The 213185-nt window shown below is 42.9% G+C and overlaps 2 protein-coding genes across 3 annotated transcripts; one reads left to right on the plus strand and one right to left on the minus strand.

Moving 5' to 3' along the window:
* Positions 1–36667: 36667 nt before the first annotated feature.
* SIM2 (SIM bHLH transcription factor 2) lies at positions 36668–93108 on the plus strand. The gene is made up of 12 exons (XM_051773047.1): positions 36668–36924; positions 37084–38399; positions 46576–46658; positions 49495–49584; positions 55469–55577; positions 67198–67283; positions 69451–69650; positions 73034–73140; positions 80123–80270; positions 81384–81552; positions 82902–83313; positions 90395–93108. Exons 2-12 carry the CDS (start codon positions 38225–38227, stop codon positions 91120–91122), a joined length of 2307 nt encoding a protein of 768 aa, XP_051629007.1. The 5' UTR covers positions 36668–36924; positions 37084–38224; the 3' UTR covers positions 91123–93108.
* A 1249-nt stretch (positions 93109–94357) lies between these two features.
* HLCS (holocarboxylase synthetase) lies at positions 94358–205960 on the minus strand. 2 transcript variants are annotated; one of them, XM_051773045.1, is made up of 11 exons: positions 205769–205960; positions 202034–202186; positions 195633–195795; positions 192849–193747; positions 189693–189875; positions 167382–167653; positions 108643–108710; positions 107421–107581; positions 103277–103391; positions 99655–99868; positions 94358–98944 (listed from the first exon to the last, which is right to left on the minus strand). In XM_051773045.1, the coding sequence occupies exons 1-11, from the start codon at positions 205958–205960 to the stop codon at positions 98776–98778; spliced, it is 2589 nt and encodes an 862-aa protein (XP_051629005.1). In that variant the 3' UTR covers positions 94358–98775. The 2 variants fall into 2 exon arrangements, with proteins under 2 accessions (XP_051629005.1, XP_051629006.1); XM_051773046.1 differs by lacking the exon at positions 205769–205960 and adding an exon at positions 205486–205637.
* Positions 205961–213185: the final 7225 nt, after the last annotated feature.

The raw sequence follows: 213185 nt of genomic DNA on the forward strand, positions 1-213185 counted from the left end.
TCCCAGGATGTACTAAAATCCACACGGATTTTGTTGTTTTTCCCCCCAAAGTCTCTTTAAATTAGAAGGTATAAATGTTATTTAAAAACAGCTTCAAGCTTCAAAATAGCTTTAAATGCTATTTTCTTTTATAAAAAACATCTCTCTATCTTCTTCTATCGCAATGACAGTATTTTGCCTTTATTTTTTGCAGAGTTCACCTGCTTTTTATTTCCACTGAACAGCCCTAGTGGAGCACTTGGCAGCTATTGAGCACGAAGATATCCTGCTACTTTTGTGTTTCCATCCATCACCTTCCTCCTCTCCCTCTCCCATCCAAATGTTTTGTCTCCATCACCTGCCCAACACTTTGGGGCCACGGGTCCTTTGTCACAGCCCATCTGTCAGCCCGTGTTTGCACAGGAACACCCAGCCCTGGGCGAGGCCTCTCACATGGAATAAATTGTGATCCACACAGGAGAAATCTGCTTTTACAGAGAATTAATCCTCACACATCCTCCCGTGGGGTGGGCACAGCTCTGGCCTTGCAGGAAGAAGGATCATCTGAGTTCAGAGGTGCTGGTCCTAAAACCAGGGTGCCGGGTGGAATCACTGCCCTGGGACAGAATCCATCATGTTTGGTGTTGGCATTTGCAACTTCACCCCCCCAAAATTTCCCTCCAGTGTCTGTGCTGGGATTAGTGTTATGTAAAGTCTTCACTAATGGCACAGATGAAGGGACTGAGTGCACCCTCAGCACATTTGCAGGTGACACCAAGCTGGGGGTGCAGTGACACTCCTGAAGGTCGGGGCCATCCAGAGGGACCTGGGCAAGCTCCAGGAGTGGCCCTTGGGAGTCCCATGAGGTTTAACAAGGCCAAGTGCTGGTGCTGCACTTGGGTTGGGACATCCCTGGGATCAGTCCAGGCTGGGGATGAGCAGATGGAGCAGCCCTGGGAGAAGGCCCTGGGGGTGCTGGTGGGGGAGAGGCTGGACATGGCCCAGCCCAGACCCCCCCGTGCCCTGGGCTGATCCCCCAGCGTGGGCAGCAGGGCAGGGGGGGATTGTGCCCCTCTGCCCCTCAGGGGAGACCCCCCTGCAGAGCTGCTCCAGCCCTGGGGAACAGCCCAGCAAGGACATGGAGCTGCTGGAGAGAGGCCAGAGCAGGAACCAAGAGGATCCCAGGGCTGGAGCAGCTCTGCTGGGAGGAAAGGCTGGGAGAGCTGGGATTGTTCAGCCTGGACAGGAGAAGCTTTGGGGTGACCTGACTGTGGCCTTGCAGGGCCTGAAGGAGCTCCAAGAAAGTTGGAGAGAGACTATTTCCAAGGGCTGGAGTGACAGGACAAGGGGAATGGCTTCAAACTGAAAGCCATTAGGGTTAGATGGGATATTGGGAAGAAATTCTTCCCTGTGGGGGTGGTGAGACCCTGGCCCAGGTTGCCCAGAGAAGCTGTGGCTGCCCCCGGATCCCTGGAAGTGTCCAAGGCCAGGTTGGACAGGGCTTGGAGCAACCTGGGATAATGGAAGGTGTCCCTGCCCATGGCAGGGTTTGGAATAAGAAGATCTTTGAGTCCCTTCCATCCCAAAACGTTCTGTGATTCTAAGACTGAAGATCATGCACAAAAATCTTGCACATCATCTGTAGAAGAAAAATTATGGTTTCAGATTTTAATTAAGAAATTATTTCCAGTGAATATTTGTCCAGCAAACTCAAGTTTCATCCAGTCATTTGCATGGGTATCCAAAGAAATTTCATAAAAATAAAATGAAAATATGCTGGTTTAATTCAGCCATGTGCTTTAGCACATACTTAAACTCATCCATTAACACATTTGAGTGTGAAATAAATCCCCTGTGGTGTTTAAAGCTTGGAGTATTTTTGTGATTTCAAATCCTAGTCCTCTGCAGTAAGAGGGAAAAAATATTCCATATATTAGATAACAGCACTTTAATTTTCTTTAAAAAAATTAAAGAGTATTGATGACTATAATATAGAGAATTTTTTTGGGGGTGGGCAGGCACCAACAAGGAACTTGCTTTATTGTTATTAAGCAGGACTTAAGTTCCCCCTCCTGCAGGAACAGTCAAGCATTTTGGATATCCTATTGATGCCAATGTATTTTCCCCTCCTATTTTACCTTCAGCTCTGATGATAAATAAAAGGGAGCACGTTTTTGCATGGTAATTGAAAATGAAACAGTCTCTGCCTTTACAGCAAACTGGAGACAACCTTGGACCCTTGGTTGCATCTCTTTGAAGAAATGCTCTTTCAGCTCAGCTTTCGTACAAATAAACCGTGAAAGTTCGATGAGAGACGTAAAGACAACACTTTAAAATTTCAGTGCTTGCTGAGAAGGGTGGAGAATTGTTTTTTCTTAGACAAAAGCCACATTGAACAAAATCAGAGTGTGGCATAACTCAGTTTCTCTTTTGGCCTCTACCTAAGTCCTGAAAGAGCTCAGGCATTAACCGGATAAGCCACTAAATATGACTCAGCTCATTCACAAGAAATCTTTATTTATTTAAAGAAAAGTCTCTAACAATAGCCCTACCTGCTTCAGCAGGCCAGCCTGGCTGTTAGGTAATGCTGGGCTGTAGAAAGTATTATTTTTAATGCAGGATTTCCCCTCTTGCTGATGTTTGAACAGATGGTTTTGTGGCAACACCTCTACACCTCTTTATGTTATTATTATTTTGTTTTAATACTAAACTTGTTTGAGCCACAGGAGGCAAGCTAATAAAAGCAACAGAGTACTAGGCCTCAAAGTATCATCTCAGTGTGACACTCAAAAGGATCTAATCAAATTCTGAGGGAACGATCATCAGCCATCCCAGTATTCTCTCTGCCTGTGCCAGCATTGGAAATGCCAGGAGCAGATGTAAAACTGGGATACTGCCCTGAGAAAAATTATACAGCTGTGTACACAGGTGGAGCTGGACTGCCTTGAATTTGAGGGGAGGAGATGGAGAGGGAAGGAAAGTGCAGGTAGAGAGGAAGCTGTTGGAGTGAGTTGGTGACAAGTGGGCTGTTCAAATGTACAGGGGGAGGAGGTGAAGAGGGTTGTTTTCCACGTAAATAAGCACAAGTGGTTGTCACAGTCCCAAAACACCAAACCTGAAGAATCCCACAACCTTTTCTATAGGGACAGCAGCAGCCAGTGTCCCCTTAGGAGGGACACTGTCCATTTTGGGGGGTCCTTTGGTCCTCCCATAGCGATTACTTTGAGTAACAGCATTGCAATTGTGGAGCTTCATGTTTTGGATTCAGCCACATCCAGCTCTGCTCCTCCTCCTCCTCGCCTGTGTTGGACTCACTGCTTTAGCTCTGCTCCTCAGGGATGCTGCTCCAAGGCTGGGTTCTGCAACATTCCCCCATCCCTGGCTCCTGCAGCTCCGAGTCACCCGGCTCAGGTCCAGGTATCACCCCTGCATGATTTGAGGAATTTACTCACTGTGCAGTCACCATGGAGAACTGGATCATCAGGACAGGGCTTTCAGGCACTGCCATATATTTTGGAGGAGCTTAGGTTTGCCTTCTTGCCCGTTGAGTCACCCTCTGCAGCTTTTGGAAGGTCCCCAAGCCGTTGGAAGCCCTGTCGCTCCGAGTGAAGGTGGGAAGGAGGTTGGGAAAGTAGCCCTGATCTATGAATGACCCATTCTTTGGTAGCAAAGGTTATTCATGTTCTTTATATAAGAAAAAGAGGTGGGTTAACTGGCCCAGATTCAACATGGATATAAAGTGAAATAAATCTGGTAGGTTGGGGGGAAGATATTGAAGCAGGAGCAGACACAGCATTTAAAATCCTGCTCCAGTTGTAGCCAAATTCCCATTGGTTTTTGCAGCTCCAAGTTTGTATTGTCTGCAGCCACTATCTGGATTTAAATCACCACGAATTTTGAGAAAAATACATGCTTAAATCCCCCAAACACTTGTTTAACATCAAATTTAACTCTTTTAGGGTTTTTCATAATCTGACCAGAGCTCTACTAAATCTGAAAAACTGTATTTCTCCTTACGATGATTAACAAAGAAGATAAAGCCAATTTAACTTCAAGGCTGTGTCTTCAGGCCTAGAAATTGTGCAAACAGTGGTGGCTATAACACAGAAAACAGAAATGAATTCCCAATAGCACCTCTCCTTACAACATCATTGTGGGCTTTGTTGACTTTAGACTGGCTTTTTTTTTTTTTTTTCCAGTGGATGCCGTGGAATTTGAGATGACTTGAAACACTCAAACGAACACATTTAAATGTGTGTGTTTATGGGCGAGGGAGGGGGATTCACACTTTAAATCCTAAGTGCTGGAATTAGCTCCAACAAAGCCCGAGTGTGTTGACTTTCAAATGTATTCAGCTGATGGAGCAGAAATTTGTGGGCTGGCTTCAAGGGCTATCTGCTAATTCCACCCCCTCTGGAGAACAACTTTGCCAGTTATCTTGGAATAACAAAGTGCAATATGTTTAAACATGGAATTTTGGCTACAGGGTGGTGGGGCCTTGGAGTTCCACTGCTGGCCTTCAGGTTCCTTTTCTCAGTGTAATTTTGCGAGTCTTGGACTGCTCTTGCTTTGCAGATGCAGAGCTCTCCATCCACCCTCAGTCCTAAATCCTGCCACAGAAAATGAAGATATTAAGCAGGGTGTCCCCATGTGGTGTCAGGTCAGTGTAAGCAAAAAACTGCAAAGCCATTTCCCTCCTCCCCTTTTGCAGAACATGATTAGCTGGGATGGAATTCCATGATCCTGTGATTCTATGAAATGGGGATGGACGGCTGGGGATGTCACCCGGAGATAAAGTCTGAAAGTTCATCTGTTGGAACCAGAACTAAACTGAATATTACAGGGGGCAGCTCACGTGTTGTTGAAGGTCTCTTTAGACCATTTGTGTCAGTCAGAGGAGTTGTTTAAATTGCTGCAGATTGAATCTGAAAAAAACTCGGCAAGGTAGGTTTGTGTGGTGTAAGAGAATAAATCTCTTTAACCACCTGGCCAAGCCTCTGCATCACCTGTTACAATTATTTTTGCAGAATTGTGTCAGCCCTGGCTCTCCTCTTTCCTATGGATGGTGGAAACACTGGTATTGCAGCTGGATCCTGTGGAAGGGGAAGGATTGAGCTTGTGGGAAGAATCCAGTTGATCCTTGTAAGTCAGCAGGAGAACTGAGCTGCCTTGAGGGGCTCAGACAAGGGCTTCTCAGGAGGCTTCTCCATCACACACTGACATTTTGGTCACCAGAATATGAAAGAAAGACAATTCTGCAAAGATCAATACTCCTTGCATCACTCCTGGCAGAATTCCTGCAGCCCCTGGCACTTGCTGGGGAAAAATAAAATCACAGCTGCACTTCCCCCTTCCTTCATGAGGATCAAACATACAGCCTGTGCCTAGGTTTTGTTTTATGCATACAGTGTGTGATCCATTTATTTGTTTATCCATCTGTATGATGGAGGCAACTGTACTTTAATTTAACCCACTGTCTACCACACCACAAAACCACTGAAACAGGATGATTCACAGCAGTTTGAAACACGGTGCACACACACACACACACACACCCCCCCCAGAGTTCAGGATGGATCACAGGGGTTCGGTGCAGAATTCTCTTTCTGCGACAGAAAAAAAAAAAAAAAGGAACATATAATGCAAACATTGTGTGCCTGACATATTTTTATAACAGAGTACTAAGAAAATACTTGCTACCTGAAATATTTCTGTAAGTCAGTGGAGCGAGCAATCCAACATGTGGGTTACATTACACTCAGAGCTGATCTTAGTTCTGTAACACACACTAAACAGCAGTATGTAGGAGGCTCAGGTTTAATAAAACTAAAACTTTCGGTGCTGCATACAGCCAATAAAGATTTAAGCATGCTGGGCATGATCAGCATACTAATTGCTGCATTAATAAATCCTGAAGCCTGGTTTGTTTTGAAAGGCAAATAAAAATATTGTAGAAACCTGGAAGAGCATTTACTTAGGAAAGTTAGCATGTGTGTGTGTATGAGATGTGTGTGAATGTAGAATATCAGGGATAACACTGATCAGATGGTTTTTTCTCCCTCTGCTCTGTACAACCAGGACTTCACATCTCATGTTAAGTTGCTCTGCCCCTGTGGCTGCTGACAGAACATCACCAAACCCATTCATGTTTAATATAACAATAATTATATATAATATATTGTCATTACTATGCAGTTTAATAATAATGCAGTTATATATAATGCATAACTGTAAGTTATCTATTATATATAATATAATATTTGAAATAATAATGCAGTTTATCTTTCATTTTCACTACTGCATTGAACTAGTCATGGTGTACCAACAAAGGGATCCCAAAGAACAGGGCTGGACAGAGATATGTCTTCCATTCCAGCACTTCAGACCACAATCACAAGCGGGAGGGAACAGGAAGGCCATAAAAAATTATCTCAGGGTTCTGTTTCATGAAGTGCAGCATTTCCTGGGAGGGCAGGGAAACCCTGAGGTCTCTTCTTGTGTGAAGACACAACCACAAGTGGGTCTGAACTGCTGTGAAGTGCTGTGGGCCAGCACCCAAAGCCTTGTCCAGCTGTCAGCAAGAAGTTCTCTCCTCTCATTTCTGCTCCCCAGGATCCCCCCAAGCTCTTCCCCAGAGAGAAAAACGCTGCCCACCTCATGCAGAAATGTCTGCATGACAGCAAGGGGTTTTCAGCTTAGAGGGAGGACAAGCTTGCAAAGGTGAAAAGAAAGAGTAAAAAATTAGCCCTGAGAGTTTACAGGAGTGGAAAGCACTCGGTGCATTTCCAGAGCTGGGGATGGAAGAAAGATGGCTTTACAGGCCAAAAAAAAATGGCAAATAACTGTTTTATTTTCAGACGGGAGCTCCCTTGCCTGGGCCGTTCTCTTTACTTCTCAAATAAAAATTGTTTATTAAAAAGTTTGGGATTTCTTTTTTTTTTTTTTAACGAACGCCAAGATTAATGAGCCGTGCTCAGGCAGCAATGATTCCTGCCAGCTTGTGCATTAGTCAGCTATTAACATACTTCTTGGGTAATTTGAAGGCATTTTTTTTCATAGTGCATTGGAAATCACAAAAGACTCGTTGAGCTCAACGAGGGATCCTTGCTCCCAGTTGGTTTTGCCTGGTGGCTGTGGCTGTCCTGATGCATCTTGGCATTTTTCTCAGTGGCATCAGTGCATTTGGTGGGTAAAATCAGCAACTGTTTTGGGGTGAAAGAGGGTTTCTTTTGAAGACACCTCATTTTTGGCACAACAGTAGTCCTAAGCCTCTCTCTTTCTCTTTTTCCTGCTACTATTACACAGATTTTAAGAACAGGGGATCTGGAGGCGGAGAAGACGAAACAAAAATAAAGATTTAAAAACAAAGATTGCATCTTTTTCCCCATAAACTTTTGTTTGACACAGATAAGAAATGGGTGTTGGAGCTCTGAGTGCTGGATCTTGAGCAGAGTGTTTCCAACACGGAGTGTTTCCAAGCACAGTGCACGATACTCCCGCTGGGAGAAAGGGATGAGCAAAACGTGGTTTGTTGTTGCAGTGTCAAAAGGAAGAGCCAGGCTGGAGAAGCTGTGGTTTCTACTGAAAATCAGGGCTGAAATATGAATAACTAAAAAAAATACATGTTGAGGCAGCCGTTTTGGCAGTGGGACCTCAGACTTCCACCAAGAAGTTTCAGTGGAGGAGGAAACAAGGAAGTGGGATTATATTAAAGGACCTGGACCTGGATTTCAGATACCAGACACAGTTTTCAAGTCTGCAGCAGATTCTGTAGAAGATATGGATTGAACTAATCCTCCTCTGCCTTAATTTTTCTATTGGAAAGAGGGGACATCAGGAACACTTTGGTTTTTTGCCTTGTTTTTTTCTGGTATCTTTCGTCTACTTTGGTGGCTCCCCTTGGAAGAGAATAAACATCTTCTTCTGACCATTTCTACTGTGGCCAGCAGGGCTTGGCCCCAGCTAGGTCTGGTGGCTGCTAATCTCATGGAATCACGGAATATCCTGAGTTGGAAGAGACCCACAAGGATCACACAAGTCCAGCTCCTGGCCCCAGACTAGACAATCTTTGATTTTGGATTGCACACGAATCAAGCTCTATGTTTGCAGTGTCTTGGGTCCTGAGTCAATGGCAGAAGTTCTCAGGGTGCTGTTTCCTGACACTTTACATACCTAAGTCCCTTTTTCCCCTGGATTGCCTCCTTTTGGAACAGCTGCTCTAACAGGCAGAGGTTTATTGGCCTCCAGCTCAGAACTCAGGTTTCCAATCTTAAATTCCAGGAGAAATCTGCAACCCCTCAAGGTACCTTTCCCTCCTTTCTTGAGGATCTAATAAATCTAATAAAATGCTCCTGAGGACATCACAACAAAGGCTAAATGGGATTAATGAAGAAACAGCAGACCTGTTTCAATCCAGCCTTCTAAGGATAGAGGTATCCTCCCAAAAACCCTGCCTGGGGACCAGATTTTGCTGTACTGTGGAGAAATGCCCTTTTCTCTGCTGGGAATCTCAAAGACCTAGAGCAAGAACTACTATTCCCATAAGGAATGTGGGAATATTTGGCCTATCACTGCACTGCCTGCACAGCAGCTGCTGGAGATCCTTTAATGCATCAACTCTCCACGTCCCAGTGCAGAAATGCCCTCACTGTTACAAGCCTTTCCTTTTTGATGCTTTCACAGAGCATATTTAAATAGATCTGACTCTTTCCAAAGTCTGGATGCCAGATCTGGAGGAAAGTGTTCCACACGTGTTTCCCAAACATGCTCCCATTGTCTTAGAAAATATCACATAATCAGAGGATCACTGAGGTTTGAAAAGCCCTCCAAGACCATCAAGTCCACCCTGTGTCCCATCCCCACCTTGTCCCCCAGCCCAGAGCACTGAATGCCACGGCCAGGCCTTCCTTGGACACCTCCAGGGATGGGGACTCCAAACCTCCCTGGGCAAGCCCCTTCCAATGCTTTACAACCCTTTCCATGGAGGAATTCCTCTTGATGACCCACATAAACCTCCCCTGGCAAGCAGAATTCACTCCTCCTCCCGTTGCAACCGTGTGTCATCGTAATAAAAGAAGCTTAGGAGTTATTTTTTACTTCTTCAAATAGGAATTGTTCAGTTTATGGTGCTTCTCACCCTGCTGCTGCACCCTGACCCTCGTTGCCATTACATTTGAGCTCAGTTTGGCAAATTTTGGGCAAGTAAAAGCTAAGATTCAGGCAAGCACGAGTTAAATTGTTGCCTGAGGTAGAAACTGGAACAAAACAAGGTCATAGCTGAGCTCCTGGTTTTCGAGTTTTGGTTTCATTCGAACTTCAGACTCAAAACTGAAGATTGCAAGATGGTTTGGGAGCCACGCCTGCATTTGCAACACAAACCCTGGGTCAGGCTCAGCCCAAGTGATGAGTGAATCTTAATAAATTAATTCTCTTTATTCAGACCTCAAGCCACTAGAGGTGAACTGGAAATCTCGTTGCCCAGAGTGATTTACTGGAAATACCATGAAAACAGTCTCTTTTACTGTACCTGTTTTATCACTCGTGACCTTTCTCAAACCCAGAAATCCAAAATTCCTGGGCTGAAATGACAGAGAACATTTTTAAAGCTTGCTAATCTCAAGTTTTATTGTTTGGCATAAGTTTCTAGGTTCGTTTTTATTTCATTAAAGCTAGATAAAAGAAAAAAAAAAAAAAGAGGGGAGCATGGAAATTGCTCCAGACCAGAAGTCCCATCATGGGGGAAGATTCCAAAATATAAACCCACCCTGTACTATGACTCTGGCAGAAGTTGAAACACACTTACCAGGGGATTTAACTACTTGCCAGCTTCATTAGACATTACATGTGTAATTAGAAAATATAATAAATGCTGATCAGTTAAAAAACTGCACTGATTTAAAATAAAATGATGTCCAGTCCTCTCAGTTTGCACTCTACAACAACAAAATATTGCCAGTAACTTCCTTTAAATAAATTCTTTTAAAATATCAATGTTCATATGATATACCAAATGTAATACAGAATATAAACATTTTGCTTTTATGTTTTTGCTGTTCTGTAAATGAGGCACCTAAAAGTAGCTATTCACCATAAATCTGTACTTATTGACTGGTGATAACCAGCTTCTGTTGGGATGTTTGATGCTGCAGCTCCTCCCATATTTATCTGGGTGCCCTGTCCCCCACAAGAATACATTCCTAAGGTATGAAAAGTAGAAATTTTAAAACAATACATATATTGTGGAGTGACTGTAGAAAAACTAAGGAAACATGCCCTTATTATAACCCAACAGTAAAGAGTAAATTAGAAGCCACGAGGACTTTTGAAACAAAATGTGGATTTAAAATGTCCCAAACCAGTGCATTTCCACATCTGCAGGGGCTGATTTTCTGCTGTTTGTGCTTAGGTGACAAGGTAGCACAGTTGCTCTGCAGCGATGCCAACCTGGGCTGCACAAGGGAAGAAATTCTAAATAATCACCAGGGAGAAAAAGAGCATTAGTAATCCCTCAGGTTGGATCCAAGATATTGAATCTGTGCCCCCTGCAGCCCTCCCTGTCTAAACAGGGAGTCTCTGTATCCGATGTGCTCTTTTCTCGGGGAGGAAGATGAATTACGTGGCTCAGCCCCGTTGGCAAGAAAACATACAGCCCCCACATGTCAGCAGAAGTATCCTCATCACCACTCATGTAAAATCTAATCCCTGCCTGTCATGACAGTCTCCAAAACAAGGAGTATTCTCTGAACCACGGCCAATTTTTCTGTCATTCGGTGCGTCAGGAGCAGCAGTCACTGTTCTCTGTGTGTGTGTATTATGCCTTAACATATAAACACACACTTTTAACGCAGTTATTTTAAAATTGAGAGGGGGTGGAAATGGGTGGAAATGCCCAAGTGATTTCTTTTTTTGAGGGCTGATACCCGAAACCCCGAGTTTCATTCATAACAATACGGAAAGAGCTCGACGCGCCTCTCTTCGGGGAATTCCTCGCCGATGAACGTTTTCCCCGGTCCTGTTTCATAAAGTGTGAGTGAAATACAGTACACAATAGATTGATAGGGGCTGTTTTAAAGAAGCCTTTGTCAAAAAAAAAAAAAAAAAAAAAAAATTCCTGCCTGCCTGACCTGTTCCTTCGGTAGTAAGTCCTACCAGAAATGCAATCTGGCTGCACGGTGAGCGGGACAAATGTGGCTTGGCATAAGCAGCTGCAGGTCTGCAGACGTGTGCCATGACGGGAGGTGAGTGCTGGCTGAGTTGCTGCTCTACTGAAAAGGCACCTGTTGAAATAAAATACAGTTAAAGAGCAAGAGAGGCTGTGCTGCAGTGGCAAACCTTGGCAGCGACGGGGAGGTAAGACCACATACTGCGTGGAGGAAAACGGGAGCAGTTGGGTCCCCACCAGGGTTGGGGGAGCAAAGAGTCCAAGGCAAGACATTGATTCTCTTCAGGATGAAAGGATAAAGCCCCCTAGGCTGCTCCAGAGGAGGTGCAGGTTGGACAGGAGGAGGAATTTCCTGCTGGAAAGGGTGGTCAGGCCTTGGCAGGGGCTGCCCAGGGAGGTTTGGAGTCCTCACCCCTGGAGGTGTCCAAGGAAGGACTGGCTGTGGCACTCAGTGCTCTGGGCTGGGGGATGAGATGGGGATTGGGCACAGGTTGATGATCTTGAAGGTCTTTTCCAGCCTCAGTGATTCTGTGACAGAACCTGGATTTTCCAAATGCTACTGGACAAACGTGTGGACTGGTGTGCACTACAAGGCAGTGTTTTGTCGCCTTGATCGAGTTTCAAATTCTTTGAGCAGGCAAGTAAGACTTTTGGTGAGGTATTTGGAAACCTGATGGAAACCTCCATGTGGTCGTTTTGGCATCTCCTCTTCCACTGATGGCTGGAAAATTTGCAGAGCCCGTGAAAAACCTGTGCACGTTGGTGCACTTACAGAGTAGAAGGATCAATGATTTTATTCTTTGCCCAACAGGTAGAGGGCAGATTTCTGAGGGTGATTCAGCACTGCTTAAAAAGAAGATTGTCCCATCAGTGATTTGCACTGAACGTGACTTTCATGGCTCTCTCATCATTGAGGACTCTTGTTTTGCACCAGAACCACCTTCTCTTCCTCCCCCATTGGCTGTGCATTAACACATAAACTCACCAAAAGCTTCAGGAAAACAGATTATCTGGTATTAAGCAGGTACCACTTAGCAAGAGGCTAAAGCAGAAGGAAAAAGATGTGAACACCAAGCTGTGATACAAGTTTTTACTTCTTAGTGTTAATATTCCTCTTGAAGGAAAACTGAGGCTGGAAAACCACACATAACCCTTGGATCTTGCTCAGCAGAGGCAAAAAATATTGACTAAAGTGTGATTTGTGGGCAATATTTTTTGTGTAGAGTGTCAGAGATCTAAGACTGCCATGCCATTGCATTTCTCTTTGTTATTGTCTTAATTGCTATGATTATTATCTTAATGCTGCTACTGATAATAATAATAACAATATTACCTTAGTTTCTAAAATCAGAGAACCACCCAGAAAAGTAAATCTTGACAATAGTTTGTTGTCCCACAATTTTACAATTTCTTTATAGAAAAACATTTTAAGAGCTGATGATCAGAGACACCATCTGTAACTCAAAGCAACTTGCTGTTTATATCCACATATTTAGGTCCATATTTACAATACACATTTACCACGTATTTAAAATATTTTGTTCCATAAATCAAACACTACTTCACTTAGATAAATAAAGCATCACTAGAGTCACAGTGAGACTACAAATACAGCAATTGTTGGTGTCAACCAAGCTGATCCCACAAATGCTGTGTCAGAAGTTCTACCTTGCCTGGTCCAAACCCATTTCAAGCCAGCAACACCCACACCAGAGGGGAAAATTTTCTGACTGCTGTTGCATTGTTCTTCAAGGAAAAGAAGAAGGAAATAGGCCCAAACCTATATTGTAACTGCTTCAGCAGACAACAAGTCAGATCTCGCAAATAGGAAACAATTACTTGTGTGGGTAATTATTGGTTTAGTTTGAATGTCTGTTAGCTAATATTTACTTTTCAACCAGGAGATTTGGCTGCTTGCAAGAGGACAAGAGAAATTTGCTGTGGGCTCCTACATTTATAAATAACCTGCATTTTTATAACTCTTAATGTGGTCGTGAAGCTGAATTTATTTTGTACATTAATATTGGGTTTGTATCTCAGCATATCTTACAGTGAGGTTTTTTTCCCAAATGGAAAATACAGCATTTTTTGCATTTAGGTCAGGTTGGAAGGGGCTTGGAGCAACCTGAGATAGTGGGAGGAGTCCCTGCCACTGGAAGGGAATTGGAAATGGATGATCTTTAAGGTCCCTTCCAACCCAAACCGTTCTATGATTCCAAGATTCCAACCCTTGTGAGTCTGGCTGGACAATCTCCAGGCAGCACCAAACCTTCTGCAGGAATCTCCTTGGGTGAGGCCACTGAAATGTCACAGCTTGAGAGGAGTTTTGAGGAGATTTATCAGTGGGGTTTGAAGCTCTGCATCAGAGGAAAAAGATCCAGCCTCACAGAATGCTTGGGAATGACAAAGAAATACATTTATCCTTGAAAACAAAAAATCACTCTGCAATCAGGGAGGTCCACAGGTGGGTGAGACAATGGGTTTGGGTCAAGTTTTTGCAAGACCAGGCAACTTTTAAGATTAACAGGGGAGTTTTTAAGCACAAAGAGATGACACAGTGTGTGATTCATACAGGTAAGGACAGAAGAGGCAAACAAGCTGCTGTAAAGACTAGAAATATATAACATTATTATGAACTGCCAGAAGTCTGGTGGCGTTTATTAGTCAGTGAGAAGGAACAGTTCCAAAGCAGGGTGATAATGCACACATAACCAAGAGTCAGACTTTTTCCAATAGTAAAAAAACCCATATAATCACTATTTGTGTTTTATATACATTCAGCTCTTGGTTTTTATCATTACTATTTCTTAAAACACCACAGGACAAACAGGGCATTTAATCCATCCTAGAAAACCCCTGTATCTAATCTCAGCCTGGCTGTTGCCATGAGGGCTGTGCAAACAGTAAAAAAAAAAGAAAACAGTAATTTTAGGATAAGCAAAACAGGAAATTGGAGGTTGCTGATGATGAAACCGATATCCAGCCGGTAATCCGAGCAACGGAGTCACTAAACCCTTCCTGCACTATAAATTTGATTTCCTGGGACGTTATTTAATGTTTTTGTTAGATTCCTCGGATAGTACACAGCAGGTATTTTTAGCTGAGAGTCATCACCATCGTTTTGTCCAGTTGCCTCAACACAAGTGGCTTGTTAAAAGCGTAATATGGGAGCAGAAAATTCGTGTGATGGTGTCAGCATTGTCCCTACGACGGGGGGCCTGTTGTGCTGGTGGCATCCAAGTGCCAAAAGGGGGAGGGGGTTTGAGCAGTGCATGATCTTTACAAAGGCTGCTTAGTAACCAGCGTTGCATTGCTGCACTGGAAGCTTCGTGTTTGTTCAGGCTGTTCCATTAAAAAGCAGCAAAGAGCCCTTCGGGAGGGTGGAGAGGAGGGAGACTCGGAGAGCAGTGGCCAGAGTAGGAGAAGTGTAATTACAGCCCACTGAAGCCTCAAAATGGAGACAGCAGAAGGTTGAGGTGTTTTGTAAGCTGCTGTTAATCCTTGAGGCTGTGGCAAAGCCTCTGGGTGCAGATCATTTATTTATTGTTTATTATGTGCTAAAATTCAGTGGTTTCTCAGAGACAGATCATCTCATCAGTCAAGGCAGCTATGAAGTCCTGGTGGCTTTAATGAACTTATTCACAGTATCTTGCCCAAATCACAGAATCCCAGAATCACTGGGGCTGGAAAACACCTCCCAGCCCATGGAATCCAAGCTGTGCCTGATCCCCACCTTGTCCCCCAGCCCAGAGCACTGAGTGCCACGGCCAGGCCTTCCTGGGACACCTCCAGGGCTGGGCACTCCAAACCTCCCTGGGCAGCCCCTGCCAAGGCCTGACCACCCTTTCCAGCAGGAAATTCCTCCTGATGTCCAGTCTTCACAAACACTACTGGGTCTCTCTGTAGACATTGGTTTAGTGATCACATGTTGTTTGGTTCCCTTACAAATGATGTCTTTAATCCCTTCAGACTAAGGAGAGAACTATATTCTGGAAGTCTTGTTCTCCTGCATCTCTGAGAGGCAGAGTCAGGACCCAGATGGTGGGCTGGGATTTTCCAAACTCACTGCAGTGAGGAGGGAATGCAGGCTGGGAATGACACCTGGTACAGGGGATGCTTACTAGGGGAATGTCACTGGGGGCAAATTAGAGAGCAGCAGGAGGAAGGAGCAAGATGAAAGTTAATTACAACATGAGAGCATTAACAGCACATTGTAGAAGTTTGTATACCAAAGGAAGTGAGTGATGTCTTCAGTGGCATCAGCAAAGAACATTAATTTCATAACAGAATTTACGTGTATATTATATAATTGTATAATTAATATGAATTAGTCAACCTCAAAGGATTGGATGTGAGTGTCCCCTGGATGTGGGGGTTATTCTTTCATTCCAATAGCAGACAAACCAGTTAGGGGACAGGGCAGTGGAAAAGAAAAAGTCACAGAATCATAGAATGGTTTGGGTTGGAAGGCACAGCACAAGTTGCTCATGAGCTGTGGCTCCCTCATCCCTGGAAGTGTCCAAGGCCAGGTTGGACAGAGCTTGGAGCAACCTGGGCTGGTGGAAGGTGTCCCTGCCCATGGCAGGGGGTGGCACTGGATGGGCTTTAAGGCCCCTCCCTACCCAAACCATTCTATGATTCTGTGATTTCAGTGGTCAGAGGCTTTACAGGACCAATATCCCAGAAAAATGGATCGAGGCAGTGGGAAGGTTCATTAAAGAAATGTTATTATAAACCAAAGGAATGGAAAAATGGCATAGAGGAGACCCACAAGGCTAAACTGTGAGTTGTTTTCATGGGTCTGAAACACAAGGAGAGAGTGTACAGAAGTTAGAAACTAAATCAGGTACTCCCAGATGAGCACAAAAGCACAGCATGACTATGCAGTGAGGAAGTCAGAGATTCCAAGGCATGAAATGAAGGTAGTTTACATGGGACAGCAAGAATATTGGATGCAGAAAAACATGGACAGGGAAGAATCACTTGGATCCCTGTCCTGAGGCAGATGTCCAGTCTGAAAGAGCACATGGAGTATTGGTTTGCTACACCAACCTTAAGACATTAAATTATAGCCAAAACTCTGTAAAACAACCCAGATCCTCTTGCCAAAACCTCTCAGTGCCGCAGGAAGAGGGCAGAAGAGGATCAAACATGCTGCCTCTGCCCCAGGGCCCTGCCAGAGCACAAAATGCCTCAGAACTCCCAGAACATCATCCAAAAATGCCTCATGTTGAGAGCAGAGGAGAGATGGTCCTGGGTGGCCTCATCTCTTCCCACCCAAAACTGGCAGTGAGGGTGGGAGCAGGGAGTGGGAGGCAGCAAAGGTGATGCTTGAGTAGCAAACAGAAGGTCCTGGAACATAATGGGAAAGCTTTTGACAGAAGACTTTGGGGAAGACCATTGGTGTCCCAGAAGACTGGAAAAGGAAAAAGGAAAGGTGTCTGGGGCACTGCCCCTGGGCAGTAGTTGTCAGTGGTCACTAATGGCATGGGATGCTCTGGTGAGAAGGGTTTTGCAGCAGTCTGTCCTGGATCTGCTACTGGTCAATATTTTCATTACTGACTTGAATAAGCAACCAGCTGATCACATTTGCAGATGACTCCAGTTTGGGAAGACACGTAAATAGAATTAAATTTAATTCTACAGTATGGCTACAGAACTGAGAAACAGCGTTTTGTAGTCATAGAAGCACAGAATGGTTTGGGTTGGAAGGGAACTTAAAGATCGTCCAGTTCCACCCCCTGCCATGGGCAGGGACACCTTCCACCAGCCCAGGTTGCTCCAAGCCCCATCCAACCTGGCCTTGGACACTTCCAGGGATCCAGGGGCAGCCACAGCTTCTCTGGGCAACCTGGGCCAGGGCCTCACCACCCTCCCAGCCAGGAATTTCTTCTCAGTATCCCATCTAACCCTAATGGCTTTCAGTTTGAAGTCATTCTCCCTTGTCCTGTCACCCTTGGAAATAGTCTCTCTCCATCTTTCCTGGAGCCCCTTCAGGCCCTGCAAGGCCACAATCAGGTCACCCCAAAGCTTCTCCTCTCCAGGCTGAACAATCCCAGCTCTCCCAGCCTTTCCTCCCAGCAGAGCTGCTCCAGCCCTGGCATCCTCTTGGTTCCTGCTCTGGCCTCTCTCCAGCAGCTCCATGTCCTTGCTGGGCTGTTCCCCAGGGCTGGAGCAGCTCTGCAGGGGGGTCTCACCTGAGGGGGCAGAGGGGCACAATCCCTCCCTGCCCTGCTGCCCACGCTGTGTGTGATGCAGCCCAGGACACAGCTAGATTTATTTATATACTATAAAATCAGTATTTACATATGTACAATTTTTCTTACATTTTATTTTCAGTCAGAATGAGGACAAATTGCTGTGTAGGGAATTCCATAGACACAGGACAGGGAACAATCTGAGAGATGGTAGCTCTGTAAGAAGAGACCTCCTTGTCATAGCAGGTCATTAGATGAGCCACAGTCCACCCTGCCAAGGTTGAACGACATCCAGGGGTTGGGCAGGAGCAGAGCCTGGAGGTGTCAACTGGTGTCAATTGGAGGGAATTCAGAAAAAAATAAAGAATGTCAACAACCAGACGTACAAAAAGCAGGGTGTGTGAAGAAAATTTTGAATGAATGGGAGAATAAAGCCTGGAAATAAAATCTAGGGTGGGAAATAGAAATAAACAGAATAATCTGTTAAATATTTCAGGGGTTTAACTCATTTATGCCAGGCCTGTTAACACTAATAGGAATTGGGGGTTTATTTCCAATTAATTTTGGTTTTTAAACTTGTAGCAGCTTCATTTGATCTAACTGATTGAGGGAGCTTTAAAAAAAATTGAGAGGAAGACTTTGGTCCATCTCCTTTGAAAGTTCCTTGAAAGAGAATGAGTTGTTTTTGAAAAACATGCCTTTCACAAGAACCTGTAAAGCTGTGAGGGGACATGAGATCTTATTCCTGTCTGTCCTTCTACAGTGAAGTCACTGGAATTCATTTGCACCAAAACTGAGCCCAACCCGGGTATCAAACAACACCTGAGCTGGGCCTTTGGGTGCACAGAGGGGTGGAAATGCTCTTGTGTGTCCTGCCTTGGGGCTCAGGCTGACACTTGGCTCTCCTGTTCACCGTCTGGGACCTGCTGAGTGGGAGTGAAAAATGCTTTAAGGAGCAGCCTGCCTTGCATTCGTCTCCTTCTGGAGGTTTAGGCTCTTAACCCAGCCCGTTGTTCCTTTCCAGAGGTCACTCCCCTCCTTTATCACCCGGGCTCAAGAAAAGAGCAAGAGGTTTCGGTGGCCACAATGACCTTTTGTCCCCCAGTTCAGCAGCTGAAGCACTTCTCAGGACACAGGTTGTCCGAGGCTCTCACGAGACGGTGCCCTGGTGACAGAGCTGCTGGTGGGGCTGGGCACTGCTCTGTTTGCTGGGTCACACACACACAAAGAGCCCTCGAGGGTCATTGTGTGCAGAAGGACAGTGATGTTCTAATCAGGTGCTCCTCGAGCAGGAAGGCAGGGACAGGGACTGAGGCCGGCCCTTAGGCTTTGCTCATCCATTATACATGATGTCTGCAGTGGAGAAGATTATTCAGTGGCTCCCAGGAAGGGCCTGGACCTGCACAGCTCTGGGGGGGTTTGCAGCCACTCTGGGCCGTTTGCAGATGAAGGGATTTAAGGGCCTGAAAAACTTCATGCGCCTAAAAATTGATGTGAAGGAGAACCTGATGTTATCCAGTCTCCACATGAGTTTGTTCCTCGCCTTTGGATGACGTGGGTGATCCTGTTCAGTGCAAGAACTTCTATAGAAAAAAGGAGCAAGCAATCTCCACAGTCTCCAAAACACATCCTCTGCTTCACCAAGCGAATCTCCAGCATTGTCCATGGATAGACTGCAAGACAATCCTTCCAATCAAGACAGTAATTACAAGAAATACATCTGTTTATGAACTTATTAAAAACTGTTCTTATTTATGAGCAACGAGTGCCCGACCAAACTTTCAAAAAATAAAGAAAAAAATAAGATTGTGTGAACGGGGTTTGGGTGCCATCCACTCCTTTGCCACCTGCCCAACGTACTGAAGTGGCATTCAGGACCCTCCTAAGGGTTTTGTTTTCAGGGCTGAGTCCCACAAATGCTGGTTTATGTCGTGAGGCACCAAGGCTGTCAGAGAGGTAAATAAATGTCATGTCTGTTAGTGAGTGCCAACAGCAACTCCATTGCAACAAAGCCCCAGTTGTTGAATTATTTATGAATACCAAAGTTATTCATTTTGCTCCTGGAATCCTGGCATCTCTTCTGTTTTGTTTATGCACATGCACACCCGTCATATATGTCATACACAGGGAAAGCACCAAGAGGAGAAAGCTGGGATATTTCCCTCTGCAGTGTGATGGAGTTCAACTCACTCAACAGCTGCAGGACCTGCTGCTTGTGAAGCCCTTGTGCTCCTCATTTCCCAGCAGGATGCCTGGGAGAAGTCACCAAGAGATGATTGATGGGAGCATTTTCACGTGGCAGCATTTTAAACCCTTAAATGTGGGCAATTGCAAAAGAGAGAACTTTGTGTAAATTACTCACATTTTTTCTTCCCTTTTAAACATTTGTATCCCTTTTCTTTGTTTCCTTTCACAGGAAATCTTCATTATAAAGCACCAGAGTGCTCCACAGTGGATGAGGCAGTTCTGAGCCTTCATTTAAATTTGTGTTTTAGGAACTGTCATTATTCTGGTCATGGAACTCCAGAGCTTCAATTCCATATTCTGGGCATCCTCTGCAGGTGCAGAAAGAGCATCTTGGATTTTTTTCTGCAGTCAGTTCTTGATCATGAGTGAATATTTCCTACATTATGACTGTAAGCTCAGGTATTAGAACACCACGAGCCATCTTCAAGGAGCTTGCCATCCACGACACAAAATATCTGAGGGCATTTTGCTGCCATTTCTGTGCTTTCAGCCCTTTTTCCTTTGTGTTTGATGAGAGTTTCATGTCCTGTTTGGAGCAACACCTCCCAGTGGAGTCAATGAATGCCTTCATTGTGAGCCAGGCAGGCCCATGGAGGAGCTGTTCCATGATTCATGTTTCCATATGTTCATACTTACAGGGAAGACTTGCTAATGGGATTTTATGTGACCTACCCAGCTTTCCCCAGCTCCTGATGGAGAGCCCCTCCAGCCCTTTTGCTGTGCAGGGCTTTGGACTCTCTTGGAATGCCTCCCTTGGAAAAGTCACGCCTGACTTTGTGCTCAAAGACTCCCTTTTGTTTATTAAAATGCTGCTCTCCAGTCAATATTCTGTAAGCATGGAAAACCCAGCCAGGATTTTCCTGTAACCTATTGGCATTATGTTCAATAGCATGATCCTCACAACAGATTTATTGCAACATTTAACACCATGTCAGCATCTCTCCTTTAGGTCAAATCCTGATTTTAGTGCAATTAAAGGGCAAAATTCACCCTTGGGCAAGAATATTTCACCCTTTTTGGCCCCTTGTTCCTCTTTCTTGAGGCTCAGCACAGTTTGCACAGACACTTTTCCATCCAATCCACCTGGTTTTCTGCCTGTGTTTGCTTTTCCATCCAAGCATGTCCACCTGCTCCCAAAAATTGTGGGGTTTCTGTACGTTGGGGAAGGAAGACACCCCTTCAGTTGTGTGACAACCAAACACACAGCCCCACAACTAATATTTGGTTCTGTTTGGTTAAGATAAATGGCATCTTGAAAAGTTCCATCCTGTACAGTAATCATTATAATCATGTGGGCAGCCCCTTCCTCAGTTTCTTTAGTCATGACTTTTGCCCTTTTTTCTTGATTGATAGGTGACAGCTTTGCATTGTGGACCTTGAAATATATATTTACAGTAGTCTAAGAAATTTGTCCTTAATCAAAGGAGGCTTGACTTGCCAGCACATCTTTAGAATATTATTGAGTAACTCATTAAAATGTTAATAGCTTCTGTCAGGATTTATTGATCCTGATGTCAGCTTTTCTCAGAATAAGAAATAAAGCTGATTTTTATCTTATCTCCAGGCCATGCTGAGTGATCAGTACTTAAATAGAATAATGAGAAGTGCTTGAGCAGAATAATCAGCATCTATCTAGTACATGTACCAGTGCTGAATACAGACAGAGCCCTCTGGATATATGAGTGGATTTTATGTGTGAAATACTGTGTAATATAAGGAAAATGAAGATGACACTTTATCTGGGTGATTTTGACAAATAATTTCTTCTGCTGAAGCAAATAGAGGGGATACAACCACATCAAATATTTTCTCTTGGGAGAAAACAGATTTTTTTTAAAGCAGCTTAGTAAAATAAAAGCATGAGCGACCCTGTTGTTTGATACACCTTCGGTTATGCAAGTTAAATAATGACAAAACTCTGTTCAGCTGAATTTCCAGAAGGCAAACATTTGATACAGAATGTTTTCTGCCATTGTCAACATTGTTTGGGTTATTTGTGGAACTGAACAAAAGACTGACAGACCCCCTGAAGGAGAGGGAGGGAAAGGTATTTGTTTTCCAAAGGCAGCTGCTAATCTCAGAATCTTTCCCACCAGGAGCAATGTTGTCCAACAAGAGTAAAACAGCAAATCCCATGCTGACCCCAGCAGAGGCAGGATTGTCAAGTGTCAAGATGAATGAAAGAAATAAGAGAGAAGAATCTGTCTTTTATATCTTGCTTTAAAATCATGAAGTCGACCTCAGCCAGGACACTCCTTTGGAGAACATCAGCGAGGATTTCACAGCGTGATCAGGAGTTTTTTGGTGGGTACAATGCTGGGAGACTTTGCTAATTCAAAAGGGCACAGCATACAAAAATCTGTGCCTTAAAGATTTATTGAAATATCTGCCTACAAGGCAATTCCCCCCGAGCCTGGCACGTAAAAATCACTGTTTCCTTTGTAAATAACACTGTCACCTTGTACCTGGCTAAAGGATTTGGGCATTGAAATGGGATAAAACCTTACCTGGCTGCATTTACACTGCACTGTGGTCAGGCTGTGGAAAGGCTCCAAAATGCAAAGGTCTGCAATAAAAAAGGCTCAGCCTTCTTATGCAAGAGATGCTTTTAAATCCTGTGCTCTTGCAGCTTAGAATTAGGGGAAAAAGGGTGGGTTGTTTAGTAGTTTATGTATAAAACAAGGGCAGCAGCCAGAAGGGTGATGAATGCTGTAAAACTTTAAATAATAATAATAATTTTAGGGAGTCCTGTTTCCTAAATCAGAATGCCTTGTCTGGATATTGAGTCGAGTCTGCAGCCAGGGAGAATTTATAGGAGTTATAGTTATGAGTGATATTCTTATGGACTTGGTCAACTCACCTTTTCAGCAGATTAGTCAACATAATAGTACTATGAAATCTGGCAAAGCAGCCAGATGTCATCACATGCTTAGTGGATTTTAATCTGGCACTTACAGTATTCGAGAATAAAATGTGAAAAACCCTAAATGATGCCTACTTTATGTGACTTGCAGTTCTGATTTTCATTAACACTTCCCTTGTGACAGTTGCCAATAAATCCTGGAATTACTTGCATTCCTTAGGAAAGGATGGAGGCAACAGCTGTGAGGATGTAGACAAGAAAAATTATTTAGTGTATGATAAATAGCATGAAAGCAGATTGAATCCTTAATTTAGCATGTTAATTGTTTGTGTATGAAGTCCAGACTTAATGATATTTGTCCAGAGTGACACTTGCAGATTAAGATCTTTAATATACCTATGGGTAATCACACATTTATGTGTAATCCTGTTGGATATGCAATATAAAGTTGCTCATATTTGTAAGTGACTTTAGGATCAAGGTCAGGGTTTATAGAGTGATTTGAGATTCCTCAGGATAAAAATGCCATCTAAATGTAAAGATACTGTTTGTTAGGCATTAGTGCTTTACAGACAGTTTAATTTAATGGGCCTGATTTTCATTCACCTTTACAGTCAGATGAGGGATCTATTTTGGAAAAGTCACCACTGTGGGGAAAGAAAAACAATAGCCAGGAAATTGCTAATGTTAATGTGATGTAAAGTCAAGCAACCATTTCGAATCTCGTTTAAACTTTGATTCAGGAAGGGACCGAAACCTGTGCTTAATTTTAATCATGTCAGCAGTCCCAGCAGCCAGGGAGACCACTTAAAATTAGGAGTGTTCTGCCTGCACAGAGACCTCAGTCAACAGACTACAAAATACATTAGCATTTCTGGTCCCAACTGCCTGTGCCCAGCCCTTAATGGATGGATGGTCTTCTCCCAAAACACGGTGACAGAATAGATATTTAATGGAGCAGGAAACCTCCTCTGCTGAAGAGAAGTGAGGAGAGAAAGGGTTTTATCCCTGGGAGAGGAGTGGGACAAAAGCTCAAGCAAAATCCCTCGTGTAGGTGCTCTGAGGAGTCAGGATGTGCCCTGGGTGGCACATGCTGGGTACCCACACTCCAGCTTTAACTGTCTGAGCTAAACATCTAAAAAAAAAGAGGCCACAAATGTTTTCCAGAGAGGTTTATCTGTCTCCTGCTACCCCCAGGGAGATGTCCTGTGTGGTATCACTCATCTGTGTCAGCAATAAATAATTTTATCAAAGAATCCCCCACCACTGTGCAAAGCCAAAGTCCCCTCCAGAGCTGCCTCCCTCTCAATGGTGCTATTCAAATTATCTGTATTATTCTTCCTTTTAAGAGTTAATCTTCCAAGAGAGCTCCTTTGAGTGTCTGCTTAAAACAATGTCCCCTTGTGCCTTGAATTTAAAAATAAAGTGCACACTCTGGCTTTTTGAAGCACATATTTATAAATAAGACACGGTCACAGTCCATATTTTGCACTTTCATTTTTAAGCGCTGCGTGATCTAGAATTTGATGGGGTTTGGGTTTTTTCCCAAACACAGGGATCAGAAAGAGCCATTTATGCTGTTTCTAAAGTAATGATGTGCAACTCGGGTGTTCTGCATGACCATTCCTGGGTGTGTTTCAATATATGCACGTGTAGAGATATTTTTATGCTTTGTGAATGTGTGTTTATCCTTCAATCTTTAAAAGCTTGCTCACAACAGGAAATATTTGCACCATTCTTCAGGCATCTTTTGAGGAAATCATTAAAATAAATTTTCCTCTGGCACTCAGGGACTTCTAGAACCGTTAGTGTGTTTTGGGATCTTTTTTAAACTTTTTTAGAATTCCTAAAATTGGCAAAATGTATTTAATTATCCCATGTATATTTAATTACCCTATGTATATACATTCTCCTTCAAGGCCAAAAGGTATTGCATGTGCAAATAAGAATAAATACATATTATAAGTAAATAATATTTATAAAAAGAATAAGAAACACACCTTGGAGCTTTTGGATCCACGTGCTATGGATCTACACATCCAAGTTCACTTTAAAGTAGCTGGAAAATTATCATATTCCTTAGGAAAAGTTGTCTTATTCCCAGATTGAACATGGATATGATCCTTCAGTATGACAGACAAGGAGCCTCCCTGGGATGACACTTTCTCACAGCCCATTTCCAGCAGAGAACTGGGGAAACTAAAAGGCTCTGGGAATTCAGTTGTTATTCCAAGTCTTGGATCTGCTGCATGTTTGTGATCCCAGCCTGATGGATTCTTTTTTTCATAAGGGTTTTCAAAATCAGAGGTGACATCTCCTGCAGCTGTAGGAAACATATTTAATTCTAATTTACCAGAGTACAGAATAGTTAAATAAAATATACAAAGCTCATATACAGAGTTTATGTACAAATATATAGACATGAATGTAGGACTATTTCAAGCCAGGTTATTTTCCATTGTTCCCAGGCTTTCATATAAAAAGTTCACTGTCTTTTCACTGTCTTAATTCAGAGTTTTCATCACTGTCTTTTCAGTGTCTTAACCCACATTTTAAAACAGCTTTTGGAACATCTGGTTAGAAGCAGTGACAGTGTTTCTTCAGGATATTATTGATGTAGGAGGTTGCTCCAGTGTCCTCACCACCACTGCAGAAATTTCCACCCTTACCAACTGCCAAGGTCGGGAATGTCCACGAAAACAGAATTAAAGAAGCTCCTCAGTTGAAATTTTAAAACCAACCTCTATTTTCATTTAGTAATGTACTTATCTTGATCCTCCTGAGGATCTATATATGAATCTTACCCACAAAAGGCTTGAGCAACCACACAAGCAATAAAAGTGCTGCTGATAAATATTCAGCTGACCATGGCATGGCCCATGTGGCTTGGCAATCATTCACTCCTCAAACTCAACTTCACAGCCAACAAATAATTCTGAAAGAGAATTTAAAAATAGTTTACCAGTGAAGACCACGAGTGCTGGAATTTCACGGAACGTAATTAGAGAAGTGAAAATATTCCATGACAAAAATATTCCATGACAAAAATATTGCAAGGAATCTTTTTTTTATTATTCCATCTCCTTTAGCTTTAATTTACCTCAGAAGTTTCCACTTTCCCTCTAATCCAAAAGGCTGGGTTTTAAAGTGATTTCCCAACAACAATACCATGTTTAAAGGGGCAGGGGAAAGAGACCTACTTGGAGAGAACAAAATCCTTGACAAAAGCAGGCATTTCTCTTTGGAGGGGGACATTTCCCAGTGTCTGTGGGGTGAGCATTTATCCTGTAAAGATTCCTGGAAAAGCCTGTGGAACACAACTGGATCCATCCTGGGAAAGATGTCGATGACCTGGACAGAGGGCAGAGCATCAAGTGCTTTGTGTCCTTGAAAACACTTGAGATGATGTACCCATGACCTTGAGTATCTCAGACCAAACCACTGAGACAGATCATTCCCAACAGGATGCCCCATCCCTGGAAACACTCAGGTGGGGCTGGATGGGGCTCTGAGCCACCTGGTCTGGTTGAAGATGTCCTTGCTCATTACAGTGACCTTCAAAGGTCATTTCCAACCCAAACTATTCCACGATTCCATGATGTGTCACTAATAACACCACCCAGTGATCCATCCAAGCCACTTGTTCACGCACAGGTCATTTAATAACCTGTTCCTCCATCTCTTCCCGTCGTACGGACGAGGTGGAACTCAAAGCCAGCCACGCTTCTTGCAGCATCCAAGCAGAGAAAACCCAATGCTGGGGGGGTAAAATAAAAAAGCTGATGGGTTTATTTTCCCCTCTGTGCCATAAAAAGTGGGAACTGACCCTTTTAATGCATGACATGTTGCATTCCTTCATAACGCCGCCGTAATTGAACCCACGTGAAGCTGCGGCGCTCGGGGGTGACCCCGGAGTGTGCCACACACCTGGAAGCAGTGAAGCCCAATTAATATGTCATTGCTACTAATAACAGCTACCAGTGAGAACCTCCAGCCAGTTGCTGCACCGGAGGAAACAGCAATCCTTGTCTTCGGGCAGATAAAATACAGTAAACACCAAGGAGCCGTCGTTTACGCGCGGTGCTGCTTTGCATCGGCGCTTCAAATCTTGCTCTCCCAGCAACTTGATTTTTCGACCAATTCCTCCTTTTAATTTCCCCCTGCCCTGCATTTGTGGGCAAAAAAAAATTTGCAACTACTAAAATAAAAATCAGCTGAGAGCCATTAGTAGGCTGAACCAAACAGTACCGAGACAAAGGGTCCGTGCAATAAAAAGAGGGCATAAATCACGCGCTCGCACAGGAATAAAAGAAACGACAGCAAAGTGGCCTTAAGGATTTGATTTAATCTGTCAAAACCCTGGAAATTTAGAGCTGAGAGTTGAGATTCCTTCAGTTACTTGCTTCATTGTTAAATTCAAGTTATCATAAGTCCTACATGAAGTATGTGCATAAGTAGATGGGCCTACACAACAGTCTGAATATTCTCTACAAATAAATGTTCATACACAAACAGTCTGGATATTCTCTTGATTTAATTTATAAACATAGAGGACCTCAAAACTGAGTGTAAATCTGTGGTGGCCCAGTAAAGAGGTTGAAGTTCTCCTCTTCATTATTTCAGCATCAGGTCTGATTTCACTAAACATCAGGCTCTTGAGACAATCCATGTGTCCTAAGTGCTGAACCTGGGAAATTATTAAACCATTTAACCAAAAACTCAAAGGGAATCAAAGACTGATGAGGATCTGAACAACCTGGTTGAGTGGAAAGTGTCTCTGTCGTGGCAGGGGAGTCAGAGTTGGATGATCTTTGAGTTCCCTTCCAACCCAAACCATTCCACAAGTCTGTGATTGCTCCAGCACAGCCTGAACCCACAACATCTCTGTCCTCCCTGGGATTACGGGGTGGGATATGGACTTACAAACATGACATCATCTGAAAAAGCCTCCTGTGACTGAAATCCATGTCGATCCTGAAGACCACGATGGTGATCCAGGAGGAGTTTGGCCTCTTCCCAGAAACCCCGTTTGCGGTATCAGACCTGTGCGTTTTCGCTGGTGTTGAGACAAACCCCAGAGGAGCTGTATCTTCTGGCTGAGTGATCCCTGGAGACAAAGCTTCTTATTGAAAATGGGTTTGAGTTCTTGCAGAGCTTCACTCCTCCTCCAGCAGCTATCACCACCACATCTATTTTACTCCCCCAGTCGTGCTGCTCCCTCATCTCGGATTTGACTAAGATTTATCCGTCAGATTTATCTCCCCCTAAATTCGTTTCAGCTCTCTGGCTGATTCTCCCAGGCACTCATGATAAATAATATTCTCTGTGTTCTTCGTGCCCCTGTTTCCCCTCACTTTGCTTTTATGTGTCTCAGTTTGAAGTCCATTCTTTTTACCTGACTGAAATCCCACGAGTTTATGGATTGAGAGCACGAACTTCCTCGGCAATGGGTCTGTGATAGGCAGTAAAACACCAACTAGGCAACAGAGACAATAATTAATTAATATTAATTGCACAAATTCAGCTCGGTTTAAGATCCCCTCTGATTTTTTTTTGGACTATCTGGTCCATTCTGCACATCCAGAGGGTCAGAGGCATCGGTGTAATCAATCCCACTGAGGGTATTTGCACTGCCCTACACTTGCAATCTGTTCAGGGTAAACACTTGTCTGCCAATCCCCACTGCAGGAAGCTTTCCCAAGATATGCTAATAGTGCTGGAAAAACCCCAGAGCAGAGAAATCTTGGGGGGGGGGGGGGGGTGGAAATAAATGCAGAGAAGGCTCTGAGTTCAAAAGGAAGGAAAGAGGAGAAAAGCACATTTGGAATTTGTCTTTTACCAGGAGATGAAGAAATAAAAGCTTTTCTGAAACCACTCAAGTGACAAAAGGAGGGTTTGGAGACAACAATACGTACCAGTTTTTGTTAAGGCTGTTTTCTCCTCTCAGAAAATAACTGCATGGCTGGAAATGCAAGAAAATTCTATACAGGTTTGAGGGGAAGAAGAGGTGGAGGGTGGGTGTCTTTATTTTTTCCATTGCTGCCTGGTAGCCACCTTTTGGGAGACTTAAAGCCAAGAATTTTGTTTGGCTGAGGGTGGTTGTATGTTCTCTATATGAGAACAAATGGTTTCAGGAATGTTCAGAAACTCCTTATAAGTATAATTACATATATTTCTCCATAGCAACGTAGAAGTTTTCTTTTTCTTTCTTTCTTTCTCTTTCTTTCTTTCTTTCTTTCTTTCTTTCCTTCCTTTTCTTTCTTTCTTTCTTTCTTTCTTTCTTTCTTTCTTTCTTTCTTTCTTTCTTTCTTTCTTTCTTTCTTTCTTTCTTTCTTTCTTTCTTTCTTTCTTTCTTTCTTTCTTTCCTTCCTTCCTTCCTTCCTTCCTTCCTTCCTTCCTTCCTTCCTTCCTTCCTTCCTTCCTTCTTTTGGGTTGGGTTTTTGGAGGGTTGGTTTGTTTGTTTATTTGTTTGGGGGGTTCTGTTGAGTTTTTTGGTTTTTTGGTGTTTGGGTTTTTTTTAAGATAGGAAAATATCAAAAAATTATTTTTGAGTCATAAAGCAAGGTTTTGCAGTTCCTCATAAATAATCCAAATAACAACATCATTTCCAAACTCATAAACTGCTCTGGGATTGGGGTTTTCCAAGGAGAATGCATAAAAAAGCTGGGCAGTAAAATAGGCAAGCAGTTCCCTGACTGGAATTTTCTTCTAAACTTTCCATTTTGCTTTTGTTGAAGTTTGGGTTTTAGGGGTTTTTTTTCCCTTTCTTTGGTTAGATTTGGGATTTTAAGAGAAAAAGCAAAAGAAAACCCTGTTTAAGCCCAAAATCTAGAGGTAAAACATCATTTTTCCTCATCTTCCTGCCATTCCACAGAGTGGCCCTGAATTGATGAAATAAGGGGAAAGTTCAATTGCCTTTGAGGAAGTTCAACCTTTAATCTCCATTTTTTCAACAAGAAAAGGATTCAAACTGGGGCTGAGACTTGCAGTCCCTGCTGTTCAAACTGGGTTGCTCTACCTAGAGACCCACCTGCAGCCCCCAGAGGAGCCCCCTGGAGCAGGGGGATGTCCAAAGGAGGCTGTGACCCTCTGGGAAGCCCATCCTGGAGCAGGGGCCTGGCAGGAGCTGTGGATCCGTGGAGAGAGGAGCCCAGGCTGGAGCAGGTTTGGTGGCAGGACTTGTGACTCTGCAGGGGACCCACAGGGAGCAGTTCCTGAAGGACTGACCCCATGGAAGAGTCCTAAGCTGGAGCAGTTCCTGAAGGACTGACCCCATGGAAGGGATCCACATTAGAGCAGTTCCTGAAGGACTGACCCCATGGAAGGGACCCAAGCTGCAGCAGCTCCTGAAGAAGTGCAGCCCATGGGAAGAGCTCAGGTTGGAAAAGTTCCTGGAGGATTGTCTCCCGTGGGAGGGACACCACACTGGAGCATGGGAAGAGGGTGAGGAGTCCTCCCTCTGAGGAGGAAGGAGCAGCAGAAGCAATGTGGGATGGACTGACCACAGCCCCCATTCCCGTCCCCCTGCACCACTGGAAGGAAGGAGGAAGAGAAAATTGAGAGCAAAGTTGAGCCCAGGAAGAAGGGAGGGCCTGAAATGTGATTGAGTAGGTATTTGGGGAGCTGAAATGGTGAAAATTGGGCTTTAGATATATCCATAATTATCTGTAAATAAGTGGAAGTGCTCAGCATTCCCATTTTAGACTTCAGCATCTGCACTCTTCCCAAACCTCTTTCTGGATCTGGCCTTGAGCTCCAAAACTGGGAGCACATTCAAGTGGCATCCAGTGGCTGAACCATTTAATTCTTTATTATTGGAGGGTTCTTGGGGATCAAATTTCCCCAAGGATCAGTGTCCAAGGGTCAAATAGACCATTTTAGAGGGCAGTATTTTCTGGGTGTCTTTCCTAAGACTGAGCTTAGGTCATCCTTGTTCAGTTAAGATCAGGCACATCCCAAGTTCCCACAATAAAGGATGGAAACCCAGATATTATGAACCCTGAGGAGAGCAAGAAGGCGTGCAAAGTTACAGGCAAAGCTGGAAACAATAATGAAGGTGAGGAACACCCCTTGCTTTCTGCCTTGGGTGAGGTCAGCTCGTGTGGGCTCCTTACACATTTCCATGGCCTTGACTTTGCAAAGGTGAAGGTTGGGAGACTTGTAACCCATTTCAAACAAGGCACTATGCACGGAGTGAGGTTTTTCTCTGAGCTGCCTTTGGAACCAGGTTGGACGGGGCTTGGAGCAACCTGGGATAGTGGAAAATGTCCCTGCCCATGGAAGGGGGGTGGAACTGGATGATCTTTAAGGTCCCTTCCAACCCAAACAATTCTGTGATTCTACAAACCAAAAGGGATCACATCCATTGAATCCACACCAACAGGTCCCCAAGAGCTGAGCTGGTGAGTCCTCGCTTTTCTCATGCCCATGCCAGGCCTTCCCAACCAGCCTGATGACACCAGCAAGGAGACAGACCCTCCCTTCCCACTTTGTGTTTTTCCATGCCTTGCTGCAGCTCCACGATTGTGGGTATTCCAAGCCCTGGCCCTGCCCAGGACACCCCAACACCCCCCCCGTCCCTCAGAGCATTGTCCAAACCCTCCTGGAGCTCTGGCAGCCTTGGGGCCGTGCCCACTGCCCTGGGGAGCCTGGGCAGTGCCCACCACCCTCTGGGGGAAGAACCTTGTCCTGAGATCCACCCTGAGCCTGCCCTGTCCCAGCTCCAGCCCTTCCCTGGCTCCTGTCCCTGCTCACACCGAGCAGAAATCGGAGCTGTCCCTCCGCTGCCCCTCCTGTTCCAGCCCCATGTGAACACATCATTCTTCACTTAAATTTCTCTGCCTGTACACGGTAAAATGCCTATTTATAAATCAAAGGCACAGTGGATAATGAGGGCACATACATTTGCTTATGAATGTGCTTAGAACATAGTAAAACATCACATAATTATGTATAAATAGCGTTTTCCATTCATCATTTCTAAATCATGACTAAAGTATTTATAAACTTCACTACCAAAGTTCTTCTGACAGTCATTATATAATATATTGAATGCCAAGAAGCATAAAATACCACCAAAAAAAAAAAGGAGAGAGATGGTTTTGAATCAGAATTCCTCTATTCCTCACAGATCCATTATTCATCTCCACTCGATTAGTCACACTATTCATACAAGCCAAGGACCACTGAGAAAACAAGTCACTGAACATAACTTTAAAAAAAGTAAATAAAAATACTTACACTGACTTTCATAACGTTCAAAGGATTTCAGACAGATAGAGTAAAAATGATCCACTGTGTGCTTTTCCTATTAGGTTTTTCCAATTTCTACAGCCTGGAAGCTTCCTCTCTCTGACTGATACACTCCCTCTCCTATTCCCAAGGACAGCTTTTGCCTTTTAAACTACTGTAGCTAAAAGAAATATGGTTTGCAGCTTGTATTAGCAGAAGCAAATGTTTGGACATGAAAGTTTGGGTATCATAATTAATATCAATTATCTGATTTTTATGAAAATACTTTCAGAAAATTCATCAAATTCCATGTCCAGTTGGGAGGGTGGGGTGGGGGGAAACCCGAAGTTGACCTTAACAAAACAACTTTATTCTCCTTAGAAAACTGAAATTGAAAACCTGACCCGAACATGAGCACTCAGAGTATTTAACTTAGACATATTTTTTGCAAATATCATCCATTTGGATCAGTCCATCAACTCTGACAGCTCCTGCAGTGTTGCACGCCTATATTATCACTTTACATTTTGTACATGGCTCACACCATGCACCCTATTCTACACCGTGTACAGAAAAACAACAAACGAACCAATTTACAAGTTCTAAGGGGGGTAAAAAAAATCACCCGAACAACCTTTATTTCACTTTTAAACAGCCGTAATTTTTCCTGGATAGTTAACTCAGGGCGCTTTTGACAAACTCCCTGAGTAACAAGCAAGAGCACTGAGATTTCCTCCCCTCCACTCTGATTAGAAATGGGATCCATGCCCCAGCTGGATATTTCCAGTTCATGCCCAGTAGAAATAATTTTCTGTCCTATTGCCAAGCGCGGTCCCATGTGGGCAGCAAAGGTTTGGACAATGGCAGCGATACAGCTCCCAGTAAAGAGCTGAAAACGATCCCCTGCAACCGGAGGCCTCGATTCTGCATAGTTCAATAATTCGAGCACCAAGATTTAACTTCCTTTTTTCCCCTTTCAAGTGTTCAGTGCGAATTAATCGCGTTGCCAGTGCTCGCGGTTTCCTACCTTGCTTGTTTTGTAGGGACATGTCCGAGTGGCACCCTAGAAGGTTGATCCCGTGGTCCTAACACACTTCACCAGTAATCCTCGTGCACACCAGTAACCCCACCGAATATCAACACGATATGGTGGTGCCAGGGAAAGTTAAACAAATCCCGAGGAATCTGTTTTATTAGCATTTATAGGATTTGTGTGTGCGAGCGGGTGTGCGTGTACATCCACACTTGGGAACAGCAGTTACAGGGGAAAACAAAATACAGGGGATTCCTCCGGGGACGATAAGCACCGCTGGGCTCTTGAGCTCGTAGCAGCGCTGCTGATGTTGCAGGCTGCGAATGTTAAAATATCTGATGATGTTTTTCTTTCCTGTGGAGCTCGGTGGTATTTCTCACAGTTAATTCTTCAGCTAAGCACATCAGACTAAAGTTAAGACCGGCCCCGCAGCCCCGGTTCCCCGAGCCTCGACCCATCCACCACCGCGGGTGTTTTATGGTACGAGATCAGCAGAGCGAGAAAAGCAGGAAAACTCCGGGAACGCCAAAGCCGCGGCCCTGCAAAGGTGTTTGTGCCAAGAGTTGGAAGTGGGGCACTCCGGGACAACTTCCACGGACACGAGTGGACGGCAACCCCCGTCCCGCCGCCTGCCCCTGCCTGGGCCCTTCCTCCCCACCGAAACGAGTCCTGCAAAGCTCGGCGGGAGCGCCCCTGGAATTCCTCCCGGTTCCCGGCGGGGCAGGAGAAGGGAGGGGAGCGCTGGCGGGGCTGTCCACCCCGCTGTCCACCCCGCTGTCCACCCCACTGTCCACCCCGCTGTCCACCCCACTGTCCACCCCGCTGCCCACGGGACGCGAGTCCCGCGTGTTCCCCCCGTCCCGCAAGGTGCTGTTGGCAGCATTGCCAAAAAAAACCCGAGGCGTTGTACCCCCTCTCTTTGAGCCTTTCCTTAGGGAATTCCCCTCCGCGCACCGGCGCAGAATAAGCCCCTCGGGCTTGTGCCCAGCGTGGGGTGCCGGGCGGTGCTCGAGAAGTTTGTTTTGGGGGTGCTGGGGAGTTATTCTCACGCCTCGTTTTCCTCTCTATTTCCCTCCCTGGGAAGGGAAAGGAAGGAGAAATATTCCCCCGCAACGCAGCTCACCTGGGACAGAAACGCTTTTCCTTTATCTCCCACCCGGTGAAGTTTTCCCCTCCGACCCAGGGGGAAATGCTGTTAAATGACAGCGGGGTTTGCTCGCGCCCGATTTATCGTTCAGCAATAACGCACCAGCGAAAACACGGTCCGAATATTAAAATAATTTATTGTTTCATTTATTCTCCTTATTTATTTTCGTCCCTGGCGTGGAGTTTTTTATTCAAAAGGTCGGGGGGAAGCCCTTGCCGGAAGGTCCCTGCAGCCACCTCCGACTCACCGAGTTCCACACCGCGAATCCACCTCCATAGGTTCGGGCCACCCTGGTAGCAACGTGATTTTTCTTTTTTTCTGCCGGGATTATGTTGAAAACATTCCCAAACCTGCCCTTTCTCCAAACCACCGTAATTTGTTAGAAACGGAACATGCTCCCCTCGCGCTTTCCTTTGCCACACAGTCGCTCGTTCCTATATTTTGTTTACAGGACGCAGAAACGTCCCATATAGTTTCCTTCTCGGGGTCAGCGATCGCAGAGCTCGTTGTACCGGACCCCTTAGGACCTGCCTTGATATACAGCTAATTTTCCATACACGCACACACATATATATAATATATACATAATATATTTTCCCCGTATATATTTTTTTACCTCTGTTAACGCGTCCAGTTTCCGCGGTGGGCGGAGGTTGCATTGAATTTTGAGAATTTCCCCGTAAGGCTGAAGTTTCTTTTCGACGGGTGTTTTGTTTTTGGTTTTGGGGGTTTTTTTTCCCCCCTAGATTAATTTAGGTTTGTTTTGCTGGGCGAAAAGTCTCAGCCGGAACACGCTTCCGTAAAAAGAAAAATACAGCGGCGGGTTTAATCGCCGGCTACATCTGCCGTCGCCAAACCTGCTCCAAGAGTGCCCAGGAGAGAGGTTACCCCCGAGAGAGGGCTAGGGGGCTGTTCCTATTTTGCGGGTGAAAAGGGCAGCGCAGGAGGGTAGAACGGGTCACATCGCCCCGGTGCAAGGGTTTCGCTCAGGTTTCCTTGACCTGGAACCAGCTCGAGCCTAAATCCCAGCCAGGACGGCGGGGCAGGGAGCCCGTTCCCGATGCCCGCGGTCCTCCCTACAAAAGCCGCGTCAGCCGAGGGACGAAACCGGGTACCTGAGCCAGGAGGGGACGGGTTTGGGACGGGGCAAGAGGTCGGACGGGCAGGGCCCGTCGGGGAGCCGCTCACCCTCTCCTTGCCCCACATTTCAAGCCGGGAAGGCAGAAGGTGACGGAATCTCCCTGCTCGCCATCCCCCGGGGAGCGGTGGCCCAGACGGGGAGAGCCGGGGCAGGGGTGCCGGCGGCGGGGAGGTTAAAGAGCGTGGCCTTTCCCTCGGCACCGCCGGGCCGGGCCCTTTCTGGTGTAATAGGATAATTACGGAGGGGCGGGCGAGCTTAAGCAAACACACTCGCCCGCCGGCCAGGCCTCTCCCGGGGATTAATATTAAGGACGGGTGCATTGTGCTTTGCAAACGGGCGATCCCATCCCCCTGGGCACCCTCCCTGTGTCCGAGGTTGTGGAGCCGCGTCTCGCCCGACGCTCTGCTGGTCCCTCCTTCTCTCCTTTCCTCCCTGCTTTAATCCCCGGTCTCATCCCTGCTCCCCCCGCACGGTGGATGCTGGAGCCACGCGTGTCCCAGGGTATTGCGAGGGGCGCGGGTAGGGTCTGTTCCCCCTGGGATGAGTGTGTGTGCCCCGTGGAGTGGGACAGGGACACGCAAGCGCTGGTGTGTGTCCCCCTCAGCAGCGCCGAGATGCCCCCGGGGCGCGAAGGGCTCCCATCAGGTCGGGGCCGTGTCAAAGCCCGGCTCAGTCCTGCCCAGGCTGGGGTTAATTCCGCCACTCAGGACATGACTCTGGCGGCGAGGGGACACCGGGCATCGCCCTGTGACAACTCCTGCCAAGGTGGCCCCGAGCCCTGCGGTTATAGCCCCGGGAGCTCCGCGGGGCCATCTGGACGGAGGGGGCTCGGGGGTCCCGGCAAAGCCTGGGCTCTCCGGGATTTGCTTCACCGTCCCCCCGAGAGCTGTTTCGGCAGCTCCGGGGTTAAGCCCCGGTCACCGGCGGCCCTCCGGGCAGCGCGGAGTCACGTCGGGGGCTGAGGAGCAGAGGCTGCGCCCACCGCCTCCCTCGGAGCTCGACCCCCCTTCCACCGCATGTCCGAGGGGCCACGTGTAAATATATAAATAAAAAATACGTGTGTGTAAATATATATGTGTATGTGCAAATATATATGCGTGTGTTTAAGTATATATGCGTGTGTATGCGCGTCTGTGCATGTTCTCCTGTGCATATATTTATATATATTTATATATATCCATACTTACGCACGCGTATAATGTGTATGCAAAATGTGCATATATAGTATAAATGAGCGCGGGATATACGTGTTTGTGAACAGAGGAGCCACGCATACCTGTGGGTGAGCAGGTACGTTTTAACCAGAGCCAAAAGAACGGGGGAAAGGGCTTGGGGTGACTTCATGGCGCTGCCGTGGGTCTGGGAAGGGGGTCCCACACACACCCGGGGAGGGTTCGAGGGGCCCCCTCGGCGCCGCGGGGTCACGGTCAGTGCACCAAGCGAGGGCAGGGTACGGGGCAAGGGGGTCCTGGGGCCCCGCCGGCCGCTCACGGAGCTCGGGGGGAGCGGGCTCGGGTTGCCACAGCAAAGGGCCTCCGCCCCCGGCTCCCCCCGGCCCGGCCCCCCGGCCCATCGCAAGTGCTAATTGCGGCTCTTTTCTGGCTCCTCTGCATTTGGGTCCCTCGGAGGGCGCTGCGCGGGAGGACACGTCACGGATGCATTATCCCCTCCCCTCTTGAGGCTCTCCGGGCTTTCCGCAGCCTTTGCTAAAGAATTAACCGAGAGGTCCACTTCAGAGCTGCTTCTGCCCCTGGAAAATAAATAAATAAATAAAAAAGGCAAAGAAAGAAAAGAGGAGAAAAAAAAAAAAAAGCGGAGATATCGGTGCTTTCAGGCGAGGAGCGTGGCAGCTATGATTTCCGAGAGGAGGGGAATTTTACCTTCGATCCTTGCCGTATGGTGAGGATCGCTGCTCCTTGCGGGAGGTGAATGTAACAAACCCTCCCCTTGCTTTTGAAAGGCATGTCTATGCCAAAGAGCCACCGCTTTGCTCTTTAAATAAGTGACGAATAAAAAAAAAAAAGGGGGAAAAAAAAAGAAAAAAGAAACTATTCCTGATTTTGCAAATTCTTTTTCTTTAAAAGGAGGAAAAAAAAAAAAGGCAACAATAAATAAAAGCAACAAAATCAATCCCGCGCCTTTGCCAGCGCTCGGACTTGTTTGGAAAGAGACAACGCTGAAGTGGCACTGGTCCCGAGGAAAACGGATCCTTTAATTTGACTCCGCATGAGAACCACATTTGGAGCTGGGCGCAGCGGCCGGAGCGGCAGGAGCAGCCCCGCAGCCCCCCGTGCCCGCAGCCCCGCCGCCCGCCCGGCCCCGCCGCCCGCGGGGCTCGGAGCCCCCCGAGCCCCGGCGCTGGAGGAGCCCCTCGGGCCCGGGGGAAGCGCCCTTCGGCCGCAGGACCAGCCCGCCGAGAGGGAAGCGTCCGAGGGAAATGCGAGCTCGTGATTTCGGAACGCTCCAGCCATCAGCTCCCTCCGCACCGCCTTTGACTTTCGCTTAGCGAGGGGCTCGTCGTCTCCTCGGCATCGCGGGCTCCGGGACCAGATAATTTTGCACTTCGTTCAACGAGCAGTGCGGTCCTTCCGTTTTCTTTCTTTCTTTTTTTTTTTTTTTTTTTTTTTTTAAGAGACAAAATGTCCAAAAAAAGTTCAGCCTGCTTAGCTCAATGATTTCTTGCATGGACGCTCTACTTTTAATATATATATATATTTCTTTTAATTATTATTTTTGGACGGGGAAGGATTGAGTAGAAGAAATCCTTCAGTGAACGGAACCCAGTGATTTGCTCCCCGTTGAGGAGAAGATCCGATTCCCAGCTGCAGGCAGAGGACGGAGATTCGCGTGGGTCTTTCTGTCTGGATTTCGAAGCTCTCGCTGTTGCAGGGCCAGAGCAGAACTGCCTTCTCCGAGCGGCTTTCCTATCCCGGTTGTGGCTCAGAGATCGCCTCCCCCCTCCACGCACCATTTCTGTTGGTGTTGTTTTTGTTTGGTTGGTTTGGCTTTTTTTTTTTTTTCCCCCTCCCCTTTTTGTCTTTTTATTCCCCCTCTCCCTTTATTATTATTACTATTACTATAATTATTTGATTTTATTTGATTTGGGTGAGCTCTCTCCCTTCCTCAAACGAAAACACTAACTCTGACGCCGAAATCCATGCCCCCTGCAACTCGGAGGAATCGGGTCTAATATGCCAGTGACATCCTCGCCTTGCAGTAGTCGCGATGAAGGAAAAATCCAAGAACGCGGCAAAGACTAGACGGGAAAAAGAAAATGGAGAATTCTACGAACTGGCCAAACTCCTGCCCTTGCCCTCGGCCATCACCTCCCAGCTGGACAAGGCGTCCATCATCCGCCTCACCACCAGCTACCTGAAAATGCGAGCCGTCTTCCCCGAAGGTAAAACCCCGCCGGGGCTCTCACGGGAGGGACGGGGGACAGCGAGGACCGAAAAAGAGCGGGGAGGGGGTGGTGGGGTGGGCACACACCCCGAGACGAGCCCGCGTCGCCTCAGAGTCCTGGGAGGAGGGGGAGATGCCTGCGGGGGTCCCAGAACCGGGTGGCAAGCGAGGGGTGATTGAGGGAAAAGCCGCCCTGGGTGGAAAGGAGCCCGCCTGCCTCGGGAGAGGAGGCAGAGCTGCGCTGCCCAAAAACCGGCTGTGGCGGGGGCCAGACCCGCCCGGATAATCCCCCTCCCTTCTCCCCCTCCTCTTTTGCTGCCGGTTCAGCTCCGTTTGCTCGGGGGGACCGTCCCGAGGGGAGCGGGCTCGGCTCGGCTCGGCTCGGCCCCATCGGCGCCTGTAGCCCCGGGAGGAGCCCGAGCGACCCCCGGGGATGGCCCCTCGGCTCGGCGTCCAGGCACGGCCTCGGGGAAAAAAAAAACTAGTGTGGTTGTTATTATTATTTTGTTTTGGTTGGAGTTTTCTGGAGGTAGGGAAGCAGGCTGGGAAATAAGGCGCGGCGGCTTCTCAGCGAGGCCCTCCGCCTTCTCTTGGGGCCGAGGAGAGAAGGGGAAGGAGGGTCCGAGCCCAGCCTGGCCCCGAGCGGGGCCGGGACCCCGCTGCTCCCCGGCCGTGAGCCCGGTGGTTCTTCTCGGAGACAGCCAGCAGCGAGACCTGGCACGGCTCTCTCCTTCCCCGGGGGTTTGGCGAAAACCAGCCTCGCACCGTCCCCCCGAGCGCCTTTGGGGCCGCCTTTGGGGCGAGGGGAGGCAGCGGGCCGGCACCCGTGGGGAGCCGTCGGCCGCCCGTCCTGTCCGTGCCTCCGCCGAACTGATGGGAGACGTGAAATGAAAGGCCGGTTAAGTGGCTGCGGGTGGCTAAATAAAGCCCGGCTCCCCGCCTTTGTCATTTGTTTGTGCCTCTCCGGACTAGGAGGAGGGTGAAGGAATTAGCGAATTCCGGAGTGGAAGGTCTGCTCTCCGTCGCGGTTTGGAAGGAGCTTTATTAAAAGGTTGAGGGGGGGAAAAAGAAAAAGGGAGGGGGAAGGGAGCGGGGGGAGGAATAAAACCCCCCTCCCAACCCGAGCAAAGCTTACCGTTATGGCCATCTAATTCAGAAATTTCGGGAGCAAGGACTAGCCGTGCTAGGGAAAGCCAGGGCTCCTTCAGCGTGCGCTCCCGAGGCACGCCGAGCTAGCGGAGCAAAGGGAAGCGAGGCGCTGCTCCGCTGCATTTTCCAGCCATTATCCCCCATCGGGAAATTTCCCGATGAGAAACAGAGCGTCGTAATTTCGGGGGGTCGCTCGCCGGCCCTGCCCCGGGGAACGTGCCCCCGAAAGCCTTTGATTTAAGAGGGAAGAAAAGTGGCACGTTTCGAGACGCTGCTGGATGTGTCCCGGCTTTTCCAGCCCTACTGATCCTCAAGAGCAACGAGACGACCCCGAGAGCAGGTTTATACCCACGGCTCGGGTGTGTTTTATGTGTCTGTCTTCCTTAAACAGGCCGGGCGTGCGCTTCCGCACACTCTGCTTATTAAGGGCAACGTTTAAATGCATACAGCGAATTCCTGATCTTTCATCGTCTTAACTACGGGTGGAAATACATTTAAAACCAAAGCTTTGCATCCAGGGATGACAGGCCGGGGGAATAAGCGCCTCCGGTCCCCGAGCCGAGCGTTTAGTGCCTGGGAGGGTGGAGGGGAGAAGGGGGAGACGGGGAAAGGAGGCTGCGGGCAGTGCCCGCACCCCAAGGGCTGGAATAGGGCGCTTTTTGGGGTGGCTGCTCGATGGCAGAGTCCCGCGTCACCCCAACTTCCCTCTCCCTCGGGATTTGCCTGTGCAAGGAGGGGAGAGGGGTCACCATTCGTCCGTCCATCCGTCGTCCCTCCCCTCCTCATACGCGGCTACTGGTTTCCAGTTGGCTTTACTGGGAGGTGGAACGGGGAGTTCGACAGCCCGGAAAGACTTCTAGGTACAACGTCTTGAATCCTGGGGCACTGAGACCTGGGGAAAGAGCCCCTTTGAGAGCGCTGGACCCCATAGGTGGGGGGCACCGAGGTTCTGGGGCTTGAAATAAAGGTGGGCACGTAACAAGCTCCCCCTGGGCCTCTGCTCCCGGGGTAGTGGAGTCGCAGTGCCCGCGATCCCACAGGAGTTGCCCCCAAGAGTGGGGGCACCCCGACCCTCACCATGACATCACCCTTGTAAGGCTTAAGGGGGTGTCAGGGTGGGGGGGACAGGCTTGAGAGGCCACCAGCTTGTGTGTTAGGCCCGGATTAGCTGAGGTCAGAGCCATCAGAAACGTTGTCCAGCTACAAACCCGGTTTCCAGCTCTGTCTAGACTGGAGGGAAAGAGAGAGAGAGAGAGAGAGAGGGCTGTGCTTTTAAAAACCTCGATGGCTTCCCCCCTTATTTCCAGAGCGAGCTGAAACATAATTTAGGAAAAGTCTGAGCCCCTCAGCGAGGTGATAGATCCCAGCGCTTCGACAGGGCTTGTAAAATGGTTCAGGCAGGTCTCCTGCTCACCCCGACCAGGCTTTTCCAGAAGATGCACTCTCAGATCCTCCCGCAGAGGCGCCCGGTCGGACTCCAAGGAGCGAGAGAGAAAGGGGATTTCTACCCCAGCTCCTTTCACCCCTCAGAGTGCGAGACTGGCAAGGCACAATTTCGTGCTCTGATATCACACTTTGTGCCCTGCGGTGTCTCTCCGACCTTGAGATTGAGGAGTTAAAGTCAGGAGACACAACCTACAGCCTCCCCCGCGCTCCCGCTCTGCGACACCGTCTTCTCTCGGGTTTTGGTTTTTTTCTATTTTTTTTTTTTTTTTTTTGCTAAGACATTTGTTGCTGTAGAACAAAAATACACCACGGAATTTCTTCTGTCTTGACTGTCAGCATTTTTATCTTTTTTTTTTTTCCCCCTGAAAATGAGTTAATGAAAGAAAGAGGCGAGAATAACTCGCGTTTAAAATCTGCGATTCTCTGCCCTCCGGTTATGGTAGACTGGTTAAATAGTCACCCTCTCCCTCCCCCACTCTCGACGCAGTATCCAAAACTGATTATAAAATCGGACATTATGGTTGTTTAAACCGGACGAGAGAGAGCTAATTAATATGTGACCCAAAAGATAATTTGCGCTATACAAAATAATCTGAATAAAGTGACTGAGCGGTAGATCTTAGACTTTTCGTATTCCGAGACGCAGACAATAAAAATTATTAGGAACATAGAGAGTTTTCTGTTCTCGTTTAACTCATGAATGTATATTTTAAGAAAATCGAGGCGAATCGCAGCTGTTTCGTCTGATTTTCATACCCACTATGAAGAGGTTCGTTAATGAATTAAATAAATAAATAAAGCCCGAGGAGTGAGCAAACCCTTTTCGAAAGCGAGCGTCTATTGCACTAAAGGCTAATAGTGACATTTGAGGTCTTACTAAAACAAAAGTGCTTTTTTAGGGTTTCCCCGGAGCTGCGCGGCCGTCCCCGGGCGGCAGGAACCGGCGGCCCTGCGGGGACGGGCGGCGGGGTCGGTCCGACCTCTCCTTCCCGGCGAGGAGGGAAGGAGGGAGGACAGGAGGGAGGGAAGGAGGGAGGGCGGGGGTCACTGCCATGGGACCTGCGGGTCCGCCCGGGACGTCGCTGTCTGTAGTACCCCCGCTCTGGGGCCTGTTATCACGATCTGACGTTTTTGGCTCGGCGGGAAGAGCCGGGTTTGGGATCGTCCGGGCGTCCTGGAGAGCAGTTTTGTTGTGTTTGGGTTTGTTTTGTTTTGTTTTTCTTCTTTCTTTTTTTTTTTAATTTTTTTTTTTTACCTTGGACTTGACCTTTTTTTTTTGTTCCTTAAAAAAAAAAAAAAAAAAGAAATTAAAGTCCTGATCTTGACGTCCGCCGTTCCCACCGTCCCAACCCTCGGGCGCCTTCCCAGCCGGTGACACTGATGCCCGCAGAGCGCCCGGCACATCCCTGCCGAGCTTAGACTAAACTAGCCCTTCTCCTTCCCAAAGCCACCCCGACCTGGGAACTTCCCCTCTGCGAGCAGAGGTTATTCCCGCCGGAATTCCAGCCGATTCCTGTCGGCTCCAGAGCCGTCTCGGCCCCTCGGGTCCAGCGGTGCGACCCTCAGTGCCGTCGGGGCTGAGATACCTCGCGCCCCGCTACTTAAAGCAAAGTGTCATCTGTGTCCCCCACACCACGGGATGACACGAGAGCCCAATCCAACCTTGGACCTCGACTAAAAGAGGGAGACAAAGCTCGATATAAACTAAGGGCCGCCCCCGCCGCGATTCTTCTTTCCCGGCCCAGAGAGGCACAACCGCGCTGGGGAAAAAATAAACCCCAAAACCTAGGAGAGGCGGCGAACCCCCGGAGCTTGTAGTTGACCCAAGGCTCCCTGTGAAGGATGGCGATTGAATAAGGCGGGGGGAGCCGGGGAACAGCCCAGCAGACACAAAGGAAATACTCCAAGTTACAGGGCAACCCGATACTTAACATAATACATCGAGAAGTAATTCTTTTAACAGAATCCCGAGCAGGAAAGCTACCGGGCTTTCAAATGTGTGCGCGTACGAATTTATGTATGCGGAGAGCAAAGGTGGGAGTTGTTCCCAAGTATTTCTAGCTCTTATTACAGTTAAACTCACGCTGCCTCCTTCCCTGGAAACTGGGAAATGGTACAAAGTGAATGTTGAGGTTATTTTGAAAAAGAGCCAGAGGTGGCAAAAGACGGAGGGGGTAGAGGGGGGATCGTGCCCGGGTTTGCCAAAGGGAGGGAGGCGAGTTCGTGTGAGAACCCTCGTCTTTCAACGGCAAAAGCAGCACGAACTTTGGGGTGTTGGGGCAAACCCCCCTCTCTGTGTCCGGGACGGAGTTGTCGGAGCCGAACCTGCCGCCTGGAGGGGGCTGACGGGCACAACCGCTTTTAGGGCCGGTTATTTCCCCTGTCAGGCATCCCACTGTGCCCGTCCTGCCCTCCCGGCACGGCCCTGGTCCCGGCGGGGACAGACACCAGTAAAAGCAGGGTACAGAGGGAGAGAGGCTCCTCTCATCCATGTTTGCCGCCGGCGGGATGCCAGGAAAGAGAAGGCTGAGACTGGAACTGGCGAGTCACCCTCCCCCGGCCGTGCCAGCCCCGCTGGCTCTGCCGCTGAGCCCAGTTTAGGCTTTCCCGGCTTTTCTCTGCCGGCAGTGCCCGGAATCGCCTCAAGCCACTGGATTTAGGCGATCCCTTACCCTTCTAGCACCGTAAAGGGGTTGCACCCTGGGGCCAAGCCACCCCCGCGCGTGTTCCCAGCACTCGCAGGAAGGATGCTCCGGCCGCTCGCTTGCAGGAAAATCGCTTTCTGGGCCGGGGCAGCGCTTAATTCGTGCTGCGATGGGGCATTTTTAAACATTTCCTCCGAAACGAATGCGCGGTGCGGGTCGCAAAGCCGTGTCGGACCCCCGGCAGCCCGCCCCGACGGGGGTCGCCTCCCGGCCGGGGCCAGCCCAGCAAAGTCCCCCCGAGATGGAGCGATGTGGGAAAGGCTCGCTGTGTATCGGCAGCAATTTTGGCCTCGCTCCAGGCCAGTGAGCGAAAATGTGCGTTATTTACTGGCTGGGCAGGAGTCTGTTGCATCCATATGTTTACAGGACGCAACGCGGCGCGTTTGCAAATCTCTCGGAAGACGAGTTAATGGGTGTCAGCCCTTTATTTGAACGTCAGGTTTTATTCGTTTCGTTTCCACCTTTAAAGAGATCTGCTGGGTGGATTAAATGATAAAATCGTCGGCTCTAAAATAAGCTCAGACGAATGCCAGGCTGATCCACCAAACGTGTTTACGTTTGATGCGAGTTCGCAATCGCAACTCCAATTTAAAATTCCGAAGTGACTCTTTTTTTTTTTTTTTTGGTTTTTAGTCCGGGCTAGGAAAGAACCTCAAAACTAGCGCAGGTTTGGGGGGATGCTGTGAAATGGTACCTGTCCTGCCGTGACGGACAGGACGCAGGGAATTGCCACGCACGTGTGAGGCAGAAACACGGCTCGTTCTCGGTGAGCTTCGTGAGTGGCCAAAGGAATAAATCTGCTTCGTCCATGGGAAAGGGAGAGCTCGTCTCCGGACAGTTTTTGTTTCATCAGGTGTGACCCCCTTTTTCAGTATTGCAACCCCGTGCTTTGTGATTGGTAATTAGTAAATCGAAATAAGGGCACCTGGACAGGCTCTGCCGTTTGTATTTGTTACAGTCTCGGGAAAGAAACCGCAGGATGACTCTGCGATCCCCAAACTTTCCTCCCCAGAGGAAGCAGCTTTTCAGCACAAAGAACGTTTTGACGCGTCTCTGGAAATTCGGGAGCCTTCTCCTGAAGGAGAATTGGGAAGAGCCGTAGAAAAGCGCCAGTTTTCGTTTGGCTCTTCCAAGCAAATTTCCCAGTGCAGAGGGAAGGTGTCCTTCCCCTGCCCACAGGGAAGCGCAGCCACACACTGAGAACTCCGGGGGTTTGGAGAGATCCGCCGACACGGGATGGGGATGCAGACGCCACTTTTTGGGAATGACCCTGGGTGTTGCTACTGCCTTGAGACGGCGGAGCGGAGGTGTCAGGGCCGGCCAAGGTCCCCTGGGGTTCCCTACGTGGCTTCAGAGGCTCCTTTGTGCTTGCCCGGAGGGAGCGGGACACGGGGCCAGGCTCGGCTGACACAGGGAAGGGCGGCAAAACTCGGGGGGAAGCACAGCTTTGCGGTGCATCCTCCCCATGTTCCTCCAGCGGGAGATCCTGTCCATCCCAAGGGACGCCCCGAGAGCGGAGAGAAAGCCTCCCATCATTTCTAGACCAGGTCTAAGTGGCCAAAGCACACGCGGGTCCGTGAGGGCTTCAGGAGGCGCGTTCGGAATCACGCAGGGATTTCTGCCCGGGTGCCAAATTCTGCTGGGATCCCGCCGCAGCCGCCTTTGCCCCCGCCAGTGGCTGAGGGGAGGTTTCTTTGGAAGCCCCTGGGCGGCGAGAGGGCACGGGAGGAAAGCACGGCGCTCCGTTTCGGGGCGACACATGGGTTTGAAGCGGCCCTGAAGGCTGAGGGGCGCAGGGCCGAGGGGCGCAGGGCTGAGGGTCGCAGGGCTGCGCATCCATCGCACGCGTGTGCGATGCTCCAGACGGGACCCCCCGGGCGATTGTGGAATTCACGGTCCCGCCGGGCTGGCATCACCGAATTCCTCTCTCTCACCCTCTTCCGCAGCGCCCTGAGGGCTCCGTGGCCTCGCAGCAGCCGTGCTGTTCTTTTTCCCCAAAAAAAGGAGGCACTAAAAGGACGTGGTCGCGTCCCTCCCTTCCCCTCCATCTGTGTGCCTTTTTGCGGGCAGTGGCACGTCTGCCATCAGGTGCCAACGTGAGTGCCCAGCTCTTCGGCTGGCCCTCTGTGAACCTCCTAAACTAGTTAATTCATTTCGCTGGATGGTGGTCTCAGCTCCAGCGGGGAGCTGGTGTAAGCCTTCTTTGCACGGAGGAAATGAAAAACAAACAAAAACCCGGCCAACCAACAAAAAAACCCAGCCCCGTCCCAGCCCCTCTCCTCGCCCCAAGCGCTCCCAAACCAGCTCCATCAATGACTTTTCGCTGTCACCGAGGCTGTGCCGGGCTCCGGGCTCCCCCTAATCGGGTCGGGCTGTGGGGTCAGAGGGGCCGGGACTGGACGGGGCCGTGGGGGCGAAGTTGTGCCAGTGGGTCGGTCCCGTCCGTGCGCAGGTGAAGGGCCCGTCGGGGTAGTTTCTCTCCGACCCCTTTGATCTCCTCAGCCCCTTCCCCAGCCGGGACTCGCCTTGGCCAGCGTGGGGGTCGCCGGTCATAACGCCGCGGGGAGGAGGGACGGGCACGGTGCTGCTGGAAGGACGATGGGAAGCGGTGGGGACCGTCACCTCCCTGGGGACCGAGGGCTCTCCGGGGAGGGAGAAAGGGTGTCCAAAGGGGTGCCCTTGCCCGGAAAAAGAGCAATTCCCTTCCCACGTGTGCGTGGAGAAGGGATTCAGCCCTACCAACCTTCTTAATCCCCCCCGTCGCTGCCTGGACGGCGGGGGAATGGGGGGAACGGGCAGACTGGGGGCAGCGCAGTCCCGCCGGGGCTGAGGGACGGGTTCCTCGCTCTAACCAGCTCCTTGCTTCCCTTGCAGGTCTGGGCGACGCCTGGGGACAGCCGAGCAGGATAGGGCCCTTGGATAACGTGGCCATGGAGCTCGGATCCCACTTGCTTCAGGTAGTGGACGCCTCCCTCCTCCCGTACGCGCCGCGCACCGGGAACCTGGTGTGGTGGTGGGATCTGCCTCCCACCCCTCCTCCTCCTCCTCCGCTTGTTCCTCACCCCCGCACCGCCACAAGAGCCTGAGTGAAGCCTTCATCTTATTCCCGAGCTTTACTGGGCTGGGGGGAGAGGAAAACCGAGACACCGACCACTTACGTTATTATTATTATTATTATTATTATTATTATTATTATTATTATTATTATTATTATTATTATTATTATTATTATTACTACTACTACTTTTGATGTTAGCAGAACCCACTCCTCCGTGAACGTAAAGTGTCTCCCAGCCCCAAAAGTGTTAATCAGGCACCTCAAATCTGCTGGGAATGTCTCCAGGCAGGTCCCGGCCAGCGCCGACGGGGTTTGTCTGGAGGGGCGCCGGACACCGGGAATTTCGGGAGGGGAAACCTGGAAGGGAGCGCCGGGCTCCAGAGGGAGGGAAACACCTGGATCGGATCTCCCGTGGACGTTAGCACCTGAAAATACCGTTGTTCACAATCCCGTTGATCTGCTCTGGAATTCCTCTGAACTCCAGGAGAGTTTAGGAAGTCGTAGCTGGGGCGAGCATTCCAGCAGGAGGGGGAAGGAAAAAAAAATTGCGTTTAGCTCCATATTTTTTATTTTTTTTTAATTTTTTTTTTTTTTTAATATATGTGAACTTAATGCAGCGCTGGTGTTTGGTTTTTTTTCTGCCCCGATTTTAAAGAGCCGGCAAACCGTAATCATTTAACGGCCGGGTTTATTGTGGGAGGTTAATTCCTGGTCACAGAGCTGGAGCTGTTTTTAACCGTTCGCTCGGCTGGGGGATAAAAAAAAAAACCTCGACAGAAAAACTCTGTTCGGGCTCCCTGGGTCTGCCCAGCCCATTGTGTCCTTGTCCCCAGCTGTGGCAGGGTGGGAGAGCCGGGAATGCTACGCCGGGTCCCCCGACCTTGGGAATGATGCTCGCAGTTATTTATTTGCCACCCCAGCCCCTGCAAAACATCCCTCCCGCGGGGAAGAGGGAGAGTGTTTTGGGGAGGCTGATTGGAAGGGTGAGGTGCTGGCCACGTACAGGGAATGGGGATGGATAGAGCTCAGAATGATCTCCTGGGGAGGCGTTTCTAGCCTTGGAAATTTTGTTCTAAGTAGGTGATGCCCTCCCAGGTGTTCCAGCTTCACCAGTACACCTAGGAAACATATATCTAGTTATGTATATTATTATATATGCATAGTATAACATAGAGATAAAAATACATACCATGTCATACAAACCATTGTTACACTTGCTCCTCCTCCCTGCTGGCTATTCCACGTTTTGTCTGGCATTAATTGAACTTATAATTAATTATGTACTGTTCACCTGTGACACCCATTTTACAGTTCAGTTATTGCTGGGTGACGTATTCTTCACATTTTAATAAACCCACGTTTACTGTAAACCTTTTTATTTTATTTCCCACCCTTTTCATTTCATTCTTAGAATGAAACTTTCCACGTGAAGTCTCAGCTTCAGTGTGCTTTTCTGCACAGGAAATTTTGGGACCTGCTGCACCACATGGTGCAGTGACAGCAGCACTGACACTGGTTTAGTTGTGACACTGGGTAGAGCCATTGCAAGATGACAGTGTTTAAAAACAAAGTTATGGCTAAGGGTGCAGTAATTTGTTTCCCATTATGATGCTTCACCAAAATTTAATTTATGTTCAAAAAAAAAAAGGGGGGGGAAAAAATAAAGGCAAAGAGTAATCTGGTTTCAATTACATGCTGTAGAATCGTTAGTAGGCCAGGGAATAATTTGGGATATTTTCTTATTGGGGTGGCACTATAAGAGCAAGAAGCATACAGGGTTTTATTGCTTCTCTTCTGGTTCAGTAACTTCAAATGAATTAAAATAGGTGGGTCTTTTATCTGCAAGCTGTAAAAATGATTTTTCTCTTCCAAATGTATTTTCCTGTGACGTTCATACGTATGTGCTGATCAAAGCTTTCTACACCAGTGGAGACTGTTTGACTGAGAATATCAGATACTTTTGAAAAAATGTCTCAAATTGGGCATTAAAAAAATCAAGGTCTCCCCAAACTGAGAGTTAATGTGTCCAAATCATGGTCATTTTGGTTGAGCTGCACCACTTGCCATCACTTTTCTTTTTCTTAAATTAAACTTCACTTTTTGCTCACACAAGCAATATTTACCTTCCAGCCAATATCCCATCAATAAGAATTTGTAGGATTGGGTTGGATTCATTGAATATTCCATTGGTCAACGTGCCCAGACTGCAAGGATGTAACTTCATCAGCACAAATACCTCTCTTCAAATGTGATAAAGTTTTGAAAGCTGATTTACTCTGCTTCCTTTTTGGAAGTTCACGTAGTCAGGGAGCAGACAGCTCTTGTTCAGAAACACACTTTGGAAAATACAGTCAGGCTCAAAGCTTTGCTTGCAGCACCACGAAATATGTTGCAAACAGCAGCGGGCTGTGTCTGCCAATTATGCCATAAAAAATGGCTCACGTAGTGTTGGACTTCCCCCTAAGCACCACATAGCTCAGGATTTGTGCTAAGCACTAAAATAGCCTGAATCAACAGGAGAATGTTCACTGGAAGTGCAGCAGTAAAGCTGTGCCTGTGGGGGAATGAGTTGGGTCTCACAACCAATGTTTGAAGGAGTAGCATCAGAGAAAGGTTTCCATTCCTTTAATTTTGCTGCTCTTGATGGAAATCTTCCCTCATTTTCTTTTATTGTCGCTGTAAATGCTTTAACCAGGGTGCTTGTCTCTTACCCTCCATCTTTCCCTTTATTTCAGACTTTGGATGGCTTTGTTTTCGTGGTAGCATCAGATGGCAAAATAATGTACATCTCTGAAACAGCATCTGTGCATCTTGGCTTGTCTCAGGTATGAGTGATGTGTTAAATCAGCTGTTAAATAAAAATTTTGAACCTAGCACTGGTATCCTGCCATTATATAATATCATTTTTTTTAGGGGTATTTCAAGGTTTGGCTTTTTTCCTCTGAAAGTGCCCTCAGTAAAATATCCAAGTTCCCTTTGCTCACAGCCACACCACGACTGTCTTTATATCTTTTCTTGTTCATTGTATTTTACTCCTCATTACCTTTTAAGGAGGGCAATAAATAATATGATATTGCAAATTGCAGATCTATACAGGGCTTGAAACCCAACCCTCCTGCCTGCCGTGGTAACTCAATCACTCTGAAATAAAGCTCAGAACTCGAGTCTGTAAGTTTTAGATTGTGTAAGATATTGAGGCTCGCTATGAAATGGAGAGGAAATCTGATGTGGAACACGAGTTTTATGGTAAATGTGCTTTAGGAAAAAGAAAAAAAAAATAAAAATAAAAAAAAAAAGGAAAGAAAAGGGGGGCAGATTTATGAGTGCTCACATGGAATTCAGGGTAGTTTTGCCTGAGTTTTTCCAGCTCAGTGGTCTTTTCAGTAAAGCGTTTTATATGGTCGTGATAGAACTCATAAAACTCGGTTTACTACTGTTCTGCACAAGGAGCATAAGGGTTTTTTATTGTTTTTTTTTCTTAGATGGACATTTCTAATTTTTTCTTTTTTTTTTTTTTTTGGCCTTCTTGGGATAGGCACAAGGGCAACCAGCCCGAATTTATTGCAGAGGGCAAGTTTCCATACCTTTGTCTGTAAATGTATTGCAGAAATTCCTTGGTAGCACCTGACCCAAAGCTTGCTGAAAGCCAGCAGAAAAATTCCCAGTTGATTTCACCGGGCCCTGGATGAGACTTGCAAGAAACAGAAGTGTTTCATCACAAATTCAGTGTGTCAAACACTTATCAGAGCTAAGCAGAGTGAAATAAAGGCTAAATAGAAGAGGGAAGAAGAATGAGGAGACGAAGGTGAGGGAGAGCAGGATGTTCTGAGAATACCTGGGGAATATGCCCTGTGGTTATTTCAATAAACAGGGAGGGGGCTTGACTGGTGGGGATTACATGTGTGCTTAACCTTGGTAGTAACTAATATTTTTAATTGAAAAAATGTGGAGCTCTTTGAATGTTGTGTTTACAGCCGTGATATTTGAATTAGTAGCCGGGGGAGAAAACAGAACTCTGAAGAGCGAGAAAAAGCAAATATATAAACTCATAAACACCATTTCCAAGCCCCCGTTTCTCTAACATCTTTAGAAAAAGTAGTTTTGAAAATAAATACTCAGTGTAGGTAATTTTTTTTTCATGCCAGCTTTAAAAATGTGAGGAGGAAACTTCCTCAGTTCTTTTTTTCGGAGGGATATCAAGTCATCAGATCTCCCAGGTCTCAGTATTATCCCATCATCTGGTGAAATTAAAGACCTATGGGATCAGTGGGACACTAAAGAGACTTTGCCACACTCAAGGAGAGGGGACTGAGAGCATCACACAGGCTTTAGTCCTATTTATCCCTCCTGGCCATCTGCACTGACTGGATTCCACGTGCATGGAAATATCTGTAACCCCTCAGTTTTCCAAGAGGAAGACTGGGGGATTTGGTCACGTTGCTGTTGGAAGTTCAAGTTTCATGAGCAAAATCCCAAACCTTTCCCTTCAGTAGATGCTTATAAACAAACGAGCTGTATCCTTGGAAGTTTGGTATTTATAAATAAATGAGCTGCCTCCTGGAAAGGACCGAGAGATGTGAATTTAAGGGCATATTTTAGACTCTCAAAACACATAATTTCACAGGGCACAGGGTTTTATTTATATAAATAAGACCCCCCCCAGCTAAATAAGGCAGTGATTCCCCCTCCCTCCTCTTTCCTCATACTGATTTATCATCCAATCAGTTCTTGCTGTTGTGTCAATATTCTATTTTTGAGGGGATAATTTTGCTCTAAGTAACGTTAACATTAATATTAACTCACTAGGATATTAATACATTAACACTGGGATATTCCTGCAAGCTTCCCAGGGCTCTAAATGAGTTCTTGTTCCTGCTCCTCTGGAAATCACTGGGAATTTTGCCACTGACATCAACAAGAATGAGATTGGTCAGGGAGAAGTAAATTCTGCGAGTTATAATCCCACACTGTATTTTCAACAAGTGCTCTCACAGAGCCCCAGCCAATACAAGCTGAGAGCAGAGTGATGGTGATTGTAGAAAATCTTTTAGAGTGGGCACAGAAAGGCCTTTTTATTGAATAATTTGACAATTAACTAGTCCACACGTCTAATTTCCAGTTAAATTGCAATTTGTTTAAAATATATGTATATTTAAACCAAACAAAAAAGGCCATTTCAAAATATTTTTGCAGGATATTTTTGGAGGCCTGTGACAGCTGCCTTTATCTTCTGGTTGATCTTGAATTTTTTTTTCCTCCAGCAGAGAGAAATTAGAGTTTCTGAAAAATTAGAGCTTCACTGGCTGGTGTGGTGAAACTGGTTATACCTTTCAAAACAACACCGAGGATTGTTTTACAGCAGGACCTTGCTCAGTTCCCTGCCTGCAGATGATCAGAAACAGGATTTCTGAAGAATCTACATCTTCATTTTGGGGGGCCTGCCACTTAGCTTGTGGCTTTGGATTTTGATTTGCCCTCAAGTGTAACAGTAAATATTGTAAATACTGATGATTAGGACCCCCCTCCTCCATCTAATTCCAGCTGGCCTCAGACCAGTGATGAACTGACTTTGTGCTGGTTGAGGCAGCCAATTCCTTGCCTCTTTTTTTCCGTGGATAACAAATAGGTTTCAAATTCCCCAAATATTTTTTCCCCTTGGAGTCCAAAGACACAAAATGGAGAGAAAAATCCTCTTAGGAAACACTGGTGAACGATGTATTTTTATTTTATTTTGAAGGTCTGTAGTTTATTCCACCCATTTTTCTGGACCCACGAGGGAGCCAAGCTTATCTTTGCCTTTTGATAAATCTTGAAATATTTAACCACAAACATCTGAACTTTTCCAGGGGGTTTGTTTTACCTCCCTCAAATCAGTATCTGAAAGGCAAAACATGTAATTATTTGCTCTAGAATCCACCCACTTAGTCCTCTGTGTTTATTATGGATCATTCCTGGGCAGGAAAAAAAAATATACAGCTGAGTTACACATAAAAACCCTCTTAGTAGGAAATGGCGATATTTGGTAGTAAGCAGGTATTTACAGACATTAAAAAGCTGCATCAAGGTTTAATAAGCCCAAGGCATGGGATTTTAGAAGGTTTATGAATTGAACCATATAATTTGTGTATTTCTTTCTTTTTTTTTTTTTTTGGGGGGGGTAAAGTTTTCAGCGTTTCATTGCAGGCTTTAAAACGGCCTGAAATGGGCTCTTGCAGAGCGGGAGCTTGTGGTGGGTTTCCAAATTATGGATCCATATTTGGGTTATTTGACTCTCACATGGTCCCACCCCCCCCCCATCTCCTCGCTGGTGGCTTTTTTGTTTCCACTCCCAATTTTTTACAGTCAGTTTTGGTTTTCGGGCGTCGTCGAACGTTTCACCTCCCGCTGGTTTCCCCCCCTCTGGGGGTTCCAAACACGCCCCTCGAGCCAAAAATGTTCCTCTCTGTGTGTGTGTAACAAGGAAAAACCGGTCATTTACTCGGATAAAACATTCTGGGTTTGAATTTTAAATATCAAATTATACTGGGATATAAATTACGCTTTCGGATAAAAGCGGGACCTTTGAATCCTGTGTGTGTTTCCTTTTCAAATTAGGTGATGATTTTGGGGAAAAGCAAGAGGTGCCCATGAGTTACAGTTTTTAAGAGCTGGTGTGGTCCTGATTATAGCTGGTAACAGCAGAGATGCAACAGGATCTTTTTGCTTTGCTGCAGTTATGTGTCTGGTCAGGTTGATTGGTGGGTTTTTTGGGGTAAGAAAGTCTTTATATTGAAGGCAGAGATTGTTTAGGCAGAGCCACCCACGAGTTTTTACTTTTTGGAAGGTAAATTCTCTTTGATAGAAGTGTTTTAATTTCAAGGGTAAAACATTCAGAAGAAAAATCACTATTAGCCAAAGATAAAATGATAAGAGCAGGGTCATAAGTGATGCTCCTTTTGGTTTAAACACTGACCTCAGCTGTGCATTTTTTAATGGTAATTTTTTTCATGTTTTGACCATTGAAGTGTCTATCCCCATAAGAATAATTAGAATTTTTTGACAAATCCATAGGTTAAAAAATGGACTTTTACAGTATGTTTTTCCCCCTTGTAATTATAAAGAAAGAGAAGCATTGCCAGGCATGATTCACAGTGAGATGTGTGTGTTCTCCTTCCTCCCCTGCCACTAAAACTTGAATATGGGTTGTCACTGTAACAAGTCCCCACCTGTTTCTGTCCTGAAAAGGAGCAGCCAGTGCTTTTTAAGGAGAACTTTTAGAGAAAATTATAAAAATGGAGCAACATAGATAACATCCTTTTCCTCTTTTTCTTTTCCCCTTCCCCACTCCCTCCTTCCTCTTTCTTTCTTTCCTTCTTTCCTTCTTTCTTTTTCTTTCTTTCTTTCTCTCCTTCTTTCTTTCTTTCTTTTTCTTTCTCTCTCTCTCTTCCTCTTCTTTCTTTCTTTTTCTTTCTCCTTTTCTTTCTTTCCTTCTCTTTCTTTTCTCTTTCTTTCTTTCTTTTCTCTTTCTTTCTTTCTTTTCTCTTTCTTTTCTCTTTCTTTTTCTCTTTCCTTTCTCTTTCCCTTCCACTTTTTTCCCCCCCCTTACTCAGTGAAGTTTTAGTCTGGTTCCAACATCAAATCAGTGTTGGTGTTTTTGTTTTTGCAGGGAGGGGCTGTTGGAAAGGAGCGGTGGGGAATAAAAAAAAGTTGGTTTGCATAGCCCTGGGAAGAGACATTCCATGAATAATGCAGAAAATGGAAGGATGAGAAACATTTTCAGAAAAAGATTGCTTTGTGGGGCAGACAACCTCATTTATTCCAAAGAAAAGGCAACTCACACATCTCAGCAAAGCAGCAGGATTGGCTCAGAATAATGGGTTAAATTACTTCACCTCTCAGCTGTCTCTGATCTTGGGGGCCCAAGGCACATCAGGCCACTCAGAACAATTGGGCAGCCTGACACTAATTTAAAACACAGGCTCAAAGTATTGGTTGGCTCCTTAAATCAATTACTGCCTCTATCTGGAGGCTTCTGTGGGTGGGTTTTAGACGTGGCAAACAGGAGCCGGCGGAGTTTGATCGTGTGTGCCACAGCTCTTAGGTGGGAAAGGCACAAATCCATCCCTGCCCCAGCAAAGTTCGAGGGAGAAGAGGGAATATTTCAGGCAGATCTGGTCTTTACCCCCCCCCCCCATGTTTGCTCAGAGCAGCGAAAATCCGGGGAAGTCTGCCTTTTGAATTCCCCGGCCGCGGATGGAGCGCGGCGGATGGGCTTTGAAAAGGCACAAAGGGATCGTGTGAGTGGGGTGGTTTTGGCTCAGAGAGCTCAGCTGCCAGCTGAGCGCAGGTGAGAGTTTCTGGGAACCTGGAGAAATGTTATTTTTTAAATATCTGCCCCCTTGAGGGACATCAAGGCCGTCCCCGGAGGTTTTTACCCCGTTTCGTGGCCATCAAACATTTCTACAGCTGCTCCAGTTCATCATTTCATTCCCAGCTCTCTCCAACAGCAGCTCTTCTGTCTCTGATGCACCACCAGAAATTCCCATAACAATTTTTAACTGGTGCTGAAGAAGAGGTGAATTGAGTTTATTGGGTGTAATTTGGAAGATGGGTTTGATACATCAACCTCCTGCTCTAAAACTGGTGTGTGGTCACCCAGCTGCAGGGCTTGGGTTGCTTAAGGACAAAAAAAAAATGAACCAGCTGCTTGTGTTACGTGTCCCTCCACAGGTGGAGCTCACTGGAAACAGCATTTACGAGTACATCCACCCCTCTGATCACGATGAGATGACAGCTGTCCTTACTGCTCACCAGCCTCTCCACCCTCACCTCTTGCAAGGTACCTGTGATCAAACCACAAGTGAAAAAGTGAAAAAAAAAAAAAAATAGAAGTGAAAATTTCTGACCCAAAGCATTCTATGATTCCTTAAGTTCGTATTTATCCTGTTTGAAGATGTCCACAAAGGGAGGAGGAGGAGGAGGAACACAAACCTGAAACCACGAGGCAGGATTTTGGGTTGCTGCACTAAAAGGAATCAGCTACCCCAGATTAAATAATGCCTCTCATGCCTCTCATGCCCGTGCAGTTTTAAACAGCTTTTTAGGTTTTGCCCAGTGGCCATTTCGTCTCTGTTGTCTTGTCATCACTGCTGAGGTTGCAGAAATGTTGTTGGCCTAACTGGGCACAGCTGAAGCTACATGGTCTTAGTGGAAAAAAAAAAAAACCACCAAAACATCAGGCAATCGGTAAATAGGAGGATATTTTTAATATTTTTGAAACAGCTGTTGAATTTGAAGCTTGGACAAAAAGCCAGACCTAATGCTCCCCACTGTAGGAAGAGTGGAATTGGGTTTGTAAACAATTTGAATTTAGAAACTCATTTTAAAAAGAGTTTTCTCCAGGAAAATTAAGTTCCCTTGCCTTGCTGTCACCCTGGCTGTGCTCATAAATATGGACACAACCCTTTTTGTGCTGTTACTTCAGTGCAATAACTACTATATATAACTGCTATAAAACTATGACAATAAGTCATTCTCATCTTTGCACCACCTTCTTCAGTAGCTTTTGTTTCACTGGGGCAATTCTCTGAATTTTAAAATATCAGCCATAATCTGCCTCCATCCAACGTGCTTTCACATATATTTCATAATTGCTGAATCACTTAGACCTCCCACCCTGCTAATTTATCCCAGTCTAAAAACAAGAGGCATTTTGGGTTTACACCACAATTCTATTTAGGATCAGTCATTTTTTTCCACAGTTCTGGTGCCTCTGCATTTTCTGTGCTTGGTTCTGACTCCTGTGATTCCATCAGGGCAGAGCCACGTTCCCTCTGGATCCAGGGAAGTCTGGTGTGCCTGGAAGCACATTTACTGCTCTGAGTGGTGCTAATGGAAGAATTATCTCAGCCTCCTCCTCTTTTCTTCCTCCCCAGGCAGGTTGTCTTGGAAAACAAACTCCCTTGGGGGGGCTTGGAAAACAAACTTCTTTTTCTGGGCCTCTTCTAGCTTGACTATTTCATAGTTACTTGACTATTTCATAGTTTGCTCAGGATATTTTTTAAGTTTGACATTTTTTAAGACAAGATTTTTTTTCCCTTTTTTCCTACCTTACTGATAAGCAGAGGAGATGCCCCCTGATATAAATGGTTTAGGGGTGATTTTGGTGGTGTTGGGTTGATGGTGGAACTGGATGATCTTGAAGGTCTCTTCCAGCCTTGCTGATCCTGTGAAATCCATGATTTTCATGCAGTTTTTCTGGTATCCAAAATTGCTAGTAGGATATTCTTATCCATACTGTCTTGCCAATGCCAATAACCTCTTGTTTTTCTTAAAATACACACATATATTGATTTATTATTGGAGATTTTTACAGATTTAAAGTCACAAGAGTCTGATTGGAATGAAGCAAATAATCCCACAGCTCTTCCTGTTCTTCCCAAATATATCCCTCATTCTCCATACCTTTCTTTTCCTCCCCCTGAAAAGATGCTGTTTAGTTATCAAAATCAGGCTCTGGTTTCTCATTAGTGCAAAGTTAAAGGAAAATTCCCTTGGAATTGTGACCCATTTTGGGTATATTTACTATAAAATTTTGTGTAGCAGAGGAGAGTGATAAAAACCTGCAAACAACAGGATCTTATTTGGATTCTTAGACCTGGAGAAGATAAATAAGGGAGTTCAGCTGTGTCCTGGTTTGTACAGAGATTATTTTATGGAAATATGGAATATTTTATGGAAATCTCTCCCCCATAAAATGCATGGAGTGGGTGTATTAAAAAAACCAGAATCTACAGTTAAATCTTCCTAAAATTGACAGAGTGAACAAATATTTATATTTTTTTGCCTCCCCTGTGCCAGTAATTCCCTTTTCCGCAGTGTTTTATACATATGTATCTTGAGAGATAAACTTAAATCTTAATTATATCTTTAAACTACAAAATGCTACTATAATTTTTAAACTACACAAATCAAAGCAGGTTTCCTATTTTAATCCAGTGAAGACCTGAAACCTATTTAATAATTAGGTTTCAGGAATAGGGCAGGAATGAAGCAACTTCCATCTGTATCTGAGGAGATATTTTCAATATTTAGGTAAAAGATGGAGTTCCACAAATAACTTAGGACAGAGGGCAGTTGAGTGGAAGTGGCTTTATTTTCCAAAAAAAAAAAAAAGGAGGAAAACAGATTTTTTTAAAGAGAATTTTTTGTCATTTCAGTTTCTTTTTATATCTTTTAATCTTCTAAAACACGGCTGAATCATCAAGTCAAATAAAAACATTCCTTTTATAACTTTATTACGTTATAGATTGCTCCAATCTGGGGCATTACTTAGGTGTAAAATCAATATTCCACTGCAGACATGGATTTTTATATCAGAAATTTACAGCTTGGCTCACATAAAGGGCCCAGATATTTGGATACATGTTTAGTTCAGGTGTTATTTCAGCAGCTGTAGCTGGATAAGATCTGTTCTGAGAGGAATAAAATCACAAATGTCAACAGACATATCTACACTTTGTGGTATTCTGTTACTGGTATTAAATAACACCGAGTACAGATTATTTTTGACCTCCAGTTTTATGGTCTTTGTAAATTTGGATTTGACCTCTATTTATTTCGCAGGGAAATTCAAATTACTGCATAAAATCAAAGGTAGTAGGAAGTTCTTTATATAATCCTGTCACGTTGTTTTTCTTCAGATAACTCACCTCGGTGTGAGAAAAAATTCTATATTAGTTTAAAAGGCATAAACCTTCTTAAATTATTACATTTTAAGTTCGCCCTGGACTTCCTCATGTGTCAGGTAGAACAAGGCACACCCCAAATATGGCAGGTACATAGTTTTGTTTTTCTAAAAGACAGTGGAAACACTTGAATAATCACATACTTCCAGAAGCTGGGACTTCATAGCTAGATTAAAGGCAATAAGTTCTGGGAATGTGGATGCTGGTGAACTGTGAGGGTGGGGAGGGCCTGGAGTAGGTTTTCCAGAGAAGCTGTGGCTGCCCCTGGATCCCTGGAAGTGTCCAAGGCCAGGTTGGATGGGCCTTGGAGCAACCTGGGCTGGTGGAAGGTGTCCCTGCCCATGGCAGGGGGTTGGAATGGGATGATCTTTAAGGTCCTTTCCAATCCAAATCTTTCTATCATTCTATGATCTGTTTGGTTTATCAGCGAGAAGATTGGGATTGATTGATTACTGTGTGTACATTTTTCCGAGGAAAGAAAATACTGGGAACCAAAGGGCTGGTTTAGAAGTAAAAAAACGTATCAAGGAGCAACTTCTGTGCCCTGAAACCACAAAAACTCGAGTTAGGATAATGCATTCATTCATAGCTGGGAGTCTGATTAACCACAAGAAGAAAACACTGAGGGAAGCAGTGATTTCTTCCAGTTTTGATGCCTTCAGCCCAAGGCTGCGGGTCAGAGAAGACAGAATTCAGGCAAAAAGAAGCTCAGCACAGGGGCAACAGGCTGAATTTTAATGGCCTGGACTGCCCAGGTCACAACTGAGAGCTCATGCTCCTTTCTTTAAGTCTACAAGCCCTGACTCAGTGAAAGCCATAAGCCCCCTGATCTGGGGGGGCTTTGGAGAATTTCAGCTCTGACTTAACAAAGTCTTTGAGCTGCCTTTTTACTTACGTGGCCAGGGGTGAAAATGTAAAGCAATATGAACTTTGCTACGAGAGAAGCCAACAGCTGGACTCTCTTTCTGAGGGTGGCTGGGGTGGGGAAAAAAGAATAATCTCCCTCACATACATATTTAAAGTAGAATATGGCCCAGTGAATCACCTCACCTGCGAGTCTTCAGGCCGACTTTGCACCAGTTGTAATGAAATAAATCCATTATATTTGACTGGGGTGAGTTAGCAGAAAGAAAAAGAAAGAAATAAAAGAGGAAAAAATATTTTGATATCGATTCCAAATTATGTGTCCTGGCTGTGCTCAGATCTCAGATGACTTCCCTGGCCCTTCACACCTTAGCAGATATTGCTGACTGTGTTTCTGGTCTGCAGCACTGTAGTGTGCTTTGGCTTAGTTTTGTACCTGTGAAGGCTTGCACCTCAGTTTTGCACTCCCTGTGCCACCTGTATTTGTTGTAAAGGCTGGTATCAGCATTCCTGGGCCTCTCTCTCAGGAAATGACAGGGCAATAGTAGTTTTTGAGTCCTGGATACCTGCAAAGTTTTGTTTCAGACTGACTGTAGAGACTTGGTGCGTGTTGCAGACCTCCCCTCCTTAGTGTAGGAGGACTGTTAGGTGTTGGTTGTGGTGCCAGGCCAAATTCTGCCTAGTCATCGAATCCCAGAATATCCTGAGCTGGGAGGGACCCACCAGGATCATCCAGTCCAAGCCCTGGCCCTGCCCAGGACACCCCAACAATCCCCCTCCATCCCTCAGAGTGTTGTCCAAACGCTCCTGGAGCTCTGGCAGCACAATCTTTGGAGGGAACAATGTGCCAACACAAACTGGGCTGCAATCAGGACCTTATGCCCTCAAATGATGTTACTTTTAAAATATTTTTGTTGCTGAACTGTCTCTACTCGCTGTTCCTGCAGGAAGCTTTCTCTCGGTTCACAGCACAGAGTGGAGGGCCTGTAGCAGGGCAGTAACACTAAACCATCCATCTCTTGAGATTGCAGCTGACACAAGCAAGAAAACAAGCAAAATAAAAGATATTTGAGGGTTCACCAAGACAAGGAATTAAACAATGCTGAGAGGGATTCGAGGAATTAATCAATGCTGAGAAGGTTTCAGCATTTTGTGCTGCTCTTCAGTGTGTGTTTCCAGCCAGGCACTGTGTGTCTCTAGTTGGTTTCAATTGCTTTTTCTGAGATTTTAAACCTCTAAAACATCTACAGCTCCCCAAATTTTGCTGACTCCCACCAAGGCATGGTGCACTAAAAGCTGTTTATTAATATTCCCCAGAGCAGGGAAAGGGAAAAAGAAACGTGGTAGTTGCTGCAGACATTCCAGTTGTCTGCTAACAACTGGATAATTCCTATATGATTAGTTATAAGCCTAATGTGAGTTCCACAAGGAATGTGGAATACATTAGGTCAGGCTTTCTCCACTCCAGCTGATGCTTTAAGGGCACCATTTCACTCAGCCCAGAAGCAAATCCCACACTTTTCCTCTCAGGGAAGAACTTCCCTCCACACATAAAGTTTGACATCAAAAGAAGGGGATAGAAAATTTGGCATCTCTTTTACACTGAGTTGTAAAGAATTTTTTTTTTTTTCTAGCAGCACGTATGCAAAAGACAAACATTGGCAGGGATTTTAGTTTTCATTAATTTAAATATATTTTACAGGAGAACCATTGCTGAGTGATAATGATTTAACATGATCCTGTTGCCACTGTTTGTTAGGGTTACTTTAAACTTGAGGAACATAGAAAGTAGAATTTTTGAGGGACAAAAGTGGAAAAGAGGGTGGCTGACAAGCCTCTGAAATATCATTTTAATATAAAAATAGTAAAATATACCAAAAAGAGCAGAGTCTCACTGTAAATCCTGTTGTTTCCCTTTCTGCCTAGTGCTCTGCTGAAATTTTCTCCAAGGAAAGTTTGGAAGTATCACTTACAGGAAAAAGGGAAAATTTGGGTAAATGCAAGTAAACAGCTCAGTTTGGATGGCAGGAATGGTAACAGAGACAATTTACCCCCTGCCAGGCTTCTGAATATAATCAGGACACAGAACAAACTGTCTAAAAGGGGAGGAGATCTGGGTAATTTGTTCAAGTTTGGAACTCTAGGACAGGGCAACAGCAGAACTGATCCCTTTCCTACCACAGCTGGAGCATTACCAGGGAAAACCAAGGGAAAACCAGGGAAAACCAACCCACTTCTGTTGGCCAAGCCCAGATTCCCAGTTTGAGGACTGTCTTAAAATTGTGTGTGCTGCTATGGAAGCATCTTTTCTCTGGGTGTCTACAGTGTTTTCACTTCTTTTTTGGTTTAGAAGTTGGTGTCACCCTCATCCAGGATTAAGGGATACAGGTTGTGGCATTGTGTCTCCTGTTCAGCTCGGAGAAGAGAAGGCTCCAGGGAGATCTTAGAGCCTCTTCCAGTGCCTAGAGGGGCTCCAGGAAAGCTGGAGAGGAACTTTGGACAAGGGAAAGGACAAGGGGGAATGGCTTTAAGCTGAAGGAGGGCAGGGTTAGATGGGATATTGGGAAGAAATCCTTCCCTGTGAGGGTGGGGAGGCCCTGGCCCAGGTTGCCCAGAGAAGCTGTGGCTGCCCCTGGATCCCTGGAAGTGTCCAAGGCCAGGTTGGATGGGGCTTGGAGCAACCTGGTCTGGTGGAAGGTGTCCTTGCCCATGGCACTGGATGATCTTTGAGGTCCCTTCCAACCCAAACCATTCTGTGATTCTGTGTCTCACACAAATCTAGAGCCTTGTTGTGCTCACAAGAGTCAAGCCAAGATCCTCACATCCTCTTTTGTCAGCACTGCGCTGTGTGGGACCCAGATGCCTTGCAGACCACACAAGAATAAGAGTAGAACACGTGTGACTTTAGAGAACAGAGGAGGTAAGATGGAAATAACCACTAAATAACAACCAAAAGGGAAAAAAAATATGCAGACTGCTTGGGGGATGGGCAGAAAAGTGTCATCCACACATGAACTTGTGGTATCTGTGTTTCCACCTGTAGAACAGTCCAGCAGGGACATGTATGGAGCTTATCCCACCTGTGCCTTGTCTCCAGAGGATGCAGGTGTGTGTCTCCACACAAGGGAAGGCAGAATCAGGTGACCTGCTCTAAAAGTGCCCCTTGAGAACAGTTTTGGCCTCCTGCACTGGAGCTGAAATCTGACCCATCAGTTGTGTTTGGAGCTCCCAATTTTAATGCTGCTTCACAGTTTTCTTGGAGTGACAGATGAGATGCACATTCCTAAAGCAGCTCTTGGTGCAGCACTGTGCACTTTGCATCCCCGTTTATATTCATTTATAAAGTGATTCTGCAACAAAACAATGTCATGTTTTGCTCATGTCAAAACTTGAGAGCTTTGGAAACAGGGTGTAAAATAGCAGCTTTTACCTTAGGGAAAATAAAGGCACGAGAGGTGAAACTGTGGGAAAAAGTCACAAGGAACTGTTTTCTCAGTCCACTGTGCAACCACAGAATTGTGTGACTGCTTTCTTTCAAAACAGATGAAAGATGGAGTTGAAAGCAAAGACGAATTTCATAGTTGCTCCTCTAGGGATGGACAATTCTGGCTTCCATAAAGCTAACCATAATTTCACAGAAAGGCTTGGAGAATCCTGCTTGGCAGTCGTGCAGTAGGAGTGAACAAATGCACGGATTCTTCATCCAAAATAGCGAAGGCTCATTTCCTTTACCACGACATTTATTCTGCTTATGACAGCGTGAAAATACAAATCTGTAGAATATAAACAGGCTGTTTTATTCCTGCCCAGTGCTTGAAGTCAAACTGTGTTGCATGATGGATGAGCTAAGGAAAAAAAAAAGCGATTATTGGAGAGGACACACTTTGTAGAAATGAGACTTTGTGCCCTGAGAGAGAAATGTATCTTCTGTTTGTCCACGGCCAGCAGGGTTTTTCTATGTTCTCATTCATGGATTGCTGTGTTTCAGCTCTGTGGGGATGTAGGGAAAAGTTTGGGCTGAGATTTGAATGAAGCCATTTATTTTCTGCCTCATTTATGGTTTTTATTGGATCTACTAAACTCCATCGTAACAGAGCTTGAGGGAGGTAGCTCTGTGAGCTGGCCAGGAAATGTAGGAATAATCAGTAGAATAGAAATACTCCTAATAACCTGATGTGGGAAACGTGGAGTTTGGTAAAAAAATCAACAGTGGTGGAGTTGAAATGGACATTTTGGACATGGATATGGATTCTGACTCCACAGAATCATGGAATCATAGAACAGTTGGGTTGGAATGGACCTTAAGGATGTCTGCAACCTGTTGGTCTCACCTTTTCTCTGTGCTGAACAGAAATAGTTTATACGTTGATTTTTGAACATTTTCTTAACACTTAAAGATGTGTCAACATCCATTACATGAATACATTTACATAGATTATATATACAAATAATTAAATGCAGTGGTTAAACTTCAGTTATTAGGTGCTATGAATATTCTCTACTAATTAAGAAGGCCATTTTCCTTCAGTATTATTTATATTCTGACTCAGTCATGACATTTTATTAATCATAACACTTTCCTAGTCATTATTCTCTCTCTTAGGTTTCATATCTATGTGCTTAATCCACAGATCCTTTGATCTTTAATTACTTAAGAACTGGCAGCACTTCACTGGTATCTTTTGTTTCAAACCTTCTTGATAGCCCAAGGATCCTCTCTGTGCTCACACCTTTGCTTGAAAAAACACCAGTGATATCAATAATTACATTACTAGGCCAAGATGCTTTATGCTGTTGTTTTTTCCCAGTTTTTCAAAACTTCATTCCGATTGATAAACTCACAACTTTTCAGAATAATTGATTGCATTCACCTCTTATTTAAGTCTGAAGTGCTTATTTTATATTTGCTAGTTTTGTGCCTTCCCTAATTTGAGACTTTTGCTCCATCCCATGACATCTCTGTTCTGTTTTTAGAGCAGGTGCTCACTATTTGTGCCACAGGCTTTCTTTCCCCTGCTTTATCTTGAGTTTCCACGTCTCCCATTCCTCACAATTTTGTGATTAACCTCTGCAGCAGGACAGCTGCCTCAGTAATCACTCTGCTCAGAACTCATCTGATTTCTCCTATTTGAATATTCAGTCTCTCCCTCTCTGCTGGCTAAACCTTTAAGTACCTCATTTTCTTTCCACATCCTCTTCATCAGAGCAGATGATCTTAATTACATCAGGTACAGCCTGGATGTGATATCTGAAGTTCTGCATTATACTGATGGTTGTGTTATCATCCAGCAGGATACCAGGGCTTTTATTTCTCAGCTTTACAACTGCAAATTTAATTCAGTTCTTTTTTACTTTGCTGCCCACTCCTTTTACTTTTGAGAGTACTGAAGGAGTCACACTGGTGAAGGTACCAGTTAATATGAAGACTAATTTTATATGACCACTAATTCACACCCTTCACAGTCTTGCACATCCAATTTTTTATGTGAGGGGTTTGGTCTTGTTGCTCCTTCATATTTTGCAACCTTTCCATCAAGCCTGGAGATGGTTTTATTCCCAGTAGGCACACACAGGTACACAGAGCCCACCAGGGACAGATCACCACGGACAGCAGAGCTGTGACAGCCACCACAAACACACTGACAGCTCTCAGATCACCAGGGACAACATCCATGTCCTGCTCCTGCTTGTAGCCAGCTGGGGATCAGCCTCTTCTTCCAGGAAATGGCCTCAAGCTATGCCAGGGGAGGGTCAGGCTGGACATCAGGAGGAATTTCCTCATGGAAAGGGTGGTCAGGCCTTGGCAGGGGCTGCCCAGGGAGGTTTGGAGTGCCCAGCCCTGGAGGTGTCCCAGGAAGGCCTGGCCGTGGCACTCAGTGCTCTGGGCTGGGGGACAAGGTGGGCATGGGGCACAGGGGGGATCCATGGGCTGGGAGGGCTTTTCCAACCCAAATGATTCTGGGATTCTGCTTTCCCTTGCCAGTGAGTCAGTCTCAAAGTTTGGCCGTAGATTTTATGCCCTCACACAAACACACTCACAAAGATCTCACTGTGGTGGCTTTTGTGTTCTCCAGCTCCAACCCTGCAAACCAGATGTCACATTCCATGGAGCACCTGCACATTATTCACTGGGCACCTTGACACAGAATCACACAATGGGGAGGGTTGGAAGGGCCCACAGTGGCTCATCTGGTCCCACCTCCCTGCTCCAACAGGGTCATCCCAGAGCACAAGCACAGGATTGTGTCCAGATGGTTCTGGAATATCCCCAGTGAGGAGACTCCACACCCTCTCTGGTCTCTGTTCAGTGCTGGGTCACTGCCCAGCAAAGAAGTTCTTCCTCATGTCCAGGTGGAACTTCCTGGGCATCAGTTCCTGCCCGTTCCTCTTGTGCCATTGCTGGGCCCCCCCGAGCAGAGCCTGGTCCATCCTCTGCCCCCTCCCTGCAGCCCCTACAGACCTGGGGGAGGGCCCCTCTCAGTGTCTGCTCTGGAGGCTGAACAGCAACAGCTCCCTCAGCCTTTGCTGCTCCCAGAGATGCTCCATCCCTTCAGCATCTCTGCAGCCTCTGCTGGACCCACTCCAGGAGCTCCATATCCCTCCTGTCCTGGTGTGAGGTCATCCCTATCGAAGCCATGAACTTCACTGCTGTTCCCAATGTCCAGACCCATTCTTTCCTCATGAGATCAGGTTTCAGCAGCAACAATCTGTACCCTGTGCCTTCCTCCCATCAAACAGTCTAAGTTTATATTTAAAACTCCACATCAGGTGTGTCAGTTCATTCAAGTGCCTGTTTTTCCCCATAAGGATCTAATTTGAATTAGGGAGATAAATGGAAAATTCAAATACTCAGGAAGTGTTTCTTTTTCCTCCCTTCTAAATCCATTTTCTGTGGTTGTATCTTCAGACCTTTAAACTCAGAACTTATTATAGAGAGGGAGTTGGTTTCCAGGTAGTGGTGTGAGGCTCAAACCAGTGCAAGTGTGTGGCCAAGAGGGGTTCACTGGGTGATGGATGCACAAAAATCAGGAATACAACTGAGCAGTTAAATCACAGCAAGACTCCAACTGATGACAGTGGAAACTTTATGGGGAGTTAGGAGGAAACACACACTGCAACAAAGCTGGGAACTCTTCTGCTTCCCTGATTTTCCTGCTCACAGATGTACCAGATGAGTTCTTTCTTGTCTTTATATAGTTGTGTTCTGCCAAACTGCATTTTCAGTAAAAAAAAAAAAAGAGTCAGAACTATTTATGGTGTCTGAACTATTAAGGGGAATAATTAATATTAAAGATAATATTAACATATTCCTAGCAGAAAATATATGTGTACCTGAGCTATAAAAAATACTAAAATATTTCTGGAGGTTATCCATTAAGCTATTAGTTTAAAAATAACTTACCAAAATGGTTTTGGAAGTCAGTGAAACAGGTAATAACGCTGCATATGGAGGCCAGAAGGTCTGGGCATGACCAGCTACGTACACTCAATTTATTCCAAACTCACTGAATTGTCTTGCTTCCCTTTTATTATTTTGGAGAGTATCTTCATTTACACTCCTCCTTCCCTTTACCAACAGGGACTGGTATTAGGTGTTCAAAAACAAGGTGATTGCCTTGTGAAGGGTGGCAAAACCAGAATTTTGGAGGCATTATCATGTTGACTTGTCCAACTTTCACAGGGAATTCTAACACAAAGGTGAAAATAAATCCTGAGGGCAGAGATGGAGTGGGGAAGCAGAAGGGCTGAGGCTGAGACATAAACACCTCAGTGAACTCATCGAGGGGAATGTTATGGGCAGTTTGGAAATCCCCAGTAATAAATAAGCAGTGTGGTTTATCCTTTCAGAATATGAAATTGAGAGATCATTTTTCCTGAGGATGAAGTGTGTCCTAGCCAAGAGGAATGCAGGATTGACGTGCAGTGGGTACAAGGTAATGTATATAAACTTTTTGTTCCACCCCTCAGTTGTTCAACAGTCGACAAGTTTATTTATTTAGTTGTGTTTGTTTGGTTTTTTTACATATACGTAGCTGAGAGCGAAATCTGTGATGACAAGAATCAGTAAAGATCCAAAAAATCCCACTCCTGATTGCAGATCCCCTTAGTAATGCAAGTCTAAACCCTCTCACAGCGAGCTGGAGTTTGCTCTGTGGCACATTCCCACGTCTTGATCCCTGCTCTTCCAGGCTGGGGAATGAGCTGGAGCCCAGCCACGGAGCTGCAAGGAGAGCACACAGCTAGGTCTTATTCCCCTGTGGAACTGGAGGCAGGTGAGGCAGGAACCCAGACACAGGAATTTGGAGCCTTTCCACATCCCTCAGCCTCTGGCTGAGCCGCCACCCAGTTGCACAAGTCACCTCGTTGGCCTCCACATGAATGTTATTCCAAACAACCAGGGCCATCACCCCAGGACTGAATTGTACTAAACCACTAAGTCTGTTTGGAAATGTCGCTGTTGGTATTATTTTTTCTCTTTATGACATGAAATCAGAGGCCACAGCGAATGCTGAGGTTTTAGGAGAGCAGCTGCCCCTCAGGTAGTTTTTATTGTCAGCTTTGCAGGTAGTTTTTATCCTGAGCTTTGCAGTGTGTGTTTGCTGCTCTTGGAGCCACACAGAATAATTCTATCTCCATCAGGGAAGGTAATTCACATGCAGCCTGGTGAGCATTCTTTTTGTTTGAGTTATTCCAAACCAAAAAGGAAAGCTTGCAAGAGAAGCAGAGCTCCTTAAAGGAATGTGTTCAAAGTGCAGCCATATGTCTGTTTATTTACCTACCTGGTTGGACTGATAATTCTTCATTACATGAACCCTGTTTGCTCAGCTGCTTCCCAGCAAAAATGATCCTGTCCCAGAGCTGAATGTGAAATCAGGTAAAAGAGTAGAGCTTGTAATGGCGGTATCTCTGTATTTTATTTCCCATTTACCTCTTCTAGTCAGAGACATCACCTTCTTTTGCTCTCTATGACAAGTTTGCACAGTAAAACATTAAAGGATTCATTTATCTAGAGAGCTGTTGGCCTAAATTTATTCCCTTTGACTGTACTCAGAGTCAGGACTTAATTTTTTAGAAAATCACCTTATAAGGTGAAGCACAGGAAAAACTCATGGACTAAGTGATCTGGGAATTCAGATCTGTTGAGAGATCTTAAAGAAGCTGTTCTTATTATTGTGCTAAATATATTAATCACTTGTGCTAAATATATTAATCACTTAGTGATTGGAAAGGAGGAAGGAAGGTTATACAGGAGGAGCCTATTTACAGTTTTAATGGGTTGTTCAGGAATAGTAAATACAGTAAATTAATTTCTTTCCATTAGACACAGTTAAAAGTCAAACAAACAGATAAATTAAGCTTAAGGATGTGTGTGTGTATTCCTGATGCTTGCAGTAGAAAATTGCCAGGAGCACCGATGATTTCCAAACACCAGCACTACATTAACTCCATCTTATGTTCTGGAAGAGTCCCCAGGTTACATTTTCCCCTCCTCTTTAGCTGACATCGTGAATTTTTACAGCCTAACACTGACATTATCACCTCTGTGATTAGGAATTGTACACAGGGATTCCGAAATCTGATCTCAGGGCTTGGGCGTGTGTCAGGAGAATATCATCTGAACTTGACCAGAGAACTTAAAACTCATTTCTTGTGCATTTACCTATACAACAGCCAAGCCTTATAAATAGGATGCATTAATATGCACTGGATTTTTAAAGTGTTTGGTTTTTACCAGAATAACTCCTTGGAATGTAAATGTTTTTATGTGTGTGTGAGAGATGGTGGTTTCAAAAAAGCAGCTTCCAGATTTTTTATCAATGAACATGAGTGCTGTCTGTATCTACAAGAAAGTATTAACTAGAAATCAGTTAGATAGTCCCCCAAGAGCATGTGCTTTAACACTGGATTAATCATGTGGGCAGTAAACACAGATTTTGTGTTTACTGTGTTTGGATCTCCACTTATGAATCCACTGCAACACCAAAGCTTTAACAGACTAAGCAGAATTTAATGTTTTAAGGGTGTGTGGCTTTATGAAATCATTGAAGATGAGTTGTTGGCTGCCTTGCCATCAGAAATTATGTTTTCTTCCCCTTCCAGGTGATCCACTGCAGTGGCTACTTGAAGATCCGCCAGTACATGCTCGATATGTCTCTGTACGACTCCTGCTACCAAATCGTTGGGCTGGTGGCTGTAGGTCAGTCTTTACCTCCCAGTGCAATCACCGAGATCAAGCTTCACAGCAACATGTTTATGTTCAGAGCAAGCTTGGACTTAAAGCTGATATTCCTGGATTCCAGGTAAGCAGCTCTTCCGTTTCGAGCATCAAAACATTTTCAAGGTCGAGCGTTAACGCGAGCCACGGCGGTTTCCAAACACGTCAAAACATCCATGAAAAAATAAAGCAGGCCAAAATAGATCTGGAACTCGAAGGCCATGTGAGTCTTCAAAGCCTTTCAGGCAGCTGGATAGACCATGCTTTGTCTCGAATGCCAAGAAATAGGAGCCTGGACAATTTAACCTGGAGTTACCTATGGTTGCAGAGAGTCTGAAGCCTTCTCGCAGTGAGTTTTCATCACATGAGCAGTGACACATTTTTACCTTAAATGACACAGATTTTAACGTACAAAGCTGGCAGAGGGAATGAGGGTGTACCAGAAAAAAACACCCCACGACTGGAACACTGAAGTCAAATGCCTTCCTGGTGTCACCCAGAAAGCTTTTGACAGAGTAGTAAGAAAAGAGAGTCTCGTGCACTTTGCTGTGCCTTAACCATGAGACCAGTGCTCTTGATGGGGTTGTGGGCATGACAATTAATTCCATTTTCTACTGCATGGAAACACGGCCTTCACAAACAAAATTTGGGGAAAACAGCTATTGCTGAGGAAAGACAACCGGGCCTTCACTCAGCTGGTAGGAGAAGAGCCCAGAACCAACTAAAATGATTGATTTCTCTGGTTTTGAAGCAGAGTAATTTGTAACACACAATGGTACTTTGTGCAGTGCAGTTCAAGATACCTGAGGGGAAAAGCCCAATACACACAATATTGACAAGATGATTATCCTTCAAAAATCCCTGCCTGTGGAGCGTGTGCCCCATATTTCCCTGGCAGGCTGGATTTGCAAGAAGGAGAAATTATATTTGTGTGCAGCAGTGACAAAGAATCTGTATCCAAGACAGTGGGGAAGTCTGGCATGGCAGGCCAACCATGCAGGAACATGTTCCTTCTCTGTGCTGAGTCCATGGGACAGTGGGCCATCAGCTGCTAAAACACAAAGAACTTCTTGTTTCTGGGATAATTCCTATTTTTTTGGCGCATGTTAGTTAATGTAACAGCTACAGAGAAGCACGAGGGGGTTTAGCAACATGTCTTTGCATGTGGGAAAAAAAGAAAAAAGGAAATGATGTGCCTGAGAGGAACTGCCTGGAGACATAAGTGTCTTCAAAGGAGCCAGAACAACCAGAGGTGTTGACAGGAGCGAGGAGAGACCCCGAGCTGTGTTTGCCAAAGAGCAGATGGGTGTCATCCACACACGGGGCAATCGGGGGTATTAAGCACTGCCAAAACCTCCTGCTCTCCCAGCTGAGCAAACCAAGCTCTGTTTGCTCAGAGCAGGGACATGTTGGGAGTAAGACTAAACTGTTTTCAGGCTTGGTCCTGGTGGTATCCACGCGAGGGAAAGTGTTGCTGGATCTTCAGAGGTAACAGTCACAGCAGAGAGTGTGAAAGTGGGAAGGAGCAGCTCAATAACCTTTTCTAGGCACTGATATAACATGAAACCCAAAAGTCCATTCATTGAGGGCACTGGAGAAGGATCATGGAGTCCAGCTCTTAACCCTGCACAGGACCATCCCCAAGAGTCACACCATGTGCCTGAGAGGATCATTGCTGTGTGGTTAATAAGGCTTTAAAGAATTCTAGAGGCCAAAACTGATCCTTGGGGCAAACCCTCCTCCCTGTCATGTGCAAAGAACAACCTGGAGAGCCCAGGCTCCCTACAGTGCCCTGTTGAGGGGTGGATTTTGTGTTGAGGAAATAAAACAGATGAGTTTGTATCCAGACCCGAACTTTTTAAAACTTCAAAGTGAGACAGGGCCCTCTGGAAAAATGAACACCTGGCTTAGGTTGGTGGTGTCATGTTTGGGTTTGGATGAGTTGCTTCTGAGCTCACCAAGCCACCCTCGTTTCAACTGCACTGGAGTCAGAAGGAGCACTGGGACCTGAGCAGGATCTTTCACCAGCATGGTGCTGGTAGGGTTAAGTGAGAATTTGGGACCAGAACACACTGCAGAGGAGAAACACAGGCAAAAATTCCCATATCCTCCTGCAGAAAGACACCACACGTGCTGACTGCTCGTTGGCAGTCCCTGGCTGAGGCAAAGGCATGTAGAACTTTACCAGAGGAAGGCATAGCTAGGGAGGTATGGATGTATTTCTACCCTATTTATAATAAATCAGTACTCAAAAGCATTTTTATGTTGTTGTTTTTCTGATTTCCCTCAGAAGAATCCAAACACCCAACACTTTCCCAAGCAGAATGTCAAGTTCCCAGTCTCTGTGGGGTCCCCAGGGCTGGTTAGAGACAGAGTAAGAGTAGAGAAGGTGCATAATAGTTACAAAAGAAACAAAAAAACTAATAAAAATTTGCATTATCTGCATCCCCCATTGACAAATGTTGCTTGAGAGCCTGTATTCATTTCTGTGGATATTACTGTGTTAGTCTCTGGTGCAGAGCATCCTCATCAGTGCTTGAGTTCAGACCAGGGACATCCTTTTGAAGCCAAAGAACACTGCAGTTCATACCACAAAGAGGCCTTAGGCTTTTAAACTGGATTCCTTCAGTCCAAACTGGAGGACAACCTCCAAGGGCAAGCCTAGGGCACTCCAGCTGTTACAAAGCTTTCAGTCCACAGGCCTAGACCAGAGCTAGTCCTAAGTAAAAGTCCTGAAATTAAACAAGCAGATGCATCTGCTGGTGCAGCAGATCCTCAGAATAACAATTTTACTCTCTGAAACATGAAGTTTGACTCTTCAGGCCTGACCCAATGTCTGACCTGTGCATCTGGTTCTTTAACATCTACAGAGACTTTGCTGTTTCAAATTCCTCCAGTTTTTCTACTTCTCATCACGTGGGGGTGTTTTTCTGAAGTCAAGCTTCAGCCTTCCTTTCTTTTGCCTTGTGGTCTTCACACCTCCTTGTGTTTCCACGTTCCCAGCTGGAATAAGCTCCTGCTTCCTCCTGCTGTTGGGCACCAGTCTGAATTAATTCACAGAACCATGATCACAGCTCCTGTGGACTAACACACGTGTTACACTTGTATGTTTGCAAAGGCAAATGGAAATGTCTCAGCAGCCCACCGGAGTGGTTTTATTGTTTCATGTACAGCTCCTTGACCAGAACTTTATGCAAAAGGTCTTGCACAGTAATGGCAAAAAGCTCGAGGTGGAAATAAGTAAAAGAGCTCTTTTTCCTGCTTGTGTGTACCAGGGAAAAGCTGCACCTTGCTTTGGCAGGGTTGAGAGGGTTTATTTTCTTATAAAGGTGAGGATTCCGTTTCCAAAACTAACATTTTTGTCCCGCAGCTTTAAGGCACCTGATTTGTTGGCACAGTCGAATGTTAGGTAAATGAAATGGAATATTCCCGGAGTTTTTTGTTTATTATGGATTGTTCCTTTTCCAGGGTCACTGAATTAACTGGATATGAACCCCAAGACCTGATAGAAAAAACCCTCTACCACCATGTCCACGGCTGTGACGTGTTCCACCTCCGATATGCTCATCACCTGTGTAAGTACAGGGAGTGGGGGCTGGAAGCACAGCAAGGACTTAGACCTGTTGGTTCAAGCCCAGAGCAGGCCCCAAGAGGATCCCAGGGCTGGAGCAACTCTGCTGGGAGGAAAGGCTGGGAGAGCTGGGATTGTTCAGCCTGGAGAAGAGAAGCTTTGGGGTGACCTGATTGTGGCCTTGCAGGGCCTGAAGGGGCTCCAGGAAAGATGGAGAGAGACTATTTCCAAGGGCTGGAGGGACAGGACAAGGGGGAATGGCTTCAGAGAGTAGGGTTAGATGGGATATTGGGAAGAAATTGTTGGCTGTGAGGGTGGGGAGACCCTGGCACAGGTTGTCCAGAGAAGCTGTGGCTGCCCCTGGATCCCTGGAAGTTTCCAAGGCCAGGTTGGATGGGGCTTGGAGCAACTTGGGCTGGTAGAAGGTGTCCCTGCCAGTGGCAGAGGGTGGAATGAGATGATCTCTAAGGTTCCTTCCAGCCCAAACCATTCTGTGATTCCACATTTCTAGGAAATACATGGAGTAGAGTGAGAAGTTCTGCAGACAAGAAGCACTATGATGGAAAGCAGAAAAAACTTTCCAAATCTTGATTGGAGACAGATTTTCAAAAGTACTTGACTATCACTTAAGGAAACCATTAATTCTGCAAATAAGCTCAATACTCAATCTGCCCTGCTTCTGAGAAAAAAATACTTATCTGGCCAGTTTTATCTTTGTATTTAGGAGGTCTGGGCTCTTTTGAAAATTTGGACTTGGTTCTGCATGGCTGGAGGAAAAAAAACCCCAAAAGAGCAAGTGAGGGAGTGAGAGGGCAGAATCTGAACTTTACTAGCTTCTGTTGTTAAAATAAAAACTCTACAACAGCTCCCCATTCCTCTGAAATATGTTAGTAATAATCATCCCGTGTTTGAAGTGAATGCAAACCCAAAAAAGTCCTTAGAGGAACATTCATTATTAGCATGTGGATGAGGTTTGGGGAATGGATTGTCAGAAAAAAAAAATAATTGCATTTAATAATTTTCCCATCTTCCAACAGAGACAGCACTCATATCTTCAAACATCTGGATCTGGGAATTAGTTCATTCAGTAGCACATTAATTTGAAAAGCAAATTGAGGGAATAGCTGAACTCTGGATTTGGCTCAGTCTGCTGCAACCCATACGATGCAAAGATGACATCCAAAAACCAATGGCAGTGAATTTTTTTCCAGATTGCTCCTGTAGGCTGGAAGCAGCCAGAGTCAAACCCTCCTTTTAGGCTTCCTGAAGGAGAAACTAGTCAATTCTTCACATTAATATCTGTTATTCATGAGGATCTGGAATATGAAGGATGTTGTAAGGGTGCTTGGCAAGTCAGCACTGAAATTCCAAGTGCTGAGTTCTGTTGGTGGCAGGGAAAGTTCCAGCTGATCTTTACAGCAAGGTCATATTTACCAAAACACTATTGAATACTCTGGGCCATTGAAAGTTAAAAACTAGAATGACCAGGGTACATGGAAAAGTCCTGTCAGGGCATCATCCTCTTTGCAGAGTTACCATCTGTATCTGGAGGTGACTGTTGACCTGCACAAAACATCCCTCCTTATTTTCACAAGACAGTTTGAAATACTTTTATCAACCAGCGTGGAGAGGACACCACAGTAGCCAAAATCACCTCTGAAAAAACAGTTTTCCCCCTTAGAGCAGAGTGATGGATAATTCTGTGTGCGTGGTAGATTTGTACTTTGGCTGCCAGTTTGATCTGTGTATGCCTGGAGTTTGAAATGAAGAGACAAATCATTACTGAATTACCCACCACATCCTCCACAAGGAAAAAAAAAACAAACCCAGACCTCAGCCAAACAGAATAACCAAGAGCAGTTCTGTAGATTAAAGACAAGTTATTGTAAAGTTTAAAACCAGAAGAAAAATGTGAGACATGCGCAGGAGTTTATGAAAAGTTTCGAAGCAAATGAATCCCAAGAAGCAAAAAACAATGGCAAATTCTTGGGCAACAGTGCAGGATCATTGTTAGAATACCAAGTAATGGGAATTATTAAAACAGATGTAAAGTGTACAAGCTCCCCCTGGGGAGTATGGTTAGAGCTCCCCCACAATCCATCAGTAAATGTCTTAGGAACATGAACAGCAGAAGGTTGGCAGGTTTGAGGTACCATTCTCTAAAGCAATCTGATGATGAAGTGTCATCTGATGAAGAAAGCCAGAGAGAAACATCTTACACCTAATAAGGGTATTAAGAGAAGAAAAAGTAACCCTAAACTGGGGTGATCATTTGCTTTTTCAGAGAGGGAAAAAAAAAATTATCCCAAGCTGCAGACCTAAAGCAACTGAACTCCAAGTCAGGCAGCACAGAGAATAAAACAAAGGGAACAGTGAGGAGAACAAGTTAGAAGGGATGTAACAAGAACATCAAGCTGAGAGGGAAGTGGAGATGTGGATGTTTGCCTAAGGTGTGCTGGCAGCAAACAGGGTTTCCTGTTTTAAACTCTTGATTGGCTTCCAGCTACATGAAAACACTCGTGGCCTTTGAACTGGTGTTATTTATTTCTGCAGCCCCATTAATACCCACAGTGTTCCCTGCAACCAGGGAAGTGTGGCCACACAAATAACGAGGATCTTGCTTTCTAAAACACGGGATGGAGAGGCTGTTCCAGCCCAGACAAAATATCTTTGTGCCCTCAGAGAAATCCCTTCCCTTGTACCTGTGAGGGGGATTCTGTGCATCCCCCGTGTTGTGACATCATTGCTCTTCCCACGTAAACTTTAAGAGGATTCACATCTCTGTCCCTTGGCAGGGCATCTGCCCCGGCTGGTGTCGTCACCAAACAATTCTCCTGCCTCCTGGAAGTCAAACTGTGCATTTATAGAACTTATGTTGCAGCAGAGCACAGTTTCACTGTCGCTGCTCCCTCAGCAACCAAACCTCCTGGCAGAGCAGCACTGGGTTTTAAGAGGTCCAAAGGACTGCAGAGTCTGCTGGGCACCATCCCCTGCCCACGCTGCCCAGGGGAAGACCAAACAGGACCTGCTCCCAGTGTGGAACCAAGCAACCCATTTCTCTTGGTGGCATCCTGAAGGGCAGGCTGGGAACTCCCAGCCACACGCCCGGGGGCCCGATGGAACCTTTTAAAATAGTCGTCTCTGACAGGCCAGAAGGACCAGCCCAGCCAGCCCAGTGCCTTTTTCAGCTCCTCTGCTAAACCAGGAGGGAGCCACAACAGTGGAACACCCAGTTCCAAATGGCACATCCCAGAGCCAAGGCTGAAGCCACGGAATCCTCCCCATTGGGTTGCAGCAGAGGCCACCAAGAAGTCTGAGCCTGCACAGACTGTCTTGGTAGTGGATTGACCTCGCTCCCATTTCTGAGGTTTCCCATTCAGCATCAAACAGGGCAATTTAACACAGAGCCAGATGGAAGATGACCTCATTTACTGTCTCAGAACCACAGCTACTGTCCCCCAGCCAAGGTCAGACTTTCCCCAGATTGCTAAAAATGCAGGAGGCATGGAGTCCTCCCCCATCCCAGGAGAAACATTGGTTTATCCATATAATTACAAAGGAAAGCTGAACACTGTAGTCCTCAGTGGTTTTCACATCTTTTAAAATACTGTCTTAACTGCAGAGCTAAAACAGGGATTTAGAAAAAAGTATCAGTGAGAGAGAAAGGAAGCCAAAACTAGTCCCAAAGCACAGGAAAGAACTTTGTTATAACTAGTGATCCGTGACAGCATTAATTTCTCTTTCAGCAGACTGAGTAGCAAGGCATTTTGAACTCAAGGAAAACGTGCCCATTAAACTAGCACAAAGACTTAGTTCTGAAAAGCCTCGACCACACGCCAAAAACTATCTGTTAGATGATCTGGGATAATGTGTAAGCATCATTTCCTGGAATGGGACCATCTGGATTATGGAATGAATCACAAAATCACAGAATCACAGAATGGCTTGGGTTGGAAGGGACCTTAGAGATCATCCAGTTCTAACCCTCCTGCCATGGGCAGGGACAACTTCTACTGTCTCAGGTTGCTCCAACCTGGCCTTGGACACTTCCAGGGGTGGGACAACTATAGAACATCATTCACAATTAATAGAAAAACAAGAAATAGTGAACCCATGGCATACAGCTGATTATTAAGATATATTTTTTAGAACAGACTCGGCACTGTTAGACTGAATTTTTAAGCAGCAGCTACAGGACCTTTACCTTGGAGTGATAAATTACACTTAAAGATTACATGTCTTTATATTTTGTGGGTGTGTTTTCATGCTTACACACACAGTCCTCATGATTGTCTTAAATGTCTCACATCTGCACACTTCTACCCCACAGAGCATTCCAGGTAGAAATGCAGGAGTGAGGAAGGACACTGTCAAGGATGGGGCAAAAAGCTGAGAGAGACTTCAAGCCATAAATAACAGTGACCTGATACCAGTGAGGGTGGGGTTTTGAATATCCTGCAAGATCATAGAATCATAGAGTATCCTGAGTTGGGAGGGACCCCCAAGGATCACCCAGTCCAAGCCCTGGCCCTGCCCAGGACACCCCAACACTCCCCCCTGTCCCTCAGAGCATTGTCCAAACCCTCCTGGAGCTCTGGCAGCCTTGGGGCCGTGCCCACTGCCCTGGGGAGCCTGGGCAGTGCCCACCACCCTCTGGGGGAAGAACCTTGTCCTGAGATCCACCCTGAGCCTGCCCTGTCCCAGCTCCAGCCCTTCCCTGGGTCCTGTCCCTGCTCACAGAGGTCGGAGCTGCCCCTTGGGAGGAAGTTGTAGATGTTGTTGTTCATCTTGTTGCTTCCTGAACAAATGGTACCTTATCCTGAAATGACACTTCCAGAAAGACCTGTCTACAGGCATTTTCTAAGAGCCTGATTTTCTAAGGGAGATTATCTGGATTTGGAAGGAAGTTTATGTATGTTGTGACTTGTGAAGAGGCATGGGAGAGTCAGAAGTCCAAAGAGATGGTTTATGTACTCCAGACTTTGGGAGACCTCACTGAGGCCTTCCAGTACCTTAAGGGGGCTTATAAAAAGGAGAGAGAGGGACTTTTTGTCTGGACAGATAATGACAGAATAAGGGGCAATGGTTTTAAACTGAGAGAGGGTAGGGTTGGATTAAATATTGAGAAGAAATCCTTCCCTGTGAGGGTGGAGAGGCCCTGGCACAGGTTGCCCAGAGAAGCTGTGGTTGCCCCTGGATCCCTGGAAGTGTCCAAGGCCAGGTTGGATGGGATTCCATCACTGTCCATGGCAGGGGGTAGGAACTGGATGATCTTTGAGGTCCCTTCCAACCCAAACCATCTATGATTCTATAATTGACTTAGAGGGCATTTTAGCAAGAACAACAACCCCTTGCACTTCTATTTCTGTCAGTCTTACATCAGAATATTCACATTATTCACATTAATGTGGGCCCTGTTTGGTATTAAAATTACAACCCCCTACTCCCTTATGTAACAACTGAACCAAAAAAGCCAACCCCAGCAATGGCTGATAGCAGCACAATTAATTACCAAACAGCAATCACCCCCCCAAATATTATCTCTTTAACTCTTATTAACTCTTTAGTTCCCAGTTTAATATTAAATGCTCTCCTTGACAGAAAAATCCTCGATGAATACAAATTGTAAGGCCAAGTATTTTCCTTTCTATCAGGGATTTGCTCTCCTAGAGTTGTCTGAAAGAGAAAGCTGCTTCTCAGCTTCCTTATAATTTAGCTGTTCCTGCACCAAACATGTGCAAGGAGAGCACAAAATGACACTGAGCTTTGCTATTGTGTTCAGTCTAGTCCAAGCCCTGCATTTGCAAGCAGTAATTCCATTTCTTAATCATTTATTATATAAAGGAATTGCTGCTATTGGTCACTTTTTTTGAACAGAATTTGTGCAGTGAGCTCAGCCCGTGGTTTCCTAATTTACAATAAATAAGTGATTGTATGGTAGAGTAAGAAGTGGGAGTTTCCTGAAGGAATGATGCAGAGCCACACGAGAAAAGAATCACCTTAGAAGGCTGGGCATCATCTTCTAGTGATTCATTAGATAAATGCCTGGCACTGAACCAGAAATATTTGTGGCTGGATCAAATGTTTAGGGATGTTGCACAGCTCCTGTTATAGCACAGCCTCATGTCAAAACATCCTTGTCCACAGAGGATCCAAAATAGTTTAGAGAGGATTACATGTGTAGTGAAAGATATCAGATAACTGATTCACCTCTGTCTTTGTCTTTATTTGGATGCTTCACAACCAGTTAACATTTTAATTTTAGCCTTTTAAATCACCCTTCAAGATGTAGAGCTCACAGAGGAAAAAAAAACACCAATCATAGCATAAAATACATCGTAAAATACACAACAATCTATCAAGCTATGAATGACAGAAGGGCTTCCAAATACACTGGGAAAAAAATCACAGAATCCCAGGATCAAGGCTGGAAGAGACCTTCAGGATCATCCAGTCCCATCCAGTCTCACCCAGCACCACCACAATCATCCCCAATCCATGTCTCCTAGGGCCACATCCAGACACCTCTGGAACACTCCCAGACACAGGGACTCCACCACCTCCCTGGGACACTTATTCCAAGCCCTGACCATTCTTGAAGGGGAAGTTTTTTTCCCTAATATCTCATTTGAACCTTAACTTAAGCCCATTTCCTCTCCTCCTTCCAAACTTGCCGTGTCCCCTTAGAAATACTTTTGCTGCCTTGAACTTTTCTTTTGCCAGAAAAGAAGCAGGAAAAACCTTAGGAGTTTTCAACATACTGTATGAAAATAATAACGTGACATTATGAATCTACATAAAGGAGCTGCACAGATCCGTTTGCAGGGGGTTTGGTGGGAGGAGAAGGAGTTTTCAGGGAAGCAAAGGAGGAAAAAAAAAAGCCCTTGCCTTGCGAATAAGTCTTTCCAGGAAGCGCTCGCGACTCCAAGAAACGGGAATTATTTTGTTTTAATTTTTTTTTGTGTGTGTTATTATTGTATTCACAGTGCTGGTGAAAGGCCAAGTCACAACCAAGTACTACAGGCTGCTGTCCAAGCACGGAGGCTGGGTGTGGGTGCAGAGCTATGCCACCATTGTGCACAACAGCCGTTCGTCACGGCCTCACTGCATAGTGAGTGTCAATTATGTCCTTACGTAAGTCAAAATACTTTGTACCATTCCATGTCGTCAGTAATCGATTCATTACTGGTTAAATACTTGTGGTTTTCTTTGTATCTTTCTGTGCTTGCCTGTTACAGCCCCTTTCTCTGTTCACATCCCCCCTTTTTAGGTGCAATAAGCTAAAAGGATGTTCCTCACTGCTGTATAAATCCTCACTGTGTGCAGGGAGGGGTAATGGAGCTGGGGATGGGTCTAGAAATCATGTCTTATGAGGGAGCTGGGGGGGTTTATCTGGAGAAGAGGAGGCTCAGGGGGGACCTCATTGCTCTCCCCAACTCCCTGACAGGAGGGGGTAGGGAGGGGGTAGGGAGGGGGGGTCGGGCTCTGCTGCCATGTCCCGAGGGAAAGGAGGAGAGGGAATGGCCTCAAACTGCACCAGGGCAGGTTCAGGTTGGAGATTAGAATTATTTTTTTTCTCTGAAAGAATAGTCAGGCCTTGGAATAAGTGTCCCAGGGAGGTGGTGGAGTCCCTGTGTCTGGGAGTGTTCCAGAGGTGTCTGGATGTGGCCCTTGGGGCCATGGATTAGGGGTGATTGTGGTGGTGCTGGGTGAGGGTGGCACTGGATGATCTTGAAAGTCTTTTCCAGCCTTGATGATGCTGTGATTCTGTGATCAGAAGGTAAAAAACATTGCACCTCACGTGGTGCAGTTACAAGCACACGATGCTGACGGGAGAGGAACATTTCTTGTTTTCCCTTCCTTGGGGCTGATTGTGAGAGCCAGGGCAGAGACCAATTCCTGACTGAGCAGGAGAAAAATTAATTGATCTGTGTCTTTCTATCTGCTGATTCCAAACCTCAGGGTGCCCACGGGGGGCTGAGAGAAGTTGGCACAGCTTGGGTTCAGAAACAAAGATGTTAACGTGGTTCTCAGTGTTCTGATTTTGTCAGAATGTTTGTGATAGACTGGCGTGGGGATGAGGTCAGACCATAAGATTCCCTGCCTGTTGACATTCCCAGCCTCAGGAAAAATCTTGGAAGAATGAAAATTAAAACACTGTGAAATCTAATATGTGTTTTCACAGGAGCTCTTTTGGGTTTGTGTGGTCTGTTAGAGGATGTAATTCATTGGACTGTTCTTTTGCAGAGATATTGAGTATAAGGAACTTCAGCTGTCACTGGACCAGGTTACCATTTCCAAGTCACAGTTTTCATGCAGAAACTCAGTACCTACCTCGCAGGAAACAAGGAAAATAGTCAAACCCAAAAGTAATAAAATGAAGGCAAAACTCAGAACAACACCTTACCCACAACAGGTAACTTTTTCTGGCAACATTTGTTTACCAATTTTTGTCATAGAGTGCTTGGGGCAGGATAAAGATCATCCAGGACTGAATTTACTATAACACTGACATGTTCTGCCTCAGGAAATCCCTCATAAACCAGATTACAATTAGATCCTTTTGTTCCTGGGGTGGACAGCATGGGTAGTACAAACCACTCTGGCAAATGATGCAAAAGCTTTTAGATGTGACATATCTGAAGCACTGAAAGAAACCAATGTCTTTTCTTGGCAAAAAGAGGAAAAAACCCTCCCAAGAATAGCTGTGTTGTGAAAATTTGTGCTGGTGTAGAATGAGTCTCGTTCCCTGCTGCCACGTGGGGTCTTTGATGTCACATAGATATTGCTTCATTCCCAACAGTGAGATCCCAAAAAGCATTAGGAGGCTGGAGAGAATGACGAGGGAGAGAGTGGGAAGAGAAAAATATTGTGAAAGAAGCTGATGCAAAGGACAGATTTGGTCTTTCTACCATTCTAAAGCTTGATATGCTAAACCTTTTTCATGGTCTAGTACTGACAGTACTTTAGAACAAATTTCTGCCCTCTGGTACTTACAACTGCCTACTCTCAGTTTGGCTGTGTCCAGTTCTGGAACCTCATGGAAGGGAGACCTGGAGGGGCTGGAGCGTGTGCAGGGAAGGGAACAGAGCTGGGGAAGGGGCTGGAGCAGCAGGAGGGACTGAGGGAGCTGGGGGGGCTCAGCCTGGAGAAAAGGAGGCTCAGGGGGGACCTTCTGGCTCTGCAACCCCCTGACAGGAGGGGGGAGCCGGGGGGGGTCGGGCTCTGCTGCCAGGGAACAAGGGACAGGAGGAGAGGGAACGGCCTCCAGCTGTGCCAGGGGAGGCTCAGGTTGGACAGGAGGAGGAATTTCTCCTTGTAAAGGGTGGTCAGGCCTTGGCAGGGGCTGCCCAGGGTGGTTTGGAGTGCCCAGCCCTGGAGGTGTCCCAGGAAGGCCTGGCCGTGGCACTCAGTGCTCTGGGCTGGGGGACAAGGTGGGGATGGGGCACAGGGGGGACTGGATGACCTTGGAGCTCTTTTCCAACCTCAATGATTCTGGGATTCTGTGAAACCAAAACTATCAAGTAAACACTTAACATCAGGAGGACAAAGCAGTTTTTTTGTCCCCACGTTAAGTGAAAGCAAAGTCATCATGGAGACAAGGAACTTTACCCTCCCTGGTGAGTCAGTCCCTGTAGCCCCTGAGATCGCAGGCGAAGGAGGCCCAGCCCGGGCTGCCTGTATGATACATTCTACAGTTCCACATAAAAATTTAACTCTCTTTCCCCCCCTCCCTCTTTATTTTTTTTTTTCTCTTTCCCCCAGCAATACAGCTCGTTCCAAACAGACAAACTGGAATGCAGCCAGGTGGGAAGCTGGCGATCCAGCCCCGCCGTGAACGCCGCCGCCGCCATTCAGGAACAAAACTTCCATTCAGAAAACAGCGAACTTTTATACGCCCCACCGTACAGCCTGCCCTTCTCCTACCATTATGGACACTTCCCTGTGGATTCCCACGTCTTCAGTGGCAAAAAACAAATGCTGCCTGCAAAGTTCGGGCAGGCTCAAGGAGCACCTTGTGAAGTGGCGCGGCTCTTCCTGAGCACGCTGCAGACCAACGGGGAGTGCCAGTGGCACTACACCAACCCCTTGGTACCCAACAGCCAGTCACCGTCCAAAAACCTTCCTGAGCAGCCAGTGAACATCATCAGGCATAACCTTGCACAGAGTTATGAAGGTGGGTGTCGCTTCGAGGACAGATAAAAGGCTGTGGGGGTGTCCGGGAATGATCTGTGTCTGGAAAGCAGGGGTTTAGGAAACACAGAAAATCAGAGGCAGTGAAAGGTAACAACCACTGTGTTTACAGCATTCACATGTTGGTCCTTCTTCCCATTACCATCAGCACTTGATTGGGAATATTATCAGTATTCACCAATTCAGCTGGTGGAATGGATTCACCAGGATCACTTTTAGAACAGCACAGAGATATCACCTCCTTCAATACTGGCACAGTTCACCCTCATGTTTTGCACTCTCAGAGTTCTTTAGGGGAATTGCTCAGGTAAGTCACTGCTGAAGTCAGATTGAACCAAAATGTACCTCAGCTCACATGCAGGAATTAAAATAAACATGATCTGTTTCCATAAAAATTGAAGGTTGTCCTTTCTGAGCACAAAGCCAGTAGGGATGTCTTCACCTTACAGTTACTACAGGGCAATAATTCTGCTTTATTTGATAATAATTCTGAACTTGAAAATGTCTTTAGTGCTCCTCCCCACTGTCCATCTCCCTGTACAGATGGCCAGCTCAAATGTTTTGAAGGAAGCACTGAAGACATTGACTCCTTTGAGGTGGCAACCTGTAAAAATAACCTTGAAAAGTTATGAAGTAACCAAATGTGAAGCAGCTCAAAATACACTCTAATCACAGAAGGGACCTCTGGAGATCATCTAGTCCAACCCATTAATTTTTTTCCCTGTATTCAACAATAATAGGGTTTATTGCAGTGGTTTTGGCAGAGCTTGATCTCTCATTATAAACACTCCTGGGCTCACAGCTGGGCCAACTGGAAAATGAAAGCTGAGTCAAGCTGTGATGTTTTCTCCTCCAACATTAGGCAAGGAACAATGTTAATTATCTAAAGAAATAAAAATAGTAGGACAAACCAGACTCTGGCAAATTAGACTGTTTCAGGATGGTGTCAAGAGTATCTTCAGCTCAAGTAACAGCATTAAATACTCCCCTCATTCACCTTCCTCTCACACAACTCTAAATATAATTGCTTTGATGAAATAATTGCTTTCATGAATGAGCCTCAAAGCCAAGTTCTGCTGAGATTTCAGGTTGCTGCTCATTTTAGCAAAAATAGCCTTAGTTGGCCTAGATTCCCCCCCTCCCCACAGACTTTACTTTCAGTAACTGTGAGTTGTACAAAAACCTGTTACAGAGAGATGCAAAGTAAAATTACATATAAAACCCCACCACAAACTAGTTTGGACAGTCACATTAATTACTTTTTTGTGAGTTAAGATGTATCTGAAACTGTCAGAGAACATCAGCAAGTGCAGAATTCAGATCAGCTGTGTAACAGACTGCACAGGGCTGGAAACCTGCTGAATTTAGAAGAATTCCTTTAAGCAGCACTCTGGTTTATCCCTTCCCAATCCAGAGCCAACCCTTAGATCTCACCTGCACCCTATTTTGATCAGTTTAAAATCACTGATGAGGATGGACTGGCGGACATCTGTTATGAAGTTGGGTGGAAACACTCCTTTCTTCCTGCATGGCGAGGTTGGAATGAAAGAAGAAGTAGTAAAAATTTAATATAAAAAAAAAATTAGAAAAGGTAGGCTCAAGACAGTTTTTTGAGCACCAGAAACAAGAATTTATTCACTCAGGGACACGACATTAGATAGCCAAGATCTTGAAGTGAATATCAGCAGATGTTTAAGGGCTGAGCTTCCTCATCAGACAGCATCAGACATTGAATGTGTCCCCCACAGAGGAGCAAATAACTTCTCCCCAGGGCTTTGTCCTTCACAGGACTGTTTGACCTCACCCAGCTGATGGACCTCACCTCACTGACCGTGGCATTTCACTTCACTCTTCTGTGTTTAGGTTGAAAATGAGCAAGGCTGAAGCTCTTCTTACAGCCAAGAGCAGGTTAAATGCTTTTCCTGAGCTCATGCTCCTCTAATTTGCTGGTTTCCTTTGGTTGCTGTTGTGGGAAAAGGAGGAATTTTAGACCAAAAATAAGAAATGGCTTTGTCTTTAGAAAAAAGAAAAAAGAAAAGAAAAAGAAAAGTTACATTTTTTGAGGATAAGGATAAAGATTGAAGTGAATCCTGTAGTAAGGATAGAATAGAGCTACTCTAAGTGTAGAGAAATCAGCCCAGCTCTTCTTCTCTGCTCCCAGACCAACACTGAGAATGGATGTGGAAAGAAGAGCCTGTTCAGAGAACAGCCTCTAAAACTTGCCACAACATTTGTCAGCAAAGCCGAGTGAGCAGAGCAGCAGATGAGCAACTGGTGTGGGCAGGTAGCTCGTAGTAAATATATTCCATCAGAAGGATTCCACAGGAACTGTTAAAAAAAAAAAAAAAACAACCAAAAAAAACCAAAAAAAACCTGCAAGCAACTCCTGGTATTTGTCAGCCTCATCACACTTGCCTCATGATGAGGAAACACATTTTTCTCATGATAAGGAAACACATTTTCCTCGTGATGAGGAAAATGGACCTGCAATACCAGTGGTTCTTATTTCTGGTTCTATTCCTACTTAAGGTTTTCTTGCTTAAGTTGGAATGTGTGGGTTCTTTTTTGAGCACAGATGTATTTTAGCAGATATTTATCAGGCATTTGATGAAAACTGACTTGGGACAATTAATTCCTTTCAGAAGCACTGACAGTTGTGCTGTTTGGGAGGGGAAAAAAGAAGAATACGGTCAAACATGGGCCTGGTCTGAGATCATGGCTTGACACATAGTGTTGTAAGAAGCAAAAGAAAAACAGAGGCTCCACTGCAGACAGGATTTATATCTAATTGTTCCAGCCTTGTTTCCTCCTGAAGCTGAGTCAGTGCTGCTGCACTTCTGAGGCTGGTGGCAGAAGCAAAATCCGAACCTTTGGGAGCCACTTTTTTTGCTGTAAAAGGGGGCGTCTGATCTCCCTTACCCTGTCAACTGCTGCTTTTTCCAGTGGCTCCCTGAAAAACTGACAGCCAGGGAGCTTCAAAGCAAGGGAGGATCTGCTCAGCATCATTGTCTCCCATCCATCCAAAGGCAATGCCAAATATGACATCTGGCAACCGGGTTGGATGCGAGGGCTATTCCACATCACATCCACGGGAGCGCCTGCCAAGAGCGCCGTGGGCCAAAGACATTTTTCTCCATGGAAAATAGCTTCTTTGGGAGAGATCAGAGATTGGAAGACGATCATGCCAAGCCATCAAAGCTCTGAAAAGGCACGTAGCAGATACAAGTGCCTGCAAATCAGATGTTTCTGCCTCAGAATCTGGTTTTGAAGCTTCTTCCACTTTTCTTTTTTTTTTTTTTTTTCTCCCCCAGCTGGCCTAGTCATCAGAAAAGAAGCTCATTTCAGTGAAGGCAACCATATTCTTAGTGAGGGAAGTTTCCTTTGTACACTCAAATGGATAAATTGCTACTGTGATGCCACAGGACCCACTTCTCCTTCAGTTTGTGCTGTTGGCCAGCCTGTGCTCTCTGTGGGAGGCTCAGTGCTATTAATCATGTCCAAAGTCAGGGAATTAGGAAGAACACTGAGAAAACCCATGAAAAAGCTCCAGGTTTATCTTCCTCCTGAAAGAAATAAGTGACATTTTTGCAAAGTGTACTCCACTAGAGACAAAGAGGTCTGGAAGATCATGTTGTCTTATCTTTGGTTTTGGAGGGAGAGTAATAGAGAACATCAACCCATGTCTCAGATAAATTACAAGTAGGATTTAGACCAGGACACAGCACAGATATTGAGTTAATCTAAAAAGTGTCTTTCTCATGGGCATGGAGAGTATTAAGACCTGTTGTATCTTCGCTTTGTTTGACACAGAGGGATAAAAAAGAGGGAGAGGGACTTTTTATATGGGCAGATAATGACAGAACAAGGGGAAATGGTTTTAAACTGAGAGAGGGTAGGGTTGGATTAGATATTGAGAAGAAATCCTTCCCTGTGAGGGTGGGGAGGCCCTGGCACAGGTTGCCCAGAGAAGCTGTGGCTGCCTCTGGATCCCAGGAAGTGTCCAAGGCCAGGCTGGATGGGACTTGGAGCAACCTGGGCTGGTGGAAGGTGTCCCTGCCCATGGCAGGGGGTGGCACTGGTTGATCTTTAAGGTCCCCTCCAACCCAAACCTTTCCATGATTGTATGATATAGAACCTTAGGTGTGCAGTGTGTCCACCTCACCTGACACAACTGAGTTGCTCTGGCACAAGAGTGGCCTGAAAAGCATCCTGAAGTCATGCACTGACTTCAGTGACCATAAAGTGTTTACACCCATAGAATCACAGAACCACCAAGGTTGGAAGAAACCTTCAGGACCATCCAGTGCCACCCTCACCCAGCACCACCACAATCACCCCTAATCCATGGCCCCAAGGGCCACATCCAGGCATATCTGTAACACTCCCAGAGAAGTGCAGGATGTGAGGGATCCCTGTGCACCTGCCAGGGCAGGTTCTCTGACAACTGCCCACGTGGAAGTGACCCTGGGGTGCTGCCCTTCCACAGCAACACAAATCAGCTGCTCAGCTTTATGTGAACCTCTGTACGAAAAGCTCCCCAGGAGGAGTCCCAGGATGTCCCAGGGCATCCTCAGGTTTTTGCCTGCAAAGGAAAACAAAAGCAGATTTAAGTCCAGTAACTCTTCTGAATGTGAGCAGACAAAAAGCCCTGTGGTCTTGCACTGCAGACACGACTTAAAATCATGTAACAGAATCACAGAATATCCTGAGCTGGAAGGACCCCCAAGGATCATCCAGTCCAAGCCCTGGCCCTGCCCAGGACACCCCAACACTCCCCCCTGTCCCTCAGAGCATTGTCCAAACCCTCCTGGAGCTCTGGCAGCCTTGGGGCCGTGCCCACTGCCCTGGGGAGCCTGGGCAGGGCCCACCACCCTCGGGGGGAAGAACCTTGTCCTGAGATCCACCCTGAGCCTGCCCTGTCCCAGCTCCAGCCCTTCCCTGGGTCCTGTCCCTGCTCACACCAAGCAGGGATTGGGGCCTGACTCACTCCTCTCTCTGCTCTGACTCCACAAACGTGCTGACAACTTCAGTGGAAGCCTGCAAACAATTAACCAGACTTTTACCTTCTTCCTCGAGAAAAGAGATGAAAACCACATTTGGGAGACAGGATAGAACAGAATGGATTGTATCCTGCACATCTCCCAAGTATGCAAATTACTCATTGGAGCCAAAAAGGCAGCCACGAGCCCAGCAGAACCTGAGATTACAGAAAGGAAGATAACAAGACAGGGGCCAACTGGTTGCTGTGTTGCTCCAGCTTCTTCCAAGTTCTCTTGGGCTGTAAAAATGGAAAAGGACAACATTTTGTTCAGAGATTAGAGGAGAGTCATAAAGTGAGAATACTCCACAGTGCAGTAGGGAGACAAACCCATCGCTCCCGGGGAAGTCAAAACCAGAATATCAGATTTGTTACACCAGATTAATTACATGTCAGTAGTTCTCAGCATCTACACTTATTCGTAGTAAAAATACCAAATGTGGAGTTAAAATCAGTGTCACTACACAGGTAAAATTTCCAAGTTATACTCAAGCACGTGGCCGAATCCTGGTTTGATTTGTGATCTAAAAAGGCCATTTTTCAACAGCTGCTGAGTATTTCAGTTTAGTTCAGTATGTACTTCTTGGTAAAAAATATATCCATGGAAACGAAAAAGAATAACTTGAAAGGTTATTGTTTCTAAGAGGGTGGTGTGTTGATCAAGAAGAAATTGGAACCAGATTTCTGTTTAAATTCTGGTGTTAATTATGTGGTGCAACTCCCTCTGAAATTAATGGAGTTCTGCATATTAAAAAAAAAGGGGGACAATTGAGCTGTTTCTGCTTCCTCTGTTATACATGAAGGCTTTGCCAGTCTACTACAGCACAGGGAATATTTAATTATTAGAGACTACAGTTACATCACCAACCACTACAGGGGAACTCCAAAACCTTTAGGATGTTGAATAAAATTCTTAGAAAAACAGCAAATCCCTTTTACAAAAGGCACTTAAGTGTCCAGGGCTTTCAGTGAAGGTAACACAAAATTGAGTTTAGGTTTAACTTGAGAAATTTACTCAGGGCCTTGTTTTTCCTTTAACATAAAACTTCCAAATATGCCTTGGAGGAGCAGTTTAAATGACAGTGTTGTAACCTTCATTTATAATGTTATATAATAATATATATATAAATAACAATATATATAAATATATAATATATATTATATATAATTATATATAATATTGTATATATAATTATATATACATTATATATATGATTATATATAATTATATATTTTATATATAATATTAATATATATATTGTTACATGATAGTATCTCAAAAGCAGAATTACAGCATTACTCAAGGGGCATTTAGCTTGCTTTCCTATAGATGTTTTTAATACTTGATATTAGTTTTTCAAAGAGAAAGAGCAAAGTCTTTAATGTGACACAACCCAGATATCACATATACCACAAAGAGGTATCACAAATTAGACACTGACACGTCACCTTCTCATATCTACCTAGGTATTACATATACCACAATATATCATGAATTAGATGTTCTCCTCACAAGGATGTGTCCAATACACTCCCACAGTGACAGGAAGAATAAATTCTGTTTTACTCCAACCATGGGATCATTGATATGTAATAATATCGCCCAGCCTTTGGTAAATCCTTTGATAAATCCCTGTAAGGAGCTTCCTTAAGGTCAACATTTTTTGACAGGTCACATTTCCAAGTATTTCTCTGGTTTAATTTCCCAGATTTAACTACATTAATACTGTCAATGATGCAATTATTCAGTCAAGTAAATAAATGGGCATTTCACATATAAAAGCTTTTCAAGATGGTTCAACTCTTCTGAAGAGGTTGGGTGGATTTGTTTTTTTTTAACTTTCCAGTTCTGTCTTAAAGAGATTTATCCAAAGCCACTGAGGCGAATGGGAATGTCTCTAATGTCTTCACTGGGACCTGGATCTGGCCCAAACCAAATGGGTGTTAAAGTTCAGGCATAAAGTGTTGAGTCTGACTCTTACAGGGGTTGTGGTCAGTAACTAATGTGTTTTCTCTTTCCTGCAAGTCCCCATATCCAACAGGAGATACAGCCAGGATGCTCTCCCCGACAGCTTCACGAGCTGCACCGCGCCCATGGCAGGCAGCAGGTACAAAGAAGAGATTTATGATTCCACCATCATGAAACACAACAAAATAGAACCCAGGATCCAGCCACCTCCCCACCTCATTAAAGAGGAGAACAAGCTGGCCTTCAACAGAGACCTCCAAGAAAAAATGAGCATTAACGAAAGTCCTTTTTCAAACTCCATTGCCAGCTCCCTGCTGCCAAAATCGGAATGTTTCCAGTCCAAAGCTATAGGACAGCTAAGCCACCTCCTGCCAATGCCCTCGGTGTACGAGCAGACAAGAAGGATTTGTGTGAAAGAACCCAAGTACGGGCACATTGGTCACCACCCTGCAAACCTGGAGGAACTGGACGGCGAGGAGAGAATGACTGTAAAGCTCGACCACGACTCCGAGAGCGAGCGCGTGATGGATGTGAGACCCTCGGGACAAGTCCCGTTCGTGCTCCTCAACTACCACCACGTTCTGGCCAAGCACGGCGCGTTCCAAACCTCGTCCTGCACGGCCACGGGCCACGCGGGGGAAAGCTATGGATACAATTCCGAGGAGGTAAATACGTTTCTTTACAAAAACCAAAGCCCCTCCTTGGCTTCCTCTCCAGAAACCCACAAGGAATCTGCACTACCCCACTATATCGGAACTTCTGTAATAATTGCCAACGGGAGGTGACGGTAACAGAGGAGTATTTACCTTTAATTAAGAAGCCAAACTGTAATGATTCACCAAAAAAAAAAAAAAAGCATGAGAAAACACGGTTACATTTACTGAGAGCAGCTGAGGGTCGGGGAGGGACAGGCTCGTGTGACAGTGGTCAGGAAAAACCCCCTCCATCCAGCTTCCCGTGCTTTGTTGTCCCAGACTGAGCTCTGGTGCCAGTGGGAAGACACCTTACAGATCTTATTTTTGTTATTTTATAGTGTGCAACAAAAAGAAATGATAGGTGTTATATGCAGAGATTTATATGAAGAACATTTTTTTTTTTTCCTTAACCCCCTCCTTCTCAAAATACATTCAAGATTTTTTTTTTTTTTTTATCATTAACTATACACTCTAGTTTAGGGGTTTTTTTGGACAAATTGTGTGAAAACTTTACATCAGCTTTCCACCCCACACCCTGACAAATGAGCTTTGTTGAGAGATTGGTGATTTTTAGTGGCCACAATACAGCTGTACTAACCAAACAGAATTCATGTTTGGGGAAAAAAAAAAAGCTTATTTATTAATTACCCAAAATGTTTTAAACTAAATAAATCAAACCTAAATTTGATTTATTTAATGTAGATTTCAGTGTTCTGAGATTGTTACCAGCACCATTCATCTTGACAAGGGACAATACAACAAATTAATACGTATTACAGGGTTACAGGTCTTGTCATGGCAAATTGGGACAAATTACGTAGCAGGAACTAACAACTATTCCCCATAAAGTGTTGTAATAAGAAAAAGAAACTTCTCAATCATGTGTTTCATTGGGAATTCTGGGAGAACTGTGCAGATTTTAACCCCAGCTACTCAAAAATGCATCTGAATAACAGCACCAGAAATGTTTTCTTTATAGTCAAGAGAATAAAGAACGTTTATGCTTTATTTCAAACTTGCCAAAATTGTGAACTTTGAAAGGTTCAGCTTTCAACACACTGAACTTCCTCAAGGATAAATCTTGTTGTCAGCACAAAGGTAGGACTGGGGTCTGACTGACTCGTGCACTTCACAAATCCCAAATTGCACAAACGCTCCCATTTTGTCCAGCCAGTTAGGAAGAGATTTTCACCCCCTTTATTTTTACTTCTTTGTGAAGTTTACAAACGAGGAGACATGTGGGTCTGTGTGTGTTTAATTGACAACAGTCAGTCCACTGTGGTTTTGAACCACTTCCCAAACTTCCTCAATTCTTTTCTTGACAAAACAACGAACGACTCCCTAAACAAGAGCCATAAAAAGCAACAACAAATGTTGCTGTAGATCCGAGTCAGCTCTGCTTTTTAGCCCAATTCAAGGCTAATTCAGACTTTTCAAAGTCTCTCTCTTATCCCTCTAAAAGACCTTCACTGAAGGAAACAACCTGGTCTAGTGGAAGGTGGCCCTGCCCATGGCAGGGGGTTGGAACTGGGTGATCTTTAAGGTCCCTTCCAGCCCAAACCATTCTGTGATTCTATTGCTGCACATAAAGGATGGAGAACATGTAATTTTTTAAAGTGTTTATTCCCTTATGGTTTTATCTGACAAGGTGCAATCCATGAGCAAGAGTTTTTTCCATATTGCACCAGCCATGTAAATACTTTCTCAAAGGATCTCAGAATGGTTTGGGTTGGAAGGGACCTTAAAGATCATCCAATTCCAAGCCCCTGCCACAGACAGTGAACCTTCCACCAGATCACAACAATAAAGTCACTTCCTTCTAGGTATGAATATTTATTGCTACGAGTGAACAAAAAATACTTTCAAATCATAGGTTTGAAAACAATTTTTAGTATTTGCATTGCTTAAAAATTAAAAGGTTAACAGAGAAGGCTTTATTATAAAGTGATGTTCGCTTGGGAGCTCTCACTTGTCTGATGTTTTCAGTTGCATGAAAATTATATTTCGTGCTAAATATAACAAAAAATACCTAATCAGTGATTTCCAGAACAGTGACTTAAAAAAAAACACAACCAAAAGCAGAACCAAACCAGCATAAATCAGTGTAACTGTGCTCCTTGGTTTGCTTAATGCTGGAGAAGTTGCAACTCTCCAGAAAAGCTGTAAAAATGTAAATTATTATCACTCTGACTTTATAAATCAAAGGGATGAGACACAAGCTGGTTTTACAGTGGTTGTGGTTAAGAGCCTTCCCAGCCAGTGGTGCTGACAAATGACCCCAACTCCTTAAAAGACGCAATTATGCAGATGTTAATTTTGTTAAATTAAACCCATGCCCTGGAAAGGAGGAACTGGCATTGTTTGCATCATTAAAAAGAAACCTGATGCACAACTCCCACACTGCACTTGGTACCTCATTAATGGCATTGCTGCACCCAAAATCTGCTGCATTTTTTTGCTGTTCTTCCGAGTCCTTCTCGCTATAAAAACACGGTTTTGGGAACGTACAAATTAGGCTTTGGTTAAAAGATATTTCTCAGCAAAACACCACAAAATATTTCTCCAGCCTCTACCCTGTTATTCACACTTCCAGGCTTTATTCAGGGAGCCTGAGCAGAGGAGGTGTTCCATCATTCTCCCCCAGATGTTTTATGGGACGCGACACTCGGGCACCGGAACTTTCCCCTATTAGGCAAAAATGAACCAATTACACATTCACAGATGATAATACAGGGGAAGGTTTTTAGGAAAGACCTGTGATTACAAAAGCAAACGTGTGGAATACTTTTTCCTGCCATTCCAAACCCAGAAAACAGCGTTTTTGTGTTCACAGCTGGGACGGGAGTCAATTATATCGGGAGAAAAATACGACTTTTAATCAGTTAAACTACAGATGTTCTCAGCACACTCGAGGTGCAGAACAGGGCACAGCCACCACAGTGGCAGTGGTTTTAATAATGGGAAAAAATTATGACACTGAAGTGGAGTGTGAATTGGAATATATTATGAAAAACAACCTCATTTCTCCCTTTGAGCCACTGCAGACGCCTTTGTCGTGAGGCTTCACAGGATTTTAACCCTTGGGGGGGGTTCAGATCTGGCAAGAAAATGATATGGAGAGTGAGACAGGAAATATTCCATCAAAATCAAAGAATCACAGAACGGTTTGGGTTGGAAGGGACTTTAAAGATTATCCACTTCCAACCCCCATGGACAGGGAACCTTCCACCAGACCAGTGTAAAGTCAGAAAAGTCAATCCCACGTGAAGTTTTTACCCTCTTAATTGAAAGAGTGCAATGTAAATAAGGTGATAAGGGAACAGACTCATCTCCAGGTCTCTGCAGGCCCGTGATTTGAAAAAGGGCATAAAAGTAATTTAAGGGAATTAAGCACAGTGGCTGTAAAATTGGAGAATATATCACTGAAAGTGCAAACGAAGGGGAAATCTGCCAGAATTTCTCTAAAAAAATCTCAAAACAGGACACAAATGGTTTTCTCAACACTTCAGTCACGCTTCAAAAACAACACAGAGAAAATGTTATTATTCTGTTTCTTTTCCTGAACTTTAGATTTTGCTTTTTTTTTTTTTTTTTTTTTTTTTTTTATATGATGCAGGTAAAAAGCTATTTGGCAAGTGTAGGTGAAGAAGCACGCAAACCAAACAACCTATTAATGCTCAGAATTATATATGTATTCCCTAAAAAAATGTAAAGCATTTTTGCTTATTTATTATGTAAAACAAAACCGTTAAAATGTTAATAAAAATCCTGTAGCCAAAGGAAAATCGAGCTGGAGTCCTCTTTTTCTTTTTAGCCACAAAACACAGGGTTTCACAAACAATGGTGCATATTTGAAAATTTATTCCCATCGTGGTTTATATTTGACAATTAAAGTACTATAAAATACAAGGATTTTTTTTTAATTCAAATTTATTGTATTTTAGCCACGTTGTGTTTCAAAGGAAGACACTTGGGGGACTGCAAATAACACAGAATCACTAATGAGCTACTCAAGCACGACATCAGTTTGCAATTCTTCCCTGCAGTTCTCTTTTCTCCATCATTTTTTGACCTCTGGTCCTTCCTCAGCCCAGATTTAATTTCTTTGGTGTCTGATCAGGGCAGTGCATCACTGCTGCCACTTACACATGCAAATGCTTTTATTAAACCAGTCGCCCCCAGGAATCAACTCTTTGCAGCACAATGACAGACACTTTTTTATACATATAAAACTCCTGTATATTCCAAAGGAGTTGCACAGAGTAATTTTTTAAACTGCTGATGCAGCTGAATCAGGAAAAAGCAAAGAAATAAATTTTTGCACAATGAAGCAGCAGCATAAAGGATTAAACGCTTTAATATTATTTCCAGGTAATAGCCCCTTGATTTGTTGGATATATTTAAAAAATAAAAAAGCTCTGAAGTCTTATAAACCTTTTACTAGAAGGTGGATGTGCTGCTTGAGCTCTTAAACGTTAAGCACATTATTACTTTTTCAAATCTTTGGAAGCAGCTTTGTTGCTGACTGGGCACAACCTGCTCGCCTCCCTCTGAACACACACACGTGCCAACACGCCCAGCAGAAGTTTTCCTATCAATAAACAACCTCCACAAATGTTTTCACAATGAGAAACGTTATAACAGAGTCCAGGAGGGGAAGAAAAAAAAAAAATGAAGTCGCAGAAATATGGACGTCGTAATAAATGGGGTTTTTTTGAAAGCACTTCATCAAGAAAATAGTTTAAGATATGACATCAGCCCCACAATGGAAGAGGTGTTTTACTAATCCAGACAGTTGAACGAAATGAAACATTTTCAGTGCATTACTCCTGGGTCTGGAGTTGTCTGATACTCTCCATACCGATGTCCAGAGACACTCTGCACCACATTTGTCTGAGAACAAGAATAACAACCATTTTCCTACAAAAATGTTGTGGCTTTCTGGGCGTGCCAAGTTTGGCACAGGAGGAGTCAGACTCCTGGCTGGGCTTCCCATCTACCTGACAGAGGCTCCTGGGCTTCTCCACAGGAGCAGCTGCTCCTCACAAGGACCTTACTCCAGGAATTCTCCCTGTCTTTGGTTCTTCTGAAGGGGAAGCAACCAAACCCTTCATCCAAAGTCCAGGCAGTTTCCTCAAGAACCACAGCTAAGTTTTAGACACCAGAAGAGGCCACTAAAAAGGCCAAGTGATATTCCCAGAGCACTCAACCTGTGCTCTGGCACACCCAGACTCAAAGATCTTGCTTGTGGAAAGGAAGTTCAATGCTAAGTGTCTTCCTAATGCAAAATTTTTTGGAATAACCTTAAAAATCAAAGTGAGAATAGAACCAGCTCACCATTAAGGCAGCCAGAAAGGAATCCAAAAAGGAACAACAGCAACCAGGAAATGCTGCAGCATTTTGCTCTTAAAAAATCCCTCAGCCACTGAAGGTTTGCAAGTCCATTCTTACCTCCACACAGGAACATGTTTTATCCTTTTCCCCTGTCATTCTTTGTCCCTTGTGAAGGGAGAACGAGTTTTAAGGAAGCCATGCAAGCATGACCTGGTTGTTAAATCTCTACAGGCACTTCTCAGTCTCCCTGGAATACGAGTAAAACCCAAGGTGCTTCCCACAGGCACATCCCACAGTGCCAAAGCCAAAGCAGAGACAGTGTTTTAGCTACAAATATCGGATTAAGGTAAAGTTTTGTAAACCTGTGTGGTTGGAAAACCAGAACCAGAGCTCTGCTTTCCCCAGTTGACATTGCTCACAAGCTACTTGAAGGAAAAAGCAGACAATGAGTGAAGATGCACAGGATGTGAGTGTGCATGTGCACACACACACACTTTTTATGTATGTGCATATATGTATATATAAGTTTCTTCTTTTTTATTTAAACTGTATTAAGTCAGACTCGAATTTCACATGATTACAACATGCATCAATATTTAATTCTGAAATAAAGGTAGCTGCCAGAAAATTCTCAGCCCAAAGCAGTTTTGAAAGCCTCTGGTGGGAAAAAGCAAAATCTGGTGTTGGTGTGTATCATTTTAATTATGCCAATTAACAGCTGTCTACACTCCACTGGACAGTTCCATCTAATACTGGTGTGCAGCCTCACATGATCTGGATCATGGGGGAAAGCAAACCAGCAGGGACACGAGACAAATCTACTGTGATGTGGAGCATAAAATCCTAAATGTAACAGGGACAACTTAATTTCTTGCACTTGCTGCAATATGTGGTGAGGATTGGTCAAAACTACCATTACAGACCAGTTTCCTGATTTTAAGACTTCTTGGCTTTGTAACTGAAACAATCTCCTAACATGTTCAGGTTGTTTATGAGGTGAACTTTAACCCCAAACCCCCGTTTCTGGAGTGTAGGCCGTAATTTCCTTTGTGGAAACCAATTTGGCTGATCCACCTCCAGCAGGGACGAGGGAATGGAACAAGCAGTGCTGCCTACTTGAGGAAATGAGACTTGAGGAAACATCACACCTAGGACAAACTTATTTTGCACAGAGTTGTCTGAAGAGCTGTGGTGGCCAAGTCTTGGTGTGAAGGCCCGGGAGAAAAACCCGCCGAGCCGCCGCCGTCGCACGGAAACTCCCACAGGGATGCTCCAGGATGCTTCCCAGTCATGAGCAAGGTGTTGCAACCCATCTGGAACTGGGCAGGCAGCCCCCAAAACGAGCTACTTTCAGGTCAGCTCCTGCTTTTAATGGTTAGCAGCAAACCCAGACGCTCTGCTTTGGGAAAGGGGGTGACCACGGAAGCTGTGGAAGAGAATTCCGACACGGGTGGATGGTGTGTTTTCTCTTTCTCACTGGAGTAGTTCCTTACAGCAGAGAATCTCTCATTTCTTCACTTAATTTCACTGAGATCACAATATAACTACTATCAAATTTTAAGCTAATCAGAGGTTCCCTCTCCTGACTGGGATTCCACAACAACCTTGGGGAGACACTACTCCAGTGGGCTTTTCTTACAGGGGCTAAATCCTCTTGGAAAACTATGATTCAAAGGACACATGAGATGATTTACTTGGATCCAATTGCCTAAGAAGAGCAGAGTGCCAGGAATTTGTATAACCAACCACAGTTCTTAAGTGCTGATGGAATACTCTCCAAAAAACTCAAGGCAGCCACTAGAGTTGTAGACCTGAGACCAAAGCACAGGTTGGTAAATTGTTGCACAGGCCCACATGGAGAAGAACCAAATCAGCAAGGATCTCCACTTAGACCTGAAGTTAAGCACAGTGGTAATCCCAGTAAGTCAGAAATGTATGACGTTCCAGGTGTTTTTAGTGCAGACAACACATAAACCAGAATGCAGTTTAAAAAAAACAGAATAAAAAAAAAAAGTAAATATTGTCCTGCACTTTGCTAAAGTACAATAAAAACAGAGAGAGACAAAAAGGAACTGTTCAGCCACTTCAGTTTCTCCAATACAGTGTGTAAGTGAAGAGAAAGTTCTGTTGATTGCAAGGGGTTTCTTTGCAACCAGACTCCTCACAAAGAATAGACACTTACAAAGAACGGCAACGTCGGTGTGTTTTAAAGTTAATACAAAAGAATAAAGGCCTTCAGCTATGAGATCACCACCTCTTTTTGAACTGTTGAAGTTATCCACTTCAAAAACCAAAGACAGCAGAAAATCAGAAGGGAAAAAAAAATCAAGCTGCCAACTCCCCTTCCCACCTCTGAGCGAGTTTAGCTGACGGTGCCAAACCCTAAAGAGTCTCCCCTGGTGCTGTGAGTTAATGCTTTGGTACTATGAGGTTTCTCAGCATGTCAAAGGAGTTGCCATCTGGGTGCACAGAATCGATCCCTTTGCCTTCTTGGTGGACTTGCAGGTATCCATAGTCGTCTATCCCGACGATCCAGGCGGTCGGCCCGTCCTCGCTGTGCAGACGGACCTGCTTCCCGCTGGGAACAGGGAGAACCAGGCTGTCAGTGAGGAATGGTGGGCACTGCACAACTCAAAACACCTCAGAGGACTAATCACAGAATGAATCACAGAATGGATTGGGATCTTAGAGATCATCCCGTTCCAAACCCCTGCCACGGGCAGGGACACCTTCCACCACACCAGGTTGCTCAGAGCTCCATCCAGCCTGGCCTTGGACACTTCCAGGGATCCAGGGGCAGCCACAGCTTCTCTGGGCAACCTGTGCCAGGGCCTCACCACCCTCACAGGGAAGGCTTCACCCTCCAGCAGATTATTTTTATTTCCCACTTCACTGGTTCTTTACAGAAAGTGATTTTCAGCAGCATTTTCTATCTGTTTTAATTTCCCTTTGTGGAATGAACAGAGTTGGAGTTAATCCAAACAGTTTATTTTTTTTATAGAAGCACAGCAGCTTCATCAATCTCAAAACAAATAATTTTCAACTCCTTTGTTTGGAGATGATACAAGTAAAATACCTGGGAGCATTCTTGAACTCATGCTAGTCTGTTGATTTTTGGGGTGCTACTTTTATTCTCCCTTAAAAATGTACATCCTGATTGGGAGTATATTTTAATTAATTTACTTGTATTAAAGGAAATTTAGTAGAAAAAGTAGAAAAAGGCAAAATATCCAGCAGTTCTTCTACCAACTTGCTTAAAAGAAAGTCTGAGAAGAACATTATTCTTACCTGTGTACCCAGTACTTGTAGTAACGGGGAAGAATTCCATTGGGCCCCTTCTCCTGAAAAATATCTATGAGCCTCTCCAGCACAGTGACAGTCCTTGCAATGAGACAGTCTGCAGTTAAAGGCTTCAGCTTTGTCCCCTCTTCCTTATTAAATTTCGTGATGAGATCATTGATGCATATGGTGGGGTTGCTGTTATTCACATTAAATCCAAAGCCTGAAGAAGACAAACGAGAAGGATCAAAGGGATGAACACTTTGTTGCCACCAGAGTCACTACTTTATTCAGCTACTCAATAATATTATCCCTAGGGATGTTTCCAGTAGCTGGGGTTTTTTTCAGTCTCTTACACCTTTTAAGTCTTCTTACTCTTGTAGTTACGATTCTCAGTTCAGATTTTACTTGTTCCTTGCCCTCAAAATGCTCTTTAGAATTACAGAAGCGAATCCAGCACAGTCTTTCAACACCACACCATCCTATCAATGAGGGGTGGGAAGATGGTAACTGGCACCTTGGTTACAGCAACATCAAAGTGAGAAATTCTTTCATGTCATCAACCAACTCACAGTGAACCCCCGATCATACTCTGAGATGGAGTTTCATCTTTCAGTCTAAAACGTAATTCAGAGACCTCTGTGTTTACTACAGTTGGCTGATTGCATTTTCTGGAAACCAAACCTTTTTCACTCAGCTGATAAGCCTTGTTTGGCTTGCTCTGGGAAGCCCAGAAGATTTAACTTTAACTTTGTAAGACTCCAGTTTGCTTAATCTATCCCACCACAGCATATCCTTTAGAAGCCTCAAGTGTCTCGCTGAGATTTCTCCAGCTGGAATAATGTTGGCAGAAAGCCTTTCTTGTTTAAATATGGCTCTTGGGGCCTTTTCTGCTGCCTGCTGGAACAGGTTTCGAGGGATGTAGAGAAATATATTGTATTACCTGTTTATTTTTTTCTCCTAATAATTTGGTTTTTTTTCTCTCCTCAGACATTTGGGATAAAACCCATTGTCTGTCAATCAGTTTTAGACACGATGCTCCTCCATCTGCAAGAAGGTGCAGATGGCCTTGTTTTGTAAATTTGCTATAAATGAGACCATTCATACATGGAAGTAATTTGTGTTAACTGTGAGGAGAAGGATCTCTTCAGTGAAAAGGAGTTTTTGTTTTTTAACTAGTTCAGAGAATGCACACAAACAGGGCCCAGTGATACCAGTACCAACACACTGATCCCGTGGAAATGAGCTGAAATGTGTTATTGGAAAGAGATGAAGGAAAATGAACTGGAAAATACTTTGTGCCATGGCAGCAAATCCCAACTCAGCTGTTTCCACTCAACTACAGCACGAGGGAAGAGAGTGCCCGTGGTCCTTAAGCTGTGATTGGTGTTGTGAGGGGGCATCACGGGGTTTTGGGGTCCATCAGCAGGTCAGGCTTCAACCACTGCTCAGCAACTCAAAAACTGAGACACAAGAGACACCTTGAGGTGACAAGCTCAGCTGAGGCACAAGCACCTGGGGATAAACATGGTGGCAAAACACAGCCAGCTAATTTGAGGCATATGAGGTGCTCAGGGCCCTTAGGGGCATCTCTGCAGTGTCCAAGCGAGAAGAGGGAAAAATAACCATTCAGCACCGCCCAGCAGTGTGCTGATGTGGCTGATATATCTTCCAGTGCTCGAGCCATCAGCATCTGTGCACTGTTTGGACATGCCTTAGCTGAGGCAGAGGCAGACAGAGGAGTGTCTGCAGGTCACGCACGTTGGCCGTCCCTTGCATTCCACTTGTGCTTGGCTGCCTGCGCCTGCTCCCGGTCTGGCCCTCGCACTCATGGAGTATATTCTTCTGCACAGCTCTCCTCCTGAAAAGTCCTGCCACCCTTGAAGTTCTTAATTTTTAAATTTCCAATTAAAAAAAAAAAATGATTTGGTTCGTTTGGTTTTTTTTTTGAACCAGGTTTAAAAGTACGAACGCGAAGTGCGTCCTCTGCGAGGCCTTGAGCGCCGGTACAGCTGCAAAGGCAGGTTTGTCTCTGGCCTTGTTCTTCTGAGGTAATTCTCAGACAAGGGAAGATTTGAAGAGCTCTGATTTTTATCGTGGTCCTCACATGTGGGATATTCTTCATGAATGCCATGGAAAGAGTGAGTTCAGCAACTCACTCAGCGAGTCTCTGCGCTGGGTGACAAGGTGGGGATCGGGCACAAGGTTGGACTTGATAGTCTTGGAGATCTTTTCCAACCTCAGTGATTCAGTGATTCTGTCTAGGTAAGGAATCTGCATGACTGTAGAAAAGGGATGCTGCATCTGGTTTACCTTTCCTGTTGTGGAAGTTGGATCTACCACCACTACTAACATAAGAACTTAGATGCCATGAATCTCCTCAACTGCTCTCAATGACACATCACTGAAAAAAAGCTCCTTTGATTCATATGTAGCAACTAAGTTTTAATTTTAGAAGCTTCTAGGTGAAAGTAAACTGATGAACAGGTACATCTTTTGTCTATACCCCCCCAAGATAACTCCTATGGATATGAGAGAGAACAGATGCAGAAGGCTTTAATTTGAATTTAATGGTTTGGTGTTTAGAGTAAGAAATAAAAGGTCCAAACCAAACATTTGCATAAGAGATATTCAATATAATGAAATATTTTTTGATCCATTTCTGCTTTTCCTCTGTTAACCAGAACAAGCTCTAGAAAAACATGGAAGCAATAAATGATTAATGGGGCACAGAGAGACTTCTTAAGTGTCTTGGTGTAACTTTCATTCTGTTCATGCGGATTATTTACAAAATGAGGATATAATTGAATAGAAAATGTAATGCCTGGGTATGTTTCACAGAAGGAGGTGATCACTTCAACTGTTTTGCTTGTTTGCACCTCTAAAATTACAGCAGCTTGACAAAAACCACAGATATCATGACCACACTCTCCTTCCAAGACATTTTCCTTATGTTACATTCAAATACAACCCAAATGTTACCATCTTCTTTAACCTTTTAGACTTGCTAAGGAATTTTTCCGACATAGAAGAGACAATTATTTTTGGAACCAGAACCTGGAGCTCTGCTGGCAGGTTTCTAAGCATGTCTGACAGATCTGTGATGCTGCTGGTGAGGGGAAAAACTTCCTTAGCAAACAGCAGGATGATTATCAGACTTGAGATGATAAAAACACCTCAATGGTTAAAAAGATGAAAAACATTACTATGTGTACGTAGCTCGCTCTCTCCTGATTTAAAAGGCATGTTCTTTATTTAGCTATCTGTCATGTTATAAAAAAAAGCAAATAGAAAAAAAAAGGATACAGTTTTTAGCATATTCTACTAGTTTTGCAATAAATCAAGGACAATTTCCCTCTGTCCTGTAATGCTCTTTCTTTGAACTCTGCTACATCAGCCCAAATGCTTGTATTTATGTTTTCCTTGTCAAGCATATGGAATTATTAAGAAGAATGAAAACATTTACTTCTTCTGCTTCCTTTTGATTTAATATTGTGCTTTATTTCCTAATGCCTGCTGTCATTATTTGTTCTCGTCGTTACCATGTGAACTTATACAGATATTAATGACAAATTTCTTCAGAAAAAAAGCAGTACAGAAAAGCTTGAAAAGCTTGAAAATAGACATTTACCAATCAGTATATGAAATGTTGTTTCAATAAGTGTTGAGTTTACCAGAACTCCACCAAGCTTCATAAGGTCACTGTAGTAAATATCATTTGGCCATTTTACTCGCAGCTCAATATCCTGAAAAAACAAAACCACATAATTAGAAATGTTTTGCTCTTCAATACTCATTATAAAAACACGGCTCATTCATCATTCCATGGTTTATATGGAATCACAGAATGTTTGGGTTGGAAGGGAACTTAAAGATCATTCAGACTCACACCCTGCCATGGGCAGGGACACCTTCCACTTGCCCAGGTTGCTCCAAGCCCTGTCCAACCTGGCCTTGGACACTTCCAGGGATCCAGGGGCAGCCACAGCTTCTCTGGGCAACCTGGGCCAGGGCCTCCCCACCTTCACAGCCAAAAATTCCTTCCCAATATCCCATCTAACCTCACTCTCTGGCAGTTTGAAGCCATTCCCTCTTGTCCTGTCACTCCAGGCCCTTGGAAACAGCCTCTGTTGGTTCTTTCAGGCCCTGCAAGGCCACAATCAGGTCACCCCAAAGCTTCTCCTCTCCAGGCTGAACAATCCCAGCTCTCCCAGCCTTTCCTCCCAGCAGAGCTGCTCCAGCCCTGGGATCCTCTTGGTTCCTGCTTTGGCCTCTCTCCAGCAGCTCCATGTCCTTGCTGGGCTGTTCCCCAGGGCTGGAGCAGCTCTGCAGGGGGGTCTCACCTGAGGGGGCAGAAGGGCAGAATTTTCTCTACCTCTTTGCCACACCAAATGTGATACTGTGAACTGCTCTTCATAATGAGAATCTATTTAAGTGCTCCACAAATGTTACTGAAAACATCACAGTAACATGGTGACAAATGAGGATGGCACCGTCAGGGAAAAATTTTACTAAAAAAATAAATAAAAAAATAATATATTTAAGATAAAAAACCACTTAGAGTGACCAAAAGGGGGACTAAAGATACTAGAGGCTGTCAGTCTCAAAATGGTGAGGTTTTATAGAATAATTTCCTTCATTCATGAGAGCTTATTAAAGATTCAAAAGATTTACTCAAGAAAGATGCAAACTGAGCTCAGTGCTGATAAACAACCAGGGGAAGCCCCAAATAACATCCCCACTCTCCTCGAGGACCCTTCCAGACTCCAAAGAGACAATGACATCCTGAATTTCCGAAAGGAAATTTAGCAGACAGGAGAAATTCCAGTTCACAACCGGATAAATAACTCCACTAATGTCCTAAATATATTCAGGCTTTCGGCAGCGACGCTCGAGCTGGAAACACAAACCGTGCTGTGTGACACCGTTCCAGCCCAATAGAGAAGGTTTTGTTGAAACCACAGAAACTGAGCTGAACTTTGCACTGGCTACTTAAACACAGAAAGAAAGCAAATGTGCTTCCTGCAGCTTGAAAAACTGCACATGACTGTGTCCCCAGGGGCAAATTATGGGAGGTGCTCCAGGACTACAAGAGTCGCGTTCCCTCCTATTGTAGATTACGAAATCCCTTTACAGGATGTGTGAAAACTGCACCTGGGTCCATGTCTACTTTCCTGACAGATTTAAAGGCCAGAGAGGAGTCCATTACACGTTCATTGACAGGAAATACTACCTGATTTTGCTATCAAAGCAGTCTCAGGTTCGCTATGGAAAACAACTTGACTCCCCGCGCTGGGAAAAGGTTTATAGAAGACTCCCGAGACACGTGAAGTATGACACAATTAAATGGTATTATCAGTGATAAAAGGTCTTCTGTAGAGCTACCCAGTAGATCTGACTAGAGGAAAACATAACACCTGTAAGACACCAGGCAGTAGCTCTGTGAGTGAAGTGACAACAAGCAGGAAGAAGAGCCAAGTCAGCCGGGTGTTCTCAGGGTGTCCATCACACAGCAGGGACTTCGCCCCAGAATGGATTCCCAAGGTACCACACGATGGGAAAGAAATGATGGATGTCACAAAATATGCTGGAAACGGAGCATGTTCTTATCTTCACTCACTAGAGAGATGTCTGCTGTCCTCAGAATGGGAAAGCAAAGCTTTCTCTTGATGTGAGGCCCATTTGGATCTGCAGCATCAACATCCCACAGTGAAACTTCCAACCACAGAGCTGTCAGATTTGCTCTGTGAGGGCACAGAACAAAGGCCTCAGGTGCTGCTTCTTTAGCAGAGTCAATAATCCTGGCGATCCTAAAAATGATGCCTGGTTGATAAACTGAGATGTGGTAACTCGGGTTTTTGAATGGAAATCCTCAAATGGACTTTGAGGAGAGTGAAGGATATTAAAGTGTGTTAATGTGTTATTAAGATTCTGACATACTCCAGCAGAGGGATGGAAATTTGGAGGAGAGAATGAAGCCTCTGGGGTCCTCAGCCCAGCAAGGACATGGAGCTGTTGGAGGGAGCCCAGAGGAGGCACCAGGATGATCAGAGGGATTAGGCAGCTCTGCTGGGAGGAAAGGCTGGGAGAGCTGGGATTGTTCAGCCTGGAGAAGGGAAGGCTTTGGGGTGACCTGATTGTGGCCTTCCAGGACCTGAAGGAGCTCCAGGAAAGATGGAGAGAGACTATTTCCAAAGGCCTGGAGTGACAGGATGAGGGAGAATGGCTTCACACTGACAGAGAGTAGGGTTAGATGGGATACTGGGAAGGAATTCTTGGCTGTGAGGGTGGGGAGGGCCTGACCCAGGTTGCCCAGAGAAGCTGTGGCTGCCCCTGGATCCCTGGAAGTGTCTGGCTGGTTGGAGCTCTGAGCAACCTGGGCTAGTGGAAGGTGTCCCTGCCCATGGCAGGGGATGGAACTGGATGATCTTTAATGTCCCTTCCAACCCAAACCACTCTATGATTCCACAACTCTGTGGATCAGCTCGTTTTTTGCAGTGACTGCAGTTGGCACGACACGGGCACAAAGAAAAGCCCTGCCCAACCTACACCCAAAGAGGAAATTTAAGCACTGAGATCCTGATAAATTTTTGAATTTCCTTGCATTAATTTGAGTCCTGTCCCCTAACATTAGTTTCACCCATTGCTGATGTCCTCTCAAGTTCAGTACTTCTCTCCTGGTCACAGCTCTTGCTGTGCCCATATTGTAGGTATAGTACATGCATTACTGCCACATACTATTTTTACATCCATATTTAGTACTTCAGTCACCCTTCTCCTCTTGAATGGAACAAAGTTAAAAATGCCACAGCACACCAGGGTAGGCACACAGAAGCAAAACCACCTCCATTCATAAATTAGCTCCTTCCCCAGCCAGCCTCATGCTTTATAAAACTAACTCTTGTCCCCCCTATTTTAAATGGTTAAAGTGTTCACTCTAAGCAAATATTTTATATTGCAAATTTTAGCCTGAAGCATTTTGTTTTTATGGTCAGGTTATGAAGCACTGAAGTTAGAAGGTTTTAATAGAAAGGCTGACAGACCCTAAACTACAGCAAAGCTACTGGGTGCCACTATAATAAAGTTCATGTGTAAATGTGTATAAGTCATTGATTTTCTGTAATATAGGAAACATATGCTTTAGTTAACTACTTCTGTAAAATACCAAAGTTTTATAGTTAGCAAATATTAGGAAATGGTAACATTAAAAAGGAGATATATGAGGTGATGAAGAAGACTGGTTCTTCATTTTAATACTGATGACAGGACACTTGATTCCCTCTCGAGAGCAATACTCCTAAGTTCTTGCCTTAGAAATCAGTTTTCAACCTTAAACAAGGGTTGGAAAAATCCTTTAAAAGGGATAAAGTGACCACTGAAACAGCACAAACAAAAAAAGGCAGCAAAGGATTTGTCAGTTTTATTCATTTTTCCCTCCTCCTTCTTCCCCAACCCCTTCAAAATCAAACCAAATTAACTCGAAATTGTTGGGCAAACAAAACGGATTTTTTTCTTTACTGCTGAGGACTGAGGCTTAAGTTTCATAAGATTATGAGTGAAATGAGTGGAGTGCACTTAATCAGCTCAGCAAAAGACATATGTACACTAGATTTCTGAAAACATAAAAATAATCAAATGTTATCAAGGTTAAGTTTGTCACTGTGTTAGTGCTGAAGAACTATACTCTGCATTCAATCTATTCTACACATAGAAGACACAGTTAAAACCTGAATTCAGTGGAAAGAGGAATTTTGAGATAAATTAGAATGACATACCTCATATCCTGGTATTGATCTAACTGACTCCACCACTGCCAGAGACACCAGGTGCTGAATAAAAGGAATTCTCTGGCCTAGGTTGGAATGCAGGGGAATGGTGATATGCAGAGTGGACAGAGCACAGCCCATGGGACTGAGCCAAACATTCCCACCACGACCTGGGGAGGGAGACAGAAAAAGGGAACTTCAACTCAAGAAAAAGAGTATTTTAAAAAAAACCATCACTTTGTGAATGTAGGGAAGGATTCAACAGTATCCATCCAAGAATCTCCCATAAGTCCTGCAATGAGTTTACAAACTAATTTTGAAAGAAGAAGGGTTAAAGTGCAAAGCTTTTTCTTCAAAAAAACCCAGCAGTTTGTTTAATGTTCTCATCCCTGGAAGTGTCCAAGGCCAGGTTGGATGGAGCAAGATGATCTCTAAGGTCTGTTCCAACCCAGGCCATGCCAGGATTCTCTCCTATAATTCTAATGTACAAGTTGCTGCTCCATTTCCCAGTATGTCCTAAATGACTTGCTCCCAGGGTTTCCCTGGTCTCTGGTGCCACACACATCTAATAAAATCCTGCCTTGTTGAAGTGAAGAAGCATTTGTGAAGCTGCTCTGAGTGCCCCTAGAAACCCACCCACACTGGGAATGAACTCCACATGAGCCAGACCTGCCCTGAGAGCCAGGTGAGCATCTTGACACAGATCTGTGCTCAGAAAAGCTTATCAGGCCAGAAACTGTGCTCTTCTGATAAAATAAACGTGGCTTTTAAAGAAATGCTAGAAGCTTTCTGGGCAAGAAACAGGACTTGCTCACATTTATCTGCAAAAGACTGTTCAGGTAGGTCCTGCAGACTCAAGAAACCTCTCAGAACAAGTCAAGACCAAGTTTTGTTCCAGTTAAGTCAAAAAGGAGTTCTGCTGTGGAACTCTGACTTGGATTACACTAAATGTACTGATGGCAGTTTCCATGACTGGGGAGACATTTTGGCAGCAACTAGGAGACCACTAAATCATCTCTGCAGAAGCCACCAAGCATCCTGAAAATGTTTATTTTGGTCTCTGTGTACTTAGGTTTTGAGTTCGAATCCTCAGTTCAAGCAGGAGGAGAAGAAGACACGATTATCCTGTAGATTACATTATCAAAAATAATCTTTGAGGCAGCTAGATGACATTAAGATGCCCTATTTCATCTATTTAATACACATTTTTTAGCACTAGAAGGGAACTTACCTTTCCCTTGTGTTTGTCGAACAGCAACTGCTATTAAACCCATCTCCTCGGGCACGTCCAACATTAACCTGCCAATTAGGGAAAAAAAAAACACACTCATGTGCTTATCAGCTGCAACACTAAGCTACATTCATGAAAATCTTGGGCTTAAATATCAGGTAATATTTTATGTTAACATTGCACCACCATTTATCCGCTTTCGGGTAACATCTACTCTCGACCAAAACCCATTAGAATATTAAAAATTGATTAACTGAAAAATGATAATGTAAAGCATTGCTGCATCCATCACACTTCAGAGCCATAGTTCATTTAAGGTGCCTTCTGATAACACACGTTTTGTATTTCTTCACATTTTCCTGGAGTGTTCTTTTTTTTTTTTTTTTTTTGCTGTCGTATCTTCAGGAAGTGACAACCAGCAATTCCAGACATTTGTTTCTACTTACAGCAAATTTTTGTTCATACTACAAAATATAAGAGCAGCAGTTTCTGATTATTTAGAAAACCAATATGGTGGCAATAAAGCAGTTTAAAAGATACACTATCCCCTGAGAACTAATTATGATTTAACTACAGTAAATAAATCTACACCTTCTGAGAACTCTAGAGAACACTGGCTTATTTTAGACTTGTGTTCTGCTTTTAAAATAGTTTCACTTAAAAGAATACTAACTTTCCTCTGGGGATAAGTAGAAAGTGCACTTTAACACCACCAAATGAGTCAATGCTAGACTTGAAAAAAAAAAGAAAAGAAGAAAAAACCCTACTGTGAGAACTTCATTCAAGCCACTTTAAACCAGATCTGAACCGTACCCACGATCCTCCTCCATTTCACATTTTCAGGAAGGGTTATTTAACAGATAAAACATATTCAACATACTCCCTCTTAATTTCTGAGAGGTGTTTTAGGGTCTGGAATCAAGCAAGGACCTGCTGTGAGCAGAAGTGTCCCCCCACTGCCCACAGACATGTCTTTGTGCAGGTGACAAGCTGAGGAACCATCCATCCCTCCCGCTCCACACGTTCTAAAACGGGGCATCAGTAACTCGTGGAGGTGCCAAAACACAAGAAACCCCAAGGTTTCAGAATATCTTTCAAAGGACTGACTTGCCTGCACGATGATCAAAGGGGTTATTGGAGGGCCCAAGCAAAGCCTGGGCCACAAATGCCTCTGCTAATTACAAATCACAGAATCGTGGGGTGGTTTGGGTTGGAAGGGACCTTAAAGATCAGCTCGTTGCCACCCCCTGCCCTGGGCAGGGACACACAAACCAACAGAAGCTGTGACAGGCTCCACAATGTTGTGTCTCTATAACTTCTGGCCTCTGAACCATCACTGGAGTGGCTCAAATGACTCAAGGAGAGAAATTCAAACAACACTGGAGTTTAGCTTGACAAGGCCAAGTACAGGTAAAACACAAGGCTCAGACAGCAGTGGTACATCTTCTATTTCTTCAGTACATCCACCACAGGGAAATGATTCTCCTGCACACAAAATTCCCATCAGTAGTGACAGAATCACAGAATCCTCAAGGCTGAAAGAGCCCTTCAGGATCACCCAGTGCCACCCTGACCCAGCACCACCACAATCATCCCTAATCCGTGTCCCCAGGGGCCACATCCAGACACCTCTGGGACACTCCCAGACACAGGGACTTCACCACCTCCCTGGGACACTTATTCTAAGGCCTGACCACTCCTGCAGGGAAAAATTGTTTCTCATCTCCAACCTGAACCTCCCCTGGTGCAGTTTGAGGCCATTCCCTCTCCTCCTTTCCCTTGGGAATGGCAGCAGAGCCCGACCCCCCTCCCTGCCCCCTCCTGTCAGGGAGTTGGGGAGAGCAATGAGGTCCCCCCTGAGCCTCCTCTTCTCCAGATAAACCCCCCCAGCTGCTCCTCACAGGACATGTTCTCCAGACCCTTCCCCAGCTCCGTTTCTTTTCCCTGGACACGCTCCAGCCCCTCACGGAGAAAATCCCCCAAAGCTCACGAGGCTTCATCCCTGTCTTCTGGGAACAGCCTGATTTCAGTCACAACACCAAGTTCATGGTTTTGCAACATGAAAATCTGATTTAAATTTGGAAGCACAGTTAGGAAGAGATTACAGGCTTTGTTGAAACACACTGATGTCTGTTACTTCTCCATTCACATATCTGTCTTTAAATAGGAGGGAAAAAAAAGGAAAAAGCCATGTGCTGCCATGATGGGAGGAAAACAAACAGAGCAGGAAAAAAGTTAATTAGGAATCCAAAAACACAGGCTCTACACCAAAGAGATATGATTAACAGAACACATGAATGCAGCTATTAAAGGCTTGGCAGCAGGTAACAACATATTAAATGGAGAGACTGAGGTTGTACTTTCAAGGGCCATGAAGAAATTCTTTAAAGGACACAACATGGGGAAGTTGTTAATACCCAGACTGATACAGCAAGAGACAGATAGATTTAGTTTTACTACTTCCTGAGATTGTGCTGGAATTACTGTGAAGCCTCTGATAATAAAAATCTCCACACAACCACCCTCTGCTCCCCCTAAACTTCAGAGCTTTGGAAATTGTGTGTGTGCTTGTTAGTTCTTTTTTTCTGGGGAGAAACAACTTGGATTTCCCTTACCAGAAAGATTAACTGTACGTGCACTTTTTTACATATTGACTTCCCTTCTTCTCTTTCAACTTAATCAGTTGCAGCTTTAACAATTTAGTTTTTCTGCAGTGACTTAATCACAGTGCTCACCACATTTTCTCCCCAAAAACTTTTTCCTTCGAGAAACTCTCTGGTTTGGTTTTTTTTTTTTTGTTTGTTTGTTTTTGTGCTCATTAACTTGCTCTACATATCAAGTCAAAAGACCACATTGAGACAGAAGAGTAGGGAAACATGAAATATCTGAAGGCAAATTTACCCATCAGGAAGAATATCAGATGGCATTTATATGATGGTTGAAGATGATACTGGAATTTTATGTAAATTCTTCTTTTCTGCTTTGAACATTTTTGTGGTGTTTTCCAAAATGTGGGCAAGGCACTTTCGGTATTCAAGGATATTAAACCAGCTGAAAAATTAAGACAGAGATTCTAATTTTTCAAACAAACACCCTCCTCCCCACCCTGCAGTGCACACTGAGAATGCTGTCAAGAGTAATAAACAATACTTAATTGTTTTATAGACATTTCAAGTGTAAGGAGGACTCCTGGCCAGTCAACACAATGAACTTTCATCCTACAAGAACGTAAAGTGGGAATTGAAACCACAAAAACCTATGTTTGAATAATGTTAACGGCCTGACAACCATAAATTTCATTGATGTTGTGGGTTTAAGATTGAAACTCTCATTAATGCATCCTGCTGTGTTACAGTATTGCAGAGGTATTTCAACAGGCAGCATTGCATTCCAGATGTTCAAATACCTGGGCACCAGAGGGGGGGAGTTATGACCAGATTTCTCCCTCCCCTTCAAGTTCCTTGTCTGAAAATCTCACTCTCAAGTAGCTTGTTTATAGAATATTATAAAAGCAACACACACACACAAGTCCTCTCAATTTTTAGTCAAATTGAGTTGAGTTACTCAAGGCTTTCTTTGCCCTGGTCTTCACCAACAAGGTCTTCCAGGCCTTTCCACACATAGACAGGGTTCAGGGAGAAGAGGAAACACCAACAGCAGGAAAGGACCGATCCCATAAATCTCCTTTCAAGGGAAACCTTGACTCATTCAAGTCCATGAGAGCAGATGGGATGGATCTGGGAGTGCTGGCTGAGGGCACATCAAGCTCTTCCATCACCAGGGTCATGGACATCAGGGGAAGTCCCACATGAATGGAGAAGGGGAAACATCTTCAAGATGTTCTTTCACAGCACCCTCGTATCCCAGTCCAGCCATTGTGGTCCAGATGGATGAACCACCAGATGAGCAAAGAGTGTTTGGATTCTGGGATTGAAAAGCAATGGTTTGTGCTCCACCTCTAGGCTGGAGACAACTGCAGTTCCTCAGGGGTTTACCCTAAGGCTGGTCCTATCTAATGTCTTAATTAGGATAAAAAGGAAATAAAGACAAAAGGAAATGAGGAAATACAGGAGGAAATGGCATGAACTTCAATCAAATTTGTGAATAACATTGAACTATGAGGATAACTAGACACTGGAAGAGGATGGCCAGAGAGGTTGTGGAGGTTCTAAAGATCTGACTGGAAAAAGCCCTGAGCAAGTTGGTTTGAGTTAATTGTTGACCCTGCTTAAAAGAAGGAGGTTGGTCTAGAGATCCTTTCCAATCTGAGTGATCCTTTAATTCCAGAAAATGTACAGAAACTTGTTATCTCTGGTGTTTCCAGTAGTCATTTAGGTTTGGTTGAAACCAGTCAGAACCAGCCACTAACTACTAATTACTAAAACAGCAATTTAGCCCCAAGGCTGTTCACTGGAATCCCATACCCCAGGCAGGATCCTGAAGTCATTTTCACACTCTCTTACTAGCCTAAATATTTAAATTTATTCATCTTCCACTTTCCATGAAGCATTTTATACACGCCCAGGTGCAACCTGAAGGCTCCCAGAAGATTGACCCCCCCAGGTGAGACAAGTAGAACACCTAAACTGTTAATCCCACTGAGTTTTATTTCAATGATAGGAATCTCCCCATTCCACACTTAAAACCGTGCCTAAATCCAGCAGGAAAAATATATGCCAGAACACACTGTGCCATGAATGCACTCTTCTGTTCCACTGCAAAAATTCTGAGCTTCTTTGCACTTTCTAGTGGGGTCCCCTATAGAAATGTTAGTACAGAAAGGGCCATTTAGTGTCAAATTCTCCTTGAACTCCTTGGATATGCCACAGTCCTGCATCAGTGAGAAAAAAGCATTAAGGGATTACAATGTCCCAGCCATGGGGAAAAGTAAAAAATTACAAAAAAAAAATAGTAAAAATAAGGAGTGGAACCTTGGACACCTGGTTTCTTGTACCTTCCCTTCAAGAAATCCTACAAAAAGAAGATTGTCCTGTACTAGACACGACATTCTCAGTAAGGAATTACAGATGAGCAACTTCTAGGTGGTTAAATCTCCGGGAGCAGTGCAGTAATAACAACACAGTTCCAGGGAAAGTGCAGGATGTAGGCAGCCTGGGAGGAGGGCAAAGTTGTGGGAGTTATTTTTCAGCTGGACCGATGCTCTGATCTGGCTCACCATAAATGAACTCTGCTGCTGGCAAAAGGGAAACAACACTAAAAGATGTCAGTGGATGGAAGGGAAGACTAAACCACCTCTTTCTTCCCACCCATGTACTTCTGCTTGATTTAAATGACAATATTTTGGCCTTGGATTAGTCCATGTTTTGCTTGTGGAATTGCTTTGACAATCGGGCCTCCTGCACAGGCAGGAGAGTAGAACTCTACCATTAAACCCTCATTTTTTCTGCTCACTGCATTTTTCAGCTGGTAATTTTCTTGTCTCTCTATTTTTACACCAGATATTTTATAATTAGTCCTTTGTGTATGTTTATAGGCTTTTCCTCTTTTAAAAAAAAGAAAGAAAAAAAGAGAATTTTAAAACACAGTACCATACAGCCAAAGGTGTCAGGAAACATACCCAAATAAGAAAGGACTCAAAAAAATTAGTTTGCCAACAAAATGCCAGTAAAATTTGAAACCTTGGTTCAGACACACTGGTAATGTTCCAAAACTGCAAACTTAAAGAACTTCTTTATTCAGTAAATCAACTTCTCTGTGAATATCATCAAGACCACAAAGTTACAGTAAAAAAGGGAGTTTCCAAGGGAGATGTGAAGAGAGTTTAGGAGTTTGTTTCAATTTGTAATTTGAAAAGTAAAAACTTCTGCTGTTTTGAGCAGTTTATTTCATTTTTTTCCCTATGATAAGCAATCTTTTCAATTCATGGCTTTTCTTTACTTGAAAAAGCTACCTGAAGCATCTCCCCAAATTAACATGGGATAAATGGAAAAGAAAGAGATAAGAAATAGGACTCCAGAGCCAAGATTTAAGAAATAGAATAGTTATGGGGAATGCAGAGAAACGTATTTATCATAACATGGTAAGAGTAGAATCTTCAGACTGGAATTAAGATTTATAAACATATTGATGAAAAGCAGATCTAACCCCTCCTGTCCAAAGTGAAACACGGTAAGGATGCTGTGAAGGATTTCAAACATGCCCATCAGTGCAGGCCGTGGTGGTGCCACTTTTAGCAGGGATCTCATCACACTTCACTGGAGCCACGAGCCCAGGACTGGGCCAAGAGCAAGGTCTTGACCCTGGGATCAATCCAGGCTGGGGATGAGCAGATGGAGCAGCCCTGGGAGAAGGCCCTGGGGGTGCTGGTGGGGGAGAGGCTGGACATGGCCCAGCCCAGACCCCCCCGTGCCCTGGGCTGATCCCTCAGCGTGGGCAGCAGGGCAGGGGGGGATTGTGCCCCTCTGCCCCTCGGGTGAGACCCCCCTGCAGAGCTGCTCCAGCCCTGGGGAACAGCCCAGCAAGGACATGGAGCTGCTGGAGAGAGGCCAGAGCAGGAACCAAGAGGATCCCAGGGCTGGAGCAGCTCTGCTGGGAGCAAAGGCTGGGAGAGCTGGGATTGTTCAGCCTGGAGAGGAGAAGCTTTGGGGTGACCTGATTGTGGCCTCGCAGGGCCTGAAGGAGACGATAAGAAACATGGAGAGAGACTATTTCCAAGGGCCTGGAGTGACAGGACACAGGGAATGGCTTCAAACTGACAGAGGGTAGACTTAGACTGGATATAAGGAAGACACTTCCTACGATGAGGGTGGGGAGGCCCTGGCACAGGTTGCCCAGAGAAGCTGTGGCTGCCCCTGGATCCCTGGAAGTGTCCAAGGCCAGGTTGGACGGGGCTTGGAGCAACCTGGGCTAGTGGAAGGTGTCCCTGCCCATGGCACGGAGTGGAAGTGGATTAACTTTAAGGTCCCTTCCAATCCAAGCTATGATTCTTTGTCATACATGCCCCGTCCCTGGAAGCATTGAAGGTCAGGTTGGATGGGGCTCTGAGCAGCCTGGTCTAGTTGATGTCCCTGCCCATGGACATGGAGGCACCACAAACACCAGGATCTCAAAAGTAATCCATTGTCATTGTGAATTTATACCTACAGTCCCCTCTCAGATGAAAAAGTAAACCGAGAGCTTTTAGCACACAGAGCGATTTTAACGGGATATTCGGGCCAACTTCCACTCTGGGTAATTACATTCCCTTATGAAAATTTCTCTGCAATTTACTAAGACATCACTTCATTTCCTGTCTTAAATCATAGAGGGTGTTAAAAAGTTGCTGTGTTTCACCACAGAAGTGATGGAGTTATTCCCAAATAGCCACTCAGACAGGGTTAATGTCGGACAAAAGACACGGGACTTATTGTGGAAATCAAAGGGAGCACGAGAAAAGATTCTGTGTGAGCACAATTAGGTGCCCTTTCCACATCCTTCACAGAGTTTTCCACTGCAAAATGGGGAAAATCAAAGCATTTCAACCCCCAAAATATCCATTCCTTGATAAGCAACCGTAGAAGACCTAAAAAATGAGCAATAACATTTGTTTTCCTCACATTAACAATTTTTTCCTTTATCCTATTACCATTGTGAGTTTCATCAAGAGTTAAAATCACAAAAATAATTTATAGTTACGAAAACACTCTAAAAGGCTTTGCATTTTCTTTAGTTTCTTTTATTTTATGCCTGCAACAAATTTAGGCCTCGGTGGTTTATGACAATGGCAATGTGGCTGTTGCTATAAACCCAAGGATGCAGTAAATACCCGGCCTTTCTAATCTAATCCTACCTGAAAAACAAGTTTTAATTTTAAAAACTCTTAATTAAGTCCTCAATTTTAATTTTTCTCCTCCTTCAGAAGACACGTGCGACCCGTTCTAACTAAAATTTCAGGCAAATTTCTTCATTTCCCCTGTTTGCCTTGGGCGAGCCCCAATTTTAAAATCTTCATCTCCCACCATAGAATTTAAAAATACACACAGAGAACTTCCTGTAAGTTCCAAATGTTTGTTCATACTCTTGATTTCTACGCCACGGGCTACGCCGTGTGTTACAAACATCACCACGAAGGTGGGAATTTAACACGTTACTTGGCATTAAATCAAATCTTCCCAATTTTGCCCAGGTGTTACAACCATTATAAACCGACTTCATAAAGTGGCAGGTAAAGCACAATTATTTCACTTGCGTGATTTTTTTTTCCATTAAGCACTGGGATACATGAAATCTTTGAAAAAAAAAAGCATTTATTAACGTTTTGCTGTGCAAAAGCAATCAAAACGCCCCATTCCTAGTCAACAAGCCTGGAATTTAATTTAAAAACTCCCACAGACAAAAAAGCAATTTATTTTTTTTCTCCTTCTCTTTTAAAAATCAGGTGTGCAACACTGAGAAATTCCTTAGTGTGCAATGTAAATAATGTGAATGTAAAGTATAACGTAAGAGATTAATACATAAAGATAAATTTAATGCAAATCGAGGCAAAAAAGGTATTTTTTTGTTTCAAAGTGTTTCAGCGAGAGCCATTTTTAAAATGAGTTCTTAGGAAATGATAACTGAGCTCTAAAATGGCAGTTGTCACTTGAAATACTTTGTTTAGCGAGTTTAGAGTATTATTTTTTAAAGGTATTATTGGATATTTACCATATACATAATTTTTCAAAGAAAATACAGATTCAGAAATTCGCTGTTCTCTAAGAGGAGGAATTAATTTATCTGAAACAATGTCATTTTTCCTTTTCAAACACTTAACTGCACGTTACACTTCAACATCCCTAAATAGAATTTCCCTGTGACTTCTCGTTGCCTGAGTGAAGAAAGATGATATTTTCTGATTTCAAGTTGCAGATCATGTTAAGAGATAGCAATCCCGAAAAATTATGGCTTTTTTTATGGTAGATTAAAAAAGGCAATAAACACAATAGCTGAACTCAGCTGGCTCCACATTCATGTGCCCGATAATTAAAACACAAAAAATGCTCTCATCAAGTACCAAGAGCCCTCTCCCTCCCTCCCAGTGCCAACAGCAACCACAAGATTTCTAAATCCAGTATTAAAGCCCACAGCACTTTTCTCCTGCAAGAGCCAACATTGAAACACATATAAATAAAGAACAGAAAAGTTCTGTTTCCAAATATGTTGCTAAATATTTTTAAAACCCTTGGCCGTGCCAACTTGAAGGCAGACTCCAATAGTTCATTTCATGGGTGATTAAGAATGGATTTCAAAATAAGGAAGTTACTTTCTGCTGGCCACAGCATCCTCTGTAAACTCCAGAACAGTCATCAAAATGTAGATTTGAACTACCAGACTCAACTCAAAAAGTAGCTGATACTCAACCCCCCAAATACTGGATTTTCTTTGTCGGGGAGGGCAGGAGAAAACCCAGATGTAACCTGGTTATTGTAAATTCTTCGTGGGCAAGAAAAGCAGGAACTTCCTACTCCTGAAAAGCTGAAAAATGCCCAGTTTAAAATAATAAAATATGTACAAATAGGTCATACCATGAGAGGTGGGTGGATGGATAACCATGGAGTCATGGAATGGTTTGGGTAGGAAGGGACATTAAAGATCATCCAGTGCCACCCCCTGCCATGGGCAGGGACACCTTCCACTAAGCCCAGGTTGCTCCAAGTTTATCCAGCCTGGCCTTGGACACTTCCAGGGATCCAGGGGCAGCCACAGCTTCTCTGGGCGACCTGGGTGAGTCCCTCCTCACCCTCACAGCCAAGAATTCCTTCCCAATATCCCATCTAACTCTGTTCTCTGTCAGTCTGAATCCATTCCCCCTTGCCCTGTCACTCCAGGCCCCTGGAAATAGCCTCTCTCCATCTTTCTTGTTGGTTCCTTCAGGTAAATTTTCCTTGAGGAAAAAATTCCTGTATCTGCATTTCTGCATTAAAATGTTGTCCCACACCCACTGAAAACAGAGAAATGTTTCTCCTTCTCTTCCCACACCATGGACTAGAGTACAGGTTTCTTTACACCATCTTTGTCTTCTTTTGATGAAAGAAACATAATTCTTTTCTATCCCACTCTCTCCATCGAAGGAGTCATGTTTCCTACACCCTGAGTTATTCCCTTTTCCCTGCTTTGTTCCGTGCCCAGCAAATCCACACCTTTTGAAGCCTGGTGCTGAAAACTGGACCAATAACTCCAGTTAAGCCCTCCCAGTGCTGAGTAGAACTGGAAGGATTACCCTGCACATTTCACATGCAGCACATTTTTAAGCACTTCTGTACGAATTTCAGTCTCAATCCTCACTCCCTTTGTTACAACAGTAATTTATTTTTAACCTGCTTTCCATTCCTCACTCAAAGTTCCAGAACCTCTTGAAAAATTATATCCAACCACTTCATTTGGTGATTTACAGCTGATTATTACTCTGTGTCACACTTATCCATGAAGAGCTGCATCCTGATTATTTAAAGCCACACTTTGATCCACGAAGTTTTAAATCTACCTTCTTACAAACTTATAGTTTCTCCCTACAATGTGTAGTTTTTGATAAGGAAAGCCTCAATACTCTGATCTAAATTATTAATGGAAATGACTGAGTTGTGCCGAAGGAGTGGAAGATACAAAGCCTCAGCAGTCTGAATAAAGTGAGTTTTAGGGAACTACTTCTCACACTCTCTGAGTGCCATGGGAAACACACCATTCCTAGGCAAAGCACTTGGAATTTGGAAATGTCTGACTTGGAAGAGTCAGACTTATTTACCAAGTTCTAATCCAACAGGCAACTGTATTCTGTAAATAATCATGGATTTTGGATAAAACCAGATCCAATAAGTCACAACTCACTTTAAGAGCTGGAAGATCTCTGGCAACGCTCACTCCACATGGATCTTAGATTTAAAGATGGCATTTAAACACTTCAGTTGTGGCATGAAGAGTTAAAACATCTAAAAGGAGAAAGATCACTTAAGAAAGAATGATCACCTCCCATTTTCTCCACTGACAGAAGTTTAACAAGAAAGTCTTCACAGAATGAATAAAGTTGCAGTTGTAAATGTCAAGTATTTGCAGCTGTCTCTCTGCTCCACCTTGCACAATATATTTAGCACTGAATATAACTGGGAATGAGTAAGGTGAAGAAATACTTCTCCTTTCAGGTCTTTTTCAACAAGCACTCCATAAATAATTTTGACTCTTCAACCATGGACATTAGACTACCACAAAAGAGCACTCTATTACCTGTAAAATTCATTTTCCTATCATCCTTGTTTCCCTTTATGGGATAACTTCTCCACTGCAGCAAATCAAAGCTCCTTGTGTTCACCTTTGAGACCCTCTTCACATCCATGGTCATCCTGCCCCTGGAGGTCTTTTTCTCACTCACAGAGTGCAAGCTCTGGGTCAGTTTGTGTCTCTATAACTTCTGGCCTCTGAACCATCACTGGGGGGGCTCAAATGACTCAAGAAGAGAAATTCAAACAACGCTGGAGTTTAGCTTGACAAGGCCAAGTACAGGTAAAACACAAGGCTCAGACAGCAGTGGCACATCTTCTATTCCTTCAGTAAATCCACCACAGGGAGATGATTCCCCTGCACACAAAATTCCCACCAGTAGTGACAGAATCACAGAATCATCAAGGCTGAAAGAGCCCTTCAGGGTCACCCAGTGCCACCCTGACCCAGCACCACCACAATCATCCCTAATCCATGTCCCCAAGGGACACATCCAGGCACTTCCAGAGACAGGGACTCCACCACCTCCCTGGGACACTTATTCCAAGGCCTGACCACTCCTGCAAGGAAAAATTGTTTCTAATCTCTGATCTGAAGCTGCCCTGGTGCAGTTTGAGGCCATTTCCTCTCCTCCTTTCCCTTGGACATGGCAGCAGAGCCCGACCCCCCTCCCTGCCCCCTCCTGTCAGGGAGTTGGGGAGAGCAATGAGGTCCCCCCTGAGCCTCCTCTTCTCCAGATAAACCCCCCCAGCTCCCTCAGCTGCTCCTCACAGGACATGTTCTCCAGACCCTTCCCCAGCTCCGTTGCCTTCCCTGCACATCAAGAACTGACTTTAGAGACCAGTAAATTAATTTACTATCAGACAACACCCAGGTTCTTATCACGAACATGTTCAGATCCCAAACACACAGGTTTTCGGGAATTCTGGCGGCATTTCCCACGTCTGGGGACTGCTCTGTGTCAGGGATTGAGTTGCAGGGGTGTTACATTAATTCCACGGCTCTACATCAGAGCATAAGCAGAGCTCAGCTTTACTAACAGGCAAGAGATCTGCTGAGGGCTTAACTCAGGGCACTCTCCACACCAGATACCCTTGTGCAGCCAGAAATGGCAAATTCACTCCGAAATCAAACACAGACACGATCAATTAGACCTCTGTCAATACTCAGGGTGGGACCCAGTTCTCCAGTGGGGTTTTTCCTCCTGCAGATCCTGAAAACTGAGACACAAAGTGACACAAGCCAAGGGCAACGAAAGGAGCACAGCTCTCACACTGGCACATATCCACAGGGTGACACTACCTGGGAATTCTCAGTGGTTTAGCAACAAGAAAAGAGGAAAAGGTAATTTTTTTAGTCAACCAAAACCTTTGCATCCAATGGAGCAACTGAATGGTTGGATGCTGTCGAGCTGCATTTGCTTATTGCTTATTAGTGTGTTTTTATTTTGAAATAAATTATGTATTTGACTGTCCATTTGGAAAAGCTACAGTAGGATCTTTCTAACAGCAAAAAGAATTCTTCCCCCATTTTATTATAAAACTTAAATTCCAATATAATATTCCAACTTATATAATATCATTATTATTCCAACTTATTATTATTCTCACTTACATATAATATTCCAACTTATATTATTATATTGCAATATCAGACAAAGCAAAGTGGCTTCCAAAACCACGAAATGCATTGTCAAGTTCTCAATTTTAAATGCTATTTTTAAACCCTACTGTCAAGAAAATTTCTTGGAAGTTAACATAAAATACATCTTGGTTTCTTTATCAAACTCAATCTCTCCCTCTGACAGGAACAATTCTTTTTGTTATTGAAGAGTTCCTATAATTGAATTTCCTTGTATTCATTAGCTTTTAGGATACTTCCAAAAAGAAAACATGACCGAATTTGAGAAAGGAGATCAGAAAATATAAAATGTGACAGCAGAAAAAATGCTTTCTTTCTCTGCCCATTAAGCAAAATTCACTATAATTTCAGCAGTTCCTTCCAGGTAGAACAGGCACTGTGAGGTGTGTCCAACTCCAAATGGTGCTTGTAATATTAAACACACAAAAATTAACTCATTCTACCCACTGAAAGAAATATTTACAGTCAAAATTAAATTACTCCCTTAGCCCCACCCCTTTTGTTGCCAGTGCAATAAAATACCACAAGCCTTTTCTAGGGGAAAAAAAAAAAGTGATAATCCAGTGTAATACTGGAAAGTGAAGGACTTGGAAGAAGTAACACTATTACAATGTGCCTTCCCATAGAAACACAGAGCTCTCTGATGGCTGGCTGACATCTCTGCACTATATTTTAATCTATATTTTAATGGGTTTGGTTGTCTTGCAGCTCAGTGCAAACACTCCCTGCAAGGCACTTTGCCACGAGGCCTCCTGGAACGCAGCTGTTCCCATGGCTGCCCCTTTCCCAGACAAACTGGGATTAAATTTCTGCTGCTGCACAAGCTCTGCAGTCCTGAGGAGCATTCCTGGATCCCAGAGTTAGGGCTGGGGACTGGGATACCCTACGAGGATGGTGTGGGGTAAACACCAGGTTCAGGTCAGACATCACTTACACAAGCAGAGAAAATAATAAAATGCTTTTTCATTATTATTTTAATCACAGAAAGAAACAGGAACCCGAATAGGATAAACTATCAGCTATCAGTCTACATTTTGATAAGAAAAACTTTATATCACTCAAATCTGGGGGGAATAACACTGAAATTTTGATTGAAGTCCCCTTTTTCCAGTAGTTTTGAATCTGCCCCATCCCTGGAAGTGTCCAAGGGCAGGTTGGATGGGGCTTGGAGCAACCTGGGCTAGTGGAAGGTTCTCTGTGCATGGCAGGGGGTTGAAATAAGATGATCTATAAGGCCCCTTCCAACCCAAACCATTCTGGGATTCTGGGATTCAAGCCTGCATGCAAGGAATGGTTAAAACTGGGTTTAGTCTACCAATATTAGATAAACTCAATTTGATTTGTTTAGACAGTCACTTCTTGCTATTCAACCCTTTGACAGAATGGGATCTCCCCACACACGATTTTTCACATGTGCCTTTATGTGATCCAAGGCAAAAATCATCACTTTGGTGGTTCTGCTTCCCCATGTTTGTAGGAGGAAACTACTTCTCATCACTATTTCTCTACAGTGTTTCTAAGATTTTTTGGAAAGATAAATGGTAACTATTGGCAAAATATTTCCAAATCCACAGAGGGATGATGCTATAAAAGCACAAAAAAACCATAGAATCACAGGATGGTTTGGGTTGGAAGGGACATTAAAGATCATCCAGTGCCACCCCCTGCCATGGGCAGGGACACCTTCCACCAGCCCAGGTTGCTCCAAGCCCCGTCCAACCTGGCCTTGGACACTTCCAGGGATCCAGGAGCAGCCACAGCTTCTCTGGGAATTCTATCCCATCCCCTCACCACCCTCACAGGGAACAATTACTTCCTAATATCCCATCTAACCCTGCTCTCTGGCAGTTTGAAGCCATTCCCCCTTGTCCCGTCATTCCAGGCCCTTGTAAATAGTCTCTCCAGCTTTTTGGAGCCCCTTTAGGTACTAGAATTATTATTATTATTATTATTATTATTATTATTATTATTATTATTATTATTATTATTATTATTATTATTATTATTATTTCTAATCCCATGAGTGACACAGCTCAGTAACACAGATTTCTAAAATCAGAGAAAACATCACGATGGTCTGAGTTGTAACAACCACATCTATCCCACACCCCAGGGCTGGGGGTGAAAGCACGAGGGTGACAGAGAAACAAATCCAACAGCAGATGTGCAAATGGCTGCAAAATTATTATAGGAAGAGGTTTTATGTCAAACCTCTCATTCCCCCTCAACCACAGGCATCAAGTGCCAGAAACCTGACCCTGCAGCCAAACACGCCGTGCCTTTGCCTTGGAGCACAAACAGGGTCTGACAGTGGTTCCAACCACAAACTCATCTCCTGCCCCACGTTGGAAGTGCTGTTGGAACAACTTCAGGGCACTCACAAATTACAACCTCCTGTTCTAGGCCTCTGCCACCTGGGCTTTCATTTTCTGCCCATCTACTGGGTGTCAACTGATGTTTCACTGCTCGGGCAACAGTGGCATTTGTTATGTCCCATAATCCAAGGCAAGGTACACGGGGAATTCTGGAAGGTTCTCACCTGCAGGTGATGCCTCTGCAACACCCAGATCTCGCATCCTTGCATTAGACACCTAAGATTGATCACAGCAAACCAACTTAAGCTAAAATAGACATTAAATGACCTACAAGCCCAAAAGAAATGATCGACTCTGTTGTGCATTTGGGAGCTGGTTGCTAAACAAATGTATCAAACATTTCCTTCAGGCTGAAAGACCAGAACAGCGAACTTCCAGGACAGCTTTTCCTTTTTAAAACACGATGCTCATCAAACCAGGCTCAGAAGAATTATTTTGACTTCTTCTGCTCGCAGTGACGCAAACGAGACCGAGCACATCTGCAACCACCCCAGATATTCCAAGCGCATTCCAAGACACACGACCCAGTCCCAACATCCTGATGAAAAAAACATGTGCAAAAAAAAAAAAAACCCCAAAAATGCTTAAATCTCCCTCCAGTCTGGGAAATGACAGACATGACTGAACAGAGGTTTATCTCTGTGCACAGCTATAAGATACATTCAGGTCTCGAAGCTTTAATTAGTTTGTGAATCGTCGGCATGACAGAGTGAAAATATAATTTGAGGTAATTAGTGTTAAACTGCATTGAAATATACAGATTATTCTATTTTTATTCTATGAAATAACTGATTTATGGTATTACAGGACAGTTATACCAAGTTCCCTGCTAAATGCCAACTGTGCAATTACTTTCTGCCTATCTAAAAATGGCATTTAATGATGGTAACGGGCATGTTCCATCCTGAACCATTTCCTGGCTCTGCTTCTCTTTGAGGAATACCCTCACTCATTTGAGAAATGTAGGCATCTCACTTTGTTTAAGGGAATATATTGAGAAATTTGCACATTCAGCATCTTAATTTTCAAAGGTCCATGGATATAAAACCACGCAAACACCGGAATTCAGAACTAGGAAACAAAGTTCTTCAAACATCATAATTCTGCTGATTATATGAAATCACCTCAGCAACAAACTGCAGCAGCTTTTTGTCAGGAAAACACAGCATTGCCTTGCTCTTTGCAGCAAGGAATTTGGAAAAGATTTTCCAACGGGGAACAAAACCAGAAGAGACTTTCCAAGAGACTGAGAGGAAAAAGTGTCAAAACTCAACATCATGTCCAGTCACAGCACCCAAAATATTACATGTAAATTTATATAATATTTTTTATCTTAAATCACAAGATGCACTTTAAAAATACTTTTTTTTCTTACTCCTTCTTTTTTTTTTTTTTTTGGTAGATTAGTTAACCCACAGAACACTGAACATAATTAAGAAAACCACACTGTCTCAGGAAATGATAAACTCTTTTTTCTTGCCACCTTCTTCTGAATCTAGACTTCAGTTTTTGGGCTTGACATCTGAAATCCTGTATTTCATGAAGGATTATTATCCTAATTTCATTGTCCTAGCCTACAATGACAGGAAAAGAGAGAAAAAATGAACACCATTATTGTAAGACTGGTGTAGATGCAACTAAGTGAAACCAAATATAAATATTCAATATTAATCAAAATATGTGGATCTTTGGGATCTGGCTCAAGAACAACTTTGTTTGCTTGTTTTATTTATTTTTATTTCAGCTCCTGATTTCCAATGAAATGGCAAACAAGCAGTTTCAGCAGTTCAAGTGGTCTTGAACTTCAAGTTTTCTTGAGCTTCATCATTAATGACATTTATTGTCACAGACATTCTGCCATTTGCTGTGTCTTATTTCAAAAATCTGGTCTATTTGATGGACCTCTCAGAGCTGGTTTGAGTAACCAACTATTTATCCTCGGCTCCTTTGTGCATGTGATATTTATCCTCAGTCTACAAAACACTTCACTACATATGGAGGCACTGAATATTTACAACTTAAATATAATAATTAGCAACTTCTCAAGGAATCCCTCGGCTTGCACTTTACATCCTGAGCTCTGGGTTCCAGCTCTTGGCCACCAAAGCTCCCCTCCAACAACCTGGGGATGTGCATCAGCAGTTAAATATTCAAATATCTCAACGATGAGCACAAAGAATGCACCACGAAGCATCACTGGCTTCTCTTTTTAGTTTTGTAGACGAGCAAATCTCCTACAAAACAACTGGAACAACCTTTCCCACACCAGACTCAAGTCACAGAAAGCCTAGGAATTTTCATATCCTTCAGTGCCACGAGGAGAAATATTTTTCCCTCAAAAAAAACCCAAAAAAAACCACGGAGCGGAAACACACCTATTCCCCTTCAAAAAAAAAAAAAAAAATTAAATTTTACCCTACTGACAGCTCCCAAGTGCAGATTGTGCCTTGCCTCTAGAAACCAAGGATATTTTTAAAAAAAAAAACAACAAGATTTGGGGTCAGTTCTTGGGTGCTTTGCAGCGCATCAGGAAGGAACATGACCTGCCCGGCTCCGCGGCACGTTAAGGAGGCTGATTGAACATTGCTGCTAATTAAGAGCTCTCGTTGTTTGGCAGGACCACCAGAGAACCTCGTGCACTTGTTCATGCCAGCAGCACCTCCTGCAGAAATTAACTCTTGATGAGAGCAGACAGGGGGCCCAGCTGGTCCTCCCAAATCCCCCAACCGCGCAAATGAAGCGTAATAGGAACACTGGTGGCGAAAGGCTATTCGTGACCTCTTTTTAAAAAGCAGAGTATACTTTGGCATCGACTTAATTTTCCACGCCGGGGCTGGATAATGGGAGGAGAACCGAAGATCACCGGGGAGAGGACTGAAAATCAAAATTATCATCGGCGGATAATTCCGCGAGAAATATTTCATCGGGCGAGGCTAAAAAAAAACAAACCCGGGGTTTGGTTCGAAAATCAATAAACGCCACTCGGTTGTTCAGAGAGTTTCACCGCCAAAGGGGGAGGGTGGGAGGGGCCTCGTGAAAAAAAGCAGGTTATTAAAAGGGATTTGATGTTTTGTTGCTGGATCTTTAGGATGTGCTCAGGAGTTTGGTTTTGTAATGTTCAAAATGAATGTTCCACGCAGGTGGAAGTAGCGCAGGTTACCTTATAAAACACACAACTAAAAAACACGACCCGCTCCCATTCAGTGGGAATATTGCAGCATTGACAAATTCCTGACACCTCTGCTGCCATTTCTGCAGGTGACCATGACTTTGCCCACCCGAAGAGGTGCTCCCTGAAGACTTGGCACGAAGGCCATCAGAGGAGCAACGGCAGCGTCTGTCAGGCTCAACCTGGATGTTAAGAACTGAAGCATATGGAGAATCACAGAATAATTACTAATGTTTTAAAATATCCACATCAGTATGGCCTGTTACAGAATCATAGAATTAAGCTGGAAAAGAGCTCCAAGGTCACCCAGTCCCCCCTGTGCCCCATCCCCACCTTGTCCCCCAGCCCAGAGCACTGAGTGCCACAGCCAGGCCTTCCTGGGACACCTCCAGGGATGGGCACTCCAAACCTCCCTGGGCAGCCCCTGCCAAGGCCTCACCACCCTTTCCAGCAGGAAATTCCTCCTCCTGTCCAACCTGAGCCTCCCCTGGCACAGCTGGAGGCCGTTCCCTCTCCTCCTGTCCCTTGTTCCCTGGTAGCAAAGCCCGACCCCCCCCGGCTCCCCCCTCCTGTCAGGGGGTTGCAGAGCCAGAAGGTCCCCCCTGAGCCTCCTTTTCTCCAGGCTGAGCCCCCCCAGCTCCCTCAGCCCCTCCTGCTGCTCCAGCCCCTTCCCAGCTCCATTCCCTTCCCTGCACACGCTCCAGCCCCTCCATGTCCTTGCTGAAGTCCCAAAACTGGACACATCACTCAAGGTGCTGAGCACAGAGGAACAACCACTTCCCTCGTCCTGCCAATCACTTCCCTATTCCTTAATTTCTAATTAAGCGGCAATTGGAGATAATTACACACAGAAACAATTACCTATGCAAAGTGCTTGACTGCACCCTCCAGTGCCAGACACTATCAATCAGATATGGCAAAAGAATGTGCAAAAGCTGTGATGAATGGAAACAATCATTTCCCTCAGTTAAAAAAATGCATTTTCAAACAATTCAGTCCTTGTATTTCTCTTCCCCTCCACCCCCACCATTGGTTACATCTTGGATGAAGCCTTAATTTCGAGGAAGCTGCGTTAGAAAAATCTGAGAGAGGGCAAAAACATATTTGCTTACTTTAAAAAGAAGTGAGAGTATCATAAGAACAGTAGGGAAATGTTTTCATAAAGTGCCTGAGGAAAGACATCTTTACACGTGGTTCACTGGCATGACAAATACCACCAGAAACAAACACTTGGGCACACGAAATGCAAACTTCACATGTTCTATGGGACTGAAAAGTTCATAATATACATCCTCACTTCATTATTATTTGATTTTTTTCCTTCCAAGATGATTTCTACTTCAGAAAAGTAACCAAACATTCAACCTGAACTAAGATTAAGGATGTCTCACTCTGTATGCAGCACACTGAGAGCATCCAGATAAATCACAATATCCATCTTTCAGTACAAGGTTTTCCACTGGATTAAGTAGTTGCTCTCTATCACATTTATATCCCAACTCTGTAACATGGAATATTTTTACCTTAGTTTCCCCATAAACCTCTTCAGCTTATAGGATGTCATGATCACTACTGAAGTCCTGAGTAACTGTAGTTTAAGGCTGCACATAAATCACCTTTTAACAAGTAACTTCCACTCATACCCTTTCCACTTCCCACCACAGCTTTAGGAAATGGTTCCTATTCCTTAGGACTCCTGTTCTGTTGAATGATCTCTCCACCTTTTCTGGATGAGGGCAAAAAGCTGCTCCTTGAATCTCAGGCCTTCAGCAGCATAATTACATGTTGCAGTGGGCTTCAGGCCTCCTCAGACACGCCCTTTTCCCAAAATTACCAATTGGGAAGTGCTCAAAACCTCCAGTAAAGGTATCTTCAAGCCACCTGCTGTTTGGGTAAGAGTGCAAATCAAGGCTCCCCATACAACCAGTAACTCTTTTTGGGATGGGAAACAGCTGGATCCAGGCTAAAAGAAGGTACATCCCACAACCTGGAAGTGTTAAAAAGACAGAACAGACTTCAAGCAGGATTTCTGAACAAACATAAGAGGAAGGGAATGGTGGAAGGAGAAATTCAGGCTCTGGCTGGAGTGGCAGACATTGCAAGGACGGCCCAGGGCTCAAGGAGGGGATTGAAAAATGCCTCTGATTCCAAAGAGCATTCCAGATGAAACTGTGGCACTCCCTCTCATGCCACCTGTTGGAGCATCATCCTGTACTTGGCACGCACCTTCCAGAGTCAAAATGCCACGTTAAATAATAATTTCAGCTACAGTTCATCAGTGAATTTTCCACCAGGTGGGATGTCTGACGAAACCAAGGCAAAACCAACAGCTCTTAACTGCCAGTGGGCAAACCCAGCATGGACACCTGCAAATGAACTTCCAGAAGTATCTCTCCAAAATTCAGGGAGGATTTTTTTTTTCTTCAATAATTCATTGTGAAAATAAAAAAAAATAAATAAAAGAAACTCTGAGGGAAAATTTTCCTATAGAATCTTGTTGCCCGGCGGTAACAACGTAGTTAAAGGACCAGGTTCTGTCCTGACTGGGGAAAGGGAGACATTTTGATTCCTACATCAAAGGCAGTGTCTTTCCATATAACAACCTTTGATGGATTTCTTTCCAGTGAACTCATCTGTGCAGAGTGATTTTATTGCATTTAAAGAGTGACTTTTACATCTTTACGCGCTCTGTCGCTGGAAAAGGTATATTTTATATTCACACAATGCTCATTACAAATCTTCCATTTCTTGTTTGAAGCTGGTTTCTTTCACACACCAACAGTCACAGAGTGGTTTGGGTTGGAAAGGACATTAAAGCTTATCTTGTTCCAATCCCCCTGCCATGGGCAGGGACACCTTCCACCAGCCCAGACTGCTCCACGTGTCCAACCTGGCCTTGGACACTTCCAGGGATCCAGGGGCAGCCACAGCTTCTCTGGGCAACCTGTGCCAGGGCCTTATGATAATTTGCCATTATTATAAATAGTCTAATTGTTTTATTCAATTATGTTTTATTCAATTATGTTTCATTCAATTATGTTTTTTCAAAGAGACTTCAAGTTGCAAAAGAAAAAGGGAGTTAAAGACAATGAATCAAGAGCTGAGAAAAAGCTGCCCAACAGCCAAAACAACAGATACTTCCTACCCTAAAACTGCAGAGTGCTGGTGGCCATCCCCCAGGAAAAGGGATGGATGCAGGAAGAAGCTCAAGAATAGATGGTCTAACATGAGATTCTACCTTTCTTTTCATGCCTAACTTAAGTATGTGGCCATCACGGCTCAGTACTGGAACAGTATTACACATTATTTTTCTATACTAAAGTTATCTTCAGGACACCTTGGTTTTCATCAGGCTACATCACAGAATCCCAGAATCATTGAGGTTGGAAAAGAGCTCCAAGATCATCAAGTCCACCCTGTGCCCCATCCCCACCTTGTCCCCCAGCCCAGAGCACTGAGTGCCACGGCCAGGCCTTCCTGGGACACCTCCAGGGCTGGGCACTCCAAACCTCCCTGGGCAGCCCCTGCCAAGGTCTGACCACCCTTTCCAGCAGGAAATTCTTCCTCATGTCCAACCTGAGCCTCCCCTGGCGCAGCTTGAGGGCACCTCCTCTTGTCCTGACAGCTCAAACACCTACATTAAAATCATATACTCAAATTATACATATATACAGTTGGAATCATAAGGTTCTATCCACACAAGGTAAGTTTTCAGAAAGGAAAACCTCCAAACCTGGAGCACATCTGAACTCCATAAAAGACTTCCCTACTCTTTCAGGGAGCAATGCAGTCAAATTCAAGATATTTATAGGCTTTGGGGGACAAATTTTACCTGAAACGGTTTGAACTCTTGCAACTCAAACATGAACCCAAATTTTTTGTTCTTGTGAAGTCATTATGTGGATACTGCACTCATGAAAGTTAGTTAAATTGTGAAAAACTGTAAAATATTTAATTTCCTGTTGTTTTTAATTGGGATGGTTTAATGAATCTACAAGTCAAAACTGGATTACAATTAAAACTTCTCTATATTTTAATATAGAAAGTATATATTTTAATCTAATCCACACAGTAAAATACAATCCATTTTTGTGCTTGACTCTGAAATCTTCCACAGTATGTTGTTAAATACCAAAAGCTATTACCAAACCATCAGAGCCATTTGTTTTCAAATGAAAAGAATCACTTCAGCAACTTGCAGCTGCCAGACTCACTCTTTCTCAGTATTTGTAATATTTTCTTTTACTAAATGTCCCTATCCTGCTCTTGTTATAATATTTTACTGTTTAAGTCCCCTTGCTCTTTTTCGTAGTCCAAACGAAGTGAAAATAACAAAATAATATAACAAAACAAAAATAAAAATAATAAAATAAATGAATAATAAATAAATTTATTCTAAACAAATAAGAAAGTGACACTAAAATATTATTTATCCATAAAGGTGCCAGATCAGCACATCCCACAAAGGAGAGGTTACTCAGTGGGTATTTATTTTGTTTTAGCGACGCCGAAAATTCTAAAAACACGTAAAAAAAAAAATAAAAATTCTGCCATCCTGGAATTTTTTTTTTTTGGTTATACTGCAATTGCAAGCTGCAATTGGTTAACGAAGCTAAATTTAATTAGCTCAACTTCCTTGCAGATCCCATCAAACGCCCCCCATTTGATGCATTCTGCCGAGCCCCCTCGGGCTGGCCGAGCGCCACAAAGAAAAGGCAGCTCTGCTCGTTGCTGGGAACCGAAATGAGCCGTTTTAAGTGGAGCTTTTCTTCCATTTTTCTGAGGCTGCACCGCTCTGACCTCCCCCGAATCAATCCCGGGCGGATTAACATGTAAAGCAGCGTCGCATTAATTTCAGAAAAGCGAATATGAGCTCGGGCCTTGGGGTCCGACAAAACACCCACCTCCTAAACACGCTGATGCTTCAATGGGGAGCTGTCAATAAAAAGAGGGAGGGGGGTGGTTAGGAGGATTTGGAGCGTGGAGCAATCTATCAGGCTGGTTAGAGCTTTCCCCTGCCCCTGTGGCATGGCTAATGCATTCCTCTGGAAGTTAATCCCATTTCCAAAGGCCCTCCCGCGCGGAGGCCGCGCCGGAGGAGGACGAAAAGGCATTAAAATTCTCGGCCACGTCACCAAAAGGCACCGAGAGGGGACATTCTGGGGGCTCACAATGAGGTGGTTCATTAGAAGGGCAAGGTCTCAAAGAACCCGACTTCTGTTGGGCGGAGGAACGCCCGATGGCCCCTTTTCTGGTGCACCTGCCAACGGCATCACCTCCCGAAAACTGCTAAAAAAAACCCCAAATAAATAAAAATAAACTTATAGTAACGCTGCCACTGCAAACAGAAACTGTCACAGTGCCCATGACATTGCAAATCCGCTATAAAAGAGGATGTTGAGCCTCCCTGAAGCAAATATTTACATGCAAGACTTACTTGGTACCTGTTACAGTGACACGGGAGATGCAAATATTTTTAAGTATGTTTGCTTGTACAGCAAAAAGAAATAATTTTATTAAAATAAATGATTAGAAAGAATTTCTACTATAATATGTTATATTTATGTTATATATTATATAAATATATATATAAATATATAATATATACTATATAAACATATAATCATTTATATTATATATAAATATGTGGGTGTATAATAGATAATTGTATATAACTGTATATATATTATATAATTATATATAAATATATATAATTATATATAATATACATTATATCTAATTATATAATATGTAATTCTATAATATATAATATATAATATATAATATATAATATATAATATGTAATATATAATATATAATATATAATATAAATATACCTATAATATATTATATATAATTATATAGTGCATATTTATACAATATATATAAATACATGTACGTATTGTATAGAGAAATACATAACATATTCTAAAATTATCATAAATAAAAAAGAAATAAAAATTTGTTTCTTTTTTCTTTTCTAAAATATTAGAAATATAATCTCAGGTTATTACCTCAGAATGTGGAACTTCTAGCACACCAATGTCAAGTTTTAAAAATTTCAATGATGTTGTCAAATCAGATATTAAATTTTCAGATTTTTTAACTGAATCTTGTATGTAAGTCGGTAATTTAAGAAATAAATTTTAAGAACTAAAGCAAGGAAGCCTCTGAACAGGTTAAATATCATCTGGGTACCTTCTTCTCTGCAGGCAGCAACACCAGAATCTCAAAGGTCAAAATCAGAATCCTTATTCAGCAGTAAAGACAGAGAATAAAAGAAAATGGGGAGCAAGAGAAAAGAGACAGTTCACACCATAAGGCAAATTTTCTTAATAATTATCAGAGGTGGCACTACATTATCTGAATACAGATGATAATAATTTTTATGAAGCAAAATTATCTGTTTCAAGATGAAGGGGACATGAAAAGGCAACACAAACTTGTCTGCTGCCAGGAGGTTGAAGTGAGACTGGGGAGAACCAAAAAGCAAAACCCTTTGCCTTGTGTAGATCCCAGAACCTTTTGGTGTTTTTCGGCTTGTAAAATACAATAAAAGCAGGTTAAAGTGTGCACCAAAATTTAAGGATTAAGCAGGAACCTTGATGAAATCACGCTGTGCACGGAAATTTTTAAAGAAATGTATCAAAAACATACATTTTTCTATTGGTTTTCTGCTCCTTGAAGTTTGGGAAGCGAAATTCATGCCCCTCACTCCGGAGTAAAGGACACACGTCATAAAATCTACTGCTGAAAGTGAATTATATTTCTTGATTATCAGACCCCAGGTTGAATCCTATGGTATGAAAGGTTGTATTTCATTTACAACCTGCTAAAACCTGACAGGGGAGAAATGAAGAAAAGCCAGTGGAGCTGAGTGTCCTTCCCACAGACCGCCCCGGGATCCCTCAGCGGACGCATCCGCCATTCCGACGGGCTGCGATTTTGCTGGAGTTCCACTGCCCTGGACTCAGCAAAGGAATGGAATTCACGTTTTTAGGCCAAAAAAGACTCTGGCAAAAAGAACTTTAGGGCTGAGATCATACTTGATGGAGCTGGTTTTCAGTCAACATTATCCTCGTCGGCGTCTCCGTGTCAACAAACTCCGAACGCGACCCGCGAGCGATTCCCGGCCCGAGGCGGGACAAGGGATTTGTGCCACCACTTTTTGCTAAGCCCTCACACAACTGGGTCTGCTTTTGTGATATAATCCTGCAATCAGCCCACAAGCACCATCCTGGAGACACTTTAGGAGAAGATGGAAAATCCAAACTGATATTTTCCGCTGTTTTCTCGCTGCCGCAAACTGACCTACTTAAAAGATGAAAAAAAAGAAAAAGAGAAAAGGAAGGGTTTTAATGCATTTTTTTCCCCTTTCAACAAAAGTGATGGCCATTCAGTCCTTTCAAAAAGGGAACTGGAGGGTTAGAGAGAGATTGCAATGTTGACATTAAAATGTCTCATGCTCTAAAATCACAGGAAATGAACCAAACTCAGAATTTCCACAAGGCAACGGACTGGCCTAAGTTCACCTGAGTTTAATGGGTAAAGCCTCTGCTCCCAGAAATAACTGAATCAGGAGGAACAGCTACAAAAAAAAGGCCCTTAAGAACAACTAAGCAAAAAGTGCAAATTAAGTGAAAAGTTAATTTAGGATTCAGTGTTGCAATTAAAAAGTAAGGACTGGGTTTGCATTGAAAATCCTACAGCTTTCCACTGAAAATCCTGTGGCTGAGTAGCTCTTAACACACCCTTCCACCCAGAAAATAAGGTAAAGGCTTTCTCATATTATTCAGAACAGCAGAGCTTTTAAAAAGTTGTAAAAGTGACAGAATTCTGGGCATTTTTAACAATTTATTCCAGAATCCTAAAGACAATTTAGTGAAAGCAATAAAAATAATACTGCCAGCCCAACTCACCACTCCTTGTGCTGTAGGTGGTTTTGTGGCAGTATTTATACTCATATAGATCTATTCATATTTATCCACATATTTTATGTGTCTCAGTCTTCCAGAATTTCCAGATTCCATCCTCAATATGTTGTCAGAAGAATTCCAAAAAAAAAAAGATATTACTGACCAAAAGCAAATGGAAGCAATAAATTTGGACAGCGGAGCAAACATGCACTGCTTTTACTTAAAATACTCCTAAAAAAAGGAAGCTGGTAAGAATTTGGCTCTGCAAAATCTTTTGTATCAATTTCTCTCCATAAAAGACACCCGAGCTGGAAACTAAAACTTCTATGGGATGTAATTGTGAAAGTGAGAAAACCTGAAAAAACTGGCAAGAAGAAAAGATGGAAAACTCCCAAAATGAAATAAAGTTTCAGTGAGAAGATAATAATTGAAAATGAGGAGCCTTTCAGTCTAAAGTTTGAAGTAAAGAGGAAAAAAAAGGAGCAGAAAACGTGCTTTTTGAAAAATGCTGTTTTTTCTGCACTTGATTTTTAAGTGAGAGGCACAGAAGCAGGAAGGGGAGCAGCATTTTGAATCAGACATTTAAATAAGGTGGGAATTACACTGTGCACTTGAGATAAGTCTGATCTTCCACCAAAACTACACCAAGTCCTTGGAAAGGGAGTTCATGGGGAATGCCTTATTTCCTCACAGCCTAAAAGCCACGCACAAAAGGTGAAAATATTCCTGCACTTACAAAATATATTATTAAGTTATAAAATAAGGTTGTCGTGTGGAAAAATCAGTGGACTGAAAATTAGATTTTTAAGGGAATTTTCCCTCTGCTGGGAAGCTGAGAGCGCTTCCAGTTGCTAAACTAACAATGTATTTTAATGTCCTCACTGTTGGGACTGAATGAAACCAGGAATGAAAAGGTTCTGCTGCTACTTGGTAAGTAAAAACTACACTGACCAACAATATAGAGTTTGTCTAGAAGACACTGCCAAGAATAATCCACCATAGAAAAAGTCATGGATATACAGAATGACTCTGATATTTAATGGAAAATGCTTTTCAGGCAATCTTATTGTCAAAAAGATATATATACACAGATATAGAAAAGCAACATCATTTCATTTTTTTCACCTTTCTACTATTTCAGGGAAATTTAAGTCCATCCTTTAAAAAGTCTGTAGATGATAATGATATCATCATTTTCCAGACTCATCTTTTGGCATTGCCTGCCATTTTGCACTTAACTTTCCCATGCTAAAATATCAATTATTATCAGGTTATGAAGATAAGCCAGTTACAGGAAATAAACTGCTCCTTTCACCAGGGAGAAGAGGGTCAGCACATCCCACAAAGGGTAACTTATTGAGCTGCATTTGGTAAAAGCTGCTCCCAATTACAGGAGGTATCAGCTGAGTGAATCAAGGCACTTTGTTGATGCCATGCCCAGCAAAAATGCTCCTGATTTCACACAATCATGGAATGAATGACTGGGTTGGAAGGGACCTTAAAGATCATCCAGTTCCAACCCCCTGCCATGGGCAGGGACATCTTCCACTAGCCCAGGTTGCTCCAACCTGGCCTTGGACACTTCCAGGGATCCAGGGGCAACCACAGCTTCTCTGGGCAACCTGTGCCAGGGCCTCCTCACCCTCACAGCCAACAATTTCTTCCTAATATCTAATGTAAACCAGCCCTCTGGCAGTTTAAAACTATTGCCCTTTGTTCTGTCACTCTCTGCCTGTATAAAAAGCCCCTCTCTCTCCTTTTTATAAGCCCCTTTAGGACCTGGAAGGGGCTATAAGGTCACCCCAAAGCTTCTCCTCTCCAGGCTGAACAATCCCAGCTCTCCCAGCCTTTCCTCCCAGCAGAGCTGCTCCAGCCCTGGCATCCTCTTGGTTCCTGCTCTGGCCTCTCTCCAGCAGCTCCATGTCCTTGCTGGGCTGTTCCCAGGGCTGGAGCAGCTCTGCAGGGGGGTCTCACCTGAGGGGGCAGAGGGGTACAATCCCCTCTCCAGACCTGCTGCCCACTCCTCTCTGGATGCAGCCCAGGATGCTGCTGGATTTCAGAGCTGCCAACACACACTTCTGGCTCATCTCCACCTTTTCACCCAAGAGAATCCCCCAAATCCTTCTCCCCAGGGCTGCTCTCAGGGAATTCTTCTCCCAGTCCATGCTCAGGGCTGGGATTGCCCCGACCCAGGGGCAGCCCCAGCTCTGGGACTGGTTGAACTTCCTGAGGTTCTCTCAACCTTGGGCATCTTCTCAAATCTCTGCTGCATTTCTGAGCTGCAGACAAGAGCCTGTTCCCATATAAGCCTGACAAGCAGTTCAAGCCAATGGATTGCATATTCCTAAGGATCCCCACGTGGCCATGGGGATCTGACACCGAACAGAAAGGCAGGATCTGTGCAAAACATCCCCCAGTCCTGAGCTGTGCCAGCCCACAGTCACACGTGCACTCACACTGTGCCACAAAGATCCTACTCCTTCGCTGCCCCAAACCTGCCCAGACAGGTATTAAACACCTTTATATATAAACTCATTTAATCCCCTTGTAAATATTTGCTATTTTGAAGGATTGGGTGCTAAATCAAGCAGGTTTTTGCTCCGTTGTAAGAGCTGGAGTTGCAGGATGGATTTAATTCAGTGGAAGTGTCAGACTCCTGATGAATTGGATAAATGTTGCCAGACAAAGCAGCTGGTTGGTGCTCAGTTATTAAAAAGCAACATGGCCAAGTAATAAAAATGTGATACCATTTTGATATGGTTTATGTTATTGGATGAAAAAAGCCTTTTATGAGTGTTGTTTAAAGTAGATAAGAATTGAATGTGCCAAACACATGGTCAGAACAATCCCTCCAGAACAGCTTAACTCTGGTGATCAGGAGCAGATTCTCCCTGAAGTGTCTGCTGGTTTTTAATGACATACTTGTCAACATGTAACCTTAGAATATAGACACCATGGTAACAGTTCTAACACTGTCTCTCTAAAGAGAATAATTGTGTGAAGCACAAATAGAAACATCTTGACTCTTGTAGTCTTTTAATCCACTTAGAGAAATGCTTTTCAAGCCATCAAGCAGCATTTTCTGGATCTTGTTGAACATCTGTCTGTCTTGAAATGACTTGGAATAAAAGTCTAAGTGGGTCCTGCCACGCTGTGTTTGCTGCAGATTTTAAAATAAGCATTTAGACATTTAGCATTTTGATATTAGATTTGACCTGAAGAAGATGAAAAAGAAAGAATTGTGAGATCCACTTGGCTATATAATAATAAAATCACGTTGCAAGTGTTCCTGTACACTGAAATACTCGAGTGTGTGCATCCTTTCAGGGTGTGAGTGGCTCAGGTGATGGAATCTTGTAAAATTCATTCACTGAGGTGCAGGAATTCACTTCTGTGCATTCTAACACACCTTTGCTGTGTTACAGAATGGTTTGGGTTGGAAGGGACCTTAAAGATCATCCAGTTCCAACCCCCTGCCATGGGCAGGGACACTTTCCACTAGCCCAGGTTGCTCCAAGTCTATCCAACCTGGCCTTGGACACTTCCAGGGATCCAGGGGCAGCCACAGCTTCTCTGGGCAACCTGGGCCAGGGCCTCCCCACCCTCCCAGGGAAGGATTTCTTCCTAATATCTAATCTGGCCCTGCCTCCTTCAGCTTCAGGCCATTCCCCCTCATCCTGTCACTCCATGCCCTTGAGAAAAGTCCCTCTCCAGCTCTCCTGGAGCCCCTTTAGGCACTGGAAGGGGCCTTAAGGTCTCCCCAGACCCTTCTCTTCTCCAGGCTCAACACCCCCAGCTCTCCCAGCCTGGCTCCAGAGCAGAGGGGCTGAAGCCACTCAGTGGCCTCCTCTGGATTCATCCCAACAGGCCAACAACCACCAGAATCCCAGAATCACCAAGGCTGGCAGAGACCTTCAAGCTCTTCCAGTGCCACCCTCACCCAGCACCACCAGGATCACCCCCAATCCACGTCCCCAAGGGCCACATCCAGACACCTCTGGAACAATCCCAGACACAGTGTCTCCACCACCTCTCTGGGTCACTTATTCCAAACCCTGACCATTTTTGCAGGGAAAAAATCGTTTCTAATATCTCATCTGAACCTGCCTTGGCACGACTTCGAGATGTTTTGCTCCCTGTTTGCTAAATCATGGCAGAGTTTTTTAGCAATAACAATACCCACGACTGTGGTGGAGTTTTTGCTGCTCGTCTGCTAGAGAGATTTTCTGTTTAACACATTAAAAGTGGGCAAAGAAATAATTTATTTTATTTAATTCTAAAAAAAATACTGTGTTTCGCTTAAGGGAATTAGTGCCTTAAGCAATAAACACAAGTATGCAATAAATGGCATATGTGGGATCTATTAACCCAAGGCCTTGACTCCACCGTCTAAATAATCCCCTTTTAGAGCTGAAGATTTAAAAGTTTGTATGTAAATGATTGCTAAGAAAGTTTATTTATATATATATATATATAAAAAAAAGAAATTAGAATAGATTGTGGATCTACCAGCATGCTGCAGCTTTAGTGGTGATGCTGGTCTAAGGTTGAATCCCCTCAAAATTCATTTTCCCACCCTCAGAAAAATTACTGGGAGTATGGGATAGTGTCAGCAGATGAATTGTCAGATAAAGAACATGCTAAAAGCTCCTGCACAACCTATTTCTAGTTTATGTGAGTTTTCTGACTCACCCTCTCCTCCCCTGTGTTTCTTCCATAAGTTTTGCCATAATAATTAATTTTGCCCTGCAGTCCATATAATACATCCAGACAGAGGGAGTAATTCCCATCAGAACATTACAGAACTGCAATGGCTTGCAGTGATCTCCCTGATTAAAATAAGAATAAATTCAGCCCTAAACATTAAATATTGTATTACCTTTCCCACATCTATTAAATCTCTGTATAAAATATAATACCTGAGATCCTAATATAACTCTAACTATGATGTCAAACATTCCTCAGCTGGGAGCATCTTCAATTACATACAGAAAATTAATTGTTCGGTTTTGTCCTTTTCTGCCTTAATGGATAAAAAAGTATTTTTCAGCACCCCCCAAAAAAAAAAAAAAAAAGAAAAATCAAATGAGCAGGGATTATACCAACAAGCATCAATGTTAATTCAGAAATGGATTAACAATTAAAGATTTGAAGCATGTTAGTATTGATCTCCAGCACGAAATAGTTGTGATCAATAAGCTAATCTGTAAATTTGATTAATTGAGTAAATCCTGTTTACTAAAGTATTCCATAAGCATAATTTACAAATACAAGAAGATGAAAACCCTGCTCTTAGTAAAAAAAAAAAAAAAAAAAAAAAAAGTTCAAAACTATCGTATCAGTGTTTAGACAGGAATGGAAAAACAGAATTTTCATAAACAAACCAAGAAATGTCCTTTTGAGACCCCAGAAATGGGACTGACACACATAAAAAATACAGGAAAGGGCAATAACCTCTTCTGGGTTTGCATTTTGGGTTTTTTTTTTCCCTAAGATGTTGTCCATAGCCAAAGTTGTACTGCCAGACAGGAAAGGGAAACAAGAAAAATTGGGGGAAATATATCCTCAGACCTATTTAACTCTATTTATTCTGGGATTTGTATCAATACAACTACACTGGTTAAAAAAAAAAAATAAACCATCCCCCTGAGTGACAGCTTTAAATAGTGTAACACTGTTTAGATCAAACCTTAGCACTGAAAGTGAGACTTGAAACTGTGCTGGTAAGTGCTGCTAATTGACAATAATTGAAGCATGGAAATGACAGGGAGAGAAGGATGGTATTTCATTTTAAAAAATGGCATTTAAATGGTAGTTAGAAAATATGGTGTATTTTTTAAAAAAAAAAAAAAGGAGATTTAATTAAGAATAAAATGATCTTTTTTTTTTTGTAGCTGTAGGGAACAAGGTTTTACTAAGTTAAAGGGATGCCAACTTTCATTTTTACCTGCAATTCTAAGTTTTGTGATGGAAGTTGAAATGGTTCTGCTTCAAAACTTAGGGAATAAAATAGCCTCAATGAAGGCAGCTCAGAAAATGGCACTAATGTAAGGAAATTTAGAATAACTCAATGTACTTTGCACAGAAATCATTCCAATTCTTTTGTTCTCTGAACCCCAGCTGGGAGAAAACACTTGATTTTCCTATAAATGATTTTTCTTTAGTGATTTTTCATTTCTACAAACCCCCAAATAATGGAGCTGACAGGCTTTGAGATGCAACAGATCCTACACTACAAAAAAACCAGCAAAAAACCACCTTGTCGTGACATTTGAGATCCTCACACACGGTGAAAAATGGGAATACATGGAAAAAAGATCCTTTGTCGTTGGCTTCATGAAAAGAAACCAGTTAGGATAGCAAAACTTACCAAAAACTGACATAAATAAATACAGTATTCAGACTGATAAATATTTATTTATTAATAAATATTTATTAATAAATATTTATTTATCACTAAATAAATAAATATGTATTAATAAATATTTATTTATCACTAAATAAATATTTATTAATAAATATTTATTTATTTATCAATAAATATTTATTTATTATATAAGCTTTTACTCTAAATATTTATTTATTCATCCAGCTTTAACTCAGTTTAAAGGCTCCCTAAAAGAAATCTCCAAAAATTGGGCATTTTTCAGCACCACCTGTAGTAAGGGAAGGCCCTGTCAGAGGTGGGGAGGTTTTATTCTAGTCCAGCCCCAGAGAAATCAACCTCTGACGTGAATAACTCCCATTTTTTCACACATTTAACCCAAAATTCAGGGCGAATTTTTAAATATGCTCACGGCTGGCATCTCCAGCTTTAAATGCAGTTCGAGGGACGGAGTTTTAGAGCCTTCCCAAAGATTTGTGCAAGAAACTGGAATTGAATTTTACCTCAACGATCCCCCCTCGAAATCCCTGCCAGCAAATAAACCGGTTTTTAAGTCCCATTTTTCCTCCCAGCAAAACCAGAACATGTGAGAATAACTAAGAGTTACTGAGCTGGACAGAGGTCAGAACCAAAGCAACCAATGGGAATTTTTTTTACACGTTGCAAGAGCTGTTTTCTCACAGAAGTGCAATTTTAGAGAAATCTGGGAGTCAACTGCAATCACAGGCATTTTGTCGAGGTACATAATGAATGCTACTGTTTTCCACAGAGCCCACATGAAATTCTATACAGTCACTGAGACTTTCTACCCTGTACACTCAAAATTGCTGGTTATTCCCTTTTCACAGCATTTCCTCTTTTTTTTTTTTTTTAATATTTTTTTTTTTAAAAAAAGCAGCATATAAATTAGAAAAAAAAAAAAATTATCCCTTAAAAACTAAAAGGTATTTTCAACTATAATAAATATATGCTGTTTATTGATGTATTTAACCATCTCCCAGCTTTTAAAAATAATATCTCCCCTCACAATTAGTTTTGGAGGGAAAGTTCAGGTTATTAGTTGATGTCACCTGATTTGATATATTTTAAATTTATAAAGGTGAGCTGCTGGGACTTCAACATCTCAGAATAAAACTAAGTGTCCAGAGCTCCGGATTTGACTTATCAGACAATTAAAACCAGGAAGAGCTTTAAGTTTGGCCTAACCTTTTTTTTGGGTTTGGTTTGGTTTGATTTAGTTTGGTTTGGTTCAGTTGGGTTGGGGGGTTTTTTTGGCTCTTCCTTATAACCAAAATTCCCAAGTGAATTCATAAATTGGATTTACATCATTCCAGATTGACCATGTGGGGAATTTTCTATCCCAAAAGGAGCTGAATGTTAAGATTTGGGACTGGAAATATATATTATCAATAACACTCTTACTATGAAGGAAACCCATAAAAAGTCTTATCTAAAACAAAAATTATCAGTGTCTTATATTATTGCAAATTTAACAGGTTCCTCTTTGTTATTTTTTCTGGCAACAACAACTCTATTTCTGAACGTTTAAACAGTTCCACACTTCTTACACTCAAAATATTTTTGAGTGATTTTAATAATTATTTTGAGTAATTTTTGAATCATTTTAGAACCTGCATCCAATAGTTTTTTCCTTAAAACTAAGGAACATGGTAAATTCCTCTTCAGTGCCCACAGAAACTAGAGGTGAAGGAAAAAAAAGGATATAAAAATATATTTTATATATATAAATATATAAAATATATAAAGATATGTATCTATAAATATGTAAAAATATACAAAATATATAAGTATATATGTATCTACTTACTAAATGTATAAATAAATAAATATACTATTACCCTGGTAGAATCTTTAGCATCCCACACAATGCTCATAGTGATGTTCTGACCATTTCTCACTGGTTTTTCAGGTTCTAGAAAGAGCTGTTTGAGATCATCAATAATTTCAAATGGCTGATCAGCAACCTAACAAAAATAAAGCTTAAATATAAAAAAAATCTGATTTTCCTTCAGGTTAAATGGAGGAAATGGGTTGAAAGGGTGAATATCTGATCTAAAGGTTGTATTTATCATGTATTTTATATTTTTATTTTTTATATCTTTTCTATTTAGATTATACACTTTATGTATTTGTTCACATCGAGAAAAAAATGCAATTTTTGAAATTAAAACTTGGTACATACTTATGGACAGTGTTTATCAAATCAGTTTAATACTCAGAGATATTATATTACCTTTAAAAGAAAAATAAAAAGAATAAAAAGATTAAAAAAAAAAAAGAGAGGAATTTACTCCATGAATTAATTCCTTTGGCATTAGCACAGCACAAGTTTCCATTTATTAATGGCATTTGTGCAAACTAAGCAAGGAAACATTTGATAAATCTTCGTGGAACTCTAAAGAATATTTCCGTGTGTTGTTCCCTGTCTTAAAACCTGATGATCTTTACAGAAAAATGACATTTAGAATGAATTTCATGGTGAAGTCACAGGTGCCAAACACAAAATATCAACTGCCAAACAGTTTTCCCAAGAATTCCTGTGATTTGAGTCTGAATTTATTGAGGATTTATCCTCCTACATCCCCTCAAAAGTACTGTATAAACACCACATTGAATTCAAATTTGGCCCCAGAAAAAAAAAATCTTTGGGGTTTTCACAATAGAAATATCTCTGGTCTTATTTGAGGTAGTAGAGTATTTTTACATGACAATTTTGATTAGATTTAGATCAACACAGACAAAAAGAGAAGGCTGACAAAACCAAGCAAGGAAAAAGTGAGGGTTTTTTTCCAACGAGATGATGAAAAAGAATTGTTTGGAAAGCTGAACTGCCCATATTCACCTAGAGAATAGTAACTCAACTGCTTACTTTGAAGAGATATTTTAATTAAGAATGAGAGACACTGGAAATACAGTAGTAAAAAAAGTGCCTCTGTCTATCAGCTGGTTTTCATAACAGTGTTCTCTATTTTTACATTTGTCTATATAAGTCATGAACAAATGTCTCTCCTGCAATAAATCAAATATATTTCCTTTTGGCTTCTTGAGAGAAAACCTGTTTCATTACCATCCACATGACTGCAGGTCCACCAAAAAAAAGAGGAGGAAATAAGCTGGTTTATATTTTGCCCTTGGAAGGAAAACGGGACTTGAGAGATTGATTATTCAGGTTTAATGTAGCATTAAACAGCAATGGTGCATCTGCACAGTCATTACAGCAACTGAACACAGAAAACCTGCTCGTGGAAAATCAGGGTATGGGGAAAACAACACCCCAGGACATTCCTGGGAATGGTGCTGGGAGCAGAAAACGAGGAACGGGGACTCGGACTCTCGTCTCGACTTGTTACGCGGACAAAGATCTCGGGGAAGGGAAGATGCAAAAAGTTCCTTTAAATCTTTTTTTTCAACCCAGGAACAGTAAAGGGCTATCATTAATGGTAGCCCTGGATATTCCTTGGATGGAAAAGGCAACAGAGGCCAGACTCCTTCTACATCTGGATATTGCCCAAAGGAGCTGCCCCATCCCTGGAAGTGTCCAAGGCCAGGTTGGAGCAACCTGGGACAGTGGAAGGTGTCCCTGCCCATGGCAGGGGGTTGGAACTGGATGATCTTTAAGGTCCCTTCCAACCCAAACCATTCTGTGATCCTGCAAACCCTCCATGGACTGTGGGACCGTGAGCCCCAAACCTTTTCCTACCCGTATGTGTCTAAAAAAATCTCTCCCATTCATCTTCTTCCTTCCTATAACCGTAGAAAATCATGGTCAAAACCCTACATTTTAGTCCTAGAGCTGCCACATGAGTCAGACAAGCGCCCTGCTGAGTTTGAGAATGCCAATCTAAGCTTTAATTCAATATTTAAGGAAGCAAAAGACACTGGGACACGTCTCCAACAAGGTCCCTGCACCTCGAGTTGCATTTCACACAACGTGGTCTTCGCTTCCCAGGTCTGAAGAGACGTGGGGGATGATTGTGGATTTGTAAAGCCCAGCAGCTCTTCTGGGAGCAAACAGAGCATTCCCAGTAAGATCCTTCCCTTTGGAAAAGGGGTAATTCCTCCTTTGGTGACTTTATCTCCCAGCGAAACCCGCCTGGAAACGACCGGAGTGGAAACTTTATTGGCAGCTTTGCATGGCCCTGCCCCGGCTGCATTTTCCATATCACATTTTAGAAAGCAGGAGTTTCTTAAAGAATAACCTTCGAATTGCAGTTTATTTAAAAAAAAAAAAACCCAAACAAACCAACCCTGAAGGCTGGCAACCACCACGAGGTTGGAGCTGAACCTTTCCCCCTCGCCCACAGTCATAACAATTCCTGGGAAAGGAGCCTGATCTAAACTGAACAAGCAGACAGGTTTTTGTGTTCTCACACAAATGGAAACTATGTCATATAAAAGGACTTTAACGGGCAAACGACACCGGGTTATGGGTCGGTTTTTTTCCTTTTTTTTTTTTTTTTATTCAGCAGTTTAAGGTTTTCTTCCTTTCATTTTCCCCTTTTTTTTTTTTCCCACTCCAAACACACATTCTGTCATGCATCCGAGCGGCACTGATGGACGAACCCCACCAAAAGTTTCAGCTGCACACAGTATTTCATGGAGGTTGTTTTTCTCCCCCCATCTGCTGTATTTGCTCTGGTGTGACTGGATGTGCAGGCACTGCAAGGCATTTTTTTTTTTTTAAAGACTTCACAGGGGAAAAAAAAAAAAACCTCTTCCATTAGTCTGCATTGGGTGGAAAATACTCACCTCCTCACAAAAGAGATGTTGTAGAATTTATGAAAACAAAAGTGCCAATAAGGTTTTTTTTGCTTTAATACCCGGGGGAGAAACACGATCATCTGCACCAATAAGAAAAAGATGCAGGCACTGGGTGCTCCACTAATTACAGCTGCTTTGGTGGGCAATATCACTGGTGAAACAGATGTTAGGGACCTATTAACAAAAGTTTTTTCAAACATCTGCTTACAATTTTAAGGCAATTGTAAATACAGCACAGAAGGTCAATTGGGCTCATTAAGGTCTATGTGCAAATCTACTGCTGCAGGTTTCTTTTTTAGCCAATACTGACTTTTTTTAACACAGGAAATAGAGTTTAATAGCAACTTGTGTCAATTTTGATTGTGATTTCATACAACAACAAACAACAATCGCATGCCCTGTGCTTCACCAAATAACCCATTTTCCTTCCTCTTTTTCCACCCTACCTACAGCACAGTGCCACAGTTCCAGGAGGGGAGGCACAAGGTAAAGGAAAGGTTGTAAATTGGGCAATTACCGAGAAATGATTGATTTTATTTTTAAACACCAATTATGAATCTTGTTAGGAAATCTTCAGTTGTTGAACCCAAGACAAATGAGTTTTGATTCCAGCGCACGGCTACGATACAAAAATTGTTCTTTTAAGTGTCAGAACAAGAACACAGATGTTCAGAGGGTCTAAGACATTGGAAATCATGGAATAGTTTGGGTTGGAAGGGACCTTAAAGATCATCCAGTGCCACCCCCTGCCATGGGCAGGGACACCTTCCACTAGCCCGGGTTGCTCCAAGCCCCGTCCAACCTGGCCTTGGACACTTCCAGGGATCCAGGAGCAACCTGGTCTAGTGGAAAGTTCCCTGCCCACAGCAGGAGCTTGGAACTGGATAATCTTCCAACCCAAACCATTCCATGATTCTGTGACTTTGCATTAAACCACATCTGTAGTAGTTGGACACCGAGCAAAGGGTGAGTAACAACGTGCAGCTCCAAGGCTTCCTGAACCAATTCAGTTCCATCCCCAACAACCTGTTTTCCACCTGGAACTACACTGGCTATACATGGGAAAAGCTCTTTGTAATGCACAAGCCTTAAGGGTTTTATCACATGGAAGACATTCATGGAAAGGAGAAGGAGAAATGCTGGGATGTAGGAAAAATCCCAGTATTAAAATCACACTCTTCATCCTCACAATGAAGTTCATCCATTTGATGGCAAATGCTGATCTGTTAAAAATCAGAATTACTTTGCAAAATAAATTATAAGCCATTTAAAAAGACAATTCTATCACTACCTGGTAGAGTTCACTACAGGAAAATTGACAATTTTACAGTGTCTAAAAGCTTCTGAATGCTGTGGCTTGAACCAAATGTGAAGAAGATTCTACTGTAAGCAATTTGCTGCACATTTGAAAGCAAACCCAGCTTGGGAAATAAACACTAAACAGCACCTTTTACTATCACTAGTAGTGTACAGTTGAAATGACTAAAAATTAGTTATAATATAGATGAAAGTGTAAAATCTGTAAAAAGTTCTTTACATCTGCAACCTTGAATCTGTGTTCATATAGATCTGAAAAAGTCATATGAGTCCTCCTTGTCCAAACAACAGCTAAATCTGAAGGCAAACATCAGAGCTTTCAGAAAACATTCCCATCAATAAAGACTTGTCTTTACTCAGCTTGGCCCAATATTGCCAGCTTTAAAAACTTATCACCCAATCCATCTTCTCTGGGACTTACTAGAAAGGATATTTTCAATGTCTTATGAGATTTTTCCTTCAGCCAGCAATTAAAAGAGTCTAAATGGACTGTGGAATTCTTTATTTCTCGTAAAGGAAGCTGGTAACTTAATTTTGCAGGGCTGAGGAGTCTGAGATCACCCTGGGTATTCTGCAAACTCAGCTTTTTGATTCCTGTGGGTTTTATCTTCAAGTTAAACTCAGCTGAGCAGAATTATATACATTAATTATATACCTGACACTGAGTAAAGCAGTAGAATGAATATTATTCTTTGTTTTTGAAAACCTACAACTCCATTGTGGCAATTCCAGAGGCTCCATTTCACACCACAAAGGGGACAGATTGGTGACAAAAATTACCCCACCTCCAACCTCCCCCTCTGAATTCAAACCATTTAAAAAATAAGTTTGCATTCACAGCACAAAACTGATTTTATTGGTCTAACCTGCTTTTACTGAACTGAGTGGGGTATTTTTCTTGCCTGAGGAAGTGAGAGAGAAGAGAGGGAAAGGAATAACATTTCATAAGGAAAACAGAACTAGGAGCACCTACACATGGAGACTTAGAAGTAAAACTATCATTACCACTTCCACCCACTTTTAAAATTTCCCATTTCCATACTGATCCAACTCCCCTTATGCAACTTAGAGAAGGTAAAGTCCTTACATTTTATTAGGAGCTAAATGAAAAACGTGTCCCTTCATTATTCCACTTAAACTCACTGGATATTACTCAGTACCACTTAATTGAAAAAAAAAAAAAAAAAAAGGCATATCCTCCCAAATCAAATCCCAGAAATCCCAAAGAAACTGGATGTGGGAAATGCAAGGATCTAACAAGCAAAAAACCAGCACAAAGGTAACGGGGACGATGAAAGGATTTGCTTTAGCTGGGGAGGACATAAAAGATGAAGTTCTACAAAGCCCATTAAGTGTTCACCAGCTCACTGCAAATTACACTAAACACTTGGTTAAGGAATATTTGGCAGATGTCAGCAATGGGGAAGCCAAACATGTTCCTTACATTGAAGGATAATGTAACTACAGAGAGGGTTTGTTTTGGAACGAGCTCTACAGGCCAGAAATAATCTGGCCTCGTCCCCTGGCAGGGCTGGGACTCACCGAGGAAGAAATGAGAGAGAACCATGACTACTTATGTGTCAAACCCACAGTTCTGCCATTTACACACAAAATATCACTCCTGAAACGAGATACTGTACACAAATTTGGATAATAAAACATGAGGTTCTAAAAAAAAAGGACCACGACAGATCTTTAAAAACTCAAATATTTACGTGACCTCTTGTTTTCACAAGTGTTGTATATACAGCCCTGCAGACACACAACTGCTTGCTGAAGTTAAAATCTTCCATCTTTTGGATTTTGCCATCCCACCATTATCTCCTGCAGCTTTGAAACCGCATTCCTGAGTGGGATTTGCAAAGTTCAACCAGCATCTAACCCCAGTGAAATCTGTGGGATCATCTCCTCCTCTCAACCTCCCAACTAGGAAGAAGATTTTTGCAGGAGCCCACACATTCACCCCTCAGTTATGAGAAAGATTGACTTGGACATTTATAGTTATAAATTTATATTTATATAGTTACACATTTATATTTTTATAGTTATAAATTTATATTTATATAGTTATAATTAATGTTCTGTGAGGTTCCACTTTAGGAAAACTATGCTTCAAGATGAGATAGAAAGAAAGGCATCTGTTCATAATTAAAAAAATATATCCTTGGCACAACTGACCAGGCAGATAAAGAATTTCCTCGTGTTGGCATTTTTGAGTGGGCATCTTTTTATTTTCTCTTCTCTTGCTGTTACACACGTTTGAAATCCCCAGTTCTTTTGTTTTTTCCCCCCTTCTCTCCTCTCAGCAAGGCATCATTTGCATCAGCACACATTCAAATAGGAAATAAATCGACAGGTTTTAAAATAGAACATTCTCAATAAAGGCATAATAAAGGTTTGCTCTGTTTCAAATTTTTGAAATAAAACGACTGAATTTTTAAATTGTTGAGTTCTCCAGTACTGTCACCCTCACAGCTACCAGGTTTTATGCAGCTTGCTGAGACATGGGATGAAAATGGTATTGACTTATATATTCTTTTTACCATTTTTAAAACAACGTGGCTCTAATCCAAGGAAAAGAAATCATCTCGACAGCTCTGGTCCTCTGATAATTACAGGGTTACAAGAGTGGCAGCTTCTTGAATAAAACTTTACAACATCAGTTATCTGGAACTAATGTAAGGTAAATTTCTACTGTCATATAGAGTGACAGAATGGTTTGGGTTGGAAGGGATCTTAAAGATCATCCAGTCCCACTCCATGCCATGGGCAGGGACACCTCCCACTATTCCAGGTTGCTCCAAGCCCCGTCCAACCTGGCCTTGGACACTTCCAGGGATCCAGGGGCAGCCACAGCTTCTCTGGGAAACCTGTGCTGGGGCCTCCCCACCCTCACAGGGGAGAATTTCATCTTAATATCCAGTCTAACCCTACTCTCTGTTTGAACCCATTCCCCCTTGTCCTGTCATTACAGTTCCTGATGAAAAGCTCCTCTCTGGATCCCCTGCAGCCCCTGCAGGTACTGGAAGGTGCTGTGAGGTGTCCACACCACCTTTTCTTCTCCAATATACAAACCTCTGCACCAACTCACAAACATGGGAGATACAAAGGGCAGCTAAAAACTGTGGTGCTTAAACAGCCACAAACATTTGTGGTTGCTGGAGAAAAGGGAAATATCATCAGGCTTTGGCCCACATACACAACATACACATACAGTCCCTCATTCTCCTGAGCCTATGGAACACAGTAACTCTCACATTAACTCAATGTCTGTTCAAGTTCTGGTTCAAATTTCCCTGGAAAAACTCATCTGAGAACAAGACAACCGAGTTCCTTCCCATCAGCTGAAAATGTAACTCTTGCTGAGTCTGACTGAAACCAAGGGGTGAAAGTCCCCGTAGCTGATCAGCTGGACTCCCAGCCAGGTATCCTGACGTGTTCAGAAGCTCAGGCAAAGACAGAATAGAATCACTAAGGTTGGAAAAGACCTCCAAGATCACAGAATCTAAGCTTTGTCAGTCAAGATGAGCTGTTCAAACAACTGAACTGAAATGACAGCCCACGAATCTCCACAGGGGAAAGGTCAGCAAGTGGCCACAACATCTCCCCAGCAGAAACCAGCTTCTCCTGAGAAGCACATCTCATTTAAGATCATGAAACCAGAGTTTTAACTCCTTACCCCAGCTGTTCATTTTGCCTCTAGAAATGTCTGACCTTCTCCTATCCCAGGGCAGCTGAATTTCTCTGGATTAGCTCCTCTCAGACATCATTTCAAAAGCGTCAGTTCTACGTATGAACCCACAAAAAAGGCACACTGGCTGTGTCTGACACTTAAAAGAGTTTTCTGTTCGGTTAGCTGAGCTTTCCCAGAGAACCAGACAGGTGGTTTCCTTGGCAATCCACAGATTTTTTCCACTGGGAAGTGCTTCAAAGTGGTGGCCCTCACCTGGGACGTTCCCTCCTAAAAAGGGACGTGCGCTGGTCACGTCACAGCAAATAAGCAGGAGCTGCCACACATCAAACTTTAAACTGTCTCACACATCAACCTTCAGATTGTCTCACACATCAACCTTTAGATTGTCCATCAGGATTGGCAGTGCCAGAAAAGGAAACATTGCAACCCTACCAAAACAAACCGCCGAGCCACCCACGTGAGCCGGCCACGGTGCGAGCGGTCACCAAACCACAGCAAGGAAACGTGGCTTCCTCGGAGGAATTCCCTCCCAGGGTCACTGTTTAAGCACTTCATACTTCCACAATTCCGTCAGGAGGACTTGGCAGAAGCTGTAACACAAACACAAGGAATGGCAACCCTTCCCAAACTGTGGGCTCCGAAATTGGGGCCTCCAGAGACATCCCTTTCCAACGTGCAGGGATGTGTCCAAGTGGAGCTGAAAGCTGAAAGCACAGTAGCTGCTGACTGTATTCCTAATTCTAGGCAATGCTGCTATTTGGGCACATTTCAGGGGATGTTCTAATAAAGTAGAAACATTTCAGGCACCATTTCACAGTGGAAGATCTGTCACCCTTCCCCTCACCAGAATGTCCACGGTGTTGTCTTGCCTGACTTGACTCACCAGGGATTTAGGGGATAATTTCTGACCAGAATTTTAATGCTGATGAAACCAGACCCACCCACGTCCTACATTTCAAAAAGATACTTGGAATGGCCAAAGACACATACAGGATGCCTCAGGAAAGCTTTATTTATTGCTGCATGCATAAGCAGGCAGAGGGACTGCAGGAACAGCCCCAGCAGCAGCAGTTTTGTGTGACACGGTGTGGAATTAAATTAGAAACTGTTACCAGAAAACCCACTTCAATTAGGAGGGGAGTGGGTCAAAGGGTGTGATTTGTATTCCTGGCTGAGCTTTCAAGGCTTTCAACACAAATATTCCATTTCTGTCAACAGTGCCATGATCTTTTGGCAGCCACTTAAGGCAACTAATCAAAATTCCTACATTACAAATCAAAAATTACCTGCTTTAAATCCTGAATCCACAGTACTGCAGGTCTACAAAGTACAGATCATACTGTGTCCTACCAAGAAAAATTCAATATAACCCAATTTTCACCATCTTCAGCAGAGTTATTCCCTTCACATTCACATAAACTTCTTGTTTCCACAGGGACCATGTTTGTTACTTACAGAATTCCTCTTCTACATGTGCAGCATCACAACAGAAATACAACTTCAAGATGCTTCCTGACCACTGCATTCAAATGTAAAAGGATGTTCCTCTGCCTTTCCACCTCCATCCTCTCTCTGTGACATGACACCATTCAAGAAATTACTTTTTTTAACCACAGACATTTATGCTGGGGCTTATTTTGCAACTTTTATTCAACACCCTATAACATATAACATAAAATCTCCCACAGAGAAGGCAGCTCATCTGACAGAAGAAGTAAAATTCATTTTAGTTCTATTTTAGCTAATTTTGGAAACAAACCCTAACAATTCAAGTCCTCCTAAGCGTTGAAATAAAATGTTATTTTGTAATTTATTGAATTGTGCTCTGTCAATACAACAAGAGAGGGCTCCCACACAACAAAATTTCAGTTTTTGCCTCCCTGGTTGAACTCAGTGATGCACAGAGTCGTGGGAACTAAAGGATGAGGAACAAGGTACATTTCATTATTCTTGGATATGTTAGAATGCAATTTTACTGGAAAGTTGCAATTTGTGTTTGAAAACACAGAGCATAAGAGTTGAATGTTAAAAAGGGCTGGGGGTGACCTTTAAAAAGTATTTGAGCTCATTTCCAAGGAAAGGACTAAAGCTGCTCAAATCTCAAACTAAAGAAATCAGATTGCAAACTTTTTTATCAACTTAGTCCTATAAATGTGTGAAAGAGATGCCTTAAAATATTGCAAAACTACTTCAAATATTAAATTTTATCCTATAAAAGACTAGAGGTAGATGCTTCCTTTCAGAACTCTTGACATGCTTAAGTTTTCAAATCTCTCAACTACAAATACATTTCACATATCCAAGTGCACCTGAGCATATCCTAAACCAAAATTCTTCTGCCAGTTGTATCTGTTAAAAATACAACATCTAGAAAATGAAAATAAATACATTCAAAGGGCTGTTGGTTTTTAGTCTGGAAGCGAATTTATGACGTGGACAAAAAAATAAGAAATTGCTCCAGAAAAACCCAAGCAGGACTGTTAAATTCCCACATTAGGGAAGGTCAAATTATACTTTCAGTTAAAGCCTGTAGTTTTGATTTGAGTACTTAAAGTCTGCTGAAAACAATTGTACATTGAAGGAAATAAAGTTGGGAAATGGCATAAATATGACAGGCAAATTTAAAGCCCCCCCCTCCTGCACCGAGTTCTACTTTATGAGAATCCTTAAAACCACACAGAGACTCCACAAAAAGTTATGGGGTTCAATATTTGAGTGAAAACACCAGCAAATCAGTCTGGAAGCAGCAGCAGGGATATTGCAGGGAAAACATTATACCAAGGACTTTATGGCCAGTGCTATTTCTGGCCTTAATTTATGAGCCCATTTCCATGCAGAAATGTGGTACCACCTTAAAAAGAGGGTTTTAAATTATGATATGCAGAGAGATGGGGGGAAAAAGAAGAGGGGAGGGTAAGGCAAGGAAGGTCTAATTTCAGAAGCAAACCAAAAAAAATTCAAAGCCAAGAAGGACGGGACAAGGGCTGCTGTTTTTAGAGGACCAGATCACTTGTGCCATTTATTTACACTGGCTTTAGAAGACCAAAAAACCATAGTCTGGACTGCTGAATAAACAAAATAATAAAGGATTGTAAAAACAACAATAATAAACAAAGTGAAGAGCAAAACAAAACACGAACACACCAGAATTTGTTGCAGGTAGTGGTAGAATTTGGAGCTGATAGAGATGAAGAAGCAGAAGAGAATTCCTTTTCCACTGTACTCACCAGCTGTGGCCTGGCAGAAGAGCAGCAGCACAGAGAAGAGGGGAAATTTAAGGAGGGAAACAGGTTCTAGTCAGTAGAATTTTGACCAAAGACTGCAACAATTATGGATTGGCTGAGTCTGGAGGAGAAAAATCTGTAGCAGAAGCAAAGGAGGTACCCTGAGAATTTCTTGGTTCTGCTTGAAACACAAAAGCTTGGTGTGAGCATCTGCCATGCAGCTGGGGCTTGAAAACAGCCACAGGTAAAACCAGGGAGGACATAAAACTCCCTCACATTTTCTGAAAGCAAACCCAACTCAGGTCACTGGCAAATAATGCAGACACCACAACCTGCCAGTAACACAAATATCAGTGTATCAAAACCACCCTCCAGAATGTTTTTTTCACACAGAGAAAAACCCCAACCCAACAAACCCCTACATGTAAATGTAAGTAATGTAAGGAAGACCTAAATACCCCCTGAAATATGGTGCAGAAATCCAGGCACAAATGGCACACACCCCAATAATCACCTACTTAGGGAAAACCACATCTAGGGATCAGATTCCTGCCCTTCTTGTAACGAGGTGGGTGTGAGCCCACTGGGAGGGAGAGATGGTTAATGCAGTTTGAAACCTGAAAAGCAGAACGAAGCACCTCAGATTTACCAGGACACATAAAACTGAAAACACAGAGTAGGCAAAGAGTCGTGCCTTGCAGCGTGTTCCCTTGGTGACATTATTATCACAGGATAAAAAAAGACCTTCAGAAATACTGGAGCAGCATGATAAACTCAAAACAAAACTATCAGTCTGTGATTTTTTTAAAAAAAATTAAAGGATGGTTTGTGATACACAACCTTAATCAAGCTTTTTTAATAATTACGTGGTTGGTGTTTGTACAGACATTTACAACTTGATGGTTTTGGAATTTGGTGTTTAATGGTTGGGTTAAATATAGGAAAAAAACCACCCTGGTTTGCTGAGGAGCAGCTCATTTGTGCCACCCAGCACTGGTGCTGACTGTGACATCCCCCTGGCTCTACATCCAGCCAGGATGGCCGAGCATTCCCAGCAGGATGGCCCACAAAGCTGCCTGGCATCTCCTCTGGGAAGTCCACAGCAGGGTGCCTGGAGCACTGCTGTAAAAAAAACCTCCCAATTTTCTCTTCACCCAGCTGAATATGTGAAGTCTGCCATGCCAGCATCCACCAGATACAGAGGACAGATAAAAACACACATAAAAAACTCATCTGGATCATCTCACGGTCCAAGGGAAAATGAAGAAGAAATTAGAGCACAGTTGGACTCTTGGTGTTGGTTTTTTTTATATTTTAGTCATCTCTGAGTTAATACTTTGTAATTCAAATTTAGCTTAGGCTTTCCTTGTATAGTTACCATCAGTGTTAAAAAAAAAAAAACAACCAAACTTTCCCTCTTTCCAAAAAGCTTTTGGTAGATAATCAGATAAATGCAGCTGCAAATATAGCCAAGAAATTAAAAGAACCTGGTTCTGGATCCAGTAAATCCAACTTCCATTTCTACATTTCTTTTTTTTTTTTAACACCACCTAGAGGTATTTTTGTAAAGAACTGAATAAAGTGTGTTTAAAACACAGGGAAAAATTCTGCAGAGGATTTTAATTCAAAAGCTCCACTGCTGGAAAAACCTCCCCGACGTGAGAGAACAGCTAAATAAAAGGAAAATTTACATCCAAAACTCTTGAAAAATCTAGGGTTACCACACTTTATGAGCCATGTCTAATTTGTATGTGGCACATCTGGTGTAACAGATATGATCTATAAGCAGGCAAATATTGGAAGCCAGAAGCGTTTCCCAGTGTTAAAATAAACACCTCAGCACTTCGAGCTTTTTGCTCAGCAGGTTGTTGGTTCTTTTTTTTTTCATTCCTCACTGGGAGGGGAAGCAGGGAAGGAAGGAAGGAAGGTACTTATCTCCTGCTCCTGCTCCACCACTTAGAAATTGTCACTCACTCCCTGGGATTGGGGGTTTCAGCTCCAAGTGGAAAGCATTCCATTCCACTTGGTTCATGCTCGCAGTGTTTCACTGCTTAGCTTGGCAAAACATCAAAATAAGAACATTTTCACCCTCCTTAACCCCTCCTGTTGGCACACCAGCTTGTTAAGCCAAGGCCTCGCAGCAAATTACCATTTTCCCTCTAAACCAATATAATTCTGTTGTCATCAACACCCTGTGTTGCAGCTCCAGCCAACTGGAGAATATTCCCTCTTTCCTCACAGGTAAAAGGGCTACAGTTTCCACCCAGTTGTTCCCCAGTTAGTGGTGGAATATAAACCATCAGTGAAGAATTTGATCTGTTCTGATGAGCACTGAGTGCTGGAACCTCCAAATACCACGTCAGACAAAAACCAGGTTCTATCTGGTAGGATCCTGATATTCCAATTATCACTTCCCAAAACTCCAACCACACATTCTGTGCCCAGACCACGTTGGAATAAAAACCAGAGGAGCCTGGAACAGCAACTCACCTTCAGCAAGGAGCCACTGCTGACCTGCAGACATTCTCCCAGACTGAATTATTGGATAACACATCCAATATGGAACAGCACCTGCTTATTGACTGACCTTCACAAGGAAGGAAACTCCGATTTTACTCCCAGTTTATATGTATCTCCCTTTTCCTCCCATCCTTCTCCCAAAAATCTGTCTGTCTTGCACTAAAAATCTTCACAGTGAAAGGTTTCTCTGTTCCCTTTACTCTCTGGTTTCCACAGAATTCCAGGTTGAGTTTTCTGGGGAGTTAATTAAGATTAAGTTTACAGCTATTCTATAGTTACAGCTATTCTTGCAGATGTCCCAAAAAGACATTTATGTCCATCTCTTCTCATCTCGTCCTATTTCTGCATAAAACACTAAGAAAAAAAAAAACCCATAAATTGATATTTCTGGAACCCACAGCTGAAAAAAAGGGGTTTTTCCTAGTACAAAGCAGGTCAAGAGCTGAGTTTCTAAATGAAACATTATTGATTTCTCCTAATTTTTTTTCTTATAAGCCAGCAACTATCAGAATTATTTTAACAAGAAATTATTTTTTCTTAAAGAAAGATGTAAGTTCTGCGATTTCTAGTTTTAATAATTGGCACTAATTAATTAAACTGTAACAACATTAACTTACACTTGATCCATCTCAACCATGAAAACAAACAAAAAAAAAAAAGGAAATAAAAATTACTGATAGCAGCAAAACACTGGGAATGTGTGTGGGGAAAATACTGTTAATAGAAATTAACATAATATAAGCAGAAATCTTCTTTTTATTGTCCCCAAAAGATAAATATTAATTGGCAAAACTCATCTATAACAGAGATTAAGAAAAGAATAAATTTGCCTGCAAGATTTTAACGTGTTTTATGTACCTAAAGCTTTAAGTACTTAGATAAATTACCAGATTAAATCAAGGCCATTTTTATAATATCATTTATAGTGCTGTGAAGGCCACATTTGCTTTTTTAAAGTAATTCCTCATCTTGCTCCATCAGGAGGTTTCAAAAAAAACCCCTCAGGACCACGGGATGCAGCGAAATAACCTCCCACAACATGTCCCCTGAGCAAAAAATCCCAGCTGCTTTTCAAAAACCTCAGCAGAAGGTGATTTATTTCACTTCTCCCTTTTTCAAACAGATGGATAAACTGTGATGGAAAATATTAAACATTCCACGAGTCCTAACCTGCCATGGTCTGCTAACTTTAAATTACTCCCCATCACGTGAATTCTACATGACATCAGCTACCACACAAGATCTGAAATGTGCATAAAAGCAGGTGGCCACCAGCAATTTCTTTTATCTCTGACATCTGGTACCATAATCCATATAAAACACACACGTTATCTTTTGCTAACAACTCACAGAATCAGAGGGTCGTGGAATGGTTTGGGTTGGAAGGGACCTTAAAGATCATCTGAGCTCTGAGGCTTTCCCACTGTCACTTAATTTAGTGAATTATCCACAAAAAGTGCAATGTACTGCATTTTTAAAAGCATGAAATACAAGCAATTCGTGGGATTCAGATGAAGTGTTCAAAAAATTATTAGGGCTGTAGGAAATATAAAGGGGATGACTAAAAATAAACCAGCAGAGAGGGAATACATCATTTTCAGATTCGGCTGCGACCACAAGCAAAATTATTATTTAGTGTCAGCAAAATAAAGTGCTCCCCTTTCCTCATACTCCCTAATTTTCAACCAAAACAGAAAAATTAGAGTTGGAATCACCATGTGCTTAAGTGGAATCCTTACCAGCCTTTATGACTTCAGAAAAATCAAACCCAAACACTAAATAAATTACCTTTCACAGACAATTTTCCATTTGAACAAGGGTGTCTTGGGCTTCTGATCATTAATTGGTTTGATCAGAACTCTGACAATGTGTAGATTTTTCCCCAATTAATACTGCCATCTCCTTACATCCCACTTATTTTACTTTCATCCTGGAGTATTTGCTAAATAAAGATTTGTTTCCCTTGAATGCCATGTTTTTATTTCCTCTTTCCTCACCTCCTCCTTCCTACTTTATTTTTTCCTCCTCCAGTTTTCTCTTCACTATCCCACTTCATCTTCCTCTGTGGATGGACAGCCTGATGATCCACTTGAACACAAACCAAACCAAAAACATCCAGGGGACAGTTTATAGTTGGATCCCACAACTCCTTAATGCAACATCCATAAAGGCTTTGTGTTTGCAAAGAATCCTTTAAAACACTTCTGGGTCTTGTTTTTTTCTTTTTTTTTTTATATATAAGATCATACCATCAGTAAAAATAGTGTCAGTTCAAGTTTACAAAAAAAAAAACAAACCCCTTTGGAAGTCCATCCCCTTTTAACAGTTAAGCAACAAGAACAATGCCAGCAAATTCTTTGGAGAGCAACAGGAGGTACAGGATTTTATGGCAATCCTGGGGATCACAAACCTGCAGTGGGGGAACCTCACTTTTTTTTTTTATACACACCATTCTCCAGGCCATGACATTTCGGGCTAAATGATACGAGGTGTGATAAATGCAAGCCCTAGTTTGAATACAAACAGATTCTTAAAATATTTTAACTAGGACTATAAGTGAAAATAAATTAGGCCGGTGGGATTTAGGTCAAGAATTCAGATTCGGTGGGATTTTCTTGGTTTACTGCTTAGAGTTAGAAAAGACACAAGCCTGCAAAGTTTTTGGCTCTGGGAACAATCACAGGGAATCGTTCTGAAATTAAATCACTATCTTCTGACTGGCAGCATAAAAACAAACAAAAATCAGTGTATTTATTCTTAAGAACAGGTGCTGTCTAAACTCCCCAAAACCAGACATGCTTTAAGTTTCCTGGTTCCTACTTAGCTTCCATACTGCTGAACATCCAACCTCCTCCTTTTTTTTTTTTTTTTCTAACAAGGGTGAAGAGATGGAGATGTGCAAAATGGAAACTGGAAGCAAACTCTGAGTTTCTAACAAATCTGATTATTCTCTTCTCCCTGTGTAGTCACAACGAGACACTGAAACCTCCAGGGAATCATCCAGACTTTGTGTGACTGCATTTAGTTGTGGTTCAGTGCTCAGATCTTTCACAGAATGGTTTGGGTTGGAAAGGACATTAAAGATCATCCCATCCTACCCCCTGCCATGGGCAGGGACACCTTCCACCAGCCCAGGTTGCTCCAAGCCCCGTCCAACCTGGCCTTGGACACTTCCAGGGATCCAGGGGCAGTCACAGTTTCGCTGGGCAACCTGGGCCAGGGCCTCCCCACCCTCCCAGGGAAGAACTTCTTCCCAATATCCCATCTAACCCTGCCCTCTGGCAGTTTAAGGCCATTCCCCCTTGTCCTGTCACTCCAGGGCAGGATCACCAAGGCTGGGAGAGCCCTTCAGGATCATCCAGTCCCACCCTCACCCGGCAGCACCACAATCACCCCTAATCCATGTCCCCAAGGGCCACATCCAGACACCTCTGAAACTTCCAGTGACAGTGACTCCACTTGGATTCCATTATTCTGTTTTATCTGAATGCAACACCTTCAATTTATTCCTTTATCGATCTGATGATCATAACAATTACAACACGAGGGGGTTGGGGGAGAAATGCAGATCCAGGACTTGTCCAAGCCCTGAGTTGCTCAATAAAGTTAATTAGGGACAGGGTGGGTGGGGGAGGTTGTTTTATCTGACCACATTATCAGTGCTGAGGCCCTGGCCCAGGTTGCCCAGAGAAGCTGTGGCTGCCCCTGGATCCCTGGAAGTGTCCAAGGCCAGGTTGGACAGGGCTTGGAGCAACCTGGGCTGGTGGAAGGTGTCCCTGCCCATGGCAGGGGGTGGCACTGGATGATCTTTAAGGTCCTTTCCAATCCAATCCATTCCTTCCAATCCAAACCATTCTATGAATATTAACAAACCTAGTTTTTCTATGTTGTACCCTCCCATTTTTAAGGCATGGCTCATGTCCTACACTGATTTATGCCTCTGAGGTTTTTAATTTATTACTATAAGCACATGACTTTATTTAAGGTTATTTTGTGATCTGAGTTCATGTTGGGGATAATAAGGTGATTATGTGATGGACACAAGGATATCTTTCTCAACGAGGTGCAAATATTAATCCCTGAGTCCTTTTGGGCAGTTTAAACTTAAGGCAACACTTCTTTTTACTAAATAAAATTAAAATTCAAAGGCAGAATTGACAGCCATGGAGTCAGCAAACCAACAGCAACAATACACACATAATATGCTGCAATTAATATTTTATATATTAATGCTGCATATATATATTTTATATATATATATGCTGCAATATATTACATATAACAAGATATTATATCCATTATGGCATATTGTATTCTATTACATATATTCCATTATATATTAATGCTGCATATATATTTTATATATTTTATATATATATATATATATATATATGCTGCAATATATTACATATAACAAGATATTATATCCATTATGGCATATTGTATTCTATTACAAATATTCCATACTCCAAGTTAATCCTCTTGTTGAAAAAAACCACAATTTGTAACTTCAGCGCTGAATTTTTTCACTTTAATACAAAAAAATCTGTTTTAAAACACGGGCATGAAAACAGCCCCATGTAAAACAAACCAAGTGTTACTGAATCCCTGCCACTTCCATCCTTCAGCTCTTGTGCAGCCTTCCAGGGTTTCCTCTCATATTTAACCAAGGAGGAGAGTTCCAAGGCTCTGTGTGTGTGTGTATTCCTAGGATGACATGGACTCAGGAACTTCCAGCAGCAGGGAAATACAATATACTCCGAGTTCAACATGGGTTAATTGCTCTGCAAAACGAGTACCTCTTTTTTTTTTTTATGACTCAATTCCCTCTGGGAATGCCAAACCTCCCTCTGCACCGACAGAAACCCTGCGAGTGGGGGGCCCTCACTTTCATGGAGAGGAAGAAAATCTACTGATTTTACAGAACAAGAAGAGAAAGAGGGGCACATTTTTGCCTTCAGTGCCATGAAAAATCCCACCCACAAGGTGCGTGACAGGAAAATAGGGACGGGATTGTTCGGAGCCCTCAGGAACCGCTCGCGACAGGTGGGAAGAGAGGCCCGGAAAATCGACTCAAAGGAGACGACAAATCCCAACAGAGAAACCCTTCAGGCAGCACGTCACGAAAAATGGGATGGCAGAGAAGGGGCTGGGAATGGCAAAGGAGCAAAGCAGTGCCAAAAAAACTTCCCCAATTCCTCCCTTCCTACGGGCGGGGAAGGGAACGGACTCTCTGGAATTCCTGCAGGATCTTTTGTTATCGGCCTTCTCCAAAGGCTGGAGGAGGCAAATCACTACCAAGAAGTGAATGGAAGGGGGAAGTGTGAAATATTATATGTTTAAAACTAAATTAGCAAAAGCTACTGCTGAAATTAATTTGGTTTGATTTGAGGGAAACAAACTCGTTCTGCTACTTGAGCTGATTTTTGGCACCCGAGGAAGGGCCAAAATATCAAATATATAAAAAAACCTTAAGGAAAAAAAGCATCTAAGTAGGTGTTCGATGCATTAACTTTCTTCTTTTGAGGATAAAAAGCCTTTCAATCCTATAAATTAAGAAAAAAAAATAGGAAATTTAAAAGTTAGCGACGCCAATGATGTAAAGAATGAAGGAAGATGATCTTATATCAAGGAAAGTAAGATTAAAGAGCAGGTCTACTGCCATCAATATCTAACTTTGGGGTTTTGGTTAGACATTCATCATGCAAAGCATTCCTTCCCACCCTAAAGTTTAACATACAAACAAAATCAAGGGATCTAAACTTTTAAAGGCAATATAAATATTTCGAGGGCTCTCCGCACTCTCTATCCAAAAAGACAAAATATTTTGGGTTATGTGGTTGTAGAAGAGATTAAGTATAAAATATGTAGAGTGTTCAAATGCAACTGACCCATTGGTCAGCACCTGTTTTTTGAATATTCAGTGCCTATTTCCTGAGAGAAAGGGACCTTTCCATCAAGGAAGAATCCTTCCTGCACACCATGGAATTCTCCAGCTCCCTGACCAGAATTCTTGAGGGTGAAGGGTGTAAGGGGTTAATTTATACAAACTGTTAAAGTTAAAACACTCATTTTAGCAGACTATTAATGTATTTGGATGGTCTGACCATGCTAAAATACAAACATTATCAAAGAATCATGGAATGGTTTGGGTTGGAAGGGACCTTAAAGGTCATTTTCCACCCCCTGCCATGGGCAGGGACACCTTCCACTAGCCCAGGTTGCTCCAACCTGGCCTTGGACACTTCCAGGGATCCAGGGGCATCCAAAACTTCTCTGGGCAACCTGTGCCAGGGTCTCCCCACCCTCAGAGCCAGGAATGATTTTAAATTTGTTCTTTAAAAAATAGGGTTTAAACAGAAAATAAGGGAGATCACCGAGGTGCCCGGAATGACTGAGCACAGGGCCCAGTGTTTACACAGAATTAAAACATCACAAGGATTTGAAAAACAAATTAAAAAATCACCCAGCACATAACAGAGTTTGTCAACCTCAGCTTGTTTGCTTCTGCCTCTGGAGTGCCATTCCAATCTCCTTCAATTAAACCTTATTTTTACTTAACCCAGACCTGCATTAGCAGCATCTGTATTTCAATAAAACAAGAGTTTTAAAATAAAATGAGTCCTAATGTCCACCTGCCAAAATTAGAGCCGTAGTTTAATTTTTCAAAGTCTGACAATATGAAGCCAGAAAAGTAAGAGGGCACTGATGATGTAAAGGATTTTCTTTTTTTTAAACTGTTTGGAAATTGTTTATTCTAAGCTGACATTTTATTTAAATATCCTATTCAGCAATTATGAAAGCAACCTCATTCCACATTTCACTTCCACTAAAATTCACCGGTTTTGTGCCAAACTCTTCCCAACAACAGCACTTTGTCCTTCTTAAATATTGGGGAAAGGGGATCCACAATAGCATTTCATAGAGAATATATCACATGCTGGCTTAATCATGTACAAATCAAATTTTCTGCCAACTAAAATATTGAAAGGGGATAGAAGATACAGAATAAAACTGAAATTTATATCTAATGAATTTATTTTTTAATGAAATGCTCGTGAAGCCATTGCAGCCAATTAGAGTGGGCAGAAAGACTGGAAATAGAAATATTTCTGTATTAATCTCCAGCCTTGTGAGTGGAATGTCTGTGCAATGGGACTCTTGTATCACTTTACCAGACACAGCCTCGAAAACAAGGGTTTCATCCTAAAATCCACAATCCCAGGGGTGCCCTGAGGAAAGGAGACACAGAGAGAGGCAAGATCAACCTGTTCAGGTGGCATCAGGATAAATACCTGGGAAGAAAAGGGCTCTGAAAGTTGCAAAAAGAATTTCCTTACAAAGAAAAAAAAAAAGCCAAGGTTCTAATCTTTTTTAATTTAGAAGAACTGTAGTTTGAAAGCGAAAAAGACTTCCTCTCCTTTTTCTCCTGGACTCTTTGTGGAAGAAAAGGAGAGACTTATCTAATGTAGTGGCAAGAGGACTTTTCTTCTTTTTCTTCTTGGACTCTTGTTGAAGGAAAAAGAGAAATTTAATCTATTGTAAATATATTATTTCATTGTAGAAGTGATAGCTACGTTGTTACCTATATGTATATATATGTAAATAAACCTTGTATTTTCCCTTTCCCCCAGTGCTGAGTAGCTGTGTTTTGTCTGAAAACCCTCCTCACACTGGGGCAAATTGTGGGAAGGGGGCTTGAACTTGGAAATTTAGATTTCTGAGGGTCTCAAACCACCACATCAAGCCTTTAAAATCAGATGACACTGAAACAAATTTTTAATTGACAACGAAGTGGATGCCACTTAATTTTTGGGGTACCTCCAGGTGCATTCCCAGTTTGTTGTCACTTCAGGACACCCAAATCCAGGCCAGGGATAGTACAGTTAATACTCAAACCACCCCGACCTGCCATCTGGAGAGCTAATGAACAATCAAGGGCTCCCAAATTAAACGACAGAATTTTTTTCCCTTAGAATCTTTAGGACAACACTGTCAAGTCCAATCTATTCCCTGGGCCTCCAGAATCAATTTTTCAAACTTTATGACAGGTCTAATAGTTCCCACCTGTTTCTCCTGCTTGACTTTTGACTGGCACGTTACCAGCCAGGGTGGAAACGCAGACAAAGACCCCTATTAGGCTCCGGCTGTTTCTCTACTGTGAGGTTGCTCAGCCATAAAATTAGTTCCAGCCCCCTTTTCTCCTCCTTCCATCTCTTCATTTTTTTATTTTTTTTTGGGGGGGGGGCACGAAGGTTTTTGGGGGAGTGGGAAGGGAGGCAGGAGTTTGGCACCCGCTTGGTGGAAGGAAAATCCACCGAATTTTTTTATCGTCTACTAAACAATTTCTCAGCTAAATTTATGACAAATCACATTCACTAAGTTCTCTCTATCATATTTTTAACCCTCAAAACTTGGCCAAATTTGAGAGTCTATCATGCAACATATGATTACATAAAGGCAGTGCTGCAATTTTTTGGGGGGAATTGTGAAGGATCAGTGGGTAACTTGAGTTTTTACTCAAGCAAACAATATCTTTTTTTCCTGGAATACATTTTCCTTTCACTCAGAACTGCCAGTTAGACACAAGTGTCATGCATACATCCTAACAAATTCAGAGGGGTTCATTTGGAAGCACCTTAAAAACCTGACCACTTTTTGCTTTAATGAAAATTATCTGGAGGTACCTTAAAAACCTGACCACGTTTTTTTTGTGAATAAAAATTATCCAATAGGTCTCTGCATCGATTTCTAGTGAAATGTTATCATCTAAGATATTCGTATTTATGAAATATTTATGAAGTATTATCATCTAAGACTCAAGGGTCTTCACTGACCTGCAAATCACATGGATTCCATTATTCTGTTATTCATGGCAACCAAGTATTTACAATAACATCGACCACAATACTTAAGATAAAAACCTTAACTTATTAAAACAAAGGTCTTTCTGTAAGATAAATTTAATATAAATTATTAGTAAATTAATAATTTTAATTCCAATTATAATCTGCCTGGGACCATCTTCCCAGTATAAACTACTTAGAGCCAGGACTTCTGGTTTCCAACTTTCCTGAAAACCAACTATTCAAGCCTCACCACGATGGGGAAAATCTTGAAGACCTACATCTGTAAGCACTTCGTTATATTTGGAAAACTTAATGCAAAAAAGCAACCTTTAAATACGTGAGAGTAAAGGTTCTGCAGTCACTGAAAAACCAAGACCACTTCTCTTGCTTTCCTTGGTAATTAATTGCACATAAATTGGTCAGATGTGGCCCTATTTAGCTGCTGATATTTAAAACTGCCCTGTCTGTATCTCTCCAAAAGCCACTGCAAAAACCAGCTGCAGGATGAGGATGTAGAGGAGGGGAAGGGGATTGGTAAAATTTAAGAGCAACAATATTTAATGTGTGCCTCTTAATTGCAGTATTTTAGTACAAATTATCATTTGTAATTTCTGCAAGACTACAGACTAATTTAATTAAATACTCTTATAACACACCCCCCTTCACAGATGTTGTGTGCCTATATTGCAAAACACCTTTATTACTTGCAAGAAGGCATATTCTGTAACTTATATCAGCCTCACAGTTCAGGTTCTCAGGCTGAGAACTAAAGCCATTATTGCTGGTTAACTCATCAGTTAAAATAACAATCAAGGTGATTTAACCAATGATGCTATTAAAGAAAAAAAAAAATCCAACCCAAAATCCCTGGGGTTATTATTTTTCACCAGTAAAATGCATCTGCAATTTCTGCCAATACATTGATACTCCAAAGCAACTGCCAGGAGAAGTTACAGGTAGAAACACTCATGGAATAATCTGTCCTGAAGAGCAACAACTTCCCAAAGACAGGTTTTTCCATCAGACTTCCATGAAAAACACAACAGTGCAGCCTTTGTACACAGCCTCCAGCCTGAGATTTAGTAGCTGTGATTTTCATATCACTTAATCCCATCTAAACTCTAAAGAACAACCTTCTCAAAGGTATCCCACAACTCATTCACAAGGGTCATCTGTGTGATGATGAAAGAACTTCTTCCATATCCCCTAATCCACGTTTTAAAAACCCAAACGAACCACCGAAGGGCATTTTAGTGACATTTTCAGCAAAAGAGAGAAAACAGTAATGCTAAAATTAAGGACAAAATCTCCTTGGTACTACTTTTGTCAAATAGTTAGCTTAGACAATAACTTGTACCAGAAAATAACTCGTACTAGAAAATAACTTGTGCCAGGAAATGCATTTAAACCTCCAAATGTGCTTATTTATCACCTCGAACTTTCCCAGTGATGTTCATGCTTTGCAAGAAGAATAAAGATTAAACTCCACTCCCAAACACAGTCACGCTCAGATCTTCCCACCCTTTATGGCTCAGTATTTTACACACCACAAATCAATATTTTGTGAACCCAAAGGTTTCATTTTGCGTCCAGTTTCTTTCTGAACGTCGCGCGTTACCGTAACTGGGAATCCCTGACGGCAAAGCCAATTTGGGACGGTCTAGATCTCTCTCTTACCCATCCAGAAGGTTCATTGTGCTGGTGGTAACCTCAGTGAAAAGCAGAATCTTGCCCAGCTTCTTGGTTTGAAGGTTCTGCTGATAGGTCTTCAGGCTGAAATGTTCCGAGGAGAAACTTCCCATCTCCGTGACCACCGGCATGAGGGACGGAGTCACCTCCGCTTCGGAGCCACAGGACGACACGAATTTAAGGGACACCTTGCTGGATGCCCTTAATCCTTCAGCATCTACATTCCCCTCCAGCCACTTGAGGAAAGCAAGGTGGATTTCCTGCGGGGGAGGGAAATAAAGTGAGAAATACGGATTTCCCCCCACGTGGAGACGTAGAAACATTTTTCCGAGAACGTTTTTATTCAAGCAATCGTTTCCTACTTCCAAACAGGAAAATTGACCCCATTTCAGCTTCAAAGATCAAGTTCTGCTGCTTGTTCTACTCCAGCCTGGCCTGACTACTTGGTGTTGTCCTCCTAGGCTTGAGATCATGCTCGTTTGCAGGTTAATTAAGCTTAATTTTTCCCTATAAGAGGGTTTGTAGTGGTTTTCCTGGAGCCTGGAGTGCACACATTCATCTGTATCATGCAGGTTTTTCAGCATGCTGAAATTCTTTGCTGGAAGAAGCCCTTCAGTCCATCACCAAAGCTGGATTTGAAGGATAAAGCAGCAGGTGAGAAAAGCATTACTGACTCCTCAGCAGAACATGTGCTCAAATTGCTCACACCTTCAGCTAATGGATGATTTACTACAATTATTATCTGTGTACTGGCACCCCAGAAACAACTGTCACACATTCACAGAACTCCTTCTGGAGATAAATAATTCTACTTTGATAAATTTGATGTGAAATGTTTACCCTGTCTTTGGAAACTGTAAATTTAAGAGCCCACAAACACAGATGCTGGGACTTCTTGTAGCTTAAATTTCGGAGAGCTGTCCTAGGGTCAAAGTTGTCCTTTATTGTGATAAATGAAACCATTAAAAAACCCCATGGTTTCAACTCCACTGAAAATAATTCACTAAGGATTCCTGCCCTCAAAATTTTAAGGGGAAAACCTGTGACTTTCAAATAAAAAAGCTCTAAGCAAACACATTCCCCTCCTTCCCATGTAGGGCCGTATCTGGGAACTGGAATATGAGCGTTCCCTCCGTGAGTGCTGAGGACACAACTGAGCTCTCCTGCCCCTGAATGAGATGCCTCAGAGCTCCAGCCCAACTCTTTCAAACCCACAAACCACAAGCTAAGAGCAAACTTCCTCCAAACAGTTATCTATCCAAGGAATGACTCCGATTTTCCACATCCCGCTGTTACACCTGAGGAAGGAATGAGAGAAGCAAGTCCTGCTCTTAACACCTTTCCACGGATTTTCCACCCTCAGGAGCTGCATATTCTCAAATTTCACAGGGACACTGCTGCTTGTGGGATGTTCTTTGTGTGCTGAGTGTCAGCAGAGGGGCTGCTTTGCAGCACAAGTAGTGGAGAAGGATACAAAGAAAGGAAGGTTCTCTTCCCAAATTCCATCACTTCTAAGCCCCAGGACAACCTCAGAGTGACTCAGTAACTAAACTGTAATTACAGAGAAACTACTTCTCATTTCTTGGTTTTCTAAAGCTCCCTCTGAACTCTAACTTTTTAAATAAAATATGCTTTAAATATTTTCTTCCCTTCCCTTTTTTTGCATATACATCATAAATGATGGTGTGATAATAATTAAAGGTTTTGTGAGCATTTCTTTGACTTGATTTGCCTGAAGCACTTGTTCCTTCCCTCAGTGTAACACCAGAGCTTTGACAGACTGCTGACAAATTCTTCACACATTATCCTACTTGGTTCACATACACACAGCAACTTATTGGCTATAATATCCCATATTTAGAAAAATTACAGCTTTCATTTTTGTCAGGGAAAAACTAATCAGAAAATGTCTGTTTTTCAAATCCAGAAATTTTCTCAGCAGAAAATAATTTCTTAAAAGAGCAAATAATTTCTTAAAAGAAAAAAGAGCATCTATTTATGTGTGATGTTACATTAGTACAAATATGCCACTTATGACTGCATATATGGTTGAAATTGTGTGGTATATTTGTACTTATATATATATATATACACACTTTACTATATTCTTTCAAGTGATCACTTTCAAGTGATTTTTCCTCATAGTTTTTAGTCTTACTTCTTGATTTAATTTTCTTGCTTCTAACACGTACTGAACCATTTAAGAATTGCTATATGTGTATAACTATCAAGTTAATTTTGTCCCCACAACGTCCACGTGCTTACTGAGCTGAGCAAAAACACAAACACGAGGAATTCCTAATCAAGGACAGGGATTTTTAAAAATTGTTAAGAAAATAGGGGTTTACATTTTCAACAAGGCAAAGTTTCAAGTGCTGGTCAAATACACACTAGAAAAATTAATTTTTCCTGTAAGAACTTCCTTCACAACACGGATGGGCTGTGGTCCCCACAGTTATAGCGGCACACAGAAAAGTACATTATTACTCAATGAAATAAATTTATATAAGAAACAGGGTTAACCTCTGCTTCAACACCACTGAAAAGGAATAAATTCGTGTCAGAACCCGAACTGTGTGATTTTTTTAAACTGAGGATTCAGCTGGAATTCCAAAACCTCTCCTACTCCAAACGGCATCCGCCGTTCTGCAGCAGCCTCTGGTGGCCGCTCCAACGAGAAGTGTTGGGTCAGGAACCCTCTGGGACCAGCCCAGGTGTGCCCAGGCAGCCAACCCAAGGCAAGAAAACACCCTAATTCCTGTCCACTGCTTTCCCTGAAAATCCAGAATTATCTAAACCCTGAAAGTGCAGTACAAGCTTTACATGATCGTGGAATCCAAGAAGCTGCAGCTCTTTTGTGTTCAAACACTGACAGTGAGTGCAGCTACTCACACACACAATCCTATAAAATCTGTGTTACCCACCCCATCGCTTTCACCCTTTGTAAATATAATAATTACACTTGTTTTAGGGTGGCACAAATACCTTCTGAAATTGTTATTCATCAGTTTGGAGTGGGAGAACTAAAGTCAAACCAAATTTAATTTCACAGAATAACAGAATCATGAAATGGTTTGGGTTGGAAGGGACCTTGAAGATCATCTTTTTCCATCCCCCTGCCATGGGCAGGGACACCTTCCACTAGCCCAGGTTGCTCCAACCTGGCCTTGGACATTTCCAGGGATTCAGGGGCAGCCACAGCTTCTCTGAGCAACCTGTGCCAGGGCCTCTCCACCCTCCTAGAGAAGAATTTCTTCCCAATATCCCACCTAACCCTGCCCTCCTTCAGGTTAAGACCATTATTTCCTATAAAACTGTAGGGTTTTTTTTTTCAAACCACACTTTTTTCATGTACATTCCCAAAGGCAAAGCCTTTCCCCTTCTTTCTCAAAGCAAGAAAATGAAATTTGACATGTCAACCAAACAACTTGGATACAGGAGAGTTAATCAGCTTCTCACAGCTAAAAATATTCAACCAGAAGTTTAATATTCACAATGAGAAAATGTTTCTACCCCTATTTGAAATGGTAAAAGCACAATGTAGTTTCAATAGCTTCACAGACACAGAAAATTAAGCCACTACCCACCCTCAGCTCCTCCAGCACAAATTGGTCAGTGTGGTGATTGTAACATAAAGAAGGAAGAGTAAAAGCTGTATTTTGTTTATGATTTAACATCTGCTTGCTGTGATTTTAAGAGCTTGGTCAGGTGTGTGAAGGAACTGCTCCAGAGCAGCAGAAGTTTTCTTTTGCTGTTTAAAATTCTTTTTAATTTCATAATAATTAGTTTCGCTTTTCCCTCACTTAGGGTTGAGATTGAACAAGGAGGAGAAAAGAGGGAGACATGGGAGACAAAACCCAGCTGCCTGTGAACCTTTCTCTGTTGTAGTATAAAATAACACCAAATTACAGCTCCTCATGGAGAAGATTTTATTTGCACCTGGGCTCTATCAAACAATGAGACTTATGCACCAAGCACACAAAATTCCAGTTATAATGGTGGAAAATAAGCCCAAACCCAAGACTTTATTCTTACAATCTGTTTGTATACATAGGATTTTGAGGTATTTTCTCATTTTTATCTGTGTGTTCAGATCCACATAAAGATAAATGCAAAGATCTCTCTCACTGGGCATGTTTGGGAGCTGCTCTTTCCTACCAAACTCTGATGGGTCTTAAACTCTGTATCAATGGAATTCTTTGTTAAGACAAAATTCAGGTACAGCCTAAATTCATTTGGTTTCCATTAAAAACGTGGAGGCAAAACTAAATGAAAGCTAAAAATATAGTGCCATAAAACAAACATTAGACATCAGCTCTCCCCTTTCTTGGGAGGGAAAAGGAGACAGTTTTAACTACTCATGCTCTACTTGAAGACTCCATATTGTGATTATAAGGTAATACTTCACTTTAGCTGTGCTTGTTGAGTAAGTGAGGCCAAGTATGCACTTGCTGGGTACATATCTAGAACACAATTGAACAACTTTTCTCCTTCCTTTGCATAAAATGTAATAATTTCCAATGAATTACCTCCAGTTTTGCTTCACTGTACCTGAGAAAAGTTTGCAGGTGATGCACTGGTTCATATATTACCAGTTAATGGACTGATTAAATCACATGGAAAATTAAATCCACATTAAATCCACATTAAAATATGGAAAAACACTAAAAGTAAATAAACATTTCACATCACCAAAAAAACCTTCCTGTAAATGTACAGGAGATGCAGGAAAAATGTGATGTTCTATACAATCCTTATTCATTTTGAACCCTACATGTCTATATTACCCTTTACTGAGGCTTTGTAAAACATTCTGTAAGTGTTAAATTTACTACAATCATTCATTGAAAGGCATTATTTTGTTTTAAAAGCAAGGGAGACCCAGTACAGTGTCTTTCTCCTCAGGAAAAGACTGTAGGAATGAGGAAAAAAAAACCACAAAAACTGGATAGATCAGATGAGGAAACAAAATCATCTCTAGGTAATCACAGAGGAACTGAAAGAAGATGAAGAACAGATATTAGATATTACTACATATCTAATATCACAAAATCACAGATATTATAGATAGATATAATAGTTTCAATGCTGTTCAGATGTCATTAATATGTAATAATGTTGCCAAACTACACATTCACACCCTGAGCCCTGAATAATTCCTCTTCTAGACTTAAGTGTAAGCTTGAAGATGGATTTTGTAACAACTGAAACAACTAGAATAAACAGATCTTCTGACCACAAAACTTACTTACAGCACATTCAAAATCTGCTTTGAAACACGTGAAGGACTAGAATTTATTCTCAGAAAACATATAAAAAACTCTTTTAACATTAACTGCCTACAGTTAACTTCAAAGTTCAGTCCTTGTTCAAGGAAATGGATAAAAATTGAGTTTCCCTCCACAGTCCCACTGGCTGATTTTAATCCATCTTCAGACCATTTATAATATTTTCACTTGGTTTGCATATTTTGTTACAAGGAAGATGTTTTAGCTGAGAAGCAGCTCAGGGGGAGAAGCTGTGAGTCTCTTACACCGTTCAGAGGGCCATTATTTTCACCACTGGTGTTTTTAGTTCCCAGTATAAAAAAATCTTGGGAAGCAGAGAAACCCCCAATTCTCCACTCCCTCCTTTCCCCATCACCCAAAGAACTTCATAAAGATTTTACTGTCCTACAACCGAGGCACGTTCCCATTTCACGTTCTCAGGAACTGCAGTTGCTTGGCTGATACTTGCTGTGCACCCTCAGGATACTGCACAGTTTGGAAATCTGTTTCAGTTTACTAATAATATTTTTATATTTCCTACACTGAGATATAGTGCAAAACACAGAAGGGGAGGGTTTGGTAACTTTTTTTTATATTCACGACCAATCAGATTTTTAGGAGTCCCTTGTGGTCTGGGTGGTTACTTTAGTCTGTGATGTACTTTCTCAAGAGAGGCAGAAAAAGTTCATCATAGCTGAAAGATTATTCCAGAGACTTATTCAAGAGCCTTATTTTTGTCTCCACACCTCAGTGTGTTTTCAAAAACAAGTATTGCATTACATAAACACAGCGCATCATCTCAGCACTGCAGGGAGTAGAAACGGCCCCAGACAGAAGTGGATCCGTTTTCCCAAGTGATATATGGAATAATTCATCCAAAAAAAAGGGAACTATCTTTAACAAAGTGCTGCAAAGTATCCTTATCCTTCTCATTGCAGTTCCATTCCTTTCAACTTGAAGCATCTTGGATTTCAACCCACTCCCAAACTACACGGCCAGCAACCGCTCACAAATCTGTGCCTAAACCTGAGTCCAAAATCAAATTAAGCTTTAAAAAAGCACTCTATGGAGGCAGAAAATTGATTTCTCCAACCTGCAGCAGCCCATTCTAGGAACAGGCTGCAGGGCCCAGGTCGGAATCCACTGAGTGACGAAAAACAAGTCAAGGCGTTGCCTTCTGTAGAGAAAATAATGCTGTCAACAGGTTAAAAATAATAGAGAAAGAAATCAATTGTGGTCTGGTTTTTTTATATCTGTATCTCTCTGGGCTCTAGCAGAGTGTTCCACTGGGGAACTGGGTTTCCAGGAGGCACAAGGAGGGCAGGAGTAGGTGCCGATGGCCCCCGTGCTCGGCGCTCAACGCGAAGCGGAGCCGAGCGGAGGAACGAGGAGGACGCCGTAAGGTGCATCCCGGATTTTCCTTCCCTTCCCTTCCTCAGCTGCAGCAGAACAGTCTGGAAGCAATCTTCCCAGCAGCTGCTCTCATCAACAAACTGTTTATTGTAAGAAAGTGCCTGGGTCAAAGGCTAAACGTCATCCAGAGCTGAAAGCGTATCTGTGAAAAAAACCCGGGGCCGTCCATGGCTGTGGAAAAAAAACCCCATGACATAGGAAAGGGAACCATGTTCCATCCCAAAAGGCCAGGGGTTCTACTTAAACAAAAAACTCCCTAATTTGATGAAGCAGCATTTTATAACGTTGCACTAATTCCTCGTGGCTGGCGCTGATTTTTGAGACCTGCTCGAGGTTTCTAAGAAAAACAGAAAGTTCTTTAAAACTCAGCCCGTGTTTTATGGTTAAAAAAACCCCAAAACCTCCGAAGAGTTACGTTAAAATGTTCTTAAATATTTTATTAACTCTAAGTTAGATCCATATTCACCTACATCACAAATGCACCCTCGACGTGTCACACGAGTCGAAAAAGCAGGTTTAGGCTCCGAGTCAGTAAATCCCTAATAAAGTTTTTAGGTTGAAGCAAAGGACACTAAAAATCACAGGACGAAATCTCATTTACCACAGTCTGCAGCTTTCAATCTCAGGAATTAAACAGCACATGAGCACCTATGAGAGGTGAACTGGTCCCACACCAGCCCAGTAATTGGGGCACGTTTGCTGCCCCGGACTATAAATCTGACTGGGAGGGTAAAGGATCAAGAAGAACAAGGTCCACCTTTGACATAACATCACGACGTAACACTTCTCCAAAAGGCTGATAAATCAGAGGGGCTGGGAGGTGTTGATTTATCCTACCAGAAAAAGGTGTGATAAATTACAGTTCAAGCCTTTAATTCTTCGTGACACCTACTTTGTAACGAAACTGTTGTTGTTTTTTTTGAAGGAAAGTGCACAGCAAATTGTGCAACTGGGCTAAAATTAAGCCTGGAGAAACCAGGCAGAAAGGAAAAGACATTCCACTTCTGCACTAAAATCTGGGCATTATGCATATTAAAGTGGGTTTTTTTAAAAAAAAATTATATAATCAAAGTCATGTTTGAAAGAATAAATTAAGATATAAATCTAACCCTAAATGCTGTACACACATATATTAAATTACTCTCAAAAGTATTCTGTATTGACTAGGAAAAAAATACAGAAGAATTTTGTTCTCAGCTAATAGGGCAATAAATTAGATGCAATATATTCAGTTGGTAAAGTTGGCTCTGTATAACAGCTATCACATAATAGTATTTTTATTTGGTCCCAAACTTTTTTTTTTCACCCTCAACTGAGAATAAAATTGTTTGTTGAAAATCTTGGAATTAGTAGCAGAATGAGTTAAGTAAATAAAACCTAAGAAAAATATTTTTTCTTAGCACTGATAATACACAATTCTTAGCTGAAGGTTTTCCATCAGGTTTGTTTTGCCTCTCAACAGGGTCATACACATCAAATGTGAATGAATTTAGTGTTCATGAATATGAAACAGCAGAACAGGAGCCAAAGATTCTCCTCTCAGCGCTGCAAAACACGCTTTAAACTCCAAGCTTTCAGCTGTACCTCGTTTTTTGCCTCTTCTGAGAAAGAACTCCCAACTCTGTCACAACTGGAGGGGTTTTCTGAGCTAAAGAAACGTCTGTGAAATATTAAGGTGAAACCACAACACGTTTTCACATGTCCCACGACTCGGGGATTACAACACAGCCCTGTCCCCAAAGCTGCACAGCTGATGTTCAACATGTACCATAAATTTTATAATCCTTTGCTAAAACACACTCAGGTTGACATAATAGTTTATAAATTACAAAAAGATGCCGAAAGGAACATCTTAGAAAGGCAGGATTTCTTGAGAACACTCATTTTATACACTATAATGGCAAGAACATACTTGGTGTGTTATTTATAGTACACCCACTACAAAGACAAAAACCAGTATTAAGCTAAACACCTACTAACTTTCACTTAAGACCTCCTTGCTAACCAAGGGTCCTAAAAAAAAATTAACCTGACAGCATGGGATAGTCTAAAAAAAAAAAGTAAAAAAACCAAAAAGTAAATCACTGCTTTTTATTTAGCAGAGTATCAGAAAAGTCAAGCTTCGTGCTTCAAAAATACTTCCTACACAGCAGAGTAAAACTTAGATATCACACAGAGAACTCTGAAAGAAGCTTCAATAATACTCAGTTTATCAGAAAATTAATAAATATTTCTTACAAAACATAGGGAATAGTATTAAAACCCACGGGGGTGATACAAACCACACCTACAGTTATCCCAGCCGCATGGTTTTTAACCCGTTGCAATTCTCCTCTCCCTTTTTCAGTCTTCTCAGATTTAACACTTACTTTTTTTCTGCTGGGATGGAAAAAAAATCGTTCAGAGCAAAAGAGGAAAAAGTTTTTCCTTGGGGGGGGGAAAAACCCAAGAGGATGATGAGCCAATGCTACACCACACCTTAGGTAGTTCTAAGGGCCCTGAGGCACAGGCAGCTCCAAGAAGGAGCTCCCAAAAGCATTTGTCCAACTGTCAGGGAGAAAGGGGGGGAAAAAATACCCCAAATTTAATTTATTAATTTATGTTCATGAAGAAATTATTAATTAATTTAATTTACATCCTTTTAGGGTGGATATAGAACATGTTCCACCCTCACAGGAATAAGGCGGAACTTTATCGAGACGAACCCTCGCCGGGGTTTGACGCCGGGGCTTTACTCAAGTCACAAACACCACGAGTTTCTGCTCCTCAAGACCACGTTTGAGTACCAGTGCTGCAGAAAGCACAGCAGAAGTCAAAGCTCATGCCTAAAATTCAGGGATTTTGGAGTGACTTTGGGAAAGAGGGCGCCCAAAGACGCAAACGAACGCGACCCGAGGCCGAGGCAGCGCCTGAGAATTGGTCACCAGGCTCCAACAGGGGCATTTCTGACAATGGCACATTCTTCATTCCCAAAGACTTTGGATTCTCCTGACTCGTTCCTGAGGACAACCACCTGTTTCTGTCCTCAGAGACATTTGTGCTCTCCTGCTTTCAAACACCAAGTTCGTACAAATGGCGACGCTTCACGGAGAACGAGACAACGCTCATTTAACAAAATCTAACCACAATGCCCAGAAACTTGGTTTTTTGCGTTTTTTTTAAAGACCCAAGTGAATAAAAACACCTGAAAAAAGGTGACTTTTCCCACTAAAATTTAGTATTAATCCAGGCAAGGAAATAAAAGCTTTCAAAGCTTCATTCTGGCCAGATTCTTAAGAAGTCTAGTCTGAATAGTTGTCATCTTAGCCCTCATTTTTTTAAGACTCTCTTGACCAGACCTTGGCTATTTTTCTTTTTAGTGTTACAACAGGTTCGAAATTTTCAGCCCTACCACCCAGCCACTCCAAAGATGAACTTTTAACTGATTAAATATGAAACACCTTCGCTGACGGCCCTTAATTAACAGCCCCAAACCAAAGGGTTAACTTTTAAAAACAAATTATCTTGAGGGAAAAAGTGTCAGGGATTATTTCTATCAGTACTAAAATGAAAAAAAAAAAAAAAAAAAAAGAGTTTAAAATGCATTTCCAGAATAGTTCCACACAAACTACAAAAACAGATAAAATACGTATCAATCTGTGACATCTAGTGAGTGATTCATTTATCCTTGGTTAAATAAGAACAATTTGGGTCTGTTTCTTGAAAACAATAGTTGGGGAAATAGAAAACTGAGAGCAAAGTACTCAATTTTGATTTTATTAATTAATTTTGAATTTAAAGTCTGATATGTGCTTTCCCTTTGTCAAACTAGTGAAAAAAAAATCAGGAATTTGACAGTGGCTGTGACAATAACATTTTACCAGGAAATTATCAAGTACTTCTAAGAGGAAGAAACATCTTGAACAGATAGAGAAATTGTTTTGTGTGGAGCAATAAGGGTGGCAATAATTATATTAAGGTTTACTGTAGTTCAAAAATGTCTAATCTGCTATTCCTGGACTGCTATTTAGAAAAAATGGATCATGTAGAACAGAGAAAAGCTTGGAAATATTTAGAGTAGAAGTTCCCTTCCACCTCCAAAAGAAAACTGCTGCAGAGATAAAAAAAGCACATCCTTATCCTTTCTGTCTATTCATACACACCATTGGACTGAAACAGCAAATCCAACCTTTTTTCCTTCCCAGATGTTACCTGTGGCTGAAAGAGGCAGAAGGAAAAGCTTCCCATGATTGCAAAATGTCCCCGATACCAACTCGCAAAGGCTCGTTTAAAACAGTGACAGAAGGATTCTAAAACCAGGAAGTTCAGCTTTAAATTGTTTTCAGGGATCTGTAACAAAACCTCGGGAACTCAAATAAGCAATTCAAATATTCATAATAATTTGCAGCTCATACTGCTCATGGTAACTTTGGGAAAGTGCTCCTCTCTCTGTACAGGGAGCAGAAAAATAAGAGTAAGAACTTGCTTTCAGTTACTGTATTTTCTTTTCCATCACCCAGTGCATTGTACTAGGATACCAACATGTAAAACACAAAAAAAAATGGGAATCTAACTAGATAAAAGTTCTCTCTGCAGCTGCTGCTCCTGTCAAGTAGTTGTGGTACATGCACTGGTCGTAACACCAACAATTCCATATTGGAAAGAAGCAAAGCATGTCTTCCAGCCCAGAAAAATGCATGGGTAATTGCTTGCTTCATGTAAGGAGTTCTAAAGTCAAAACATGCCATATGTGATTTCTTAGTCAAATCTTGACAATCGTGCATCGGAACACAATTATTTTTCCTTATCTCGCAAAAGAATCTCAGAAAAACCTCCTGGAATTCATTTGCATCCATTTTGGCTCCATGGAAATGCCGAGACGTGTTCCCACAAAACAGTTCTCTCCAGCTTATATAACTCTGAGGATCCTTCAGTTCCTAAAACTTGGTTTTATAAAACAGGCAGAAAGAATCCAGGCACAGTTCTTTAAAGCACAGGGTGATACACTTTCTCCAGTTCTGAATGTTGCTCTTCCTTTCAAATAATTTTTATGAGAATTATATAAATTTTTCCACTTATGACCTGCCTTCATCAGTTGAATGGTAAGTTACAAAGAAATCATGAGTAATTCCTTTGTTGCAACTGTAACATCAAAAAACTATATGACAAAAAAAAAAAAGGAGCAATAAGTAAACTGTTCAGTAATAAACTTTCTATCCATAATCTCCCTTCCCTTAGCAAATGAAAATGGTTTTATCTTTATTTAGGTTCTCTCTCTGAAGTTGTTCAGACATGGAATTCACTTTATAGTAAGTCTACATTGAAGGGTAAAAAGCTGGTTAAAAATGTAGATGTGGGTTGTTTGCTGAATGAATATTTTGAGACTCAGTGCAGGGACCCACTTTTAAAGACTCTGGTTATTATATGCTCTAAACTTAAAAGTTTAGTTCTCAACATGTGCAAAAAATAAATGAATTTATTATAATTCTGCTCTTAAACTGCAGTAGAGATTCTTACCCATGTTAAAACAAGTAGGGACAGACTGTACTAATTTCCTTAATACTGAGCCTGCTAAAGCTTGGCTTTAACAATTGTTTTAATTATATATTGATTTGTTTTTACAGATTAAAAAGTATATTCTGAAATGTTCTCTGAAGTAGTTCTTAAAACATTTCTTAAAGAAGTTCAACAGCCCAATTTAGGACATACTTGAGAAACAATACACACTAGATAAGGAAAATGATTCTCAATAAAACAAGCTGTAAAAATCCAGTGTTTTCTCATATCTTACATCCTAGTGAAACAGGCAGCCCAAAGCAGCACAGATTTTACAGCTAAAATTACTAGATATGTATCATAACAACCAGAAGCTGTAGGGAATGCTAGAAAATGCAGCAAAATCAAGTTGTTTTCTCTATGTTCAAGCCTTGCTCCTTACCTCTGCCTCTTCAGCTGTTGCCCCACTCCCCTCTCTCCTCCTCCCACACAGTCTCTGTCTGCTTTTTCATCTGCTATCAGACCAGATCCACCAGCTCTTCCTCCTGCATTTTTCCTCTCTCCCCCTCCAAAAAAAGAAAAAAGTTCTTATCCCCATCAGTCAAGGAGCATGCTCTGATTTACACACTCCATGGATAACTCTCATCCCAAATTTTCTCAGGGCTGGGGTTCTTCTCCAGGGCCAGTCGTGTCCTCCAGGCCTGGGGCACTTGCATAATTTCTATTACCTTGTGCATTTGTTAAGGAAGGGGTAAAGAAAGAAGATAATTTCTGAAACTTGAGGTTGCCAGTGTGGCTAATACAGTAAAATTACATATTAACACACATATACACAGACTTACACAAATGTGTGTCTAGAATTATGTAAGTATAGAGATGTAGTACCAAACTTCATCCCTGCTGTGGATCCTCTAGTGTCTGCAGTAGGAAATGCTGGCAGAGAGAAAATCAGCTGAAATTCTTAAAATTAAATCATGTCATCCTGTGAAGAACAGCTCAGTAGAATCTAACTAAGAACACAGGTTGCCCTGATGGAGTTTTACTTTCAATGGCAGGAGAAAAACACACATATCATGAAAACAGACAGAACAAGATGTATTGTGATTTCTTTTTTTTTTTTTTTTTGATTCTGAGAAAAACCTTGCCTGGATATTCATGTAAATCCTTTGTCATTAATGTCACCAGCACAAGTGCCAAGTGAGCACAGTGATTTATTAAACTGGAACATGCTCTGCTCGTTGTGAACACCGACTGCAACCCAAAGAAAAAGGGCTCTCACAGAAAAGTTGCAGTAGAAACTACAACAAACTTTCTGATTTAAGCTAACAGCTGTTCTTTAATCAGCTTTTCACTATAAGAACTGCACAATGTCAGCCAGATAGTCACATGCCAGATTCCATTCCCTCTGCACCTGGAATTTCCTGATTTCTTCAACTTGTCAGAAATCATTTCTTAAAATGAACTGTCAAATGATAAACACACCAGAATCTCTCAGTCAGTCCCTTCCCCATCAACTGCTGATACAAATCATACCTGACAATTTTTTTTTTAAAATCTTTATCTTCTTCAGTGACAAACTCTGAGAACACCATGTCTTTTAAATCAATAAAAACTCCTGTCTTAATTTTCCAGAATAAATGCAGCTTGATTAACTTAAATAAGGAGCTTTGTGTTGTTTTTTCTGATAACAGAACTGCATCCCTGAACTGTCAAAAGTTAAAAAATACATATTTAGAAGCCCTCAGTGTTGTAAATGCATTTTTCAAAAGCAGTTTTATCGTTTTTGAAGAGCAATATAAGAAGACGCTTCTATTTCCTCTTCGGTTACATATTTTTATTCAACTTTTCCCTTTAATTAAAATACAGATAATCAAGTCATCTGGCCACCATTTGCCTACAAGCAAGGCTACAAAAAGAAGCCCTAATGAAATTGTTAGACAAACCATCATAACAATTTCCCATTGTGGAAACGTCTCGTCATTTCTGAGCAATGGTAACCCGATAGCATCTCGCAGGGCTCCAGCTGATGCCAAGCCTGCTCTCATTCTCCCAGTCTCACTTCCATAAATTAGCTGCAGGCCCCACCGACAGTCAGGGAACCTCGAGGGTTTTTTGTTTTTTTTTTTTTTCTGCTTGGAAATCCTCCACTTTTGTCAGATCTTTGCCGGTGAGGTCATCGCGAAGGGGCCGGAGCCAAACGGCCGCGGGACGGCCGGAGCGCCTGTCACAGCTCAGGGATTCCTGCTCCCTAAAATCACCCATCTGCTCCACGGAGCCCTGAGCCCAAAGGGTTCAGCAGTCACAACTCTGGAGCCCTGAAACAAAACCCACCTCAATCACGGCCTTCACACGGGGGCAGAGCGCGACACGGAGCCAAGGGGGAGTTTGGGTTACTCTGCCACTTTTTAACATTGAGATTCCGACTGCAAACTCCAAGATAAACTGAAACTAAGAAAACTCAGCCTCACACTCTGGCCAGCAACGCTGTGCTGAGTAACCCACACTCCAGAAATACTCAGCCCTGATGTTCGTTCTCTGTCATTTCGAGAGCGAGAAGTCAGCAGAAGACGCGAACGCCGAGATCACAAACGTTTTAAATATACATTACATAAGCCATTCTGGAGGGATAATAAAATTTTCCATTCTCTGCAGCACAGGAGGAACATGCCTAGTGAAGAAAGTGGTTGTGAAGTATCATGCACGCTGACTCGAAGCCAGCCTTGAAACATGAGAGAATCCAATTCCATGAGTGGCACTTTGGGCAGAGGCCAGCACATAATAATTTCATATCAGAGGCAGCTCTGCACCAAGATTAAATGCTACTCGGTACAAAAGGCATTAACTTTTAGTTCTCACAGCAGCATAAAGACCCTTTTTATGGAGATTGCTATAAACAAGATATTTTCTTTCAGTCCTCAAAGCTTCCTGCATTTTCCAAATGATCCTCAGAAACATTTATTGAATCAATACACGGCCAAAAAGTTGTTTACAAACCATAATGCAACCTAAGAATGCTATTCATTATTATGTGCCTACAAATGTGCTTTATGGTTGTTTAACAGAAACAGCACATTTGCTGCTATTATGAAAGAAGGGAAACACAGTTTTAAGCAGAGCAATGTAAAATAAAGCGAATATTTGCCAGATTTCTCTTTCCCCCTCCCCCAAATAAATGGTTAATATTCCCTGAACATAAACAAGAAAAAAAAGCAAAAGGTATCTTTAGCAACCACCTGGAATTACTTGGTTCCACATTTGGAGGTCCCTTCATCTCTGATCAAGATTTCTTAACTGGAAATGTTTTACTGTATCCTGACACTACATGCCATCGATTCCTGTGGAATTTCAAAGGCCATTTTAAAATTGAGGGAAATATTAGACAGGGCAGTTGCTGCAAACATGCAAAGATATTTTAATGCAAATCTATATACAACACACTATGCATAAAATGTTTTCCATCCCTTCCTCAGTTTTTCTCTTGAAATCCAGCTCAGAAGTGTCCCCTGGTGGCAAACACCTTCCACTCACCAAAGGAGCTGCGGGAAAAGCCACGGCTGCATCCAGATTTTGGGAGCAACAGAGATGCCCGGTGATTTTAATATAATGCCACAAAGGGTGCCCAGAGAAGCTGTGGCTGCCCCTGGATCCCTGGAAGTGTCCAAGGCCACGCTGGATGGGGTTTGAAGCAACCTGGGATAGAGGAAGATGTCCCTGCCCATGGCAGGGGGTGGAACTGGATGATCTTTCAAGTCCCTTCCAACCCAAACCATCCTGTGATTCTGTGATCTCCCACATCTTCTCTTCTCTCTCTCTCCCTTCTCAACTAGACCAGTTAAATGCTTCTCAGCAGCACAGGCAGAAGTTTTTTTCAGAAACAAACCAATTTTTCAAGGCAAGGTGTCAATTTAATGACCCTCACCGACCCAAGAAAACTCTTGGTATCTGAAGAGAGTCAAGAAAAGGATAATTTAAAAAAGGACTTTTTGGTGCTGGAGCACGTCCAGAGAAGGACAATAGAGCTGGGGAAGGGGCTGGAGAACATGTTCTGTGAGGAGCAGTTGAGGGAGCTGGGGGGGTTTATCTGGAGAAGAGGAGGCTCAGGGGGGACCTCATTGCTCTCCCCAACTCCCTGACAAGAGGGGGCAGGGAGGGGGGTAGGGCTCTGTTGCCATGTCCCAAGGGAAAGGAGGAGAGGGAATGGCCTTAAATTGTGCCAAGGGAGGTCCAGATGAGAGATTAGAAACAATTTTTCCCTGTCAGAGTGGTCAGGCCTTGGAATAAGTGTCCCAGGGAGTTGGTGGAGTCCCTGTGTCTGGGAGTGTCCCAGAGGTGTCTGGATGTGGCCCTTGGGAACATGGATTGGGGGTGATTGTGGTGGTGCTGGGTGAGGGTGGCACTGGATCATCTTGAAGGTCTCTTCCAACCTTGATGATTCCATGATCCTGTGATTCTGATTCTTTATTGCCAGGGAATACTGACAGGCTGCCTTGGCACAGAACTACCTGTGAAAAGCATCCTGATCTGGACTCTGCATCAAAAAATTTCCTGTACAAACTCAGCTTCTCTTAAGCTTTTACCTCTACAAAGTTGTTGGAACCCCAAAGTCTACAAATTTTACTGAAGAACCAGCAGTTCTATCAGGAAACAACACTAATAAAGGTGTGCAGAGTAACAGAAGACTGGAGAGAAAGAAGGAAGATGAGCTAAAATATTCAGCATTTATCCCACCTCTGTCAATAGGTGGCTGTATGACAAGTGCCACAAAACTGTTCACTGAGGTACAAGAGGAAATATCACTGAGATACAAGAACCAGGCCAAGAGAGCTCTGAACTGTTAAATTAGGAGACAATCCCTCCATAATTTCATTATTTTAGGGGCTACAGACTTGTCAAAAAACCATCCCCCCAGAGAACAATTCCTTTCAGAACCACAAAGAACACCAGCAAACAGCAGGGGCTATTATTAGAATAATTAGAATTATTAGAATCCAGACCTTGATACAAAGAGCTTTTCCATGAATGGCAACATTTAAATCAGTTTAGTTTCTGATTTCTGATTTCTTTGACTCTTCTAGGTTTGCAAATTTTTGTTATAAAGAAACAAAAGTCAAGTTGAGGAGGGGAGGGAGAAGAACACAAAACAAGCCAAGGCAAACCCACCCTTGCTGCTCAAACACAGGCAGCTCAAAGCCTTGCAAGCCAACAAATAACTTGGGATTTATCAAGGAAAAACCCCTAAATCCCTGGAGTTAAATCACATATATTTTAAATTGATAGTCATCAATCCTTGGCTTAAGGGAAAGGTAAATTCTACAGAAAGCCACTTAAGAGAAGCATCATCCTACCTGTGGCAGTGGCTTCCCAAATGCCCAACCAGCTTGGTAGAAACACAGCTTTTAACCCAAAAAGAGCTCTTCACGTGTCACACATTAAACCCACTTCCCAAAAACAACAAGGTGCTTCAGCAAATACCCCTTTTTACTGGTACAGATGCACCTTCACTGCTGTATCTACTTTTTTTTCCTCCCTGTGAAGCAACTTTGCCATAATTTTCATACCTAGCTATGAGACAAACTGGGAAAAGCTTTCCAGCACAGATAAAGATTTCTGGCACTGTTCATTTCAAATAATAAATAGAATACATTAACAAAAGTAAAAAAAAAAAAAAAAAAATGTTAGACACAAACTATTTATCAGTGATTTATTCAGGTCTCTCACAGGGTCTATTTTTCATTCAAGGTTTTTCTCAGCTCTTAAGTTCCTTCTGAGCCAGAGCAAAGGGCAAATCTCCTTTCTGGAGTAAATATTCCAAAGGGCTCTTGCTTTTTGTCCTACTGGCTAAAAAAGGTAGGGATGATGCTTGTGCTTTGAGGATGGTATAAGAGAAAACAAACAAATCTCCTATTTGTTTTTTTTTAGATTCTACATTTTTGGTTCACTTGTACACAAAAAAAAAAAACCTTATACAGTAATAAAAAGAAGACTTTGGAGTTTTGATGTACCTATCCCTTAAATTGGGGAATTTTTTAAAAAAAATTTTAAAGTTTCCCAAGTTGAATCTCAAGTTCTACAATATACACATGAATAGAAATATTCCAATACAGTATTTATATATATTGGAATATTGTATATTGTATTATTGTATATTGGAATATTATATATTCCAATACAATACACATGAATGGAAATATTTCAGAAACAATTGTCTCCAAATGCACCCTGAAATGGGGTCCCATTGCAGTGTTGGTTGAGAGTTCAGATTTCCCATCCTCAAAGGAAGATTTATGCAGGATAAAGTAACTTTGGACTCTCTTGGCTGACACAATGGACTTGGAATTTAAGAACAGAATCAAAACTGCAGCTCAAGACAAGTAAATCTGCTCCCACTGAACTCTGATTGTGCTGCAGCTACTGAGTTACTCAAAAAAACAGTGAATTTGGAGCCTCAGGAGTTCACAGTCAAGTTTTAAGATGCTTCAGACGAGCAAAATGTGTGGAAATAATCACAATTGTGCCAAACCCCTCCCGTTCTTCAGGGAGGCAAATCCTGGTTTTGAAACCTAGAAGATGTTCTGCTGAAACTCAGGGCAATAAAACCCAATCCTGGCGTTTATGTCTGAAAAATTATCCTTTAAGGTGGCCAAAGGAAGCAAATATTGGAGTGTTTAAAAGGCAAAGCTGCATTAAAAATCAGATGTCTTATGGTTGAAGCTGCCACTGAACATATGGATGCCAGACAACAGGATTTGGGATCCCCTTTGGGTTTCAACACTCGGGTTCAGCCTCCACCACAGTGACACAGAATTTCCTTTCCACAGCACTGGGCAAGTCTAAAATCTGCTCAACTGCTTTACACCAGAGCAAGGGAAGAAGAAAAGAAAAAGGAGCTGTGTTTCCATATCAGTACTCACCTCTAAAATTACATTTAACAGCAAGTGGTGCAGATTTAATTAAAATTTTAACCAGCAAGTAACCTGCCTTTCTTACATAACATATACATAATTATATAGTGTGTAATTCTATATTTGTATATATATAATTATATATATAATATATTTCATTATATATATTTTATTATAATATATGATATATATCATATATATATAATTATATATAACTATATATATACAAATATATGATACATATTATATACACCTGCCTTTCTTATATTTTATATATATAACTATATTATATTTTTATATATATATATATATATTGCTTTATATTGATTCAAACACTGCCTCTGTTGTTGTGTATGGTAAGATCTAAATCTCTCAGAGATGGACATGACCATCCCTTATTCATATAACTTTAGTTGAATAATAATAATAATAATAATAATAATATTCTTTTATTTTTATTATTATTCTGCCCTTATTTGGTTGGGTTTTTTTTAATCCACACAGCAGGACTGGGATTTTAACCCATAAACTGGAAATGAAAACCTATAAACTGGAAATTAATAATTGCTCAACTGCTTTGCACCAGAGCAAGGGAAGAAGAAAAGAAAAAGGAGCTTGTTTCCATATCAATACTTGCCTCTAAAATTACATTTAACATCAAGTTATGCAGATTTAACTCAACTTTCCACCACCTGGAGACCTGCTTTTCTTATATGATATATATATATATATATATATAAAATTTTATAATATATAATTATATATTTGGAGCTAAATAAATTATATATTATATATATTAAATTTTATATATATATATCGAAATACATAAGATTTATATTATATATACTGCCTTTCTTATATAATATATACTTATATATTATCTATTGCTTTATATTGCTTTATATTGCTTTATATATATTAAATCATATACATATCCAAATGTGTAAGATATATATTATATATACTGCCTTTCTTATATTATATATATATAATTATATATTATATATTGCTTTATATTGATTCAAACACTGCCTCTGTTGTGTCATAATTCTACATGGTAAGATCTAAACCTCCTAAAGATGGACATGACCATCCCTTACTCAGATAATTTTATTTGACTTCAAAGCTATAATAATAATAATAATAATAATAATAATAATAATAATAATAATAATAATAATAATAATAAAAATAAAAATAAAAATAATAATAATAATAATAATAATAATAATACCAGTGCTGTCCAAATTTGGTTGGCTTTTTTTAATCCACGTAGTAGGACTGGGATTTTAACCTATAAACTGGGAATGAAACCATATAAACTGGAAATTAATAATAGTTTTTGCTATATCTAGCAAAATAACCCTAGAAACTGGAAATTAAAACTGCAAAATGTGCATCCTAAGGAGAAAAAGAACAAAAAAAATTCCAATTCACCCCTCAGAAGCAGCTAAAAATTATATTGTAAAAGGCACCACCCAAGACATCAAGACAGGAAGATCTGAAACTCTTAATAATCAGATTTTTATCAATCAGCATCACAGACTGGATGGGATCAATAAAAGCATCACAGTGATGCAAAAAGACACAGATTTTCCAGGAATTTTAGGCAGAGGAAAAGACAGGAGAAGCTTCTTGTTCACAAAATCCAGTTGAGAAAGTTGTATTTGATGTTCCCAACGTAGATCTGATGGAAATTCTGAAGTGATAAAAGGGGAAACAGGGCAGGGAAGGGGAAGAACCACCAAGGAAACCACACAGAGCTCTGCTGTAAAATGAAGTTTAAAGTCAAAAAAGAAAAAAACTCACCTTAAGTTCAAAGAATTTAAAAATGACAAAAACCCCTCCTCAATAATTAGTATTTTTTCTTAATGGAATAAAAAAAAAATCAGAGCAAAATCCATTTTTATTCCTTCCACATGTGCAAAAAAAAGGCTTGTAGTGTGTAAAATCAATTAGAAAAATGTGACAAGGTGAGGTCTAACAGCAGTTTTTAAATAAAATAATGGTGCAGGTGGAAAATCCAGTTTGGGGGTGAGGAATCATTCATGAACTGCCAAGTCTTAGAGACAATATAATATAATATAATATAATATATGGTATAATTTATATAATATCCAAACCAGTGAGCTGTACTGGACAAGCTTTCCATACAAATAGTATTTCCAATACTGCTGACTCTCTCTGTTTTTAAAAAAATTAAGTATTTTCACAAATTATTCTCCTCTCAGGAACCTTTCTGGTATCTCCTGTCTCTCTAGGAAAGCAAGGAGATCTATGGAGAACATGATGTGTGGAGAAAAATATATAATTTGTGAGAAAGCTAAACTATTACACATCCCTTATTTATTTTAATCAAAGTTACCACCAAAAATGTGAAAAAAATCCACAATAAAAATCACATTCTCGCATTGAAAAATGTGAATAAAATTTTAAAAAAACCCTTATTTTGGTATGAACTTGAACTATATAGTTAAAATACCTTTATTAGATGGCCTGCAACCCTGGGATGTGCCACTAGATGGCAAGTTTGGATAAAAATTTAGCCAAATTTTAACTCATGGCACGTTTGAAAATTCCAAGGGCATAGGAAAGAAACGATCAGGAAAAAGAAGAGGAGAAGAATAAAAAACTGAAGAGTTCAATAAACTACAAACCTCGTGCACATTTAATATTAGTTAAAAAAGATTAAATGGGTTTTAGTGTTGTTGCCACATCTGCCACACAAATAGATGATCAATTCTTGGGAATTTCCAGGAAATATTCCAATTATCCTCAGGAATAAAGCTCTTGGTTGTGTAATCACACACTTTTCTCTATTCACTCCAGACTTTTCTCCACCTCTTGCATTTGATTTTTGTCACCAGACCACACAGAACTTTCTGCCTGGTTTAAAAAGAAAACCAGATTCTGTCTTTTAAATCAGTTCTTTCAGTAGTTCAGTAAAAAGTCTTGTGTTTTTATATTGCAGAAGCATTAAAAAGTTCTTAACTGAAATACAGCAAATAAAAATACAGCAATAGATAGAAATATAGCAAATATAGCTGAAAAATGAATTCCCCCGTGGTGAAATTCAGAATTATAAGCAACAGGTAATGAAACAGAGTAGAAATTAAACTTTTTGCTTACCTGTAATACCTGCACTAACCTCTCCAAACAAAAATACCACGAGGTGGATTTAGAAGAACACTGAATTTGTCTTGTAGGGTAAATCTCAGGCAACTGAACTAAGCAGAACTTACCTCATCAGGAGAGAGAAGGTAAAGAGGTGTCAGGGTGGGAAGTTCACTCAATTCACAGCTCAGGCCAAGTGACACCAGGATCTCCTTGAGAACTTCACATCTCTTGGTGTTGCTCATCTTCAGTAAATTAAAATCCTCTTCAGTTTGGACATCCATGGAATTGCTGTCCAGCTCCAAGTGGGCCTGGCAAAGGGAATAAAAAAAATCAGTTTGCAGTTCAAAGATCACAGCTGCCAACCCACTACAATTTTCTGTGAAATCTATCCAAAACACCCCTTCTTAATAAATTGGATTTTCCTGGAGGAGATGTTCAAACTTGTATTTACTCATGAAGTTCATCCTTCTACTTTTCATGTCTGCCAGAACCAACAGCAAGATGGGTCATATTCTGGCTTGTACCAGAGAAAGAATTACATTAAAATTGAAAGAGCTTTACCAGAGGTTGCAGAAGATCTGAAGAACTCAGAGAAGTCCTTACTGTGTCACATGAATTAAGGTGAAATCAGTGCAGATCAAGAAATGCTTCTGTCTAAAAAAATGACTTTCTCACCTGGTAGAGAATCACTCCTCAGGGCTGCAGCAGATGCTTAAAAGCAGAAATGAAATAAAACAGGAGAAAGAAATCCTTTATAGACCTCCTTTGTTCTGGCTTTCTTTTTGTGTTTGATGGTTTTTGTGAGGTATTTTTTTGGTTGGTTTTTTAAATAATTGTTCCAAGATATTTAGAAGACCTCATACTCTCCTACATGCAGATTCATTTAATGAAAATCACAAGCTGTTCTTTGTTCATTTCTTCAATTTTGCACGGTTTAATGATGTTCTTCACGTTTCCTATATGATCTGCTTTATTGAAATTCAGGGAAATGAATGACAGTGGATGTCCCTGGATCCCTGGAAGTGTCCAAGGCCAGGTTGGATGGGGCTTGGAGCAACCTGGGCTAGTGGAAGGTGTCCCTGCCCATGGCAGGAGGTGAAAATGGGTGATATTAAAGGTCCCTTCCCACCCAAACCATTCCATGACTATAAAAAACAGAAATGGGGGCAGGACACAAACACCAGAAGAGTATAAAACCAAGGGGAACATTTCTGTGACAGAATATTTACTGGCTGATGTCACTGCCTGTCCCCTGAAGAGAAAACAATAAGGCTTTTCAAATCCACCCTGGAAGTCATTTAGGATTATAAAATGACACCCTAATCCTCTTAATCTGATTTTTGAAGCTGTGCTGTAATGCCCTTTTTCTCTGAGGGGGGAAAACCTGTGCAGTATTAAGTTTTACTACAGCAGAAGGGCCAGTTTAAAGGCTGCAGCAGAGCAGGTTTTACCCTGGAGCTTGCAGAAACAGTTTCTAATTGATTTTCTAGTCCAAGCACCCAGCACAGGGGTGGCAAAGCTGCCTTCCAAAAAAAAAAAATAGCTCTAAACATGCTACTACATCTAACAGTTTACAAAACCCGAGCAGATTTAACCTGATAAACTGATAAGAGATGGAAACAGTTCTAAGAAAGCCCAGGAATGTTTCTGAACTACATAATTGCTAGAAAAGTATTGATACCTGATCCGTGAGCAGTGAAATTTGAGTGCTCTGGGCTCCTGAGAAAGTTCTCCTCTACCTAAAATACTGGTAAAAACACAAACTTTCATAAAGTTGTGTCTCTACTATATTCCTTAATTTAATTTACTTAAACACTGGTAAATAAATCTTGCTCTGCTTTTCTCAATGTGCTTGGTAGATTCATACTTCCAGGGCATGCACTTATTTTCTAAACTTGGTGGTGCTTCTTATCAGCCTTTCCATCACCCAAAACTTATAGTTGTGAATATTTAAATAATCAGTGACCAACATTTACCTTTAACACACCCATTATCCACAGAGAGTAACATTAACAAAAACCATTATGAACACTTGAACTTCTCTGTTGTTTAATTTTTTTGAGGGTTTTGTTTGGCTGTTGGGTTTTCTCTTTTACCAGAGATCACACCCTAACACTGGAGAGGCATCTCTTTGCTGGGATATTGTTTCTAAGTGGAATGAGCAAGATTTTGGCTCATTCACTCCCCCAGGTGCTCTGAGCTATTTGATAAGTAACAGAATGTTAAACATTTAAAACTTTAAAGCCTGAAGACAGACTTGGGAAATATAAAAGCAAGTTTCCAGCAGGGTTTATTTTACACTCTCTGCTTCATCACAGTTCATGTTTTAGTAAGAATGACTCTTTTTTATTTTGCCAGTATGAGCTTTCACCCCAAGCCTGCTACAATTTCACTCTTCCTGTTCCTGCCTCCCAAAATCTGCAGAATTCCCGCCTCTGTCACTGCACAACCTCCAGCAGGCAGAAAAGGAAAGCTCTGCTCTTGAGGATCACAGAATCCCAGAATAGCTGGGGTGGGAAAGGCCCTCTGGAGATCACCCAGCCCAACCCTCTGCCAAGGCACGGGCACCTGGAGCAGGTGCCACAGGAACACATCCAGGGGGTTTAGGATGTCTCCAGAGAGGGAGACTCCACACCCTCCCTGGGCAGCTGTTCCAGTGCTCTGCCACCCTCCATGGAAAGCCTCATGTTGAGGTGGAACTTGTTGTGTTTTAGTTGATGGCCACTGCTCCTTGTCCTGACCGCTGGAAAGAATTTGGCACCATCTTCTTGGAAGCCACCTTGGAGATATTTGCATGGATTGATAAGTAAGACTCTTGCTCACTATGCAAACCTGCTCTTTCTTCCACCACCCTCTGATCTTTACTCAGGTCCACCTGCCTGGCTCTGTGGTGAAAACAGGGAAGTGGAACAGCAGTGGCATTCTTTAAGATCAAAAGAAAACCATTCTGCATTCAGAGCCCTTGTACCTCCACCAACACATCCATCTGCACCTCAGGGGGTGGGGAGGCCCTGGCACAGGTTGCCCAGAGAAGCTGTGGCTGCCCCTGGATCCCTGGAAGTGTCCAAGGCCAGGCTGGATGTGTCTTGGAGCAACCTGGGCTAGTGGAAGGTGTCCCTGCCCATGGCTGGGGCTGGAACTGGATGATCTTTAAAGTCCCTCCCAACCCAAAGCATTTCACGCTTCTCTCCCTGACAGGAATCCCCAAGATCATGCAGTGGGAAGAAGTGAACTTTTCCCATGTAGCAATGTGAAAACTAATCCTTCCACATGCACAGTACCTGGCAAAGAACGGCTTCTCCTCCAGCGTCTCCGTGAGTCAGATGAACAATAACCGGGTCTTTCTCAGCGTTGTTTAACCGACACAACGTCTTCACTTTGCCAGTGTCTTCCTTCCTTCCTTCCTCGAAAACACAGCCACTGACCATGAGATCCAGCTTCATTTCAGGGCTGTCCTTTTCAGAGACCACCAGCTCGTGGACAGTCCTCCTCAGCTTGTTTTTCCGCTTTATCCGAACGCCGCCAAAAGCGAAGGACGAAGAAAGCCCCAGAATCTTCCCGCCTTTAGACAAAAATTTCATGAACTGCTTGTGGTTCCCCTCAGAAATAGGCTCCTCTGTGGCAATGACCAGCAGCAGGGAGTTGTCAATCCAGGGATCTCTCAGCACTTGCTCCTGGTGCAGCTGGTAGATGGTGTAGCTCTCGGCATCGAGGCATTCCTGAAGGATTGATCTGACCTGCTCAAATTTCCCTTTGGCCCTTTCAGAGCCAAGGTAAATCAACACATTGGGGGGCTTCCCAGCGAGGTTCACCCTCTTCATCCCTTTTTCTAGACAGTCATCCTTCTCCTCTTCCAGCTTGCTGCTGGAATCATCAGGAAGCTCTGGAATGTTTTCTGCAGAGGCAAATTTAACTGATTCAATGGTGCTGTTTTCCAGCTGCAGGCACTCGTGGCAGCTGGAAAGGTGCAAGTGGTGATGTTCTCCAGACAGATTGTTGGGCCCATCCTCGTGATCACCTTCCTCCTCTGGCTTGGAGTTCTCCTCTTCACTTTGTCCTCCCAGTCCTGATTTAACAGCAGTCCCAGCAGGAGTTACTCCATCCATTTGTGTGCTTTGCTCTTTCACGGGTGGTGCCTCCTGTGCCAGCTCCTTCAGAGCAGATTCCTGTAAATGGACAGCTGGGAAAGGTAAAGGATACAAAAACAGGGGTTAGAAAAACGGTATGAAAAGAGCTGTTACAAATATTACTAACAGAGCAGGATTTCATTGAATTTCAGCACAAATCACCTACAACAGCATAAATTTCACTTGTTTGACACCAAATCCTATGTCCCCCTAAAAAGAAAATAAATTTCAACTTACAATACAAGTCTAATGGCTCTTTGTTTCAAAGGACAATATGCAGCAAATGAAACACCTTGGGAAAAGTACTGATCTTTTAAGGAGAGCAGGGTGGAAAATCACTTGCTGCTCTTTTGAAACAAACTGTTTTGAAATAAACTATTTTGAAATAAGCTAATAAAGTGATGATGTTGGGCAAGACTGAGATATTGAACATTGCTGAAGGCTGCAGATAAAGGTTTGGCACAAGCAAAGGGAGTGAAAAAAAGAACTGAAATGCTTTCAGGTTGCAGAAAGGGAGAGAGAACCACCACCAGCAAGATCTGGGAGCTTATATCCAAGGAAATAAGAAGCAAATAGGAAGAATTGTTAAACCTTCCCTTTTCTCCCCCTGAAAACAACAGAATGGCAAAGATAAACAATTTATAGCAAACACAAGTAAGAAAAAAGGAGCAAAGGTGATTATTGTCAGCATGAAACTTGCAGAGCAAACTAATTACGAAAGAGGAGACAAAAATACTCTTCAAAAGGGAAGGTTTTTTCAGCTGCTGAGCCACGAAAATATTTCAAGTTTTAGTCTGAGAAAATTTACTGAATCCTTTTCCACTCATACAAGACCAAATAAACTTACTGTGCTTTTAATTCAAAGAGAAACTTGCTTAACAAAGTTTTGTTACAATACAGCAGATGCAAGTTCAATCCCTTTCTTCACTTAACAACACTTGCAGTCCCTTGAAACTATATCCCCTTTGGAGCAAGAAGCTTGAAGCAAGGTTGCCTGATATCCCAAGGGAATTTCCCAGCTGCCAGCTTCCATGTTATTCCATCACCAGCCCCCACCAGCCCCATTCTCCTGGATCTACATTAAAAAAAAAAAAAACAAACAAAAAAACCCCAAAAAAACCAGCAAAGCAAGCAAAAAAAAAAATACAACAAATTGTTCTCAACCCACGTTTAGCTTTTAATACACTTCTATTTCAAAAGAAGAGAACATCTGCCTCAAAACTTCTGGGTTTGTTTTTTGGGTGTTTGTTTTTTTTTTCGGACACATTTGTTAATGTAACAGCCAAGATTTACAGAAACAATATTTTTTAACTTCACCTTTGTGACAGTCACACAATCACGCATTTGCAAATGGTTAAACACCACCTTGGGTACTTGGAGATCTCATCATACTGAGGTTAATTATTGGTAGTAGCTTATGAGGCTTTAAACAAAAAAAAGGGGGGTTATTCCAAAAATTTTTAGATCCATTTTGCTGTTATTTCTGTTATTGCTTTTGTAAGACATTCTGTATAGAGGGAAGGTGTTCAGCTTTACAAGGATCTCTATATTTGATAATATTCAGTATAAAATGGAGGCAATTCTTCCCTGTGAGGGTGGTGAGGCCCTGGTCCAGGTTGGCCAGAGAAGCTGTGGCTGCCCCTGGATCCCTGGAAGTGTCCCAGGCCAGGTTGGACAGGGCTTGGAACAGCCTGGGCTGGTGGAAGGTGTCCCTGCCCATGCCAGGGGGTTGAATGGGATGATCTTTAGGTCCCTTCCAACCCAAAGCACCCTGTGAAAACACAGTCGAGCTACAGAGTCATCAACTGCCTCAAGAAAACACTGAGCCAAAATAAAATGCAAGTTTTTATAAGCAGGTACAAAGACTATATGCAAAGTCCTCAAATAACCACGAAACAAAACCTGTTCTGCTGTTAAAAACCATCATGAAATACTTACAAACAATCTTGTGTGGCACCATTCCATTATCCATTTGAAGCCTGTCTTCCAAGAATGCTATTCCAAGGCTACTGAAATTATCTACACTTGCTTCAGCAATTAACTTAAAAGGTTCACCAGGTTTATAGGCCAACGGTGAACAATAGTCTGACCACTTCACGACCTAGAATAAAGCACAGGAGCCTTTTTCAGTTTGAAAAGGTTACAGAAAAACATCCAAATATCAGCAATATTATGAGTTTTCAAGGTGAACTGCACAAGATTCGAACACAACCCAAAGAACCTACTGAGGAAGGGTCGTTTATGCAGCAAAACCTGCTACAAGATTCAGCCCTGACAGGAGAAAACAACAGCAACATCCACACCAAGCATTCATAGCAAATTGGGAGTACAAATAAATCATTCCCCAAGCCCAAGGCTATGAAAGTTTCAAGTAACACAGAAAATTCCAGCAGAGCATTAATCACATTCTATGGAAAAAAAATTCTATTTGTATTTATTTCCTTCAGCACAAATTCTAAAGGAGAATGCTGATTAAAAGAACAAAAGTGAACTGCAAGGGTTTAATCAAAGTACACAGTGATTATTAGAAGTATTAACTAAACCCTGAGGGTTCAAGCTACTTGTCTACAGTAAAAATCCCTTTCTCCAGGAAATAAACATTATACAACTGGGATACACACTCAGATACACAAACCAGTTGTTCTGTGAAGGTGTTTCTAGAGACAATGAAGCACCACCTGTTTTCAAGACCTAAAAAAAATTAGCCTTTGCCACATAATATATTCCAATTACTGGGAGACAAAGTGCAATTCCCACACAGCAACTCCAGAACTTTGACATTGCCAACTCCAAAACACTTCCATGAAGTTCACCTTTTTATCACCACACAGAAGATGTAATACATTGATTAAAGACAGTGAGGAAAAACACTTAATTTGAATGCACAAAATGAGGGTGAGCTCTTGGGTATTTTACTTGTCAATATGTGATTATCAGCTAAATTTACCTTTTCACCAATTGCAGTGAAGTGGTTTGCACAGTATTCAAAAGAATCCAGCTCCAACTTCTGCCTTTGGAGTATTTCCCAAGGGAACAAGAAGAAAGAAGGAACTGAGAGTTCATCCAATCTAAATGGTTGTGTCTCCTTTCCAAGTCATTCTCAAAGCCAGTCTCTGACTGGTACAACCCAGGTGAGCCCATTCAGTCATGGAATCATGGAATGGTTCAGGTGGGAAGGGACCTTGAAGATCACCCAGTTCCACACCCTGCCATGGGCAGGGACACTTTTCCCTATCCCAGGTTGCTCCAAGCCCCATCCAACCTGGCCTGGGACACTTCCAGGGATCCAGGGGCAGCCACAGCTTCTCTGGGCAACCTGGGCCAGGGCCTCCCCACCCTCACAGCCAACAATTCCTTCCCAATATCCCATCTAACTCTGTCACTTTGAAGCCATTCCTCCCTGTCCTGTCACTCTACCCCTTGGAAATAGTCTCTCTCCAGCTTTCTTGCAGCTCCTTCAGGTCCTGCAAGGCCACAATCAGGTCACCCCAAAGCTTCTCCTCTCCAGGCTGAACAATCCCAGCTCTCCCAGCCTTTCCTCCCAGCAGAGCTGCTCCAGCCCTGGGATCCTCTTGGTGCCTCCTCTGGACTCTCTCCAGCAGCTCCATGTCCTTGCTGGGCTGTTCCCCAGGACTGGAGGCAGGAGGTGGGGGTCTCAATCCATACTCATATTGGTGGCCTTTGGATATCTAACAAGAAAACTGGCTGGGGACCATCTGGTACGTTACTTATCCTGACCCTTAGTGAAAAAATCCCATTTCCAAAAGGAAAAGGAGAACAGTGTGTAGGTGTTGCCCACAAGATCAGCAGCATGTTTTTAAGTTCTGGGTCAAACTTCAGCTCTGGAACACAAGAGCAAGTCACAAGTTCAAGCCAGAACACACAGTTGGTGAGAACCAGCCCTCAAATCCATGGCAGAATGTACCACCTGGGTCCTGAACTCCTGGGAATAACAACCACCCACTCCAACGGCGAGCTTCCACCTCCAGGGCTTTCTGAAAGCTCATCAGCACAACTGTACCACAAAGCAGTGCCAGCCCTGGAGTTACAGGGTATATTTTGGAACAAAATGTCCTCTTGGAAAGCAGATACACCAGACCACGATCCATTGGAATCCCTGGAGTCAGAGCCAGTCAGACCTCACCCCACTGTCACTGGGGATGTGTGTGACAAAGTCTGTTTAATATCTTTATTGATGATCTGGATGAGGGGATTGAGTCCATCATCAGCAAATTTGCAGATGACACCAAGCTGGGGGGAGTGTTGATCAGCTGGAAGGCAGGAGGGCTCTGCAGAGTGACCTGGACAGGCTGGAGAGTTGGGCTAATTCCAAGGGGATGAGGTTCAACCAGGCCAAGGGCCGGGTCCTGCCCTTTGGCCACAACAACCCCCGGCAGCTCCAGGCTGGGCCAGAGGGGCTGGAGAGCAGCCAGGCAGGAAGGGAGCTGGGAGTGGGGATGGACAGGGAGCTGAACAGGAGCCAGAGTGTGCCCAGGGGGACAAGAGGGCCAATGGATCCTGGCCTGGCTCAGGAACAGGGTGGCCAACAGGTCCAAGGAAGTGATTCTGCCCCTGGACTCAGCACTGGTGAGGCCACCCCTGGAGTGCTGTGTCCAGTTCTGGGCCCTCAGCTCAGGAAGGACATGGAGGGGCTGGAGCAGGTCCAGAGGAGAGCAACGAGGCTGGGGAAGGGACTGGAGCACAAGTGCTGTGAGGAGAGGCTGAGGGAGCTGGGGGGGCTCAGCCTGGAGAAGAGGAGGCTCAGGGGAGACCTCCTCACTCTCTGCAACTCCCTGACAGGAGGGGGGAGCCAGGGGGGGGTTGGTCTCTTTTCCCAGGCAACCATCAGCAAGACAAGAGGGCTGGGTCTGCAGCTGTGCCAGGGGAGGTTTAGGTTGGATATTAGAAGGAATTTCTTTGCAGAGAGGGTGCTCAGCCATTGGAATGGGCTGCCCAGGGAGGGGGTGGATTCTCCATCCCTGGAGGTGTTTAAGGACAGACTGGATGTGGCATCAGTGCCATGGGCTGGGAACCACAGTGGTGTTGGATCCAGGGTTGGACTTGATGATCTCAGAGGTCCCTTCCAACCCAGCTGGTTCTATGATTCTAAGTCAGCCAGAACTGCCCCAACCAACTGCCTGGAGTAATGACCTGGACAACACTTCCCAGAGGGAAAGGACTCCCAGCTGGGGTTAATTTATTGGTACAACACCCACAGCTGGGAAAGGAAGTCTCCAGTTGTAATCCCAAGATGGAAAACTCTGAAGGCCTGCTGCTAATGTGGGAATTAACAGTGACCAGTGACAAACATTTATGATGCAGGACACAGACTTCCTTCTCCATTCTCCTCAGGATATGACTCCGGGCTACTGTGGTGGAGGGTAAGAAACTCAGATAATATTTAGATATCCTTTCTTACCCAGAGAACAGGCACAAGCAGGTGACACCCACAGGTCACCTGGAAGGGATGAGGAAAATATATTGATGCTCTTGGGGTTTTTTTCGTGGCACCAAGTGAAATATCAGATCTAAACTGTAGTTATTGCTGTGTGGTGCAAATAAAGTGAACACACAGAAGTGCCTCACAAAGCAAAGCCTTCTTAAAGGGATATTAGGAAGAAATTCTTTACTGTCAGGGTTGGTGAGGACCTGGCACACCAAAACATATGACTTGTAATCCTTGATAAGGCAACAATCCAATTTTCTTCCCAGCAGAATAAAAATCCTCAGGGAATATTTTTTTAATTATTTTTTCTGTTTATGTTTTCTGGGTCCACCTCATTTTCAACAAAAACCAGTCACAGATCCCTGATAGTCCTACAAGGAATGGTTTTTCTGGCTAGAAATTCTCACAGGAGCAGCATTCCCTGGCTCTGGTGACATCTGGCTGCCAGAGGTACCAGAATTAAGAGCACTTCACTACAAGTGACATGGACACAGAAGAATAATAAACAAAATACAACAGCAGTCCTTTTCCTCTTCAGTTTTGGTCTTGTGCCTGGACTATCCCTTTTGAGCTTTGTAAATCAAATGAATTATTAAAGGCCACATAAGAATGCAAATATTTTCCATCCTAAAGAAAATGCAAACGAAAGCAAGAAGATTAAAAAAAACTCTGCTGAACAATAAAACCCAAAAGAAGAAATAATTAGAGCTTCAATGCAGATGTTTTTGTGGATCTTTCTGCCATAAAAAAGTACCCAAAAAAAATTAAAAGTTGTGTCTGAATTGGCCCAGCACTGTTCCCAACCTGCCCTCCTATTCCTGCACTCAGGTTAGACAAGTCTATTTACCAACCCCTCTGCTCTCAGTGTTCACCCCAGCAGAGGATTGCTGGAATATCTCCTGGAATAAGTGACCTGGAAAACACGTGATCCTCATCCAGGGAAGCAGACAGGCCACAAGCACCTGTGTGTGTGGCTGTAACTCCAAGCAGGAGCCTGAAACCTGATGCCAGGAAACAAGGATGACAGATGGGCCCCTTTAGGGTGCTGAGCAGTTCAGGACAACACCTGATCCATGGCCCTGGGTGGTGATCCCAGCTTGTGGCAGAGCCTGTTCCATGGAAGAGCTCTGGAACCCCAGCAAACAGGCCAGATGTTTTACTGCTGCCTACCCAGAGATATCCCAGCTTGCACATGTTCCCATTCCTGCTCTTTCCTGGAGGTAGTGAGCTCCATTCTGTTCTCTCCAGTACCTAAAGGGGACTTAAAAGAAGCAGGAGAGGGACTTTCCATGAGGGCCTGGAGTGACAGGACAAGGGGAAATGGCTTCAAATTGCCAGAGAGTAGGGTTAGATGGGATTTTAGGAAGAAATTCTTGGCTGTGAGGGTGGGGAGGCCCTGGCCCAGGTTGCCCAGAGAAGCTGTGGCTGCCCCTGGATCCCTGGAAGTGTCCAAGGCCAGGTTGGACGGGGCTTGGAGCAACCTGGGCTGGTGGAAGGTGTCCCTGCCCATAGCAAGGAGTTGGATTGAGATGATCTTTAAGGTCCCTTCCAGCCCAAACCTTCCTGTGATTCTGTGACTCTCTTCACCAAGGAAAGCACAGAGCACACACAACATGGGAAAGCCTTAGGAAGGAACAAGAAGAACCTGGACTGCTTGGAAGATTTTTCCTCCCTGCATGCTAAGTTTATTTTTTGCTCTGGGTCACAACCTTTCTCCCCCTTCAGACCTGCATCTAAACTGAGTTAAGAGATATTATATCACCAAAATCATCAAGGCTGGAAGAGACCTTCAAGATCATCCAGTCCCACCCTCACCCAGCAGCACCACAATCGTCCCTAATTCATGTCCCCAAGGGCCACAGCCAGATGCCAATTCAATTATATATTCAGTAATTCAAGTGTTAGAACACCATCTTCTAAATCCACATCTTGAATTTTCAGTACAGTAGTGGAGAAGGCACTGCTCAGATTTCTAAGGATCTAGAACTTGAACATTTTGTAAGTATGCTTGCCATGAAGATTTCAGTACTAGCTGAATTTATATCTCTGGATGCCTCAAAACACTTTATAAGTATTGCATTTATAAATTACATTTGCACTAAAAGGCAACCACAGTTTTTTAAAATTCCAACCAAGTAGCATTTTGCTGCTGCATTCCAGAGAAAAGCAAAGAGATTAAAAGCTGGATTTTGGTTTCACTTCTGCAGACTGACAAAATAATCCAAATGCACAAAACTTTAACTGGTACTTATAAAATCATAATGAAAGGAAGACTCCAAGACAGACTTTTATTTCATAGAATCTGAGGGTGGTTTGGGTTGGAAGGGACCCTAAAGCCCCTCCAGTGCCACCCCTGCCATGGGCAGGGACACCTTCCACCAGCCCAGGTTGCTCCAAACCCCATCCAACCTGGCCTTGGACACTTCCAGGGATCCAGGGGCAGCCACAGCTTCTCTGGGCAACCTGGGCCAGGGCCTCCCCACCCTCACAGCCAAGAATTTCTTCCTAAAATCCCATCTATCCCTGCCCTCTGTCAGTTTGAAGCCATTCCCTCTTGTCCTGTCCCTCCATCCCTTGTCCCAAGTCCCTCTCCAGCTCTCTTGGAGCCTCTTTAAGCACTGGAAAGGTCTCCCTGGAGCCTCCTCTTCTCCAGGCTGAACAATCCCAGCTTTCCCAGCCCAGCTCCAGAGCAGAGCTGCAGTTCCCACCCACAGCCAGAGAAACATGCTCCTAAAAAACCTCATCAAGAAATCTGTGGCTCTATTTGAAGCATAAAATAGAACTAAATCATTAACAGTGATAAATCTTAACGAAGAGATTACCTTTTTATTCCTAATAACATCACAACCCACCTGTTCTGCTTTCTGTGCAAGAAACAGGAAGAACCACTCACCTCTTTTGAAGAGTCAGGAGCTCTCTGCAAGTTCTCTGTCTGAGCAGAAATGCTTTCTGTCACAAAGGCTATATGTTCTGCATTAAGTAACTTCTCAGGATAAATAAAGGGAGAAATGAGGAGGAGACTCCACCTGTTTAAGTCATCAAGGAACTGAAAGAAGCAGAAAAGAAAAGTCTGTTTAGGGAGCAGCTGATTTAAGAATTCATTTTTAAATTAAGCCCAGCCTAAATTCAAATGTGAGCCTTCAGCCTTGCATGAAGGGTCATGACTATTTCACATTCCCCATGAGGGAAAAAAAAAGGGGTAAAGTACTGAACCATTACCCAGGAACACACCAAAAATGAAACTAAAAGTGACAACCCACGTTTTTTAAGCCAATTCAAACTCCAGCTTTCAGCTTTACAGGAAGAGTGGGAAAGAGTGGGCCACAAAACCCACTGTGCCATTGGCACTGGGACCCTTGTGGGCCATTTGCCACTGGCAACATTCCTCATCCAACCTGATCCTGCTCTCCCATTCCCACTGCATATTAAATCCTCCGGCATTTGCATCAAAATCCCTCCTTCTCCATGTAACTCATAAAATATAAATAAATAACTCATTCAAAATCAATTTGTCCCTAAGTTGTTCTATCCACCTATCAGACCACTGGGTGAATATTTTCTTCATTAAACTTTAAAAATGCTTCTCTCTCTTATCCCTCACCAAGGAGCAAATAAAGCTCAAAAAAGCTGGAAGCAGTAGACCAGTGAACAGGTTTGAGTTCTCCCCACACCAAATGTTGTTTCAAGCGAGGAAAACGAGATGAAAAATGAAAACTACATTTTTTTTGCAAATGGGCAGTGGAAAAGGAGGGTGGGGGTGGCTCATGACAGGGGAAAAAAAAATTTCAAAGCTTCACAATAATCTGTTCTTTTAAAATATTACCTCAATTTCTAAGCAGATATTGCACTGAGCTTAATTTTCTGACATATTTTAAAAATGGCAAACATTAGAAATACATGTATTTTGCTACTACCGTGCTGGAAACGCACACCTTCAGTCATTTTATGTAGAAAGAGAAGAGAATTTCCCCACAGCACACTGAAAACACGTTCATCCTCCACTTCTCAGATGAAACCCCAGAATATTAAGTCTGTTGGTTGAGTTCAGTGCTCCAACCAGGCTTTAGTGAGCACAGAAGCTGCAAGAGCAAACACTATTATCTTCCAGGGAAAGGGAACTGAACCCAGGAAGCTTTATAGTACCTTGAACATCCCATCTGGCTGAAGATCAAACAAAAAGCCTTTACAGGTTATGATTTATGACTTGCTGGTATCTCAAGCAAATCACTGCTTGCAGTCCAGAGTCAGTTCTACCTGCTCAGAGAGCAAAGGAGCTTTGCTGGCTGCCCAGAAGCCAAAAAACTGTCCAAGTTAACCTTTTATCTGTTCACAGATGATGCAAAGAGCTGCACAGTGATGCTGCCTCTGCCTTTAACTCAAGGTCAGAGCCCTCGTGTGCCACACACCTGCCCCAGGGATTGCCAGAGAGGGAACTGCCAAGAATTTATTTTTAAGAGACAAAAACATATTGAATAACAGCCCTGACTTCATGCCAAACTTCATGCCAAGCTACAGCTCCCCAGAGGGCTTCTCAGCTCCCAATAAACTGAGCAGCTTATAAAATCAGTCTGCATGAATAACATTGCAGACAGAAAAAAATGTGCTTACTGTGCAAGGACTGAGGAGAAGCTGCTTCAGAAACGAGCAGAAGTGGAGCAAAAAACATCAGAAATCAGTTGAAATACCTTCTACAAATCAATAATAATCCAGGGCAACTGAGGCAAAACACATAGTCGACTCTGTTTTGTTTTTATTGAAATATGAATTAGGTATTTAACTTTGCTGTGAGAGATTCTGAGATTGCCACCATCGCTTTTAAGGATGAAACAATCTGCTCATTAAATAGCAAAAAGGCTGGTTTTAAATGGAACAAGCTCCATCAGCATTTCTGATCTCGTTTTCCCTCGCTGAAAACATTCTCTTTACCCACTGAACTTGTGGAAAGCTTCTCTGCTTCTTAAAGAACCACACTCAGCCAGTGACACGGTTCATAAATCCATCTCAGTAATGCCTGCAACAAGGGAAATAATTCCCACCAACACAAACACCAGCAAAGAGCAGAGATCAACAATTCTGGTATTTAGTGACAAATGCAGACAAATCCAACGTTCATTTAAATAATTCAGACTATTCTGGGCAGTGCCAGGGGAGTTCCACTTCTAAGCCTGAAAGTCAAGCAAGCTTAGTTTCAGTTTTGCTTCCTGCAATTCCAAGTGGAACTGGTTCAGGCACTGGATTTTTCCATTGTCCTGGCCTGCCACAGCCTCCCCCCCACCCTCCTCTGCCACTGCCCATTTGCAGAAAACAAGATTTTCATTTTTCATCTCGTTTTCCTCACTTGAAACAACGTTTTGTCTGGGGAGAAGATGCAAGTTCCCTGTAACCAAAGGCTCAGCTCAGATGCCACGACAGATCCAGCGACGTTTTAAACCTCTGACACAAATCTTGAACCACAAACACAGCTTATATTTTTAGACTAAAACCTTATATGTACTCAAAGTGTGTTGCTGATATGGAAGGAGGCTTTTCACAAGGGCCTGGAGTGACAGGACAAGGGGGAATGGTCTTAAAGTGAGAGAGAGTGGGGTTGGATTAGATATTGGGAGGCAATTCTTCCCTGTGAGGGTGGGGAGGCCCTGGCCCAGGTTGCCCAGAGAAGCTGTGGCTGCCCCTGGATCCCTGGAAGTGTCCAAGGCCAGGCTGGATGGGGCTTGGAGTAACCTGGGCTAGTGGAAGGTGTCCTTGCCCATGGCAGGGGGTGGAATGGGATGATATTTAAGGTCCCTTCCCACCCAAACCATCCTGTGACTCTTTAAAATACCATCAAGCTCTGCCAGCCAAGCTCTTCCATAACCACAGCTGTCCTTACAAAGCTGAACCTCATACACACACACACACACATATAGACATATATACATATATATAGACAAATATACATATATATTGACAAATAGACATATATATAGACATATATACATATATATAGACATATATACATATATATACACATATATATATACACATATATATAGACATATATACATATATATACATATATATATACACATATATATAGACATATATACATATATATATACACATATATATAGACATATATACAAACACACACATATTTATATATATACACATATATACATATATTTATATATATACACATATACATATTATATACATACACACATTTTTATATATGTTATATATTTTATATGTATATACACACGTATATATACATATACACATATACATGCACAGCACATACAGCACCCCTCAGCCCACACCCCAGCTCAACAACCTCTAGCAAGCAGCGAGCAGAGATAACTACACCCGCACTAACATTCCCTGCCGCGGCACCGCCTGGCTCTCCCTTCATCCCCCCCTTGGCTGCGACAGCACGGGAGACGCTCCGGGCGTTATTCCCCCCAATCCCAAACCCCTAAAGATAAAACCACGGCCCCGCTGTCGCACCCGCAGCTCCCCGGGGGGCGCGGATGCGCATCCCCGTTGCCCTGGCGACGCGGGGCCGCGCCGCATCCCCGTCACCGCGGTAACGGCGGGCACGCACCCCCAGCCCCCCGCCCGCCCCGGCGCGCCTCCCCGCGGCTTTTACCTGCGCCTCGCCGGTGAAGAACACCTTGCCGCCGACCCTGAGGCAGACGCGCTCCTCGGGGTGCGGCTGCCGGGCGCAGAAGGTGAAGGAGCAGCGGGAGCGGTGCAGGCTCCGCACGGTGCCGCGGACGAGCGCGGCCGCGCGCGGCCCCCGGCGCGCCCACAGGTACAGGTAGCACAGCGTGATCAGCATGGCGGGCGGGCGCGCGCCCCCCCCCGCCCCGCCCCGCCCCCGCGCCGCGGCCAATCGCAGAGCGGGGCGTCACCCGGGGCGGGCGAGACCCGGAGCTCTGATTGGCTGCCGGCGCCTGGCGCGCCGAGCGCCCCGCCCCTTTCGCGCCGTCGCCCCGCCCCCTCCTCGGCGCTCAGTCGTGAGGCGGAGGTGCCGCGGTTCGCCTCGCAGCGTTTCCCGTCGGCGCGCGGTTGTGTGGTGAAAGGACGTGTAAAATTAATAAAAGCCGTCAAAAATCATTAAACGTGGCTTGCGGCGTTGTGTTTGCACCGGGATAGCTGTCCCTGTGCTCTGGAGGGGGAAGAGGAGGGAGGAGCAAGTGCTGAACTGTCGCCCCGAGCGCCGCGATCCGGCGCCTCAGGGAAGGGCGGAATGGTTTGGGTTGGAAGGGAACTTAAAAATCATCCCCTTCCAACCCCCTGCCATGGGCAGGGACACCTTCCACTAGACCAGGTTGCTCCAAGCCCCGTCCAACCTGGCCTTGGACACTTCCAGGGATCCAGGGTGTAATAAGTAAGCAATGGTAAAATTTACTCGTCAAAATATATATATTGTATTTTCTGTATATTATAGCTAATGCTTGGTTGGGACTAGGGAGTTGTAAGCTGCGGAATAGTTAACTGCTGTGTTATTATTATAAGTTGACTATCCTGCAACTGGCAGTCCCCTGGTTGGCAAAGATAGAGTATTTTGCTTTAATGAGCACGTATACCATATCCTGCTTTTCTAAAAATATTGTCTAAGTTACTCATTAGAAAAAGAAGAAAAGAACAAGGATCAGAAGGTCAAGAATGAAGATGATAAAGGAGAGCCGAGGAGAACATCTGGATCATCTGGATACCTTCCCATATTCAGCTCCAAGGACATTGGGCTAATTAAAACTATTGAATGGAAAGTCCCTGGCACTTGAAATGGGCCTACAACTGAACCAACCAGGACGAAGCCCGCGAACCCAAGCCCAATCAAGAGCTAAAAGTATAAAAGTTACTGTTTGTTTTTATTGGGGTTTGTGGGCTGGTGGGGAGCAGGGGTCTCTCCAAGCCGCCCAGCGCGCTGATTTGCTTATCCGCACTTTATATAAATCTTACAATAAATTTTGCTGCTATATTTCGATTTGGTTTATTTACCTATAACAAGGGGCAGCCACAGCTTCTCTGGCCAACCTGTGCCAGGGCCTCACCACCCTCACAGCCAAGAATTAATTCCCAATATCCAATCTAACCTTGCCTTCCTTCAGCTTAAGGCCATTCCTCCTTGTCCTGTCACTACCTTTCCCTTGTCCCCAGTCCCTCTCCAGCTCTCTTGTAGCTCCCTTTAGGCACTGGAAGGGGCTCTGGGGTCTTCCCAGAGCCTTCTCCTCTCCAGGCTGAACAATCCCAGCTCTCCCAACCTTTCCTCCCAGCAGAGCTGCTCCAGCCCTGGGATCCTCTTGGTTCCTGCTCTGGCCTCTCTCCAGCAGCTCCATGTCCTTGCTGGGCTGTTCCCCAGGGCTGGAGCAGCTCTGCAGGGGGGTCTCACCTGAGGGGCAGAGGGACAGAATCACCTCCCTCACCTGCTGGTTACTCCTATTTTAATGCAGCCCCGGATAAATCCTGCAGCTTCTGCTCTCCAAACCATAGAATCACGGAAATGTTTGGTTTGGAAGGGACTTTAAAGATAATCTCATTCCAACCCCCTGCCATGGGCAGGGACACCTTCCACTAGCCCAGGTTGCTCAGAGCTCCATCCAACCTGGCCTTGGGCACTTCCAGGGATGGGACATAATGTTGATTTCCACAGTGCATGGCAGAAACAGGTGACTATAATTTGGAGGGTCAAATAGTTTAGGTATTTCTTCTTCTCTACCTCAAGCTTAAGAAATTCCAGCCTAGTGCTGCTGCCACATCCTTTACTACAGAGAGAGGAACAAGGTCTCCAGTGGTCCTGACCTGGACCTAACATCAGACACTGCTCCTTTGTGTGACTTTATCTCATGCAGGAAGGCAAAATACTTACCTTGGGCACATCAAAGGAAAGAAAACAAACAAAGTATACAACCTGCAAAGAAAGCTCTCAGCTCTGGAATTCACTTTCTCCCTTTTAGTTCAACAGCACATGCATTGCTGACCCTCAGAGAGCACCACAAAGCACAGCTGTTTGTGTAACCTTTGCACGATGAGGAACTTGCTTTGCTTTATCCCGTGTTGGGATTGAACACAGTTCACCACAGTTTTTCAGGTTCCCTTACCCTGGAAAAGTTCATGAGTAAATGAGAAAACTGCATCAAAACTTCACCTTGCAAGGGAATCTAAAGCAGAACAGTATACAGGCAAAAAACAACCCAATTTTAATACAAGTTTTGACATATGTTGGCACATAATTAATTTGGAGCCATTACCTTGTTGTAGGTTTTCTAGTTTTTATTATGGTGTAGCTCAGACTTAATCATGACAAGCTTTGATTAAAGGGTTAAGAATTTTAGATTGGGAATCAGATGATGATGTAAGAGTTGAGTCTGTCCAAGTTATTCTCAGGTGATGTCAGAGGTCTGAAAGGTACTCCTGGCTTTTTGGGAAAATGGATGAGCAACATAACAGAACCAGTGTCTTCTGATCCTGTGAAGTGTTCCTCACCAAATATTAAAGTTAAGCACCTTATATTAAAATTAAATGTATTAAAAGGTAATATAGTTCTTAAAATTATACAGCTGTGACTGGCCCAACTGCAGCATTATTTTATTCTGCTGCCACAAACCATTTTCTACAGCTCTGCAACCTTGAGCTAATGATTCCCGTGAAAATGCCAATTAAAGTGGTGTGGTTTGATTAATTACTACTATAATGTAATATTGACTCACATTTTTTCTACAGTGTTACACATCATTAGATTAGATTACATTACAGCTTCATCAATGAAATTATATTTTTGATAATTTTGTAATAAATTTGGTCTTTATCAACAGGTTTAATTGAGAATAACTTTGCATCTTCTGGAGAGATACAGGTAAGTAGTTCAGGCTTTAGTCCTGCACTATTATCCATGTTGGCAGATTCCATCCAGAGGTATAAATCAATTATCCTCACATACAGATCAGGACCATAAACATGAGTTGTGTAATGCAAACTTCCCTTTCAACTATCAGGTTAAATCAGGATTAAATAAAACTAAGCGGCTGATATTGTATATGTGTATTTAAGAGTGTAATTTAGCAAGGTATTTAATTGCAATTTAAGTTTGCCAGTTTCTCCTCAGGACCTGTGCTGCTATTTAATATCTATTTTGTAATTTGAACATTATTCATTTATTTTTCATTCCAATAATTGTACTGATCTTGATACATAAATATTTAAAGTGAATGAGACTGTGCACATATTTTCTTTTCTTTGAGTTATAGCACTATTTACTCATAACTTCACAGGTACCACAAGGTATTTAAACATGGTTGAGAGTAGATTTAGACAGAAGGTACCTAATTCATAATAAATAATTAACGAGCACTCCATGCTCAATAAATGAAATTATTTTTCCCTCTCCGGAAAGTTCACACGAGAAACCCAAGTTGATTTCTATTCAGTCTTAAAGCATATATAGGAAGAAAAAAGAATATATTAGGAAGAAATTCTTCCCTGTGAGGTTGCTGAGGGGCTGGGATAGAATTCCCAGAGAAGCTGTGGCTGCCCCTGGATCCCTGGAAGTGTCCAAGGCCAGGTTGGACAGGGCTTGGAGCAACCTGGGCTGGTGGAAGGTGTCCCTGCCCATGGCAGGGGGTGGCACTGCATCATCTTTAAGGTCCCTCCAAAGTCAAACCATTCTGTGATTCTCTATTTTACACTTTGAAATCAAAGATTCCTCAAAGCAATGCCACTCCTAACCCTTTGGTGGACAAAGCAATCCTTGGCATAATCTTCCTCCATCCCTCAAATAGGAATTTAATCAAAGGAACAACCCCGTAGTCCTGAGGGAGTCACCAGGCCTATCTTTAAATCCTCTCACTTTCACTATTTTTGGGGGGGTTTTTTCTCTTTTAAAGCCAGGAAGTGAAAAATACTTCAGCCATTAAAAATATTACTTTACATTTAAAATTCTCTTTTTTTTTTAGGAGAGGGTCTGGATGAGCTTTCCCAAGCTCGTGCAAAAAGTGTATTTACATCATATATTTCATATGGAGCAAGTACAGATTCCATAAAACAGCAACAGAAGGACAAAGGGCATTACATCCCATGGGATTTGCTAACAAAAACCTTTTGTTTCCCTGGGAGTGCCCTCCTGGGACAGCCAAGGTGGGAGCCCATCCTACCTTTGAACTCTTCGGGGGAGCAGCGAAAAAAAAAAACCCTCATTAAGGACATTTCCCTCCTTTTACCTGAGGCTCTGTTTGTTTTAGGTGAGTTTATTTGTTTTAGGTGAGTTTCTGGGGCAGTTCAGATAAAGGAGGGGCTCAAAGCCCAGCCTGGCCCAGGCTTTAGAGCATCCAAGGCCATGGAAGGTGCAGCCACGAGCCTCCCGCTCCGGGATCCGGCAGGACACGTCCATCCCCATTCCCGGGGCTCCTGGAAGCTCCAGCACCACCTGCCTCGGCTCAGGGAGCACCAGGAGAGGTAAGGGAGGCACAGGGAGAGGCTTTTCCAGCAGCATTCCTTGGGAAAATGCAACTGTAAGAATCATTTGAATGTCACTGTTTCGGGCAGGAAACATTTTTCAGCTTCGTATCGCAAAAAACATGTTTCTTGTTAAATGTTTGATGGGTTAATTTTGTTCAGGTTTGTTTTTTTTTTTTAACTTTATCCTTGTTAGTCAGATATTACTTATAAATGAAAATTAAGGTTGTGATCACCGATTTATTATTTATTATTCATATTATTTTTACATTTATTTACCTTTTGTAGCAGAAAGCGCTTTTTCCATTTCCCCACCTGGATCCTGCACAGCAGAGATGGAAAATACTGTGGAAAAGAGCATCCCCCCCAAAAAAAAAGGCAGATGCAGCACCCAACACTCCATGTGCTCTCTTGGGCTAATTAGATTAGATTAATTCTGGATTCTGTCTGATTAATTCTGGAATTGCTGATTCAATAAATAACCAGCCTCCCAATGACAACATGGAATGTGTATTCAGACACCCTGGCAGAGGGGGAGGGAGGGAGGGGTAGTTTTTCTTTTGAAATAAAAAGATTTCACCATCATTTAGATCATTTTGAGTTCACTGCAGACACTTGGAGCTGGGAAATCCCGAAGGGAAAAAAAAGGAGATCTTCGGGAAAAACGAGGGAGAGATTGTGTGGTTTGTTTAATCACTTGGGAGGCAGAAGACAAAATATTGCCCTAGAAATCAGATTTACCAAATCAAAATGCTTTCAGGGGCGCGGTGGGATTGTTGGGGCTGTGCAGGGCCAGGAGTTGGACTGGATGATCCCTGTGGGTCCCTTCCAGCTCGGGATATTCCATGATTATTGTATCTTACCCTTGCAGCAGCCCTGCTTTGTGGAGGCCCTGGACACTCCCAGCAAGGGATGGGGAGACCACAGAGAATCAACAACTGGTGAGGCTGAATCCTGGAGAAAATAATCCCTCTGGAAAACCAGGGCAGGAATTGGACATGGGAAACGAGGCTTGGTCATTCCTTCAGTTGTTCTTTCCAGCATTTTTTTTTTCAGTTTTAGAAAACACAGTTCCAATGACACTGTCCTGGACCTGGGGATGGTTAAGAGTATCTCTAATTTTGTGTCAGATATGGAATCATTATCAGCTCTTAAAGAGCTGCAGAAACAGCTGCTTACTCCACACAACCCTTATTTTAACAGCAGTTCATATTTGCTTATTTATATACATAAAAAACTCCTCCTTTTGGAATCTCCAGGCCTAGTATGGATGTGATGCTTTGTATAGAGAGGGAGTGAAAATGACTTTGAGGTGAATGTAAAAAATATACTTTCAGGTGCACAGTCTTATTTATTGGGGTTTATTTAGGGGGGAGGGATGTTGCTGTAGCTAAACCACCCAGGAAATGAAGAGAAAATTGAATTTTAAAGTAACTCTTACTGCCTTTGAGATGTACTGTGATTATTAGTTTTACTTCCTCAGGTGGGAAGATTTGTTGGGCTCCAAGAACAAAAATAATTAAGCACAATCAACACAGGTCCTGCTGTCTTATTCTCATGAGAATTCTCCCTCTTACAGTGATGATTTCAAGAAACTATTTGTGACATCAGGAAATTGTGATTTCTTACTGACATGATGGTTTTGCTGAAAATTTTATCCAACCAGCTCAAAAGTTTCAATTCACACTCGGGCTTCTGCCCACTTGTGTGAGGAGAACAAAGCCCACATGAAGTTTTCCTAAATTAAAGAGTTGGGTTCCATTTTTAAAATATTGAAATATTTTAAAATTTAAAATTTTTAGATTTTTAAATAAAATTTAAAATTTTAATAATATCCTTCCAGAAGCTTCTCAGATCCTTCTTTATCCAAACTTTCTGGTCCATCCACACACCTGCAGCATCTGAGATGCCTCTGTAGTGTGGGATATAATGAGGGCTGAAGGATCAGGAGATGCTCCAAACACTGGAGAGTAAAGCAAATTAAAGTTTTAATATCCTCTGTGTAGTTAAAAAAAAAAAACCCTCAAACAACAATTTAGGAATTTACACGTAAGAATCCAACTGAAAGATGCAGAGAAAAGCCCCCAAAAATAAAAAGCACTGGTGAAAAATATTAAACTAATAATTTCACCTCTATTGCCAAGAAGGTGTGTAACAATACACCCTAAAGCTACCTACACAAAATATGCTTTTCCTCTTATAACAAGTAACACTTTTCCAACTAAATATAAATATACTGTTATTTATGTCCAAAGAAAAGCCATGAGAAGTGATTTCCCTGCCCATGGAAGGGGGTTAGAACTTTATGGTCCCAAACTATTTTGTGATTCTACAGTTTAAAGTTACTATTGCCAGAACTACAATAAAACATAAATTAAGAGTGAACATTTTCTGCTGTGTACAAACTGAGGATGATTTTTCCATTTAACTGGCTTTTAGCAGAGCTGCTTTTCAAAAGTGTTGTCTGACAGTCTGAAAAGAAAAAGTATATAATGTGTGTTTAATCAATCCCTGCTATTATTTATATGAGTATTTCAAAATAATACTTATTCCAAAGAGAAAACAGTAGAAGCTACAGGTAAATAAAGATACAAAAGACTAATTTTCAT

This window comes from Manacus candei, unplaced genomic scaffold (assembly GCF_025592945.1).
Source record: "Manacus candei isolate 608988 ecotype Guabito, Panama unplaced genomic scaffold, ASM2559294v1 h1tg000165l, whole genome shotgun sequence".
Lineage (NCBI taxonomy): Eukaryota > Metazoa > Chordata > Aves > Passeriformes > Pipridae > Manacus > Manacus candei.

Bases quoted from the DNA above. Each gene is read 5' to 3' on its own strand.
- SIM2 (XM_051773047.1), top strand. From the start codon at position 38,225: ATGAAGGAAAAATCCAAGAACGCGGCAAAGACTAGACGGGAAAAAGAA. The intron at 81,553-82,901 runs GTAACTTTTTCT...TCTTTCCCCCAG, and splicing joins CAACACCTTACCCACAACAG to CAATACAGCTCGTTCCAAAC. The intron at 83,314-90,394 runs GTGGGTGTCGCT...CTTTCCTGCAAG, and splicing joins CCTTGCACAGAGTTATGAAG to TCCCCATATCCAACAGGAGA.
- HLCS (XM_051773045.1), bottom strand. From the start codon at position 205,960: ATGCTGATCACGCTGTGCTACCTGTACCTGTGGGCGCGCCGGGGGCCG. The intron at 103,392-107,420 runs GTATGTCATTCT...TTGTTTTTTCAG, and splicing joins GATCAATACCAGGATATGAG to GATATTGAGCTGCGAGTAAA. The intron at 99,869-103,276 runs GTAAATGTCTAT...TGTCTTCTTCAG, and splicing joins AACATTTCATATACTGATTG to GCTTTGGATTTAATGTGAAT.